Raw genomic sequence first — 288,358 nt, 5'->3', positions numbered from 1 at the left:
TGGTTTGCGTGAGCTTGGTTACAAGAGGAAGGGATTTACTGGTCAGTGGACTGCTTCCGCTGTCGCCCAAAGTTTTTGAACTTGTCACTGACTTATGATGAATGCGCTGCAGGTGACGTATAAGGGAGGATGTTCCGAGGTGGTTAACGTCCTTACCCCTACTTATTACAGCTTGACAAAGGCAACACACGGCTTGACACCTGTTGTCCGCATTTCTGTTGAAATACTTCCACACCGAAGAGCTGATTGTTTTGGTATTTTTTCACCAGGCATGTCAATGGCCATATTCCTCCCACGGACAACAGGTGTCTCCCCGGGTGCCTGACTTAAACAAACCACCTCACCATCAGAATCCTCCTTGTCAATTTCCTCCCCAGCGCCAGCAACACCCATATCCTCCTCATCCTGGTGTACTTCAACACTGACATCTTCAATCTGACTATCAGGAACTGGACTGCGGGTGCTCCTTCCAGCACTTGCAGGGGGCGTGCAAATGGTGGAAGGTGCATGCTCTTCACGTCCAGTGTTGGGAAAGTCAGGCATCGCAACCGACACAATTTGACTCTCCTTGTGGATTTGTGATTTCGAAGAACGCACAGTTCTTTGCTGTGCTTTTGCCAGCTTAAGTCTTTTCATTTTTCTTGCGAGAGGCTGAGTGCTTCCATCCTCATGTGAAGCTGAACCACTAGCCATGAACATAGGCCAGGGCCTCAGCCGTTCCTTGCCACTCCGTGTGGTAAATGGCATATTGGCAAGTTTACGCTTCTCCTCCGATTATTTTATTTTAGATTTTTGAGTCCTTTTTTTACTGATATTTTGTGTTTTGGATTTTACATGCTCTGTACTATGACATTGGGCATCGGCCTTGGCAGACGACGTTGATGGAATTTCATTGTCTCGGCCATGACTAGTGGCAGCAGCTTCAGCACGAGGTGGAAGTGGATCTTGATCTTTCCCTATTTTTGGAACCTCAACATTTTTGTTCTCCATATTTTAATAGGCACAACTAAAAGGCACCTCAGGTAAACAATGGAGATGGATGGATACTAGTATACTTATGGATGACGAGTGACTGACGACACAGAGGTAGCTACAGCCGTGGACTACCGTACTGCGTCTGCTAGTATAGAGATGATAATGATATAAAAAATATATATATATCACTACTGCAGGTATATATAATATAATGACGGACCTGCTGGACACTGTCAGCAGACTCCTAAACTACTAGTATGAAGAAGATAGAAAAAAAAAACCCACCACAGGTAGGTATACAATTATGGACGAGCACTGACGACACAGAGGTAGCTACAGCCGTGGACGACCGTACTGCGTCTGCTAGTATAGAGATGATAATGATATAAAAAAAAATATATATATCACTACTGCAGGTATATATAATATAATGACGGACCTGCTGGACACTGTCAGCAGACTCCTAAACTACTAGTATGAAGAAGATAGAAAAAAAAACCCACCACAGGTAGGTATACAATTATGGACGAGCACTGACGACACAGAGGTAGCTACAGCCGTGGACTACCGTACTGCGTCTGCTAGTATAGAGATGATAATGATATAAAAAATATATATATATCACTACAGCAGGTATATATAATATAATGACGAACCTGCTGGACACTGTCAGCAGACTCCTAAACTACTAGTATGAAGAAGATAGAAAAAAAAACCCCACCACAGGTAGGTATACAATTATGGACGAGCACTGACGACACAGAGGTAGCTACAGCCGTGGACTACCGTACTGCGTCTGCTAGTATAGAGATGATAATGATATAAAAAATATATATATATGTCACTACTGCAGGTATATATAATATAATGACGGACCTGCTGGACACTGTCAGCAGACTCCTAAACTACTAGTATGAAGAAGATAGAAAAAAAAACCCCACCACAGGTAGGTATACAATTATGGACGAGCACTGACGACACAGAGGTAGCTACAGCCGTGGACTACCGTACTGCGTCTGCTAGTATAGAGATGATAATGATATAAAAATATATATATATCACTACTGCAGGTATATATAATATAATGACGGACCTGCTGGACACTGTCAGCAGACTCCTAAACTACTAGTAGGAAGAAGATAGAAAAAAAAAACCCACCACAGGTAGGTATACAATTATGGACGAGCACTGATGACACAGAGGTAGCTACAGCCGTGAACTACCGTACTGCGTCTGCTAGTATAGAGATGATAATGATATAAAAAATATATATATATCACTACTGCAGGTATATATAATATAATGACGGACCTGCTGGACACTGTCAGCAGACTCCTAAACTACTAGTATGAAGAAGATAGAAAAAAAAACCCACCACAGGTAGGTATACAATTATGGACGAGCACTGACGACACAGAGGTAGCTACAGCCGTGGACTACCGTACTGCGTCTGCTAGTATAGAGATGATAATGATATAAAAAATATATATATATCACTACTGCAGGTATATATAATATAATGACGGACCTGCTGGACACTGTCAGCAGACTCCTAAACTACTAGTATGAAGAAGATAGAAAAAAAAAACCCCACCACAGGTAGGTATACAATTATGGACGAGCACTGACGACACAGAGGTAGCTACAGCCATGGACTACCGTACTGCGTCTGCTAGTATAGAGATGATAATGATATAAAAAATATATATATATATCACTACTGCAGGTATATATAATATAATGACGGACCTGCTGGACACTGTCAGCAGACTCCTAAACTACTAGTATGAAGAAGATAGAAAAAAAAAACCCACCACAGGTAGGTATACAATTATGGACGAGCACTGACGACACAGAGGTAGCCACAGCCGTGGACTACCGTACTGCGTCTGCTAATATAGAGATGATAAAGATGATAGAGATGAACAAAAAAAATATAACACTACTGCAGGTAAATATTTATATAATATAATGAATGACGGACCTGCTGGACACTGTCAGCAGAATGCGTTTATAGAATAAAAAAAAAAAACACCACAGGAGTGTTTAACTTTTTCAGGCAGACAATATACTGGTGGTCACTGGTCAGTCACACTGGCAGCAAAAGTGTGCACTGTACTCCTGCTATAACTGCACCCCAGTCTCCCCCACAATTCAGCTGTGTGAGCAGTGAGCACTCAGCACAGTCAGATATACATAGATGATATTATCATGCAGCACACTGAGGCTGAGCACAGATATGGTATGTGACTGTGTATCATTTTTTTTCAGGCAGAGAACGGATTATATTAAATAATAAATAAAACTGGTGGTGGTCACTAGTAACTATCAGCAAAACTCTGCACTCTGAGTACTCCTAATGCTCCCCAAAATTACTAAGTTAGTAGTAAATCAACTCAAGTGTCTCTATCTATTCTAACGGAGAGGACGCCAGCCACGTGCTCTCCCTATCAATCTCAATGCACGTGTGAAAATGGCGGCGACGCGCGGCTCCTTATATAGAATCCGAGTCTCGCGATAGAATACGAGCCTCGCGAGAATCCGACAGCGGGATGATGACGTTCGGGCGCGCTCGGGTTAACCGAGCAAGGCGGGAAGATCCGAGTCTGCCTCGGACCCGTGTAAAAAGGCTGAAGTTCGGGGGGGTTCGGATTCCGAGGAACCGAACCCGCTCATCTCTAGGGTTTCAGCAGAAGATTGCTGATTTACAGGATGTACGTACGTTTTTTCAAGGAGTAGTACATATTCAACCTCCATTTGTTACTCCTGCAGCTCCCTGGGATTTGAATTTTGTTCTTAAATTTCTCCAGGGTCCTCTGTTTGTACAACTTGAAAGAACAGATCTTAAGTGGTTAACGGTTAAAGTTCTTTTTTTTTTTTTTACTGGCAATGGCGTCAGCCAGAAGAGTGTCAGATTTAGGCGCATTATCGTGTAAGTCTCCTTTCCTAAGTTTTTTTCCAGACAGAGCAGTTCTCAGAACGAGATCTAGCTATCTTCCAAAGGTGGTATCAAAGTTTCACCTGAATGAAGAGATTGTAGTCCCAGCTTTTCACGTATCGGGACTATCTGCGGGAGAAGCGTCGCTGGACGTGGTCCGGGCTTTAAGAATCTACGTAGATCGTACTAGTGCCATCAGGAAAACAGATTCTCTCTTCATCCTCTACGGATTTCATAAAAGAGGATGGCCTGCTAGTAAACAGACGCTGGCGAGATGGCTCCGAATGGTAATATCAGAAGCTTATTCTCATGCAGATCTCCCTATTCCGGCTAATGTCTCTGCACACTCTACACGTAAGGTAGGTCCTTCTTGGGCAGCACAACAGGGTGCTTCAGCAGAACAGATATGTAGGGCAGCCACATGGTCTTCCATAAACACATTCATCAGACATTATGCCTTGGATACTTTTGCCTCTCATGACGCAGACTTCGGGCGAAAGGTCCTCCTGTGCAATCAGGAGCGTCCCCACCACTAAAATGGCTTTGGGAATCCCAATGTTATCCTGTGGATAATCCTGTGGACCCAGCCAGAGAAATATACGTTATGGTAAGAACTTACCGTTGATAACGTGATTTCTATTATGTCCACAGGTATCCACAGGGATCCCACCCTGACGCATCTGATTTGAGGATCTAGACAATCACTAAAGCCTCTTCCTTCTTGCATGTGTGTTCTTATCGCCTAAACAGGTCTCTACCTGATGTTCCTGCCTAAAATCGCTGTGGAAAGAACTGATTTGACTGAGTCAGTGGGCGGGACTATATGGTGAGGGCCCCAATGCATCCTGGGAGGCCAGAAAGCTCGTGACCGTGTTGGTGCCATTTTTGCTGTCACTCGACAATATCCCAATGTTATCCTGTGGATACCTGTGGACATAAGAGAAATCACGTTATCAATGGTAAGTTCTTACCATAACGTATATATTAGCATGCATAAAACGGGGAATTAATGCTAGGGACGAGAGTATTATAATCCCGTTATATAAATTACTTGTGAGGCCACACCTTGAATACTGTGTACAATTCTGGGCACCTTACTACAAAAAGGATATTCTGGAGCTAGAAAAGGTTCAAAGGCGGGCGACCAAACTAATTAAGGGTATGGAGACGCTGGAATACGAGGAAAGGCTTGCAAGACTAGGCATGTTTACACTGGAAAAGAGGAGAGTAAGAGGGGACATGATCAACATTTACAAATATATAAGGGGACAATATACAGATCTTGCGGAGGACCTGTTTTTGGTTAGATCAACACAGAACTCGTGGACACTCACTCAGGTTAGAGGAGAGGAGATTCCGCACAATACGGCGTAAAGGCTTTTTTACGGTAAGGACGATATGTGTCTGCCTGAGGGAGTTGTAATGGCCGACTCAGTCAACACCTTTAAGAATGGGTTAGATACATTTCTAATGTATAAGGATATCCAGGGTTACGGGGCATAGTCACGCACTATGGTTATTATAAAAAAGAGGGGTAAAACATAACGGCAGTCATCAACTTCAGTCATAATTTTATACAAAATAATCGTGCATAGGAGACCACAAATAGGTTGAACTCGATGGACAATTGTCTTTTTTCAACCTTAGATACTATGTTAAAATGTTACAAAATTGGTCATTCTGGCATTTGATGATGATGATGATGCCTATTGGACAAGCAGATGTATAATGGCAGTGCAGTCACATAGATACTATGATAGATTTTAATGCTGCAGCTTGACCCATCTTCCTCTCCTGCTGCTCTACATCTGCCACTCCCTTACGCCAAAACCTGCACTGGCGCCCCTTCCCCTACAGAGTCCTCTTCAAGCTCCTCACCCTCACATACAAGGCCATCTGTAACTCCACTGATCCCCACATCTCCATCCTCATCTCTCCACATACTCTTTCCCACCCTCTCTGGTTGGCCAATGACCGTCGCCTCTCCTCTGCCCTGGTCACTGAATCTCATGCTCGAATACAAGATTTTGCTTGTGTTGCCCCCCTTCACTGGTATGAGCTCCCTTGCTTTATCAGACACCCCCCAACCTTGCAAAGCTTCAACTGAGCACTGAAAACCCAACTGTTCATCAAAGCGTACCTATCTTGAGATCACCCTCTCCGCACCCTGCATCGTGCCTTGGCCATCTCTACTCTCCTTACCTCCTGTCCTCGGGCTTGCTCGTGCCTCATGTCACCTGTTTGTCTTCGCTCTCCCCCTAGATTGTAAGCTCCGTGGAGCAGGGCCCTCTTCCCTACTGTTCTCACAGCCCTCTTCTTTAGATACCTTACAGCCCAGCTGTATTGTGCATTGAAATTTGTGGCGCTAATTATCACTTGTGCTGCATTTTGTTTTGGCTACTGTAATGTGATGTTGTGTCTACACTGTATTGTTCTAATGTGTGCTGTATCTATGGCGCTGTGAACCACTTGTGGCGCCCTATAAATAAAATGTAGTAATAATAATAATACTGTCAACTCTGCCTATGGACAAATATCGGCATTCGGTTCTGTGCACACAGATTGAGCGCAGTTGTGTCCAACGTGCATGTGTTTCCGAATCTGACCCATAGTGAGCAAAATTAAATTTGCCCAATAAGTGCGCACGGCAGAATCCTAAGCTCACACTTTACAGATGCCATTACCTGGGGCAGTTAATTAGAGTAGGGGTCCCATCAGGGCTGCCATCAGAAATTATGGAACCCAGGACTGACAAAATAGGCAGCTCCCCCCCCCCCAAAAAAAAAAAATAAAAAAAAAAATGTAATAAAATAAATATATATTTAAAAAAATTAATTCCTATGCACATATGGAGACACACCAGTAATACCTTTAATACCATATTAGACCCCCACAGTTATGCCCCTGTCACCATATTATGCGCACACATATTATGCCCAGTTCCTGCACTGTCAGGGGTTTTGCTTGTTGTCAGGGGATTCCCACCCCCCCCCACCCCCCGGCCGTTGCTGCCGCCACTGCTGGTCTGCCGTCCCTGCTTTAAACTATTGAAAGCGTCCCTACCGAAATGGCCGCCACCTCAGAGGACATTTATTAAAGATACTAGAGGAGGCCGCGGCTGGTATCTTTAATAACTGTCTCCTCTGAGGCAGCAGCCATTTTGGGAGGGGCATTTTCAATAGATTGCTGCGGGCAGACGGGAACCTATGGTTACGAACAACGGTAGGGGTAAGGATGCGGGCGGACGGCGGCATGAGCGGCATGGGCCCTCCCCTCTCTGTCAGAGAGGCCAGGACAGCTGTGCCCCAGGAACCCCCCTGATGGCGGCCCTGGGTCCCATGTGCACTCTCTGTGTGGCCCCCTTCTCTCGAACTACTGCTGTACTGCACAGACCTTTTGGAAAGTAGTGCTGGGATCATTTTCCTTGTGATTCCTGTGCACTGACAGAGAGGCCAGTGTACGCTATGGGTGTAGGGTGACCGTTACGGACCTACGCGCACCTCATGCCATGCACCCAATATAGGTACGTTCATGGCCTACTGTAAGTAATACTGTAGCACAGCATTTATGGGCGGCATATTTTATGTTAAACAATACTGTTGTTTTTTGTTGGCATGGTTTAAAAAAATGCAGGAAAATCACACTGGACAATGGGGGGGTCATTCTGAGTTGATCGCTAGCTGTTTTCGGTCGCTGCGCAGCGATCAGGCAAAAAAACAGCAGTTCTGCGCATGCGGCATAATGCGCACGCGCATCGTACTATTACAATGATCGATGTAGTTTCACACAAGGTCTAGCGAAGCTTTTCAGTCGCACTGCTGGCCGCAGAGTGATTGACAGGAAGAGGGCGTTACTGGGTGGGAACTGACCGTGTTCAGGGAGTGTTCGAGAAAACGCAGGCGTGCCAGGAAAAATGCAGGCGTGGCTGGGAGAACGCAGGGCGTGTTCGTGACGTCAAAACAGGAACTGAATAGTCTGTAGTGATCACAAGCGCTGAGTAGGTCTGAAGATACTCTGAAACTGCACAAACTTTTTTGGTAGCTGCTCTGCGATCCTTTCGTTCACACTTCTGCTAAGCTAACATACACTCCCAGTGGGCGGCGGCATAGCGTTTGCACGGCTGCTAAAAACTGCTAGCGAGTGACCAACCTGGAATGACCCCCAATATTAACCTTTATGATCGAGAATGCAGATTTTGTGCTGACATCTTTGTTATGCTTTCGATAAATGGCGAGTCTCTGGTGCGCAGTCAAGAAAGCAAAATAAAAAATTATTGTTTTCACTATTCAAAGGATGTTTGAAACTTCCAGCTACGCAGTCCCCTGTGATTGTCCATCTTGCCTCACGCATAAAAATAGAGAATGGTTCACTACTGTATATACAGTATACTGTACATAATAGTCAATTTAATAGATACTGTACTTGCCTACTTGTATTTTCTCCACTTCAGAAAAAGCCCAGAGAGGAGATACAAGAGACAGTGATGGGGGCTGGGCCAGATGATTCTTGTTAGGCCACGCCCCCTCAGAGGTAAAATACAGCTAATTGCACCTATGTGAAGGGGGAGTGGGTCCAAATTACATAATCATCATAGACACAGATCCAAGATTACTGCCATTATTCTTCTAATCCTGCCCTCTTCACTAGGAAGTGGGTGGGAAAAGGAGGAAAAACACCCACTCTTCCAAGGGCGGTGCAGGGTACTACCCAGAAAATTGTGAGTCTCCTGCAGGTTCTGAGACAGTAGGTCACTGGCTGCTAATATTTTAAAGGCACTCAAAACCAATACTGGTTGAGAGCAGGGCCAGATTAACAATGGGGCAGATGGAGCTCCAGCTCCAGGCCCCAGATAAAAATAGGCCCATTACCATGACAGCATTATAATTAATAACTGCCCAGATGGTCACATGGTTGCCATAAATCATAAGAATTTAAATATTTCTCATTTCCTCACAAAGTATTGCAGTTTGTCTACTTTTACATATCTTGGGAGACATTAGGGCTTATAGTGTAGGGGTGTACATGTTCACATGGCACTGGCCACACCCACACAGCTGTAGCCACACCTCCTCAACTTCTCACAATAGGCCCTTGATCATCTTCAGCCTCAGGCTCATGTGGACCTTAATCCAGTCCTGGTGAGAGGTGAATGTGGTCCATCCTTCTCTTTCCATCACAAGGCTCAGAGCAACCTGCAACTGTTCTTGTTAACACAATGATTTTGATAGGTGGGGATTAGATATGAGCGGGTTCGGTTCTCAGAGAACCGAACCCTACCGAACTTCACCATTTGAGTCCGGATACAAGACAGGCTTGGGTTTTCTCGCCTGGCTCGGAAACCCGAACGAGGCAAAATGTCATCATCCCGCTGTCGGATTCTCGCAGGATTTGGATTCCATATAAGGAGCCGCGCGTCATGGCCATTTTCACTCTAGTCTCGGAGAGTGTAGTGAGAGGACGTGTCTCCGTCTTCAGTGTCTGTGTGGGGGCAGGAAAAGTGGGGTAGCGACTAGCGAGTCGTGTGCTGTGTTGTGCTGCTCAGTCCAGTCCAGTGAAGTCAGTGTATTGTGATGCATCAGTCCAGCCAGTCACAGCGTTGGTGTCCTCTGCTGCTATATGTCCCCAGTGCTGCTGGCTGCTGTATAAATCCCTTGCATTTTTGCTGTGTTGTCTTGCATCAGTCCAGGGGTAGTGTCTTGTGCAGCATCAGTCCAGTAAACAGTCACAGTGGTGGTGTCCTCTGCTGCCATATATCCAGTGTGGCTGTATAAGTCCCTGTCAGTGGTGCTGTGTTGTCTTGCATGAGACCAGGGGTAGTGTCTCTCTTGTGCAGCATCAGTCCAGTGACCAGTCACAGTGGTAGTGTCCTCTGCTGCCATATATCCAGTGTTACTGCTGTATAATTCCCGTGATACTGGCGTATAATTCCTGTGACATTGCCGTATAATTCTCGGAATACTGGCGTATAATTCCTATGGTATTGCTGTATAATTCTCAGAATACTAGCGTATCATTCCTGTGACATTGCCATATAACTCTCGAAATACTGGCGTATAATACCTATGATATTGCTGTATAATTCTCAGAATACTAGCGTATAATTCCTGTGATATTGCCATATAATTCTCGGAATACTGGCGTATAATTCCTATGATACTGCTGTATAATTCTCAGAATACTAGCGTATAATTCCTGTGACATTGCCATATAACTCTCGAAATACTGGCGTATAATACCTATGATATTGCTGTATAATTCCTGTGATATTGTTTTATGATTCTTGGAATACGGCCATAATTCTAGTTATTCTGCCGTGTAATTCCATATAACTCCATATAATTCCATATAAATCCAGTCCAGTGGTGCTGCCATATAAGTTCCGTGGTGCTGTCCTGTGCTGTATATTATTTACATCAAATAAAGGGGTTATTAATATTTAATTCAAATAATTTTTACAGGGTTTGCCCTGTGAGGTGTAGGGGTACACTCTCCTGTGCCGCATATTGTGTTATATAACTCCAGAAAAATAATGGAGAACAAACATTTGGAGGATAAAATAGGGAAAGATCAAGAACCACTTCCTCCTACTGCTGAAGCTGCTGCCACTAGCCATGACATAGACGATGACATGTCATCAACATTGTCTGCCAAGGCCGATGCCCAATGTGATAGTAGAAGGCATGTAAAATCCAAAAAGCCAAAGTTCAGTAAAAAGACCCCCCCAAAAAATGTAAATGGTCTGAGGAGAAACGTAAACTTGCCAATATGCCATTTACGACACGGAGTGGCAAGGAACGGCTGAGGCCCTGGCCTATGTTCATGACTACTTGACTAGTGGTTCAGCTTCACATGATGATGGAAGCCCTCATTACTGAGGCCTTGGCACTTATGTTGGTGTTAGATGTGCGTCTGGTATCCACCATAAGTGCAGTGGGATTTAGACAATTGATTGAGGTATTGTGTCCCCGGTACCAAATCCCATCTAGATTCCACTTCACTAGGCAGGCGATAGCAAGATTTTGCCATTTAATTCCAGTGATTTGGACGTATAATTATTAATTACAGTGATTTTGCCAAAAAATTCCAATGATTTGGATGTATAATTATTAATTACAGTGATTTTGCCTATTAATTCCAGTGATTTGGACATATAATTCCAGTGATTTTTCAAATTAATTCCAGTGATTTGGATGTATAATTATTAATTACAGTGATTTTGCCAATTAATTCTAGTGATTTGGATGTATAATTATTAATTACAGTGATTTTGCCAATTAATTCCAGTGATTTGGACGTATCATTTCAGTGATTTTGCCAATTAATTCCAGTGATTTGGATGTATAATTATAAATTACAGTGATTTTGCCAATTAATTTCAGTGATTTGGACTTATAATTACAGTGATTTTGTCAATTAATACCAATGATTTGGACGTATAATTATTAATTACAGTGATTTTGCCAATTAATTACAGTGATTTGGACGTATAATTAATTATTTTAGTGATTTTGCCAATTAATTCCAGTGATTTGGACGTTTAATTCCAGTGATTTTGCCAATTAATTCCAGTGATTTGGACGTATAATTATTAATTACAGTGATTTTGCCAAAAAATTCAAATGATTTGGATGTATAATTATTAATTACAGTGATTTTGCCTATTAATTCCAGTGATTTGGACATATAATTCCAGTGATTTTTCGAATTAATTCCAGTGATTTGGATGTATAATTATTAATTAAAGTGATTTTGCCAATTAATTCTAGTGATTTGGATGTATAATTATTAATTACAGTGATTTTGCCAATTAATTCCAGTGATTTGGACGTATAATTTCAGTGATTTTGCCAATTAATTCCAGTGATTTGGATATATAATTATAAATTACTGTGATTTTGCCAATTAATTCCAGTGATTTGGACGTATAATTACAGTGATTTTGTCAATTAATCCCAATGATTTGGACGTATAATTATTAATTACAGTGATTTTGCCAATTAATTACAGTGATTTGGACGTATAATTAATTATTTTAGTGATTTTGCCAATTAATTCCAGTGATTTGGACGTTTAATTCCAGTGATTTTGCCAATTAATTCCAGTAATTTGGACGTATAATTATTAATTACAGTGATTTTGCCAATTAATTACTGTGATTTGGACGTATAATTATTAATTCCAGTGATTTTGCCAATTAATTCCAGTGATTTGGATGTATAATTCCAGTTGGAATTGTTTGTGTCGCTTGGTTTAGTCATACAGCTACCTAATTGCACCTCTTCGACATCTTAGCATGAGGTGCTGTTTGGGGTCTAGTTTTTGAAAAGTGTCATCCTGTCTGACACTGCCGTATGCGTCCTGGGGTACTGCCGTATAAATCCACCAATTGCAGATTTTTTTTTAAAATGACTAGAGCGTGCTGGAGATGCTGTCAGTGGACCATTGCAGCCCACTCTCGACATTCAGCCACTGCGTGACACTACTAGATGGGCCAGTTGGTTGGGTCGCTTAGCTTAGTCATACAGCAACCTCTGTGCACCTTTTTTTCTTCTTTGCATTATGTGCTGTTTGGGGCCTTTTTTTTTTTTAATCTGCCACTATAGTGCCACGCCTAGATGGGCCAATTGTTTGTGTTGCTTGGCTTAGTCATACAGCTACCTCATTGTACCTCTTCTACATCTTTGCATGATGTGCTGTTTGGGGCATTTTTTTAATATCAACCCTCCTGTCTGCCACTGCAGTGCCACTCCTAGATGGGCCAGGTGTTTGTGTTGTCCACTTGTGTCGCTTAGCTTAGTCATCCAGCAACCTCGGTGCAACCTTTTGGCCTAAAAACAATATTGTGAGGTGTTCAGAATAGACTGAAAATGAGTGGAAATTATTGTTATTGAGGTTAATAATACCGTAGGAGCAAAATGACCCCCAAATTCTGTGATTTTAGCTGTTTTCATGTTTTTTCCCCAAAAATCATCCAGATCCAAAACCAAAACCAAAACACGAAAAGGTGGTTTTGGCAAAACCAAGCCAAAACCAAAACAGAAAAATGGAAATAGAAACCAAAACAATAAACACGAAAAGTGCCCGCCGCACATCTCTAGTGGGGATACATATGATATTCCGGCAGGTGGGATGCCGGCTGCCACTATACCAACAACGGCATCCCGTCTGCTGGAATACCGGCGGTGCGGCAGCGAGTCCCATCACTTTGCTTGCCACAGGTGTTATTCCCACTCTGGTTGGTGGCGTGGACCATGGGCGTAGCTACCATAGGTGCAGGGAATGCGGTTGCTATGGGGCCCGAGCCGTCTCTGGGGCCCTGCCCTTCCCCTGCACCTAGCTGCTTAGCCCGGTGCTGGCTGCTTTTACACTAGAAGTGTGCTCATGCTGTGCTGCTGCTCACCCGGCTGGCTCCGCCTCTCCTGAGTCCTAACTAATGCTGGGCGGAGGCGTGGCTGAGTCTGTAGGGACATCATTGGACCACGGCACTACTCCTCCTCTCAGCGTCCGCCACTCCTCCTCCTCTCAGTGTCCACCTCCTCCTCCTCTCAGCGTCCACCTCCTCCTCTAGATGGAGCCGGCCGGGAGAGCAGCAGATGAGGCACAATTCAGAAAACGGTGCCCTATTGGTGAGTGCCCACGCACTGGGAGAGGGTGCCTCTTGCAGTCGGGCGGGGCAGAGCGGAAGGGGGGGGTAACTCTTTAACTGTGCTATGGGGCCCCAATGCGCATAGCTACGCCCCTGGCGTGGACCCACCAACCCAGTGGGAATCCCCGTCGGTGCTTGGGATTCTGGCTGTTGTTATTTTGCCAGCTGTCGAGATTGAACGCCGGGATCCCGGCAGCTGGTGTATTGACTGCATCCTGTATAATACCTACATAGTACAAACAATATATTACTTTTTAGCCAACATTTATATTTATGAAATACTATATAAAAGAAATCTCACAACTGAATGTTTAAACAACATGAAGAGAAAATGTCGCTGTGTCTGTCATCTGCATCTCTTTCGGAGACATCTTAAATAATGAAATAAGCAAGCAGGCAGCAGTATTTGTGATATATCCATATGTAGGTCGATACGTTGCAGCCGGCAGATTTGCAGCGCGGCCATAAAGAGTGTTGCATGATATACTTGTGCGGTCTCTCCAAAGAAAATAATTATTCCCATTTCAAATCAATCGCTACATACAGTATGCGCTCTCCTTACAGTACAAAGACAGCCGGCGATATAAAGAGGAGGTTTGTGGCCAGTACATGAAAGTTCAGACGGTTGTTTATTCCCCCTGAGAAGCATCTGATTGCGGGATCTGTCTTCAGGGGTTTTATGACGGCGTGTCAGATGTAATACATAGCAGCGCTGATAGATTAAAACAAACAGTACAAGGAGCTGCCAAGGAACATCAAGGCTGAGAAGTCGCAAAAACACAGAGAAAGTTGCCGACGGGAATATGATCTAGCACTTTAATGAACGCTGGCTTGGAGAGCCTAATTTTGGTGTTTACATAACACTTCATCACCACGGAGGGAATAGTCAGGAAACAATACAAAAGACGAGGTGAACAGAGAGATAGCTCTCTGTTTATTACAGCAGTTCACTCGTTTCATCTACAGCATTCCGTTATTGACTGCAAGAAAACGTCAATAACGAGTGGAAGATCAGTAATGAATTGCTGGCACTGTCGTGAGCAAGAAGCAGCTGATCTGGGCGTAGGTGCATGAAATGTCATTGTGATGTAGTTAATAGGTCGACATTACCAATGTCAACACTGCAATGTCAACAGTTATGATGTTGACAACATGGGTAATTCAGAGTTGTTCGCAGCAGCAAATTTGTTAGCAGTTGGGCAAAACCATGTGCACTGCAGGTGGGGCAGATACAACATGTGCAGAGAGAGTTATGGAAAGTGGGGATGCAAAGCGTAGCCTGCTTAGGAACGAGTTGGCGTTTGCGAGATGCTGCTACTGGTGCCACCGCTGTTGTTTCTGCAGGAGGCAATACATCTACCCAGTGGGCTGTCACAGTCATATAGTCCTTAGTCTGCCCTGCTCCACTTGTCCACATGTCCGTGGTTAAGTGGACAGTGGGTACAACTGCATTTTTTAGGACACTGGTGACTCTTTTTCTGACGTCTGTGTACATTCTCGGTATCGCCTTCTTAGAGAAGTGGAACCTAGATGTACCGGGGACACACTACCTCAAGCAATTCTGTAAGTCCCTGTGAACTAACGGTGGATACCGGATGCACGTCTAAAACCAGAGTTGCCGACATTCTGGCTGCTCTCTGCGGGAGAGAGCAGCCAGGTCGGCTGAGCAGGGCGGGCAGGGGAGGCTAGATGAAGAGGAGGGGGTGGTCCGGAGGCGGGACGGGGGCGGATCAAGGGCGGACGGGGGCGGAGCAAGGGCGGAGTCACGATGATGCCTCATCTAAGCCACGCCCCCCGCTCTGTAATGCCGCGATCACCGGCATTACAATGAAGGGGGCGTGGCTATGATGACGCGATTCTGCAAGAATCGCGTCATCGACTGCCCGGTCCGCCCACTTTACACACTAAGTGGGCGGACGGGCAGGGGGGGACCCCGCAAACCGGGAGACTTGCCTGCTCTTCTGTGGGGCCGGGAGGGTCACCCGATTTTCGGGAGCCTCCCGGCCATTCCACAACATAGTTGTCAAGGCTTGAGTTATCCGCTTTGCAACAGGATGACTGCTGTGATATTTCATCTTCCTCGCAAAAGACTGTTGGACAGTCAGTTGCTTACTGGAAGTAGTACAAGTGGGCTTACGACTTCCCCTCTGGGATGACGATCGACTCCCAGCAGCAACAGCAGCAGCAGCAGCAGTAGGCGTTACACTCAAGGATGCATCGGAGGAATCCCAGACAGGAGAGAACTCGTCAGAATTGCCAGTGACATGGCCTGCAGGACTATTGGCATTCCTGGGTAAGGAGGAAATTGACACTGAGGGAGTTGGTGGTGTGGTTTGCAGGAGCTTGGTTACAAGAGGAAGGGATTTAGTGGTCAGTGGACTGCTTTCGCTGTCACCCAAAGTTTTTGAACTTGTCACTGACTTCTTATGAATGCGCTCCAGGTGACGTATAAGGGAGGATGTTCCTAGGTGGTTAACGTCCTTACCCCTACTTATTACAGCTTGAAAAAGGCAACACACGGCTTGACACCTGTTGTCCGCATTTCTGTTGAAATAATTCCACACCGAAGAGCTGATTTTTTTTTGTATTTTGACCAGGCTTTTTAAAGGCCTTATTCATCCCATGGACAACAGGTGTCTCCCCGGGTGCCTGACTTAAACAAACCACCTCACCATCAGAATCCTCATCGTCAATTTCCTCCCCAGCGCCAGCAACACCCATATCCTCATCCTGGTGTACTTCAACAGTGACATCTTCAATTTGAATATCAGGAACTGGACTGCGGGTGCTCCTTCCAGCACTTGCAGGGGGCGTGCAAATGGTGGAAGGCGCCACCTCTTCCCGTCCAGTGTTGGGAAGGTCAGGCATCGCACCCGCCGACACATTTGGACTCTCCTTGGGGATTTGTGATTTAGAACGCACAATTCTTTGGTGTGCTTTTGCCATCTTAACTCTTTTCATTTTTCTAGCAGGAGGATGAGTGCTTTCATCGTCATTTGAAGCTGAACCACTAGTCATGAGGAACATAGGAGAGGGCCTTAGCCGTTCCTTGCCACTCCGTGTCGTAAATGGCATATTGGCACATTTTACTGAACTTTTGCTTTTTGGATTTTACATGCTCTCTACTATGACATTGGGCAGAAGACGTTGATGGCATTTCATTGTTTCTGCCATGACTAGTGGCAGCAGCTTCATCACTAGGTGGAAGTGGATCTTGATCTTTCCCTATTTTACCCTCCACATTTTTGTTCTCCATTTTTTAATGTGTGGAATTATATGCCAGTAATATATCTGGAATTAGACGGCAGTAATGTCTGGAATTAGGTACTACTAGATAGATACCAGATACCACTGTGACAGGAATGATGATGACCTATGCACAGTGACAGGACACTACCACAGCACCCTACAGCAGCAAGATGCAGCACAAGACACTGTACTAGTATTAGTAATGTACTGTAGTATTACTGAGCCCCACAATGCAGCACAAGACAATGAGCAGTGATACTGAGCACTGATGATGATACTACTGAGAACTGCAGATGCAGCACAAGACACTGGACTAGTATATTAGTAATGTACTGTAGTATTACTGAGCACCACAATGCAGCACAAGACAATGAGCAGTGGTACTGAGCACTGATGATGATACTACTGAGAACTGACACTGAGCAGCAAGATGCAGCACAAGACACTGTACTAGTATTAGTAATGTACTGTAGTACTACTGAGCACCACAATGCAGCACAAGACAATGAGCAGTGAAACTGAGCACTGATGATGATACTACTGAGAACTGACACTGAGCAGCAAGATGCAGCACAAGACACTGGACTAGTATTAGTAATGTACTGTAGTATTACTGAGCACCACAATGCAGCACAAGACAATGAGCAGTGGTACTGAGCACTGATGATGATACTACTGAGAACTGACACTGAGCAGCAAGATGCAGCACAAGACACTGGACTAGTATATTAGTAATGTACTGTAGTATTACTGAGCACCACAATGCAGCACAAGACAATGAGCAGTGATACTGAGCACTGATGATGATACTACTGAGAACTTACACTGAGCAGCAAGATGCAGCACAAGACACTGTACTAGTATTAGTAATGTACTGTAGTATTACTGAGCACCACAATGCAGCACAAGACAATGAGCAGTGATACTGAGCACTGATGATGATACTACTGAGAACTGACACTGAGCAGCAAGATGCAGCACAAGACACTGGACTAGTATTAGTAATGTAGTATTACTGAGCACCACAATGCAGCACAAGACAATGAGCAGTGATACTGAGCACTGATGAGGATACTACTGAGAACTGACACTGAGCAGCAAGATGCAGCACAAGAGAGACACTGGGGTATATGCAATTCCGGGCGAATTGCAGCTTTTTTCGCCCGTTTTTAAATTCGACACAATTCGACCGTCGAATTCCGGACAGCAGGTGCCAGAATTCGACATATTCAATAAAAATCGGATTTGACAGTCCCGCTGTCGAAAAACGGACCAATTGACGGATAAGTGCGTCCTGGATTCGACTTTTCGGACGGCACAAAAATGGTTAAAAAACCCTAAAAAAAATTGCGTGGGGTCCCCCCTTCTAAGCATAACCAGCCTAAGGCTCTTTGAGCCGGTCCTGGTTGTAAAAATACGGGGAAAATATGGACAGGGGATCCCCCGTATTTTAAGAACCAGCACTGGGCTCTGCATCCGGTCCTGGTGCAAAAAATACGGGGGACAAAAAGCGTAGGGGTCCCCCGTATTTTGAACACCAGCACCGGGCTCCACTAGCAGGAGAGATAATGCCACAGCCGGGGGACACTTTTATACCGGTCCCTGCGGCCGTGGCATTAAATCCCAAACTAGTCACCCCTGGCCGGGGTACCCTGGAGGAGTGGGGACCCCTTAAATCAAGGGGTCCCCCCTCCAGCCACCCAAGGGCAAGGGGTGAAGCCCGAGGCTGCCCCCCCCCCATCCAAGGGCTGCGGATGGGGGGATGAAAGCCTTGTGTCAAATAAAATAATATTGTTTTTTGCAGCAGAACTAAAAGTCCCAGCAAGCCTCCCCCGCAAGCTGGTACTTGGAGAACCACAAGTACCAGCATGCGGGGGTAAAACGGGCCCGCTGGTACCTGTAGTTCTTCTGCCAGAAAAATTGCGGGCCACTTTCTGCATTCAGCTACCTCGTGCCGAAGACTGGAGCACCAGCAAACATTCATTAACATGCCCTGCCATCAGCTGAAGCGGTAACAAGGTGGAATTCAACAGTCTATATGCTTCAGAGGATGGAGGAGCAGAAAAAGGCCATTCAAGCCTATACATCTGCCTACGATATAGGCAAAGGAGGGGGAATGCACCTGACTCTAGTGCAGTGGAGAATGATTTCCATGTTGTGCAAGGTTCTCCAACCCTTTGAACTTGCCACATGTGAAGTCAGTTCAGACACTGCCAACCTAAGTCAGGTTATTCCCCTCATCAGGCTTTTGCAGAAGCAGCTGGAGAGATTGAAGGAGGAGCTAAAACGGAGCGATTCCGCTAGACATGTGGGACTTGTGGATGGAGCCCTTCATTCGTTTAACCAGGATTCACGGGTGGTCAATCTGTTGAAATCAGAGCACTACATTTTGACCACCGTGCTCGATCCTAGGTTTAAAGCCTACGTTGTATCTCTCTTTCTGGCAGACACAAGTCTGCAGAGGTTCAAAGACCTGCTGGTGAGACAATTGTCAAGTCAAGTGGAACGTAACCCACCAACAGCTCCTTCTTCATTTTCTACCGCCACTGGAGCTGCCAGGAAAAGGATAACATTTCCAAAACCACCCGCTAGCGGTGATGCAGGGCAGTCAGGAGAAAGTGCTGACATCTGGTCCGGACTGAAGGACCTGTCAACGATTACTGACATGTCGTCTACTGTCACTGCATATGATTCTGTCACCATTGAAAGAATGGTCGAGGATTATATGAGTGACAGCATCCAAGTAGGCATGTCAGACAGTCCGTACGTATACTGGCAGGAAAAAGTGGCAATTTGGAGGCCCTTGCACAAACTGACTTTATTTTACCTAAGTTGCCCCCCTCCAGTGTGTACTCCGAAAGAGTGTTTAGTGCAGCCGGTCACCTTGTCAGCGATCGGCGTAGGAAGTTACTTCCAGAAAATGTGGAGAAGATGATGTTCATCAAAATTAATTATAATAAATTCCTCCATGGAAACATTTACCAGCAATTGCCTCCAGAAAGTACACAGGGACCTGAGATGGTGGATTCCAGTGGGGATGAATTAATACTCTTTGAGGAGGAGGATGTACACAGTGAAAGGGGTGAGGAATTGGGGGATGAGGAGGAGGTGGACATCTTGCCTCTGTAGAGCCAGGTTGTGCAAGGAGAGATTGATTGCTTCTTTTTTGGTGGGGGCCCAAACCAACCAGTCATTTCAGCCACAGTCGTGTGGCAGACCCTGTCGCTGAAATGATTGGTTTGTTAAAGTGTGCATGTCCTGTTTATACAACATAAGGGTGGGTGGGAGGGCCCAAGGACAATTCCATCTTGCACCTCTTTTTTATTTATCTTTGCATCATGTGCTGTTTGGGGAACATTTTTTTAAGTGCCATCCTGTCTGACACTGCAGTGCCACTCCTAGATGGGCCAGGTGTTTGTGCCACCCACTTGGGTCACTTAGCTTAATCATCCAGCGACCTCGGTGCAAATGTTAGGACTAAAAATAATATTGTTAGGTGTGAGGTGTTCAAAATAGATTGGAAATGAGTGGAAATGATGGTTTTTGAGGTTAATAATACTATAGGATCAAAATGACCCCCCAATTTTATGATTTAAGCTGTTTTTGAGGGTTTTATTGAAAAAAAAACACCCAATTCCAAAACGCTTCCGAATCCAACAAAAATCCAAAAGGGTGGTTTTGCCAAATCGCGTCCGAATCCAAAACACGACTGCGGAACCGAATCCAAAACCAAAACACGAAAAATGCCCGCTGCACATCTCTAGTTTACACAAGGTTGACATAGGAATTGCTGACATGAGACAGGACCTTACTTGAGAGGATTAAGAGGGATAAGTCACACAAAGGTTATACAGAAAGCTAGTACTGAGTTATCCATAAACGTAGAATAGAGTAACTTTCGCCCTTTCAGCTGCAGCGCAGTCCCCGCTCACAAGAGAACCAAGACTTGACCAGCATATACACAAAATACCAGAGAACGGTCTTGTCAGTATGGATAGAAGAATATCAAGAAAACACAATTATACAACAGATACAGTAGTAAAACTTATTATTTTTTTTATTATTATAAAAAAGTCCATATATATACCCAAAAATTCCATATACATACAGAAAAAAATTCAAAATATATACTAGTTCCTGATTTGATTGAAATCAACACCAACGCATTTCGGAATGCCTTCTTTCCTCAGGGAAGGAAGCATTCCGAAACGCGTTGGTGTTGAGGTGTCCTGAAGTTTGAGTCCACTCATTGCTTTCCTTATTGGCTTTTTAGGATTGTTTTTCTTACATCCTGGAGAAGCACTCCATCCCAAACTATGTTTTTTTCCCCCTGAGAGCAGTGTAGTGTGAACAGTTGTTTTTTCATGCTTTCCTTATATGCCTTGAGGTTTAGAGTGGAAAAAACAATTTCAATCAAATCAGGAACTAGTATATATTTAAATTTTTTTATGTATGTATATGGAATTTTTTGGTATATATATATATATATGTGTGTGTGTGTGTGTGTGTGTGTGTGTGTGTGTGTGTGTGTGTGTGTGTGTGTGTGTGTACTCGTTTATGGACTTTTTTTATAATAATAAAAAAACTTTAAGTACATTCTTGGAGGTTGTGGAAGCTGTACCCTACATTTTGTCTGCTGAAAAGTGGTTGATGGAGACATCTGGGACAAAAGAAACCTTTTGGTGCACATAAAGTCATATGACCTAGGTGAGTGTCATTCTATATGAGACCATTATTCTACTGTTTGACAGGGAGGAGCAACAATCAATAAAAGAAACCTTTATGTGAACGCTTCTCACTGAGTTGTGGTGAGTCTGGAGGTACCTTTTTACAGTAGTCACAAATTGGCACATGCTACTGTATAATTGTGTTCCCTTGATATTCTTCTGTCTATACTGACAACATGCAGGTCGTCATTACAAGGACATTTTTTGGAAAAATCTAGCAGCGCTTGAGGACTGTTCTCTGTTATTTTGTGTAGTATTGAGATATGAACAAAAAATGAAAGGTAATAAGGTTTATTCCAAAATAGTAACATGCAATAAAAATTATTATAGGGGGTCAAAACTCATGGTCAGGGCAGGTAGGAGATAAGGATAATGAATAACTAGGTTGAAGTAAGTTCAGAATGTAAATGAGAATAGTAGGGGTCACAAACCCTGGTCATGGCAAGTGAAAGACAAGGGTAATCAGTAAACAGCTGAGGTCAGTGCAGGCGGCCAACAAGAATTGTACTGTAGTTCTAAATTGTGCTCAAGACATTCTACCCACAAGAATAGTCAAACATCTGTATAACACAGTCCCCTAAAGCAAAAAAAACAAAACAAAACTATTGTATCCAAAATAGTTTCAAAAGCATATCTTAATGAGGTATGTCAAATATCAAGTGAAACAAAAGAAATCTCATTGAAGCAATCAAGGTACAATGATAACTCCTGAGTCCCTACTGGTGGTAGGAAGAAAATAAAGCTCCTGCTCTCTGGGGTGTGTCACAATTCACAGTGAACTCTAGGGGGTAAATTTACTAAGGTGGGAGTTTTTTAGAACTGGTGATGTTGCCCATAGCAACCAATCAGATTCTACTTAACATTTATCAAGCTGCTTCTAGAAGATAATAGATAGAATCTGATTGGTTGCTATAGGCAACATCACCAGTTCTAAAAAAAACTCCCACCTTAGTAAATTTACCCCTTGGTGAGAGAGCGTCCCAGGGTCTGGTGATATGGAATAAGTGTAGAAACATCTGCTCTTACAAACAGACATCCAGGTAGAACAGGGACACTGCAATGATGCTTATATATATATATATATATTTATTATATATATATATATATATATATATATATATTCAAGAACCCCTTTTTTGTGTTCGAAGTTATAATGTTATCATGAGAAGGAAGATGGCAAATAGTTGTAAGCTGGACTGACGCTCTTTGATAATGATGGGCTACACCATACATTGTATAACTTAGTAAAAGTAACCTACTGTGAGTGCTGGACATACAAATATAAAATATGCTGGACAAGTATATCTACAGTGTATATAATCTAGAGATGAGCGGGTTCGGTTTCTCTGAATCCGAACCCGCCAGAACTTCATGTTTTTTTTCACGGGTCCGAGCGACTCGGATCTTCCCGCCTTGCTCGGTTAACCCGAGCGCGCCCGAACGTCATCATGACGCTGTCGGATTCTCGCGAGGCTCGGATTCTATCGCGAGACTCGGATTCTATATAAGGAGCCGCGCGTCGCCGCCATTTTCACACGTGCATTGAGATTGATAGGGAGAGGACGTGGCTGGCGTCCTCTCCGTTTAGAATAGATTAGAGAGACACTTGATTTACTAATTTTGGGGAGCATTAGGAGTACTCAGTACAGTGCAGAGTTTTGCTGATAGTGACCACCAGTTTTATTTATAATCCGTTCTCTGCCTGAAAAAAGCGATACACAGCACACAGTGACTCAGTCACATACCATATCTGTGTGCACTGCTCAGGCTCAGGCCAGTGTGCTGCATCATCTATTATCTATATATAATATTATATATATCTGTCTGACTGCTCAGCTCACACAGCTTATAATTGTGGGGGAGACTGGGGAGCACTACTGCAGTGCCAGTTATAGCAGGAGCCAGGAGTACATAATATATTATATAGTGAGTGACCACCAGACACACAGTGCAGTTTATTTAATATATCCGTTCTCTGCCTGAAAAAAGCGATACACACAGTGACTCAGTCAGTCACATACCATATCTGTGTGCACTGCTCAGGCTCAGGCCAGTGTGCTGCATCATCTATATATTAGAGATGAGCGGGTTCGGTTTCTTTGAATCCGAACCCGCACGAACTTTACTTTTTTTTTCACGGGTCCGAGCGACTCGGATCTTCCCGCCTTGCTCGGTTAACCCGAGCGCGCCCGAACGTCATCATGACGCTGTCGGATTCTCGCGAGACTCGGATTCTATATAAGGAGCCGCGCGTCGCCGCCATTTTCACACGTGCATTGAGATTGATAGGGAGAGGACGTGGCTGGCGTCCTCTCCATTTAGATTAGATTTAGAAGAGAGAGAGAGAGAGAGATTGCTGTGATACTGTAGATTAGAAGAGAGTGCAGAGTGCAGACAGAGTTTAGTGACTGACGACCACAGTGACCAGTGACCACCAGAGACAGTGCAGTTGTTTGTTTTATTTAATATATCCGTTCTCTGCCTGAAAAAAACGATACACAGTCACACAGTGACTCAGTCTGTGTGCACTGCTCAGCCCAGTGTGCTGCACATCAATGTATTGTATATAAAGCTTATAATTGTGGGGGAGACTGGGGAGCACTGCAGGTTGTTATAGCAGGAGCCAGGAGTACATGATAAATAATATTATATTAAAATTAAACAGTGCACACTTTTGCTGCAGGAGTGCCACTGCCAGTGTGACTAGTGGTGACCAGTGCCTGACCACCAGTATATTAGTAGTATTGTATACTATCTCTTTATCAACCAGTCTATATTAGCAGCAGACACAGTACAGTGCGGTAGTTCACGGCTGTGGCTACCTCTGTGTCGGCACTCGGCAGGCAGTCCGTCCATCCATAATTGTATTATATACCACCTAACCGTGGTTTTTTTTTTCTTTCTTTATACCGTCGTCATAGTCATACTAGTTGTTACGAGTATACTACTATCTCTTTATCAACCAGTGTACAGTGCGGTAGTTCACGGCTGTGGCTACCTCTGTGTCGGAACTCGGCAGGCAGTCCGTCCATCCATAATTGTATTATAATATATACCACCTAACCGTGGTTTTTTTTTCGTTCTTTATACCGTCGTCATACTAGTTGTTACGAGTATACTACTATCTCTTTATCAACCAGTGTACAGTGCGGTAGTTCACGGCTGTGGCTACCTCTGTGTCGGAACTCGGCAGGCAGTCCGTCCATCCATAATTGTATTATAATATATACCACCTAACCGTGGTTTTTTTTTCGTTCTTTATACCGTCGTCATACTAGTTGTTACGAGTATACTACTATCTCTTTATCAACCAGTGTACAGTGCGGTAGTTCACGGCTGTGGCTACCTCTGTGTCGGCACTCGGCAGGCAGTCCGTCCAACCATAATTGTATTATATACCACCTAACCGTGGTTTTTTTTTCATTCTTTATACCGTCGTCATACTAGTTGTTACGAGTATACTACTATCTCTTTATCAACCAGTGTACAGTGCGGTAGTTCACGGCTGTGGCTACCTCTGTGTCGGCACTCGGCAGGCAGTCCGTCCAACCATAATTGTATTATATACCACCTAACCGTGGTTTTTTTTTCATTCTTTATACCGTCGTCATACTAGTTGTTACGAGTATACTACTATCTCTTTATCAACCAGTGTACAGTGCGGTAGTTCACGGCTGTGGCTACCTCTGTGTCGGCACTCGGCAGCCCGTCCATAATTGTATATACCAGTGACCTAACCGCGGTTTTTTTTTCTTTCTTTATACATACATACTAGTTACGAGTATACTATCTCTTTATCAACCAGTCTATATATTAGCAGCAGACACAGTACAGTGCGGTAGTTCACGGCTGTGGCTACCTCTGTGTCGGCACTCGGCAGCCCGTCCATAATTGTATATACCACCTAACCGTGGTTTTTTTTTCTTTCTTTATACATACATACTAGTTACGAGTATACTATCTCTTTATCAACCAGTCTATATATTAGCAGCAGACACAGTACAGTGCGGTAGTTCACGGCTGTGGCTACCTCTGTGTCGGCACTCCGCAGCCCGTCCATAATTGTATATACCAGTGACCTAACCGTGTTTTTTTTTTCTTTCTTTATACATACATACTAGTTACGAGTATACTATCTCTTTATCAACCAGTCTATATATTAGCAGCAGACACAGTACAGTGCGGTAGTTCACGGCTGTGGCTACCTCTGTGTCGGCACTCGGCAGCCCGTCCATAATTGTATACTAGTATCCAATCCATCCATCTGCATTGTTTACCTGAGGTGCCTTTTAGTTGTGCCTATTAAAATATGGAGAACAAAAATGTTGAGGTTCCAAAATTAGGGAAAGATCAAGATCCACTTCCACCTCGTGCTGAAGCTGCTGCCACTAGTCATGGCCGAGACGATGAAATGCCAGCAACGTCGTCTGCCAAGGCCGATGCCCAATGGCATAGTACAGAGCATGTCAAAACCAAAACACCAAATATCAGTAAAAAAAGGACTCCAAAACCTAAAATAAAATTGTCGGAGGAGAAGCGTAAACTTGCCAATATGCCATTTACCACACGGAGTGGCAAGGAACGGCTGAGGCCCTGGCCTATGTTCATGGCTAGTGGTTCAGCTTCACATGAGGATGGAAGCACTCAGCCTCTCGCTAGAAAACTGAAAAGACTCAAGCTGGCAAAAGCACCGCAAAGAACTGTGCGTTCTTTGAAATCCCAAATCCACAAGGAGAGTCCAATTGTGTCGGTTGCGATGCCTGACCTTCCCAACACTGGACGTGAAGAGCATGCGCCTTCCACCATTTGCACGCCCCCTGCAAGTGCTGGAAGGAGCACCCGCAGTCCAGTTCCTGATAGCCAGATTGAAGATGTCAGTGTTGAAGTACACCAGGATGAGGAGGATATGGGTGTTGCTGGCGCTGGGGAGGAAATTGACCAGGAGGATTCTGATGGTGAGGTGGTTTGTTTAAGTCAGGCACCCGGGGAGACACCTGTTGTCCGTGGGAGGAATATGGCCGTTGACATGCCAGGTGAAAATACCAAAAAAATCAGCTCTTCGGTGTGGAGGTATTTCACCAGAAATGCGGACAACAGGTGTCAAGCCGTGTGTTCCCTTTGTCAAGCTGTAATAAGTAGGGGTAAGGACGTTAACCACCTCGGAACATCCTCCCTTATACGTCACCTGCAGCGCATTCATAATAAGTCAGTGACAAGTTCAAAAACTTTGGGTGACAGCGGAAGCAGTCCACTGACCAGTAAATCCCTTCCTCTTGTAACCAAGCTCACGCAAACCACCCCACCAACTCCCTCAGTGTCAATTTCCTCCTTCCCCAGGAATGCCAATAGTCCTGCAGGCCATGTCACTGGCAAGTCTGACGAGTCCTCTCCTGCCTGGGATTCCTCCGATGCATCCTTGCGTGTAACGCCTACTGCTGCTGGCGCTGCTGTTGTTGCCGCTGGGAGTCGATGGTCATCCCAGAGGGGAAGTCGTAAGCCCACTTGTACTACTTCCAGTAAGCAATTGACTGTTCAACAGTCCTTTGCGAGGAAGATGAAATATCACAGCAGTCATCCTACTGCAAAGCGGATAACTGAGTCCTTGACAACTATGTTGGTGTTAGACGTGCGTCCGGTATCCGCCGTTAGTTCACAGGGAACTAGACAATTTATTGAGGCAGTGTGCCCCCGTTACCAAATACCATCTAGGTTCCACTTCTCTAGGCAGGCGATACCGAGAATGTACACGGACGTCAGAAAAAGACTCACCAGTCTCCTAAAAAATGCAGTTGTACCCAATGTCAACTTAACCACGGACATGTGGACAAGTGGAGCAGGGCAGGGTCAGGACTATATGACTGTGACAGCCCACTGGGTAGATGTATGGACTCCCGCCGCAAGAACAGCAGCGGCGGCACCAGTAGCAGCATCTCGCAAACGCCAACTCTTTCCTAGGCAGGCTACGCTTTGTATCACCGCTTTCCAGAATACGCACACAGCTGAAAACCTCTTACGGCAACTGAGGAAGATCATCGCGGAATGGCTTACCCCAATTGGACTCTCCTGTGGATTTGTGGCATCGGACAACGCCAGCAATATTGTGTGTGCATTAAATATGGGCAAATTCCAGCACGTCCCATGTTTTGCACATACCTTGAATTTGGTGGTGCAGAATTTTTTAAAAAACGACAGGGGCGTGCAAGAGATGCTGTCGGTGGCCAGAAAAATTGCGGGACACTTTCGGCATACAGGCACCACGTACAGAAGACTGGAGCACCACCAAAAACTACTGAACCTGCCCTGCCATCATCTGAAGCAAGAAGTGGTAACGAGGTGGAATTCAACCCTCTATATGCTTCAGAGGTTGGAGGAGCAGCAAAAGGCCATTCAAGCCTATACAATTGAGCACGATATAGGAGATGGAATGCACCTGTCTCAAGTGCAGTGGAGAATGATTTCAACGTTGTGCAAGGTTCTGATGCCCTTTGAACTTGCCACACGTGAAGTCAGTTCAGACACTGCCAGCCTGAGTCAGGTCATTCCCCTCATCAGGCTTTTGCAGAAGAAGCTGGAGGCATTGAAGAAGGAGCTAAAAGGGAGCGATTCCGCTAGGCATGTGGGACTTGTGGATGCAGCCCTTAATTCGCTTAACAAGGATTCACGGGTGGTCAATCTGTTGAAATCAGAGCACTACATTTTGGCCACCGTGCTCGATCCTAGATTTAAAGCCTACCTTGGATCTCTCTTTCCGGCAGACACAGGTCTGCTGGGGTTGAAAGACCTGCTGGTGACAAAATTGTCAAGTCAAGCGGAACGCGACCTGTCAACATCTCCTCCTTCACATTCTCCCGCAACTGGGGGTGCGAGGAAAAGGCTCAGAATTCCGAGCCCACCCGCTGGCGGTGATGCAGGGCAGTCTGGAGCGACTGCTGATGCTGACATCTGGTCCGGACTGAAGGACCTGACAACGATTACGGACATGTCGTCTACTGTCACTGCATATGATTCTCTCAACATTGATAGAATGGTGGAGGATTATATGAGTGACCGCATCCAAGTAGGCACGTCACACAGTCCGTACTTATACTGGCAGGAAAAAGAGGCAATTTGGAGGCCCTTGCACAAACTGGCTTTATTCTACCTAAGTTGCCCTCCCACAAGTGTGTACTCCGAAAGAGTGTTTAGTGCCGCCGCTCACCTTGTCAGCAATCGGCGTACGAGGTTACATCCAGAAAATGTGGAGAAGATGATGTTCATTAAAATGAATTATAATCAATTCCTCCGCGGAGACATTGACCAGCAGCAATTGCCTCCACAAAGTACACAGGGAGCTGAGATGGTGGATTCCAGTGGGGACGAATTGATAATCTGTGAGGAGGGGGATGTACACGGTGATATATCGGAGGGTGAAGATGAGGTGGACATCTTGCCTCTGTAGAGCCAGTTTGTGCAAGGAGAGATTAATTGCTTCTTTTTTGGGGGGGGTCCAAACCAACCCGTCATATCAGTCACAGTCGTGTGGAAGACCCTGTCACTGAAATGATGGGTTGGTTAAAGTGTGCATGTCCTGTTTTGTTTATACAACATAAGGGTGGGTGGGAGGGCCCAAGGATAATTCCATCTTGCACCTCTTTTTTCTTTTCTTTTTCTTTGCATCATGTGCTGATTGGGGAGGGTTTTTTGGAAGGGACATCCTGCGTGACACTGCAGTGCCACTCCTAAATGGGCCCGGTGTTTGTGTCGGCCACTAGGGTCGCTAATCTTACTCACACAGTCAGCTACCTCATTGCGCCTCTTTTTTTCTTTGCGTCATGTGCTGTTTGGGGAGGGTTTTTTGGAAGGGACATCCTGCGTGACACTGCAGTGCCACTCCTAGATGGGCCCGGTGTTTGTGTCGGCCACTAGGGTCGCTAATCTTACTCACACAGCTACCTCATTGCGCCTCTTTTTTTCTTTGCGTCATGTGCTGTTTGGGGAGGGTTTTTTGGAAGGGACATCCTGCGTGACACTGCAGTGCCACTCCTAGATGGGCCCGGTGTTTGTGTCGGCCACTAGGGTCGCTAATCTTACTCACACAGTCAGCTACCTCATTGCGCCTCTTTTTTTCTTTGCGTCATGTGCTGTTTGGGGAGGGTTTTTTGGAAGGGCCATCCTGCGTGACACTGCAGTGCCACTCCTAGATGGGCCCGGTGTTTGTGTCGGCCACTAGGGTCGCTAATCTTACTCACACAGTCAGCTACCTCATTGCGCCTCTTTTTTTCTTTGCGTCATGTGCTGTTTGGGGAGGGTTTTTTGGAAGGGCCATCCTGCGTGACACTGCAGTGCCACTCCTAGATGGGCCCGGTGTTTGTGTCGGCCACTAGGGTCGCTAATCTTACTCACACAGCTACCTCATTGCGCCTCTTTTTTTCTTTGCGTCATGTGCTGTTTGGGGAGGGTTTTTTGGAAGGGACATCCTGCGTGACACTGCAGTGCCACTCCTAGATGGGCCCGGTGTTTGTGTCGGCCACTAGGGTCGCTTATCTTACTCACACAGCGACCTCGGTGCAAATTTTAGGACTAAAAATAATATTGTGAGGTGTGAGGTATTCAGAATAGACTGAAAATGAGTGTAAATTATGGTTTTTGAGGTTAATAATACTTTGGGATCAAAATGACCCCCAAATTCTATGATTTAAGCTGTTTTTTAGTGTTTTTGGAAAAAAACACCCGAATCCAAAACACACCCGAATCCGACAAAAATAATTCGGTGAGGTTTTGCCAAAACGCGTTCGAACCCAAAACACGGCCGCGGAACCGAACCCAAAACCAAAACACAAAACCCGAAAAATTTCAGGCGCTCATCTCTACTATATATATTATATATCTGTCTGACTGCTCAGCTCACACAGCTTATAATTGTGGGGGAGACTGGGGAGCACTACTGCAGTGCCAGTTATAGGTTATAGCAGGAGCCAGGAGTACATAATATTATATTAAAACAGTGCACACTTTTGCTGCAGGAGTGCCACTGCCAGTGTGACTAGTGACCAGTGACCTGACCACCAGTATATATAATATTAGTAGTAGTATACTATCTCTTTATCAACCAGTCTATATATTAGCAGCAGACACAGTACAGTGCGGTAGTTCACGGCTGTGGCTACCTCTGTGTCGGCACTCGGCAGCCCGTCCATAATTGTATATACCACCTAACCGTGGTTTTTTTTTCTTTCTTTATACATACATACTAGTTACGAGTATACTGTCTCTTTATCAACCAGTCTATATATTAGCAGCAGACACAGTACAGTGCGGTAGTTCACGGCTGTGGCTACCTCTGTGTCGGCACTCGGCAGCCCGTCCATAATTGTATATACCACCTAACCGTGGTTTTTTTTTCTTTCTTTATACATACATACTAGTTACGAGTATACTATCTCTTTATCAACCAGTCTATATATTAGCAGCAGACACAGTACAGTGCGGTAGTTCACGGCTGTGGCTACCTCTGTGTCGGCACTCGGCAGCCCGTCCATAATTGTATATACCACCTAACCGTGGTTTTTTTTTCTTTCTTTATACATACATACTAGTTACGAGTATACTATCTCTTTATCAACCAGTCTATATATTAGCAGCAGACACAGTACAGTGCGGTAGTTCACGGCTGTGGCTACCTCTGTGTCGGCACTCGGCAGCCCGTCCATAATTGTATATACCAGTGACCTAACCGTGGTTTTTTTTTCTTTCTTTATACATACATACTAGTTACGAGTATACTATCTCTTTATCAACCAGTCTATATATTAGCAGCAGACACAGTACAGTGCGGTAGTTCACGGCTGTGGCTACCTCTGTGTCGGCACTCGGCAGCCCGTCCATAATTGTATATACCACCTAACCGTGTTTTTTTTTTCTTTCTTTATACATACATACTAGTTACGAGTATACTATCTCTTTATCAACCAGTCTATATATTAGCAGCAGACACAGTACAGTGCGGTAGTTCACGGCTGTGGCTACCTCTGTGTCGGCACTCGGCAGCCCGTCCATAATTGTATATACCACCTAACCGTGGTTTTTTTTTCTTTCTTTATACATACATACTAGTTACGAGTATACTATCTCTTTATCAACCAGTCTATATATTAGCAGCAGACACAGTACAGTGCGGTAGTTCACGGCTGTGGCTACCTCTGTGTCGGCACTCGGCAGCCCGTCCATAATTGTATATACCACCTAACCGTGTTTTTTTTTTCTTTCTTTATACATACATACTAGTTACGAGTATACTATCTCTTTATCAACCAGTCTATATATTAGCAGCAGACACAGTACAGTGCGGTAGTTCACGGCTGTGGCTACCTCTGTGTCGGCACTCGGCAGCCCGTTCATAATTGTATATACCACCTAACCGTGGTTTTTTTTTCTTTCTTTATACATACATACTAGTTACGAGTATACTATCTCTTTATCAACCAGTCTATATATTAGCAGCAGACACAGTACAGTGCGGTAGTTCACGGCTGTGGCTACCTCTGTGTCGGCACTCGGCAGCCCGTCCATAATTGTATACTAGTATCCAATCCATCCATCTCCATTGTTTACCTGAGGTGCCTTTTAGTTGTGCCTATTAAAATATGGAGAACAAAAATGTTGAGGTTCCAAAATTAGGGAAAGATCAAGATCCACTTCCACCTCGTGCTGAAGCTGCTGCCACTAGTCATGGCCGAGACGATGAAATGCCAGCAACGTCGTCTGCCAAGGCCGATGCCCAATGGCATAGTACAGAGCATGTCAAAACCAAAACACCAAATATCAGTAAAAAAAGGACTCCAAAACCTAAAATAAAATTGTCGGAGGAGAAGCGTAAACTTGCCAATATGCCATTTACCACACGGAGTGGCAAGGAACGGCTGAGGCCCTGGCCTATGTTCATGGCTAGTGGTTCAGCTTCACATGAGGATGGAAGCACTCAGCCTCTCGCTAGAAAACTGAAAAGACTCAAGCTGGCAAAAGCACCGCAAAGAACTGTGCGTTCTTTGAAATCCCAAATCCACAAGGAGAGTCCAATTGTGTCGGTTGCGATGCCTGACCTTCCCAACACTGGACGTGAAGAGCATGCGCCTTCCACCATTTGCACGCCCCCTGCAAGTGCTGGAAGGAGCACCCGCAGTCCAGTTCCTGATAGTCAGATTGAAGATGTCAGTGTTGAAGTACACCAGGATGAGGAGGATATGGGTGTTGCTGGCGCTTGGGAGGAAATTGACCAGGAGGATTCTGATGGTGAGGTGGTTTGTTTAAGTCAGGCACCCGGGGAGACACCTGTTGTCCGTGGGAGGAATATGGCCGTTGACATGCCAGGTGAAAATACCAAAAAAATCAGCTCTTCGGTGTGGAGGTATTTCACCAGAAATGCGGACAACAGGTGTCAAGCCGTGTGTTCCCTTTGTCAAGCTGTAATAAGTAGGGGTAAGGACGTTAACCACCTCGGAACATCCTCCCTTATACGTCACCTGCAGCGCATTCATAATAAGTCAGTGACAAGTTCAAAAACTTTGGGTGACAGCGGAAGCAGTCCACTGACCAGTAAATCCCTTCCTCTTGTAACCAAGCTCACGCAAACCACCCCACCAACTCCCTCAGTGTCAATTTCCTCCTTCCCCAGGAATGCCAATAGTCCTGCAGGCCATGTCACTGGCAATTCTGACGAGTCCTCTCCTGCCTGGGATTCCTCCGATGCATCCTTGCGTGTAACGCCTACTGCTGCTGGCGCTGCTGTTGTTGCCGCTGGGAGTCGATGGTCATCCCAGAGGGGAAGTCGTAAGCCCACTTGTACTACTTCCAGTAAGCAATTGACTGTTCAACAGTCCTTTGCGAGGAAGATGAAATATCACAGCAGTCATCCTACTGCAAAGCGGATAACTGAGTCCTTGACAACTATGTTGGTGTTAGACGTGCGTCCGGTATCCGCCGTTAGTTCACAGGGAACTAGACAATTTATTGAGGCAGTGTGCCCCCGTTACCAAATACCATCTAGGTTCCACTTCTCTAGGCAGGCGATACCGAGAATGTACACGGACGTCAGAAAAAGACTCACCAGTCTCCTAAAAAATGCAGTTGTACCCAATGTCCACTTAACCACGGACATGTGGACAAGTGGAGCAGGGCAGGGTCAGGACTATATGACTGTGACAGCCCACTGGGTAGATGTATGGACTCCCGCCGCAAGAACAGCAGCGGCGGCACCAGTAGCAGCATCTCGCAAACGCCAACTCTTTCCTAGGCAGGCTACGCTTTGTATCACCGCTTTCCAGAATACGCACACAGCTGAAAACCTCTTACGGCAACTGAGGAAGATCATCGCGGAATGGCTTACCCCAATTGGACTCTCCTGTGGATTTGTGGCATCGGACAACGCCAGCAATATTGTGTGTGCATTAAATATGGGCAAATTCCAGCACGTCCCATGTTTTGCACATACCTTGAATTTGGTGGTGCAGAATTTTTTAAAAAACGACAGGGGCGTGCAAGAGATGCTGTTGGTGGCCAGAAGAATTGCGGGACACTTTCGGCGTACAGGCACCACGTACAGAAGACTGGAGCACCACCAAAAACTACTGAACCTGCCCTGCCATCATCTGAAGCAAGAAGTGGTAACGAGGTGGAATTCAACCCTCTATATGCTTCAGAGGTTGGAGGAGCAGCAAAAGGCCATTCAAGCCTATACAATTGAGCACGATATAGTAGGTGGAATGCACCTGTCTCAAGTGCAGTGGAGAATGATTTCAACGTTGTGCAAGGTTCTGATGCCCTTTGAACTTGCCACACGTGAAGTCAGTTCAGACACTGCCAGCCTGAGTCAGGTCATTCCCCTCATCAGGCTTTTGCAGAAGAAGCTGGAGGCATTGAAGAAGGAGCTAAAAGGGAGCGATTCCGCTAGGCATGTGGGACTTGTGGATGCAGCCCTTAATTCGCTTAACAAGGATTCACGGGTGGTCAATCTGTTGAAATCAGAGCACTACATTTTGGCCACCGTGCTCGATCCTAGATTTAAAGCCTACCTTGGATCTCTCTTTCCGGCAGACACAGGTCTGCTGGGGTTGAAAGACCTGCTGGTGACAAAATTGTCAAGTCAAGCGGAACGCGACCTGTCAACATCTCCTCCTTCACATTCTCCCGCAACTGGGGGTGCGAGGAAAAGGCTCAGAATTCCGAGCCCACCCGCTGGCGGTGATGCAGGGCAGTCTGGAGCGACTGCTGATGCTGACATCTGGTCCGGACTGAAGGACCTGACAACGATTACGGACATGTCGTCTACTGTCACTGCATATGATTCTCTCAACATTGATAGAATGGTGGAGGATTATATGAGTGACCGCATCCAAGTAGGCACGTCACACAGTCCGTACTTATACTGGCAGGAAAAAGAGGCAATTTGGAGGCCCTTGCACAAACTGGCTTTATTCTACCTAAGTTGCCCTCCCACAAGTGTGTACTCCGAAAGAGTGTTTAGTGCCGCCGCTCACCTTGTCAGCAATCGGCGTACGAGGTTACATCCAGAAAATGTGGAGAAGATGATGTTCATTAAAATGAATTATAATCAATTCCTCCGCGGAGACATTGACCAGCAGCAATTGCCTCCACAAAGTACACAGGGAGCTGAGATGGTGGATTCCAGTGGGGACGAATTGATAATCTGTGAGGAGGGGGATGTACACGGTGATATATCGGAGGGTGAAGATGAGGTGGACATCTTGCCTCTGTAGAGCCAGTTTGTGCAAGGAGAGATTAATTGCTTCTTTTTTGGGGGGGGTCCAAACCAACCCGTCATATCAGTCACAGTCGTGTGGCAGACCCTGTCACTGAAATGATGGGTTGGTTAAAGTGTGCATGTCCTGTTTTGTTTATACAACATAAGGGTGGGTGGGAGGGCCCAAGGACAATTCCATCTTGCACCTCTTTTTTCTTTTCTTTTTCTTTGCATCATGTGCTGATTGGGGAGGGTTTTTTGGAAGGGACATCCTGCGTGACACTGCAGTGCCACTCCTAGATGGGCCCGGTGTTTGTGTCGGCCACTAGGGTCGCTAATCTTACTCACACAGTCAGCTACCTCATTGCGCCTCTTTTTTTCTTTGCGTCATGTGCTGTTTGGGGAGGGTTTTTTGGAAGGGACATCCTGCGTGACACTGCAGTGCCACTCCTAGATGGGCCCGGTGTTTGTGTCGGCCACTAGGGTCGCTTATCTTACTCACACAGCGACCTCGGTGCAAATTTTAGGACTAAAAATAATATTGTGAGGTGTGAGGTATTCAGAATAGACTGAAAATGAGTGTAAATTATGGTTTTTGAGGTTAATAATACTTTGGGATCAAAATGACCCCCAAATTCTATGATTTAAGCTGTTTTTTAGTGTTTTTTGAAAAAAACACCCGAATCCAAAACACACCCGAATCCGACAAAAAAAATTCGGTGAGGTTTTGCCAAAACGCGTTCGAACCCAAAACACGGCCGCGGAACCGAACCCAAAACCAAAACACAAAACCCGAAAAATTTCAGGCGCTCATCTCTAATATAATCTGGGTTTTTTGCCATATTGTGAGTACTAATAATTTCAGATTTTATTGTGCTATGCATTTTACTAAAGACCAGACTACTGCTAGCCCTATTACCTACTTATATTTATGTTGTATACCGTATACATATCCTTTAGTTTTTCTCCAAATCAAGTCTCACGCTGATCTTCCGGCATCTTTCCTTCTTTGTTTGTACATCTACTCTGTAAATGTTGCATTTCCCCAATGAACTTTTCAGAAGATAAAAGGATTTATAAACTGTTTATTTGCACAGTGGGATCCCACAGCCGTCTGTGAAACTGAATACTGAGAATTTTTGGTAGAATTCAAGAATTCATTTCGAAAGAAAAACAGAAAGAATCAATAAAATTTCATTAAAAGTATTGGTGAAAGTTCTGAAGTCACTGCGTCCTTCACAAAGTTGTAAATAGACAGAAAACATCAGTTTAGGACAAATACTTTGCAGGTTTGCCACACATTGAAATGAATTACGATACAAACTGATGAACACAATCATTTCAATGTGGGGATCTCCTTCGTGAGCAGCTGTTTCTGGATAATTGTATAGTTTAAGCTTCCTATTGGCTGATAACAGCCCCCATGTCCTTTTTTGATTTTATTTAATGAAATTACACAGCGGCGAGGAAACAACTGCCAGACAGTAGCTGATCTTGCCACGGGCAAGCAGGACTTTTTCCCGGGGCGCCGCCTTCCGGAGGGCGCCACACCATGGCAAGATCCGCTACTGTGCCCCCCACTGTCCCCCGCTGTGTCCCCCGCTGTGATGGGAACTAGACGCTACGCGTCTAGTTTCCCTTTGTGGAGAGGACCTTTGCTGTGCGGTGCACGATGATGTCATCGCGCACCGCACAGCATTGTGGGACTGACAGACGCTAGGGGTCATGACGTCTCTCCCATAGCTCCGAGGAGAGGGGCGGCTCTGGCGGAGGTCTGCAGCGGTCAGGAGCGGAGATTGTAAGTATTTTTTTGTGTGCAAGCGGCGCTACGCTACAGGGGGCACAAATGGGGGCACAACTCTACAGGGGGCATAACTGACCACGCCCCCTGTATGAAGCCACACCCCTATTATCCGCCCGGGGCGCCAAAATACCTAGAACCGGCCCTGCTGCCAGACAGGTATCTGGACTCTGGGTCGACACCACTTAGGTCGACACCTATTAGGTCGACACCCATTGGTCGACGGTGAGCAAGGTTGACATGCATAAAGGTGTACATGAGTTTTTCAAATTTTTTCTTTTTTTTTTACTTTTTCATACTTTACGATCCATGTATGGGATCCTGTGCCGAGCGCATCAAGGCTCCTTGCCCGAAGCAAAGGGACACTGTGCACTAATTGGGGTTCCTGGTCACTTTACAAAGAAAACGACACCAATTTTTTTTAAAAAACTCATGTCGACCTTTTTTCATGTCAACCTTGTTCATGTTGACCTAATGGCCGTGTCGACCTATTTCTAGTGTGGACCATGCCACTGTCGACCAATAAGTGTCTACCTAATGGGTGTCAACCTTGACACTGTCGACCCTGAGTCCCATAGCTGCTAGACAGTACAGTATCACCACCTACCAAAATACTCAACAGAACACGAAGGGGACCTTCTTCAAGCCCATCACCACAGCAAAGTCAAGATGTATCCAACTCCCCTTCCAATGACAACAATCACAGGCCACCTGGATAGATGACATTAGTACAGTGAAATCAGCCTAAGCCATGCATCAAGGGGAGAGCGCCTCAATATCTACTACCTTAAAGGTTCCAAAGACTGACATTATTTCCCACCACAAAGATTCCCAGTGAATAACTGCATCACCAGCTGACATCTAATATTACTCTCCTGAGGGCCTTCACAACACAAAGGTAACTTGACCAGTCCTTAAAAAACTTATTTCAAAAAGTAATTAGTGAAGTCTCCTTGCATGCAAAGCAATAAAGAATGTTAGCTGCTGGCCAGCGCCCTCACAGGACTATTGCACCCCACTTATGTACAAGCTCTAAACTAATGACAACAACATCAACTGAGGGCAACTCTTACCTCCTTCTGCAGTTTGGTTTTGGAACTGGTCCCACCCTAACTAAGCAAACACATGATCTCTCTATGGGCATAGCTACAATGCCTAGCAGCGTCCGTTATTCTCAATACACTGCACAGCAGCGTCCGTTATTCTCCATACACTGCACAGCAGCGTCCGTTATTCTCAATACACTGCAGAGCAGCGTCTGTTATTCTCAATACACTGCACAGCAGCGTCCGTTATTCTCCATACACTGCACAGCAGCGTCCGTTATTCTCAATACACTGCAGAGCAGCGTCCGTTATTCTCAATACACTGCACAGCAGCGTCCGTTATTCTCCATACACTGCACAGCAGCGTCCGTTATTCTCCATACACTGCACAGCAGCGTCCGTTATTCTCAATACACTGCAGAGCAGCGTCTGTTATTCTCCATACACTACACAGCAGCGTCCGTTATTCTCAATACACTGCACAGCAGAGTCCGTTATTCTCAATACACTGCACGGCAGCGTCCGTTATTCTCAATACACTGCACAGCAGCGTCCATTATTCTCAATGCACTGCACAGCAGCGTCCGTTATTTTCAATACACTGCACAGCAGCATCCGTTATTCTCATTACACTCCACAGCAGCGTCTGTTATTCATATCATAGCGGACAGCGTGTCACATTATTCACATTGCAGCGCACAGCAGCATCCGTTACTCATATTACACCGCACAGCAGGATCCGTTATTCACATTACAGTGCTCAGCAGCGTCTGTCACTCACATTACAGCGCACAACAACATCAATTACTCACATTACACCGCACAGCAGCGTCTGTCACTCACATTACAGTGCACAGCGACATCCGTTACTCACATTACACTGCCCCTCGGTGGCTCTACCTGGCACAGTGTGTAAAAGGGAGCTCTACCTGGCACAGTGTGTAAAAGGGAGCTCTACCTGGCACAGTATGTAAAAGGGAGCTCTACCTGGCGCAGTATGTAAAAGGGGACTCTGCCTGCCATAATGTGTAAACGGGGACTCTACCTGCAGTAATGTGTAAAAGGGAGCTCTACCTGCCTTAATGTGTAAAAGGGGACCCTACCTGCCATAATGTGTAAAAGGGGACTCTGCCTGCCGTAATGCGTAAAAGGGAGCTCTGCCTGCCATAATGTGTAAAAGGGGACTCTGCCTGCTGTAATGTGTAAAATGGGGCTCTGCCTGTCGTAATGTGTGACGGGCTCTACCTGGCGTAATGTGTGGCAGGGGCTCTACCTGCCGTAATGTGTAAAAGGGGCTCTAACTGGTGTAATGTGTGTAAGTGGCACTACTGTGCGGCATAATATGAATAATGGAGACTACTGTACAGCATAATATGAATTGCTATTATTTTGTGGCTACGCCTCTTCCCCATGAAGCCACGCCTCTACATTTTGGTTGAGCACCTCCGATGTGCACTGGCCCTATTTTAAATATGGGGGAGGGGGGGCGCTGATGCTGTTTCTTGCACACAGCGCTAAAATGTCTAGTAATAGCACTGGTGCCACGGCACACAGTTTGAGACCCACTGCAATACAGTAGGCCATCATTAACTGCCAATAAACACAGCTAAATACACTTCCCACCAATTAGACTTCCAAAAAGGGATTTCAACAGCTTGGCCTAGTCCATGAGGTTTCATCCACTTCAGGCTATAATTCAATTCATATTTCAGGGAACATACAAAAATAAACTTATATGTCCCTAAGACGGCAACCATATCCAAAGTGTGAAGGAACATGGTGTTGTTATCCAATGCGAACTGCATCATGAAACCACAGACCACCCACTTTCTGATTGAAGAGCGAGAGACTGAGTATTTCTTTCATGAGTCCTGGAGAGCATCGAGACATTCTGGGAGAGTTGGCAAACATAGTACAAGAACAGTATGTGTGGCCAGCCATGTTCATGCAGTTCTTTGTAGCACCACATACGGTATGTATTAACTACATCTTTACCCTTGTGCCCAATAGCCTTTGATGCTAGGAGGACCTTAGTACTACTAAGACGCCCAGAATTTTATTGCGATTAACTTAAAACACTTTATGCAAACTATCTTAACACTAAAATAACGACACAGACCACTTATCACTAAAATAGCGACGCAGACACCGATCGCTGGAGTTAAAGGTCAGACAGTATTTATTAATGGCTGACCTGATGTTAAACTAGAATTATCTAATTAATTTATGTTGGAGGATGGCAAAGGAAAAGTCGCTACTAGACGCCAGCTCCAGTCACTTAAATTGTATCCACAAAAAACATAGGAGGGGCCTAAACAACAATACCGCCTCCTACCTGCATAACCCGCATTGTGCAGGACTCACCACTCTTATTTTTTGCAAATACTGATGTTCCCGCAGGGGAACGTCTATTGTCCACCCGCAAGGTAAGGACACACCCGCCGTCTTTCCAAAAGAGGGTGCCCCACAATGACCACTTATGCCTATCTGACTGCTGGCTGGTAGCGACTTCCCGCCGATCTGGCTGTTAATAGCCAACTAAATTGAAGAAAAAGTAGAAGAAAAAACATCCAGGTGGGTGGGAGGGCATTCCAAAAAATGGCAAGAGGAAGTCTGAGGCACATGACAGAGGATTATATACTACTCTAAGCCTACGCCTTAAATTCCTGATTGACATAAAAACTCACCTATGGAAAAAAAAAACCAGGACCCTTGAAAACCACCTAGTAACTGCTTAGTCATTAACAACCAATCACAAAAAATGGGGCTCTTAAACAACCTCGAACTTAGTCAGTCCTTATCTAATCTTAGCATTGGGTTGGTTATCTCTAGGTATACGTGGCCTGGAGTTATATTTTTTCAGGACAGCTAGCCACCTCCCTTAAAAGGACCAGGCCCAATGTTAAGTACAGGGATTGTGCAAAATGGAAGGAGTAAAGCAGTACATCTGGTGTTACCATGCTGCTTTACCTAAACTGCAGTGATGTAGAGGTTAGCAAACTGATACACATGAGAATGATATGTGGTGTTTTTTTTACTATAAACTATATGATTAAGGGGTCTATTTACTAAGCTTTGGATGGAGATAAAGTGGATGGAGATAAAGTACCAGCCAACCAGCTCCTATCATTTTTCAAACTTAGGAGACATGTACTATGTAGTGATAAAAGTGGAGTAGTGAGCCAGTGGAGAAGTTGTCCAATGGTAACCAATCAGCTATTTTTGCAGTAATTATGTTACATCAATGCTGATTGGTTGCCATGTGCAACTTCTCCACTGGCTCACTTCTCCACTTTTATCACTACATAGTACATGTCCCCCACAGTCTGTGACAAGGCAGTTTAGGAGCTGATTGGCTGGTACTTTATCTCCATTCAGGGCTGGATCCAGGCCTAATAGCACCCTGTGCGAGAAAATGTCAAAGCGCCCCCCTGGCGTGGTCTCCTGGAAAAGTGGGTGGAGCCTCGCAACTTCATATTATCACACTATAAATAAATAAATATATTTTCACACACCCTCTACGCACACAATTAGCAGCATTACACATAACAGCTACAGTAGTGTTCCTTACACACAATGTCTCCAGTATAGTGCCAGATACACATAATGTCTACAGTAGTGCAGTGCCCGATAGACATGACATGCCCCGCAGCAGTGCCAGCTACACATGACATGCCCCCCAGCAGTGCCAGATAGACATGATATACCCCCCAGCAGTGCCAGATAGACATGACATGCCCCGCTGCAGTGCCAGCTACACATGATATGCCCCCCAGCAGTGCCAGCTACACATGATAGTGTTCACTCTAGGATTGTCTTAGGGCAGGGGTGCTGATCACGGGGAGGGCACATTATGCATTCGGGAGGGCATATATTTAAGTTAGAAGGGCAAAATTATGTACATAATGTAATGCTTGTTGCTCCGTTCAAAACCATGGACCTTGCGCGCCGAAGGCGCGCATCAAAAATTTAGGGGCGTTGCTTCGTGGGGAAGGGGCGCGGCCACATAATAGTGGCAATTCGCATTACACCACACAGTAGTTCAGCTAATACACATTGCACCAGGTAGAATCTCCTATACACACTGCGCCAGGCAGAGCACGTTAGACACTTTGCGCCAGGCAGAGCAAGTTAGACACTTTGTGCCAGGCAGAGCACGTTAGACACTTTGCGCCAGGCAGAGCACGTTAGACACTTTGCGTCAGGCAGAGCACGTTAGACACTTTGTGCCAGGCAGAGCAAGTTAGACACTTTGTGCCAGGCAGAGCACGTTAGACACTTTGCGCCAGGCAGAGCACGTTAGACACTTTGCGTCAGGCAGAGCACGTTAGACACTTTGCGCCAGGCAGAGCACATTAGACACTTTGCGCCAGGCAGAGCAAGTTAGACACTTTGTGCCAGGCAGAGCACGTTAGACACTTTGCGCCAGGCAGAGCACGTTAGACACTTTGCGTCAGGCAGAGCACGTTAGACACTTTGCGCCAGGCAGAGCACGTTAGACACTTTGCGCCAGGCAGAGCACGTTAGACACTTTGCACCAGGCAGAGCACGTTAGACACTTTGCGCCAGGCAGAGCACGTTAGACACTTTGCGCCAGGCAGAGCACGTTAGACACTTTACGCCAGGTATTGCACTGAGACACGGGAACACTACATGATATGCCCCCCAGCCGTGCCAGCTAGACACGACATGCCCCCCAGCCGTGCCAGATGCACATGACATGCCCCCCCAGCAGTGCCAAATGCACATGACATGCCCCCCCCAGCAGTGCCAGAAACATAATTGCCCCCACAGTGCCAGATACATAAATGCCCCCCACAGTGCCAGATACATAAATGCCCCCCACAGTGCCAGATACATAAATACCCCCCACAGTGCCAGATACATAAATGCCCCCCACAGTGCCAGATATGCCCCCAAAGTCCCAGATAGATAAATGACCCCACAGTGCCAGATACATTAATGCCCCCTCACAGTGCCAGATAAATGCCCCCACAGTGCCAGATACATTAATGCCCCCCACAGTGCCAGAAATGCCCCCACAGTGCCAGATACATTAATGCCCCCTCACAGTGCACAGATAAATGCCCCCACAGTGCCAGATAAATGCCCCCTCCCACAGTGCCAGATACATTAATGCCCCCCCCACAGTGCCAGATAAATGGATGCCCCCCACAGTGCCAGATACATTAATGCCCCCACAGTGCCAGATAAATGCCCCCTCCCACAGTGCCAGATACATTAATGCCCCCCACAGTGCCAGATAAATGCCCCCCCTCCACAGTGCCAGATAAATGCCCCCACAGTGCCAGATACATTAATGCCCCCCCAGTGCCAGATATGCCCCCACAGTCCCAGATAGATACATGACCCCACAGTGCCAGAAATGCCCCCACAGTGCCAGATACATTAATGCCCCCTCACAGTGCACAGATAAATGCCCCCACAGTGCCAGATAAATGCAGTGCCAGATAAATGAATGCCCCCCACAGTGCCAGATACATTAATGCCCCCACTGTGCCAGATAAATGCCCCCCACAGTGCCAGATAAATGCCCCCCACAGTGCCACATATGCCCCCAGTACCTGCTGTGCCGAGGGAGGGGGAGTGCTGCTGTGCGCGCCGCTGTCTGACACAGAACTGTGCGCGCTGTGCGGCGCCGGTGTCTGACATCAGACGCCGGCGCCGCATAGCGCGCACAGCTCACTATACAAGCGGGAGGACAGCAGGCTACAGGACAGGGCCGGCCCCAGGCTCCGACATGGCGGCGCCAGCGCGTGGCGCCCTTTAAGGGTGGCGCCCTGCGCGGCCGCTCGAGTCGAACATGCCTCGAGCCGGCCCTGTCTCCATCCACTTTATCTCCATGCAAGGCTTAGTAAATAGACCCATTAGTTACACATGCGCTCTGTACGTGAAGCACTGTCACAGGCATCTGATTTTTAAAAAAATAAAAAAATAATATATATATACATAATCTGATTAAAAAAGAACAATATATACACACACACACACACACACACACACACACACACACACACACACAGGTTGAGTATCCCATATCCAAATATACTGAAATACGGAATATTCCGAAACACGGAATCTTTTGAGTGATACTGAGGTAGTGAAACATTTGTTTTCTGATTGCTCAGTATACACAAACTTATTTTTTTTTAAAGGTTTAAAATGTTTTTATTACTTTAATATACTTGAAATAAGAAAAAATACCTTTTTTTAATAACTTCTTTATATGGTGATAGCATTGGAGGATAGTTAACCATACAGGTACCACCGCTGTAAAATGCGCTATGTAGCAACCGCTACCCTACGATGGCCATAACATCATACATGGCTTGATAAATAGGCATGCCTACTGAGCATTTCAATAGCAGTGGATGCACCTTTAGTACATGCAAAAAACAAAAACAAATACAGTAATGTAACAGTAGATTTGTTAAATGGCTTATAATTCAAAAATAATCTAGAAAGTGGAATGGTGCAAACTTTGACCATAATAAAAAGAAAAATAATAATGAATGCAAGTGATGCCTGATTAGAGGCTAAGCACTGTATATTCCCTGGATGCGGCGTTGCCCTATCACAGATGAATAATTTAGTGTTCTGCGCTGACATAAAACAGCAGAGTATCAGTAAGTTAATGTGCCGTTCCGCTGCTTTCTTTGCAAAAATACTTTTAGTAACTCATGAATGTTTCATGAACCTATTTCAGTGCCAAGAAGATGGCACCATAAATTCTAAAATCAAATGCTGCCAGCCGTTTCTGCTTCCCAAAGCTGTTTTAAGCAAACACCGCCATTTATTCCTATGGGCACCTTTGAATGGTTCTTTTTTTTTTTTTTTTCCAGAATATACAAAAGATTTTCCATTTGGGGAGACAATGAGCAGATTTTGTTCTAACACAGCTTTTGGCTGATGTGCATTAAAAGCCTACATCTGTTCTACTCTGAATTATCAGCTCCCTGCCATACCGTAAGTAACATTAAATACTTCCTAATACCTCATCGGAGTAACATAACTTTACTATAGCTGTTCTGCTCTAAAATAATTCAGATAAGCAAAACAATAGCATTAGTTAAGAGAACACAAGAGACGTGTACAAATCAAAGGTAGCTTGTGGCTTGACATACATTGTAGAACTACAAGTACTATCATGCCTCTGCTACTTGGAGTTTCTTAAGAAGTGAAGACCCACAAGTCTCCTATGTCTAATACAAATCTAAATTGTATTTATGATATATACTGGAACAAAATACATTTTCTTTTCCAAAAACAGATAACTGTATACAAGGAAGACAGCAATCCTATAATAATCAGTAGTGTACCTATAATAGTTTCAGGATGCGTGCTGCGCATGGCAACTGAGTCCAGGGGGGACCACAACGTACACCCTGCACACATACATCATACTCACATCTCCTGAGTCCCACGTCGGCACCGCACAAATCACCAGGAAACTGGAGTGGTGGCTGTATCCCAGAGATTTACACTTGAGCAGCAAAGACGTCTCTAGGAACATGGCTCAGGCGCCATGTTACCGGAGACCTGCACATGTGCAGTAGGCTAGGACAGAGTGCAAGTGCACCCAGGAGGAAAGGGGGAGTGGACTCTGGGTGCTGCACTCAGTCTAATAGGTGTAAAGAAATATATAGGAAAGTAGTATTGGGACCAGAGATCAGAGTCACTACCAGGGCCGGATTAATAATGGGGCTGATGGAGCTGCAGCTCCAGGCCCAACCTCTAAAACAGGCCCACAGCCTCTGCAGATGTCTTTGCTGTAATAGACAGGGAGAAAAAAAAAAAGCCTGCTACTGCAGCCACAGCCTGCAGAGTCCTAGGCTCCGCTGGTTTTGTCATCGACAACCCCAACCCCCACCCCAGACAAACCTCTTGTATTGGAGCCTCCTGCGGTCCTCATTTTAAGTCCCGCCCCTATTCACAGTTGGCCAGACCCCTTTAGACACCCGTGGATCGCGTCACAAGGGGGCGGAGCCTAATGCCACGATGCACCCGGCGATCATTCCCATCAGTGGCTTGTAGTACGCTTGGTTGGTCTGCTGATTCTGCACCTGCAGCACAACAGTTGGTGAGTGCTTTGCCTCCTCCCTTCAGGTTCCAGCTGCTGTCAGGCATTACACTATATAGTGGGGAATCCCTGCACTGACCTTATAATGGTATGGAATGATACATAAATATAAATTAAAGTACCCTTTATTGAGACACAGTGGTCAGGCCATATGTACATAAATCATATACAATGTGTAATATATCACAGCTGTATGCATTTCACAGCTGTGTGGTATAGAGTATCAGTGATGGCTAACCTTGACACTCCAGCTGTTGTTGAACTACATATCCCAGCATGCCCTGCTACAGTTTTGTTATTTGGCCATGCTAAAACTGATGCAGGGCAAGCTGGGATGTGTAGTTCAACAACAGCTGGAGTGTCAAGGTTAGCCATCACTGGAGTGTGATATCATCAATGAGAAACATACAATCATAAATGTTAGTTTTTGCTGGTGACTGCTGATGGGTCATGTGAAAGGTCAGTGTTTATGGTACCTACAGGTATCAGTGTCTATGCATGACTATATGCACAGTTTAGCCCAAATGGATATGGGTCTTGCATGGTGCCCTCCTGGGTATATCTTCTTAGGTGTTACGTTCTGTAGGGCCAGCGTTCTGTACCCCCCAAGTGCATCAATTTACCCTCTCCGGCATGTGTTGGTGCTTCTCCTGGTGCGTAGGGGTGACTGTTGGTATGGGAGTCAGTCCACCCTTCTTCGCTATCCTGGGCCAGGTTCCTTCGTGGATCGGCGTTTGAGAGATCGCACACCCAGTCGCTAACCTGGGGGACTACCGGGCACTACAAGATTTCCAGGTACCTGGTCTCGCAAGATCTCCCAGAACCCGTAGATCTCTATAGCTATGTCCCTGCCATTCAGACTCACCAAGTAAAGCACAGTAGTCCAATAGGAAGTTCTTTTTAGGAAATGGTGTCCAATCAGGTGGCAGTAGGCGTTGCTCTGGTGAATGATTGATAGTCCCAGACGTTGGGTGCCATGTTCGAGCAAGCCTTGTATATTAATTTTTAGATGCAATGTTGGCTGAATCATCCATACATGTTTGGCTTATATCACAAATAGTAGATGGCAGTATTGGATAAATGCTTCTTATGAATCTTGTAATATTACAGGGAGGCAATGTACCAAGCTCTATTCGGGGGATGTGCAGAATAAGTAAGGGTATGACTGCTAGATGCTGGTGTGTGTGATATTAACCATGTCTGTCCCAATCATGGTCCTTCTGGGTCTTGTGAATTCGTATCTTCTCCTAGATGTATTCATATCATAGGATCTGGTCATATACATATCTTCAGTGTGTTTAGGCTGCGTTGAAATGGCTTTATCCTGCCATATAGGACTATGGGGTCTATTTACTAAGCCTTGGATGGAGATAAAGTACCAGCCAATCAGCTCCCAACTGTCATGTCACTGGCTGGGTTTGAAGAATGACAGTTAGGAGCTGATTGGCTGGTACTTTATCTCCGTCCACTTTATCCCCATCCAAGGCTTAGTAACTAGACCCCTATGTTCTGGCTTATGTGCGTTCTGTGTGCCAGATATTTTATCTGATGTGGTATGGTGTGCTTTATCGTCTGGCATTACACTACATTTATTTTTTTCAAATCCAACAAAATGATTCATGAAGCATGATGCATCTAATATTATTTCCCGAGTTGTGTGTGTGTGTGTGTGTGTGTGTGTGTGTGTGTGTGTGTGTGTGTGTGTGTGTGTGTGTGTATATATATATATATATATATATATATATATATATATATCATACGACACAGTGTTACCTAGTGGCATAGTCATCATCCTTTAAATGTCAAAATTTCTACATTCCCCAGGGAATGTAGAAATTGTGACCTCCATATGTTGCACTGTGACCCCAATGCAGTAAAAGTGACGCAGCAAAATGGCAGCTCACTTTACAGCACCATAGGTCACAGCGCAGAAGAAGAACCCAGTGCCCGGCAGCCTCATGGAGCAGCGGACACCGGCTCCTGCAACTGGTAAGTATAAAATCCAGGGGTGGCTTTTTCGGCGCGGGGGTAGTAGCGAGGGGGGGGGGGGACTGGCGGTAGCGATGTGCCTTGGTGCATGCGCAGCAGGACATCAGGGTATTTTTTACAAGAAATACCCCGATGATGCTGCGGAGAGGCATCGCAGGGACAGAGCCTCTGTCCCTGCATGCGATAATTGATACATCCATGCGATGTACTCAATTATCACAGTGCGAGTTTGGTCTAGTTTATCACCTGTCATCCACATCATTAGATGCAGATGGTGATAAATAGACCTCTAGGTCACTGAAACGTTGGCATTAGAAAAGACTGTAGGGGGTATCCAATTAGCCCTGATGCAAATTCGCCCGTTGAAAATGGCCGTATATTGCGATTAATAACCGATGGTCATTATCATGGTATCCAATTAGAGGCCATTTTTAATGGCTGAAATTATAGCCGCAGTCGAATGATTACCCATGGAATCGGGGATAAGTTCCCGATCCCATGTGTTTATCGCTGCTTCGGCGGTTGCTTATCTGGGATTTTGTCCAATAAATGACGGAATCAGGGGATAAAGAAGCCGGCATCGGAGCTAATAATAAGAATTTACTTACCGATAATTCTATTTCTCGTAGTCCGTAGTGGATGCTGGGGACTCCGTCAGGACCATGGGGATTAGCGGCTCCGCAGGAGACAGGGCACAAAATTAAAAGTTTGACCACTAGGTGGTGTGCACTGGCTCCTCCCCCTATGACCCTCCTCCAAGCCTCAGTTAGGATACTGTGCCCGGACGAGCGTACACAATAAGGAAGGATTTTGAATCCCAGCCACACCAATCACACTGTACAACTTGAGATCTGAACCCAGTTAACAGCATGATAACAGAGGAGCCTCTGAAAAGATGGCTTCCAACAATAATAACCCGATTTTTGTAACAATAACTATGTACAAGTATTGCAGACAATCCGCACTTGGGATGGGCGCCCAGCATCCACTACGGACTACGAGAAATAGAATTATCGGTAAGTAAATTCTTATTTTCTCTGACGTCCTAAGTGGATGCTGGGGACTCCGTCAGGACCATGGGGATTATACCAAAGCTCCCAAACGGGCGGGAGAGTGCGGATGACTCTGCAGCACCGAATGAGAGAACTCCAGGTCCTCCTTAGCCAGGGTATCAAATTTGTAAAATTTTACAAACGTGTTCTCCCCTGACCACGTAGCTGCTCGGCAGCGTTGTAATGCCGAGACCCCTCGGGCAGCCGCCCAAGGTGAGCCCACCTTCCTTGTGGAGTGGGCATTTACAGATTTTGGCTGTGGCAGGCCTGCCACAGAATGCGCAAGTTGAATTGTGCTACAAATCCAACGAGCAATCGTCTGCTTAGACGCAGGAACACCCAGCTTGTTGGGTGCATACAGTATAAACAGCGAGTCAGACTTTCTGACTCCAGCCGTCCTTGAAATATATATATATTTTTAAGGCTCTGACAACGTCGAACAACTTGGAGTCCTCCAAGTCGCTAGAAGCCGCAGGCACCACAATAGGTTGGTTCAGGTGAAACGCTGATACCACCTTAGGGAGAAACTGAGGACGCGTCCGCAGTTCTGCCCTGTCCCAATGGAAAATCAGATATGGCTTTTGTACGAAAAAGCCGCCAATTCTGACACTCTCCTGGCCGAAGCCAGGGCCAGTAGCATGGTCACTTTCCATGTAAGATATTTCAAATCCACCGATTTGAGTGGCTCAAACCAATGGGATTTGAGGAATCCCAAAACTACATTGAGATCCCACAGTGCCACTGGAGGCACAACCGGGGCTGTATATGTAGTACTCCTTTGACAAAAGCTTGGACTTCAGGAACTGAAGCCAATTCTTTCTGGAAGAAAATCGACAGGGCCGAAATTTGAACCTTAATGGACCCCAATTTGAGGCCCATAGACATTCCTGTTTGCAGGAAATGTAGGAATCGACCCAGTTGAAATTCCTCCGTCGGAGCCCTCTCCTTCAAGATCCGGCGTTCAACCGCCATGCCGTCAAACGCAGCCGCGGTAAGTCTAGAGGTAGAGTGCACGGATCCTCCGTGCGCATCTCTTGAAGTTCCGGGTACCAAGTCTTTCTTGGCAAATCCGGAGCCACGAGTATCGTTCTTACTCCCCTTCGCCTTATAATTCTCAGTACCTTGGGTATGAGAGGCAGAGGGGGGAACACATACATTGACTGGTACACCCATGGTGTTACCAACGCGTCCACAGCTATTGCCTGAGGGTCTCTTGACCTGGCGCAATACCTGTCCAGTTTTTTGTTGAGGCGGGACGCCATCATGTCCACCTTTGGTTTTTCCCAACGGTTCACAATCATGTGGAAGACTTCTGGATGAAGTCCCCACTCTCCCGGGTGGTGATCGTGTCTGCTGAGGAAGTCTGCTTCCCAGTTGTCCACTCCCGGAATGAACACTGCTGACAGTGCTATCATATGATTTTCTGCCCAGTGAAAAATCCTTGCAGCTTCTGCCATTGCCCTCCTGCTTCTTGTGTCGCCCTGTCTGTTTACGTGGGCGACTGCCGTGGTGTTGCCCTACTGGATCAACACCGGCTGACCCTGAAGCAGAGGTCTTGCCAGGCTTAGAGCATTGTAAATTGCCCTTAGCTCCAGTATATTTATGTGAAGTGAAGTCTCCAGGCTTGACCACACTCCCTGGAAATTTCTTCCCTGTGTGACTGCTCCCCAGCCTCTCAGGCTGGCATTCGTGGTCACCAGGACCCAGTCCTGAATGCCGAATCTGCGGCCCTCCAAAAAGGTGAGCACTCTGCAACCACCACAGAAGAGACCCCCTTGTCCTTGGAGACGGGGCTATCCGCTGATGCATCTGAAGATGCGATCCGGACCATTTGTCCAGCAGATCCCACTGAAAGGTTCTTGCGTGGAATCTGCCGAATGGAATCGCTTCGTAAGAAGCCACCATTTACCCAGGACTCTTGTGCATTGATGCACTGACACTTTTCCTGGTTTTAGGAGGTTCCTGACTAGCTCGGATAACTCCCTGGCTTTCTCCTCCGGGAGAAAAACCTTTTTCTGAACTGTGTCCAGAATCATCCCTAGGAACAGCAGACGTGTCGTCGGGCTCTGCTGGGATTTTGGAAAATTTAGAATCCACCCATGCTGTTGCAGCACTACTTGGGTTAGTGCTACACCGGCCTCTAACTGTTCTCTGGATCTTGCCCTTATCAGGAGATCGTCCAAGTAAGGGATAATTAATACGCCTTTTCTTCGAAGAAGAATCATCATTTCGGCCATTACCCTGGTAAAGACCCGGGGTGCCGTGGACAATCCAAACGGCAACGTCTGAAACTGATAGTGACAGTTTTGTACCACGAACCTGAGGTACCCTTGGTTTGAAGGGCAATTTGGGACATGGAGGTAAGCATCCTTGATGTCCAAGGACACCATAAAGTCCCCTTCTTCCAGATTCGCTATCACTGCTCTGAGTGATTTCATCTTGAACTTGAACCTTTGTATGTAAGTGTTCAAAAGATTTCAGACTTAGAATAGGTCTCACCGAGCCGTCCGGCTTCGGTACCACAAACAGCGTGGAATAATACCCCTTTCCTTGTTGTAGTAGGGGTACCTTGACTATTACTTGCTGGGAATACAGCTTGTGAATAGCTTCCAACACCGTCTCCCTGTCGGAGGGAGATGTTGGTAAAGCAGACTTCAGGAATCTGCGAGGAAGAGACGTCTCGAATTCCAATCTGTACCCCTGTGATACTACCTGCAGGATCCAGGGGTCGACTTGCGAGTGAGCCCACTGCGCGCTGAAATTCTTGAGACGACCCCCCCACCGGACCTGAGTCCGCTTGTAAGGCCCCAGCGACATGCTGAGGACTTTTCAGAAGCGGGGGAGTGCTTCTGCTCCTGGGAAGGAGCTGCTTGCTGCAGTCTCTTACCCTTTCCTTTGCCTCAGGCAGATATGAATGGCCTTTTGCCCGCTTGTTCTTATGAGAACGAAAGGACTGAGGCTGAAAAGACGGTGTCTTTTTCTGTTGGGAGGTGACCTGAGGTAAAAAAGGTGGATTTTCCGGCTGTTGCCGTGGCCACCAAGTCCGATAGACCGACCCCAAATAATTCCTCCCCTTTATACGGCAAACTTCCATATGCCGCTTGGAATCCGCATCACCTGACCACTGTCGCGTCCATAAACTTCTTCTGGCAGAAATGGACAGCGCACTTACCCTTGATGCCAGAGTGCAAATATCCCTCTGTGCATCTCGCATATAAAGAAAATGCATCCTTTAAATGCTCTATAGTCAATAAAATATTGTCGCTATTCAGGGTATCAATATTTCCAGTCAGAGATTCCGACCAAACCCCCCCAGCACTGCACATCCATGCTGGGGCGATTGCTGGTCGCAGTATAACATCAGTATGTGTGTATATACTTTTTAGAGTATTTTCCAGCCTCCTATCAGCTGGATCTTTGAGGGCGGCCGTATCAGGAGACGGTAACGCCACTTGTTTTGATAAGCGTGTGAGCGCCTTATCTACCCTAGAGGGTGTTTCCCAGCGCGCCCTAACCTCTGGCGGGAAAGGGTATAATGCCAATAACTTCTCTGAAATTAGCAACTTCCTATCGGGGGTAACCCACGCTTCATCACACACTTCAATCAATTCATCTGATTCAGGAAAAACTACAGGTAGTTTTTTCACACCCCACATAATACCCATTTTTGTGGTACTTGTAGTATCAGAAATATGTAACACCTCCTTCATTGCCGTGATTATGTAACGTGTGGCCCTATTGGAAAATACGTTTGTTTCTTCACCGTCGACACTGGAGTCAGTGTCCGTGTCTGTGTCTGTCGACCGACTGAGGTAATGGGCGTTTTAAAGCCCCTGACGGTGTTTGAGACGCCTGGACAGGTACTAATTGGTAGGACCCCACTAGCCCTTTGGGGAGACAGAGGGAGAGTTTGCCAGCACACACCAAAGCGCTATAATTATACAGGGACAACCTTATAGTAAGTGTTTTCCCTTATAGCAGCTTAATATATAATAATATCGCCAAAAAATGCCCCCCCTCTCTGTTTTAACCCTGTTTCTGTAGTGCAGTGCAGGGGAGAGCCTGGGAGCCTTCCCACCAGCGGATCTGTGTGGGAAAAATGGCGCTGTGTGCTGAGGAGATAGGCCCCGCCCCCTTCACGGCGGGCTCTTCTCCCGGTTTTTTCTGTAATCCTGGCAGGGGTTAAATACATCCATATAGCCCAGGGGCTATATGTGATGTATTTTTAGCCAGTAAAGGTAATTACATTGCTGCCCAGGGCGCCCCCCCCCAGCGCCCTGCACCCTCAGTGACCGCGGTGTGAAGTGTGCTGAGAGCAATGGCGCACAGCTGCAGTGCTGTGTGCTACCTTAAGAAGACTGGGAAGTCTTCAGCCGCCGATTTCTGGACCTCTTCTCTCTTCAGCATCTGTAAGGGGGCCGGCGGCGCGGCTCCGGTGACCCATCCAGGCTGTACCTGTGATCGTCCCTCTGGAGCTAGTGTCCAGTAGCCTAAGAAGCCAATCCATCCTGCACGCAGGTGAGTTCGCTTCTTCTCCCCTTAGTCCCGCGTTGCAGTGAGCCTGTTGCCAGCAGGACTCATTGAAAATAAAAAACCTAACAAACTTTTATTCTAAGCAGCTCTTTAGGAGAGCCACCTAGATTGCACCCTTCTCGGCCGGGCACAAAAATCTAACTGAGGCTTGGAGGAGGGTCATAGGGGGAGGAGCCAGTGCACACCACCTAGTGGTCAAACTTTTAATTTTGTGCCCTGTCTCCTGCGGAGCCGCTAATCCCCATGGTCCTGACGGAGTCCCCAGCATCCACTTAGGACGTCAGAGAAAAGATATTCCCAGGTGATCCTATTAGCAGCGGTAAAGTACAGCTGCTAATAGGATATCCGCCTGTATCTGCAGTTACTTCTGTCTGATTAAGAGAATCCGAGTAACGCCACCATTTCCATATGCTATTTGATTCATTGGACTGGCACCGGAGCTTGTTGGTCAAATATTGAGGAGTGCTGGCCTGCATTTGTCTATATACTGTATATATAACCTCAATAACATTTTTTTTTATTAATAACCCATAGTTTGTGGGGGGGGGGGGGGGTTATTCATTTGTTAATAATATAATAGGTGGTGCATGCATCATATAATCAAAGAGGGGAGGGAGATTGAGGTGGGTGAATGAAGGTGGGTAGCTATGCCCTCCATGGTGCTAGCCACACCCCATGGCACAGACCACACCCCCATATCAGTTATCACCCCCACCATGCTGGTCACACCCCCTGCAGTGGCACACGATAGGCCATTTATAAATTTCAGATCCAGGCCCATCATGACCTTAATCTGGCACTGGTCACTACGATGCTGCCAGTCTATACAAGACAGTCATCCTTCATAGTAAGCAGAAGAATGGAGAAGGAAGACGACGCAAAGTAGCGCTTGAACCACTTCTGGGGGTATTATGGCCCACAGCGGCTCTTCATACACCCGCCACTCCTGCTGGTAGGGGAACCAGTGCATCTCTGCCTATTCAGCCTGGACTCTGTGGCCATCTAACGCTTCATGCAACATTTTATTTATGTTTTTGAAGCACTTTTTGGACACTTCCACAGTGTTTTCAGTGTGCTGGAGCAGTTGACCTCCACCATGATCTGGTACCAGAGTAGACCTCTTGCATCTACTGTTTCTGGAGGAGAAGCAACCATAGAGATAGTCAAAACGATGCTTGACTCCCTTGACCAGGGCCATATTCTCCGCATATGTAAATTGCGCATTACGCCCATTCTTTGTCTTGCCTACAGACACCTCATTATCATCTTCTTCCTCCCTCTCTGGTCAGTCACAGGCTGCTGCACTGACACCTCCTCTACATCCGACCCCATCTCCTCAGGCCTTCTGCTCCCACTCTCCTCTTCCATCACAACAGAAAAGAGTTAACACTGATAAAGCAAAGGAAATAATAAACCCCTGCACCACCACCTATCACACACACACAAGACACTTTCACACAACAAACACTCACAAATAATGACAAGAAAAAAAACATAAAATGACACAGGACAAAAACCATACAAACTTTAAAATGCACCAAGACAACACAATAAAACAAGACAACTTTCAATCCCAGGCAACAATCGCAAAATGATCTCTCCTCTCCAACAACTGTGCAACAACCTCAACCACACTCCACCACAAATGGCACCAATGCTCGTGTTCCCAGCGGTTTGTGGGCATATTTATAACAACATGGTGATGACACTTTAGCATGTGAGTTTATTGACCAATCAGAATGTGCTGAGGTAATTAGTTACATTTCGGCGACTTGTGATGTGAATTCAGGTACGACTTGTGTTTGGATTTGAGGTGCGACTAAAGGTGCAAATTGGGGCGTGATTACATTTGTGTTGGAATGTGACTGGTGGCGCATTCTACTGCGAATTATGCAGCGACTGCCCATACAAAAGTACAAAATCACCACAGCGACTAAATACTGTACACCATTGGAAGACAAAGACGAAAGTGAAAAAAAAAAATCAGTAAATGTGCGATTTTTGTTCCGGCAATTAGAGCCAATAAGGGGCAATTAAGGGCGATTAGTAATTTCACCCAAAAAATTATTCTTAGTAACTTTCCCCCCTGCAGTGACATAGTGATGTCACTAATTGTTATAATTTTTTGCTGCGCTCTGAATCTCGGTACTTTTCAATGTTATTTTCAGTTGACCAAAAGATGCGCAGTCAGCTCAATGCAAAAATAACTTTTTTCTGTGCTGATACTTGTAGTTACTGTAAGTGATCGCTAGCCATATACAGTGTACTGAGACTAAGTGATCATTTTCCTAGAGTGCCCCTGGAGGCCATCTTTTTCATTGGTAAGGCATGCTATCGCTGCGTCACTACTGCCCATCATTGCCAAAATTACAAGGACCATGTGCACGGCTCAAGTCACAGTGTGTAATAAAATAACTTTTATCATGGTAAGGCTAGCAGATGTCAAAAATATATCCCCCATAAAATAACATGCTATATTATGCTGTACATTTGAGATGGGAAAAAAAAGCATCTAAAAAAAAAATAGTTCTTGCACTGCAAGCACTTTTGACTTTGCATCGGAGACTTCATGCTTGCGCAATAGCAGTTTTCAAAAGCGATACCTGGTGGATGAACAACAGTATTGCACTCACCAAAGACTCAATTTTTACACTGCAACTACATATGCCACCCTGTGACGGAAAATGTCACCATGCAACCGGGCGCAGGCATACGTAATATGACTAGTTTTTCCCACTACTCGCCATATGGACGATAGATGAGCGTGGCTATATCTATATATGGGAAGCAGTTGCGAAATGCAAAGAGGGATCCATTTGAATACCCCATCTTCCACTGGTCCTCACAGTGCAGATGGAACCCGCAATGTAAGCTTTTTCATCAAAATTATTATTTTGGAGCTCCAAAGGATAGCTACTTCAATGGCTAAGAGGTCATGATAAATTACGCCAAAACCAATTATGAAATGGCTATAAAAAGCAGGAATACGGAATTATTACTTCTTTTGAGAAACAGACCCCTTAGTGAATTACTTTGGATTTTAGCCTACTTGTGAGCTGTATTAATGTTTTTAATGAGTAATAACTTTAACTTTCCTGCTCACAACAGTTGAATTTTGTGGGCACCAGTAATTTTTAGGGGACAAGTCTTAGGGGCCTATTTATCACCATCCGCATCCAAGGATTCGGATGTGGTGTAATGAAATTGCCCAAATACGCACTGCGATAAATTATTACTTCGCACGGATGTATCAATTATCGCATGCAGGGACAGAGCTTGCGATGACAATCCGTAGTATCATCTGAATATTTTTCGTGAAAAATACCCTGATGTCCTGCTGCATAATCACAGACACCGCAGACGCCGATGATCCCGCTGCCAGGTTGACCGACCATCGTGATTACCCCCTGTGGCCGCGGACCCCCCCACAGTAAATATGCAGTACTTACCAGTCCATGGAGCCGGTCATCGCTGCTTCTGCTGGGCTGCCAAGCGCCGGATACGGTGCGCTTCTGTGACCCCCGATGCTGTAAAGTGAACTGCCATTTTGCAGCGTTACTTTACTGCACTGGGGGTCACAGCACAGCACATGTAGGGCCCGGCATCCCGCACAGGAGTACTGATCACCGGCTCCCTGGACTGGTAAGTATGTGTTTTTTTTACCTTTTTTGTTTTGTTTTAAACAGCGATCAGCTTGTGTGTCCATTGGACACACAGCTGATCACCAGAGGCCGGTCCTAACACAGCTTTCAATACCAGGAGGCAGAGAAAGCTGGGCAAAGGCTGCAGATCGCAGTGCTGCCCTGTGATTTCGCCAGCCTGAGCTGAAGAAATGATCACAAGGCACACTGCAGTGGATTTTTATTTTTATTTTATTTTTTTCCGTAAATTTGGCCAAACCGCATATCTCATTATAAGTATGAGAAATGCAATGTGTGTTACAAAAAAAAATGACAATTAAGATTAACCCCTTCAGTTGTGGGTTTTTCGAGCTTAGCTCCGCCCCCTGACACCGCTGAGTCACGCCCCCTGGTCTGCCCACATGTTTACTGTAAATAGGGGATGACCATCGATGAGTAAAACCATCAATGGATCCATTCCTGATGGTTTTACACCATCAAGGTTATCCATTGATGGTGACCATCGATGGATAACCCACCGATGGCCATCCCCGGGCTGCATGTGCTAGCGGGCACTAGCCCACCAGCACTGATCTCTCCCCACCTCCTCCCATGTACTCCATTCTGCCGGTGGGCATTTGCAGAATGATGCGATCGCGTTATGACTAGTGATGAGCGGGTTCGGTTTCTCGGAAACCGAACCCCCCCGAACTTCACCCTTTTTACACGGGTCCGAGCCATACTCGGATTCTCCCGTATATCTCGGTTAACCCGAGCGCGCCCGAACGTCATCATCCCGCTGTCGGATTCTCGGGAGATTCGGATTCTATATAAGCAGCCGCGCGTCGCCGCCATTTTCACACGTGCATTGAGATTGATAGGGAGAGGACGTGGCTGGCGTCCTCTCCGTTTATAATTGTAGAAGAGACAATTGATTGCTTGTTTTATTACTAATTGTGGGGAGGATTGGGGAGCAGCTGTTAGGACTCAGAGTACAGTGCAGAGATTTGCTGATAGTGACCACCAGTTTTTTTTTATCCGTTCTCTGAATGAAAAAAACGCTCCATACCATATCTGTGCTCAGTGTGCTGCATGATATATCTGTGATGAGTGCTCACATTGCTTAATTGTGGGGACTGGGGAGCAGCTATAGCAGGAGTACAGTGCACAGTTTTGCTGACAGTGACCACCAGTATACGTTTGTCTGCCTGAAAAACACTCCTGTGGTGGCTTTTTTTTATACTAGTTTAGCAGTCTGCTGACAGTGTCCACCAGGTCCATTATACTGTATATAGCAGTACGGTAGGCCACTGCTGTACCTACCTCTGTGTCGTCAGTCACTCGTCATCCATTAATAATAATAAGTATACTATCCATCCATCTACATTGTATACCTGTGGTGGCTTTTTCTCTTTATACTAGTTTAGCAGTTTGCTGACAGTGTCCACCAGGTCCATTTATTATACTGTATATAGCAGTACGGTAGGCCACTGCTGTACCTACCTCTGTGTCGTCACTCGTCGTCCATAAGTATACTATCCATCCATCTACATTGTATACCTGTGGTGCCTTTTTTTCTTTATACTAGTTTAGCAGTTTGCTGACAGTGTCCACCAGGTCCATTTATTATACTGTATATAGCAGTATGGTAGGCCACTGCTGTACCTACCTCTGTGTCGTCACTCGTCGTCCATAAGTATACTATCCATCCATCTACATTGTATACCTGTGTTGCCTTTTTTTCTTTATACTAGTAGTACTAGTTTAGCAGTTTGCTGACAGTGTCCACCAGGTCCATTATACTGTATATAGCAGTATGGTAGGCCACTGCTGTACCTACCTCTGTGTCGTCAGTCACTCGTCATCCATTAATAATAATAAGTATACTATCCATCCATCTACATTGTATACCTGTGGTGGCTTTTTTTCTTTATACTAGTTTAGCAGTTTGCTGACAGTGTCCACCAGGTCCATTTATTATACTGTATATAGCAGTACGGTAAGCCACTGCTGTACCTACCTCTGTGTCGTCACTCGTCGTCCATAAGTATACTATCCATCCATCTACATTGTATACCTGTGGTGCCTTTTTTTCTTTATACTAGTAGTACTAGTTTAGAAGTCTGCTGACAGTGTCCACCAGGTCCATTATACTGTATATAGCAGTACGGTAGGCCACTGCTGTACCTACCTCTGTGTCGTCACTCGTCGTCCATAAGTATACTACCATCCATCTACATTGTATACCTGTGGTGGCTTTTTTTTTTATACTAGTAGTACTAGTTTAGCAGTGTGCTGACAGTGTCCACCAGGTCCATTATACTGTATATAGCAGTACGGTAGGCCACTGCTGTACCTACCTCTGTGTCGTCAGTCACTCATCATCCATTAATAATAATAAGTATACTATCCATCCATCTACATTGTATACCTGTGGTGGCTTTTTTTCTTTATACTAGTTTAGCAGTTTGCTGACAGTGTCCACCAGGTCCATTTATTATACTGTATATAGCAGTACGGTAGGCCACTGCTGTACCTACCTCTGTGTCGTCACTCGTCGTCCATAAGTATACTATCCATCCATCTACATTGTATACCTGTGGTGGCTTTTTTTCTTTATACTAGTAGTACTAGTTTAGCAGTCTGCTGACAGTGTCCACCAGGTCCATTATACTGTATATAGCAGTACGGTAGGCCACTGCTGTACCTACCTCTGTGTCGTCACTCGTCGTCCATAAGTATACTATCCATCCATCTACATTGTATACCTGTGGTGCCTTTTTTTCTTTATACTAGTAGTACTAGTTTAGCAGTCTGCTGACAATGTCCACCAGGTCCATTATACTGTATATAGCAGTACGGTAGGCCACTGCTGTACCTACCTCTGTGTCGTCAGTCACTCGTCATCCATTAATAATAATAAGAATACTATCCATCCATCTACATTGTATACCTGTGGTGGCTTTTTTTCTTTATACTAGTTTAGCAGTTTGCTGACAGTGTCCACCAGGTCCAATTATTATACTCTATATAGCAGTACGGTAGGCCACTGCTGTACCTACCTCTGTGTCATCACTCGTCGTCCATAAGTATACTATCCATCCATCTACATTGTATACCTGTGGTGCCTTTTTTTCTTTATACTAGTTTAGCAGTTTGCTGACAGTGTCCACCAGGTCCATTTATTATACTGTATATAGCAGTACGGTAGGCCACTGCTGTACCTACCTCTGTGTCGTCACTCGTCGTCCATAAGTATACTATCCATCCATCTACATTGTATACCTGTGGTGCCTTTTTTTCTTTATACTAGTAGTACTAGTTTAGCAGTCTGCTGACAGTGTCCACCAGGTCCATTATACTGTATATAGCAGTACGGTAGGCCACTGCTGTACCTACCTCTGTGTCGTCACTCGTCGTCCATAAGTATACTATCCATCCATCTGCATTGTATACCTGTGGTGCCTTTTAGTTGTGCGCATTAAAATATGGAGAACAAAAATGTGGAGGTTAAAAAAATAGGGAAAGATCAAGATCCACTTCCACCTCGTGCTGAAGCTGCTGCCACTAGTCATGGCCGAGACGATGAAATGCCATCAACGTCGTCTGCCAAGGCCGATGCCCAATGTCATAGTACAGAGCATGTAAAATCCAAAACACAAAAGATCAGTAAAATGACCCAAAAATCAAAATTTAAAGCGTCTGAGGAGAAGCGTAAACTTGCCAATATGCCATTTACGACACGGAGTGGCAAGGAACGGCTGAGGCCCTGGGCTATGTTCATGGCTAGTCGTTCAGCTTCACATGAGGATGGAAGCACTCATCCTCTCGCTAGAAAAAAAAAAAAGACTTAAGCTGGCAAAAGCACAGCAAAGAATTGTGCGTTCTTCGAAATTACAAATCCCCAAGGAGAGTCCAATTGTGTCGGTTGCGATGCCTGACCTTCCCAACACTGGACGGGAAGAGCTTGCGCCTTCCACCATTTGCACGCCCCCTGCAAGTGCTGGAAGTAGCACCCGCAGTCCAGTTCCCGATAGTCAAATTGAAGATGTCAGTGTTGAAGTACACCAGGATGAGGATATGGGTGTTGCTGGCGCTGGGGAGGAAATTGACAAGGAGGATTCTGATGGTGAGGTGGTTTGTTTAAGTCAGGCACCCGGGGAGACGCCTGTTGTCCGTGGGAGGAATATGGCCGTTGACATGCCGGGTCAAAATACAAAAAAAATCAGCTCTTCGGTGTGGAATTATTTCAACACAAATGCGGACAACAGGTGTCAAGCCATGTGTTGCCTTTGTCAAGCTGTAATAAGTAGGGGTAAGGACGTTAACCACCTCGGAACATCCTCCCTTATACGTCACCTGCAGCGCATTCATCATAAGTCAGTGACAAGTTCAAAAACTTTGGGCGACAGCGGAAGCAGTCCACTGACCAGTAAATCCCTTCCTCTTGTAACCAAGCTCCTGCAAACCACACCACCAACTCCCTCAGTGTCAATTTCCTCCTTACCCAGGAAAGCCAATAGTCCTGCAGGCCATGTCACTGTCAAGTCTGACGAGTTCTCTCCTGCCTGGGATTCCTCCGATGCATCCTTGAGTGTAACGCCTACTGCTGCTGGCGCTGCTGTTGTTGCTGCTGGGAGTCGATCGTCATCCCAGAGGGGAAGTCGGAAGACCACTTGTACTACTTCCAGTAAGCAATTGACTGTCCAACAGTCCTTTGCGAGGAAGATGAAATATCACAGCAGTCATCCTGCTGCAAAGTGGATAACTGAGGCCTTGGCAGCCTGGGCGGTGAGAAACGTGGTTCCGGTATCCATCGTTAATTCAGAGCCAACTAGAGACTTGATTGAGGTACTGTGTCCCCGGTACCAAATACCATCTAGGTTCCATTTCTCTAGGCAGGCGATACCGAAAATGTACACAGACCTCAGAAAAAGACTCACCAGTGTCCTAAAAAATGCAGTTGTACCCAATGTCCACTTAACCACGGACATGTGGACAAGTGGAGCAGGGCAGACTCAGGACTATATGACTGTGACAGCCCACTGGGTAGATGTATTGCCTCCCGCTGCAAGAACAGCAGCGGCGGCACCAATAGCAGCATCTCGCAAACGCCAACTCGTTCCTAGGCAGGCTACACTTTGTATCACCGCTTTCCAGAATACGCACACAGCTGAAAACCTCTTACGGCAACTGAGGAAGATCATCGCAGAATGGCTTACCCCAATTGGACTCTCCTGGGGATTTGTGACAACGCACAACGCCAGCAATATTGTGCGTGCATTACATCTGGGCAAATTCCAGCACGTCCCATGTTTTGCACATACCTTGAATTTGGTTGTGCAGAATTATTTAAAACCCTAAAGGGGCGTGCAAGAGATGCTGTCGGTGGCCCGAAGAATTGTGGGCCACTTTCGGCGTTCAGGCACCGCGTACAGAAGACTGGAGCACCCCCAAAAATACCTGAACCTGCCCTGCCATCATCTGAAGCAAGAGGTGGTAATGAGGTGGAATACAACCCTTTATATGCTTCAGAGGATGGAGGAGCAGCAAAAGGCCATTCAAGCCTATACATCTGGCCACGATATAGGCAAAGGAGGTGGAATGCACCTGTCTCAAGCGCAGTGGAGAATGATTTCAACGTTGTGCAAGGTTCTGCAACCCTTTGAACTTGCCACACGTGAAGTCAGTTCAGACACTGCCAACCTGAATCAGGTCTTTCCCCTCATCAGGCTTTTGCAGAAGAAGCTGGAGACATTGAAGGAGGAGCTAAAACAGAGCGATTCCGCTAGGCATGTGGGACTTGTGGATGGAGCCCTTCATTCGCGTAACCAGGATTCACGGGTGGTCAATCTGTTGAAATCAGAGCACTACATTTTGGCCACCGTGCTCGATCCTAGATTTAAAACCTACGTTGTATCTCTCTTTCCGGCAGACACAAGTCTGCAGGGGTTCAAAGACCTGCTGGTGAGAAAATTGTCAAGTCAAGCGGAACGTGACCCGTCAACATCTCCTCCTTCACATTCTCCCGCAACTGGGGGTGCGAGGAAAAGGCTAAGAATTCCGAGCCCACCCGCTGGTGGTGATGCAGGGTAGTCTGGAGCGAGTGCTGACATCTGGTCCGGACTGAAGGACCTGGCAACGATTACTGACATGTCGTCTACTGTCACTGCATATGATTCTCTCACCATTGAAAGAATGGTGGAGGATTATATAATTGTCCGCATCCAAGTAGACACGTCAGACAGTCCGTACGTATACTGGCAGGAAAAAGAGGCAATTTGGACGCTATTGCAGAAACTGGCTTTATTCTACCTAAATTGCCCTCCCTCCAGTGTGTACTCCGAAAGAGTGTTTAGTGCAGCCGCTCACCTTGTCAGCAATCGGCGTACGAGGTTACTTCCAGAAAATGTAGAGAAGATGATGTTCATTAAAATGAATTATAATCAATTCCTCCGTGGAGACATTCACCAGTAGCAATTGCCTCCAGAAAGTACACGGGGACCTGAGATGGTGGATTCCAGTGGGGACGAATTAATAATCTGTGAGGAGGGGGATGGACACAGTGAAAGGGGTGATGAATCGGAGGATGAGGAGGAGGTGGACATCTTGCCTCTGTAGAGCCAGTTTGTGCAAGGAGAGATTGATTGCTTCTTTTTTGGTGGGGGCCCAAACCAACCAGTCATTTCAGTCACAGTCGTGTGGCAGACCCTGTCACTGAAATGATGGGTTCGTTAAAGTGTGCATGTCCTGTTTATACAACATAAGGGTGGGTGGGAGGGCCAAAGGAAAATTCCATCTTGCACTTATTTTTTCTTTCATTTTTCTTTGCATCATGTGCTGTTTGGGGAGTATTTTTTTGAAGGGCCATCCTGCGTGACACTGCAGTGCCACTCCTAGATGGGCCAGATGTTTGTGTCGGCTACTTGGGTCGCTTATCTTAGTCACACAGCTACCTCATTGCGCCTCTTTTTTTCTTTGCATCATGTGCTGTTTGGGGAGTATTTTTTTGAAGGGCCATCCTGTCTGACACTGCAGTGCCACTCCTAGATGGGCCAGGTGTTTGTGTCGGCCACTCGGGTCGCTTAGCTTAGTCACACAGCTACCTCATTGCGCCTCTTTTTTTCTTTGCATCATGTGCTGTTTGGGGAGTATTTTTTTGAAGTGCCATCCTGCGTGACACTGCAGTGCCACTCCTAGATGGGCCAGGTGTTTGTGTCAGCCACTTGTGTCGCTTAGCTTAGTCACACAGCGACCTTGGTGCGCCTCTTTTTTTCTTTGCATCATGTGCTGTTTGGGGAGTATTTTTTTGAAGTGCCATCCTGTCTGACACTGCAGTGCCACTCCTAGATGGGCCAGGTGTTTGTGTCGGCCACTTGGGTCGCTTAGCTTAGTCACACAGCTACCTCATTGCGCCTCTTTTTTTCTTTGCATCGTGTGCTGTTTGGGGACAATTTTTTGAAGGGCCATCCTGTCTGACACTGCAGTGCCACTCCTAGATGGGCCAGGTGTTTGTGTAGGCCACTTGGGTCGCTTATCTTAGCAATCCAGCGACCTCGGTGCAAATTTTAGGACTAAAAATAATATTGTGAGATGTGAGTTGTTCAGAATAGACTGAAAATGAGTGGAAATTATGGTTATTGAGGTTAATAATACTTTGGGATCAAAATTACTCCCACATTCTATGATTTAAGCTGTTTTTGAGGGTTTTTTGAAAAAAAACACCCGAATCCAAAACACACCCGAATCCAACAAAAAAAATTCGGTGAGGTTTTGCCAAAACGCGTCCGAATCCAAAACACGGCCGCGGAACCGAACCCAAAACCAAAACCCGAAAAATTTCCGGTGCACATCACTAGTTATGACGCGATCGCATCATTCTGCAAATGCCCACAGACAGAACGGACTGCAAGGAGCAGGGAGGGGGATGGGAGCAGTGGCATGTCTGGAAAATTTCCGGGTTTGCCAGTCTGCACAGCGCAGCTGGCCCAGAAATTTTCCGGGCTTGCCACTTAAGGGGTTAAAGGGTTTGGAGCAGTTTTTCATGAAAACTGCTTCAAGTGCCCTTTAATACATTGGAGTGATACTAAAATAATGTGAAAAGGGTGTGGAAACAGAAAACACCCTTTGTCACATTATTTAAAAATAATGTTAATAAATATGCCCCTTAATGTTTGCCCCTTATTTTGCTGTTTGCTAAAATTACAGAACACCCGTCTATTTGTTCTGGACATTCTCACAGTAGTATAAGATGAATAAAACAAAGACGTTTATGTATTAGAGCAATGATCTCTAGTTGGATCCCAGCTATGAGAATGGAGCTCTCTTTGCTAATGAGCTGGCAGAATCCTAAACATGTTTCTCCAATAAAATGTCACATTTACAAAAAGCGTCTTTCAGACCTAAAATGATGCCTGCAATATGCATGGTATTATTGGAGTATTGTGACCATTTATGATATTGGTTTATGATGTCATTAAATGATGACAGCTATTTGCAGCAGCCTGCTTGACTGTAATATATTACATTTCCATGTATTTCATGGAGGAGAAAAAAAAAATAGTTGATTACCATTTTATATTTTAAGATTGAAGACATATAACCGATGGCCGGGGGGATGAGATAAGGTGGTAGCCTACTCGTAATTGGTATAAAAATGACAAATTGACGCTTTTTGAAAGACATTTAACAAAGGATGGAAATATTTCAAGTTAAAATGGCAATAAAACATTCTTCTGATTATGTTAATGAATCAAACTAACCCGTTTTACAGCGACTTCTCAAATAATGTTCTTAGCTATAAAAATATTCTATTTATTAAACAATCTTGGATTTGCAGCTTATTAAAACTAATTTTTGATCTAACCCGCAGATATACATTTTAAATTTATATATATATATATATATATATATATATATATATATATATATAAAATATAGGGCTGTATTTGCAAAGTGGAGTGTTTTTAAAGCTGACGATTTACAGCATAATATCACTAATACTGGATACAAAGCTATTGCATTTAATGATATTGCTACTTTAAATCCAGAACTCTGCGGCATTGAAAAAAACACTTAGTACATAGAGCCCTTAGGGGTCTATTTACTAAGCCTTGCATGGACATAAAGTGGACGGAGATAAAGGGGCTAATTCAGACTTGATCACTGCATTGCATGTTCTAGAGATGAGCGCCTGAAATTTTTCGGGTTTTGTGTTTTGGTTTTGGGTTCGGTTCCGCGGCCGTGTTTTGGGTTCGACCGCGTTTTGACAAAACCTCACCGAATTTTTTTTGTCGGATTCGGGTGTGTTTTGGATTCGGGTGTTTTTTTCAAAAAACACTAAAAAACAGCTTAAATCATAGAATTTGGGGGTCATTTTGATCCCAAAGTATTATTAACCTCAAAAACCATAATTTACACTCATTTTCAGTCTATTCTGAATACCTCACACCTCACAATATTATTTTTAGTCCTAAAATTTGCACCGAGGTCGCTGTGTGAGTAAGATAAGCGACCCTAGTGGCCGACACAAACACCGGGCCCATCTAGGAGTGGCACTGCAGTGTCACGCAGGATGTCCCTTCCAAAAAACCCTCCCCAAACAGCACATGACGCAAAGAAAAAAAGAGGCGCAATGAGGTAGCTGTGTGAGTAAGATTAGCGACCCTAGTGGCCGACACAAACACCGGGCCCATCTAGGAGTGGCACTGCAGTGTCACGCAGGATGGCCCTTCCAAAAAACCCTCCCCAAACAGCACATGACGCAAAGAAAAAAAGAGGCGCAATGAGGTAGCTGTGTGAGTAAGATTAGCGACCCTAGTGGCCGACACAAACACCGGGCCCATCTAGGAGTGGCACTGCAGTGTCACGCAGGATGGCCCTTCCAAAAAACCCTCCCCAAACAGCACATGACGCAAAGAAAAAAAGAGGCGCAATGAGGTAGCTGTGTGAGTAAGATTAGCGACCCTAGTGGCCGACACAAACACCGGGCCCATCTAGGAGTGGCACTGCAGTGTCACGCAGGATGTCCCTTCCAAAAAACCCTCCCCAAACAGCACATGACGCAAAGAAAAAAAGAGGCGCAATGAGGTAGCTGTGTGAGTAAGATTAGCGACCCTAGTGGCCGACACAAACACCGGGCCCATTTAGGAGTGGCACTGCAGTGTCACGCAGGATGTCCCTTCCAAAAAACCCTCCCCAATCAGCACATGATGCAAAGAAAAAGGTTAGGTGGTATACAATTATGGACGGGCTGCCGAGTGCCGACACAGAGGTAGCCACAGCCGTGAACTACCGCACTGTACTGTGTCTGCTGCTAATATATAGACTGGTTGATAAAGAGATAGTATACTCGTAACTAGTATGTATGTATAAAGAAAGAAAAAAAAACCACGGTTAGGTGGTATATACAATTATGGACGGGCTGCCGAGTGCCGACACAGAGGTAGCCACAGCCGTGAACTACCGCACTGTACTGTGTCTGCTGCTAATATATAGACTGGTTGATAAAGAGATAGTATACTCGTAACTAGTATGTATGTATAAAGAAAGAAAAAAAAACCACGGTTAGGTGGTATATACAATTATGGACGGGCTGCCGAGTGCCGACACAGAGGTAGCCACAGCCGTGAACTACCGCACTGTACTGTGTCTGCTGCTAATATAGACTGGTTGATAAAGAGATAGTATACTACTAATATTATATACTGGTGGTCAGGTCACTGGTCACTAGTCACACTGGCAGTGGCACTCCTGCAGCAAAAGTGTGCACTGTTTAATTTTAATATAATATTATGTACTCCTGGCTCCTGCTATAACCTATAACTGGCACTGCAGTAGTGCTCCCCAGTCTCCCCCACAATTATAAGCTGTGTGAGCTGAGCAGTCAGACAGATATATAATATATATATATAGATGATGCAGCACACTGGCCTGAGCCTGAGCAGTGCACACAGATATGGTATGTGACTGACTGAGTCACTGTGTGTATCGCTTTTTTCAGGCAGAGAACGGATATATTAAATAAACTGCACTGTGTGTCTGGTGGTCACTCACTATATAATATATTATGTACTCCTGGCTCCTGCTATAACCTATAACTGGCACTGCAGTAGTGCTCCCCAGTCTCCCCCACAATTATAAGCTGTGTGAGCTGAGCAGTCAGACAGATATATATAATATTATATATAGATAATAGATGATGCAGCACACTGGCCTGAGCCTGAGCAGTGCACACAGATATGGTATGTGACTGAGTCACTGTGTGCTGTGTATCGCTTTTTTCAGGCAGAGAACGGATTATAAATAAAAGTGGTGGTCACTGGTCACTATCAGCAAAACTCTGCACTGTACACTACTGAGTACTCCTAATGCTCCCCAAAATTAGTATATCAAGTGTCTCTCTAATCTATTCTAATTCTAAACGGAGAGGACGCCAGCCACGTCCTCTCCCTATCAATCTCAATGCACGTGTGAAAATGGCGGCGACGCGCGGCTCCTTATATAGAATCCGAGTCTCGCGATAGAATCCGAGCCTCGCGAGAATCCGACAGCGTCATGATGACGTTCGGGGCGCGCTCGGGTTAACCGAGCAAGGCGGGAAGATCCGAGTCGCTCGGACCCGTGAAAAAAAACATGAAGTTCTGGCGGGTTCGGATTCAGAGAAACCGAACCCGCTCATCTCTAGCATGTTCGCCGACGGCTGTTTCAGCCCTGCGATCGCTTCTGCCTGATTGACAGGCAGAGGCGGTCGCTGGGCGGGAGGGGGCAGGCTGGCGGCGTTTGGTCGGCCAATTCATAAAAAGCACATACTCTTAATAGAGTTAGTTGCAAGCTGTTAGTAGCATCAGGAAGCAGCTGTAGATGATTAGTGGCAAAGCCTATATAATTTTAAGGCGATAGTTCCTATGTGGAAGCACTCCACCTTAATATTAAATTCCTCCAAAAGAAGAAAGGGGAGTTTTATAGTCACTTTTTGTAAGCTGCACTCCTGGCCAGACAATGCATATTAGCAAGTAAGCGGTATAGCCGAGCTGTAATACTCCAATTGATGGATAAAGTCCTTGGGGCTGGTGTCTCCTGGCTGCTGGTGCTCCAATAACCGTTTTCTTTGCAGCCTTTTGTGGAGTATCCAATTTCCCCTAAGGTAAACAACGATTCCATATGGAGGTGCTGGTACTGTGATAAAAAGCTCCTTGACGCGTTTCCCCACCTTAGAACTGTTCAGCGGCTTCCTCAGAGGAAAAAGTTAATTATTATATCACCTGACTTCACCTATCACCTGTTGCTGTTTCTATGATTTATTTGAGTGAATAAAGTAGTCTCTCTCCAAGTGGCAGCTGGCAACACAGGTGTTCTTTGTATTTTAAAAGTGATTGAAATTGTTTATGAATAGTATTAGCGCCAGGTCATTTCCTTTTTCTAGTGTGTATTTTTCAAACCCAGCCTGTGACATGGCAGTTAGGAGCTGGTTGGTTGGGACTTTATCTCCGTAAACTTTATCTCCGTCCAAGGCTTAGTACATAGACCCCACTGGGGCAGATGTATTAAGCCTGGAGAAGTGATAAAGCAGTGATAAGTGCAAGGTGATAACGCACCAGCCAATCAGCTCCAATATGTAAATTGACAGGAGCTGATTGTCCAGTGTGTTATCATCTTGCACTTATCACTGCTTTATCACTTCTCCAGGCTTAATACATAGGGCGGAATGTACTAAGCCTTGAAAAGTGATAATTTCACTGTGCTAAAGTGCCATCCAATCACCTCCTAGCTGTTATTTTTCAAGCCCAGCCTGTGACATGACAGTAAGGAGCTGATTGGCTGGTGCTTTATCACAGTGAAATGATCACTTTTTCAAGCTTAGTACATCCTGCCCGAAGTCTAATATAATTCCTACAAACTAATATAACAACAACAAACTGCAGTTTTCTCAGCCTTTTGCCCAAATTATTAAAGAGTTAACATCAGTAGCATATTTTACCCACTGGATCCAATGCAGCGCCACCCGGTGGTAGTTGCTTCCCAATGTAAGTGCTATCTGCTAGCAACACACCAGACAGGCAGTTGTTCTCTCCCCTGGGGCTGCCAGTCGGCCCTGCGGCTATCAGAGAGCGCTAGAAGTGGGAAGACAATACATTACGCCCATGCAATAACACCAGCCCTACATGGCTTCTCTGGGCTGCAGCTCCCTAGGAGCCAGTTCTTCTACTCCGATAAGGTGGATTAACCTACTGTACCAGAAATCAGGTCTCACTGGCCTTTGCCTATAGTATGTTCCGGCACTTACCGCTGTCCCCATAGACCTCTATGAGAAAACAAAATTTAACAAAAATAATACTTATTTTTTCCCACCATCTCAAAATGACTTTACTTTTTACATGGTGTCCAAATCCACTAGATAGGCTTTGCTGGATCACTATAGGGTTGTTATGCTTATTCACAATGGCCAAGGCTGAGGACATGATGTGCTGGAGGGTCGCCCACTGCCCCAAACCAGTGATTCCCCGGACATTACATAAGAGTAGGTAAGTGTGATTGGAGCATACTATTACTGGTGGCTTTCTATAAACACCACTGTGGTTACTACAGGCAGAGCAATGGGTGCCAGGCTATTACTTACTCTGGTGAGCTATTACTGGCCATTACTGTCACTGCTGGTCCACTGTATTACTAGGCATTGCTACTGCCGCTGGTTATTGGACATCACTGCTGTTTTTTCATAAACTAAAGTAGGTGCTGCTAATGTTTTCTGGAGGGGTGTGATACATATGGCCAGCGGTCACATGACCGACACCGACATCCCAACCTCCAGAATGCCGACAGGAGACGGAGTAATTATTTTACCCCTCCCCTGTCTTCTACCCTAACCCTAACCCACCTGGGGTGGCGGCTAGGGCTAAGATAGTAGGTGTGGTTGCTACAGCTAACCCTCCCCCAACACTAACAGTCACCCTGATACTTACCTCCGGAATGTCGTCAGGCAGTGTTCCGGCACCGGGATTCCAAGGAGTGTCGGGATGCCGGCACCAGTCACATAACCGCCGGCATCCCCGATTGCAGCAATGCTAACCGCATCCCATCTGGAGATCCAAGTACTGTACCTCTGCTTACAAGTAAATTTTTACTGTGAATGTTTTTGTTCTGGGTGTGTGGCTCTGCTATTCCACTTGCTATCACTGTATTGTAATTCAGGGCCGTCAAGAGCTGTCAAGGGTTCGGGTACTGTGGAGGGGGTGTGGCTAAATCTGGAGGCGTGGACACGCCCCCTCCAAAACATGTGAAAAACTACTATGCTCGCCGCCACCGTACACTGCACCTCCAGCAAGCCTGGGCCCGGGCAATCAGTACCCGCCGCCACACTCGCGTCACCCCTGCTAGCATTACCCTGTATGACACTCAGGGCTGCCAGCAGAAATTTTGGGGCCCGGGACTAACAAAATAGACAGCCCCCCCCCCCAAAAAAAAAAAATGCTCCACCATGTGATGTAATACATATAGGTGTGTTGCTATCCTACAGGAACGTTCACAGAAAGCTGATACGCAGTGAAGAAAAGTCATCCCTGCACATCAGCCCACTGTTGTTTCACAGCCTGATGCAGCTCTCCTGGTATTGGCGGTAGGATCTAGGAGTGGGCCCTTCTCTCTGTAAGGGCCCGGGACACCAGTCCCCACTGTCCCCCCCTGGTGGCTGCCCTGACGACACTGCTGCTACTGTAGCTTGTTCATCTTCATATCCGCTATTCTACTTGGATATTTTCTCTTGCTTTTAATTCCTGGATAGTTCTGGGACATGCAAATTATTTACTGCACCTTGCAACCATAAATCTGCATAAACTTCGTTTTATAACCTAACGAGAGAAACAGCATGAAATTAAACTTTTCCCTAAAATCACATTAGAGAAGTCCCAGGCTGGCGAGTACTGTGGCACGCGGGAAGTAACGGTATAAATCAGACATTATAAAGAATAGTATGCGAAAAGCAATTTTAGAAATTTTATGATACTTTTACACTTATCTTTTTCATTGCGTTTATGGGCAGTAAAATGGAATTAAGTGGTGACATATTTACAGGGCAATTTCCTTTTTCAGAAAGAATTCTTTTGTCTGGCAAATTATTACATCTTTTTCTTTGCGATACTGCATAATCAAGGTACCTCACCATTATACTTAGCGGTACCGGCGCTTTATTCCAGTAATTTCTGTGCCGGACAGCAGAGAGGAAGTACTGCATAGTCTATGGGTATAGGATTGTAGTGTGGGCCCTTCTAGACCCAGGGGCCCATGTGCACTTTATACCCTGCACCAAGCATATGGGAGTCCTCGTGTAGGCAGCCTCAGTATGGAAGTTCTCATGCCCTTGCAGAACAGCACGTAAGTGTGTATAAACCTATTATAGTACACGTTGTTGATGATGACTTGAGGTAAGCCAGCGGCTGGTGTTGAGGCGTACGGTTCTCTCGATTAGTGTCATGCTTGTTTCCTTAACAGCATCTTTTTCCATATCACGGGAAGCCTGCAGTACCCCGCAACATAGAATGGCAGGAGGCATCCTGTGAACGTGTCCGGTAGCATATTTCATGTTCCGGGTGTTTGTTCTGATATCATGGCATTGCGTGAGAGACCTATATTTATTTATTTGTTTATATAGAACATGCATATATCGACGTGCTGTACGCATAAATTTTTTGGCCATTTACATCAGTCCCTGCCCCAGTGGAGCTAACAATCTATATTCCCTACCACATGTATACACACGCACATAGGGGGCCATTCCGACCCGTTCGCATGCAGCGGTTTATCGCTGTGGTGCGAACCGGAGCAGAATGCGCATGCACGGCGGCAGCAGTGCACGTGTGCGATGTTGCCTGGCGACAGGGGTCGCCTGGTTACGTCACGGCTTAAGAAGAAAGCTGTCGCAGGACGGACCACAAAGAAGATTGACAGGAAGAGCGCGATGCAGGGCGGATCCGGACCATTTCGAGCTGTTTTCGGGGAGTGGTGAGTAAAATGCAGGTGTGTCCAGGAGAACGGAGGGCGGAGGAGTGACGTCAAAGCCGAGCCCATCATCGCTGGATCCATCGCACAGGGTAAGTAGGTATAGGGCTGGTCTTGTTTTGTGTAAAATTTTTTAGCTTAGCAGGACTGCACAAGCGTTCGCAGCCCTGCTAAGCTAATATACACTCCCCCATGTCAGAACTGTGGTTTTTGTGAAACCGGTGTTAGTGAAGTCTGTGCGGGTGACTGGAGGACTATGTGTATATTAGGCTGGTCTGTAGGAATCAGTGAGAAGAAGGAGCAATCCCTGACCGGGGATCGAACATGGGCCTCGGCAGAGGAAGCCGTATCCTGACCACTGGATCACCAGGGACTTTGATAGCAGGATAATGAATGTATAGGGGAGATTGAACTGGATATAGTGTCACAGGAGTAGGTGCTTATGTACTCGAGGTTACTGGCGAGATAGTAAGACGGACTGGTTTCTGGTGAGACTGAGAACCGGGCTGGTTACCGGTGAGACTGGGACGCAACTGTAATCCGGGCTGGTACCGGATATAACTGGCAACGCACTGAAAGTAGAACGATGACTGTGGCTGTGACTTTAGGACGAGGCTGAATAACACTGTGGCTGTGACTTTATGATGAGATGGTAGAACACTGCAGCTGTGGTTTTAAGATGAGACTGTGGAATACTGCAACTGTGACTTTAAGATGAAACTGTAGAATACTGTGACTGTTACTTTAAGATGAAACTGTAGAAATACTGGATATCAATGGTAACATAACTATAATCCAGACTGGGTAGCAAAGGAGTAGAGTTATACAGGAACGGAAGTACAAGTGTTACCTTTAGGGAGCTCAGCTTCAAAGCTCACACAGAGCTGTGTGTGACACGAGGAACTGGCAGAGTTTCCAACTCAAGTCTCCTGACTTATTCTTCCTGATCCTTGGTGATTGGTGAGCAGTGTCAGGTGATTCAGAGAGTCTCAGGCTGACACAGGATTGGACAGCTCTGAGTCAGGTGAACAGTCACTGTTATGTGAGTACTCTAGACTAAGCTGTGATGTGGAGTGAGGCGTAGCAGGCCGAAAGAACACTGAAGCCTGAACTTCTGCAAACAAACAGAGGATGCTGGCTTTTAGGCCTAAACTTCAGATTGCTGAATTCAGACTCACACAGAAGATTAATCACCACAGGGGGAGTTCGTTAACGCTTACCTTCCAGGCAGAGAACTCAGGACTCAGGAAACTCATGGTAATGGCAAGCTGTTTATACCAGTGAGCAGAAAAGACACAGGATCCAGGACAGATGGCACGGGTAAGTCAGCCAATATGAGAACTACAGTCAGGATCATGTCACCCCATAGGCGTGGCTGGTTGATCGCAGCAGCAGCAAAAAGTTGCTTGCTTCGATCAACTCGGAATGACCACCATACAGAGTCAGACTAGGGTTCATTTTTTTTTTTTTTGTCAGAAACCAATTGACCTGCTGCCAATATGCTTTTGGATTGTTGGAGAAAACTGGAGTACCCGTACGAGACCCTCGCAAACAGAGGGGACGGGATGTATTAACATACATCGCCGCCCCTCGCCGCCCATTGCAGCAATGCTAATTGCATATGTACTAACATATGCAATTAACATTGCAATGCGGTGACGGAGGCCCCCCGTGATACCTGTGAGGGGGTGTGCGGGGGGTCTCCGTCACCTCCCTGGCGTCGCCATCTCCTCCCTGCATGGCATGCAAGCAGCAGGCTGTCCTGGGCGCCTCCTCCTCCTACTTGCAGCTGGAAGGACCTCTGGCTGTGTTGCTAAGGGGAGGCGGAGTTTAGCTTCCGGGACTAGGTCTGCCTTAACAGAGCTATGCCGGGGAGAGGGGAGTTGGCGTCAGTGGCGCAGGGCGGCGGCGGGTTGCGGTGGCCGGCAGTAAGAATCCCATAGGCTTCTATAGGGTATCGCCATTCAGGGACGAAAATGCGGCAGCTGGGGGTTAGTACGTATGAAAATGCAGTCAAACCCCCGAATATAGGGGTTTTACTGCATTTTCCCTTTAGTACATCCCGCCCCGGGAGAACATACAAACTCCACATAGTTAGGGCCTTAGGGGGAATCAAACCCAGGACATCCATGCTGTTAGGCAGTAATGCTAACCCTTACATCACCCATGCTATATATGCCCGGATACAGTGCTAGGTGTGTCTGGCAAGAAAGGGGAGTGTTTCAGGGTGGAGAAGGACGAATGGCAGCAGCCTTACCCAGCAGCGTGACACGTTTATGCTGGCGGGCGCGATATCATCATTTCGGCTTACTACCCCCAGGGGTGATGAGCTGAAATGTGTGAAAAGTGACTCGTTTGGGCGCCCCAAACATGACTTTGCATTGCAACCAATAGTTTAGTCGCTTTACGCACATAAACGCGGCTGCTATAGGCGCGATATGCGCTAAACGGGGGACAATACTTTAGATGGGAGATGTGTTTTTATGATCACGGAGCAAAAAACTGCACTTACAGTATCAATGACTTTTGTTTCTCCTTCCTCCAGGCAGATGAAGCAAAATCCACAATAATTCCAGTTTCTGACGTCAATTGAATTACCACCCACCCGGGGCTCATTTATGTTTTTTCAGTGAAATTGTCTGAAATGTATTATATTTTTTTCATGTTAATATTACAAATAGGAGAGGGAAAAAAATAGTTTTTTGCTTTTAGGAAAATGATGTAAGAGATGAAAAGCTAGAAAACTAGAAAAGTTACTGAAAATTGCACATGAAAGCGGAAGAAAAAAATGCCCATTTAATATGATACAGTCGAAATGCGGCTGTCGGAATGCTGGCGGTCAGCATTTTACCGGTGGCCGGAACATGACACACGCCCGTAATTTCCACTTGGTTGGTGGATCCATGCCGCCAACAGAGTGGGAATAGAACCTGAGGTGAGCAAAGCTTGCCACCGGGCCCGATACGTGGCGAGTGCAGCATGCCTGCCAGGGGACACGCTACCTCGCAGCCGGTATTCCATCAAATGGGATGCCGCTGTCAGGATACTGACAGCCGGCATCCAGTCAGCCGGTATATCATACCGGATCCCATTTAATACATTTGTTACAATCTTTACTCCATTGGGACATTTACTAAGCAGTGATAATAGCGGAGAAGTGAGCCAGTGGAGAAGTTGCCCCATCAACCAATCAGCAGCTCTGTATCATTTTATAGTATGCAAATTATAGATGTTACTTCAGTGCTGATTGGTTGCCATGGGCAACTTCTCCACTGGCTCACTTCTCCGCTCTTATCACTGCTTTAGTTAATGTCCCCCTAAAAGTCACTAAGGGCATAGTGGCAACATGACATATTGGCATGGAACAACGGCCCCTATTCCGAGTTGATCGCTCGCTAGCTGCTTTTAGCAGCAGTGCACACGCTAGGCCGCCGCCCTCTGGGAGTGTTTCTTAGCTTAGCAGAAGTGCGAACGAAAGTTTAGCAGAACTGCGCGTGAAAAATGTTCATGCCGTTTCTGAGTAGCTCCAGACCTACTCCTATCTTGCGATGAATGCAGTCTGTTTAGTTCCTGGTTTGACGTCACAAACTCGCCCTGCGTTCGGCCAGCCACTCCCCCGTTTCTCCAGCCACTCCTGCGTTTTTGCCTGACACTCCTGTGTTTTTTAGCACACTCCCGGAAAACACTGAGTTGCCGTCCAGAAACACTCACTTCCTGTCAATCATACTACGAACACTCGAGCGACTGAAAAGCGTTGCTCAAGCTTGGGTAAAACTATTAAGTTTTGTGTGAAAGTACTTAGCGCATGCGCGCTGCGTACCATGCGCATGCGCAGAATTGCCGCTTTTTCCCTTGATCGCTGCGCTGCGAAAAACGTCAGCGAGCGAACAACTCGGAATGAGGGCCAACCTCCCCCAGTTTGTCATGGATAATGGTTTTCTTTAAAATCTTAACTTTAAAATGAAACAAAAACCTGAAATATCATCATCCAGTTGTTATAAAGTGAAAATAAAATACATAATACCAATAAAACTTTATTATACAATAGAAAGCAGAGAGCGACAGAGAAGTGTTACATTGATTTTGATCTACTGGATAATGTCAGTGATTAAAAAAACCGTGGATAGAATTATACTGTGTAATGTAATCAGGGCAGCCATCAGAAATTGTGGGGCCCAGTACAAATGGAACATACAGGGCCCACCCAGCAACAATAGGGCAACATCCAACAGGGTCCAAAGGGCAGAGTACGGGGTGGTTGGGTGGAGTCCTTGAAAATGGGCCACGCAATGAGCACTTTCCCACGAGCCTGTCTCTGCGGGGACAGGTCAGGTATTTGGCATGGTGCGAGAGTCTGCGGTTAGTACATAGGCGATCAACATCGCTGCGATGAGCGACAATGTATGTTAATACATCCCGCCCAAAGTCCCTATTCTCAATGGCACAAAGGTGTAGTGTGCCGGCCTAGTGTCCAGAGAATGTACTTGTGATAATACCCCCTACAGTACTAGTGGATGAAGGGAGGAGAAGATGGAGGAAGAACATATAGGATGAGTAGATAGATGGAATAAGGGGTAAAGAGGAAGAAAGAAAGTGACAGGAGGGCAGAGGCACACATAGGCCAGAAGCCTGGGAAGTGGGGACTGAGGCACATTAGAGGTCGGATGACAGCAGCACATATTGGGAGGGGGCAGAGTCATACATTAGGAGGTGGGGCATAGGCGCAGATGGGAAGGACAGAGGTATGTATGAGGAAGAGGGCAGAGGCACATATTGGGATGGGGAATAGGCACGTATTGGATACATACCCTCCAGCTGCACCTTTTTGGCAGGTACACACCCTTTTTTTGATGGTCTGTACCGATTTTTGGCTCTCCAAACTTCCATTAAAAGTATAGGGGAAGGGGCGTGGCCACGCCCCCTTTACCCGTGACCACACCCCCTTTCCTAATTTGTACCGATTTTTATGTTTAAAATGTTGGAGGGTATGTGGATATAGGGGAAGAGTTATATTGGGAGGATCTGATGAGGCACGTATGTTGTGGGCAGAGGTACATATGGGCATATGGGAGGAATGAGCACAGGCACACATGAGGAGGTTGGCGGAGGCATGCACGGGGAGGTGAAGCTAAGGCACACATGGGGGTGGGAGCAGAGACACGCATGGGGAGGTGAAGCAAAGGCACACATGGGTATTGCAGAGGCACACATGGGGAGGTGAAGCTAAGACACACATGGGTATGGCAGAGGCACACATTGGGAGGTGAAGCTAAGGCACACATGGGTATGGCAGAGGCACACATGGGGAGGTGAAGCTAAGGCACACATGGGTATGGCAGAGGCACATATGGGGAGGTGACGCTAAGGCACACATGGGTATGGCAGAGGCACACATGGGGAGGTGAAGCTAAGGCACACATGGGTATGGCAGAGGCACACATGGGGAGGTGAAGCTAAGGCACACATGGGTATGGCAGAGGCACATATGGGGAGGTGACGCTAAGGCACACATGGGTATGGCAGAGGCACATATGGTGAGGTGACGCTAAGGCACACATGGGGGTGTGGGCTGAGGCACGCATGGGGAGGTGACGCTAAGGCACACATGAGTATGGCCGGGGCACACATGGGAAGGTGACGCTACGGCACACATGGGTATGGCAGAGGCACACATGGGTATGGCAGAGTCACACATGGGGAGGTGACGCTAAGGCACACATGGGTATGGCAGAGGCACACATGGGGAGGTGAAGCTAAGGCACACATGGGTATGGCAGAGGCACATATGGGGAGGTGAAGCTAAGGCACACATGGGTATGGCAGAGGCACACATGGGGAGGTGAAATTAAGGCACACATGGGTATGGCAGAGGCACACATGGGGTGGTGACGTTAAGGCACACATTGGTATGGCAGAGGCACACATGGGGAGGTAACGCTAAGGCACACATGGGTATGGCAGAGGCACATATGGGGAGGTGAAGCTAAGGCACACAGGGGTATGGCAGAGGCACGCGTGGGGAGGTGACGCTAAGGCACACATGGGTATGGCAGGGGCACACATGGGGAGGTGACGCTAAGGCACACATGGGTATGGCAGGGGCACACATGGGGAGGTGACGCTAAGGCACACATGGGTATGGCAGGGGCACACATGGGGATGTGAAGCTAAGGCACACATGGGTATGGCAGAGGCACGCATGGGGAGGTGACGCTAAGGCACACATGAGTATGGCCGGGGCACACATGGGAAGGTGACGCTACGGCACACATGGGTATGGCAGAGGCACACATGGGTATGGCAGAGTCACACATGGGGAGGTGACGCTAAGGCACACATGGGTATGGCAGAGGCACACATGGGGAGGTGAAGCTAAGGCACACATGGGTATGGCAGAGGCACATATGGGGAGGTGAAGCTAAGGCACACATGGGTATGGCAGAGGCACACATGGGGAGGTGAAATTAAGGCACACATGGGTATGGCAGAGGCACACATGGGGTGGTGACGTTAAGGCACACATTGGTATGGCAGAGGCACATATGGGGAGGTGAAGCTAAGGCACACAGGGGTATGGCAGAGGCACGCGTGGGGAGGTGACGCTAAGGCACACATGGGTATGGCAGGGGCACACATGGGGAGGTGACGCTAAGGCACACATGGGTATGGCAGGGGCACACATGGGGAGGTGACGCTAAGGCACACATGGGTATGGCAGGGGCACACATGGGGATGTGAAGCTAAGGCACACATGGGTATGGCAGAGGCACACATGGGGAGGTGACGCTATGGCACACATGGGTATGGCAGAGGCACACATGGGGAGGTGACGCTAAGGCACACATGGGTATGGCAGGGGCACACATGGGGAGGTGACGCTACGGCACACATGGGTTTGGCAGGGGCACACATGGGGATGTGAAGCTAAGGCACACATGGGTATGGCAGAGGCACACATGGGGAGGTGACGTTAAGGCACACATGGGGAGGTGAAGCTAAGGCACACATTGGTATGGCAGAGGCACGCGTGGGGAGGTGAAGCTAAGGCACACATGGGTATGGCAGAGGCACGCGTTGGAAGGTGAAGCTAAGGCACACATGGGTATGGAAGAGGCACACATGGGGAGGTGACACTAAGGCACACATGGGTATGGCAGAGGCACACATGGGGAGGTGAAGCTAAGGCACACATGGGTATGGCAGAGGCACATATGGGGAGGTGACGCTAAGGCACACATGGGTATGGCAGAGGCACATATGGTGAGGTGACGCTAAGGCACACATGGGGGTGTGGGCTGAGGCACGCATGGGGAGGTGACGCTAAGGCACACATGAGTATGGCCGGGGCACACATGGGAAGGTGACGCTACGGCACACATGGGTATGGCAGAGGCACACATGGGTATGGCAGAGTCACACATGGGTAGGTGACGCTAAGGCACACATGGGTATGGCAGAGGCACACATGGGGAGGTGAAGCTAAGGCACACATGGGTATGGCAGAGGCACATATGGGGAGGTGAAGCTAAGGCACACATGGGTATGGCAGAGGCACACATGGGGAGGTGAAATTAAGGCACACATGGGTATGGCAGAGGCACACATGGGGAGTTGACGTTAAGGCACACATTGGTATGGCAGAGGCACACATGGGGAGGTGACGCTAAGGCACACATGGGTATTGCAGAGGCACATATGGGGAGGTGAAGCTAAGGCACACATGGGTATGGCAGAGGCACGCGTGGGGAGGTGACGCTATGGCACACATGGGTATGGCAGGGGCACACATGGGGAGGTGACGCTAAGGCACACATGGGTATGGCAGGGGCACACATGGGGAGGTGACGCTAAGGCACACATGGGTATGGCAGGGGCACACATGGGGAGGTGACGCTAAGGCACACACGGGTATGGCAGGGGCACACATGGGGATGTGAAGCTAAGGCACACATGGGTATGGCAGAGGCACACATGGGGAGGTGACGATATGGCACACTTGGGTATGGCAGAGGCACACATGGGGAGGTGACGCTAAGGCACACATGGGTATGGCAGGGGCACACATGGGGAGGTGACGCTAAGGCACACATGGGTATGGCAGGGGCACACATGGGGATGTGAAGCTAAGGCACACATGGGTATGGCAGAGGCACACATGGGGAGGTGACGTTAAGGCACACATGGGGAGGTGAAGCTAAGGCACACATGGGTATGGCAGAGGCACGCGTGGGGAGGTGAAGCTAAGGCACACATGTGTATGGCAGGGGCACACATGGGTATGGCAGAGGCACGCGTTGGAAGGTGAAGCTAAGGCACACATGGGTAAGGAAGAGGCACACATGGGGAGGTGACACTAAGGCATACATTGGTATGGCAGAGGCACACATGGGCAGGTGACGCTAAGGCACACATGGGTATGGCAGAGGCACAAATGGGGAGGTGAAGCTAAGGCACACATGGGTATGGCAGAGGCACACATGGGGAGGCGACACTACGGCACACATGGGTATGGCAGAGGCACAAATGGGGAGGTGAACCTAAGGCACACATGGGTATTGCAGAGGCACACATGGGGAGGTGACGCTACGGCACACATGGGTATGGCAGAGGCACACATGGGGAGTTGAAGCAAAGGCATGCATGGGTATTGCAGAGGCACACATGGGGAGGTGACGCTAAGGCACACATGGGTATGGCAGGGGCACACATGGGTATGGCAGAGGCACACATGGGGAGGTGAAGCTACGGCACACATGGGTATGGCAGGGGCACACATGGGGAGGTGAAGCTACGGCACACATGGGTATGGCAGGGGCACACATGGGTATGGCAGAGGCACGCGTTGGAAGGTGAAGCTTAAGCACACATGGGTATGGAAGAGGCACACATGGGGAGGTGACACTAAGGCACACATTGGTATGGCAGAGGCACACATGGGGAGGTGACACTAAGGCACACATTGGTATGGAAGAGGCACACATGGGCAGGTGACGCTGAGGCACACAAGGGTATTGCAGAGGCACAAATGGGGAGGTGAAGCTAAGGCACACATGGGTATGGCAGAGGCACACATGGGGAGGCGACACTACGGCACACATGGGTATGGCAGAGGCACACATGGGTATGGCAGAGGCACACATGGGGAGGTGATGCTAAGGCACACATGGGTATGGCAGAGGTACACATGGGGAGGTGAAGCTAAGGCACACATGGGTATGGCCAGAGGCACACATGGGGAGATGACGCTACGGCACACATGGGTATGGCAGAGGCACACATGGGGAGTTGATGCAACAGCACACATGGGTATGGCAGAATCACGCGTGGGGAGGTGACGCTAAGGCACACATGGGTATGGCAGAGGCACACATGGGTATGGCAGAGGCACACATGGGGAGGTGAAGCTAAGGCACACATGGGTATGGCAGAGGCACACATGGAGAGGTGAAGCTACGTCACACGTGGGTATGGCAGGGGCACACATGGGGAGGTGAAGCTAATGCACACATGGGTATGGCAGAGGCACGCGTAGGGAGGTGAAGCTAAGACACACATGGGTATGGAAGAGGCACACATGGGGAGGTGAAGCTAAGGCACACATGGGGGTGTGGGCAGAGGCACGCGTGGGGAGGTGATGCTAAGGCACACATGAGTATGGAAAGGGCACACATGGGGAGTTGAAGCTACGGCACACATGGGTATGGCAGAGCCACACATGGGGAGGTGACGCTAAGGCACACATGGATATGGCAGAGGCACACATGGGTATGGCAGAGGCACACATGGGGAGGTGACGCTAAGGCACACATGGGTATGGAAGAGGCACACATGGGGAGGTGATGCTAAGGCACACATTGGTATGGCAGAGGCACACATGGGGAGGTGATGCTAAGGCACACATGGGTATGGCAGGGGCACTCATGGGGACGTGAAGCTAAAGCACACATGGGTATGGCAGAGGCACACATGGGGAGGTGACGCTAAGGCACACAAGGGAGTGTGGGCAGAGGCACACATGGGGCGGTGAAGCTACAGCACACATGGGTATGGAAGAGGCACACATGGGGAGGTGACGCTAAGGCACACAAGGGAGTGTGGGCAGAGGCACACATGGGGCGGTGAAGCTACAGCACACATGGGTATGGAAGAGGCACACATGGGGAGGTGACGTTAAGGCACACATGGGTATGGCAGAGGCACACATGGTGAGGTGAAGCTAAGGCACACATGGGTATGGCAGAGGCACACATGGGGAAATGAAGCTAAGGCACACATTGGTATGGCAGAGGCACACATGGGGAGGTGAAATTAAGGCACACATGGGTATGGCAGAGGCACACATGGGGTGGTGACGTTAAGGCACACATTGGTATGGCAGAGGCACACATGGGGAGGTAACGCTAAGGCACACATGGGTATGGCAGAGGCACATATGGGGAGGTGAAGCTAAGGCACACAGGGGTATGGCAGAGGCACGCGTGGGGAGGTGACGCTAAGGCACACATGGGTATGGCAGGGGCACACATGTGGAGGTGACGCTAAGGCACACATGGGTATGGCAGGGGCACACATGGGGAGGTGACGCTAAGGCACACATGGGTATGGCAGGGGCACACATGGGGATGTGAAGCTAAGGCACACATGGGTATGGCAGAGGCACGCATGGGGAGGTGACGCTAAGGCACACATGAGTATGGCCGGGGCACACATGGGAAGGTGACGCTACGGCACACATGGGTATGGCAGAGGCACACATGGGTATGGCAGAGTCACACATGGGGAGGTGACGCTAAGGCACACATGGGTATGGCAGAGGCACACATGGGGAGGTGAAGCTAAGGCACACATGGGTATGGCAGAGGCACATATGGGGAGGTGAAGCTAAGGCACACATGGGTATGGCAGAGGCACACATGGGGAGGTGAAATTAAGGCACACATGGGTATGGCAGAGGCACACATGGGGTGGTGACGTTAAGGCACACATTGGTATGGCAGAGGCACACATGGGGAGGTAACGCTAAGGCACACATGGGTATGGCAGAGGCACATATGGGGAGGTGAAGCTAAGGCACACAGGGGTATGGCAGAGGCACGCGTGGGGAGGTGACGCTAAGGCACACATGGGTATGGCAGGGGCACACATGGGGAGGTGACGCTAAGGCACACATGGGTATGGCAGGGGCACACATGGGGAGGTGAAGCTAAGGCACACATGGGTATGGCAGGGGCACACATGGGGATGTGAAGCTAAGGCACACATGGGTATGGCAGAGGCACACATGGGGAGGTGACGCTATGGCACACATGGGTATGGCAGAGGCACACATGGGGAGGTGACGCTAAGGCACACATGGGTATGGCAGGGGCACACATGGGGAGGTGACGCTACGGCACACATGGGTTTGGCAGGGGCACACATGGGGATGTGAAGCTAAGGCACACATGGGTATGGCAGAGGCACACATGGGGAGGTGACGTTAAGGCACACATGGGGAGGTGAAGCTAAGGCACACATTGGTATGGCAGAGGCACGCGTGGGGAGGTGAAGCTAAGGCACACATGGGTATGGCAGGGGCACACATGGGTATGGCAGAGGCACGCGTTGGAAGGTGAAGCTAAGGCACACATGGGTATGGAAGAGGCACACATGGGGAGGTGACACTAAGGCACACATGGGTATGGCAGAGGCACACATGGGGAGGTGAAGCTAAGGCACACATGGGTATGGCAGAGGCACATATGGGGAGGTGACGCTAAGGCACACATGGGTATGGCAGAGGCACATATGGTGAGGTGACGCTAAGGCACACATGGGGGTGTGGGCTGAGGCACGCATGGGGAGGTGACGCTAAGGCACACATGAGTATGGCCGGGGCACACATGGGAAGGTGACGCTACGGCACACATGGGTATGGCAGAGGCACACATGGGTATGGCAGAGTCACACATGGGGAGGTGACGCTAAGGCACACATGGGTATGGCAGAGGCACACATGGGGAGGTGAAGCTAAGGCACACATGGGTATGGCAGAGGCACATATGGGGAGGTGAAGCTAAGGCACACATGGGTATGGCAGAGGCACACATGGGGAGGTGAAATTAAGGCACACATGGGTATGGCAGAGGCACACATGGGGAGGTGACGTTAAGGCACACATTGGTATGGCAGAGGCACACATGGGGAGGTGACGCTAAGGCACACATGGGTATTGCAGAGGCACATATGGGGAGGTGAAGCTAAGGCACACATGGGTATGGCAGAGGCACGCGTGGGGAGGTGACGCTATGGCACACATGGGTATGGCAGGGGCACACATGGGGAGGTGACGCTAAGGCACACATGGGTATGGCAGGGGCACACATGGGGAGGTGACGCTAAGGCACACATGGGTATGGCAGGGGCACACATGGGGAGGTGACGCTAAGGCACACACGGGTATGGCAGGGGCACACATGGGGATGTGAAGCTAAGGCACACATGGGTATGGCAGAGGCACACATGGGGAGGTGACGATATGGCACACTTGGGTATGGCAGAGGCACACATGGGGAGGTGACGCTAAGGCACACATGGGTATGGCAGGGGCACACATGGGGAGGTGACGCTAAGGCACACATGGGTATGGCAGGGGCACACATGGGGATGTGAAGCTAAGGCACACATGGGTATGGCAGAGGCACACATGGGGAGGTGACGTTAAGGCACACATGGGGAGGTGACGCTAAGGCACACATGGGTATGGCAGAGGCACGCGTGGGGAGGTGAAGCTAAGGCACACATGTGTATGGCAGGGGCACACATGGGTATGGCAGAGGCACGCGTTGGAAGGTGAAGCTAAGGCACACATGGGTAAGGAAGAGGCACACATGGGGAGGTGACACTAAGGCATACATTGGTATGGCAGAGGCACACATGGGCAGGTGACGCTAAGGCACACATGGGTATGGCAGAGGCACAAATGGGGAGGTGAAGCTAAGGCACACATGGGTATGGCAGAGGCACACATGGGGAGGCGACACTACGGCACACATGGGTATGGCAGAGGCACAAATGGGGAGGTGAACCTAAGGCACACATGGGTATTGCAGAGGCACACATGGGGAGGTGACGCTACGGCACACATGGGTATGGCAGAGGCACACATGGGGAGTTGAAGCAAAGGCATGCATGGGTATTGCAGAGGCACACATGGGGAGGTGACGCTAAGGCACACATGGGTATGGCAGGGGCACACATGGGTATGGCAGATGCACACATGGGGAGGTGAAGCTACGGCACACATGGGTATGGCAGGGGCACACATGGGGAGGTGAAGCTACGGCACACATGGGTATGGCAGGGGCACACATGGGTATGGCAGAGGCACGCGTTGGAAGGTGAAGCTTAAGCACACATGGGTATGGAAGAGGCACACATGGGGAGGTGACACTAAGGCACACATTGGTATGGCAGAGGCACACATGGGGAGGTGACACTAAGGCACACATTGGTATGGAAGAGGCACACATGGGCAGGTGACGCTGAGGCACACAAGGGTATGGCAGAGGCACAAATGGGGAGGTGAAGCTAAGGCACACATGGGTATGGCAGAGGCACACATGGGGAGGCGACACTACGGCACACATGGGTATGGCAGAGGCACACATGGGTATGGCAGAGGCACACATGGGGAGGTGATGCTAAGGCACACATGGGTATGGCAGAGGTACACATGGGGAGGTGAAGCTAAGGCACACATGGGTATGGCAGAGGCACACATGGGGAGGTGACGCTACGGCACACATGGGTATGGCAGAGGCACACATGGGGAGTTGATGCAACAGCACACATGGGTATGGCAGAATCACGCGTGGGGAGGTGACGCTAAGGCACACATGGGTATGGCAGAGGCACACATGGGTATGGCAGAGGCACACATGGGGAGGTGAAGCTAAGGCACACATGGGTATGGCAGAGGCACACATGGAGAGGTGAAGCTACGGCACACATGGGTATGGCAGGGGCACACATGGGGAGGTGAAGCTAAGGCACACATGGGTATGGCAGAGGCACGCGTAGGGAGGTGAAGCTAAGACACACATGGGTATGGAAGAGGCACACATGGGGAGGTGAAGCTAAGGCACACATGGGGGTGTGGGCAGAGGCACGCGTGGGGAGGTGATGCTAAGGCACACATGAGTATGGAAAGGGCACACATGGGGAGTTGAAGCTACGGCACACATGGGTATGGCAGAGCCACACATGGGGAGGTGACGCTAAGGCACACATGGATATGGCAGAGGCACACATGGGTATGGCAGAGGCACACATGGGGAGGTGACGCTAAGGCACACATGGGTATGGAAGAGGCACACATGGGGAGGTGATGCTAAGGCACACATTGGTATGGCAGAGGCACACATGGGGAGGTGATGCTAAGGCACACATGGGTATGGCAGGGGCACTCATGGGGAGGTGAAGCTAAAGCACACATGGGTATGGCAGAGGCACACATGGGGAGGTGACGCTAAGGCACACAAGGGAGTGTGGGCAGAGGCACACATGGGGCGGTGAAGCTACAGCACACATGGGTATGGAAGAGGCACACATGGGGAGGTGACGCTAAGGCACACAAGGGAGTGTGGGCAGAGGCACACATGGGGCGGTGAAGCTACAGCACACATGGGTATGGAAGAGGCACACATGGGGAGGTGACGTTAAGGCACACATGGGTATGGCAGAGGCACACATGGTGAGGTGAAGCTAAGGCACACATGGGTATGGCAGAGGCACACATGGGGAAATGAAGCTAAGGCACACATTGGTATGGCAGAGGCACACATGGGGAGTTGAAGCTACGGCACACATGGGTATGGCAGGGGCACACATGGGGAGGTGAAGCTAAGGCACACATTGGTATGGCAGAGGCACACATGGGGAGTTGAAGATACGGCACACATGGGTATGGCAGAGGCACACATGGGGAGTTGACGCTAAGGCACACATGGGTATGGCAGAGGCACAAATGGGGAGGTGAAGCTATGGCACACATGGGTATGGCAGAGGCACACATGGGGAGGTGACGCTACGGCACACATGGGTATGGCAGAGGCACACATGGGTATGGCAGAGGCACACATGGGGAGGTGATGCCAAGGCACACATAGCTATGGAAGAGGCACACATGGGGAGGTGACGCTAAGGCACACATTGGTATGGCAGAGGCACACTTGGGGAGGTGACGCTAAGGCACATATGGGTATGGCAGAGGCACACATTGGGAGGTGACGCTACGGCACACATGGGTATGGCAGAGGCACACATGGGTATGGCAGAGGCACACATGGGGAGGTGACGCTAAGGCACACATGGGTATGGAAGAGGCACACATGGGGAGGTGACGCTAAGGCACATATTGGTATGGCAGAGGCACACATGGGGAGGTGACGCTAAGGCACACATGGGTATGGCAGATGCACACATGGGGAGGTGATGCTAAGGCACACATGGGTATGGCAGGGGCACACATAGGGAGGTGATGCTAGGGCACACATGGGTATGGCAGGGGCACTCATAGAGAGGTGAAGCTAAAGCACACATGGGTATGGCAGAGGCACACATTGGGAGGTGAAGCTACGGCACACATGGGTATGGTAGAGGCACACATGGGTATGGCAGATGCACACATGGGGAGGGGAAGCTAAGGCACACATGGGTATGGCAGGGGCACTCATGGGGAGGTGAAGCTAAAGCACACATGGGTATGGTAGAGGCACACATGGGGAGGTGAAGCTACGGCACACATTGGTATGGCAGAGGCACACATGGGGAGTTGAAGATACGGCACACATGGGTATGGCAGAGGCACACATGGGGAGTTGACGCTAAGGCACACATGGGTATGGCAGAGGCACAAATGGGGAGGTGAAGCTAAGGCACACATGGGTATGGCAGAGGCACACATGGGGAGGTGACGCTACGGCACACATGGGTATGGCAGAGGCACACATGGGTATGGCAGAGGCACACATGGGGAGGTGATGCCAAGGCACACATGGCTATGGAAGAGGCACACATGGGGAGGTGACGCTAAGGCACACATTGGTATGGCAGAGGCACACTTGGGGAGGTGACGCTAAGGCACACATGGGTATGGAAGAGGCACACATGGGGAGGTGACGCTAAGGCACACATTGGTATGGCAGAGGCACACATTGGGAGGTGACGCTATGGCACACATGGGTATGGCAGAGGCACACATGGGTATGGCAGAGGCACACATGGGGAGGTGACGCTAAGGCACACATGGGTATGGAAGAGGCACACATGGGGAGGTGACGCTAAGGCACACATTGGTATGGCAGAGGCACACATGGGGAGGTGACGCTAAGGCACACATGGGTATTGCAGATGCACACATGGGGAGGTGATGCTAAGGCACACATGGGTATGGCAGGGGCACACATAGGGAGGTGATGCTAGGGCACACATGGGTATGGCAGGGGCACTCATAGAGAGGTGAAGCTAAAGCACACAAGGGTATGGCAGAGGCACACATTGGGAGGTGAAGCTAAGGCACACATGGGTATGGCAGGGGCACTCATGGGGAGGTGAAGCTAAAGCACACATGGGTATGGTAGAGGCACACATGGGGAGGTGAAGCTACGGCACACATGGGTATGGTAGAGGCACACATGGGTATGGCAGAGGCACACATGGGGAGGGGAAGCTAAGGCACACATGGGTATTGCAGAGGCACACACGGGGAGTTGAAGCAAAGGCACACATGGGTATGGCAGAGGCACACATGGGGAGGTGACGCTAAGGCACACAAGGGGGTGTGGGCAGAGGCACACATGGGGCGGTGAAGCTACAGCACACATGGGTATGGAAGAGGCACACATGGGGAGGTGACGTTAAGGCACACATGGGAATGGCAGAGGCACACATGGGGAGGTGAAGCTAAGGCACACATGGGTATGGCAGAGGCACACATGGGGAGGTGAAGTTACGGCACACATGGGTATGGCAGAGGCACACGTGGGGAGGTGAAGCTAAGGCACACATGGGTATGGAAGAGGCACAAATGGGGAGGTGACGCTAAGGCACACATGGGTATGACAGAGGCACACATGGGGAGGTGACGCTAAGGCACACATGGGGAGGTGACGCTAATGCACACATGAGTAATGTATGTCAGGGGCACACATAGGGAGGTGAAGCCAAGGCACACATAGGTATGCAGAGGATGCATGGGGAGGTGCACAATGGAATTTGGCATCAGAAAATCCGCAGCCATCACTTTGTATGCACACTCAGACTCACTTTGTACACTCAGTCAGACTCACTTTGTACGCACAGTCAGACTCACTTTGTACGCACACTCAGACTCAGTCACCCACAGATGTACAATTGTTGCCAGTGAAAGTGATCAGTGCAGTCCAGTAAACTAGTTTTGTCGCACCCAGTCCAGTAAGATGCTGCATGACAACAAATCTTAATACGAGACCTAGCGCATGGGATATTTGGTGAGACTGAAGCCGCAGTGATAGAGAACACAAGTGTACACACAGTATATGTGATGAATGCACCGATACTGTACTCACAGTTAATAAGTAACGGAAAGTACGCTTCTGCAGAATGACCTTACATTGTCCCCCAGGTAACTGTGCTCATTGCTACTATACGTATATATATTTTCAAAGGTAACTTTTTACACAGTACAGCTTAAATAAATGGCGGGCAGGGGAGATAGCGCCGGTGATGAATGTGTGCGACGTTTGCAGGCATTTAGGTAGTTTGGCAGCTCTTAAATTACGGTAACAAATAAAGGTTATTCTTCTCCTCGCCGTACTAGCTCCCAAATGCATTCTGCAGAGAACAGTCTGGAAATTTGATGATGGAAGGGAATTTGGTGAGGGAAGAGGTGTTGTATTTAGGTACGTTGGAACGCTCCCAAGTATATGATCTTCATAAATGTCAGAATGTTTGCTGCCCTAGATCATTGAAAAACAATCACGCCGCCATCGCCTCTCATAAAAAGAGATTTTGCACTGAACAATTTCCTTCTTGTTGTATTGTATCTGGAGAGGGTGGCTCGTTAAACCAGACCAATCTATATTTCTGTAACGACTAATTATAGCAGGCAGAACGATGTATAAGTGGTTAGACCGCACAATGCAAGGGAGAAGTAATACTCGAAAAAGTTCATTGTTTTATAAAATGGGAAATATCCATTGAGAATATATAACATGTAGGTTCTTTATTTTGTTGAGCACAAAACAGGTCAGTGTGGAAACCTATGTAATGACAGTGAGATATTAGCACTGATTCAGAGATGGAAAGAGGGGCTGATTTAGAGAAGGATGCAGCCGCGCGTCCGTACCCAGCGGCCGCGTCCATCTGGTCGCAGTGCGCGTGTGCTACCTTACACATTGCGGCCACATCCAGGCTGGATGCGGCCGCAGTGTGATTGATAGCGTTCGCAGGGCGGCTACACGTATTGGGAGGGTGGGGCGGACCGAAGGGGTTCTGCGACATAGGAAATAGGCCCTCATTCCGAGTTGTTCGCTCACTAGCTGCTTTTAGCAGCATTGCACACGCTAGGCCGCCGCCCTCTGGGAGTGTATCTTAGCTTAGCAGAATAGCGAACGAAAGATTAGCAGAATTGCTACTAAATAATTCTTTGCAGTTTCTGAGTAGCTCCAGACCTACTCACAGATTGCGATCAGCTCAGTCCGTTTAGTTCCTGGTTTGACGTCACAAACACGCCCTGCGTTTGGCCAGCCACTCCCCCGTTTCCCCAGCCACTCACGCGTTTTTTCCTGACACGCCTGCGTTTTTTGCAAACGCCGGGAAAACGCTGAGTTGCCACCCAGAAACGCCCCTTTCCTGTCAATCACACACCGATCAGCAGAGCGACTGAAAAGCGCCGCAGGATCCACAGCAAATCTGCTAAGTTTTTAGTTAAATAACTAAGCGCATGCGCCCTGCCTGCCTTGCGCATGCGCATTTAGCAACAAATCGCAGCATAGCGAAAATCGGCAACGAGCGAACAACTCGGAATGACCCCCATAATACAGTATCAGACCGTCAGTGATTGACAGTCTGATGCCATTTGGGGACAGGGAGAGGGAGGTGACAGCCTCCGTTTCCCAAAATAGAGGCATGTCGTCCCCATTATAGGGGAGTGACGAGGCCAGGTACTCCGCTGGAAGTTGGAAGCTTCCTGGTCTCTTTGCTGCATCTGACGCCTCCTGCTGCATTATCATATTAGTGCTTTCGTGGCTGCTTCCGTGTAAGCTACAGTACTCTGTCCACGTCTGAATCAGCCCAATGCCCGCTGCTCCGACTGTTATCAGCCCATTATGAATATTGATATGGTCACTATCGGCCATGTAACTGGATCCTGTATTGTGTGTTGTCTGTTTGTCCATATTTATAGAGATGAGCGCCGGAAATTTTTCGGGTTTTGTGTTTTGGTTTTGGGTTCGGTTCCGCGGCCGTGTTTTGGGTTCGACCGCGTTTTGGCAAAACCTCACCGAATTTTTTTTGTCGGATTCGGGTGTGTTTTGGATTCGGGTGTTTTTTTCAAAAAACCCTAAAAAACAGCTTAAATCATAGAATTTGGGGGTAATTTTGATCCCAAAGTATTATTAACCTCAAAAAACATAATTTACACTCATTTTCAGCCTATTCTGAACACATCACACCTCACAATATTATTTTTAGTCCTAAAATTTGCACCGAGGTCGCTGTGTGAGTAAGATAAGCGACCCTAGTGGCCGACACAAACACCGGGCCCATCTAGGAGTGGCACTGCAGTGTCACGCAGGATGTCCCTTCCAAAAAACCCTCCCCAAACAGCACATGACGCAAAGAAAAAAAGAGGCGCAATGAGGTAGCTGTGTGAGTAAGATTAGCGACCCTAGTGGCCGACACAAACACCGGGCCCATCTAGGAGTGGCACTGCAGTGTCACGCAGGATGTCCCTTCCAAAAAACCCTCCCCAAACAGCACATGACGCAAAGAAAAAAAGAGGCGCAATGAGGTAGCTGACTGTGTGAGAAAGATAAGCGACCCTAGTGGCCGACACAAACACCGGGCCCATCTAGGAGTGGCACTGCAGTGTCACGCAGGATGTCCCTTCCAAAAAACCCTCCCCAAACAGCACATGACGCAAAGAAAAAAAGAGGCGCAATGAGGTAGCTGACTGTGTGAGAAAGATAAGCGACCCTAGTGGCCGACACAAACACCGGGCCCATCTAGGAGTGGCACTGCAGTGTCATGCAGGATGTCCCTTCCAAAAAACCCTCCCCAAACAGCACATGACGCAAAGAAAAAAAGAGGCGCAATGAGGTAGCTGACTGTGTGAGAAAGATAAGCGACCCTAGTGGCCGACACAAACACCGGGCCCATCTAGGAGTGGCACTGCAGTGTCACGCAGGATGTCCCTTCCAAAAAACCCTCCCCAAACAGCACATGACGCAAAGAAAAAAAGAGGCGCAATGAGGTAGCTGTGTGAGAAAGATAAGCGACCCTAGTGGCCGACACAAACACCGGGCCCATCTAGGAGTGGCACTGCAGTGTCACGCAGGATGTCCCTTCCAAAAAACCCTCCCCAAACAGCACATGACGCAAAGAAAAAAAGAGGCGCAATGAGGTAGCTGTGTGAGTAAGATTAGCGACCCTAGTGGCCGACACAAACACCGGGCCCATCTAGGAGTGGCACTGCAGTGTCACGCAGGATGGCCCTTCCAAAAAACCCTCCCCAAACAGCACATGACGCAAAGAAAAAAAGAGGCGCAATGAGGTAGCTGACTGTGTGAGTAAGATTAGCGACCCTAGTGGCCGACACAAACACCGGGCACATCTAGGAGTGGCACTGCAGTGTCACGCAGGATGTCCCTTCCAAAAAACCCTCCCCAAACAGCACATGACGCAAAGAAAAAAAGAGGCGCAATGAGGTAGCTGTGTGAGTAAGATTAGCGACCCTAGTGGCCGACACAAACACCGGGCCCATCTAGGAGTGGCACTGCAGTGTCACGCAGGATGTCCCTTCCAAAAAACCCTCCCCAATCAGCACATGATGCAAAGAAAAAGAAAAGAAAAAAGAGGTGCAAGATGGAATTATCCTTGGGCCCTCCCACCCACCCTTATGTTGTATAAACAAAACAGGACATGCACACTTTAACCAACCCATCATTTCAGTGACAGGGTCTGCCACACGACTGTGACTGATATGACGGGTTGGTTTGGACCCCCCCCAAAAAAGAAGCAATTAATCTCTCCTTGCACAAACTGGCTCTACAGAGGCAAGATGTCCACCTCATCTTCACCCTCCGATATATCACCGTGTACATCCCCCTCCTCACAGATTATCAATTCGTCCCCACTGGAATCCACCATCTCAGCTCCCTGTGTACTTTGTGGAGGCAATTGCTGCTGGTCAATGTCTCCGCGGAGGAATTGATTATAATTCATTTTAATGAACATCATCTTCTCCACATTTTCTGGATGTAACCTCGTACGCCGATTGCTGACAAGGTGAGCGGCGGCACTAAACACTCTTTCGGAGTACACACTTGTGGGAGGGCAACTTAGGTAGAATAAAGCCAGTTTGTGCAAGGGCCTCCAAATTGCCTCTTTTTCCTGCCAGTATAAGTACGGACTGTGTGACGTGCCTACTTGGATGCGGTCACTCATATAATCCTCCACCATTCTATCAATGTTGAGAGAATCATATGCAGTGACAGTAGACGACATGTCCGTAATCGTTGTCAGGTCCTTCAGTCCGGACCAGATGTCAGCATCAGCAGTCGCTCCAGACTGCCCTGCATCACCGCCAGCGGGTGGGCTCGGAATTCTGAGCCTTTTCCTCGCACCCCCAGTTGCGGGAGAATGTGAAGGAGGAGATGTTGACAGGTCGCGTTCCGCTTGACTTGACAATTTTGTCACCAGCAGGTCTTTCAACCCCAGCAGACCTGTGTCTGCCGGAAAGAGAGATCCAAGGTAGGCTTTAAATCTAGGATCGAGCACGGTGGCCAAAATGTAGTGCTCTGATTTCAACAGATTGACCACCCGTGAATCCTTGTTAAGCGAATTAAGGGCTGCATCCACAAGTCCCACGTGCCTAGCGGAATCGCTCCCTTTTAGCTCCTTCTTCAATGCCTCCAGCTTCTTCTGCAAAAGCCTGATGAGGGGAATGACCTGACTCAGGCTGGCAGTGTCTGAACTGACTTCACGTGTGGCAAGTTCAAAGGGCATCAGAACCTTGCACAACGTTGAAATCATTCTCCACTGCACTTGAGACAGGTGCATTCCATCTCCTATATCGTGCTCAATTGTATAGGCTTGAATGGCCTTTTGCTGCTCCTCCAACCTCTGAAGCATATAGAGGGTTGAATTCCACCTCGTTACCACTTCTTGCTTCAGATGATGGCAGGGCAGGTTCAGTAGTTTTTGGTGGTGCTCCAGTCTTCTGTACGTGGTGCCTGTACGCCGAAAGTGTCCCGCAATTTTTCTGGCCACCGACAGCATCTCTTGCACGCCCCTGTCGTTTTTTAAAAAATTCTGCACCACCAAATTCAAGGTATGTGCAAAACATGGGACATGCTGGAATTTGCCCATATTTAATGCACACACAATATTGCTGGCGTTGTCCGATGCCACAAATCCACAGGAGAGTCCAATTGGGGTAAGCCATTCCGCGATGATCTTCCTCAGTTGCCGTAAGAGGTTTTCAGCTGTGTGCGTATTCTGGAAAGCGGTGATACAAAGCGTAGCCTGCCTAGGAAAGAGTTGGCGTTTGCGAGATGCTGCTACTGGTGCCGCCGCTGCTGTTCTTGCGGCGGGAGTCCATACATCTACCCAGTGGGCTGTCACAGTCATATAGTCCTGACCCTGCCCTGCTCCACTTGTCCACATGTCCGTGGTTAAGTGGACATTGGGTACAACTGCATTTTTTAGGACACTGGTGAGTCTTTTTCTGACGTCCGTGTACATTCTCGGTATCGCCTGCCTAGAGAAGTGGAACCTAGATGGTATTTGGTAACGGGGGCACACTGCCTCAATAAATTGTCTAGTTCCCTGTGAACTAACGGCGGATACCGGACGCACGTCTAACACCAACATAGTTGTCAAGGACTCAGTTATCCGCTTTGCAGTAGGATGACTGCTGTGATATTTCATCTTCCTCGCAAAGGACTGTTGAACAGTCAATTGCTTACTGGAAGTAGTACAAGTGGGCTTACGACTTCCCCTCTGGGATGACCATCGACTCCCAGCGGCAACAACAGCAGCGCCAGCAGCAGTAGGCGTTACACGCAAGGATGCATCGGAGGAATCCCAGGCAGGAGAGGACTCGTCAGACTTGCCAGTGACATGGCCTGCAGGACTATTGGCATTCCTGGGGAAGGAGGAAATTGACACTGAGGGAGTTGGTGGGGTGGTTTGCGTGAGCTTGGTTACAAGAGGAAGGGATTTACTGGTCAGTGGACTGCTTCCGCTGTCACCCAAAGTTTTTGAACTTGTCACTGACTTATTATGAATGCGCTGCAGGTGACGTATAAGGGAGGATGTTCCGAGGTGGTTAACGTCCTTACCCCTACTTATTACAGCTTGACAAAGGGAACACACGGCTTGACACCTGTTGTCCGCATTTCTGGTGAAATACCTCCACACCGAAGAGCTGATTTTTTTGGTATTTTCACCTGGCATGTCAACGGCCATATTCCTCCCACGGACAACAGGTGTCTCCCCGGGTGCCTGACTTAAACAAACCACCTCACCATCAGAATCCTCCTGGTCAATTTCCTCCCCAGCGCCAGCAACACCCATATCCTCCTCATCCTGGTGTACTTCAACACTGACATCTTCAATCTGACTATCAGGAACTGGACTGCGGGTGCTCCTTCCAGCACTTGCAGGTGGCATGCAAATAGTGGAAGGCGCATGCTCTTCACGTCCAGTGTTGGGAAGGTCAGGCATCGCAAACGACACAATTGGACTCTCCTTGTGGATTTGGGATTTCAAAGAACGCACAGTTCTTTGCGGTGCTTTTGCCAGCTTGAGTCTTTTCAGTTTTCTAGCGAGAGGCTGAGTGCTTCCATCCTCATGTGAAGCTGAACCACTAGCCATGAACATAGGCCAGGGCCTCAGCCGTTCCTTGCCACTCCGTGTGGTAAATGGCATATTGGCAAGTTTACGCTTCTCCTCCGACAATTTTATTTTAGGTTTTGGAGTCCTTTTTTTTCTGATATTTGGTGTTTTGGATTTGACATGCTCTGTACTATGACATTGGGCATCGGCCTTGGCAGACGACGTTGCTGGCATTTCATCGTCTCGGCCATGACTAGTGGCAGCAGCTTCAGCACGAGGTGGAAGTGGATCTTGATCTTTCCCTAATTTTGGAACCTCAACTTTTTTGTTCTCCATATTTTATAGGCAGAACTAAAAGGCACCTCAGGTAAACAATGGAGATGGATGGATTGGATACTAGTATACAATTATGGACGGACTGCCACGGTTAGGTGGTATAAAAAAACCACGGTTAGGTGGTATATATTATAATAATAATACAATTATGGATGGACGGACTGCCTGCCGACTGCCGACACAGAGGTAGCCACAGCCGTGAACTACCGCACTGTACACTGGTTGATAAAGAGATAGTAGTATACTCGTAACAACTAGTATGACACTATGACGACGGTATAAAGAATGAAAAAAAAAACACGGTTAGGTGGTATATATTATAATAATAATACAATTATGGATGGACGGACTGCCTGCCGACTGCCGACACAGAGGTAGCCACAGCCGTGAACTACCGCACTGTACACTGGTTGATAAAGAGATAGTAGTATACTCGTAACAACTAGTATGACACTATGACGACGGTATAAAGAAAGAAAAAAAAATACCACAGTTAGGTGGTATATATTATAATAATAATACAATTATGGATGGACGGACTGCCTGCCGACTGCCGACACAGAGGTAGCCACAGCCGTGAACTACCGCACTGTACACTGGTTGATAAAGAGATAGTAGTATACTCGTAACAACTAGTATGACACTATGACGACGGTATAAAGAATGAAAAAAAAACCACGGTTAGGTGGTATATATTATAATAATAATACAATTATGGATGGACGGACTGCCTGCCGACTGCCGACACAGAGGTAGCCACAGCCGTGAACTACCGCACTGTACACTGGTTGATAAAGAGATAGTAGTATACTCGTAACAACTAGTATGACACTATGACGACGGTATAAAGAAAGAAAAAAAAATACCACAGTTAGGTGGTATATATTATAATAATAATACAATTATGGATGGACGGACTGCCTGCCGACTGCCGACACAGAGGTAGCCACAGCCGTGAACTACCGCACTGTACACTGGTTGATAAAGAGATAGTAGTATACTCGTAACAACTAGTATGACACTATGACGACGGTATAAAGAATGAAAAAAAAACCACGGTTAGGTGGTATATATTATAATAATAATACAATTATGGATGGACGGACTGCCTGCCGACTGCCGACACAGAGGTAGCCACAGCCGTGAACTACCGCACTGTACACTGGTTGATAAAGAGATAGTAGTATACTCGTAACAACTAGTATGACACTATGACGACGGTATAAAGAAAGAAAAAAAAATACCACAGTTAGGTGGTATATATTATAATAATAATACAATTATGGATGGACGGACTGCCTGCCGACTGCCGACACAGAGGTAGCCACAGCCGTGAACTACCGCACTGTACACTGGTTGATAAAGAGATAGTAGTATACTCGTAACAACTAGTATGACACTATGACGACGGTATAAAGAATGAAAAAAAAACCACGGTTAGGTGGTATATATTATAATAATAATACAATTATGGATGGACGGACTGCCTGCCGACTGCCGACACAGAGGTAGCCACAGCCGTGAACTACCGCACTGTACACTGGTTGATAAAGAGATAGTAGTATACTCGTAACAACTAGTATGACACTATGACGACGGTATAAAGAAAGAAAAAAAAATACCACAGTTAGGTGGTATATATTATAATAATAATACAATTATGGATGGACGGACTGCCTGCCGACTGCCGACACAGAGGTAGCCACAGCCGTGAACTACCGCACTGTACACTGGTTGATAAAGAGATAGTAGTATACTCGTAACAACTAGTATGACACTATGACGACGGTATAAAGAATGAAAAAAAAAACACGGTTAGGTGGTATATATTATAATAATAATACAATTATGGATGGACGGACTGCCTGCCGACTGCCGACACGAGGTAGCCACAGCCGTGAACTACCGCACTGTACACTGGTTGATAAAGAGATAGTAGTATACTCGTAACAACTAGTATGACACTATGACGACGGTATAAAGAATGAAAAAAAAACCACGGTTAGGTGGTATATATTATAATAATAATACAATTATGGATGGACGGACTGCCTGCCGACTGCCGACACAGAGGTAGCCACAGCCGTGAACTACCGCACTGTACACTGGTTGATAAAGAGATAGTAGTATACTCGTAACAACTAGTATGACACTATGACGGTATAAAGAATGAAAAAAAAACCACGGTTAGGTGGTATATATTATAATAATAATACAATTATGGATGGACGGACTGCCTGCCGACTGCCGACACAGAGGTAGCCACAGCCGTGAACTACCGCACTGTACACTGGTTGATAAAGAGATAGTAGTATACTCGTAACAACTAGTATGACACTATGACGACGGTATAAAGAATGAAAAAAAAACCACGGTTAGGTGGTATATATTATAATAATAATACAATTATGGATGGACGGACTGCCTGCCGACTGCCGACACAGAGGTAGCCACAGCCGTGAACTACCGCACTGTACACTGGTTGATAAAGAGATAGTAGTATACTCGTAACAACTAGTATGACACTATGACGACGGTATAAAGAAAGAAAAAAAAATACCACAGTTAGGTGGTATATATTATAATAATAATACAATTATGGATGGACGGACTGCCTGCCGACTGCCGACACAGAGGTAGCCACAGCCGTGAACTACCGCACTGTACACTGGTTGATAAAGAGATAGTAGTATACTCGTAACAACTAGTATGACACTATGACGACGGTATAAAGAATGAAAAAAAAACCACGGTTAGGTGGTATATATTATAATAATAATACAATTATGGATGGACGGACTGCCTGCCGACTGCCGACACAGAGGTAGCCACAGCCGTGAACTACCGCACTGTACACTGGTTGATAAAGAGATAGTAGTATACTCGTAACAACTAGTATGACACTATGACGACGGTATAAAGAATGAAAAAAAAACCACGGTTAGGTGGTATATATTATAATAATAATACAATTATGGATGGACGGACTGCCTGCCGACTGCCGACACAGAGGTAGCCACAGCCGTGAACTACCGCACTGTACACTGGTTGATAAAGAGATAGTAGTATACTCGTAACAACTAGTATGACACTATGACGACGGTATAAAGAATGAAAAAAAAAACACGGTTAGGTGGTATATATTATAATAATAATACAATTATGGATGGACGGACTGCCTGCCGACTGCCGACACAGAGGTAGCCACAGCCGTGAACTACCGCACTGTACACTGGTTGATAAAGAGATAGTAGTATACTCGTAACAACTAGTATGACACTATGACGACGGTATAAAGAAAGAAAAAAAAATACCACAGTTAGGTGGTATATATTATAATAATAATACAATTATGGATGGACGGACTGCCTGCCGACTGCCGACACAGAGGTAGCCACAGCCGTGAACTACCGCACTGTACACTGGTTGATAAAGAGATAGTAGTATACTCGTAACAACTAGTATGACACTATGACGACGGTATAAAGAATGAAAAAAAAACCACGGTTAGGTGGTATATATTATAATAATAATACAATTATGGATGGACGGACTGCCTGCCGACTGCCGACACAGAGGTAGCCACAGCCGTGAACTACCGCACTGTACACTGGTTGATAAAGAGATAGTAGTATACTCGTAACAACTAGTATGACACTATGACGACGGTATAAAGAATGAAAAAAAAACCACGGTTAGGTGGTATATATTATAATAATAATACAATTATGGATGGACGGACTGCCTGCCGACTGCCGACACAGAGGTAGCCACAGCCGTGAACTACCGCACTGTACACTGGTTGATAAAGAGATAGTAGTATACTCGTAACAACTAGTATGACACTATGACGGTATAAAGAAAGAAAAAAAAATACCACAGTTAGGTGGTATATATTATAATAATAATACAATTATGGATGGACGGACTGCCTGCCGACTGCCGACACAGAGGTAGCCACAGCCGTGAACTACCGCACTGTACTGTGTCTGCTGCTAATATAGACTGGTTGATAAAGAGATAGTATACAATACATACAACAATATACTACTTTACTGGTGGTCAGGCACTGGTCACCACTAGTCACACTGGCAGTGGCACTCCTGCAGCAAAAGTGTGCACTGTTTAATTTTAAATTAATATAATATTATGTACTCCTGGGGGCTCCTGCTATAACAACCTGCAGTGCTCCCCAGTCTCCCCCACAATTATTATAAGCTTTGCCTTTTATACATTGATGTGCAGCACACTGGGCTGAGCTGAGTGCACACAGACTGAGTCACACTGTGTGACTGGCTGCTGCTGTGTATCGTTTTTTTTCAGGCAGAGAACGGATATAGCAGAGAACGGATATATTATATTAAAATAAATAAAAGTTAACTAACAACAACTGCACTGGTCACTGTGGTAAACTCTGTCTGACTCTGCACAATCTCTCTCTCTCTTCTAATCTAATTTCTAATGGAGAGGACGCCAGCCACGTCCTCTCCCTATCAATCTCAATGCACGTGTGAAAATGGCGGCGACGCGCGGCTCCTTATATAGAATCCGAGTCTCGCGAGAATCCGACAGCGTCATGATGACGTTCGGGCGCGCTCGGGTTAACCGAGCAAGGCGGGAGGATCCGAGTCTGCTCGGACCCGTGAAAAAAACATGAAGTTCGTGCGGGTTCGGTTTCAGAGAAACCGAACCCGCTCATCTCTAATTTATATGTCCTGACTTCCTTACTTATGTGTCCTGTCTGGTTGTCCTCATCCATGTGTTATCTGTGTTTCCTATCTGTGTCCATATCTCCATCTCCTATCAGCTATTCCATCATCTATGTATTTGTACGTTTTTACATGTATGAAGTAGAGATGAGCGCCTGAAATTTTTCGGGTTTTGTGTTTTGGTTTTGGGTTCGGTTCCGCGGCCGTGTTTTGGGTTCGAACGCGTTTTGGCAAAACCTCACCGAATTATTTTTGTCGGATTCGGGTGTGTTTTGGATTCGGGTGTTTTTTTCCAAAAACACTAAAAAACAGCTTAAATCATAGAATTTGGGGGTCATTTTGATCCCAAAGTATTATTAACCTCAAAAACCATAATTTACACTCATTTTCAGTCTATTCTGAATACCTCACACCTCACAATATTATTTTTAGTCCTAAAATTTGCACCGAGGTCGCTGTGTGAGTAAGATAAGCGACCCTAGTGGCCGACACAAACACCGGGCCCATCTAGGAGTGGCACTGCAGTGTCACGCAGGATGTCCCTTCCAAAAAACCCTCCCCAAACAGCACATGACGCAAAGAAAAAAAGAGGCGCAATGAGGTAGCTGTGTGAGTAAGATTAGCGACCCTAGTGGCCGACACAAACACCGGGCCCATCTAGGAGTGGCACTGCAGTGTCACGCAGGATGGCCCTTCCAAAAAACCCTCCCCAAACAGCACATGACGCAAAGAAAAAAAGAGGCGCAATGAGGTAGCTGACTGTGTGAGTAAGATTAGCGACCCTAGTGGCCGACACAAACACCGGGCACATCTAGGAGTGGCACTGCAGTGTCACGCAGGATGTCCCTTCCAAAAAACCCTCCCCAAACAGCACATGACGCAAAGAAAAAAAGAGGCGCAATGAGGTAGCTGTGTGAGTAAGATTAGCGACCCTAGTGGCCGACACAAACACCGGGCCCATCTAGGAGTGGCGCTGCAGTGTCACACAGGATGTCCCTTCCAAAAAACCCTCCCCAATCAGCACATGATGCAAAGAAAAAGAAAAGAAAAAAGAGGTGCAAGATGGAATTATCCTTGGGCCCTCCCACCCACCCTTATGTTGTATAAACAAAACAGGACATGCACACTTTAACCAACCCATCATTTCAGTGACAGGGTCTGCCACACGACTGTGACTGATATGACGGGTTGGTTTGGACCCCCCCCCAAAAAGAAGCAATTAATCTCTCCTTGCACAAACTGGCTCTACAGAGGCAAGATGTCCACCTCATCTTCACCCTCCGATATATCACCGTGTACATCCCCCTCCTCACAGATTATCAATTCGTCCCCACTGGAATCCACCATCTCAGCTCCCTGTGTACTTTGTGGAGGCAATTGCTGCTGGTCAATGTCTCCGCGGAGGAATTGATTATAATTCATTTTAATGAACATCATCTTCTCCACATTTTCTGGATGTAACCTCGTACGCCGATTGCTGACAAGGTGAGCGGCGGCACTAAACACTCTTTCGGAGTACACACTTGTGGGAGGGCAACTTAGGTAGAATAAAGCCAGTTTGTGCAAGGGCCTCCAAATTGCCTCTTTTTCCTGCCAGTATAAGTACGGACTGTGTGACGTGCCTACTTGGATGCGGTCACTCATATAATCCTCCACCATTCTATCAATGTTGAGAGAATCATATGCAGTGACAGTAGACGACATGTCCGTAATCGTTGTCAGGTCCTTCAGTCCGGACCAGATGTCAGCATCAGCAGTCGCTCCAGACTGCCCTGCATCACCGCCAGCGGGTGGGCTCGGAATTCTGAGCCTTTTCCTCGCACCCCCAGTTGCGGGAGAATGTGAAGGAGGAGATGTTGACAGGTCGCGTTCCGCTTGACTTGACAATTTTGTCACCAGCAGGTCTTTCAACCCCAGCAGACCTGTGTCTGCCGGAAAGAGAGATCCAAGGTAGGCTTTAAATCTAGGATCGAGCACGGTGGCCAAAATGTAGTGCTCTGATTTCAACAGATTGACCACCCGTGAATCCTTGTTAAGCGAATTAAGGGCTGCATCCACAAGTCCCACATGCCTAGCGGAATCGCTCCATGTTAGCTCCTCCTTCAATGCCTCCAGCTTCTTCTGCAAAAGCCTGATGAGGGGAATGACCTGACTCAGGCTGGCAGTGTCTGAACTGACTTCACGTGTGGCAAGTTCAAAGGGCATCAGAACCTTGCACAACGTTGAAATCATTCTCCACTGCACTTGAGACAGGTGCATTCCACCTACTATATCGTGCTCAATTGTATAGGCTTGAATGGCCTTTTGCTGCTCCTCCAACCTCTGAAGCATATAGAGGGTTGAATTCCACCTCGTTACCACTTCTTGCTTCAGATGATGGCAGGGCAGGTTCAGTAGTTTTTGGTGGTGCTCCAGTTTTCTGTACGTGGTGCCTGTACGCCGAAAGTGTCCCGCAATTCTTCTGGCCACCGACAGCATCTCTTGCACGCCCCTGTCGTTTTTTAAAAAATTCTGCACCACCAAATTCAAGGTATGTGCAAAACATGGGACGTGCTGGAATTGGCCCAGATTTAATGCACACACAATATTGCTGGCGTTGTCCGATGCCACAAATCCACAGGAGAGTCCAATTGGGGTAAGCCATTCCGCGATGATCTTCCTCAGTTGCCGTAAGAGGTTTTCAGCTGTGTGCGTATTCTGGAAAGCGGTGATACAAAGCGTAGCCTGCCTAGGAAAGAGTTGGCGTTTGCGAGATGCTGCTACTGGTGCCGCCGCTGCTGTTCTTGCGGCGGGAGTCCATACATCTACCCAGTGGGCTGTCACAGTCATATAGTCCTGACCCTGCCCTGCTCCACTTGTCCACATGTCCGTGGTTAAGTGGACATTGGGTACAGCTGCATTTTTTAGGACACTGGTGACTCTTTTTCTGAGGTCTGTGTACATTTTCGGTATCGCCTGCCTAGAGAAATGGAACCTAGATGGTATTTGGTACCGGGGACACAGTACCTCCAACAAGTCTCTAGTTGGCTCTGCAGTAATGATGGATACCGGAACCACGTTTCTCACCACCCAGGATGCCAAGGCCTCAGTTATCCGCTTTGCAGTAGGATGACTGCTGTGATATTTCATCTTCCTCGCAAAGGACTGTTGAACAGTCAATTGCTTACTGGAAGTAGTACAAGTGGGCTTACGACTTCCCCTCTGGGATGACCATCGACTCCCAGCGGCAACAACAGCAGCGCCAGCAGCAGTAGGCGTTACACGCAAGGATGCATCGGAGGAATCCCAGGCAGGAGAGGACTCGTCAGACTTGCCAGTGACATGGCCTGCAGGACTATTGGCATTCCTGGGGAAGGAGGAAATTGACACTGAGGGAGTTGGTGGGGTGGTTTGCGTGAGCTTGGTTACAAGAGGAAGGGATTTACTGGTCAGTGGACTGCTTCCGCTGTCACCCAAAGTTTTTGAACTTGTCACTGACTTATTATGAATGCGCTGCAGGTGACGTATAAGGGAGGATGTTCCGAGGTGGTTAACGTCCTTACCCCTACTTATTACAGCTTGACAAAGGGAACACACGGCTTGACACCTGTTGTCCGCATTTCTGGTGAAATACCTCCACACCGAAGAGCTGATTTTTTTGGTATTTTCACCTGGCATGTCAACGGCCATATTCCTCCCACGGACAACAGGTGTCTCCCCGGGTGCCTGACTTAAACAAACCACCTCACCATCAGAATCCTTCTGGTCAATTTCCTCCCCAGCGCCAGCAACACCCATATCCTCCTCATCCTGGTGTACTTCAACACTGACATCTTCAATCTGACTATCAGGAACTGGACTGCGGGTGCTCCTTCCAGCACTTGCAGGGGGCATGCAAATAGTGGAAGGCGCATGCTCTTCACGTCCAGTGTTGGGAAGGTCAGGCATCGCAAACGACACAATTGGACTCTCCTTGTGGATTTGGGATTTCAAAGAACGCACAGTTCTTTGCGGTGCTTTTGCCAGCTTGAGTCTTTTCAGTTTTCTAGCGAGAGGCTGAGTGCTTCCATCCTCATGTGAAGCTGAACCACTAGCCATGAACATAGGCCAGGGCCTCAGCCGTTCCTTGCCACTCCGTGTGGTAAATGGCATATTGGCAAGTTTACGCTTCTCCTCCGACAATTTTATTTTAGGTTTTGGAGTCCTTTTTTTTCTGATATTTGGTGTTTTGGATTTGACATGCTCTGTACTATGACATTGGGCATCGGCCTTGGCAGACGACGTTGCTGGCATTTCATCGTCTCGGCCATGACTAGTGGCAGCAGCTTCAGCACGAGGTGGAAGTGGATCTTGATCTTTCCCTAATTTTGGAACCTCAACTTTTTTGTTCTCCATATTTTATAGGCAGAACTAAAAGGCACCTCAGGTAAACAATGGAGATGGATGGATTGGATACTAGTATACAATTATGGACGGACTGCCACGGTTAGGTGGTATAAAAAAACCACGGTTAGGTGGTATATATTGTAATACAATTATGGATGGACGGACTGCCTGCCGAGTGCCGACACAGAGGTAGCCACAGCCGTGAACTACCGCACTGTACACTGGTTGATAAAGAGATAGTAGTATACTCGTAACAACTAGTATGACTGACTATGACGGTATAAAGAATGAAAAAAAAACCACGGTTAGGTGGTATATATTGTAATACAATTATGGATGGACGGACTGCCTGCCGAGTTCCGACACAGAGGTAGCCACAGCCGTGAACTACCGCACTGTACACTGGTTGATAAAGAGATAGTAGTATACTCGTAACAACTAGTATGACTGACTATGACGGTATAAAGAATGAAAAAAAAACCACGGTTAGGTGGTATATATTATAATACAATTATGGATGGACGGACTGCCTGCCGACTGCCGACACAGAGGTAGCCACAGCCGTGAACTACCGCACTGTACACTGGTTGATAAAGAGATAGTAGTATACTCGTAACAACTAGTATGACACTATGACGGTATAAAGAATGAAAAAAAAACCACGGTTAGGTGGTATATATTATAATACAATTATGGATGGACGGACTGCCTGCCGACTGCCGACACAGAGGTAGCCACAGCCGTGAACTACCGCACTGTACACTGGTTGATAAAGAGATAGTAGTATACTCGTAACAACTAGTATGACTGACTATGACGGTATAAAGAATGAAAAAAAAACCACGGTTAGGTGGTATATATTGTAATACAATTATGGATGGACGGACTGCCTGCCGAGTTCCGACACAGAGGTAGCCACAGCCGTGAACTACCGCACTGTACACTGGTTGATAAAGAGATAGTAGTATACTCGTAACAACTAGTATGACTGACTATGACGGTATAAAGAATGAAAAAAAAACCACGGTTAGGTGGTATATATTGTAATACAATTATGGATGGACGGACTGCCTGCCGAGTTCCGACACAGAGGTAGCCACAGCCGTGAACTACCGCACTGTACACTGGTTGATAAAGAGATAGTAGTATACTCGTAACAACTAGTATGACTGACTATGACGGTATAAAGAATGAAAAAAAAACCACGGTTAGGTGGTATATATTATAATACAATTATGGATGGACGGACTGCCTGCCGACTGCCGACACAGAGGTAGCCACAGCCGTGAACTACCGCACTGTACACTGGTTGATAAAGAGATAGTAGTATACTCGTAACAACTAGTATGACACTATGACGGTATAAAGAATGAAAAAAAAACCACGGTTAGGTGGTATATATTATAATACAATTATGGATGGACGGACTGCCTGCCGACTGCCGACACAGAGGTAGCCACAGCCGTGAACTACCGCACTGTACACTGGTTGATAAAGAGATAGTAGTATACTCGTAACAACTAGTATGACACTATGACGGTATAAAGAATGAAAAAAAAACCACGGTTAGGTGGTATATATTATAATACAATTATGGATGGACGGACTGCCTGCCGAGTGCCGACACAGAGGTAGCCACAGCCGTGAACTACCGCACTGTACACTGGTTGATAAAGAGATAGTAGTATACTCGTAACAACTAGTATGACTGACTATGACGGTATAAAGAATGAAAAAAAAACCACGGTTAGGTGGTATATATTATAATACAATTATGGATGGACGGACTGCCTGCCGACTGCCGACACAGAGGTAGCCACAGCCGTGAACTACCGCACTGTACACTGGTTGATAAAGAGATAGTAGTATACTCGTAACAACTAGTATGACACTATGACGGTATAAAGAATGAAAAAAAAACCACGGTTAGGTGGTATATATTATAATACAATTATGGATGGACGGACTGCCTGCCGACTGCCGACACAGAGGTAGCCACAGCCGTGAACTACCGCACTGTACACTGGTTGATAAAGAGATAGTAGTATACTCGTAACAACTAGTATGACACTATGACGGTATAAAGAATGAAAAAAAAACCACGGTTAGGTGGTATATATTATAATAATACAATTATGGATGGACGGACTGCCTGCCGACTGCCGACACAGAGGTAGCCACAGCCGTGAACTACCGCACTGTACACTGGTTGATAAAGAGATAGTAGTATACTCGTAACAACTAGTATGACTATGACGACGGTATAAAGAAAGAAAAAAAAATACCACGGTTAGGTGGTATATAATTATACAATTATGGATGGACGGACTGCCTGCCGAGTGCCGACTGCCGACACAGAGGTAGCCACAGCCGTGAACTACCGCACTGTACTGTGTCTGCTGCTAATATAGACTGGTTGATAAAGAGATAGTATACAACAATATACTACTATACTGGTGGTCAGGCACTGGTCACCACTAGTCACACTGGCAGTGGCACTCCTGCAGCAAAAGTGTGCACTGTTTAATTTTAAATTAATATAATATTATGTACTCCTGGCTCCTGCTATAACAACCTGCAGTGCTCCCCAGTCTCCCCCACAATTATTATAAGCTTTTATACATTGATGTGCAGCACACTGGGCTGAGCTGAGTGCACACAGACTGAGTCACACTGTGTGACTGCTGTGTATCGTTTTTTTCAGGCAGAGAACGGATATAGCAGAGAACGGATATATTAAATAAAAGTTAACTTAACAACAACTGCACTGGTCACTGTGGTAAACTCTGTCTGCACAATCTCTCTCTCTCTCTCTCTCTTCTAATCTATTCTAATGGAGAGGACGCCAGCCACGTCCTCTCCCTATCAATCTCAATGCACGTGTGAAAATGGCGGCGACGCGCGGCTCCTTATATAGAATCCGAGTCTCGTGAGAATCCGACAGCGTCATGATGACGTTCGGGCGCGCTCGGGTTAACCGAGCAAGGCGGGAAGATCCGAGTCGCTCGGACCCGTGAAAAAAAAAGTGAAGTTCGTGCGGGTTCGGATTCAAAGAAACCGAACCCGCTCATCTCTAGTATGAAGTATATAATAGAGATGAGCGGGTTCGGTTTCTTTGAATCCGAACCCGCACGAACTTCACTTTTTTTTTCACGGGTCCGAGCGACTCGGATCTTCCCGCCTTGCTCGGTTAACCCGAGCGCGCCCGAACGTCATCATGACGCTGTCGGATTCTCGCGAGACTCGGATTCTATATAAGGAGCCGCGCGTCGCCGCCATTTTCACACGTGCATTGAGATTGATAGGGAGAGGACGTGGCTGGCGTCCTCTCCATTAGAATAGATTAGAAGAGAGAGAGAGAGAGAGAGAGAGATTGTGCAGACAGAGTTTACCACAGTGACCAGTGCAGTTGTTGTTAAGTTAACTTTTATTTAATATATCCGTTCTCTGCTATATCCGTTCTCTGCCTGAAAAAAACGATACACAGCAGTCACACAGTGTGACTCAGTCTGTGTGCACTCAGCTCAGCCCAGTGTGCTGCACATCAATGTATAAAAGCTTATAATAATTGTGGGGGAGACTGGGGAGCACTGCAGGTTGTTATAGCAGGAGCCAGGAGTACATAATATTATATTAATTTAAAATTAAACAGTGCACACTTTTGCTGCAGGAGTGCCACTGCCAGTGTGACTAGTGGTGACCAGTGCCTGACCACCAGTATAGTAGTATATTGTTGTATACTATCTCTTTATCAACCAGTCTATATTAGCAGCAGACACAGTACAGTGCGGTAGTTCACGGCTGTGGCTACCTCTGTGTCGGCAGTCGGCACTCGGCAGGCAGTCCGTCCATCCATAATTGTATAATTATATACCACCTAACCGTGGTATTTTTTTTTCTTTCTTTATACCGTCGTCATAGTCATACTAGTTGTTACGAGTATACTACTATCTCTTTATAAACCAGTGTACAGTGCGGTAGTTCACGGCTGTGGCTACCTCTGTGTCGGCAGTCGGCAGGCAGTCCGTCCATCCATAATTGTATTATAATATATACCACCTAACCGTGGTTTTTTTTTCATTCTTTATACCGTCATAGTGTCATACTAGTTGTTACGAGTATACTACTATCTCTTTATCAACCAGTGTACAGTGCGGTAGTTCACGGCTGTGGCTACCTCTGTGTCGGCAGTCGGCAGGCAGTCCGTCCATCCATAATTGTATTATAATATATACCACCTAACCGTGGTTTTTTTTTCATTCTTTATACCGTCATAGTGTCATACTAGTTGTTACGAGTATACTACTATCTCTTTATCAACCAGTGTACAGTGCGGTAGTTCACGGCTGTGGCTACCTCTGTGTCGGCAGTCGGCAGGCAGTCCGTCCATCCATAATTGTATTATAATATATACCACCTAACCGTGGTTTTTTTTTCATTCTTTATACCGTCATAGTCAGTCATACTAGTTGTTACGAGTATACTACTATCTCTTTATCAACCAGTGTACAGTGCGGTAGTTCACGGCTGTGGCTACCTCTGTGTCGGCACTCGGCAGGCAGTCCGTCCATCCATAATTGTATTATAATATATACCACCTAACCGTGGTTTTTTTTTCATTCTTTATACCGTCATAGTGTCATACTAGTTGTTACGAGTATACTACTATCTCTTTATCAACCAGTGTACAGTGCGGTAGTTCACGGCTGTGGCTACCTCTGTGTCGGCAGTCGGCAGGCAGTCCGTCCATCCATAATTGTATTATAATATATACCACCTAACCGTGGTTTTTTTTTCATTCTTTATACCGTCATAGTGTCATACTAGTTGTTACGAGTATACTACTATCTCTTTATCAACCAGTGTACAGTGCGGTAGTTCACGGCTGTGGCTACCTCTGTGTCGGCAGTCGGCAGGCAGTCCGTCCATCCATAATTGTATTATAATATATACCACCTAACCGTGGTTTTTTTTTCATTCTTTATACCGTCATAGTCAGTCATACTAGTTGTTACGAGTATACTACTATCTCTTTATCAACCAGTGTACAGTGCGGTAGTTCACGGCTGTGGCTACCTCTGTGTCGGAACTCGGCAGGCAGTCCGTCCATCCATAATTGTATTACAATATATACCACCTAACCGTGGTTTTTTTTTCATTCTTTATACCGTCATAGTCAGTCATACTAGTTGTTACGAGTATACTACTATCTCTTTATCAACCAGTGTACAGTGCGGTAGTTCACGGCTGTGGCTACCTCTGTGTCGGAACTCGGCAGGCAGTCCGTCCATCCATAATTGTATTACAATATATACCACCTAACCGTGGTTTTTTTTTCATTCTTTATACCGTCATAGTCAGTCATACTAGTTGTTACGAGTATACTACTATCTCTTTATCAACCAGTGTACAGTGCGGTAGTTCACGGCTGTGGCTACCTCTGTGTCGGCAGTCGGCAGGCAGTCCGTCCATCCATAATTGTATTATAATATATACCACCTAACCGTGGTTTTTTTTTCATTCTTTATACCGTCATAGTCAGTCATACTAGTTGTTACGAGTATACTACTATCTCTTTATCAACCAGTGTACAGTGCGGTAGTTCACGGCTGTGGCTACCTCTGTGTCGGCAGTCGGCAGGCAGTCCGTCCATCCATAATTGTATTATAATATATACCACCTAACCGTGGGTTTTTTTTTCATTCTTTATACCGTCATAGTCAGTCATACTAGTTGTTACGAGTATACTACTATCTCTTTATCAACCAGTGTACAGTGCGGTAGTTCACGGCTGTGGCTACCTCTGTGTCGGAACTCGGCAGGCAGTCCGTCCATCCATAATTGTATTACAATATATACCACCTAACCGTGGTTTTTTTTTCATTCTTTATACCGTCATAGTCAGTCATACTAGTTGTTACGAGTATACTACTATCTCTTTATCAACCAGTGTACAGTGCGGTAGTTCACGGCTGTGGCTACCTCTGTGTCGGCACTCTGCAGGCAGTCCGTCCATCCATAATTGTATTACAATATATACCACCTAACCGTGGTTTTTTTATACCACCTAACCGTGGCAGTCCGTCCATAATTGTATACTAGTATCCAATCCATCCATCTCCATTGTTTACCTGAGGTGCCTTTTAGTTCTGCCTATAAAATATGGAGAACAAAAAAGTTGAGGTTCCAAAATTAGGGAAAGATCAAGATCCACTTCCACCTCGTGCTGAAGCTGCTGCCACTAGTCATGGCCGAGACGATGAAATGCCAGCAACGTCGTCTGCCAAGGCCGATGCCCAATGTCATAGTACAGAGCATGTCAAATCCAAAACACCAAATATCAGAAAAAAAAGGACTCCAAAACCTAAAATAAAATTGTCGGAGGAGAAGCGTAAACTTGCCAATATGCCATTTACCACACGGAGTGGCAAGGAACGGCTGAGGCCCTGGCCTATGTTCATGGCTAGTGGTTCAGCTTCACATGAGGATGGAAGCACTCAGCCTCTCGCTAGAAAACTGAAAAGACTCAAGCTGGCAAAAGCACCGCAAAGAACTGTGCGTTCTTTGAAATCCCAAATCCACAAGGAGAGTCCAATTGTGTCGTTTGCGATGCCTGACCTTCCCAACACTGGACGTGAAGAGCATGCGCCTTCCACTATTTGCATGCCCCCTGCAAGTGCTGGAAGGAGCACCCGCAGTCCAGTTCCTGATAGTCAGATTGAAGATGTCAGTGTTGAAGTACACCAGGATGAGGAGGATATGGGTGTTGCTGGCGCTGGGGAGGAAATTGACCAGAAGGATTCTGATGGTGAGGTGGTTTGTTTAAGTCAGGCACCCGGGGAGACACCTGTTGTCCGTGGGAGGAATATGGCCGTTGACATGCCAGGTGAAAATACCAAAAAAATCAGCTCTTCGGTGTGGAGGTATTTCACCAGAAATGCGGACAACAGGTGTCAAGCCGTGTGTTCCCTTTGTCAAGCTGTAATAAGTAGGGGTAAGGACGTTAACCACCTCGGAACATCCTCCCTTATACGTCACCTGCAGCGCATTCATAATAAGTCAGTGACAAGTTCAAAAACTTTGGGTGACAGCGGAAGCAGTCCACTGACCAGTAAATCCCTTCCTCTTGTAACCAAGCTCACGCAAACCACCCCACCAACTCCCTCAGTGTCAATTTCCTCCTTCCCCAGGAATGCCAATAGTCCTGCAGGCCATGTCACTGGCAAGTCTGACGAGTCCTCTCCTGCCTGGGATTCCTCCGATGCATCCTTGCGTGTAACGCCTACTGCTGCTGGCGCTGCTGTTGTTGCCGCTGGGAGTCGATGGTCATCCCAGAGGGGAAGTCGTAAGCCCACTTGTACTACTTCCAGTAAGCAATTGACTGTTCAACAGTCCTTTGCGAGGAAGATGAAATATCACAGCAGTCATCCTACTGCAAAGCGGATAACTGAGGCCTTGGCATCCTGGGTGGTGAGAAACGTGGTTCCGGTATCCATCATTACTGCAAAGCCAACTAGAGACTTGTTGGAGGTACTGTGTCCCCGGTACCAAATACCATCTAGGTTCCATTTCTCTAGGCAGGCGATACCGAAAATGTACACAGACCTCAGAAAAAGAGTCACCAGTGTCCTAAAAAATGCAGCTGTACCCAATGTCCACTTAACCACGGACATGTGGACAAGTGGAGCAGGGCAGGGTCAGGACTATATGACTGTGACAGCCCACTGGGTAGATGTATGGACTCCCGCCGCAAGAACAGCAGCGGCGGCACCAGTAGCAGCATCTCGCAAACGCCAACTCTTTCCTAGGCAGGCTACGCTTTGTATCACCGCTTTCCAGAATACGCACACAGCTGAAAACCTCTTACGGCAACTGAGGAAGATCATCGCGGAATGGCTTACCCCAATTGGACTCTCCTGTGGATTTGTGGCATCGGACAACGCCAGCAATATTGTGTGTGCATTAAATCTGGGCCAATTCCAGCACGTCCCATGTTTTGCACATACCTTGAATTTGGTGGTGCAGAATTTTTTAAAAAACGACAGGGGCGTGCAAGAGATGCTGTCGGTGGCCAGAAGAATTGCGGGACACTTTCGGCGTACAGGCACCACGTACAGAAAACTGGAGCACCACCAAAAACTACTGAACCTGCCCTGCCATCATCTGAAGCAAGAAGTGGTAACGAGGTGGAATTCAACCCTCTATATGCTTCAGAGGTTGGAGGAGCAGCAAAAGGCCATTCAAGCCTATACAATTGAGCACGATATAGTAGGTGGAATGCACCTGTCTCAAGTGCAGTGGAGAATGATTTCAACGTTGTGCAAGGTTCTGATGCCCTTTGAACTTGCCACACGTGAAGTCAGTTCAGACACTGCCAGCCTGAGTCAGGTCATTCCCCTCATCAGGCTTTTGCAGAAGAAGCTGGAGGCATTGAAGGAGGAGCTAACACGGAGCGATTCCGCTAGGCATGTGGGACTTGTGGATGCAGCCCTTAATTCGCTTAACAAGGATTCACGGGTGGTCAATCTGTTGAAATCAGAGCACTACATTTTGGCCACCGTGCTCGATCCTAGATTTAAAGCCTACCTTGGATCTCTCTTTCCGGCAGACACAGGTCTGCTGGGGTTGAAAGACCTGCTGGTGACAAAATTGTCAAGTCAAGCGGAACGCGACCTGTCAACATCTCCTCCTTCACATTCTCCCGCAACTGGGGGTGCGAGGAAAAGGCTCAGAATTCCGAGCCCACCCGCTGGCGGTGATGCAGGGCAGTCTGGAGCGACTGCTGATGCTGACATCTGGTCCGGACTGAAGGACCTGACAACGATTACGGACATGTCGTCTACTGTCACTGCATATGATTCTCTCAACATTGATAGAATGGTGGAGGATTATATGAGTGACCGCATCCAAGTAGGCACGTCACACAGTCCGTACTTATACTGGCAGGAAAAAGAGGCAATTTGGAGGCCCTTGCACAAACTGGCTTTATTCTACCTAAGTTGCCCTCCCACAAGTGTGTACTCCGAAAGAGTGTTTAGTGCCGCCGCTCACCTTGTCAGCAATCGGCGTACGAGGTTACATCCAGAAAATGTGGAGAAGATGATGTTCATTAAAATGAATTATAATCAATTCCTCCGCGGAGACATTGACCAGCAGCAATTGCCTCCACAAAGTACACAGGGAGCTGAGATGGTGGATTCCAGTGGGGACGAATTGATAATCTGTGAGGAGGGGGATGTACACGGTGATATATCGGAGGGTGAAGATGAGGTGGACATCTTGCCTCTGTAGAGCCAGTTTGTGCAAGGAGAGATTAATTGCTTCTTTTTGGGGGGGGGTCCAAACCAACCCGTCATATCAGTCACAGTCGTGTGGCAGACCCTGTCACTGAAATGATGGGTTGGTTAAAGTGTGCATGTCCTGTTTTGTTTATACAACATAAGGGTGGGTGGGAGGGCCCAAGGATAATTCCATCTTGCACCTCTTTTTTCTTTTCTTTTTCTTTGCATCATGTGCTGATTGGGGAGGGTTTTTTGGAAGGGACATCCTGCGTGACACTGCAGCGCCACTCCTAGATGGGCCCGGTGTTTGTGTCGGCCACTAGGGTCGCTAATCTTACTCACACAGCTACCTCATTGCGCCTCTTTTTTTCTTTGCGTCATGTGCTGTTTGGGGAGGGTTTTTTGGAAGGGACATCCTGCGTGACACTGCAGTGCCACTCCTAGATGTGCCCGGTGTTTGTGTCGGCCACTAGGGTCGCTAATCTTACTCACACAGTCAGCTACCTCATTGCGCCTCTTTTTTTCTTTGCGTCATGTGCTGTTTGGGGAGGGTTTTTTGGAAGGGCCATCCTGCGTGACACTGCAGTGCCACTCCTAGATGGGCCCGGTGTTTGTGTCGGCCACTAGGGTCGCTAATCTTACTCACACAGCTACCTCATTGCGCCTCTTTTTTTCTTTGCGTCATGTGCTGTTTGGGGAGGGTTTTTTGGAAGGGACATCCTGCGTGACACTGCAGTGCCACTCCTAGATGGGCCCGGTGTTTGTGTCGGCCACTAGGGTCGCTTATCTTACTCACACAGCGACCTCGGTGCAAATTTTAGGACTAAAAATAATATTGTGAGGTGTGAGGTATTCAGAATAGACTGAAAATGAGTGTAAATTATGGTTTTTGAGGTTAATAATACTTTGGGATCAAAATGACCCCCAAATTCTATGATTTAAGCTGTTTTTTAGTGTTTTTGGAAAAAAACACCCGAATCCAAAACACACCCGAATCCGACAAAAATAATTCGGTGAGGTTTTGCCAAAACGCGTTCGAACCCAAAACACGGCCGCGGAACCGAACCCAAAACCAAAACACAAAACCCGAAAAATTTCAGGCGCTCATCTCTAGTATATAACCTGGCGGCCTGTACGTGTATACATGAGATGAGGCAGACAAGGGGGGTGACACAGCCTAAGGGTTACCAGGGGGCTCCTCCAAAACGATGCAGTCTGTCATTTGTAGGTACAGTGTGCCCCTGCTAGAGCATGAAGCACCACCCTGGAACATGTAGTGTATCTGGTAACTAGAGATGAGCGGACCGCACTGGACAAGTGAATCCCGGCGCACCTTATACGCATTCCCTAACGAGGCCAAAAGTCACCTTCCTGGCGTTGGCTTCTCGCGGAACTTGGATTCTATAAACGGTGCTGCGGCCGGGACTCGGCACCATTTCCCGGAGATAGCAGCACGCTGAAGTCTGCTGCGCGTACTCTGCATTAAAAAACTTGAGTCTGGACTCTGCTCTGCATAAAAGTGTGCATTAAAAAATATAAATTAGGGGGATCATTTACTGTCAGCTCAGTAGTATATAGTGCAGGGCCGCCAGAACGTGGTGTGGTTGGGAGGAGGGGGGGGCATATATACCATACCCCCCCACCCTACCCCATGCGGGGATCACTTACCCCCCAGATCACCGCAGAGAATCTGACTTCAAAACTCCGGCACCGTAGCGTGCTGCCCCGTGTCCTCCTGTTCTAGCCGGCTCTCCAATGCATTACTGGGAGGAGGCGTGGCCTTGTTTAGACTGCTGAGACATCCCCGCCTCCTCCCAGGAATGAACTCTGTGACACGGGGCAGCACGCTGCGGCGCCGGAGTTTTAAAGTCAGAGTCTCCACAGTGATCTGGGGGTAAGCGCTCCCCCTCCCCACGCCTGCGCCTCTGGCATGTTTTTTGGGTGGGCATGCTGCCCCCTTGCCCCCCATTCCGTCGCCTATGATACAGTGTATGATATATAGGGGATGTACTGCTGCTGCCAGCCTGCAACTGCTGTGTGCAGAGTCTCACAAGGGTGTGTACTGCAGGGGTACACTGTGTTTACTCTGCTGGTAATATAAGTTATTTATATAACTGTGCTGTGTCCACTGCAGGGACTCAGAGTCTCACAAGGGGGTGCACTGTTCCCTAGTACGCTTTCCTCGTGTGCATCTAACCCTGTGTTTCCTGCAGTTTATGAGGAATTGCAAGTTATTTAAAAAAAAAAAAAATCAAAAACGATATCGTTAATTTCTATTGTTTGTACTACAGGGTGGAGCCTCGCTAATCGTGGCTCCATCAGTGGGGGTGAGCCTGCCTAGGGCCGCAACAGAGTCTTCTGCTCTGAAGGGGGCACCTCTCCTCCCATTCTGCGACACCATTGAATTAAGTTAATTGATAGCTGCCGCTACCTCTTCAGAGGCCGAATTCCTCACTTGTCCCTGCGCAGGGCCATTTCTAGCCAATTTGGCTCCCAGTGCGAGATTTTAAAATGTGCCCCCCCCCCCCCATTCACATTAAAAAAAATGCGCCCCCCCCCCATAGATATAAAGAGTAAAAAAAATGCCCCCCCCCCCCCCCCCCGGCAAGGGTGTGTGGCCTCGTTAAAATGGGCGTGGTTTTCTTAAGATGGGCGTGGCCTCATCTGATCTCATCATCACGGCCACCACAGGATAAAAAAAAAAATCCTAATTTTACACATTACAGCAGGCACGCGACCCCATTTTACACAGCACGGCAGGCAAGTGTCCCCATTTTACACAGCACGGTAGGCAAGTGTCCCCATTTTACACATTGCGGCAGGAAAGTGTCCCCATTTTACACAGTACGGCAGGAAAGTGTCCCCATTTTACACATTGCGGCAGGCACGTGCCTCCATTTTACACAGTACGGCAGGCAAGTGTCCCCATTTTACACAGCACAGTAGGCAAGTGTCCCCATTTTACACATTGCAGCAGGAAAGTGTCCCCATTTTACACATTGCGGCAGGCACGTGCCTCCATTTTACACAGTACGGCAGGCAAGTGTCCCCATTTTACACATTGCAGCAGGCAAGTGTCCCCATTTTACACATTGTGGCAGGCACGTGCCCCGATTTTACACAGTACGGCAGGCACGTGCCCCCATTTTACACAGTACGGCAGGCAAGAGTTCCCATTTTACACAGTATGGCAGGCACGCGTCCCCATTTTACACAGTACGCAGGCAGATGTCCCCATTTTACACAGTACGCAGGCAGGTGTCCCCATTTTACACAGTACGCAGACAGGTGTCCCCATTTTACACAGTACGCAGGCAGGTGTCCCCATTTTACACAGTACGCAGGCAGGTGTCCCCATTTTACACAGTATGCAGACAGGTGTCCCCATTTTACACAGTACGCAGACAGGTGTCCCCATTTTACACAGTACGCAGGCAGGTATCCCCATTTTACACAGTACGCAGGCAGGTGTCCCCATTTAACACATTATGGCAGGCAAGTGTCCCCTTTGTATACATGATGGCAGGTGGCAGAGAGGGGGTAGAGAGAGAGAGAGGGAGAGGCTGACTTACAGTTGAAGCGGTTCTTCCCACTCTTCGCCGCCTCTCCCTCCTCTTCGCGGCACCGCCGGCTTGGCTCCCCCTCCTCCGTACTCCCGAGTACCCAGCTCGGGGGGCGGAGTTTCGTGGAATGACGCAATTGCGTCGTGACGTCACGACGCACCGCGTCATTCCACGAAACTCCGCCCCCCGAGCTGGGTACTCGGGAGGACGGAGGAGGTGGGAATGGATTTTGAAGTGTTCAAGAAGTGCCGCAGCGGGCGCCCCGTGCGGTTGCACGGCTCGCCCGCCGCAAGAAACGGCACTGTCCCTGCGCCTTACAGATCACACCCTTCTTATTATACTGTATATCCACATTTTACAAGTGTCATATCAAAGATTAGAAACCACGACCTATTACACTGGAAGCAGACACCTTACTGATGGCGCTATCTGCTCCTGTATAGGAAATATGAGAATTCTAACTATATGAAGATACTTCTCTGACAATTACACGTAACTTCATATACTGTAGTCAGAATTCTCATGCTTCCGATACAGAAGCAAATAGCTTAGTTTAGTAAAGTTTCTGCTGTCAGTGTAACAAGTAGAGATGAGCGGGTTCGGTTCTCCGAGATCCGAACCCCCCCCCCGAACTTTACCTATTTTACACGGTTCCGAGAAAGCCTCGGATCTTCCTGCCTTGCTCGGTTAACCCGAACGCGCCCGAACGTCATCATCCCACTGTCAGATTCTCGCGAGATTCGTATTCTATATAAAGAGCCGCGCGTCACCGCCATTTTCACTCGTGCATTGGAGATTGAACGGAGAGGACGTGGCTGCGTTCTCTCCCTGAAAAGCTCCGTAATCTGTGCTCAGTGTGCTGCAAATATCTGAGCTCAGTGTGCTGAAAATATCTGAGCTCAGTGTGCTGAAAATATCTACATTCTCTTAGGGATGTGCACTTGAAATTTTTCGGGTTTTGTGTTTTGGTTTTGGGTTCGGTTCCGCGGCCGTGTTTTGGGTTCGACCGCGTTTTGGCAAAACCTCACCGAATTTTTTTTGTCGGATTCGGGTGTGTTTTGGATTCGGGTGTTTTTTTCAAAAAACCCTAAAAAACAGCTTAAATCATAGAATTTGGGGGTCATTTTGATCCCAAAGTATTATTAACCTCAAAAACCATAATTTCCACTCATTTTCAGTCTATTCTGAATACCTCACACCTCACAATATTATTTTTAGTCCTAAAATTTGCACCGAGGTCGCTGGATGACTAAGCTAAGCGACCCTAGTGGCCGACACAAACACCTGGCCCATCTAGGAGTGGCACTGCAGTGTCACGCAGGATGGCCCTTCCAAAAAACACTCCCCAAACAGCACATGACGCAAAGAAGAAAAAAAGAGGCGCAATGAGGTAGCTGTGTGAGTAAGATAAGCGACCCTAGTGCCCGACACAAACACCTGGCCCATCTAGGAGTGGCACTGCAGTGTCACGCAGGATGGCCCTTCCAAAAAACACTCCCCAAACAGCACATGACGCAAAGAAGAAAAAAAGAGGCGCAATGAGGTAGCTGTGTGAGTAAGATAAGCGACCCTAGTGGCCGACACAAACACCTGGCCCATCTAGGAGTGGCACTGCAGTGTCACGCAGGATGGCCCTTCCAAAAAACACTCCCCAAACAGCACATGACGCAAATAAAAATGAAAGAAAAAAGAGGTGCAAGATGGAATTGTCCTTGGGCCCTCCCACCCACCCTTATGTTGTATAAACAGGACATGCACACTTTAACCAACCCATCATTTCAGTGACAGGGTCTGCCACACGACTGTGACTGAAATGACGGGTTGGTTTGGACCCCCACCAAAAAAGAAGCAATTAATCTCTCCTTGCACAAACTGGCTCTACAGAGGCAAGATGTCCACCTCATCATCATCCTCCGATATATCACCGTGTACATCCCGCTCCTCACAGATTATCAATTCGTCCCCACTGGAATCCACCATCTCAGCTCCCTGTGTACTTTGTGGAGGCAATTGCTGCTGGTCAATGTCTCCACGGAGGAATTGATTATAATTCATTTTAATGAACATCATCTTCTCCACATTTTCTGGAAGTAACCTCGTACGCAGATTGCTGACAAGGTGAGCGGCGGCACTAAACACTCTTTCGGAGTACACACTTGTGGGAGGGCAACTTAGGTAGAATAAAGCCAGTTTGTGCAAGGGCCTCCAAATTGCCTCTTTTTCCTGCCAGTATAAGTACGGACTGTCTGACGTGCCTACTTGGATGCGGTCACTCATATAATCCTCCACCATTCTTTCAATGGTGAGAGAATCATATGCAGTGACAGTAGACGACATGTCCGTAATCGTTGGCAGGTCCTTCAGTCCGGACCAGATGTCAGCATCAGCAGTCGCTCCAGACTGCCCTGCATCACCGCCAGCGGGTGGGCTCGGAATTCTGAGCCTTTTCCTCGCACCCCCAGTTGCGGGAGAATGTGAAGGAGGAGATGTTGACAGGTCGCGTTCCGCTTGACTTGACAATTTTGTCACCAGCAGGTCTTTGAACCCCAGCAGACTTGTGTCTGCCGGAAAGAGAGATCCAAGGTAGGTTTTAAATCTAGGATCGAGCACGGTGGCCAAAATGTAGTGCTCTGATTTCAACAGATTGACCACCCGTGAATCCTTGTTAAGCGAATTAAGGGCTCCATCCACAAGTCCCACATGCCTAGCGGAATCGCTCCCTTTTAGCTCCTCCTTCAATGCCTCCAGCTTCTTCTGCAAAAGCCTGATGAGGGGAATGACCTGACTCAGGCTGGCAGTGTCTGAACTGACTTCACGTGTGGCAAGTTCAAAAGGTTGCAGAACCTTGCACAACGTTGAAATCATTCTCCACTGCGCTTGAGACAGGTACATTCCACCTCCTATATCGTGCTCAATTGTATAGGCTTGAATGGCCTTTTGCTGCTCCTCCAACCTCTGAAGCATATAGAGGGTTGAATTCAACCTCGTTACCACTTCTTGCTTCAGATGATGGCAGGGCAGGTTCAGGCGTTTTTGGTGGTGCTCCAGTCTTCTGTACGTGGTGCCTGTACGCCGAAAGTGTCCCGCAATTCTTCTGGCCACCGACAGCATCTCTTGCACGCCCCTGTCGTTTTTTAAAAAATTCTGCACCACCAAATTCAAGGTATGTGCAAAACATGGGACGTGCTGGAATTGGCCCAGATTTAATGCACACACAATATTGCTGGCGTTTTCCGATGCCACAAATCCACAGGAGAGTCCAATTGGGGTAAGCCATTCCGCGATGATCTTCCTCAGTTGCCGTAAGAGGTTTTCAGCTGTGTGCGTATTCTGGAAACCGGTGATACAAAGCGTAGCCTGCCTAGGAAAGAGTTGGCGTTTGCGAGATGCTGCTACTGGTGCCGCCGCTGCTGTTCTTGCGGCGGGAGTCCATACATCTACCCAGTGGGCTGTCACAGTCATATAGTCCTGACCCTGCCCTGCTCCACTTGTCCACATGTCCGTGGTTAAGTGGACATTGGGTACAACTGCATTTTTTAGGACACTGGTGAGTCTTTTTCTGACGTCCGTGTACATTCTCGGTATCGCCTGCCTAGAGAAGTGGAACCTAGATGGTATTTGGTAACGGGGGCACACTGCCTCAAGAAATTGTCTAGTTCCCTGTGAACTAACGGCGGATACCGGACGCACGTCTAACACCAACATAGTTGTCAAGGCCTCAGTTATCCGCTTTGCAACAGGATGACTGCTGTGATATTTCATCTTCCTCGCAAAGGACTGTTGGACAGTCAATTGCTTGGTGGAAGTAGTAAAAGTGGGCTTACGACTTCCCCTCTGGGATGACCATCGACTCCCAGCAGCAACAACAGCAGCGCCAGCAGCAGTAGGCGTTACACGCAAGGATGCATCGGAGGAATCCCAGGCAGGAGAGGACTCGTCAGAATTGCCAGTGACATGGCATGCAGGACTATTGGCATTCCTGGGGAAGGAGGAAATTGACACTGAGGGAGTTGGTGGGGTGGTTTGCGTGAGCTTGGTTACAAGAGGAAGGGATTTACTGGTCAGTGGACTGCTTCCGCTGTCGCCCAAAGTTTTTGAACTTGTCACTGACTTATTATGAATGCGCTGCAGGTGACGTATAAGGGAGGATGTTCCGAGGTGGTTAACGTCCTTACCCATACTTATTACAGCTTGACAAAGGCAACACACGGCTTGACAAATGTTGTCCGCATTTCTGGTGAAATACTTCCACACCGAAGAGCTGATTTTTTTGGTATTTTCACCAGGCATGTCAACGGCCCTATTCCTCCCACGGACAACAGGTGTCTCCCCGGGTGCCTGACTTAAACAAACCACCTCACCATCAGAATCCTCCTTGTCAATTTCCTCCCCAGCGCCAGCAACACCCATATCCTCCTCATCCTGGTGTACTTCAACACTGACATCTTCAATCTGACTATCAGGAACTGGACTGCGGGTGCTCCTTCCAGCACTTGCAGGGGGCGTGCAAATGGTGGAAGGCGCATGCTCTTCACGTCCAGTGTTGGGAAGGTCAGGCATCGCAACCGACACAATTGGACTCTCCTTGTGGATTTGGGATTTCGAAGAACGCACAGTTCTTTGCGGTGCTTTTGCCAGCTTGAGTCTTTTCAGTTTTCTAGCGAGAGGCTGAGTGCTTCCATCCTCATGTGAAGCTGAACCACTAGCCATGAACATAGGCCAGGGCCTCAGCCGTTCCTTGCCACTCCGTGTGGTAAATGGCATATTGGCAAGTTTACGCTTCTCCTCCGACAATTTTATTTTAGGTTTTGGAGTCCTTTTTTTACTGATATTTGGTGTTTTGGATTTTACATGCTCTGTACTATGACATTGGGCATCGGCCTTGGCAGACGACGTTGCTGGCATTTCGTCGTCTCGGCCATGACTAGTGGCAGCAGCTTCAGCACGAGGTGGAAGTGGATCTTGATCTTTCCCTAATTTTGGAACCTCAACATTTTTGTTCTCCATATTTTAATAGGCACAACTAAAAGGCTCCTCAGGTAAACAATGGAGATGGATGGATACTAGTATACTTATGGATGGACGAGCGACTGCCGACACAGAGGTAGCTACAGCCATGGACTACCGTACTGTGTCTGCTGCTAATATAGACTGGATGATAAGGAGATGAAATTAATATATATATATATATATATATATATATATATATAATATCACTAGTACTGCAGCCGGACAGGTATATATATTTATTATGTAATGACTGATGACGGACCTGCTGGACACTGTCAGCTCAGCAGCACCGCAGACTGCTACAGTAAGCTACTATAGTAGTATGTATAAAGAAGAAGAAAAAAAAAACCACGGGTAGGTGGTATACAATTATGGATGGACGAGCGACTGCCGACACAGAGGAAGCTACAGCCGTGGACTACCGTACTGTGTCTGCTGCTAATATAGACTGGATGATAATGAGATGAAATCAATATATATATATATATATATATATATAATATCACTAGTACTGCAGCCAGACAGGTATATATATTTATTATGTAATGACTGATGACGGACCTGCTGGACACTGTCAGCTCAGCAGCACCGCAGACTGCTACAGTAAGCTACTATAGTAGTATGTATAAAGAAGAAAGAAAAGAAAAAAAACCACGGGTAGGTGGTATACAATTATGGATGGACGAGCGACTGCCGACACAGAGGTAGCTACAGCCGTGGACTACCGTACTGTGTCTGCTGCTAATATAGACTGGATGATAATGAGATGAAATCAATATATATTATATCACACTAGTACTGCAGCCGGACAGGTAGATATATTTATTATGTAATGACTGATGACGGACCTGCTGGACACTGTCAGCTCAGCAGCACCGCAGACTGCTACAGTAAGCTACTATAGTAGTATGTATAAAGAAGAAAGAAAAAAAAAAAAACACGGGTAGGTGGTATACAATTATGGATGGACGAGCGACTGCCGACACAGAGGTAGCTACAGCCGTTGACTACCGTACTGTGTCTGCTGCTAATATAGACTGGATGATAATGAGATGAAATCAATATATATATATATAATATCACTAGTACTGCAGCCGGACAGGTATATATATTTATTATGTAATGACTGATGACGGACCTGCTGGACACAGTCAGCTCAGCAGCACCGCAGACTGCTACAGTAAGCTACTATAGTAGTATGTATAAAGAAGAAAGAAAAAAAAAAACCACGGGTAGGTGGTATACAATATTATATATATATTATATACAATTATATATATATATATATATATATATATATATATATTAAACTGGTGGTGACTGGTGGTCAGGTCACTGGTCACACTATCAGCAACTTGCAAGTAGTACTCCTAAGCAGACAATCACAATACATATTATACTGGTGGTCAGTGTGGTCACAATGGCAGTGTGGCACTCTGGCAGCAAAAGTGTGCACTGTACGTTATATGTACTCCTGAGTCCTGCTCTCAGACTCTAACTGCTCCCCACTGTCAGTGTCTCCCCCACAAGTCAGATAATATACAGTCACACTATCTATCACTTCAGCAAGTAACTAGTACTCCTCCTAATGCTCCCCAAAATTACTAAAGTAAATACTGTGTCTCTCTCTACTCTAGTCTCACTCTCTTCTCTATAAACGGAGAGGACGCCAGCCACGTCCTCTCCCTATGAATCTCAATGCACGTGTGAAAATGGCGGCGACGCGCGGCTCCTTATATAGAATCCGAGTCTCGCGATAGAATCCGAGCCTCGCGAGAATCCGACAGCGGGATGATGATGTTCGGGCGCGCTCGGGTTAACCGAGCAAGGCGGGAAGATCCGAGTCGCTCGGCCCCGTGTAAAAAAACATGAAGTTCGGGCGGGTTCGGATTCCGAGGAACCGAACCCGCTCATCCCTACATTCTCTGACTGAAAACGCTCCATATCAGTTCTCAGTGTGCTGCAAATATCTGTGCTCAGTGTGCTTTATTGTGGGGACTGGGGACCACCAGTATAATAGTAGTACAGTACAGTACAGTACAGTACAGTAGGCCATTGCTGTATCTTGCAGCTCTGTGTCACTGCAAGTATCCATTCCATATCTGTCAGGGGTGTCAGAACATTTATAGGTTGGGGGGGCAAGATAGATCCTCATTTTGGCGCCCCTAGGGGTGGAGGCGATACTATGAGTATGAAAAGGAGGCAGCACCAGGGTGGGCAGGAGGCCGCACCATGTAGATGGAGGCAGGGAGTCCCACTGACGGAGGTGCTGAGATGGGGAAAGGAGGAGCCTGGGACTGCAGCATTGCGCTGGCAAGTACCATTGTGATGGTGAGGCTGGCTACCGGGAGCAGGCAGGGATGGCAACAGAAATATTGGAGCCCAGTACACAGATATCTCTGGGCCCCCTTCCCCACCTCGACCCCATTCATCCCCATCCACTGCCACTACAATTCCCCTTAGGGAAGCAGGAGAGACAGGGGAGTGAGAGAGAAACAAAGAGTGTGTCGGCGAGAGAGAGAGAGGAGCAAGAGACAGAGTGTCAGGGAGAGAGGTGCAAGAGGAGAGAGAGTGTTAGGGAGAGCAAGCATACGCAGGGGGGATCTGAGTACCTAAAGGCCCCCCTGGCCACCGATCATGGCATATAGGGGGACTCCTCTCAGGCTGATCTCCCGCGGTGGAGCTGAGAGGTGAGAGCCTGTCGCATGGTTGTGGCGCAGTCTTCTGTATCTTCACTCCCTGCCACAGCACTGACTTCAGAGCAGCAAGGTGATGTGGCCATGGCAGGGGCGGGTGGGCGCCGGTATTTAATAATGAATTAAGCTCTCCTTGACCAGCATGAGTGCAGGGTCCGTGGCAGGGGCAGGGGGGGATAGTGAGGAATGATCATGGAGCCAGCATGTTTACTGTCTATGTGGTGGTTGTGGTGCCTGTGTGCTATCAGTCCCTGGAGGGGAGGAAGGGGGTCTTGCTGCCGGTCTATGGAGGCCATATTATTATTTTTTTTACATATATATATACTGTAATATACTATATATATATATATATATATATATATATATATATTTATATTATGAGGCATTAGTATTAGCCAAAATTCACATTATAGCACACAGTATGAGCCGAAATTCACATTATACCACACAGTATGAGCCGAAATTCACATTATAGCACACAGTATGAGCCGAAATTCACATTATACCACACAGTATGAGCCGAAATTCACATTATAGCACACGGTAAGAGCCGAAATTCACATTATAGCACACAGAATGAGCCGAAATTCACATTATACCACACAGTATGAGCCGAAATTCACATTATACCACACAGTATGAGCCGAAATTCACATTATAGCACACAGTATGAGCCGAAATTCACATTATACCACACAGTATGAGCCGAAATTCACATTATAGCACACGGTAAGAGCCGAAATTCACATTATAGCACACAGAATGAGCCGAAATTCACATTATACCACACAGTATGAGCCGAAATTCACATTATAGCACACGGTAAGAGCCGAAATTCACATTATAGCACACAGAATGAGCCGAAATTCACATTATAGCACACGGTAAGAGCCGAAATTCACATTATAGCCAATGGTATGAGCCGAAATTCACATTATAGCACACAGTATGAGCCGAAATTCACATTATAGCACACGGTATGAGCCGAAATTCACATTATAGCACACTGTATGAGCCGAAATTCACATTATAGCACACTGTATGAGCCGAAATTCACATAATAGCATACGGTATGAGCCGAAATTCACATTATGCCACACGGAATGAGACACAATTCAGGGAAAGTGACAGCAGGGATGCAGGTACAGGGAGAGGGGAGCCAGCATACCGGAGCCGGAATCCCGACCGCCGGCATACCGACAGCTGGGCGAATGCAAATGAGCCCCTTGCCGGCACGGTGGCGGGCTACGCTATCTATTCGGTATGCCGGGTGTCGTGATTCCGGCATTGGTATACTGTGCGCAGGGATCCCAACAGCCGGCAACCTACAAACCACCCGGGAGATGGACAGGGAGAGTGACAGAGGGTCAGGGGGAGTGACATAGGGACAGGGACATAGGGACAGGGAGAGTGACAGAGGGACAGGGGAGAGAGGGTTTGGGAAAGTGACAGCAGGGACAAAGGGAGAGAGAAAGGCAGCAGAGTAAAAATGACCTATTGAGCAGTGGTGATGCGGAGGAGGCTGTGGTCTGCAGTGCGGTGGATGAGGAGGCTGTGGTCGGTGCGGGTCGTTGGAGGCTGTGGGCGTTCGAGATGATGCGGAGGAGGAGGCTGTGGGAGTTGGTGTAGGTGCAGAGGAGACTGAGGGCAGCGGTGATGCAGCGGAGGAGCCAGAGGGCGGCGGTTATGCAGTGGAGGAGGTAGAGGGCGGCTGCGGTGCAAAAGAGGAGGCGGCTGTGGTCGGCGACCTTTGGTGCGGTTCCTATGGCCGCCACTACTGTTTCGAATCTGCCACGGACCGGCAGCCAATCAGGAACGGCTGCGCGGCTGCTCCTGATTGGCTGACAGTTCGAGAGAGGTCTGTGACATGCGGAGGCGGAGATCTTCTGCAGTCAGTGTTCGAAGTGCCGGCCCATTTTTAACAATATATATATATTAGAGATGAGCGGGTTCGGTTCCTCGGAAACCGAACCCGCCCGAACTTCATGTTTTTTACACGGGTCCGAGCAGGCTCGGATCTTCCCGCCTTGCTCGGCTAACCCGAGCGCGCCCGAACGTCATCATCACGCTGTCGGATTCTCGCGAGGCTCGGATTCTATCGCGAGACTCGGATTCTATATAAGGAGCCGCGCGTCGCCGCCATTTTCACACGTGCATTGAGAGTCATAGGGAGAGGACGTGGCTGGCGTCCTCTCCGTTTAGAGAAGAGAGAGACACAGTATTTTCGGGGAGCATTATTAGGAGGAGTACTACTGTATACTACTATACTACTTGCTGAAGTGATATTTATAGATTAGATAGTGTGACTGTAAGTGTATTATCTGACTTGTGGGGGAGACACTGACAGTGGGGAGCAGTTAGAGTCTGAGAGCAGGACTCAGGAGTACATATAACGTACAGTGCACACTTTTGCTGCCAGAGTCAGTGCCACACTGCCATTGTTGTGACCACACTGACCACCAGTATAATAATATATTTTGTGATTGTCTGCTTAGGCCTCGGAGTACTAGTTGCAAGTTGCAACGTGACCTGTCCTGAAGAGACCACCAGTTTAATAATCAATCACCACCAGTTTAATATATATATATATATATATATATATATATATATATATAAAATTGTATATAATATATATATATATATATAATATTGTATACCACCTACCCGTGGTTTTTTTTTTTTTCATTCTTCTTTATACATACTACTATAGTAGCTTACTGTAGCAGTCTGCGGTGCTGTGCTGACCTGACAGTGTCCAGCAGGTCCGTCATCAGTCATTACATAATAAATATATATAGTACCTGTCCGGCTGCAGTACTAGTGATATTATATTGATTTCATCTCATTATCAATAATTTATCATCCAGTCTAGACTCTATATTAGCAGCAGACACAGTACATTAGTCCACGGCTGTAGCTACCTCTGTGTCGGCACTCGGCAGTCCATCCATAATTGTATACCACCTACCCGTGGTTTTTTTTTTTTCTTTCTTCTTTGTACATACTACTATAGTATAGTAGCTTACTGTAGCAGTCTGCGGTGCTGCTGAGCTGACAGTGTCCAGCAGGTCCGTCATCAGTCATCATTACCTAATAAATATATTATCTACCTGTCCGGCTGCAGTACTAGTGATATTATATATACATACATATATATATTGATTTCATATCATTATCAATCATCCAGTCTATATTAGCAGCAGACACAGTACGTTAGTCCACGGCTGTAGCTACCTCTGTGTCGGCACTCGGCAGTCCATCCATAATTGTATACCACCTACCCGTGGTTTTTTTTTTTTCTTTCTTCTTTGTACATACTACTATAGTATAGTAGCTTACTGTAGCAGTCTGCGGTGCTGCTGAGCTGACAGTGTCCAGCAGGTCCGTCATCAGTCATCATTACCTAATAAATATATTATCTACCTGTCCGGCTGCAGTACTAGTGATATTATATATACATACATATATATATTGATTTCATCTCATTATCAATCATCCAGTCTATATTAGCAGCAGACACAGTACGTTAGTCCACGGCTGTAGCTACCTCTGTGTCGGCACTCGGCAGTCCATCCATAATTGTATACCACCTACCCGTGGTTTTTTTTTTTCTTTCTTCTTTGTACATACTACTATAGTATAGTAGCTTACTGTAGCAGTCTGCGGTGCTGCTGAGCTGACAGTGTCCAGCAGGTCCGTCATCAGTCATCATTACCTAATAAATATATTATCTACCTGTCCGGCTGCAGTACTAGTGATATTATATATACATACATATATATATTGATTTCATCTCATTATCAATCATCCAGTCTATATTAGCAGCAGACACAGTACGTTAGTCCACGGCTGTAGCTACCTCTGTGTCGGCACTCGGCAGTCCATCCATAATTGTATACCACCTACCCGTGGTTTTTTTTTTTTCTTTCTTCTTTGTACATACTACTATAGTATAGTAGCTTACTGTAGCAGTCTGCGGTGCTGCTGAGCTGACAGTGTCCAGCAGGTCCGTCATCAGTCAACATTACCTAATAAATATATTATCTACCTGTCCGGCTGCAGTACTAGTGATATTATATATACATACATATATATATTGATTTCATCTCATTATCAATCATCCAGTCTATATTAGCAGCAGTAACAGTACGTTAGTCCACGGCTGTAGCTACCTCTGTGTCGGCACTCGGCAGTCCATCCATAAGTATACTAGTATCCATCCATCTCCATTGTTTACCTGAGGTGCCTTTTAGTTGTGCCTATTAAAATATGGAGAACAAAAATGTTGAGGTTCCAAAATTAGGGAAAGATCAAGATCCACTTCCACCTCGTGCTGAAGCTGCTGCCACTAGTCATGGCCGAGACGATGAAATGCCAGCAACGTCGTCTGCCAAGGCCGATGCCCAATGTCATAGTACAGAGCATGTCAAATCCAAAACACCAAATATCAGTAAAAAAAGGACTCCAAAACCTAAAATAAAATTGTCGGAGGAGAAGCGTAAACTTGCCAATATGCCATTTACCACACGGAGTGGCAAGGAATGGCTGAGGCCCTGGCCTATGTTCATGGCTAGTGGTTCAGCTTCACATGAGGATGGAAGCACTCAGCCTCTCGCTAGAAAACTGAAAAGACTCAAGCTGGCAAAAGCACCGCAAAGAACTGTGCGTTCTTCGAAATCCCAAATCCACAAGGAGAGTCCAATTGTGTCGGTTGCGATGCCTGACCTTCCCAACACTGGACGTGAAGAGCATGCGCCTTCCACCATTTGCACGCCCCCTGCAAGTGCTGGAAGGAGCACCCGCAGTCCAGTTCCTGATTGTCAGATTGAAGATGTCAGTGTTGAAGTACACCAGGATGAGGAGGATATGGGTGTTGCTGGCGCTGGGGAGGAAATTGACCAGGAGGATTCTGATGGTGAGGTGGTTTGTTTAAGTCAGGCACCCGGGGAGACACCTGTTGTCCGTGGGAGGAATATGGCCGTTGACATGCCTGGTGAAAATACCAAAAAAATCAGCTCTTCAGTGTAGAGGTATTTCAACAGAAAAGCGGACAACAGGTGTCAAGCCGTGTGTTGCCTTTGTCAAGCTGTAATAAGTAGGGGTAAGGACGTTAACCACCTCGGAACATCCTCCCTTATACGTCACCTGCAGCGCATTCATAATAAGTCAGTGACAAGTTCAAAAACTTTGGGCGACAGCGGAAGCAGTCCACTGACCAGTAAATCCCTTCCTCTTGTAACCAAGCTCACGCAAACCACCCCACCAACTCCCTCAGTGTCAATTTCCTCCTTCCCCAGGAATGCCAATAGTCCTGCAGGCCATGTCACTGGCAATTCTGACGAGTCCTCTCCTGCCTGGGATTCCTCCGATGCATCCTTGCGTGTAACGCCTACTGCTGCTGGCGCTGCTGTTGTTGCTGCTGGGAGTCGATGGTCATCCCAGAGGGGAAGTCGTAAGCCCACTTGTACTACTTCCAGTAAGCAATTGACTGTCCAACAGTCCTTTGCGAGGAAGATGAAATATCACAGCAGTCATCCTGTTGCAAAGCGGATAACTGAGGCCTTGACAACTATGTTGGTGTTAGACGTGCGTCCGGTATCCGCTGTTAGTTCACAGGGAACTAGACAATTTATTGAGGCAGTGTGCCCCCGTTACCAAATACCATCTAGGTTCCACTTCTCTAGGCAGGCGATACCGAGAATGTACACGGACGTCAGAAAAAGACTCACCAGTGTCCTAAAAAATGCAGTTGTACCCAATGTCAACTTAACCACGGACATGTGGACAAGTGGAGCAGGGCAGGGTCAGGACTATATGACTGTGACAGCCCACTGGGTAGATGTATGGACTCCCGCCGCAAGAACAGCAGCGGCGGCACCAGTAGCAGCATCTCGCAAACGCCAACTCTTTCCTAGGCAGGCTACGCTTTGTATCACCGCTTTCCAGAATACGCACACAGCTGAAAACCTCTTACGGCAACTGAGGAAGATCATCGCGGAATGGCTTACCCCAATTGGACTCTCCTGTGGATTTGTGGCATCGGACAACGCCAGCAATATTGTGTGTGCATTAAATATGGGCAAATTCCAGCACGTCCCATGTTTTGCCCATACCTTGAATTTGGTGGTGCAGAATTTTTTTAAAAACGACAGGGGCGTGCAAGAGATGCTGTCGGTGGCCAGAAGAATTGCGGGACACTTTCGGCGTACAGGCACCACGTACAGAAGACTGGAGCACCACCAAAAACTACTGAACCTGCCCTGCCATCATCTGAAGCAAGAAGTGGTAACGAGGTGGAATTCAACCCTCTATATGCTTCAGAGGTTGGAGGAGCAGCAAAAGGCCATTCAAGCCTATACAATTGAGCACGATATAGGAGGTGGAATGCACCTGTCTCAAGCGCAGTGGAGAATGATTTCAACGTTGTGCAAGGTTCTGATGCCCTTTGAACTTGCCACACGTGAAGTCAGTTCAGACACTGCCAGCCTGAGTCAGGTCATTCCCCTCATCAGGCTTTTGCAGAAGAAGCTGGAGACATTGAAGGAGGAGCTAACACGGAGCGATTCCGCTAGGCATGTGGGACTTGTGGATGGAGCCCTTAATTCGCTTAACAAGGATTCACGGGTGGTCAATCTGTTGAAATCAGAGCACTACATTTTGGCCACCGTGCTCGATCCTAGATTTAAAGCCTACCTTGGATCTCTCTTTCCGGCAGACACAAGTCTGCTGGGGTTGAAAGACCTGCTGGTGAGAAAATTGTCAAGTCAAGCGGAACGCGACCTGTCAACATCTCCTCCTTCACATTCTCCCGCAACTGGGGGTGCGAGGAAAAGGCTCAGAATTCCGAGCCCACCCGCTGGCGGTGATGCAGGGCAGTCTGGAGCGACTGCTGATGCTGACATCTGGTCCGGACTGAAGGACCTGACAACGATTACGGACATGTCGTCTACTGTCACTGCATATGATTCTCTCACCATTGAAAGAATGGTGGAGGATTATATGAGTGACCGCATCCAAGTAGGCACGTCACACAGTCCGTACTTATACTGGCAGGAAAAAGAGGCAATTTGGAGGCCCTTGCACAAACTGGCTTTATTCTACCTAAGTTGCCCTCCCACAAGTGTGTACTCCGAAAGAGTGTTTAGTGCCGCCGCTCACCTTGTCAGCAATCGGCGTACGAGGTTACATCCAGAAAATGTGGAGAAGATGATGTTCATTAAAATGAATTATAATCAATTCCTCCGTGGAGACATTGACCAGCAGCAATTGCCTCCACAAAGTACACAGGGAGCTGAGATGGTGGATTCCAGTGGGGACGAATTGATAATCTGTGAGGAGGGGGATGTACACGGTGATATATCGGAGGATGATGATGAGGTGGACATCTTGCCTCTGTAGAGCCAGTTTGTGCAAGGAGAGATTAATTGCTTCTTTTTTGGTGGGGGTCCAAACCAACCCGTCATTTCAGTCACAGTCGTGTGGCAGACCCTGTCACTGAAATGATGGGTTGGTTAAAGTGTGCATGTCCTGTTTATACAACATAAGGGTGGGTGGGAGGGCCCAAGGACAATTCCATCTTGCACCTCTTTTTTCTTTAATTTTTCTTTGCGTCATGTGCTGTTTGGGGAGGGTTTTTTGGAAGGGACATCCTGCGTGACACTGCAGTGCCACTCCTAGATGGGCCCGGTGTTTGTGTCGGCCACTAGGGTCGCTTATCTTACTCACACAGCTACCTCATTGCGCCTCTTTTTTTCTTTGCGTCATGTGCTGTTTGGGGAGGGTTTTTTGGAAGGGACATCCTGCGTGACACTGCAGTGACACTCCTAGATGGGCCCGGTGTTTGTGTCGGCCACTAGGGTCGCTTATCTTACTCACACAGCTACCTCATTGCGCCTCTTTTTTTCTTTGCGTCATGTGCTGTTTGGGGAGGTTTTTTTGGAAGGGACATCCTGCGTGACACTGCAGTGACACTCCTAGATGGGCCCGGTGTTTGTGTCGGCCACTAGGGTCGCTTATCTTACTCACACAGCTACCTCATTGCGCCTCTTTTTTTCTTTGTGTATTGTGCTGTTTGGGGAGGGTTTTTTGGAAGGGACATCCTGCGTGACACTGCAGTGACACTCCTAGATGGGCCCGGTGTTTGTGTCGGCCACTAGGGTCGCTTATCTTACTCACACAGCTACCTCATTGCGCCTCTTTTTTTCTTTGCGTCATGTGCTGTTTGGGGAGGGTTTTTTGGAAGGGACATCCTGCGTGACACTGCAGTGACACTCCTAGATGGGCCCGGTGTTTGTGTCGGCCACTAGGGTCGCTTATCTTACTCACACAGCTACCTCTTTGCGCCTCTTTTTTTCTTTGCGTCATGTGCTGTTTGGGGAGGGTTTTTTGGAAGGGACATCCTGCGTGACACTGCAGTGACACTCCTAGATGGGCCCGGTGTTTGTGTCGGCCACTAGGGTCGCTTATCTTACTCACACAGCTACCTCATTGCGCCTCTTTTTTTCTTTGCGTCATGTGCTGTTTGGGGAGGGTTTTTTGGAAGGGACATCCTGCGTGACACTGCAGTGACACTCCTAGATGGGCCCGGTGTTTGTGTCGGTCACTAGGGTCGCTTATCTTACTCACACAGCTACCTCATTGCGCCTCTTTTTTTCTTTGCGTCATGTGCTGTTTGGGGAGGGTTTTTTGGAAGGGACATCCTGCGTGACACTGCAGTGACACTCCTAGATGGGCCCGGTGTTTGTGTCGGCCACTAGGGTCGCTTATCTTACTCACACAGCTACCTCATTGCGCCTCTTTTTTTCTTTGCGTCATGTGCTGTTTGGGGAGGGTTTTTTGGAAGGGACATCCTGCGTGACACTGCAGTGACACTCCTAGATGGGCCCGGTGTTTGTGTCGGTCACTAGGGTCGCTTATCTTACTCACACAGCTACCTCATTGCGCCTCTTTTTTTCTTTGCGTCATGTGCTGTTTGGGGAGGGTTTTTTGGAAGGGACATCCTGCGTGACACTGCAGTGACACTCCTAGATGGGCCCGGTGTTTGTGTCGGCCACTAGGGTCGCTTATCTTACTCACACAGCTACCTCATTGCGCCTCTTTTTTTCTTTGCGTCATGTGCTGTTTGGGGAGGGTTTTTTGGAAGGGACATCCTGCGTGACACTGCAGTGACACTCCTAGATGGGCCCGGTGTTTGTGTCGGTCACTAGGGTCGCTTATCTTACTCACACAGCTACCTCATTGCGCCTCTTTTTTTCTTTGCGTCATGTGCTGTTTGGGGAGGGTTTTTTGGAAGGGACATCCTGCGTGACACTGCAGTGACACTCCTAGATGGGCCCGGTGTTTGTGTCGGTCACTAGGGTCGCTTATCTTACTCACACAGCTACCTCATTGCGCCTCTTTTTTTCTTTGCGTCATGTGCTGTTTGGGGAGGGTTTTTTGGAAGGGACATCCTGCGTGACACTGCAGTGACACTCCTAGATGGGCCCGGTGTTTGTGTCGGCCACTAGGGTCGCTTAGCTTAGTCATCCAGCGACCTAGGTGCAAATTTTAGGACTAAAAATAATATTGTGAGGTGTGAGGTATTCAGAATAGACTGAAAATGAGTGTAAATTATGGTTTTTGAGGTTAATAATACTTTGGGATCAAAATGACCCCCAAATTCTATGATTTAAGCTGTTTTTTAGTGTTTTTTTGAAAAAAACACCCGAATCCAAAACACACCCGAATCCGACAAAAAAAATTCGGTGAGGTTTTGCCAAAACGCGGTCGAACCCAAAACACGGCCGCGGAACCGAACCCAAAACCAAAACACAAAACCCGAAAAATTTCCGGCGCTCATCTCTAATATATATATATATTTTTATATATATATATATATATATATATATATATATATATATATATATATATATATATATATATATATTTTTTTTTTTTTTAATATGACGTACATACTGTATAAGGATCCCCCCCCCCCCATTACAAATCCTGCATTAGCCATTAGAGAGGGAGTGGGAGCGGGTTGAAGAGTCTCTTACCTGACTCAACCCAGTCCCAGCCACAGCAGGTCTGTAATAAAGAGAAGGCAGGCACTTCTCTGCACTAGGCCATGCCCCCTTTACCACCCACGAATCGCGGCACTTCTCTGTGCCATGAGCCAGCCTTGGTAAGGGGAGGGGGTGAGAGGGCGGCGGGCAGCCCCGTTGAGCTGGGTCTGGGAGGAGGAGGGTCTGCTCTGCACACAGAGCATCCTGCCGCTGCTGCTCAGTCCCTGCATGGAGGTTGTGATGTGCGGTCTTTCCGCTGACCGCACATCGCTCCTCCTGTATATCGGCGGTGGCGCATCTCCAATTTTGGGGGGGCGAGCTGCCCCCTTGCCCCCCCAGTTCCGACGCCTCTGATATCTGTGCTGCAGTTTTGTGAGCAGTATATATAGTATTACAGTGCAGCATTTTGGTGACCAACAATATATAGTTGTACAGTATAGTAGGCCATTGCTGTATCTTGCTGCTCTGTGTCACTGCAAGTATCCATTCCATATCTGTGCTGCTTTTTTGTGAGCAGTATATATAGTATTACAGTGCAGCATTTTGGTGACCAACAATATATAGTTGTGTACAGTAGGCCATTGCTGTATCTTGCTGCTCTGTGTGACTGCAAGTATACATTCCATATCTGTGCTGCATTTTTGTGAGCAGTATGTATACTGTACTGTGCGACGTGTGTTATACAGCTGGTGATTATACATCCTGTAATCTGTACTGAGCGATGTGTGAGATACACCTGGGGATTATACACTCTATATACTGTACTGTGTGATGTGTGAGATACACCTGGGGATTAGACACCCTATATTATTATTATTATTATTATTATTATTATTATTATTATTATCCTTTATTTAGAGACGTCCTTCGGTGACGTCATCGCGGCCACGCCCAGTCCAGAAGCGGGCGGCCGCGCTCATCACTGCTAGCGGGAGAACGCTGGGGGATCCCTGGACAACACTGACCGCACATATTGCGGCTGCGGTAACTCACCACCAGGATTTGAATATTTTTTCTCTCCCAAACCAATTGCTCCTGTGGCATTTTTTCATAGCAACAGAAGCTTTGGTGATAGTATAGGACTATTCATAGTCCATATTTCATTTGCCTCCCCGCTCATGCCCCAAGTGGATATCATTTACAGTTATGTTATCTTTTCTCTACACTAATGTATAGCTATATTTGCATGTCTTGTATTATCAGCAGCATTTGAGTGTAAATCACTTACTATCTCTCAATGTTATAGCAGTGCATTTAAGTGCAAATTTATTTATCATTGTTCCAAAGTTATGGCATTTCTCAAGAGGATGGAATAAGGCTTTATGTATTTGCTGTGAGGCAGTTCTGAGCTCTAAACTTGTTTCACTCATTAACTGCCCTCTGTGTCTAATTGTCAAATTGTTGTGAGCCAGCCTTGAGCTCTTTATCTATTTCGTGGGCCTCCCCTAGTTAACAAGCAACCCTGCACTTGTACAACTTTTGTCAGTATATCTCTCACAACATCACACAGCGAATCTGTGAATTCTTTAGGGGGTATTCTCCCCATGATTATTTATTCAAAATTATTCATCATTATTTTGATCTTCAATTTGGAGACCCATACAACCAACATCTCTCCTTTTCTTTCCCCCCCCCCTTTTTTTCATTCTTCTCTCCACCTATATTCCTTCATTTCTTCACACACACTCCTCTCTGGAAATACCATTTCGGACCATTGGTCCTGATTCATGCAAAGTACAGATAACAGAGTGTGACCTCTTCTTCCTTCTCTTCTTTATGATAGGCCCACGGCCATACTACCCTGAATGCGCCCGATCTTGTCCGATCTCGGAAGCTAAGCAGGTATGGCCTGGTCAGTATTAGGAAGGGGAACCTCCTGAGAATACCAGGTGCAGTGGGCCATTTTAAAGATCAAACTTGCCCTTACTCCCAAAAATCCCAACACACTCTCCTATCTGGAAAAACCATTTCAGACCATCATGGTATCGATTTATTAGAGTACAGAAAATTGAAGTGTCGCCTTTCCTCTTTTTTTTCTTCTCTTTTCTTTTCTTCTTTTTCCCCCCATCATTGGCCCACTACCATACTACCCTGAATACGCCCGATCCTGTCCGATCTCGGAAGCTAAGCAGGCATGGCCTGGTCAGTACTAGGACGGGAAACCTCCTGAGAATACCAGGTGTAGTGGGCCTCTGTTCAAAATCCCCCTGCCCCCCCTACCACCAAGAGAAGTCTCATTGTATCCCTTGCTCCATCCTTCTCACATATCTCTTGAGTTCCATTCCTATAAAGCCTACATTGTCTCAATTCAGATATCCCCAAATTTAAGCATGTACAGTGATTTTTTTGGATACCTTGGATCCTAAGAAACCATTTGGTATCCTTCACTATCCCATTGATATTTTCACCTTCTCAATTATCTTATACCTCATTTGCTAAAAAGGTTAAATAAGATTTACACTAACATATAACACCACACACGAGTCCTAATTCTTTTTTGTCCAAAAGTTTTTTTATTCAAGATTCAATTAAAGGTTATGTTTTAATATTACATACATTACTTCTATCACAACAAATGAGTGCTCCCAAAAAAGTTTTTTTTTGTCTTTTTCTCTTGCTTTTTCCAATTGTAGTATAACCTACAAAATTCCTGGGAGCACCGCCAATCATTAGCAGTTTAAGATTTACTTGATAACTGTATATATATTGTTTTTTTTTCATTGTAATTCCTAATTATTTGACTACTGCGGCTCCACACACAATACTCATGTGTGAGATACACCTGGGGATTATACACCCTATATTATTATTATTATTATTATTATCCTTTATTTATATGGCGCCACAAGGGCAGCACCCAATTACAGAGTACATAAATAATCAAACAGGAAAACAGCACACAGTTACATCAGCAGATGACACTGGAATAAGTATCAGGTGGCAGAAGACTGCTGGATGTGGTACAGTTGAAGATTATTAAAGTAAGACAAAGGATAAGCACATGAGGGAAGAGGGCCCTGCTCGTGAGAGCTTACAATCTAAAGGGGAGGGGTAGACAGACATGGGTGACACAGATGGGGTACATAGAGAACGTGGAACAGAGGGTTAGGATGAGATTTGGCTGGGTTTGGTGAAGAAGTGGACCCCCAGAAGGCACAAGTCAATACTTAACATTGCAACATTTTACTGGGCTATGCAGGAGAAAAATAAAAATAGGGGAAAATAAAAATTAAAAAAAAGAATCGATAACTTCTACTGCTTTCAAAAAGGTCAATGGAAGCTGAAATAATGGACAACTACCTCATGGAAGCCAGATACAGTATACCAAACAGTACTTAGCAGAGTTAGGAATGAGTGTTTATGAAATACAGTAACATTTTGTCATAATATTTCAGAAACTGCATGGCTGGTCTCTTGCACTCTTTTGCTCTAATACACCATCTGCTTTAGGATTTATATTATTATTATTATTATTATTATCCTTTATTTATATGGCGCCACAAGGGTTCCGCAGCGCCCAATTACAGAGTACATAAATAATACTCAAAAACATTATGTCTCCATAATCCCAAAAAAGTCAGTCTTCTTGGAAAGTGGTTTGTTCCTTTGTAAGAGAAAGAGAACAAACGTTCTCAAACAACGGTTTCTCCATTTCTTGTTCCTCTGGGAAGGGATTGTGGATTCGCAGGAATATCTGAGCATTTCTGTAATCAGTAAGCAGCGACTTTCTACAAATGTTTACGAATAATTCCAGTGATTTTGTCATTTTCTTCCAGTGATTTGGACCAATAATACCATTGATTAGAACGAATAATTCCAGTGATTTTGTCATTTTCTTCCAGTGATTTGGACCAATAATACCATTGATTAGAACAAATAATTCCAGTGATTTTGTCATTTTCTTCCAGTGATTTGGACCAATAATACCATTGATTAGAACTAATAATTCCTGTGATTTTGTCCTTTTCTTCCAGTGATTTGGACCAATAATACCATTGATTAGAACGAATAATTCCAGTGATTTTGTCATTTTCTTCCAGTGATTTGGACCAATAATACCATTGATTAGAATGAATTATTCCTGTGATATTGAGGTGTTTGTGTCGCTTAGCTTAGCCGTCCAGCGACCACAGTGCACCTCTTTTTATCTTTTCTTTGCATCATGTGCTATTTGGGGACTATGTTTTTTTTAAATCTGCCATCCTGTGACACTGCAGTGCCACTCCTAGATGGGCCAGGTGTTTGTGTCGGCCACTTGTGTCGCTTAGCTTAGTCATCCAGCAACCTCGGTGCAAATTTTAGGACTAAAAATAGTAGTGTGAGGTGTGAGGTGTTCAGAATAGACTGGAAATGAGTGGAAATTGTGGTTATTGAGGTTAATAATACTATCGGATCACAATTGCCCCCAAATTCTATTTTTTAAGCTGTTTTTGAGGGGTTTTTGAAAAAAAAACACCCGAATCCAAAACACACCCGAATCCGACAAAAAATTTTCAGGGAGGTTTTGCCAAAACGCGTCCGAATCCAAAACACAGCCGCGGAACCGAATCCAAAACCAAAACACAAAACCCGAAAAATTTCCGGTGCACAAACAAGTCATCGTTTCTAATCCTGGGTGTGACTTCTAAGAAATGTGGGATTTAAAATAAAAGACAATGAAATGTATATATACAGTATATCATTTTTTTTTTTTAACACACACACACACATATATTAGGGATGAGCGGGTTCCGTTCCCTTAGAACCAAACCCCCCCCCCCCCCCCGAACTTCACATCCCGAGCCCGGATTCCCGCCAGACTCGAAAACCAGAGCGAGGCAAAACGTCATCATACTGCTGTCGGATTCTCACAGGCTTTGGATCCTATATAAACAGCTTAGCGTCGCCGCCATTTTCACTACGGACTTGGAGAGTGAGGGAGACAAACCTCTGTCTCTCTGTGGGTGGTGGTGTGGGGTAAGTGTGTGCTCTGTTGGGGTGCTGCTGCAGTCACTGTGGTGTCCCTGTGCTGTGTTAGGGGTGCTGTCCTGGCTGTCACTGGTGTTACTGCCGTGTGCTGCAGCTGTACATGGGTGTTGCTATCCTGGCTGTCACTGGTGTTACTGCTGGGTGCTGCAGCTGTACATGGGTGTTGCTATCCTGGCTGTCACTGGTGTTACTGCCGAGTGCTGCAGCTGTACATGGGTGTTGCTATCCTGGCTGTCACTGGTGTTACTGCCGAGTGCTGCAGCTGTACATGGGTGATGCTGTCCTGGCTGTCACTGTGTTGTACAGGGGGCAGGGGCACTGTGAAATATAGGGGTGCTGATGTATTAATAACATTACACTGGCCCTGTATGCTGTAAGAATAAAGGGGTGCTGTCCTGTGAAATGGAGAATAACAATTTTGAGGAAAAAATAGTGTAAGATCAGGAACGACTTCCAGTTCCTCGTACTGGTGCTGAAGCTGCTGCCACCAGTCATGACATTGACGATGCAATTCCATCAACGTTGTCTGCTAAGGCCGATGCCCAATGTCATAGAGGGCGTGTAAAATCCAAGAAGAAAAAATTATTAATCAGGAAAAAAAAGAAATTATCTGATGAGAAATGTAAAATTGGCAACATGGCATTCACTACACGAAGTGGCAAGGAAAGGCTAAGGCCTTGGCCTATGTTCATGACTGGTGGCTCAGATTCTCATGCTTAGCTTTGCCATCCAGCAACCTCAGTGCACCTCTTTTTCTTCTTTGCATCATGTGCTGTTTGGGGACTAGTTTTTAAATCTGCCATCCTTTCTGCCACTGCAGTGCCACTCCTAGATGGGCCAGGTGTTTGTGCCACACACTTGTGTCGCTTAGCTTAGTCATACAGCTACCTCATTGCACCTCTTTTACTTATTTGCATGATGTGGTGTTTGGGGACTAGTTTTTAAATCTGCCATCCTGTCTGCCACTGCAGTGCCACTCCTAGATGGGCCAGGTGTTTGTGCCGCACACTTGTGTCGCTTAGCAAAGTCATCCAGCGACCTTGGTGCAACCTTTTGGCCTAAAAACAATATTGTGAGGTGTGAGGTGTTCAGAATAGACTGGAAATGAGTGGAAATTAATGTTATTGAGGTTAATAATACCGTAGGATCAACATTACCCCCCAATTCTGTGATTTTAGCTGTTTTTATGTTTTTTTCCCAAAAATCATCCACATCCAAAACCCGAAAGGGTGGTTTTGGCAAAACAAATCCAGATACAAAACACGAGTAAGGATCTAGATCCAAAACCAAAACACAAAACCCGAAAAGTGCCCACTGCACATCTCTACTTATAATACATGCAGTAAGAAGTCCTATTTATGTATGATCAGATATTAATATAGCACACACATATTTTGTAACACTTTGCACAGGATATTCAGTCCTGCCCCAGAGGAGCTTACAGCTTTATTTCCTACCCCATGTACACACACACACACTGGGGTAATTTTTCTCTCTCAGAAGCTAATAAACCTGCTAGTATCTTTTTGTATTGTGGATGGAAATTGGAGCATGTGGAGGAAATTCACGAAAAACACTGGGAGAACATACAAACTCCACACCTATAGTACTTCGGTGGGGATAGAAAGCATAACCCCAGTGCTGATAGGCAGCAAACTAAGCACTTTGCCACCGTGTTGCCAGTTTTTAAATGTATTACTGATATTAACAGAATATCCAGACATTACAGTACTATTTACAGGACTGTTGCACTTGGATTTGTATACCTGCCTGCAGAGCCGGCCTTAGGCATAGGCAAACTAGGCAAATGCCTAGGGCATTTGGTATGCTTAGGGGCACCAGCAGCTTCTGCTGATTAAAATGATATGCAGCATGCCTATATTCTGTGTGTATTCCTGGAAATCACTGTAATGTAGCATTTTATATGCAGATACAGCCGCAGTTGCACACAGAATATAAGCATGCTGCATATTATTTTAATCAGCAGCAGCTGCTTGTGAGTCCTAGTCACATAGTAATGCAAATAAGATGCATTTTCATAAACAAAAGGCGCCCGACGTTAGCAGAGCTGCCAGCTGACTCATGCCAGGCATCTCCTGCAGAACTAGCGGCGGTGCTAGGGGGCACCAGCCAAAATCTTGCCTAGGGCATCATATTGGTGAAGCCCGGCTCTGCCTGCCTGCAGCTTTGCCTTCGTCTGTGACTTTGATACAGGTATACAGTAATATACACAGTACTGTCCTTCCTCCGATTTAAAAAGATGAATTAGCACACGTCATTACATACAAAAGAGACGACCATTTGCCAACTGGACAGATTTTTACTTCTTATCTTGATTACTTTGAAATCCCTTTATGTAAATGTGCTGCACTAACATCATCTGATGTATCCATTTGAACCATTATGTAATACTAGTCTTTAATAAGCTAGAGCTACAATTTGTGTAATGTGTCATCTAACTCATTTGCACAAACTTTAATAAAGAATAGAATGTGGGCAAACTAGTATTCCGCGGCAATCAGCCTGATTTTCAGTTTGCTCACACGGCCTAATGAAAGCAAAATTGTAATCGCTTGCTGCGCAATCACTTTGTTCTACTTAATATTTGTGCCGCAATGACAAATTGCCTTTTCGTAAAACTAATTAAAACATTTTTTTCAATTGTTAATGATATTTTGTTTGGATGGTTCAAGTAGTGTTTAGACAAACAGGAGGTTAATATCCCAGCCGGGACTGACCATTATTTACTGTAATTCAGTAACTATATTTATGTAAATAAGCCGAGTAATGAGATTTGTAAAATGCAAGATACCCAACATTGCGTCCGAGGTTACATTTTCTTAATTGGATTACACAAATTGCACACTGCAGAAATTATACCAGTGTATTATTAATTTTATTATTGGTGTCTGCATATCCTGTGACATTAAATTATGGAACTAATTGAATGATCATGGCAGGTAACTGCTCGCCGCAGTAATTTAATTTGGCCGTTCCAAGCACCGCAGGAACCTGCTCCTATTATGGTTCGATGATTAGATATTGGTTGTTTCCTTAATGCCTAGTGCCGGTGATTAAGTTATCATTGGCTCTATGAAGGGCTTATGTTAAAAAAATGTTAATCATATTATTCCTTTCTTATGAACTTATCATGACAAGTTCAATGAACAATTGTCATACTCAGACCTATGAGGCGGGAATGAGCAAATGAAACAGGTCCCTGTAGCCACATTGACTAATCTTAACTCTGCAAATCGGTCCCAGACCAACATTCCACAATGGTTCATACATTAGGTTAAGAAGTCACTTAGCTCATTTAAATATATTAACATATTCATTTTTGTTAAAATCTGTCTTTAATTAAAAAAAAAAGCATAAATCCTATGCAGTATGTGGGATAGCATCAGCAGAAATATAATGATCATTGTATCGCAAAAATGACCTTGATGGGGCAAAAACGTAAGGTTAGTTCACCAGAATGGGTGTAAGCTTTCATAGGCTGTGCATGTCACTATATCTAAGTTAGAGATGTGCAGGTTTTGTGTTTCGGTTTTGGATATGGATCCCCACTCGTGTTTTGAATTTGGATTGTTTTGCCAAAACCACATTTACACGTTTTGATTTTGAATCTGGATGATTTTTGAAAAAAAACATAAAAACAACTAAAATCACAGATTTTGGGAGTAATTTTGTTCCTACGGTATTATTAATCTCAAAAATATTCATTTCCACTCATTTCCAGTCTATTCTGAACACCCCACACCTCACAATATTGTTTTTAGGCCAAAAGGTTGCACCGAGGTCGCTGGATGACTTTGCAAAGCGACACAAGTGGACGGCTCAAACACCTGGCCCATCTAGGAGGGGCACTGCAGTGTCAGACAGACGCAAAAAAAAAAGAGGTGCAAGATGGAATTGTCCTTGGGCCCTCCAACCCAGCCTTATGTTGTATAAACAGGAGATGCACACTTTAACTAACCAATCATTTCAGCGACAGGGTCTGCCACATGACTGTGTCTGAAATTATTGGTTTGTTTGGGACCCCACAAAAAGAGAAGCAATTAATCCCCTCACCAAACAAGAAGCAATTAATATATCCTTGCACAAACTGGCTCTACAGAGGCAAGATGTTGTCCTCATCCTCCGATTCCTCACCCCTTTCAGTATGTACATCCTCTGTCACAACTGAGGGCTGGTGATGACTGGAGGAAGCCTCAGTTGTAGGGGCTGAGGTGTAATTAACCCTGGGAGGTAGTATGGGACCTTTGGACATGCAGTACCCAAGCCCGAAGGCGTGACCACAACAACTGGAATATGGTTATCGGGTTTATTCAAGCACAGTTCAGATGGTACATAGGCAGCAGTATCAGATATGGTAAATGAAATAACAATACACAGTCCCTGTTAAATGCAACAGTGATGGAGATGCGTCTGGGTGCGAAAATATTGGAAGTGGTCTTAACCGACCAGGAGATGGTATGTCCTTAACCAGCACCCATCCGCTGAATAATGAAATAGGAGACAAGAACTGACCAGCAGGTGTTCACTGGAATCTGGTTGTATTGGTTAGGATACAAGTGCTGCTGGGTAGGCCGGATGGAACTGGACCAAACGGTGAACTGTGTGGAGAGCTTGATGCAACAATGTAGCTGGAGAATAGCAGGTGACATTGGTGATGCTGGAGTTCTCTGGTATTAGAAGGTCGATGGCGGAGCACTGATGGTAACTGGTATTCGATGACAGAGCACCGAAGGTATCTGGAATGTGGAAACAGGACACTGCTGGAAGCTGGATGCTGGAAGCCGGTGTTGGACACTGCCAGTTGCAGGGAGCAATGTGAGAACACTGCAGAGTCAGCTGCACCGCTGGGTGGTAAACTGGTGCGGGTCTCTAGTGGAGTTGAAGACAGGAGCTGGAATACCTGAGTAAGCAAACAACCACAAAGCAGGGAGACTGGTATCACTGGGTTTGACAACCAAAGCACTGACGATTTCCTGGTTCAGGAACAGGATATTTATACCTGCAGAGGAGCAGGCATCGGCAAATCAATTAAGCAGAGTTCAGCAGCACAGCGTATTGGTGGAAGTAATGTCATGTGACTGAAACCAACATGGCTGCGCCCATGCTAGCATTTGGAGGGAAAGTCAGTGTTGTGAAACTATGTGAGGAACCACAGTAATGGCGGCGGAGGCCGCGGAGGGCAGAAGACGCCAACTTGCACACTTGAACACAGAGATGGCGGCGGAGGCTGCAGCGGGAAGGAGACGCCATGCAGACTTATTATACGTTGGAAGCGCAGGAATGGCGGCGGAGGCCGCGGAGGGCTGGAGACGCCATTCTTAACTTTATGAGACCACTATGATAGCACCTGCAGAATGACAGGGAGGAGATGTGGCGAGCGGAGATCAGCAACACGACTGAGACCCGGCCCTGGAACGTTGAGCCAGCCTCAGGAGACCCCTGAGAGGTAGATAATGGCGTCCAGTTACATTCTCATCCTCACAGAGTATTAATTCGTCCCCACTGGAATCCACCATCACAGGTCCCTGTGTACTTTCTATAGGCAATTGCTGGTAATGGTCTTCCTGGAGGAATTTATAAATTTATTTTAACGTACATCATCTTCTCCACATTTTGCACCAAACACTCTTTCAAAGTACACACTGGAGGGGGGCAAATTAGGTAACATAAATCCAGTTTGTGCAAGGGCCTCCAAATTGCCTCTTTTTCCTGCCAGTATATGTACGGACTGTCTGACATGCCTGCTTGGATGCTGTCACCCATATAATCCTCCACCATTCTTTCAATGGTAACAGAATCATATGCAGTGACAGTAGACGACATGTCAGTAATCGTTGGCAGGTCCTTCAGTCCGGACCAGATGTCAGCTCTTGCTCCTGACTGCCCTGCATCACTGCCAGTGGGTGGGCTCGGAAATTTTATCCTTTTACTCACAGCCCCAGTTGCGGGAGAAAATTAAGGAGGAGCTGTTAACGGGTCACGTTCCAATTGAGTTGACAATTTTCTCACTAGCAGGTCTTTGAACCTCTGCAGACTTATGACTGCCAGAAATAGATATACAACGTAGGCTTTAAACCTAGGTTCAAGCACGGTGGCCAAAATGTAGTGCTGTGATTTCAACAGATTGACCACCCTTGAATCCTGGCAAAGTGAATGAAGGGCTCCATCCACAAGTCCCACATACTTAGTGGAATCGCTCCATCTTAGCTCCTCCTTCAATTTCTCCAGCTGCTTCTGCAAAAGCCTGATAAGGGGAATGACCTGACTCAAGCTGGCAGTGTCTGAACTGACTTCATGTGTGGCAAGTTCGAAGGGTTGGAGAACCTTGCACAAGATGGAAATCATTCTCCACTGCACTTGCGTCAGGTGCATTCCCCCTCCTTTTCCTATATCGTAGGTGGATATATAGGCTTGAATGGCATTTTACTACTTCTCCATCCTCTGAAGCATATAGAGTGTTGAACTCCACCTCGTTACCACCTCTAGCTTCAGGTGATGGCAGGGCAGGTTCAGGAGTGTTTGCTGGCGCTCCTGTCTTCGTACGCAGTTGCTGAATATTGAAAGTGGCCCGCATCTCCTGCACGCTCCTGTCATTTTCAAAAATTTCTGCACCACCCAATTATTTGTATGTGCAAAACATTGGACGTGCTGGAATTTGCCAAGATGTAATGCACCAAAATATTGGTGGCATTGTCCGATATCATAAATCCTCAGGAGAGTGTAATTGGGGTAAGCCATTGTGCGATGATATCCCTCAGTTTCCGTAAGAGGTTGTCAGCGGTGTGCCTCTTACTGAAACTGGTGATATACAGCATAGCCTGCCTAGGAATGAGTTGGCATTTGTGATGTGCTGCTACTGGTGCCGCTGCTGTTGTTGCTGAGGGAGGCAATATATCTACCCGGTGGGCTGTCACAGTCATGTAGTCATTAGTTTGCCCTGCTCCACTTGTCCATATGTCCGTGGTTAAGTGGACAGTGGGTACATCTGCATTTTTCAGGACACTGAGGACAGGAATCGCTTTTTTAGTGAAGTGGAATCTAGACGGGGTTTGGTACCGGGGACACAGTACATCAATCAACTGTCTAAATCCCACTGCACTAATGGTGGATACCGGATGCACATCAAACACCAGCATAGTTGTTATGGCCTCAGTAATCCGCTTTGCAAGAGGGTGACCGCAGTCATATTTCATCTTCCTCGCAAAGAACTGTTGGACTGTCAATTGCTTAGTTGAAGTAGTAAAAGTGGTCTTCCGACTTCCCCTCTGGGATGACGACCGACTCCCAGCAGCAGCAGCAACAGCAGTAGGCGTACCACTCACGGATCCTCCGATGGAATCCTGGTTAGGAAAGGACTCGTTAGTCATGCCCGTGACATGGACTGCAGGACTTCTTCCGTTCCTGACTGAGGAGGAAATTAACGTTGTGGGAGTTGGTGGTGTGGCTTGCAGAAGCTTGGGTACAACAGGAAGAAGGGATTTAGGATTCAGTGGACTGCTTACGCTCTTACCCAAAGTTTCTGAACTTGACAATGACTTCTGATGTATGCATTGCAGGTGACGTATAAAGGAGGATGTTCCTAGGTGGTTAACGTACTTACCCCTACTTATTATGGATTGACAAAGGAAACACACGGCTTGACACCTGTTTGTCCAGATTTGTGGAGAAATAATTTCACACCTAAGAGGTGGGTTTTTTTGGTATTTTGCTCAGGCATGACAATGGGCTTTCTCATTCCATGGACAACAACTGTCTCCACTGGTGACTTATTCAAACAAATCACATCACCATCAGAATCCTCATTATCAACTTCTTCCTCAGCGCCAGCTACACCAATATCCTCCTCATCCTGTGCTTTAACAAGCTTATTTTTTTACTTTTTGGAGAGGGAGGAGGGCTTTCATCCTCATGAGAAGCTGCGCCACCAGTCATGAACATAGACCAAGGCCTTAGACTTTCCTTGCCACTTCATGTCGTGAATGCCATGTTGCCAATTTTATGTTTCTCGTCAGATAATTTCTTTTTTTTTCTGGTTATTAATTTTAGCTTTTCGAATGTTACGTACCCTCTATGACATTGGGTATCGGCCTTAGCAGATGATTTTGATGGAATTGCATCGTCAATGTCATGACTGGTGGCAGCAGCAGCTTCAGCACTAGTACTAGGAACTGGATGTGGTTCCTGATCTTCCACTATTTTTTCCTGCAAATTGTTCTTGTCCATTTCAGAGGATAGCACCCCTTTATTATTACAGCACACAGAACAGTGTTCTTACAGAATACAGGGCCAGTGTACTTTTATTTGAACAACTGCACCCCTGAATTTTTACAGCATACAGGGCCAGTGTAATGTTATTTTAACAGCAGCACCCCTATATTTGTACAGCATACAGGACCAGTGTGCTTTTAATTTTTAACAACTGCACCGCTGAATTTTTACAGCATACAGGGCTGGTGTAATGTTATTGTAACAGCTGCACCCCTATATTTTTACAGCATGCAGGACCAGTGTGCTTTTAATTTTTAACTGCACCCCTGAATTTTTACAGCATACAGGGCAAGTGTAATGTTGTTTTAACATCAGCACCCCTTTATTTTTACAGCAAACAGGACCAGTGGGCTTTTAATTTTTAACAACTGCACCCTTGAATTTTTACAGCATACAGGGGCAGTATAATGTTATTTTAACAGCAGCACCCCTATATTTTACAGCATACAGGAGGACAGCTACACCCATGTACAACTGCAGCACCCGTAACAGCACATGAAACACCAGTGACAACCAGAACTGCACCCCTAACACAGCACAGGTACACCACAGTGACTTCAGCAGCACCCCCAGAGCACACACTAACCCCACCCAATGCCACCACTCACAGAGAGACAGAGGTCTGTCTCCCTCACTCTCCAGGTCTGGAGTGAAATTTCGAGAAACTCGCGGCTGTTTATATGGGATCCTAAACCATGAGATTCTGACAGCGGGATGATGTCGTTTTTCCTCGTTCTGTTTTCCGAGTCTGGCGGGGAGTCCCGAGCCGGACTCCGATCTGGGAACGGAGCATGAAGTTCGGGGTAGGTTCGGTTCTCTGGGAACCGAACCCACTCATCTCTACTTAGAAATAATTATTTTTATTCTAATGGAAACTATTTTTTACAACAAAAAGGAACACCAGGCTTGCCCCAAATTATGCATATTTTTTGGGCATAGAGGACCTGAGGACAGATGGGGCAATCCTGGTGTGATAGTGGTGTTTTATCGGTGATGTCTTTTGTATTTGGCGGGGGAGTACCAACTCCCTCAAATCCATCTGACTAATTTAAAAGGTTTTCGTATTTATTTAACTTTTAACATGAGCCAAACTGAACTCACATTTTTAGATCTTTTTATTTATGTGGAAGCAGGTGAAATTTGCACATAAAAACCTACCGATTTTAACTCCACAGGAAATGGCTAATGAATGTTCCACTTGGTCAGTTTAAAAGATTAAAAATGTAACTGTATGAGAGAGGACACCTTAGAAGACCAAATAGAAGAAATGAAGAAAAGGTTTGAGAAAAAGTGTTATTCAAATAACCATTTAGAAGATGCTAAACAAAAGGTACAAGAGTTAGACATAAGTACCCTTCTCGCAGAGAAAGTCAAAATCACTGATACCAACTCAGACTATGAATGGGCATTTATAACTCAGTATGGCGCTCACCACAAAAAGACTGAGGGGATAAGAATTTTATAGGATGATCCTATTCCAGGTGGGGTAATACAAGAGAAATCTATTTTCATCTATAAGACGGTCACATTCTTTAAAGGATAAACTTGTAAAAAGTGCTTTACAAGAAAAGATAAGTACCAGTAATTTAATTAAAGGATTCCACAGGTGTGGTCCCTGCCTTATGTGCAGGACCACTACCAGAGGGAATCATAACAGGAAAACCACTGATTTTGAGGTAAAGGGCAAGAAATATAAAATACATGATTTCATAATCTGTCACTCCAGAAATGTTACCTACCTGTTGAATGCTCTTGTGGTTCTATATACATTGGAAAGACCTAACTAAAAAACAAGAACCGCTAAACACATCTATAATATATGAAAAGGTCTTCTAACCCATCCCCTATCTGAACACTTTTCAACCAAACGTAATAAATGTAAAGGAAAAATGAAAAGGTTCCTGGTAATCCAACAAGTAAAGAAAAATTGGAGGTGTAGAATGTTGAAAAGCACAGTGAGAAATTAAATGTATTTTTAAATTAGATTCCTTAAGCCCGAATGAGTACAATGTGTACTTTGAATTAAAGTGGTTTTTATATTCAATTATTATGATATTTCCTATGAGCCCTCTGTGTTTTTAATGTATTCCTTTTATTCCTTGAATTCATATATGTTTTATTATTATTATTATTATTATTATTAATATTATTATTATTATTATTATTATTATTATTATTATTATTATTCTTGCATGGCACATGGATTGAACTTCCAGTGAAAACAAACCTTTCCGATAAAATAATTGGAGATCTGTCCCCACCTTTGGTAGGGCAAGACTATGTTGGAATACAAAGTTCAAGATGTAATGTGTTGGGTATGGAGGTGGGGACTATCTCTTAAATAAAGCTTACACCGCTACAAAATGGCCACCATATGGAACACATGATCAAAAATGGCCACCGTATGGAACGCAAGCAGAAGTGTCCAAAGGAGAACATGCATCACTTCTGGTCGCAGAATGCCGGAAAATTGATGGTAAATAGGGATCCAGTTAAGGGATTTATATACCCCACATAATCGAGGAGTCATCATCCTCCTGAAGGAGATAATCCGAAACGCATTTTATGGACGATGTGCTTGGACCATGGAATATAATCTGCTGTCTTCATCCACTTGGCCATAAAAAGCTTACTGCAGTGGTGCCGAGCTGTTTTCATGTGGCAAGGGAGCTCTCAGCTTAAATCCTAAGCAAGCCTATCACAGTCCAATTCAAGGGTGAGATAGAAAAGGACTTGGTTTCATATATCGGTTGTTGCTGTCGTTTTTTAACGTCTATTTAATGTTTTCTTACGTCATGTTTGTGTCATTAAATGTACCAGCATCTTTTTGATATCGATTATGTCTATCCCACTTTTTGGGTAAAATTGTTGGTTTAAGGTGTGAGAATATCATGTGACCCAGCGCCAGTCTCAGAAATTACTTATATCTTTTTCCATTAATTCATGGAGGGTTCAGTTTTGCTCTATAAGTTTCATATGAGAGGTACAGACAGGGCCTTTTCTTGGGCAACGCGAGCCGTGCAATCACACGGGGCGCCGCGGCCTAGGGATGGCCATCAACCATCGATGATTCAAAATCATTGATGGTCTATAACCGATGGTAATTACTTTTACCATTAATAGGGGAGAACCAGATGGTTTCCCACCATCAATGCTAAAGAGCGATCAAATATTTTCATTTTTTTTCTAGAGAGTGTCAGGGACACAGAGCATAGCTCCACCCCCTGACACCCGTGAATCCATGACCCCGGGCTCTGATTGGCCCGAGTATAGTTTAATACTAAAGTAATGTTGACCATCGATGGTTCCCATTCCGATGGTTTCCCACCATCAAAGTTATCCACCGATAGTACCATCGATGGTAACCATAGATGTATAACCCACCGATGGCCATCCCTACCGCAGCCACTGTTTTCAGCAGAAATCTATGCGGTCTAACTGACCGCATAGAATACTGATAAAATGTATTTTTCAAAATGGCCACTGCCATAGAGGAAACAGATGCTAGAGGTCCTACTGGACCTCTAGCATCTGTCAGGGATGAGGACATCGATATTCTGAAATGTCGGGCGCTGCATACACTTATCAGGGGCATTACTGTGTGGGCATATTATGGTGCCGGGGGCATTACTGTGGGGCATAATTTGGTTGAATTTTATTCTTTTCTGCAAGATCACGCCCACTTTAGCAAGGCCACACCCACTTTCTGGGGGCGTGCACAAAAGATTACTTTTTATAATGTCTATGGGGGGGCGCATTTTTTTACTTTTCACTTGGAGCCAAATGTCTAGAAACGGCTCTGGGTACAGAATTAAGAGGTGTGCAAGCAGGAAACAGGCAACAGTAATGAGGGAGCAGAGTAGGTGAGACAAAATAAGGTCCAGAGGACATGTAGACAGGTAAGAACGTGATTAAAGGACCCAAATCTCTACTCCAGTAGTGGGGGTGATGGAAAGCAAGCTGGGAGGTGAAGAAGGGGATGGGAGGGAAAGAAGAAGAGGGAACATATGAGATGTCTGCGGATAGTACAAATCTTGTACACGAAGAAGGTGGTGAAGTCAAGGGCTGAGATGAAGGAAGCCATGAAAAGTCTGGGAGGACAGAATGAGAGTTGATGGGTTGAAAAGATATTAGGGCATTAAAATAGGACTGTTTAGCTTGGGGGATGGCAGAGCTACTGTATAGGAAAACAATATACATTTGAAGTGGAGGAAATCAACATGAGAGTGTAAATTTCTGATACCAAATCTTGACCTTACATTGCTTTGCATGACCATGAGATCCCCCACACTCCCTCTGCAGGTGAGCAATACACATTGGGCCTAATTCAGACCAGATTGCTGCTGTGTGTTTTCGCACAGCAGCCGATCAGGTCTGAACTGCGCATGCACCGACGCCGCAGTGCACCAGCAGATGCCAGACAGTCGACGGCCATCTCAGCCATGCGATCGCCTCTGCCTGATTGACAGGCAGTGGTGGTCAACGGGGCGGGGCGGTGGCATTAGGCCGCAGTTTAGGGGGGCGCGGTCCGGGCAATGCACAGGTCTGAATTAGGCCCATCATTTCTATACATCTATATTGTGGTAGCTCGCTGCTTACTAATGATATAACTGGCCCCTGCTTCTGGGGTTCAACATATATTGCTGAGTATCATACTCATTAAGCAAGCTGACAGACTTGAGTATTGATGGCAAGACAAACAGTATAAAAATAATTAATATTCCATTAATGAATTTGTAAAAGTGTAATGGTTACTAAACGTACAGTAATACAATGTTAACATATTTATAGAAAGTAATATCAAGATATAAGGAATCTAATAGCTTCTGTCTAATTCACGGTGTGTGCTACTTAAAAGTGAATTTCAAAGGTGTTAATGTAATAGGATGTAGCATTTCAACCAGACCATTTTATAGAAAGAAAAGGAAAAGAATTCAAATACTGTAAAACACTAGTTTCATCTGAACAGTCGGATGGATTGTGAAAGCATTGCATGAATCAAATTGGTAATGTATTTTTCTATTAAATGTTTCAACTATTAACATATCTTTCTGAAACTGATACAGCAATAAAAAATTTAAGTATATATTGAGAAGAGCAAATCACACAATATATCACACATCTGTTGTAATAAGCTGACATGTTATATTTTGTTATAATGGGCTTTTAGGAATACTGGTATATATTAGAGATGTGGCTTAAATGGGAAAAGCAGTCTAGTGTCAATACCAGAAATTTGGACCAGCACATACAATCTCCACTGCCAACACCCTCATCATCAATCTCTTCATTAATGAATGGAGGTAGGCCTTCCAAAAAATTATTTTGTGGGGGATCAAGCAAACCAAGCACTTCAGCCGCTAAGGTTGCAACCATTGTCACTGAATTGCTTTGTTTCTTAAATTGTGCATGTTCTTTTTTAATATACAAGAGAAGGGTGGGTGGGAGGTCCCAGGGACAATTCCATCTTGCACCACATTTGTGTTCATAATGTGCTATATTTTGAGGGGCATTGGGGATAGTTCTTTTTGCATAGACAAACATTTTTATTGGTTGTTGCTCTAATACATTATTAATTTGCAACATATTTTTAACCAGAAAAGAATACAATGTTAATACAATAACCAAGGATTCCAGACAAGGGATGAAGAGCAATGTTAATAATAGCCAAGGATTACTGACAAGCATTGAAAAGCAATGTTAATACTAGCCATGGATTCCTGACAAGGGTTAAAGAGAAAACAGAACTTCAAACTCCAAATCAATCTATCCCTATCTTTATTTTTCATAATAATAAAAAAAACATTTCAATTAACTATTCAATCAATCAATCAATCCTTTACCTGCCTTCCACTACATACATACTCCACCTCAATTTCCCTGTACTGCGCTTGGGCCTCTAATCTACAGATGTGTCCTAAATTGTTGCAGCATACTACTTTCGGCAAAGCACTGTGTGAGTATATGAGCTCTCCCACTATGCATACACTGCAATTATTGTCGGCGGTCCCACTGTCCATTGACTTCAATTGGAGCCAGTGGCAATGCTATATGCAGCAAAACTGTAGTGGGATACATTTGTTGTTCCTGATTAATGAAAACATTCCATCTATGGGGTCTTATAATTTATTAACCTGCCATGCTATCTGCCACTGCTGAGTGGCAGTGATTCATACAGTAGATGTGCTATATTATGTTTACTGCCGTGTGTTTGCGCCGCTGCTCTGTTGCTTTGTTTAGCCAGCCACCCTTTGATGTGTATTGGTAAACAATATTGTGAGCTGTGGGGTGGTCAAAATTTACTGGAAATACTATAAATTCATGCTATTGGGGTTAGAAAGGCTGTTGGAACAAAAACAGGACCTAATTACATGATTTAAAATTTTTATCAACTTAAAAAAAAAATACAGGTCAAAACCAAAACATCTCTAGTATACAGTGTGTGTGTGTGTGTGTGTGTATATATATATATATATATATATATATAGTGACAAGGATCACACACACGGTGTTTATTTGGAACAGCAGGTCAGCACATAGCAAGATACATCCATATGCAGTTGGTATTACAGGCAGTATATACAGGCACTTTCAGCATAGCAGACTCTTGATAGGCTCCAGTGGTCCCTAGTCTAACCCATACTGCCCGGCCTATCACTTGGGCAGCTATTCCACCATCAAGAGCAAGGTGACTCTGCCCTGGAAACCCTTATATCAGGAAATTCCAGGTGCTGCTGTTTAAGCACCTGGGATTCTGCTACTGCTTCCAAAACCTAGTCAGGATCCTCCACATTACTTTCACATGGAAACATGCTGTCTCTACCACACTCCTCCCCCCTTAGCTTCAACCACCCTGGTGAAGCTACACTATTTTCAGGCGAGCTCTCTGCCTCGCCCATCACCACCTGTGTCATCCTCCCAGGTACACAGCCTTCCACCACCTTCCAGAGGTCACCCACCTCGCCTTCTTCCTCCTCTCCTAGCTTCACCATTGGGTTGCTTGGAGGAACAGGACCTACAAACCTCCTAGAAAGGGCATCGCCATTGAGGTGCTGTTTCCCTGGATGATGCCTCACCTCAAACTTAAATGGCTGCAAAGCCAAAAACCAATAGGTCACACGAGCATTCACCTCTTTGTTTGTATGCATCCGCTGTAAGGGGGCATGGTCTGTGACTAGTGATGTGCACCGGACATTTTTTTTGGGTTTTGTGTTTTGGTTTTGGATTGACTTGACAATTTTCTCACCAGCAGGTCTTTGAACCTCTGCAGACTTGTGTCTGCCGAAAAGAGAGATCCAACGTAGGTTTTAAATCTAGGATCGAGCACGGTGGCCAAAATGTAGTGCTCTGATTTCAACATATTGACCCCCCGTGAATCCTGGTTAAGCGAATTAAGGGCTCCATCCACAAGTTCCACATGCCTAGCGGAATCGCTCTGTTTTAGCTCCTCCTTCAATGTCTCCAGCTTCTTCTGCAAAAGCCTGATGAGGGGAATGACCTGACTCAGGCTGGCAGTGTCTGAACTGACTTCACGTGTGGCAAGTTCAAAGGGTTGCAGAACCTTGCACAACGTTGAAATCATTCTCCACTGCGCTTGAGTCAGGTGCATTCCCCCTCCTTTGCCTATATCGTAGGTAGCTGTATAGGCTTGAATGGCCTTTTGCTGCTCCTCCATCCTCTGAAGCATATAGAGGGTTGAATTCCACCTCGTTACCACCTCTTGCTTCAGATGATGGCGGGGCAGGTTCAGGAGTGTTTGCTGGTGCTCCAGTCTTCGGCACGCGGTGGCTGAATGCCGAAAGTGGCCCGCAATTCTTCGGGCATCCGACAGCATCTCTTGCACGCCCCTGTCGTTTTTTAAATAATTCTGCACCACCAAATTCAATGTATATGCAAAACATGGGACGTGCTGGAATTTGCCCACATGAAATGCCCGCACAATATTGGTGGCGTTGTCCGATGTCACAAATCCCCAGGAGAGCCCAATTGGGGTAAGCCATTCTGCAATGATGTTCCTCAGTTTCCGTAAGAGGTTGTCAGCTGTGTGCCTCTTATGGAAAGCGGTGATACAAAGCGTAGCCTGCCTAGGAATGAGTTGGCATTTGCGAGATGCTGCTACTGGTGCCGCCGCTGCCGTTTTTGCTGCGGGAGGCAATACATCTACCCAGTGGGCTGTCACAGTCATATAGTCCTTAGTCTGCCCCACTTGTCCACATGTCCATGTTTAAGTGGACATTGGGTACAACTGCATTTTTTAGGGCACTGGTGACTATTTTTCTGAGGTCTGTGTAAATTCGCGGTATCGGCTGCCTAGAGAAATGGAACCTAGATGGTATTTGGTACCGGGGACACAGTACCTCAAGCAAATCTCTAGTTTCCAGTGAATTAACGGTGGATACCGTAAACACGTTTAACACCACCCAGGCTGCCAAGGCCTGAGTTATCCGCTTTGCAGCAGGATGACTGCTGTGATATTTCAACTTCCTCGCAAAGGACTGTTGGATAGTCAATTGCTTACTGGAAGTAGTACAAGTGGTCTTCCGACTTCCCCTCTGGGATGACGATCGACTCCCAGCAGCAACAACAGCAGCGCCAGCAGCAGTAGGCGTTACACTCAAGAATGCATCGGAGGAATCCCAGGCAGGAGAGGACTCGTCAGACTTAACAGTGACATGGCCTGCAGGACTATTGGCTTTCCTGTCTAAGGAGGAAATTGACACTGAGGGAGTTGGTGGTGTGGTTTGCAGGAGCTTGGTTACAAGAGGAAGGGATTTAGTTGGCAGTGGACTGCTTCCACTGTCACCCAAAGTTTTTGAACTTGTCAATGACTTCTGATGAATGCGGTCCAGGTGACTTATAAGGGAGGATGTTCCTAGGTGGTTAACGTCCTTACCCCTACTTATTACAGCTTGGCAAAGGCAACACATGGCTTGACACCAGTTGTCCGCATTTCTGTTGAAATAATTCCACAACAAAGAGGTGATTTTTTTTGGTATTTTGACCAGGCATGTCAATGGCCATATTTGCCCCATGGACAACAGGTGTCTCCCCGGGTACCTGACTTAAACAAACCACCTCACCATCAGAATCCTCCTTGTCAATTTCCTCCTCAGCGCCAGCAACACCCATATCCTCATCCTGGTGTACTTCAACAGTGACATCTTCAATTTGACTATCAGGAACTGGACTGCGGGTGCTCCTTCCAGCACTTGCAGGGGGCGTGCAAATGGTGGAAGGTGCCACCTCTTCCCGTCCAGTGTTGGAAAGGTCAGGCATCGCAACCGACACAATTGGACTCTCCTTGGGGATTTGTGATTTAGAAGAACGCACAGTTCTTTGCTGTGCTTTTGCCAGCTTAAGTCTTTTCATTTTTCTAGCGTGAGGATGAGTGCTTCCATCCTCATGTGAAGCTGAACCACTAGCCATGAACATAGGCCAGGGCCTCAGCCGTTGCTTGCCACTCCGTGTCGTAAATGGCATATTGGCAAGTTTACGCTTCTCCTCAGACGCTTTTAATTTACATTTTTGGGTCATTTTACTTTAGTTTTTTGGATTTTACATGCTCTCTACTATGACATTGGGCATCGGCCTTGGCAGACGACGTTGATGGCATTTCATCATCTCAGCCATGACTAGTGGCAGCAGCTTCAGCACGAGGTGGAAGTGGATCTTGATCTTTCCCTATTTTACCATCAACATTTTTGTTCTCCATTTTTTAATGTGTGGAATTATATGCCTGTAATATATCAATAGCAATGGCCTACTACTATATATACTGCGCACAACTGAAATGCACCACAGGTATGGATGGATAGTATACTTGACGACACAGAGGTAGGTAGAGCAGTGGCCTACTGTACCGTACTGCTATATATTATATACTGGTGGTTAGAAAAATTATGCACTGTCCTACTACTATATATATACTGCGCACAAATTAAATGCTCCACAGGTATGGATGGATAGTATACTTGACGACACAGAGGTAGGTAGAGTAGGGGCCTACTGTACCGTACTGCTATATATTATATACTGGTGGTCAGCAAAATTATGCACTGTCCTCCTACTACTAGATATATACTGCGCCCAACTTAAATGCACCACAGGTATGGATGGATAGTATACTTGACGACACAGAGGTAGGTAGAGCAGTGGTCTACTGTACCGTACTGCTATATATTATATACTGGTGGTTAGAAAAATTATGCACTGTCCTACTACTATATAAATACTGCGCACAACTTAAATGCACCACAGGTATGGATGGATAGTATACTTGACGACACAGAGGTAGGTAGAGCAGTGGCCTACTGTACCGTACTGCTATATATTATATACTGGTGGTCAGCAAAATTATGCACTGTCCTCCTACTACTGCGCACAACAACTAAAATGCACCACAGGTATGGATGATTAGTATACTTGACGACACAGAGGTAGGTAGAGCAGTGGCCTACTGTACCGTACTGCTATATATTATATACTGGTGGTCACTGGTCAGCAAAATTATGCACTGTCCTTCTACTATATACTACAATGCAGCACAGATATGGATCGTTTTTCAGGCAGAGAACGTATAATACTGTTGATCACTGGTCAGCAAAACTCTGCACTGTCCTCCTACTATATAATACTGGTGGTCTCCAGTCCCCACAATAAAGCACACTGAGCACAGATATTTGCAGCACACTGAGCACAGATATGGAGCGTTTTTCAGGCAGAGAACGTAGATATTTGCAGCACACTGAGCACAGATATTTGCAGCACACTGAGCACAGATATTTGCAGCACACTGAGCACAGAAACGGAGAGAACGCCAGCCACGTCCTCTCACTATCATCTCCAATGCACGAGTGAAAAATGGCGGCGACGTGCGGCTACTTATATCTACTTATATAGAATACGAATCCTCGCGAGAATCCGACAGCGGGATGATGAAGTTCGGGCGCGTTCGGGTTAACCGAGGAAGGCGGGAAGATCCGAGTCTGCCTCGGACCAGTGTAAAATGGGTGAAGTTCGGGGGGGGGGGTTCGGATTCCGAGGAGCCGAACCCGCTCATCTCTATCTGTGACCAACAAATACTCGCATCCCAATAAATAATACCTTAATGACTCAACTGCCCATTTAATGGCCAAGCACTCCTGCTCTACAGTTGAGTACCTGCGCTCCCTGGGCAATAATTTATGGCTAAGGTAGAGGATGGGCTTCTCTCCATCTACATCTTGGGATAGGACTGCTCCTAATCCTGTCCCAGAGGCATCCGTTTGTAACACAAATTCTTTTTAAAGTCAGGAGCTTGCAAGACAGGCTCAATACACAAAGCTCGTCTTAAATCCTGCCAAGCAGTTTCCACTGGTCTAAACCACGTTATCTTGTCTGGGAATTGTTTTTTAAGACATTCGGTTAGTGGAGCCGTTCTAGCGGCAAAATCTCGAATGAACCTGCGATAATATCCGACCAAACTGAGAAATGTCCTAAGTTGTGAGTTACATTTAGGTCTAGACCAGGTGAGGACTGCTTCTACCTTACTAGGCTGAGGTTTAACCTGTCCTCTGCACACAATGTACCCCAAATACTTGGCCTCAATCATACCAATGGCACATTTCTCAGGGTTGGCGGTAAACCCGTGTGCCCGTAGAGATTGTAAAACGGCTTCTACTTTAGGTTGGTGTGACACCCAGTCAGAGCTGAAAGTACAATGTCATCTAAATAAACATTCGCATATTCCCGATGGGGCCGCAGCAACTTATTCATAGCTCTCTGGGAGGTTGCTGGGGCACCATGTAAACCAAATGGGAGCATTTTATATTGGAATAAGCCTTCTGGGGTAGAGAAAGCTGTTTTCGCCTTAGCAGCTTCTGTTAACGGAATCTGCCAATAACCTTTTGTCAAATCAAGTGTAGTGAGATACTGACTATTGGCTAAATTTTCTACCAACTCATCAACCCGGGGCATAGGGTAAGAATCAAACCGGGACACTTGATTTAATTTACGGAAGTCATTGCAGAACCGTAAGGCACCTGAAGGTTTCGGTACCAGGACAATTGGATTATTCCACTCACCGGTGGATTCCTCTATAACCCCTAGGCGTAACATCTCTTCTACCTCCTGCTTTACCACTGCCCGTTTCGCTTCAGGTATGCGATATGGCCTCAGTTTAATGACCACCCCAGATGGAGTCACAAAATCATGTTGGATGATCCGTGTATTTCCCAATATGGCAGAAAACACATCTTGGTAGCGTTTCATCAAGTTCACCAGTTCCCATTTCTGTTCAGGAGTAAGCGTGACTTCCATGGGTACCTGGCAATCTGAAATCTTTTTAGCTACCAAAGTGGGCCGATTGGCAGTTCCCTTCCAGGGTTTTAACAGGTTTACATGGTAGACTTGTACCTCGCTCCTTCTACCCTCCTGTCGGACCCTGTAATTGACCGGTCCCACTGCCTCGATGATCTCATAGGGGCCCCGCCATTGTGCATACATCAAGCTTTCTGTGGTAGGCACCAGCACTAACACTTTATCTCCCGGATTAAAGGACCGGTTAACTGAGGTGACGTCATACCTCTGTTTCTGACGTTGTTGGGCCCTTTCCATGTGTTCATTCAGTAGTGGCGCAATCTGTCTTAGACGGCCGTATAACTGGGCCACAAACTGAACGACGTTAGGGTCCTGGCATGGTTTTTCTTCCCACCCTTCTTTTAAGAGATCTAGAATTCCTCTGGGCTGTCTCTCAAAGAGTAGCTCAAAGGGACTAAACCCTGTAGAGGATTGGGGTACCTCTCTGACCGCAAACATCAAGTAAGGTAGGAGCAGATCCCAATCTAATTTTTCTTGTGACACTGCCCTCTTTATCATTTGCTTAAGGGTTTTATTAAATCTTTCTACCAGGCCATCTGTCTGTGGGTGGTAATCCTGTCTATGTTTAGCAAACAACATAAATCTTTCATGAGTTTAGACACGAAAGGTTACCTTGATCCGTTAAGACCTCTTTCGGTATTCCCAACCGGGTATACATGGTTAGTAGTTCTCTGGCAATAGTGCTAGATTTCATATTGCGCAGAGGTATAGCCTCTGGGTACCTGGTAGCATAATCAACTGCCACCATTATGTATTGTTGCCCTCGAGCAGATTTTTCCACTGGCCCTATCAGATCCATACCAATCCGCTCAAAAGGTATGGAAATAATAGGGAGGGGTACCAGTGAAGCTCTAAACTCTGGCTGTGAGGCTGTCCTCTGGCAGACTGGGCATTCCTGACAATACCTCTTAACTGAAGCATAAATGTCGGGCCAAAAGAACCTTAACTGGATGCATTGGAGTGTCTTCTCCTCCCCTAGATGGCCACCCCACAAATGCATATGGGAAGCTTCTAACACCAACCGCTCCAGTTTTTGGGGAACCAAGAGCTGATCTACCCTTTTCCCTTGTAAAGTAGTGACACAATATAGCAAATAATTTTTCAAAACAAATATGGTACACCCTCTGATGGTAAAGCAACAACTACCTTGCCGTTAACTACTTTAACAGACTCAAAGGCGTGTACCAAATTGCTGTCATCACATTGATCTCTCCCAAAGTCCTGCAGTGATATCTTCTCATCAACTGGGTTCCAATGGGCCTCGGACTCAGTCTCTTGGGGTGGTTTGGGACCGGCAGCCTCTCTCCCAAACGCTAAACTTTGGTAGTCTCTGGCTTCTGAGTTGTTTCGGTGGTTGATGGTTTGTTGGTAGCATGCCAGCTAACCAGCTCCTGTAGCAATGGAAAGTCCCGGCCCAGGATCAACAGATAAGGGGGTCTGAAGGTAACCACCGCTACCACCTTTAATGACCGACCTTGAATGGTCAGGGGTAAGTAGACCCGTGGGCACTTCTCCACATCGCCATGGACATACAACACCCTGACAGGAGACTGGACCTTGTCTGCTCCCGGAGGAACCACGTTGGCCGCGACAATGGTGAGCTCACTGCTGATATCTACCAGGGCCCAAATCTCCTGGTTTTCCACCTGTACCTCCACCAGGAACAGCGAGGACTCTGCTTGGGATACCCCCGCCGCCGCCATGCTCACCAATGGTCGAGCCGTTTTTCCCACATTGCAATCCATTGGCTCGCCCTGTTTCGGGCAGTGCCGCTGCACATGACAAGGGTCGCGGCACTCAAAGCACACCAAGGGAGGCGGAGCCTTTGGTTTAACCACTGGGACCTGAGTTCTGGGTTTGGGGTGCTGAGCCGTTTTCCCCGCACTGCAATCCATTGGCTCGCCCTGTTTTGGGTAGTCCCACCGCACATGACCAGGCTCGCTGCACTCAAAGCACACCAAGAGAGGCGGAGCCTTTGGTTTAACTACTGGGACCTGAGTTCTGGGTTTGGTTGTTGGCCCGTATCCTGACCTGGCTTTATTCAGCTTTCCCAGCATCATGTGCAGCTCAATCACCACTGCCAACTCCTCAAATGTCTGTGGGTCAGCCTGAAGGGCCCACTGCTGCACACCTCTGTATGCTGCACTCTGCTCTGTGGTGTCCACGTGTGCTGCTGGTTCTGTGTCCATCTCTAATTGACTGTACTGCTGTGGCTGATGGCTGTGTCCATCTCTAAGGGGCTGTTTTCATCTCTAAGGGGCTGTGCTGCTGGGGCTGTGTCCATCTCTAATTGGCTGTACTGCTGGGGCTGTGTCCATCTATAAGGGGCTGTGCTGCTGGGGCTGTGTCCATCTCTAATTGGCTGTACTGCTGCAGCTGTGTCCATCTCTGAGGGGCTGTGCTGCTGGGGCTGTGTCCATCTCTAAGGGGCTGTGCTTCTGGGGCTGTGTCTATCTCTAATTGTCTAATCCGCTGGGGATGTGTCCATCTCTAAGGGGCTGTGCTGCTGGGACTGTGTCCATCTCTAAGGGGCTGTGTCCATCTATAAAGGGCTGTGCTGCTGGGGCTGTGTCCATCTCTAATTTTCTGTACTGCTGGGACTGTGTCCATCTCTAAGGGGATGTGCTGCTCGGACTGTGTCCATCTCTAAGGGACTGTGCTGCTGGAGCTGTGTCCATCTCTAATTGGCTGTGCTGCTTTGGTTGTGTCCATCTCTAAATGGCTGTACTGCTGCAGCTGTGTCCATCTTTAAGGGGTTGTGCTGCTGGGGCTGTGTCCATCTCTAAGGGTCTATACCACTGGGGCTGTGTCCATCTCTAAGGGGCTGTGCCACTAAGAGGCTGTGTCCATCTCTAATTGGCTGTGCTGCTGGGGCTGAGACCATCTCTAAGAGGCTATGCTGCTGGGGCTGTGTCCATCTCTAAGGGTCTGTGCTTCTGGGGCTGTGTCCATCTTTAAGGGGCTGTGCTGCTGGGGCTGTGTCCATCTCTGATTGGCTGTGCTGCTGGGGCTGTGTCCATCTCTAATTGGCTATGCTGCTGGGGCTGTGTCCATCTCTAAGAGGCTGTGCTGCTGGGGCTGTGTCCACCACTAAGAGGCTGTGCTGCTGGGGCTGTGTCCATCTCTAATTGGCTATGCTGCTGGGGCTGTGACTATCTCTATGGGGCTGTGCTGCAAGGCTGTGTCCATCTCTAAGGGCTGTGCTGCTGGGGCTGTGTCCATCTCTATTTGGCTGTACTGCTGGGGCTTTGTCCATCTCTAAGGGGCTGTGACCATCTCTAAGGGGCTGTGCTCATCTCTAAGGGCTGTGCTGCTGGGGCTGTGTCCATCTCTAAAGGGCTGTGGTGCTGGGGCTGAGACCATCTCTATTTGGCTGTACTGCTGGGGCTTTGGCCATCTCTAAGGAGCTGTGTCCATCAATAAGGGACTGCTGCTGGGGCTATGTCCATATCTAAGGGGCTGTGTTGTCACTATGTCCTTCTAAGTGGCTGTGCTGTGTCCATCCGCAAGCTGTGTCTAGTTCCCTTAGTCTAATTAGTCTAATTCCATTACAGTGGTGTTGCACTGACACGACAGGCCCCACCCACTGCCTTCACAGTGTGACTCCATATTTGTCAGCAAAAATGTAAAACAATAAAAAAAAATTGTATTTGTACTGTTCTGAGCACTGCCCCCCAGTACGCTGTAGTACCCATGTGTGTGTGCAAAAAAGCAGTGTGAGCAAAGCTGCCTGGTTTCAAAAATAGAAATTGATGTATTTGTTTGTATTGTGCACTGTACCCCAGTACGCTGTGGCACTGTTTCATAGATGTGGTATAACCACCTGACATGTGTTTGTGCAGCTGCTCTGTCGCTTAGTAACCAGCCAGTTCGCTGCAGCCTTTGGCCAATATTGGTGAAAACAATATTGTGAGCTGTGAGGTGGTTAAAATTGACTGGAAATTAATGTTATTGAGGTTAATAATAATAATCTAGGTACGAAAAAGGTCCATATTATTTGATTTTACCTCTTTTTTTGCAAATTTTTGAAAAAAATGCAAATCCATATACAAACCCAGTCACGGTGGTATGGCTAATCTAAAGCCAAAACCGGACGATGATTGAGAGCCAAATCCAAATCCAGCAAAAATGGTCCAGCGCGCATCTCTAATAGTAAGGTGCTGCCTAATATCCTGGGGACTCGGTTGTAAAAATAAATAAACATTAAACAATTCTGTGAGATCCAATTGTTCCATTGTGTATTGGTTGTAATATTGTGTCCCTTGGGCTTACCTGGGGATCTGACCACATATAATGCTGGGCTCACATAAATTACTTACTGTATACCCCTTTCAGGCACGGTATCCATTTGGATGGTCGACCATGTTATGGTCGACAGTCATTAGGACGACCACTATTGGTTGACCACTATTGGTTGACATAGACACATGGTCGACACCTGAAAATGGTCGACACATGGCTTTTTTTTTTTTAATTGATTTTTAAATTTTTCATACTTTACCATCCACGTGGACTACGATTGGGAATAGTAACCTGTGGCGAGCGCAGCAGTAGTGGAGCGAGGCACCTTGCTCGCATGCAAGGGGACGCGATACACTAATTGGGGTTCCTGGTCATGTTACGGAAAAAATGACACCAAAAAGCAGTTCAAAAATCCATGTCGACCTTTTCATGGGTCGACATGTCATGTGTCGACCATTTTCATGTGTCGACCATTAGTCCATGTCGACCATGTAATTGTCAATCAATAGTGGTTGACCTAATGACTGTCGACCTTAACGTGGTCGACCATTCATACCGGAACCTTCAGACCTCCTGAGAGCCTGACACAGGAGCTACCAGTGTGCGATCACATGATCTCCAAACGCCGCCTGTCAACACGCAGTGAACAGGAAACTGGTCACACCGACCTGGCTCCTGTTCACACCGCACAGCGAGCCGGGTTGAACACGTGTTCAACCCTGCTTGCTACCCGAGTTGGAATACAGGGTCGCTCGACCCGGTATTTCAACCCTGGAACCTTTCAGAGCGCACATGAACAAGGGTTATCGCGTTCATGTGCCAATAACCTGTGTTCATGGCTGTCGGTAAACAGTACAAAATACGCAAATAAATGATTCTTGACTTAAATATGACCTTTTCATTTTCATTTAGTATACTGTATATTGAACATACTGTACGAGCTATTTGTAAAAAGTTGCAATTTAAATTCCAAATTTAACTTTAGGTTTTACAGGTATAATTTGCATGACAAAATCAATGCTCTGCACGCCAATTAAACATCTCAGAAAGAAACAGACCAGGTCATTTTTCTGTGATACAAAGTCCTATTTAGATAATCATGCTGAGCAGAGGGAGCATTCACAGTTATTTCATCTCTGGGCTGTCATTTTACGGTTTATATGAAGAATGGCTGAGGGACCATTATTACTGCTTTGTCTCTGTGCTCTACAAACCAATATGAACCGTAATTCACATCAAACTAAAGACATTTATGACATTTACATGCTGGATTACTTCCAACTGTTTTTTTAAAATCCTCTGATTATAATAAATACAGTTTGGGATATACAGTACATTCAGATATATATACTCACGGGCCACTTAATTGGACTCACCTCTCTAGTACTGGGTAGGATCCCTTTTGGCACCAGAACAGCCTAAATTCCGGGGCAAGGACAGAAAAAGGCGCTGGTAACATTCCTTATAGTTTCTGACTAGGTGTATGCACCAGGCCATTTTTCGGGTTTTGTGTTTTGGTTTTGGATCTGGATTGGTTTTACCAAAACCACCCTTGCGGGTTTTGGTTTTGGTTTTGGATCTGGATTATTTCGAAAAAATAATCAAAACAGCTAAAATAACAGAATTTGGGGGTGTTTTTGTTCCTACAGTATTATTAACCTCAATAACATTCATTTCCACTCATTTCCAGACTATTCTGAACACCTCACACCTCACAATATTGTTTTTATCCAGTTTAGGCTAAAAAGTTGCCTTGGATGTATATACTGGGAGGACAATATAAAAAAATAGAAAAAGAATGTATTTTAAAAAAGACGCATTAGGCAAGGCTCAAGATTTCAGTTCACAAAAAGATGATTAAGGCAAAGAAGAATAAAAGAAGACAATATTTTAGATTTCATTTATTTAATTTATTTTAATTTTCATTTATTTTAATTTTAATTTATTTTAATTTAATGTATTTAATTTAATTTATTTAGAACCAGATTCTTAATTTCCTCCAAGATATCTTCGATATGCAGAAAGTTCACAATATGTGTGTGGAGACTTTATATTAATTTAATTTAAATTTATCTCATTTATAATTATTAGTAATAATATTAACTTGAATTAATTACACAATGTGGAGATTAGAAGAGTAATGAAAATAGGACAAGAAGTTATAATAAGAATATGGGCTACAGACACCACACCCTGAAATGGACGGAGCACACCTGGATGTATTCTGGGAGGATACAGCATAAAATATAAAAAAAAGATTATTTTTATTTTGGGTGGACAGACAGAACAACCCTAGATGGACGGAGCAGCTGCAGTTCCCTGGATGTATACTGGGATGACACAGCACAAAATATTAATTTAAATCAAATTATATATATTATTTTTTTATATCACACACTGCGGTTACAGTGTTGCACAAATGAGTCAGAAATATATATAATAATTACATACTGCGGTTGACTACACTGACAGCGTCGCACAATGCGTTTATGAGTAGGAAATAATATACTGCGGTCTGACCGGAAGTGTCACAGTACTTATGAAAATAAAATAAAAATTTTATAGTACACTGGGTTACAGCACAAACAAAAAAAAATAGATACATTTTTTATAATTATCATTTAAGGCTTATTTTTATTATTTTATTTTACACTATGGCGGAGCCCTTGGATGGACGGACAGATCATCTCTTTCAGATGCAGCAGACAGAACACCCCTTTCAAATACATAGTAGAAATATATTTTTGGCTTTGGATCACACACAGAGGATACATGGCAGTAATGTACAGCAGCCGCTGTACTAGTAGTCAGAGTGATGCACCAATAGAAATATATTTTTTGCTTTGGATCACACACAGAGGATATATAGCAGTAGTGTATGGCAGTACTGGTAGTCATCACTGAGTGATGCACTAATAGAAATATAGTTAAGCTTTGGATCACACACAGAGGATATATAGCAGTAGTGTACGGCGTACTGGTAGTTGTTACTGAGTGACGCACCAATAGAAATATATTTTTTGCTCTGGATCACACACAGAGGATATATAGCAGTAGTGTACGGCAGTACTGGTAGTTATCACTGAGTGACGCACCAATAGAAATATATTTTTGCTCTGGATCACAAACAGCTGATATATAGCTGTAGTTTACGCAGCCACAGTACTAGTAGTCAGAGTGACGCACCAATAGAAATATATTTTTTGCTTTGGATCACATACAGAGGATATACTGTATAGCAGTAGTGTACAGCAGTACACAACCCCTTAGACAGAGAACAACACCTGGTCCCAAACACAGTCACAGTATGCTATATGCAGTGCACTGTCTACTATGCAGAGCCATAACACAGTGACAGTCACAGCACACCTACACAAGCAGCACCCCAGGTTAATACAACTCTCCTGCTGCAACCCCTCTGCTCTCTCCTGCCCCCCTACCCTGACCTGCCTATCCGATTACAGCACAGAATACAGCACAGAAGGAACACGTCCTTACTATGCACTCTCCAAGTCCGGAGTGAAGATGGCACCAATCACCGGGACTATATATAGAATCCAAAACCCGCAAGATAGCGGTATGATTCGTGGAACTGCACATACTAGCAAGTTGTATTGCATCTGCTGATTATCTTAAATGAATACCATGATTGCATAGTGTAGGTACGATTCGTGGAACTACACATACCAGCAAGTTGTATTGCATCTGCTGATTATCTCAAATGAATACCATGATTGCATAGTTTAGGTATATTGAAAAAGAGTTTTGTATTGCATTTTTTACCTTTGTAAAGATTTAGTTGTCTGCCTTGTTGGTATGTTCTGCTTGTTTGTCTAAGCTAATTTATTGCCTTAGCTTTGAAGTGGGATTGTATTGGGAGGAGTTTGCAATCATTGCATTCACATGGCAATTTTTCCTATTTAAAGTCTAGTATAAGACTGGTAGCCGTCGGCTGGTAGTGCTTCCATAGAAGTGCTGATATAAAAGTGTTATTATAAAATTAGCATTACACCTGTGTTCAACCGAAGGAAAACAGAAGGGAAACATCAACACATCAACACTACCACAAATGGACTGCCTTAATGCCTCAAAAGCATGTAATTCATCTCATGCATATTATATGTCTTTTTAACCTAAGAAAAGGCATCCACAATCTGCTCACTACAGTTCTCTTATACAAACTCATGTATGTTTTTTTTGATGTAATGATTTGCTTGTAATTGTCATTGCATGTGTGGGGAAGTTGCTCAGTGAAACAGTTTATTATTGCATGCTGACTGGTGTTTACCTCCTTTGATCATTTGGCCATTTGTGGTCAGGTGTACTATATCTTTACATTTAGTGAGGTGTAGTCATGGTGTACAGGACAGAGTGTGATTCCTGATGAGTAAAAAAAAACAAAACAAATACCAAACACAGAGCAATATCACCAAACAAGAAATTTCAACTTTAAACTTGTCATTTATTTTGCACTTTCTCGACATGCCTACTAGTAACAGATGCACAGGCAAAATTCTTAAAGCTATGTATGCAAACACTAGGAGCTTAGGAGACAAAATTCCAGCATTAATTGCAATAATGACAAGGGATAACCTGGCTATTGTAGCAATTACAGAGTCATGGTGCAATGAGAATCATGACTGGGACATAGCTATACCAGGATGCAATTTATTTAGGAAGGATAAAATGGAAAGTATAGGAGGAGGGGTAGCAATGTATGTGAAAAAAAGCATAAATGCTACTTTAATACAATATATTGAAGACAAAACTGAAGCCCTTTGGGTCACCACAGAAACCGGGGAGAAGGATATTATCCGCATTGGGGTGATCTATAGACCACCAGGCCAGGGGCAGGATTTGGACAGGAATCTATTGTTGGACATCACTAAAATGGCTTTAAAGGAAGAAGTCATAATCATAAGAGACTTTAATTTAACTGATGTAAATTGGGAGGAGTCTTTTGCAAGTTCAGCTACAAGTGGCAAATTTCTAAATTCCTTACAGGGAGCATCTCTAAAGCAATTGGTGAGGGAGCCCACTCGCAAAGACTCAATATTAGATGTAATTCTCACAAATGGTGACAGGATATCAGACATATATGTGGGTGAGCACCTGGGATCCAGTGATCATCAAGCAGTATGGTTTAGTATAAAGACAGGATCAAACTCCTGTCACACAAAAACAAAAGTGTTGGATTTTAGGAATGCTGACTTTGCAAAAATGGGGAGATGTTTAAGTGATTCATTGGCGGACTGGAGGAACTTGGAAGGAGTGCAGGAGAGGTGGTAAAAACTGAAAAGTGCAATACTAAGGGCAACAGACCTTTGTATAAAGAGGGTTAGGAAAAGCAACAGTAAAAGGAAGCCAGTGTGGTTCACAAAAGAAGTATCAACTAGTGTGAAAGCAAAAAAGATGGCTTTTAGGAAATACAAACAGACTCAAAATAATAACGACAAAGAGGTGTATCTTGACAGACGGAAGGATGCTAAGAAAGTGATCAGACGTGCAAAGGCAGAAGCTGAGGAGAAAATGGCACAGTCAGTAGATAAAGGGGGCAAAACTTTTTTAAAGTATACAAATGAAAGGAGAAAACCAAATGGAGGAATAATAAGACTTAAGACAGAGAGTGAGAATTTGGTGGAGGGAGACAAGGCAATAGCAGATCACCTAAATCATTATTTTTGCTCAGTATTCACTACAGAAAGAGTAGGGAAGGGGCCACAGTTTAGCTGCAAGGACATTCTTACAAATAAGGTAGATGAAACTACATTCACAGAGGGGAAGGTCCTAACAGAACTTTCAAAACTAAAACTGGATAAATCAATGGGGCCACATGGGATACACCCAAGGATACTAAAAGAGCTAAAAGATGTGCTGGTGGCACCATTAACAGAATTATTTAACCAGCCAATAAATACAGGTGCCATTCCAGAGGACTGGAAAAGAGCGAATGTAGTTCCACTGTACAAAAGTGGAAGCAAGGTAGAATCAAGTAACTACAGACCAGTAAGCCTTACATCAGTAGTAGGGAAAGTAATGGAAAAACTATTAAAATAAAGAGTTGTGGAATATCTTAAATCAAACAACTTACAGGATCCAAAACAGCATGGATTTACTGGTGGGAGATCATGCCAAACAAATCTTACTGACTTTTTTGACTCTGATGAAAATAATAGATCAAGGGGGAGCTGTAGATGTAGCATATCTAGACTTTAGTAAGGCATTTGACACTGTCCAACATCGAAGACTGCTAAATAAACTTGAAAGTGTGGCGGTGGATTATAAAACAGTTAAATGGATAAGAACCTTGTTGCAGGATAGGAAACAGACAGTTGTAGTAAATGGAGTGCAATCTTTGGAAGGAAATGTTACCAGTGGAGTACCCCAGGGATCTGTACTTGGACCAATTCTCTTTAATATTTTTTTTTGTGACATTGCAAATGGTATTAAAGGGAAAGTATGCATTTTTGCAGATGATACAAAGATTTGCAACAGGATAGACACACCGGGAGGGGTACAAAAAATGATTGATGACCTAGCTAGGCTTGAGAAATGTTCAAGAACGTGGCAACTACAGTTTAATGCTAAAAAATGCTAAATCATGCACTTAATTCTCAAAAACCCAAAGGCTAAATATAGTATCAAGGGAACTATAATGGAAACTACTGAGGAGGAAAAGGATTTAGGAGTCACTATTTCAAGTGACTTGAAGGTAGGAAAGCAATGCAACAAAGCAATGAGAAAGGCAAGTCAAATGCTTGTTTGCATAGCGAGAGGAATCAGTAGAAGGAACAAAGAAGTAATAATGCCACTGTATAGGTCATTGGTATGGCCTCATCTTGAATGCTGTTGTCACATCCCGGAGCCTTACCGTACGATCGGAGCCGCGGCGGTTACCGCTCAGGTGTCTGGCGGGCAGCGGCGGTGCTGGGCTGCTGCGACAGGTCTGTGTGCAGCGGTGAGGGGATACTGTGGCGGGTCCGCTCGTAGTAGCCGGAGGCTGCTGCAACGGGCTTGCTGGCAAAAAAGAGAGCAGCTTCCAGAGAGGCCAGGGGGAGTTCTGGTGGTAAACACTAAAATGTGTCTGCTGCACAGGGGCTACCATGTTGGAGACCAAAGCTTGAACCTATTGCACAGGCTCATTCTGTCCAGCCAATCCAGGGAGAACTCTTCTCTTAAAAGGGAGCTGGTTTAGGTTGTGAGTGCCAGTGCTTCAAGTTACTACTTAGGTGTAGGATCTCCAGCCCTGTGCTCCCAGGTTACTTTGGTACCTTGGTTACTCTCCAGCTTTGCTCTGCCTTGGTCTTTCTGATTGCAGCAGTCCCGCCGTCCCTAACCTGATACCATCTGAGAGGGGCATACTCGGTAATCTTGATTCTTCAAGGATCTTGGTCGTCGACAGTTACCGTGCTCTTCAGCCTCGTTATCCAAGCCAAAGCTCACCGTTCACAGTCCTTTATCTTCAGTGTTCTTCAACCTCGTCTTTCAAACCACAGTTCATTATCTTCAAGTGTTCTTGAGCCTCGTTATCCAAGCCACAGCCCACCGTTCACAGTCCTTCATCTTCAGTGTTCTTCAACCTCGTCTTTCAAACCACAGTTCATTATCGTCAAGTGTTCTTCAGCCTTGTTATCCAAGCCACAGCTCACCGTTCACAGTCCTTCATCTTCAGTGCTCCTCAGCCTCGTTATTCAAGCCACAGCTCACAGTCTTCAGTTTTCCAAGTCACAGATTACCACCCGCAGTTCATTATTTACAGTGACTATCCCATCTTGGTAGCCTCCACTTCCATTGCTCCTGACCCATGAGTAGGAATTACATCCAGCCACCTCGTCTTCTTCCCTCGCAAGTTTCCGCTTCCTCAGGCAAACCTCAGTCGCCGGATCCTCATTTCCAGCCGAGCGTGACAGTAAGCACTGGCCATATGGATCCGAGGGGTGATCAGGCTTCGGGAGGCGATGCTACCGTGGATATTCTGTCACGTCTGAGTAAACAGGAGGCCGTACAATCTCAAATTGTGCAGTTCATGCAAAGTATGTCAGATCGCCTTGATTCTCTCCATGCAGCTATGGCAGCACCCCAAGTGTCCGTGCCTGCTCCCATAGTTGCACCCCCAGCTGCAACTCCATCTGTGCCGATCCCACTGCCTCGATTGCATCGGCCAGCGCCTAGCAAATTTGATGGGAATCCAAAAGAATGCCACAGGTTTCTTAACCAGTGTGAAATCCAGTTCGAATTGCAGTCTGCCAACTTTCCATCTGCCCGGACCAAGATAGCGTACATAATTTCCCTTCTAACCGGTCAGGCTTTGGAATGGGCTTCGCCCTTGTGGGAAAGAGCAAATCCCGTCCTCTCAAACTATTCTGAAATTGTGTCAATGTTTAGTAAGATTTTCGACGAGCTGCTTCTGCCTCATTGGAGATCCTGCGTTTACATCAGGGGTCTTGGTCCGTCATCCAGTACGTGATTCAATTCCATACCCTCTCCTCAGAACTAGGCTGGCACGAAGAAGCACTTATCGCAGCTTTCTGGAACGGTCTTTCTAATAAGATCAAGGATGACCTGGTAACTCAGGACGTTCCTGATAAACTGGATAGGTTAATTTCTTTGTGCAACAAACTGGATCTAAGGTACAGAGAATGCTGCTTGGAGAAAGCAAAATCAGACCGACCCAAGCCACGGGTCTATCCTCCACCCCGACCATCATCTCCAATAACGGAGTAACCCATGCAGATCAATCGTTCACGCTTTTCCAATGAGGAACGCCAGAGACGGAGAAAAGGAAATCTATGTATGTATTGTGGCGCATCGGATGACTTTGTTAAGTTCTGCAGTCAACGTCTGGGAAACGCCCGCTCCTAGCTTGTGCTGGAGAGGTCAAGCTAGGAGATCCCATAGAATTACTCACCCGGAAAGAATCTGTTTTTCTCACTTGTTTGGAGCTTCCTTCATCATCCCTTCCCATCCCTGCGCTAGTCGACTCAGGAGCCGCCGAAAGTTTCATTACAGCAGCCCTAATCAAATGAGCCAGAATACAAACGGTTCGATTGGAACGGGCTATTTCTGTCACTGCGGTTGATGGTAGTTATATCCCCGAAGGGATAATCTCCTGTTGTTCAGTACCCCTTAAGATGAAGATTGGAGCTCTTCATTCGGAGAACATTTCTTTCCTCGTAATTCCTAAAGCCTCTCACGAACTAATCTTGGGATTACCGTGGTTACAGAAGCGTAATTCACATATAGACTGGCAAACGATGGATGTACAACAAGGTTTTATCTAAGTGCATGAACATTCATTCTACTGCTGATTGCCGATGCAGTAGGTTTGGTATATCCCTATTTAATAGTTGGTCTTGGTGTGTGTATGGCAGTGAATTGTTGGCTTTGGGGGAGAATTTGGTTTGCCCCTGGCCAGTGGCCATGTTTACTTTTCCAATTCACAGATCTGGATGTTGGGAGGTGTTCTCATGCTCTGATGGGGAGCTGTCCTGTCCTGTATCATGCCCAATCACACTTACATACTGTAAGTATAAAATTCAGATTCTTACACATCTTTAGCTGTGACTCAGGAATCTATAATTCATGTTATAGACTCTTATAGACATAAGAATAATTATTTTGAATGCACCAAAGGCATGCGCGCTCCCGGTGAGGGCCATGGCCTCACTGAAATGGGCGTGCTCTCACTAAAATAGGGGTGGCCTCACAGGAAAAGATGACCTTACAGCCCAGTTTTTGACCCTGCAACAACAGACCTCGGCCGCCGCTGGAAAAAATAAACATTCCCCCATATTAAGTCCCACACAGTAATGCCCCTTGCACCATATTATGGCACATACCACATTGCCCGTGATAAATTATGCCCTACAGTAAAGTTTACAGTTACTTTTAAATCACCTGCTTGTTGCAAGGGGTTTCATGTGCTGGGTGTCATGCTCATTGCCAGGGGTTTCATGCTCTGGGTGTCATGCTCGTTGCCAGGGGTTTCATGCGCTGGGTGTCACGCTCATTGCCAGGGGTTTCATGCGCTGGGTGTAACGCTCGTTGCCAGGGGTTTCACACACTGTCACGCTTGTTGCCAGGAATTCCACACGCTGGGTGTCATGCTCGTTGACAGGGGTTTCATGTGCTGGGTGCCATGCTCAATTCCAGGGTTTTCATGCCCTGGTATCCATGCTCGTTGCCAAAGGTAATGCTCATTGCCAAGGCAATGTAAGTATACAGGCTGGTCGGGCACCAGCCCGCTGGCGTAGATTTCCCGCTCCCCCTCCTCCCTCTTCCCTAATACTACTCTGCTCAGGGTGTGGATTTTCACGGAATGACGCGGTTGCATTGTGGTGTCACAACGCAACCGCGCCATTCCGCAAAACTGCACCCCCAAGCAGAGTAGTATACTAGAGGGAGGAGTGGGAGCAGAAGAAGCCACAAAGCCTGTGATGTCGATATGTAAACTCTACTTGTAATGTAAATGTAATATAAAATGTCAAATGACAAAAAGAAAGGCATTGTGATGCCTGGGCATAAGACCTTAAAACCTCCTCTTAAATGTGGAACTATTTTCCCATAAATTCTGACAATGATTGTGAAGGAATCTACTCCATTTGTGAGGCCAAAATTAGTAGCAGTATGGTCACTAGCATTCTAGCACCTCCTCCATGTTACATAATTTGCGGCGAGTGCATGAAATGTATTTTACAAGATTATAATGTAATTAACACCCTCATCATCAAGCTCCTCGTTAGTGATCTGAGGTACTGTAGTCCTTCAAAAAAATTGTCTTGTGGAGGCCCAAATAAAGTTAGAAAAGTGTCAGTCCCTGTCGTGTAGTGTTTGGTTTCTCAAACTGTGTATGTCCTTTTTAATATCCAACATAAAGGTGGGAAGGAGGACCCAAGGACAATTTCATATTGCACCAACTTGCATTTCTGCCACTACTGTGCGGCAAAGTTTCATACAGTAGATGTGCTATAAACTGCCGTGTGTTTGTGCCGCTGCTCCGTCGCTTAGTAACCAGCCATCTCACTATCCAATATTACTGAAAACAATATTGTGAACTTTGAGGTGGTCAAAATTGACTGGAAATTAATGTTATTGAGGTTAATAATACTTTAGGGGGACAAAAGTCCCAAATTAAGTGATTTTAGTTTTTAGGGTTTTTTTGTCTTTAAAAAAAAAATCCAAAACCAGTCAAGACGGTTGGGCCAATCCAAATCCAAAACCGGACGATGAATTAGAGCCAAATTCAAATCACAATCCAGCAAAAATGGTCTGGCGCACATCCCTACTCACCTAATATCATTCCACTTTCTGCCTGTATATAAGATGTAAAAAAAATACTACAACTATTGAGTAACATTACCCAAGGGGATCAAAACAGCAGGAAGTGAGTCTATCCTTGTTAGGTTCCTGGTGCTCAGAACAAGAGAGATGTTATGAAGCGAGTCCAGAGCACCAGGACGTAACGCTGGGAAAGGGGAATGGAAAGGGAATAGCCCCTGGCGCCCTATCTCCGTTGTCTCACCCGTGCTGTCAGTACACTCCTGCGAGACTATGGTTGCTTGAGCCCATGGCAGCCGCGTTTGAAGGGCGGATTACGTCTGCCCAACTTCGATGCCCCCTCAGGTCTTAATGAGAGACAAAGAGTGAACCGAGACAGGGTGATAACAAGGGGCCCTCTGACTAAACAACAAGGCCAGGGGCTACTAACAAACCTAAAACCAAAGTATGTGCGGCTTGCCGCCAAAGGAAAAGAACAACAAAGGAAATGCTGACCACACGCCGACACAATACTTTTGTGTACCGGCGGTGACAGCATAAGCAGAACCCTCTGCAAAACACCAGTGACAGAAATAATAAGGGAATACAGCAGCCTAGGCCGATGGACGCGGCCGTGCCGCTACTCACGGAACCGGTACGAATACTGGCAAACGGACAGGAACTCCCAATGCTGCTGACACAGACTCTCAGAACTGGAGGACAGGCAGAATCCCAAACGACAGACCGGTGGACACCAAGAAGCCAGAAACTTGCACAGGCAAAGGTACTGGACCTCAGGACAGGAACGCCTCACGGCAGGACACGGGATCAGACATAGGAATCGACACAGGGACTGACACAGGAATCGACACAGGAAGCTCAGGAACTAGCAGGAACCAAGCTCAGAACTCAAGCAGACTGAAAACCCAGAGATATCACCAGCATCTGTAAATTGCAAACAGCCAGCATATAACAGAGAGGCCTAATTAATAATCCCATGCAGCTGCCTTGTTGCATGATTCCAAACTGACCAGATGCAATTAGCAGCCAGGTGAGGCTGAACACAAGGGAACAAGCTGCAATTACACAGACTCACCAGCGGCAGCAGACAAGAGTATTCTAAAACAGAGCAACAGGAAATCCTGGCATGCAAGACAACTTTATAACATAAAATAGGAATGAACCACTACCTGTGGTTCATAACAGTATCCCCTCCTTAAGGGTGAGCTCCGAGCACCCCATGACACCCACGGGGAACATAAACAGAAGTATAACATGAAATACAGAACAAAACTGCAAAACAGGAATGAGCCACAGCCGTGGCTCATAACATTACCCCCCCCCCTTGAGGAGGGGTCAAAAGACCCCAAAATTCAGACTATCCAGAACAAGGGATACTAAAAAAAAAAAAAAAAAAAAAAAACCTGACACACTGGTCTAACAGACAAGAAAACAAAAAAAACAAGTTGTAGCAACAACTTGTAACAGTGCCCTCCCCTTGATGGTGGCCACTGGACACAAGACAAGGGGAAAAAAAAATCTTTTTTTTTTTTTTTTATCAAGGCAAGAGTCAAAAATTATTTATTTTTCTTCTTCTTTTTACAAAGCTCTTTAGGTCTGACCAAGGTAATTCCCCAAACATCGTCTGAACTGATGGTACCACCCAGCAAGGCTGCGTTCAAATCAGAGACAGGTCTCTTACCCTTGGGAGCTGAACTTTCTGGTAAAGTACTATTATTAGAAGAAGAAGTCAAAAAAGCACATCCTGCAGTCAAAACAACGGGCTGGGACTCTTGTGCAGAGTTTACAGTATTTGGTGGACTCTCAGCAGACAAGACGGGTGACTTAGAGGAACCTGAACCAATTTCTTTGGAACCGTATCTTTTAACAATTGCATCACAGAATGCTAGGGGATCCTGAAGAATGGGATCTTCAGCTTTCATTAGACTGGTCGCCCACTCAGAAGGCTCTCCTCTAAAAGAATAAATCAGATAGAGCCCAAGGTTTTCTGAAGTGATGCCCAGAAATGGTCTAGACAACATAATAGTGTAATAGTGTTTGAAAAGCGCCAGAAATTGGGAGAAGTCCCCATCAAAGGTTATGGATGTTGAGATATCAGAGTCAGGATCTGTTTCCTTCTCATCTGACTGACTGGAGTGCTTTGCTAGGACCTGGTCACTATTGACCTTACTCGAGGCTGAGACTCTCTGAACCCCACCCGGGGCAGTGACTTTCTGAACCCCACCCGGGGCAGTGACTTTCTGAACCCCACCCGGGGCAGTGACTTTCTGAACCCCACCCGGGGCAGTGACTTCCGGGAACCCCACCCGGGGCAGTGACTTCCGGGAACCCCACCCGGGGCAGTGACTTCCGGGAACCCCACCCGGGGCAGTGACTTCCGGGAACCCCGCCGGGGCAGTGGCCTCCGGGAACCCCGCCGGGGCAGTGGCCTCCGGGAACCCCGCCGGGGCAGTGGCCTCCGGGAACCCCGCCGGGGCAGTGGCCTCCGAGAACCCCGCCGGGGCAGTGGCCTCCAGGAACCCCGCTGGGGCCAGCACCTCGGATTCTTTTACTGGGACCGGGCCGTTGGCCTCCCTGACTGGGATCGGGCCATCGGCCTCCCTCTCTGAGTCGATAATTATCGAAAGTTCTCCCGGGACTAGGACTTCCGGGACTTTTGCTGAAGCAATAACGCTCAGATCCTCCACTAATGCTATGCTTCTTAAGTTCTTTCCTGGGGAAGCGACTTCTAGACCCTTCTTTGGGGCTGCGTCTCTCGAGACCCCACTTGGGGATATTACTTCAAAGATCCCTTCTGGGGTTTTGCTTCTCGAGTTCCCTTCAAGAACTATGGTTTTAGAGACCCTTTCTTGGGTTGCGCTTTTCAAGTCCCTACCTGGGGTGACAGCTTCTGAGACCCCTTCCGGTATGGACACCTGAACTATAATATTTGATGTCCCTCTATAAGCTAGGGCATCGGGTACCGCTCCCGCACTCTGGGCATCGGGTACCGCTCCAGCACTCTGGGCATCGGGTACCGCTCCAGCACTCTGGGCATCGGGTACCGCTCCAGCACTCTGGGCATCGGGTACCGCACCAAGAACCTGGGCTACGGGCACCACTCCAGGACCATGGGCTACGGGCACCACTCCAGGACCCTGGGCTACGGGCACCACTCCAGGACCCTGGGCTACGGGCACCACTCCAGGACCCTGGGCTACGGGCACCACTCCAGGACCCTGGGCATCGGGCACCACTCCAGGACCCTGGGCATCGGGCACCACTCCAGGACCCTGGGCATCGGGCACCACTCCAGGACCCTGGGCATCGGGCACCACTCCAGGGGCTTGCAACTCCGCTTCCACAGGAACCTCAAGAGAGGAGAAAAACATTCTTTTTTGATTCCTGAATCTATAATGGGGCTCCCTTGCCCAAGGACCCCAATTATAGGACAGAGAGCTTTTTAGTGTGGGTTGTGTGACAAGTACCTCTGCCACAGTAGAGACAGGAGTAGGTCTTGTATCCTGACTCAACTTGGCCAGAGGGCAAGACTCGTCACCACACTTTGGCTTGCGCAACTCACAGGTCTGCAGATAGTGGCCTAAACCCCCACAATATAGGCACAAGTTTAAGTTTCTGCGACGCAGACGCTCCTCTTCTGAGAGCCTGGGCCGCAGAAAACTTTTAAATCTTTTCTCTTCAATTAAACCAGAGGATTCTCTTGTCACCATACTGTGAGCAAAAGTCTCTTTAGAGATAGATGTACTCTCAACGACATCTGGCAAAATGAGCAAGATTTTAGTCAGAAGGTTTTGCAGTTGCTTTAGGGATTGCTGCAAAACTTCTAGTCGCTCTGGTCTCAAAGCACTGAATACAGAGTTCAGGGCTGCGAGAGATGCCTGCAGGGCTTGCATAGTAGACATAGGAGGATTTAAAACTAGACAAGACAAGACAAGACAAGGCAAGACTAAATTTTGCTAAACAAAACAAGACTTTTATTATTATTATTTTTTTTTAAACACCGGACTGGATTCTAAACACTGGACTGGATTCTAAACACCGGACTGGATTCTAAACACCGGACTGGATTCTAAACACTGAATTCTAGACAGGACTGGATTCTAGACTAGACACTGGACTGGGCCAAAAAAGAAAAAAAGTTTTATTTCTTTTTTGTGGTATGGCTGGTGATAATGTTAGGTTCCTGGTGCTCAGAACAAGAGAGATGTTATGAAGCGAGTCCAGAGCACCAGGACGTAACGCTGGGAAAGGGGAATGGAAAGGGAATAGCCCCTGGCGCCCTATCTCCGTTGTCTCAACCGTGCTGTCAGTACACTCCTGCGAGACTATGGTTGCTTGAGCCCATGGCAGCCGCGTTTGAAGGGCGGATTACGTCTGCCCAACTTCGATGCCCCCTCAGGTCTTAATGAGAGACAAAGAGTGAACCGAGACAGGGTGATAACAAGGGGCCCTCTGACTAAACAACAAGGCCAGGGGCTACTAACAAACCTAAAACCAAAGTATGTGCGGCTTGCCGCCAAAGGAAAAGAACAACAAAGGAAATGCTGACCACACGCCGACACAATACTTTTGTGTACCGGCGGTGACAGCATAAGCAGAACCCTCTGCAAAACACCAGTGACAGAAATAATAAGGGAATACAGCGGCCTAGGCTGACGGACGCGGCCGTGCCGCTACTCACGGACCCGGTACGAATACTGGCAAACGGACAGGAACTCCCAATGCTGCTGACACAGACTCTCAGAACTGGAGGACAGGCAGAATCCCAAACGACAGACCGGTGGACACCAAGAAGCCAGAAACTTGCACAGGCAAAGGTACTGGACCTCAGGACAGGAACGCCTCATGGCAGGACACGGGATCAGACATAGGAATCGACACAGGGACTGACACAGGAATCGACACAGGAAGCTCAGGAACTAGCAGGAACCAAGCTCAGAACTCAAGCAGACTGAAAACCCAGAGATATCACCAGCATCTGTAAATTGCAAACAGCCAGCATATAACAGAGAGGCCTAATTAATAATCCCATGCAGCTGCCTTGTTGCATGATTCCAAACTGACCAGATGCAATTAGCAGCCAGGTGAGGCTGAACACAAGGGAACAAGCTGCAATTACACAGACTCACCAGCGGCAGCAGACAAGAGTATTCTAAAACAGAGCAACAGGAAATCCTGGCATGCAAGACAACTTTATAACATAAAATAGGAATGAACTACTACCTGTGGTTCATAACAGTATCCCCTCCTTAAGGGTGAGCTCTGAGCACCCCATGACACCCACGGGGAACATAAACAGAAGTATAACATGAAATACAGAACAAAACTGCAAAACAGGAATGAGCCACAGCCGTGGCTCATAACAATCCTTTATGAAGACACAGTGAAGTCAGGGGTGCAGAAAGTGTGTGGAGGGGGTAGGTACATATTACCCTAACCCTGGTCTGTATACTGGGTCCAGAAGTGCAGAGGTGGTGTAGTACTGTCACCAGTGAAGCTGTGATCACACCCTCCAATGTGCTATGGCACACATAATTGTGTATACAAGAGGGGGTGCAGCAGTACTCCCTCTAATGGCCACATCTCCTTAGATCCAGGGCCCACCCAAAGTCTCAGCGCCCCTGAGTGCACTGTGACACCAAGATGGTGGCAGGATCTTGCAGTCTAGCGGAGTGTGGGGTGGGGGTATAACTGGGAGTTAAACTAAAAAAAAAAGTTGAGGAGAGAGGAAAGAGGTCATGAGTTAAAAGAGTGAAGAGGGCTGGTACGCAAGAATGATCAGGTGCATCTTCAGGACACATTTGAATCCAATCAGCCTGGTAGACCTTTGGGTAGGACCGCCTCTCAACCACGGCCTCTGCTTCAGGCTAGTAGGGTGCCTGCGAGGCTGGCACAGTCCACAGTAAAACCCTGTTACAGGTCTGCTAGTAGACATTCTGATAGGGCGAGACCGTGAGAGAGTGCAGTGGAGGGGAGCAGGAAAGTCTTGGATGCAGGAGCAATAGGAGGTAATCGGAAGGGCAAAAATCATAGGAAGAACATTGAGGACAAGAGGGAGGGTGGATTGCAATGAGATTCAAGAGTGAGGGTTAGGGGGTTTAAACTGGATCTGAAGGGGAACGGAGCTAGTGAAGGAACCAAAAGGAAAGAATTGGTCTATTCAGAGAGGCAGGAAGACAGATAGACGAGGATAGATTTAAGAGGAGTTTCGATTGGGCTGTGCACTGGTCACACTCAAAGTGTTGCTGCACGTTCACTGAGCTGTAGGTGCTGTCCAAGGAATGAAGCGTAACGTCTCTCTATCAGTATCTGTTACACTGAGACTTTTTTGTTTACAGAGAAGACATTCTAGAATTAGGATACGATCAATTGCGATGACAACGGGAAGGACTGAATAGAAATCTTTTCCTACAGATGTCTTTTGTGTCTGACGTAACGGAGCATGCTGTATCAAACAAATATTCAAGGCAGCATGACAAAATGTAGGAATCCAGCAGGGGAAAAACATACAAAAATAGTAATATTATTTTCATGGGAATCTAGCACAAAAAACGCTATTGTGCTGAAAACTCTTTAATCTATGTCCATCGCTGGTAGCTATTATTTTGTCATTGTCTGATCCTCTGCACCTTCCCTCACAGCTTTTGCTTTACTTTCATTTAAAACCAGGAATGCATTTAATTTAGTTTGCACATCACAGGACATGGATGAATGAGGATTTTGTAAATCTCTTTCCAACTGCAGCAGTAAAAAAAACCTGAAGCTCTTATCCAGCTTGGAAAAAAATAAATGCACTTACCAAGGAAGGAAATTGATTGCTTCCGTGCTAAAAGTTGTGTCTAGTATAATGGGATGACTATGCCAGATCTAGACTTATTTTACTCCTCTGCGCAAACTGCATACATTCTATTTTCAGATCTCTAGATCTCGTCATGACTTCAACATTGTCATTAAAGGGCCACGATGATAACACACAGGGCCGGTTATAGCCCTTGTGGCACCCCGGGCAAAAAGAGGGGCGTGGCTTAATACAGGGCGTGGTCAGTTACGCCCCCTGTAGAGTTGTGCCCCCATTTGTGCCCCCTGTAGAGTTGTGCCCCCTGTAGAGTAACGGCGCTTAAAAAAAAACCACCAAAAAAAATAATTAATACTTACTATCCCCGCTCCTGATTCCCAACCGCTGCTGACCTCCGCCGCGCCGCACCGCACCACTCCTCGGATCTATGGGAGAGACTAGTGTCTATGCACAGCATAGACACTAGAGGTCAATTTTGACCCCTAGCTTCTATGTGCCAGTCCCACAATGCTGTGCGGTGCGCGATGACGTCATTGCACACCGCACAGCAAAGGTCCTCTACACGAACGGAAGCTAGACGGGTAGCGTCTACCCATCTAGTTTCCTTCACAGCGCCGCACAGCACTGGGGGGCACTGACAAACAGTAGCGGATCTTGCCATGGCGCGGTGCCCTCTGGATGGCGCCGGCGCCCTCCGGAAGGTGGCGCCCCGGGCAAAAATCCCGTGTGCCCGTTGCAAGATCCGCTACTAATGACACAACAGACAGCTACTAGGCTACATCCGCATGGTGCTGTACTGTGAGAGCATTGTGGCACATGACTGAGACTGGCAGCAGAGCTCTTTTCCTAGACAAAATGAGGATAAGACAGAAACAACAACAAAGCCACTCTGATCAATACAAAGACTGTATGGAGAAAGAAATGATTAAAATATAGTGCCAGAGAAATAATAATTCCACAGTGCCCTATTTGATCTAAATAGTGTCACAGGAACCAGGGACGTGCAGTCAGGGGAGGCAGTGCCTTCCCTGTCATTAATGACAGGGACAGCATAATGACAGGGACAGCATAAAAAACTGACATGGATGTAGAACAGCAGGGTGTGGAATCCAATCCAGGTATTCCGTTTGATCAAGTCTAAGCAACAGCAAGCATGATTGCAGACACCCGTCAGCTTGCTGTTAAAATGGTTTCAGACACAAGAGACAGGGCTCCTGATGGTGAATTAGTTGCCCAGGTGGTAAGCCAGGGGGGTGACTACTGTTAGGGGTCCTGGTCTGGATCAATGGTCTCTGGAGAATTTACACTCTGTATGCTAAGAACTGCTGTGAACTACAGTAATACAAAGAAGATACTTATGACACATATTCTGTGTCATAAGTAACTTCTTTACATTATTCTAATCATTTTAAGGCATTAAATTAGTTTGGGAGGCACTGATAGCAGTGCCTCCCGCTGACAACGGTAACGAGGATAAAGAGGGGGGCCGGGGCCAAACACTGGGCTGTAAATGCCTATTGAAATAAAAAGCAGTGAAAGCAGCACTTCCACATGTGCCTCGTTGACAGGGACGAGCTTCCCCTGCCAGCGAGGCACATGTGATTGGACAGTGGATCCAGTGCTGGATCCGCTGTCCAATCACACATACGAGGCGGCGGAACAAGGCTCACCTCTCTCAAAAGCTGTTCTGTACTTCATTATTTTCTGTACTATATTATGCTATGTATCTGTTAAGCGCCTTGAGTCCTATTGGAGAAAGAGCGCTATATAAATAAAATTATTATTATTATTATTATTATTATTATTCCCCCTGACTCCTCTCTCCTGCTGGGGCCTGGGTTATGTGAGCCTTTCTGACCCATGCTCTCCATTTTACCCCGCTGCTGGCAGCAGCGGATCATCAGCGGCGGCGGCTGAGGTAAGCCTGGAGCTGGGAGTGCATTGTGCCTGCTGCACTCTCCCACCGGCGGCTCTACACACAGGCTGCTGGGGATGTACTGGAGAAGCCAGTGCATCCCCAGCCATTGAACTTACCGCATGTCACTGACAGGGACAGTATAAAAACCTGACATGGATGTAGAACAGCAGGGTGTAGAATCCAATCCAGGTATTCCGTTTGATCAAGTGTAAGCAACAGCAAGCATGATTGCAGACACCTGTCAGCTTGTTGTTAAAATGGTTTCAGACACAAGAGACAGGGCTCCTGATGGTGAATTAGTTGCCCAGGTGGTAGGCCAGGGGGGTGAGTACTGTTAGGGGTCCTGGATCAATAGTCTCTGGAGAATTTACATTCTGTATGCTAAGAACTGCTGCAAACTATTTTGGTAACCTGTGACTTGCTGGTAACTGCTATTTTTCAGTTGTAAATTGCCTATTTGTGGAAAAACTGTGAAAATAAATCTGCAGATTGGAACTTTACCCAGTGTCTGTGATCCTTGTCACAATAAATAAACAAATTATTAATACCGCTGTTAATTATTACAATATTTTGATTAGAGATAAGTGGGTTCGGTTCTCAGAGAACTGAACCCACCCGAAAACAGGGGATCCGGGGGGATTCCAAGCCACAGCTTGGATTCCCCTGCCTGCCCAGGATCCCAAATCGAGGCAAAACCTCAGAATCAGCTGAGAGAGCCGTCTGTCATGGCTCTCAGCCTTTCAGTGTCCCCATTGGCTACAATGGGGCAATAGCACCACCGCTCGCACTGCCGGCACCCCCGCACTGCTCGCACTACCGACACTGAAGACACCTCCGGCACTCCTGCATTGCCGACACTGCCGGCACCAGTTAATGTAGACTGATAAGTTTGAAATCTATAGTGGGGAAATTACTGGAAGGTATAATAAGGGATAGCATTCAGGAATACTTGGAATCCTCCAAGGTTATTAATCGGAATGTCTGTCACGGCTCTCAGCCATTCAGCATGTCCCCCATTGTCTACAATCGGGCAAGATGGATCCCCCCACAGCGCTAATAGCACTGCCACCCGCACTGCCGACACCCCTGCACTGCCGACACTGCCGGAAACCCTGCACTAAGGACACTGCCAGCACATATGTACTGAGGACACCTCCGGCACCGGTAACTATAGACCGGTAAGTTTGACATTTATAGTGGGGAAATTACTGGAAGGTATAATAAGAGATAGCATTCAGGAATACTTGGAAACCTCCAAGGTTATTAATACAGTAGGAACCAGTATGGTTTAGTGAGGGACAGGTCATGTCAAACTAACTTCATTAGCTTCTATGAGAAAGTGAGCGATAATATTGATCGGGGAAAGACAGTGGATGTGGTCTATTTAGATTTTGCAAAAGCCTTTGACACAGTGCCTCACATGAGACTGATTTTCAAATTAAGAGAGCTCGGTTTAGGAGACACTACCTGCACTTGGGTAAGTAATTGGCTGAATAACAGAGAACAGCGAGTGGTGGTTAAAGGGATGTTTTCTGACTAGTCCCCAGTACTCAGCGGAATACCACAAGGGTACGTACTCAGGAGACTACTGTTTAACATATTTATCAATGACCCGGGAAAAGGTCTGGAAGGCACAGTGTCTATTTTTGCAGATGATACTAATTGCAGAATAATTAGTTCAGACAAGGAGGTTGAGTTTCTAAAGAACAACCTATTTAAACTGGAAGTTTGGGCAGATAATTGGAGAATGAGGTTCAATATAGAAAAATGTAAAGTTATGCACCTTGAGACTAAAGACAATCATAAAACCTACAAAACTAAACCGGAAAAATGTAGGGATAACAGTAGAGATGAGCGGGTTCGGTTCCTCGGAAACCGAACCCGCCCGAACTTCATGTTTTTTTACACGGGTCCGAGCGACTCGGATCTTCCCGCCTTGCTCGGTTAACCCGAGCGCGCCCGAACGTCATCATCCCGCTGTCGGATTCTCGCGAGGCTCGGATTCTATCGCGAGACTCGGATTCTATATAAGGAGCCGCGCGTCGCTGCCATTTTCACACGTGCATTGAGATTCATAGGGAGAGGACGTGGCTGGCGTCCTCTCCGTTTATAGAGAAGAGAGTGAGACTAGAGTAGAGAGAGACACAGTAGTAATTTTGGGGAGCATTAGGAGGAGTACTACTACTTGCTGAAGTGATAGATAGATAGATAGTGTGACTGTATAATGTATATCTGACTTGTGGGGGAGACACTGACAGTGGGGAGCAGTTAGAGTCTGAGAGCAGGACTCAGGAGTACATATAACGTACAGTGCACACTTTTGCTGCCAGAGTGCCACACTGCCATTGTGACCACACTGACCACCAGTATAATATATATTGTGATTGTCTGCTTAGGAGTACTACTTGCAAGTTGCTGATAGTGTGACCAGTGACCTGACCACCAGTTTAATAATCACCGCCAGTTTAATATATATATATATATATATATATATAATTGTATATAATATATATATAATATTGTATACCACCTACCCGTTTTTTTTTTTCTTTCTTCTTCTTTATACATACTACTATAGTAGCTTACTGTAGCAGTCTGCGGTGCTGCTGAGCTGACAGTGTCCAGCAGGTCCGTCATCAGTCATTACATAATAAATATATATACCTGTCCGGCTGCAGTACTAGTGATATTATATATATATATATATATATATATATATATATATTAATTTCATCTCATTATCATCCAGTCTATATTAGCAGCAGACACAGTACGGTAGTCCACGGCTGTAGCTACCTCTGTGTCGGCAGTCGCTGGTCCATCCATAATTGTATACCACCTACCCGTGTTTTTTTTTTTTTTTTCTTCTTGATACATACTACTATAGTAGCTTACTGTAGCAGTCTGCAGTGCTGCTGAGCTGACAGTGTCCAGCAGGTCCGTCATCAGTCATTACATAATAAATATATATACCTGTCCGGCTGCAGTACTAGTGATATTATATATATATATATATATATATATATATATTAATTTCATCTCATTATCATCCAGTCTATATTAGCAGCAGACACAGTACGGTAGTCCACGGCTGTAGCTACCTCTGTGTCGGCAGTCGCTGGTCCATCCATAATTGTATACCACCTACCCGTGTTTTTTTTTTTTTCTTTCTTCTTGATACATACTACTATAGTAGCTTACTGTAGCAGTCTGCGGTGCTGCTGAGCTGACAGTGTCCAGCAGGTCCATCATCAGTCATTACATAATAAATATATATACCTGTCCGGCTGCAGTACTAGTGATATTATATATATATATATATATTAATTTCATCTCATTATCATCCAGTCTATATTAGCAGCAGACACAGTACGGTAGTCCACGGCTGTAGCTACCTCTGTGTCGGCAGTCGCTGGTCCATCCATAATTGTATACCACCTACCCGTTTTTTTTTTTTTCTTTCTTCTTGATACATACTACTATAGTAGCTTACTGTAGCAGTCTGCGGTGCTGCTGAGCTGACAGTGTCCAGCAGGTCCGTCATCAGTCATTACATAATAAATATATATACCTGTCCGGCTGCAGTACTAGTGATATTATATATATATATATATATTAATTTCATCTCATTATCATCCAGTCTATATTAGCAGCAGACACAGTACGGTAGTCCACGGCTGTAGCTACCTCTGTGTCGGCAGTCGCTGGTCCATCCATAATTGTATACCACCTACCCGTGTTTTTTTTTCTTTCTTTCTTCTTGATACATACTACTATAGTAGCTTACTGTAGCAGTCTGCGGTGCTGCTGAGCTGACAGTGTCCAGCAGGTCCGTCATCAGTCATTACATAATAAATATATATACCTGTCCGGCTGCAGTACTAGTGATATTATATATATATATATATATATATATATATATTAATTTCATCTCATTATCATCCAGTCTATATTAGCAGCAGACACAGTACGGTAGTCCACGGCTGTAGCTACCTCTGTGTCGGCAGTCGCTGGTCCATCCATAATTGTATACCACCTACCCGTGTTTTTTTTTTTTTTCTTTCTTCTTGATACATACTACTATAGTAGCTTACTGTAGCAGTCTGCGGTGCTGCTGAGCTGACAGTGTCCAGCAGGTCCGTCATCAGTCATTACATAATAAATATATATACCTGTCCGGCTGCAGTACTAGTGATATTATATATATATATATATATATATATATATATATTAATTTCATCTCATTATCATCCAGTCTATATTAGCAGCAGACACAGTACGGTAGTCCACGGCTGTAGCTACCTTTGTGTCGGCAGTCGCTGGTCCATCCATAATTGTATACCACCTACCCGTGTTTTTTTTTTTTTTTCTTTCTTCTTGATACATACTACTATAGTAGCTTACTGTAGCAGTCTGCGGTGCTGCTGAGCTGACAGTGTCCAGCAGGTCCGTCATCAGTCATTACATAATAAATATATATACCTGTCCGGCTGCAGTACTAGTGATATTATATATATATATATATATATATATATTAATTTCATCTCATTATCATCCAGTCTATATTAGCAGCAGACACAGTACGGTAGTCCACGGCTGTAGCTACCTCTGTGTCGGCAGTCGCTGGTCCATCCATAATTGTATACCACCTACCCGTTTTTTTTTTTCTTTCTTCTTGATACATACTACTATAGTAGCTTACTGTAGCAGTCTGCGGTGCTGCTGAGCTGACAGTGTCCAGCAGGTCCGTCATCAGTCATTACATAATAAATATATATACCTGTCTGGCTGCAGTACTAGTAATATTATATATATATATATTAATTTCATCTCATTATCATCCAGTCTATATTAGCAGCAGACACAGTACGGTAGTCCACGGCTGTAGCTACCTCTGTGTCGGCAGTCGCTGGTCCATCCATAATTGTTTACCACCTACCCGTGTTTTTTTTTTTTTTTCTTCTTGATACATACTACTATAGTAGCTTACTGTAGCAGTCTGCGGTGCTGCTGAGCTGACAGTGTCCAGCAGGTCCGTCATCAGTCATTACATAATAAATATATATACCTGTCCGGCTGCAGTACTAGTGATATTATATATATATATATATATATTAATTTCATCTCATTATCATCCAGTCTATATTAGCAGCAGACACAGTACGGTAGTCCACGGCTGTAGCTACCTTTGTGTCGGCAGTCGCTGGTCCATCCATAATTGTATACCACCTACCCGTGTTTTTTTTTTTTTTTCTTTCTTCTTGATACATACTACTATAGTAGCTTACTGTAGCAGTCTGCGGTGCTGCTGAGCTGACAGTGTCCAGCAGGTCCGTCATCAGTCATTACATAATAAATATATATACCTGACCGGCTGTAGTACTAGTGATATTATATATATATATATATATATATATATATATTAATTTCATCTCATTATCATCCAGTCTATATTAGCAGCAGACACAGTACGGTAGTCCACGGCTGTAGCTACCTCTGTGTCGGCAGTCGCTGGTCCATCCATAAGTATACTAGTATCCATCCATCTCCATTGTTTACCTGAGGTGCCTTTTAGTTGTGCCTATTAAAATATGGAGAACAAAAATGTTGAGGTTCCAAAATTAGGGAAAGATCAAGATCCACTTCCACCTCGTGCTGAAGCTGCTGCCACTAGTCATGGCCGAGACGATGAAATGCCAGCAACGTCGTCTGCCAAGGCCGATGCCCAATGTCATAGTACAGAGCATGTAAAATCCAAAACACCAAATATCAGTAAAAAAAGGACTCCAATATCTAAAATAAAATTGTCGGAGGAGAAGCGTAAACTTGCCAATATGCCATTTACCACACGGAGTGGCAAGGAACGGCTGAGGTCCAGGCCTATGTTCATGGCTAGTGGTTCAGCTTCACATGAGGATGGAAGCACTCAGCCTCTCGCTAGAAAAATGAAAAGACTCAAGCTGGCAAAAGCACCGCAAAGAACTGTGCGTTCTTCGAAATCCCAAATCCACAAGGAGAGTCCAATTGTGTCGGTTGCGATGCCTGACCTTCCCAACACTGGACGTGAAGAGCATGCGCCTTCCACCAGTTGCACGCCCCCTGCAAGTGCTGGAAGGAGCACCCGCAGTCCAGTTCCTGATAGTCAGATTGAAGATGTCAGTGTTGAAGTACACCAGGATGAGGAGGATATGGGTGTTGCTGGTGCTGGGGAGGAAATTGACCAGGAGGATTCTGATGGTGAGGTGGTTTGTTTAAGTCAGGCACCCGGGGAGACACCTGTTGTCCGTGGGAGGAATAGGGCCGTTGACATGCCTGGTGAAAATACCAAAAAAATCAGCTCTTCGGTGTGGAAGTATTTCAACAGAAATGCGGACAACATTTGTCAAGTCGTGTGTTGCCTTTGTCAAGCTGTAATAAGTAGGGGTAAGGACGTTAACCACCTCGGAACATCCTCCCTTATACGTCACCTGCAGCGCATTCATAATAAGTCAGTGACAAGTTCAAAAACTTTGGGCGACAGCGGAAGCAGTCCACTGACCAGTAAATCCCTTCCTCTTGTAACCAAGCTCACGCAAACCACCCCACCAACTCCCTCAGTGTCAATTTCCTCCTTCCCCAGGAATGCCAATAGTCCTGCAGGCCATGTCACTGGCAATTCTGACGAGTCCTCTCCTGCCTGGAAATCCTCCGATGCATCCTTGCGTGTAACGCCTACTGCTGCTGGCGCTGCTGTTGTTGCTGCTGGGAGTCGATGGTCATCCCAGAGGGGAAGTCGTAAGCCCACTTTTACTACTTCCACCAAGCAATTGACTGTCCAACAGTCCTTTGCGAGGAGGATGAAATATCACAGCAGTCATCCTGTTGCAAAGCGGATAACTGAGGCCTTGACAACTATGTTGGTGTTAGACGTGCGTCCGGTATCCGCCGTTAGTTCACAGGGAACTAGACAATTTCTTGAGGTAGTGTGCCCCCGTTACCAAATACCATCTAGGTTCCACTTCTCTAGGCAGGCGATACCGAGAATGTACACGGACGTCAGAAAAAGACTCACCAGTGTCCTAAAAAATGCAGTTGTACCCAATGTCCACTTAACCACGGACATGTGGACAAGTGGAGCAGGGCAGGGTCAGGACTATATGACTGTGACAGCCCACTGGGTAGATGTATGGACGCCCGCCGCAAGAACAGCAGCGGCGGCACCAGTAGCAGCATCTCGCAAACGCCAACTCTTTCCTAGGCAGGCTACGCTTTGTATCACCGGTTTCCAGAATACGCACACAGCTGAAAACCTCTTACGGCAACTGAGGAAGATCATCGCAGAATGGCTTACCCCAATTGGACTCTCCTGTGGATTTGTGGCATCGGACAACGCCAGCAATATTGTGTGTGCATTAAATATGGGCAAATTCCAGCACGTCCCATGTTTTGCACATACCTTGAATCTGGTGGTGCAGAATTTTTAAAAAAACGACAGGGGCGTGCAAGAGATGCTGTCGGTGGCCAGAAGAATTGCGGGACACTTTCGGAGGACAGGCACCACGTACAGAAGACTGGAGCACCACCAAAAACGCCTGAACCTGCCCTGCCATCATCTGAAGCAAGAAGTGGTAACGAGGTGGAATTCAACCCTATATATGCTTCAGAGGTTGGAGGAGCAGCAAAAGGCCATTCAAGCCTATACAATTGAGCACGATATAGGAGGTGGAATGTACCTGTCTCAAGCGCAGTGGAGAATGATTTCAACGTTGTGCAAGGTTCTGCAACCTTTTGAACTTGCCACACGTGAAGTCAGTTCAGACACTGCCAGCCTGAGTCAGGTCATTCCCCTCATCAGGCTTTTGCAGAAGAAGCTGGAGGCATTGAAGGAGGAGCTAAAAGGGAGCGATTCCGCTAGGCATGTGGGACTTGTGGATGGAGCCCTTAATTCGCTTAACAAGGATTCACGGGTGGTCAATCTGTTGAAATCAGAGCACTACATTTTGGCCACCGTGCTCGATCCTAGATTTAAAGCCTACCTTGGATCTCTCTTTCCGGCAGACACAAGTCTGCTGGGGTTCAAAGACCTGCTGGTGACAAAATTGTCAAGTCAAGCGGAACGCGACCTGTCAACATCTCCTCCTTCACATTCTCCCGCAACTGGGGGTGCGAGGAAAAGGCTCAGAATTCCGAGCCCACCCGCTGGCGGTTATGCAGGGCAGTCTGGAGCGACTGCTGATGCTGACATCTGGTCCGGACTGAAGGACCTGACAACGATTACAGACATGTCGTCTACTGTCACTGCATATGATTCTCTCCCCATTGAAAGAATGGTGGAGGATTATATGAGTGACCGCATCCAAGTAGGCACGTCAGACAGTCCGTACTTATACTGGCAGGAAAAAGAGGCAATTTGGAGGCCCTTGCACAAACTGGCTTTATTCTACCTAAGTTGCCCTCCCACAAGTGTGTACTCCGAAAGAGTGTTTAGTGCCGCCGCTCACCTTGTCAGCAATCGGCGTACGAGGTTACTTCCAGAAAATGTGGAGAAGATGATGTTCATTAAAATGAATTATAATCAATTCCTCCGTGGAGGCATTGACCAGCAGCAATTGCCTCCACAAAGTAGTACACAGGGAGCTGAGATGGTGGATTCCAGTGGGGACGAATTGATAATCTGTGAGGAGCGAGATGTACACGGTGATATATCGGAGGATGATGATGAGGTGGACATCTTGCCTCTGTAGAGCCAGTTTGTGCAAGGAGAGATTAATTGCTTCTTTTTCGGTGGGGGTCCAAACCAACCCGTCATTTCAGTCACAGTCGTGTGGCAGACCCTGTCACTGAAATGATGGGTTGGTTAAAGTGTGCATGTCCTGTTTATACAACATAAGGGTGGGTGGGAGGGCCCAAGGACAATTCCATCTTGCACCTCTTTTTTCTTTCATTTTTATTTGCGTCATGTGCTGTTTGGGGAGTGTTTTTTGGAAGGGCCATCCTGCGTGCCACTGCAGTGCCACTCCTAGATGGGCCAGGTGTTTGTGTCGGCCACTAGGGTCGCTTATCTTACTCACACAGCTACCTCATTGCGCCTCTTTTTTTCTTCTTTGCGTCATGTGCTGTTTGGGGAGTGTTTTTTGGAAGGGCCATCCTGCTTGACACTGCAGTGCCACTCCTAGATGGGCCAGGTGTTTGTGTCGGCCACTAGGGTCGCTTATCTTACTCACACAGCTACCTCATTGCGCCTCTTTTTTTCTTTGCGTCATGTGCTGTTTGGGGAGTGTTTTTTGGAAGGGCCATCCTGCGTGCCACTGCAGTGCCACTCCTAGATGGGCCAGGTGTTTGTGTCGGCCACTAGGGTCGCTTATCTTACTCACACAGCTACCTCATTGCGCCTCTTTTTTTCTTCTTTGCGTCATGTGCTGTTTGGGGAGTGTTTTTTGGAAGGGCCATCCTGCGTGACACTGCAGTGCCACTCCTAGATGGGCCAGGTGTTTGTGTCGGCCACTAGGGTCGCTTATCTTACTCACACAGCTACCTCATTGCGCCTCTTTTTTTCTTCTTTGCGTCATGTGCTGTTTGGGGAGTGTTTTTTGGAAAGGCCATCCTGCGTGACACTGCAGTGCCACTCCTAGATGGGCCAGGTGTTTGTGTCGGCCACTAGGGTCGCTTAGCTTAGTCATCCAGCGACCTCGGTGCAAATTTTAGGACTAAAAATTATATTGTGAGGTGTGAGGTATTCAGAATAGACTGAAAATGAGTGGAAATTATGGTTTTTGAGGTTAATAATACTTTGGGTTCAAAATGACCCCCAAATTCTATGATTTAAGCTGTTTTTTAGTGTTTTTTGAAAAAAACACCCGAATCCAAAACACACCCGAATCCGACAAAAAAAATTCGGTGAGGTTTTGCCAAAACGCGGTCGAACCCAAAACACGGCCGCGGAACCGAACCCAAAACCAAAACACAAAACCCGAAAAATTTCAAGTGCACATCTCTAGATAACAGTAGTTGAAAAGAATTTGGAGGTGCTCATTGACTGTTCAATTTCTTCCTTCTAGGCGGTACGGTGTAAACTGTGAAGAGAAGAAATACAAAATGAGCGTATATAAAAATAGCAGCGTTAGCAAACATGTGTTTGTGGCATTAATCCACCTATACACTAGCTACTCTGCAACATTGAACTTTTTTTAAAAATGCAAAGCCCCCCTGCGTGGGGGCAGAAAATGCAAAGTGTGCCACCGTGCCAGCAGCGTGTTGAGCGCAGTGATCCTGCAAGGGGCTCATTAGCGCTCGCCACGCTGCCGCCACACTGGCCACTCATACTACGCACATAACCGGATGATTAACAATTGTGGATTTGTGCTATGAGTGTTAATTTCTAAACATGTACTTACTGTTTTTCTGTAAAGTTGGGGTGACGGCACTTTGTACAGTCCCACTGTCACTGGTCTGAGCATCCACGACGTCTTCAATGGTTGCAGTTATGCTGTCGTCGTTTCTGGATGTGTTTATGGACGGCTGGGATGATGTGTCGCTGTCCTCAGGTGTGTCGTCAATTAACAACGGTGATGATGGACAGACGTCACTGCTTGTCTGTGTCTCTTCTGGAGTGCCTTCTGTAGCAGTGTACTGTGAACTGGAAGACAGACTCACCGGACTGCATATAGCTGTGTTTCCAAAGATATTGGCGCACATGTCATAGTACTGCCAGTCGATACGGCCAACACCGCTCTTTTTCCTGTTGTTGTCATGCACCTTAAGGAAATGCTTTTTAAGAGTTTTCATTTTGTTTAACACTTGCTGCTGTGTGCAGATGATTCCCCTGGCTTGCAGCATCTTGGAGATGTTTTTATAAATGACTGCATCTTTGACTGTGCCTGTGATCTGCCTCATAATTTCCTCCTCTCCCCTAATGCTCAGCAACTCTCTCACCTCCTGGTCTGTCCAGGTCGCCATGCTGCCTTCCTCACACGCATCAAGGACGCTCCCCAGGGCTCTGAATGATGACATCATCTTTTCTGAGCCCATGAAAGCTCCAATCGGAGGCCTTTTAACAGTCCCGGGTAGTGAATCCCGGGACGGGCCCTTTCACACTACCCAGCTTCCCGGGACGGACCCGGGTTCAACCCTGCTTTTGACCTGGGATGAAATCCCGGGATGCTCGTCCCGGGAAATTGTCCCTGTACCCATTTACACTGAGAAGAATCCCGGGATGATGCGCGTTCACGTGCAATATCCCGGGATTTTTCTGCGAGTGTAAAAGGGGTATTAGTAGCAGTACCCAGTGTTACAGTGCAGCATCAAAAGCAAGTAAGGTATTAGAATGCATAAAATGGGGAATGGAGACAAGGGATGAGAGTGTAATCCTACCGCTGTATAAATCATTGGTGCGGCCGCACTTGGAATATTGTGTTCAGTTCTGGGCAACGCCCCACAAAAAAGACATCTTGGAACTTGAAAGGGCTCAGAGGCGAGCCACCAAATTGATTAAGGGGTTAGAGGTACTGGATTATGAGGAAAGGCTTACGAGGATGGATTTGTTCACACTAGAAAAAAGGCGGCTAACAGGAGACATTATTAATATTTACAAGTATATAAAGGGACAATACAAGGATCTATCAGGAGATTTGTTTATTGAAAAATCTCTACACAGGACACGTGGTCACCGCACAAGGTTAGAGGAGAGGAAATTTCATACCCAACGAAGGAAAGGGTTCTTCACAGTAAGGGCAGTAAGGATTTGGAATTCACTGCCTGTGAAGGTAGTAATGGTGGACTCAGTAAATGGGGTATATTCAATTGAAGTCGAAAGCTGCCGTCTGTCGAAAAGACGTCAGTTTTCGACTTTTTAAGGTCGAATCGTGATTCGGCCTATTCAATCAAACCCAAAATTTTTCGACAAGTCGACGAATTTGACTTGTTGAAAAACCCGTGGATCGGCGGAGTAGCTGCTGATCCACGTGCTTGTGTTGAAAACGGGGCCAAAACCGACAGGTTTTGGCTCCCTTTTCGACCATCTTTCGACTGAGATGGGGTGAGCAGCGCCGGAGACTGGAGAGCCGAGGCGGGGACGAGCAGAGCCAAGGGGGGGACAGGGAGAGCCAAGGCGGGGACCGGGTGAACAGCACTGGAGGATGTCACAGCCGCCGCTCACAGCGGCGTCCACCCGGCTCCAGCAAGCTAGACCTCACTTGCTGAAGCCGGTTGGACGCTGCCGTGAGTGGCGGCTGTGATGCAGGGACAGAGAGGCGGGACTGGAGAGGCAGAGAGACTGGGGGGGGAGACGGGAGAGCAGCGCTACAGCAGCGGCTATATAGCCGCCACTGTAGTGCTGCTTTCCCCCGTCTGCCCACGGCTCTCCCCCGTCCGCCCCCCCACTGCATCTCAATTCGACTTTTTTTAAAGTCGAATTGAGATGTCATTTGAATAGCCCAGGTCGGATCCATTCCGGCAAATGAATGTCGGAATGGATCCAACTTCAATTGAATATACCCCTATATGTTTAAAAATGGATTAGATAAATTCATAACTGAAAGAAATATCCAAGGATATAGCATTTAAAGTGAGTGCATTTTAGAAAAAGCAGGATTTATAGTGTTAGTTAGACTTATTAACGCAACTTCATCTGGGTCAGTATAGTAAAATAGTGTTTAACACAGATTAGTGTAAGAATAATAAAAAAGGTTGAGCTAGATGGACATTTTGTCTATTTTCAACCTCAATAACTTTGTTACTATGTTACCCCTTCACTGAGGACACTGCCAGCACTCCTGCACTAAGGACACCTTCGGCACTCCCGCATTGCCGACACAGCCAGCACCCCTACACTGAAGAAACCGCATGCACTCCTGCACTGCTGACACAGCAAGCACCCCCGCACTGCCGATACTGCCACACAGAGGACGCAGCCCACAAAGGCGACTCCCCCGTACAGAGGACAACAGTGGCACCCCCACACTGCCAACACCACTGGCACTGGGGCACCCATACTGCCAACACTGCCGGCACCCCTGCAGTGAGGACACCGTCAGCACCCCTGCACTCACGACACCACTGGGACACTAGCACTGCTGAAACTGCTGGCATCCCTGCAGTTAGGACACCAACAGCACCCCTGCACTCACAACACTGTCGGCACTCCTGCACTGAGGACACCTCCGGCACTCTCGCTTTGCCGGCACTCCTGCACTGAGGAAACCGCATGCACTACTGACACAACCAGTACCCCCACACTGCTGACTTCTACACAGAGGATGCAGCCCACACTGCTGACTCCTCCGTACAGAAGACACCAGTGGCACTCCCTCACTGCCGGCACTGCTAGCACCCCCCCACAGAGGACACCACTGGCACCTCCGCATTGTTGACAAAACCAACACCCCCGCACTGAGGACCCCGACTTCACCCACCACTGCTGACACTATTGGCATAACCACATTGAGGACACCGCCAGCACCCTCACACTGCCGACACCGCTGGCACCTCTGCATTGAGGACACCCCCGCATTGTGCACAGGCCCACACTGAGGACAACGCAGACACTCCCAGCCACATTAAGTGCTCTATTGTTGTATCTGACCAGCACTGTATCTCGTACTGTATCCGACGCGCACTGTATCTGGACAAGCACCAGTGTCGGACTGTGACATGTAGGGCCCACCGGGGGGATGCAGTGGTAGTGGCCCATGTTTAGAGGTGTGGCCAGTCTGCTAAGGGGGTGTGGCCTGCCACCTCATTGGTTTGACTAACCATTAGAGAGTGCAACGTCTGGTTCTCTTCATAAATATATACAGTAAATTCAGCTGCTGCATGCATGATAATGTACCAGATTAATAACAGATTAATAACAGTAATGCACTGTAGAAAATACACCATAGTCCAGTATAAGGTAACATATGTATAATGTATAATTCAAATGCACAGTCTGGAACCTGATCCTTAGAGCAGGAGGAGGGCCCCCAGGCAGTGGGGCCCACCGGTGGTTTCCCCTGTACCGCTGTGGGCCAGTCCAAGCCTGACAAGCACTATAGCCAACCCACACAGTATGCGACACTCACTGTATCCAACCTGCACTGTAGCCTACACTGTATCCAATCCACACTGTATGCTACCTGCACTGTATACGACCCACACTGTATGCTACCTGCACTGTATACGACCCACACTGTATGCTACCTGCACTGTATACGACCCACACTGTATGCTACCTGCACTGTATACGACCCACACTGTATGCTACCTGCACTGTATACGACCCACACTGTAAACTGCAATGTATCCAAAATGCACTGTATTCCACACTGTATCCGACACGCACTGTATCCAACCTGCACTGTAATCCGCACTGTGTCTGGCCTGCACTGTATCCGATCAGCACTGTAACTTGGTCAATATTTAACTGTGTCCCCCAAAGTATTCCGCACTGTACTACGCAGATACGGAATGCTGTGTTTGGTGATTGGGGAGATTTTGGGGAGCTGCTCGACAAAAAGGCTGATTGATTGGGGCTTTACATGGGCACAGAGTGCCAATCATCAGTGACCCAGGGCCCCCAGGAGGGAGTAGAGACTAGGCACTGAGAATGGGTATCTGCTGGGGGCATGTGCACTTCTGTAGGGGGCATCAATGTCTGCTGTTGCAATTTTACAAATGGTTTCGGGGTTTTTTTTTCTTTGCTGTTTGGTAACTACTTTAGAGCAATGATATTCTACACACGATTCTCAGGAAATTTCTGTGTTGGATTGTTTTCTATTGGTAGTACTTGTGAGTTGGTTTGATTGGTTATTACAGTACTAATTTCGAAAACCTTTTTAAATAGAAATAACTGCTCTGCATTTGTGGCGCGGCTCTGATGCTTAGGCAGGCTTTGGCCTATATTGGTGAGGTGGTCAAAATTGACTGGAAATGAGTGGAAATGAATGCTATTGAGGTTAATAATACTGTAGGAACAAAAATAGGAAAAAAATCTGTAATTTTAGCTGTTTTTATGATTTTTCTAAACAAAATACAGATCCAAAACCAAAACCCACAAGGCAGTTTTGGCAAAACCAATCCAGATTCAAAACATGAAGTAGGTACAGATCCAAAACCCAAGATTTGGCCCAATGCACACCCCTAATTTTGATCCCGTTACCATCTTTTTTTCCCATTGTAGTTTCTCCAAAACCTATTTAATCGAAATGTTCTGCTTTTCTTTATCAGATATAGGGGGTAATTCAGACCTGATCGTAGCAGCAAATTTGTTAGCAGTTGGGCAAAACCATGGTGGTCATTCCGAGTTGTTCGCTAGCTGTTTTCGTTCGCAGCGCAGCGTTTAGGCAAAAAAGCGGCACTTATGTGCATGCATTTGCGGCGCAATGCGCATGCGCGACGTTCTTTCACAACAACCGAAGTAGTTTCACACAAGGTCTTATCGAAGCTTTTCAGTCGCATTGCTGTCCGCTGAGTGATTGACATGAAGTGGTCGTTTCTGGGGGGTAACTGACCGTTTTCTGGGAGTGTGTGGAAAAACACAGGCGTGTCAGATACAAACGCAGGCGTGCCTGGGGAAACGCAGGCGTGGCTGGCCAAACGCAGGGCGTGTTTGTGACGTCAAAACAGGAACTAAATAATCTGAAGTAGTGATGAGCGGGTTCGGTTTCTCGGAAACCGAACCCCCCCGAACTTCACCCTTTTTACACGGGTCCGAGCCATACTCGGACTCTCCCGTATGGCTTGGTTAACCCGAGCGCGCCCGAACGTCATCATCCCGCTGTCGGATTCTCGCGAGTTTCGGATTCTATATAAGCAGCCGCGCGTCGCCGCCATTTTCACTCGTGCATTGGAAATGTTAGGGAGAGGACGTGGCTGGCGTCCTCTCCGTTATTGTTGAACTTGATTGTGCACTGTTGCTTAATTGTGGGGAGGCCTGAGGAGCAGCTGTATAATATAGGAGGAGTACAGTGCAGAGTTTTGCTGATCAGTGACCACCAGTTATCCGTTCTCTGCCTGAAAAAAAACGCTCCATATCTGTGCTCAGTGTGCTGCATATATCTGTGCTCACACTGCTTAATTGTGGGGACTGGGGAGCAGCTGTATTATATAGCAGGAGTACAGTGCAGAGTTTTGCTGACAGTGACCACCAGTATACGTTGTCTGCCTGAAAAACACTCCATATCTGTGCTCAGTGTGCTGCTTTATTGTGAGGACTGGGGACCACCAGTATAATATTATATAGGAGGAGTACAGTGCAGAGTTTTGCTGACCAGTGACCACCAGTATATAATATATAGCATTACGGTACAGTAGGCCACTGCTGTACCTACCTCTGTGTCGTCATTAAGTATACTATCTATCTAGATTCTATACCTGTGGTGCATTTCAGTTGTGCAGTTTGCTGACACAGTGACCACCAGTATATATAGCAGTACGGTACGGAAGGCCACTGCTGTACCTACCTCTGTGTCGTCATTAAGTATACTTTCCATCTACATTCTATACCTGTGGTGCATTTTAGTTTTGTAGTTTGCTGACACAGTGACCACCAGTATACTATATATAGCAGTACGGTACGGAAGGCCACTGCTGTACCTACCTCTGTGTCATCATTAAGTATACTATCCATCTACATTCTATACCTGTGGTGCATTTTAGTTTTGTAGTTTGCTGACACAGTGACCACCAGTATACTATATATAGCAGTACGGTACGGAAGGCCACTGCTGTACCTACCTCTGTGTCGTCATTAAGTATACTATCCATCTACATTCTATACCTGTGGTGCATTTTAGTTTTGCAGTTTGCTGACACAGTGACCACCAGTATACTATATATAGCAGTACGGTACGGAAGGCCACTGCTGTACCTACCTCTGTGTCGTCATTAAGTATACTATCCATCTACATTCTACACCTGTGGTGCATTTTAGTTTTGCAGTTTGCTGACACAGTGACCACCAGTATACTATATATAGCAGTACGGTACGGAAGGCCACTGCTGTACCTACCTCTGTGTCGTCATTAAGTATACTATCCATCTACATTCTATACCTGTGGTGCATTTTAGTTTTGCAGTTTGCTGACACAGTGACCACCAGTATACTATATATAGCAGTACGGTACGGAAGGCCACTGCTGTACCTACCTCTGTGTCGTCATTAAGTATGCTATCCATCTACATTCTATACCTGTGGTGCATTTTAGTTTTGCAGTTTGCTGACAGTGACCACCAGTATATATAGCAGTACAGTATGGAAGGCCACTGCTCTACCTACCTCTGTGTCGTCAAGTATACTATCCATCCATACCTGTGGTGCATTTCAGATGTGCGCAGTATATATCGTAGTAGGCCATTGCTATTGATAGCTACTGGCATATAATTCCACACATTAAAAAATGGAGAACAAAAATGTGGAGGTTAAAATAGGGAAAGATCAAGATCCACTTCCACCTCGTGCTGAAGCTGCTGCCACTAGTCATGGCCGAGACGATGAAATGCCATCAACGTCGTCTGCCAAGGCCGATGCCCAATGTCATAGTAGAGAGCATGTAAAATCCAAAAAACAAAAGTTCAGTAAACTGACCCAAAAATCAAAATTAAAAGCGTCTGAGGAGAAGCGTAAACTTGCCAATATGCCATTTACGACACGGAGTGGCAAGGAACGGCTGAGGCCCTGGCCTATGTTCATGGCTAGTGGTTCAGCTTCACATGAGGATGGAAGCATTCATCCTCTCGCTAGAAAAATGAAAAGACTTAAGCTGGCAAAAGCAAAGCAAAGAACTGTGCGTTCTTCTAAATCACAAATACCCAAGCAGAGTCCAATTGTGTCGGTTGCGATGCCTGACCTTCCCAACACTGGACAGGAAGAGCTTGCGCCTTCCACCATTTGCACGCCCCCTGCAAGTGCTGGAAGGAGCACCCGCAGTCCAGTTCCTGATAGTCAAATTGAAGATGTCACTGTTGAAGTACACCAGGATGAGGATATGGGTGTTGCTGGCGCTGGGGAGGAAATTGACAAGGAGGATTCTGATGGTGAGGTGGTTTGTTTAAGTCAGGCACCCGGGGAGACACATGTTGTCCGTGGGACAAATATGGCCATTGACATGCCTGGTCAAAATACAAAAAAAATCAGCTCTTCGGCGTGGAATTATTTCAACACAAATGCGGACAACAGGTGTCAAGCCGTGTGTTGCCTTTGTCAAGCTGTAATAAGTAGGGGTAAGGACGTTAACCACCTCGGAACATCCTCCCTTATACGTCACCTGCAGCGCATTCATCATAAGTCAGTGACAAGTTCAAAAACTTTGGGTGACAGCGGAAGCAGTCCACTGACCACTAAATCCCTTCCTCTTGTAACCAAGCTCCTGCAAACCACACCACCAACTCCCTCAGTGTCAATTTCCTCCTTACCCAGGAAAGCCAATAGTCCTGCAGGCCATGTCACTGGCAAGTCTGACGAGTCCTCTCCTGCCTGGGATTCCTCCGATGCATCCTTGAGTGTAATGCCTACTGCTGCTGGCGCTGCTGTTGTAGCTGCTGGGAGTCGATCGTCATCCCAGAGGGGAAGTCGGAAGACCACTTGTACTACTTCCAGTAGCAATTGACTGTCCAACAGTCCTTTGCGAGGAAGATGAAATATCACAGCAGTCATCCTGCTGCAAAGCAGATAACTCAGGCCTTGGAAGCCTGGGCGGTGAGAAATGTGTTTCCGGTATCCACCGTTAATTCAGAGGCAACTAGAGACTTGATTGAGGTACTGTGTCCCCGGTACCAAATACCATCTAGGTTCCATTTCTCTAGGCAGGCGATACCGAAAATGTACACAGACCTCAGAAAAAGACTCACCAGTGTCCTAAAAAAAAATGCAGTTGTACCCAATGTCTACTTAACCACGGACATGTGGACAAGTGGAGCAGGGCAGACTCAGGACTATATGACTGTGACAGCCCACTGGGTAGATGTATTGCCTCCCGCAGCAAGAACAGCAGCGGCGGCACCAGTAGCAGCATCTCGCAAACGCCAACTCGTTCCTAGGCAGGCTACGCTTTGTATCACCGCTTTCCATAAGAGGCACACAGCTGACAACCTCTTACAGAAACTGAGGAAGATCATCGCAGAATGGCTTACCCCAATTGGACTCTCCTGGGGATTTGTGACATCGGACATCGCCAGCAATATTGTGCGTGCATTACATCTGGGCAAATTCCAGCACGTCCCATGTTTTGCACATACATTGAATTTGGTGGTGCAGAATTATTTAAAAAATGACAGGGGCGTGCAAGAGATGCTGTCGGTGGCCCGAAGAATTGCGGGCCACTTTCGGCATTCAGCCACCGCGTACAGAAGACTGGAGCACCACCAAACATTCCTGAACCTGCCCTGCCATCATCTGAAGCAAGAGGTGGTAACGAGGTGGAATTCAACCCTCTATATGCTTCAGAGGATGGAGGAGCAGCAAAAGGCCATTCAAGCCTATACATCTGCCCACGATATAGGCAAAGGAGGGGGAATGCACCTGACTCAAGCGCAGTGGAGAATGATTTCAACGTTGTGCAAGGTTCTGCAACCCTTTGAACTTGCCACACGTGAAGTCAGTTCAGACACTGCCAGCCTGAGTCAGGTCATTCCCCTCATCAGGCTTTTGCAGAAGAAGCTGGAGACATTGAAGGAGGAGCTAAAACAGAGCGATTCCGCTAGGCATGTGGGACTTGTGGATGGAGCCCTTAATTCGCTTAACCAGGATTCACGGGTGGTCAATCTGTTGAAATCAGAGCACTACATTTTGGCCACCGTGCTCGATCCTAGATTTAAAACCTACGTTGTATCTCTCTTTCCGGCAGACACAAGTCTGCAGAGGTTCAAACTTAAAGACCTGCTGGTGAGAAAATTGTCAAGTCAAGCGGAACGTGACCCGTCAACATCTCCTCCTTCACATTCTCCCGCAACTGGGGGTGCGAGGAAAAGGCTAAGAATTCCGAGCCCACCCGCTGGCGGTGATGCAGGGCAGTCTGGAGCGAGTGCTGACATCTGGTCCGGACTGAAGGACCTGCCAACGATTACTGACATGTCGTCTACTGTCACTTCATATGATTCTCTCACCATTGAAAGAATGGTGGAGGATTATATGAGTGACCGCATCCAAGTAGCCACGTCAGACAGTCCGTACGTATACTGGCAGGAAAAAGAGGCAATTTGGAGGCCCCCTGCACAAACTGGCTTTATTCTACCTAAGTTGCCCTACCTCCAGTGTGTACTCCGAAAGAGTGTTTAGTGCAGCCGCTCACCTTGTCAGCAATCGGCGTACGAGGTTACTTACAGAAAATGTGGAGAAGATGATGTTCATCAAAATGAATTATAATCAATTCCTCCGTGGAGACATTCACCAGCAGCAATTGCCTCCACAAAGTACACAGGGACCTGAGATGGTGGATTCCAGTGGGGACGAATTAATAATCTGTGAGGAGGGGGATGTACACAGTGAAAGGGGTGAGGAATCGGAGGATGATGATGAAGTGGACATCTTGCCTCTGTAGAGCCAGTTTGTGCAAGGAGAGATTGATTGCTTCTTTTTTTGATGGGGGCCCAAACCAACCAGTCATTTCAGTCACAGTCGTGTGGCAGACCCTGTCGCTGAAATGATGGGTTCGTTAAAGTGTGCATGTCCTGTTTATACAACATAAGGGTGGGTGGGAGGGCCCAAGGACAATTCCATCTTGCACCTCTTTTTTCTTTAATTTTTCTTTGCATCATGTGCTGTTTGGGGACAATTTTTTTGAAGTGCCATCCTGCCTGACACTGCAGTGCCACTCCTAGATGGGCCTGGTGTTTGTGTCGGCCATTTGTGTCGCTTAGCTTAGTCACACAGCGACCTTGGTGTGCCTCTTTTTTTCTTTGCATCATGTGCTGTTTGGGGACAATTTTTTTGAAGTGCCATCCTGCCTGACACTGCAGTGCCACTCCTAGATGGGCCAGGTGTTTGTGTCGGCCACTTGTGTCGCTTAGCTTAGTCACACAGCAACCTTGGTGCGCCTCTTTTTTTCTTTGCATCATGTGCTGTTTGGGGAATATTTTTTTGAAGTGCCATCCTGCCTGACACAGCAGTGCCACTCCTAGATGGGCCAGGTGTTTGTGTCGGCCACTTGTGTCGCTTAGCTTAGCCATCCAGCGACCTCGGTGCAAATTTTAGGACTAAAAATAATATTGTGAGGTGTGAGGTGTTCAGAATAGACTGGAAATGAGTGGAAATTATGGTTATTGAGGTTAATAATACTATGGGATCAAAATGACCCCCAGATTATATGATTTAAGCTGTTTTTTAGGGTTTTTTGCAAAAAACACCCGAATCCAAAACACACCCGAATCCGACAAAAAAATTTCGGTGAGGTTTTGCCAAAACGCGTCCGAATCCAAAACAAGGCAGTGGAACCGAATCCAAAACCAAAACACAAAACCCGAAAAATGTCCGGTGCACATCACTGGTCTGAAGTGATCGCAAGCGCTGAGTAGGTCTGCAGCTGCTCAGAAACTGCACAAACTTTTTTTGTAGCAGCGCTGCGATCCTTACGGTCGCACTTCTGCTAAGCTAAGTTACACTCCCAGAGAACGGCGGCTTAGCGTTTGCACGGCTGCTAAAAGCAGCTAGCGAGTGAACAACTCGGAATGAGGGACCTTGGGAGTCATTCCGAGTTGTTCGCTCGCAAGCTGCTTTTAGCAGCTTTGCACACGCTAAGCCGCCGCCTACTGGGAGTGAATCTTAGCTTATCAAAATTGCGAACGAAAGATTAGCAGAATTGCGAATAGACACTTCTTAGCAGTTTCTGAGTAGCTCCAGACTTACTCGGCATCTGCGATCAGTTCAGTCAGTTTCGTTCCTGGTTTGACGTCACAAACACACCCAGCGTTCACCCAGACAGTGCAGACACTCCTCCGTTTCTCCAGCCACTCCCGCGTTTTTCCCAGAAACGGTAGCATTTTTTCGCACACACCCATAAAACGGCCAATTTCCGCCCAGAAACACCCACTTCCTGTCAATCACATTACGATCACCAGAACGAAGAAAAAACCTCGTAATGCCGTGAGTAAAATACCTAACTGCATAGCAAATTTACTTGGCGCAGTCGCACTGCGGACATTGCGCATGCGCATTAGCGACTAATCGCTCCGTTGCGAGAAAAAAATAACGAGCGAACAACTCGGAATGACCCCCCATGTGCACTGCAGGTGAGGCAGATGTAACAAGTGCAGAGAGAGTTAGATTTGGGTGGGGTGTGTTCAAACTGAAATCTAAATTGCAATGTAAAAATAAAACAGTCAGTATTTACCCTGCACAGAAACAATATAACCCACCCAAATCTAACTCTCTCTGCACATGTTATATCTGCCCCCCCTGCAGTGCACATGGTTTTGCCCAACTGCTAACAAATTTGCTGCTACGATCAGGTCTGAATTACCCCCATAATCTATATGCAAATGTAAAAAACAAAACACATGCACTTGATGGAATAGTGGTTAGCATTGCTGCCTCACAGTGCTGGGGTCAGAGCCGGCCCTAACCAATATGATGCCCTAGGCAAGATTTTGGCTGGTGCCCCCTAGCACCACCGCTGGTTCCGCCTCTGACCTTGCACTTCTTTCCCAGCACCATCACCCCTCATCCATAGCAGTTCTTATTTTGGTGTTTGTACCCCCTATATTTTAAATAGGAACAGTTCACACATTTGGCGCACAGCCCAAAAAAGGGTGTGTTTTTGCTGGCAAGGGGCAAGGCCACACAATAGTAACCCCAATTCCAATTACGCCCCACAGTACTGCAAGTTATTCACATTGATCATGTGATACTTTCCATAATTCATATTACATCCCACAGTATTATCACTTTACCTTATAAACGTTACTCCTCACAGTAGAGCCCCTTATTCACATTACATCACAATGAATTGCTTCTTATTCACATTACACCACACCCTATTGCTCTTTATTCACATTAGACGACACAGTAGTGCCCTTTCTATACGCAACGCCACATAGTAGAGCACCTTAAACACATAATGCCACACAGTAATGCCCCTAACACATATGAGACACATTATTAATGTCCTTATAAACATAATGTGCCTACACATTATGACAACCTTTATTAATGCCCTTTTACACATAATGTCCCTTACACATATGCAGCACATTATTAATGCCCTTATACACATAATGACACACATAGTGCCCCCTACACATTTGCTGCACATTATTAGTGCCCCTATACACATAATGACACATACAGTAGTACCCTGTTACACATATGCCACACATTATTAATGCCCTTATACACATAATGACACACATATTGCCCCTTACACATACAGTATGTTGCACATTATTAATGCATTTTTACATGACACACATAATACTCCGTATTCTGAACACTACTGCACAACCAACCCACTCACATGCACACAGCACTCACACTACCACTAACACTGTGACCTCTGCCACTGCTTGGATACAGATGTGTCCTCATAAATCTTGCCTCAATGCTAACGTCGGGCACATTTTTTAATGAAAATGCATCTTATTTGCATTGCTATGTGGCTAGGATGCACAAGCAGCTTCTGTTGATTAAAATGATATGCAGCATGCCTATATACTGTGTGAGAGTGAGACTGTGGCTGTATCTGCATATGAAAGGCTACATACAGAATATAGGCATGCCGCATATAATTTTAATCAGCAGAAGCTGCTGATGCCTCGAGGCATATCAAATGCCCTAGGCAATTGCCTAGTTTGCCTATGCCTATGGCCGGCTCTGGCTGGGGTCATGGATGAGATTCTGACCAGTGCCTAATCTCACACAGAGGGATCTGACGCTGCGTCTACAGACGCAGCAGCAGATCAGAGAAGCCGGCAGCAGGCATCTATTTACACGTCCCGCCAGTATTGCAGGGAGGAGGTGAGCATTGCAAAGCTGTCCCGGAAAACTTTTGTTTGTGTTGGATTTAGTGACAGTTTACTTGAAAACTATTCTTTTTATTTCTTAAAGTGGCTCTTACCTTTTACACAGCGGACATTCATCACACACCGTGCCGTGTAATAATCCGGCTTAGGAAGGCCAGGAAAGCTATTCCAACTTCTTGTATTATTTGTTTACGGGCATTCTGGGTCATTAAAATGAAAGGCCTTGTCACCTGAATGAAATTATTGTCGACTTCTTCAGTCTCCGGGGACCGGAAACCTTTACAGTGTTCTTTTAATATATATTGTCTTAAGTAAACAACCGAGAGAAGAATTGGGATCCAGCATGTTTCAAAGTGACTACACACTATTTCTCTGCTAATTAGTCTGTGAAAGCTGTCACTGCAGTCAATACTGACGCCCTCGCTAAGCCTGGTGTTACTCACTAATTTATGTTCCCATTCATTTCATGTCTTTTCAGGTTAATCGTCCTATTCTGACAGCCATTTCATAGGAATGTATCAAGGGAAATTCGGCAAACAATTGCACGGTAAGGCTCCAATTTACCTGACATCCTTGGGAAGCAAATGTTTATAGGTCATGGTCCCACGGGGCAAAGTATTCATGTGCTTTTATACACGGTGAGTCTGATTTAAAGTAGTATATAGTGTGCATTTTAAAATAATAGCCTGTTTTAGTACAAAAAGACCAGGCAACTGAAGAAGTGCATCCTGTCTAGTTATCTTCTTTTCAGCAGTTCACCATCATTCCAGAGACGGCAACAGCTGTACCTCCCAAGGAGCATATTTGGAGCTGCAGCCTAGTCCAACTGCAGTCCAGTGGTGGTGTCTTGTTCTGCATCAGTCCAGTCACAGTGGTGGTGTCCTCTGCTGCCATATGTCCAGTGTTGCTGTATAAGTCCAGTCCAGTGGTGCTGTGTTGTGCTGCATCAGTCCAGTGGTGGTGTCCCTGTGCTGACGTATATGTCCAGTGGTACTTCCGTAAATGTCCAGCGGTACTGCCGTATAAATCCAGTGATCCTGCCGTATAATTCAGTGATACTGCCATATAATTCCAGTGATCCTGACGTATAATTCCAGTGATCCTGCCGTATAAATCCAGTTATCCTGCCGTATAATTAAAGTGGTACTGGCGTATAAATCCAGTCCAGTGATCCTGCCGTATATGTCCGTTAATACTGCCGTATATGTCCAGCAGTACTGCCACATATGTCCAGCGGTACTACTGTATAAATCCAGTGATCCTGCCGTATAATTCCAGTGGTACAGGTGTATAAATCCAGTGATCCTGCCATATAATCCTGTGATCCTGCCATATAATTCCAGTGATCCTGCCGTATAAATCCAGTTATCCTGCCATATAATTCCAGTGATCCTGCTGTATAAATCCAGTGATCCTGCCGTATAGTTTCAGTGATCCTGCCGTATAATTCCAGTGATCCTGCCATATAATTACAGTGGTACTGGCGTATACGTCCAGTTCAGTGATACTGCCGTATATGTCCATTGATACTGCAGTATATGTCCTGCGGTACTGTCGTATATGTCCAGCGGTACTGTCGTATATGTCCAGCGGTACTGCCGTATATGTAAATCCAGTGATCCTGCCGTATAATTACAGTGGTACTGGCGTATGCGTCCAGTCCAGTGATACTGCCGTATATGTCCAGTGGTACTGCCATATATGTCCAGTGATCCTGCCGTATATGTCCATTGATACTGCCGTATATGTCCAGCAGTACTGTCTGCCGTATAATCCAGTGATCCTGCCGTATAATTCCAATGATCCTGCCGTATAATTCCAGTGATCCTGACGTATAATTACAGTGGTACTGGCATATAAATCCAGTGATCCTGCCGTATAAATCCAGTGATCCTGGCATATATGTCCATTGATACTGCCGTGTATGTCCAGTGGTACTGCCGTATAAATCCAGTGATCCTGCCGTATAATTACAGTGATTCTGCCGTATAATTACAGTGATCCTGCCATATAATTTCAGTGATCCTGCCATATAAATCCAGTGATCCTGCCGTATAATTACAATGGTACTGGCGTTTAAGTCAAGTCCAGTGATACTGCCGTGTATGTCAAGCGGTACTGCCGTATAAATCCAGTGATCCTGTCGTATAATTCCAGTGATCCTGCCATATAAGTCCAGTGATCCTGCCGTATAATTACAGTGGTACTGGCGTAGAAGTCCAGTACAGTGATACTGCCGTATATGTCCATTGATACTTCCATATATGTCCAGCGGTACTGCAGTTTAATTCCAGTGATCCTGCTGTATAGGTCCAGTCAGTGCTGTAACTAGGCATTTTAGCGCTGTGTGCAAGACATGGCAATGGCGCCCCCCCTTGCAAGAAAGGGGCAGTGCGTGCCGCAGGCGTAGCTTCATGGGGAAGGGGTGTGGCCACAAAATAATACCAATTCATACTACGATGCACAGTAATCTCCATTATTCAAATTACGCTGCACAGTAGCGCCACTACACCAGGTAGAGCCCCTTTTACACATTACGGCAGACAGTCCCCCTATTTACACATTACGGCAGACAGTCCCCCTTTTTACACATTATGGCAGACAGGGTCCCCCTTTTACACATTATGGCAGACAGCGTCCTCCTTTTTACACATTACAGCAGACAGCGTCCCCCCTTTTACACATTATGGCAGACAGCGTCCCCCTTTTTACACATTACGGCAGACAGCGTCCCCCTTTTTACACATTACGACAGACAGCATCCCCTTTTTACACATTACGGCACACAGAGTCCCCCTTTTTACATATTACGGCAGACAGCGTCCCCTTTTTTACACATTACGGCAGACAGCATCCCCTTTTTTACACATTACGACAGACAGCGTCCCCTTTTTACACATTATGGAAGACAGCGTCCCTATTATACACATTATGGCAGACAGCGTCCCCTTTTTACACATTATGGCAGACAGCGTCCCCTTTTTTACACATTACAGCAGACAGCGTCCCATTTTTACACATTATGGCAGACAGCGTCCCCTTTTTTACACATTATGGCAGACGGCATCCCCCTTTTTACACATTACGTTTTACACATTACGGCAGACAGCGTCCCCTTTTTACACATTACGGCAGACAGCATCCCCTTTTTACACATTACGGCAGACAGCGTCCCCTTTTTTACACTTTATGGCAGACAGTGTCCCTTTTTTACACATTACGGCAGACAGCGTCACCTTTTTTACACATTATGGCAGACAGCTTCCCCATTTTTACACATTACGGCAGACAGCGTCCCCTTTTTTACACATTACGGCAGACAGCGTCCCCCTTTTTACACATTACGGCAGACAGCATCCCCTTTTTTACACATTACGGCAGACAGCGTCCCATTTTTACACACTATGGCAGGCAGCGTCCCCTTTTTTACTAGTGATGAGCGGGTTCGGTTCCTCGGAATCCGAAACCCCCCAAACTTCACCCATTTTACATGGTTCAGAGGCAGACTCAGATCCTCCCGCCTTGCTCGGTTAACCCGAGCGCGCCCGAACGTCCTCATCCCGCTGTCGGATTCTCGCGAGATTCGTATTCTATATAAGGAGCCGTGCATCGCCGCCATTTTCACTCGTGCTTTGGAGATGATAACGAGAGGACATGTCTGCGTCCTCTCAGTTCTTTCTTTGTACAGTGTGCTGCAAATATCTGTGCTCTGTGTTCTGCAAATATCTGTGCTCGGTGTGCTGCAAATATCTGTGCTCAGTGTGCTGCAAATATCTACGTTCTCTGCCTGGAAAATGCTCCATATCTGTGCTGCATTGTAGGAGGACAGTGCAGAATTTTGCTGAACACCAGTTTATATAGCAGTGCGGTACCGTAGTCCAATGCTCTACCTACCTCTGTGTCGTCAAGTATACTATCCATCCAAACCTGTGGTGCATTTTAGTTGTGCGCAGTATATATAGTAGGAGGACAGTGTAGAATTTTGCTGACCACCAGTATATAATCTATAGCAGTACGGTACAGTAGTCCACTGCTCTACCTACCTCTGTGTCGTCAAGTATACTATCCATCCATACCTGTGGTGCATTTTAGTTGTGCACAGTATAGATAGTAGAAGGAGAGTGCAGAATTTTGCTGACCACCAGTATATAATATATAGCAGTACGGTACAGTAGTCCGCTGCTCTACCTCTGTGTCGTCAAGTATACTACAAAAGTTCAGTAAAATGACCCAAAAATCAAAATTAAAAGCGTCTGATGAGAAGCGTAAACTTGCCAATATGCCATTTACGACACGGAGTGGCAAGGAACGGCTGAGGCCCAGGCCAATGTTCATGGCTAGTGGTTCAGATTCACATGAGGATGGAAGCACTCATCCTCTCGCTAGAAAACTACAGTGCCACTTCTAGATGGGCTAGGTGTTTGTGTCGGCCACTTGGATCGCTTAGCTTTGTCACACAGCTACCTCATTGCACCTCTTTTGTTCTTTGCATCTTGTGCTGTTTGGAGACTACTTTTTAAATCTGCCTTCCTGTCTGACACTGCAGTGCCACTCCTAGATGGGCCAGGTGTTTGTGTCGGCCACTTGGGTCGCTTAGCTTAGCCATCCAGCGACCTTGGTGCACCTCTTTTTTTATTTGCATCATGTGCTGTTTGGGGACTATGTTTTTTTAAATCTGCCATCCTGTCTGACACTGCAGTGCCACTCCTAGATGGGCCAGGTGTTTGTGTCTGCCACTTGGGTCGCTTAGCTTAGCCACACAGCTACCTCATTGCACCTCTTTTTTTCTTTGCATCATGTGCTGTTTGGGGACTATTTTTTTTAAATCTGCCATCCTGTCTGACACTGCAGTGCCACTCCTAGATGGGCCAGGTGTTTGTGTTGGCCACTTGGGTCACTTAGCTTAGTCACACAGCTACCTCATTGCACCTCTTTTTTTCTTTGCATCATGTGCTGTTTGGGGATTATTTTTTAAATCTGCCATCCTGTCTGACACTGCAGTGCCACTCCTAGATGAGCCAGGTGTTTGTGTCGGCCACTTGGGTCGCTTAGCTTAGCCATCCAGCGACCTTGGTGCACCTCTTTTTTTATTTGCATCATGTGCTGTTTGGGGACTATTTTTTTTAAATCTGCCATCCTGTCTGACACTGCAGTGCCACTCCTAGATGGGCCAGGTGTTTGTGTCGGCCACTTGGGTCACTTAGCTTAGCCATCCAGCGACCTTGGTGCACCTCTTTATTTCTTTGCATCATGTGCTGTTTGGGGACTATTTTTTTTAAATCTGCCATCCTGTCTGACACTGCAGTGCCACTACTAGATGGGCCAGGTGTTTGTGTCTGCCACTTGGGTCGCTTAGCTTAGCCACACAGCTACCTCATTGCACCTCTTTTTTTCTTTTCATCATGTGCTGTTTGGGGACTATTTTTTTAAATCTGCTATCCTGTCTGACACTGCAGTGCCACTCCTAGATGGGCCAGGTGTTTGTGTCGGCCAGTTGGGTCGCTTAGCTTAGCCATCCAGCGACCTTGGTGCACCTCTTTTTTTATTTGCATCATGTGCTATTTGGGGACTATGTTTTTTTAAATCTGCCATCCTGTCTGACACTGCAGTGCCACTCCTAGATGGGCCAGGTGTTTGTGTCGGCCACTTGGGTCACTTAGCTTAGTCACACAGCTACCTCATTGCACCTCTTTTTTTCATTGCATCATGTGCTGTTTGGGGACTATTTTTTAAATCTGCCATCCTGTCTGATACTGCAGTGCCACTCCTAGATGGGCCAGGTGTTTGTGTCGGCCACTTGGGTTGCTTAGCTTAGCCATCCAGCGACCTTGGTGCACCTCTTTTTTTCTTTGCATCATGTGCTGTTTGGGGACTATTTTTTTTAAATCTGCCATCCTGTCTGACACTGCAGTGCCACTCCTAGATGGGCCAGGTGTTTGTGTCAGCTACTTGGGTCGCTTAGCTTAGTCACACAGCTACCTCATTGGACCTCTTTTTTTTCTTTGCATCATGTGCTGTTTGGGGACTATTTTTTAAATCTGCCATCCTGTCTGACACTGCAGTGCCACTCCTAGATGGGCCAGGTGTTTGTGTTGACCACTTGGGTCGCTTAGCTTAGCCATCCAGCGACCTCGGTGCAAATTTTAGGACTAAAAATAATATTGTGAGGTGTGAGGTGTTCAGAATAGACTGAAAATGAGTGGAAATTATGGTAATTGAGGTTAATAATACTATGGTATCAAAATGACCCCCAAATTCTTTGATTTAAGCTGTTTTTGAGGGGTTTTTGTAAAAAACCACCCAAATACAAAACACACCCGAATCCGACAAAAAAAAATTCAGGGAGGTTTTGCCAAAACGCGTCCGAATCAAAAACACTGCTGCGGAACCGAATCCAAAACCAAAACACAAAATCTGAAAATTTTCCGGTGCACATCATTTTTTTTTACACATTATGGCAGGCAGAGTCCCCCTTTTTACACATTACGGCAGACAGCGTCCCCTCTTTTACACATTATGGCAGACAGCGTCCCCTTTTTTACATATTATGGCAGACAGCGGAGGGGGGGGGGAGAGAGAGAGAGAGAGAGAGAGAGAATTACTGCAGTTTAAATCCAGTGATCCTGCCGTATAAGTCCAGTCAGTGCTGTAACTAAGCATTTTAGCGCTGTGTGCAAGACACGGCAATGGCGCCCCACCATTCAAGAAAGGGGCAGTGTGTGCCGCAGGCGCGCCTAAAATATATAGGGGCGTGGCTTCATGGGGAAGGGGCGTGGCCACAAAATGATACCAATTCATACTACGGTGCACAGTAGTCTCCATTATTCAAATTACGCTGCAGAAGTCCTGCCGTATAATTCCAGTGGTACTGGTGTATAAGTCCAGTGATCCTGCCGTATAATTACAGTGGTACTGGCGTATAAGTCCAGTCCAGTGATACTGCTGTATATGTCCAGTGGTACTGCCATATAATAATGGTGATCCTGCTGTATAAATCCAGTGATACTGCCGTATATATATACATATATATACCCTGTAGCAAAGTGGATTACTGAGGCCATAACAGCTATGCTGGTGTTAGACGTGCCTCCGGTATCCACCATTAGTGCAGTGGGACTGCAGTGCAAACCCTAGATGGGCCAGGTGTTTGTGCCGCATACTTGTGTCACTTAGCTTAGTCATACAGCAACCTCATTGCACCTCTTTTTCTTCTTTGCATCATGTGCTCTTTGGGGCCTAGTTTTTTTAAGTGCCATCCTGTCTGCAACTGCAGTGCCACTCCTAGATGGGCCAGGTGTTTGCGCTGCACACTTGTGTCGCTTAGCTTAGTCATAAAGCCACCTCAGTGTAACCTTTTGGCCTAAAAACAATATTGTGAGGTGTGAGGTGTTAAAAATAGACTGGAAGAGTGGAAATTAATGTTATTGGGGTTAATAATACCGTAGGATCAAAATTACCACCAAATTCTGTGATTTTAGCAGTTTTTGTGTTTGTTTGTTTTTCAAAAATCATCCAGATCCAAAACCAAAACCAAAACACAAAACACGAAAAGTGCCCGCCGCACATCTCTATCAGGGATACACTTATGAAAACAGGTGAACAGGTACAATTGATTTAAAAAAATTGTGGTACAATCCATAACAACTAATCTCAGTCTGCGATTTTCTTGAACAGTTTAGAACTTGTGTTTTACAAATGCATTCAGCAATGGGTAGTTAGGTTCTAGCTCAAAGGGCTCCAATGATTCTCAAGCACAGGGCTTCAAATCAATTTTAACATATTTTATTATATTGCTGTTGCATGCTCACAATGTATTGCTGTAATAAACAGAAATGGTGTAATGAGAAAATAGGATACTCCCCAAAATACAATGGTTCAATACCGAGCTGGAATTTTAACTCCTGTCTTCCTGTACCCTCACAATGTCATGTTTTTTTGATTTCTGTGTGTGGAAACAGGTTGTGTGCAGCGCGCACACGTCACAGGGAGCGCGCTGCACGACGTATGGGGGAGTGCCGCGAGTCATGGGGCGTGGACTCGTGGCACGCCCCGATTACCATGGCGACGGTTGCTGTGGGGGGGACGCGACGTGAGTTTGCGGGCGTGGGCTCGCGGCATGCCCCCATTTCCATGGAACCAGAGAGCCGGAGGCTGCGCTTCACGCGGCCCTCCTACCTCTCTGAGTGACCGATTCAGCTCACCGGCCCATCGCCCCTTCTGGCATGTGCCAGAAGAGCCAGATGGCCAGTCCGGCCATGCCTATGCATGATTAAAGAAATCCACAAAATATGACCTGTTGGGGGTACTGGAGGACGGTGTTGAGAATCACTGTCCTACAGCTATGTACCGTACACAGTGGTGCAAGAATATGGGTACGCTTGGGTACAGAGTACCCTTAAGAATGTGGCAGCGGGTACGCAGTACCACCTGCCACATACTTTGCCATTACCACAATTATAATGTGCCACAAAGCAATTAGACCATGGTGCTCGGAAGCATGACGGCTCCTCCCACTTGGTCAGGGTTACTGGGAGTGTGACAGTGGCTGTATTTTCCTGTTATACTGGAGGCATCACTATATATTTCTATTAGTGATGTGGACCGGAAATTTTTCGGGTTTTGTGTTTTGGTTTTGGATTCGGTTCCGCGGCCGTGTTTTGGATTCGGACGCGTTTTGGTAAAACCTCACTGAAAAATTTTTGTCGGATTCGGGTGTGTTTTGGATTCGGGTGTTTTTTTTTACAAAAAACCCTCAAAAACAGCTTAGATCATAGAATTTGGGGGTCATTTTGATCCCATAGTATTATTAACCTCAATAACCATAATTTCCACTCATTTTCAGTCTATTCTGAACACCTCACACCTCACAATATTATTTTTAGTCCTAAAATTTGCACCGAGGTCGCTGGATGGCTAAGCTAAGCGACCCAAGTGGCCGACACAAACACCTGGCCCATCTAGGAGTGGCACTGCAGTGTCAGGCAGGATGGCCCTTCCAAAAAACACTCCCCAAACAGCACATGATGCAAAGAAAAAAAGAGGTGCACCAAGGTCGCTGGATGGCTAAGCTAAGCGACACAAGTAGCCGACACAAACACCTGGCCCATCTGGGGGTGGCACTGCAGTGTCAGACAGGATGGCAGATTTAAAAAAGTAGTCCCCAAAAAGCACATGATGCAAAGAAAAAAAGAGGTGCAATGAGGTAGCTGTGTGACTAAGCTAAGCGACCCAAGTGGCCGACACAAATACCTGGCCCATCTAGGAGTGGCAATGCACTGTCCTACTACTATATATATACTGCGCACAACTTAAATGCACCACAGGTATGGATGGATAGTATACTTGACGACACAGAGGTAGGTAGAGCAGTGGCCTACTGTACAGTACTGCTATATATTATATACTGGTGGTCAGCAAACTGTGCAAAACTGAAATGCACCACAGGTATGGATGGATAGTATACTTGACGACACAGAGGTAGGTAGAGCAGTGGCCTTCTGTACCGTACTGCTATATATTATATACTGGTGGTCAGCAAAATTATGCACTGTACTCCTACTATATAAGTATATATACTACAATGCAGCACAGATATGGAGCGTTTTCAGGCAGAGAACGTATAATACTGGTGGTCACTGGTCAGCAAAACTCTGCACTGTACTCCTCCTATATAATACTGTTGGTCCCCAGTACCCACAATAAAGCAGTGTGAGCACAGATATTTGCAGCACACTGAGCACAGATATGGAGCGTTTTTCAGGCAGAGAACGTAGATATTTGCAGCACACTGAGCACAGATATTTGCAGCACACTTAGCACAGATATTTGCAGCACACTGAGCACAGATATTTGCAGCCCCTGAACATAGAAATTGAGAGGACGCCAGCCACGTCCTCTCACGATCATTTCCAATGCACGAGTGAAAAATGGCGGCGACGAGCGGCTCCTTATATAGAATCCGAATCTCGCGAGAATCCGACAGCGGGATGATGACGTTCGGGCGTGCTCGGGTTAACCGAGCAAGGCGGGAGGATCCGAGTCTGCCTCGGAACCGTGTAAAATGGGTGAAGTTCGGGGGGGTTCGGATTCCGAGGAACCGAACCCGCTCATCACTAATTTCTATTATACTGGAGGCATTACTATATATTTCTATTATACTGGAGGCATTACTAGATATTTCTATTATACTGGAGGTATCACTATATATTTCTATTATACTGGAGGTATCACTATATATTTCTATTATACTGGAGATAGTACTATATATTTCTATTATACTGGAGGTATCACTATATATTTCTATTATACTGGAGGTATCACTATATATTTCTATTATACTGGAGGCATTACTATATATTTCTATTATACTGGAGGTAGTACTATATATTTCTATTATACTGGAGGCATTACTATATATTTCTATTATACTGGAGACATTACTATATATTTCTATTATACTGGAGGTATCACTATATATTTCTATTATACTGGAGGCATTACTATATATTTCTATTATACTGGTGGCATTTCTATATATTTCTGTTATACTGGAGGTATCACTATATATTTCTATTATACTGGAGGTATCACTATATATTTCTATTATACTGGAGGCATTACTATATATTTCTATTATACTGGAGGCATCACTATATTTTCCTGTTATACTGGAGGCTTTACTATATATTTCTGTTATACTGGAGGCATTACTATATATATGTCTATTACACTGGAGGTATCACTATATATTTCTATCATACTGGAGGCATTACTATATATTTCTATTATACTGGAGGTATCACTTTATGTTTCTATTATACTGGAGGCATTACTATATATTTCTGTTATACTGGAGGCATTACTATATATTTCTATTATACTGGAGGCATTACTATATATTTCTATTATACTGGAGGCATTACTATATATACCTATTATACTGGAGGCATTACTACATATTTCTATTATACTGGAGGTATCACTATATATTTCTGTTATACTGGAGGTATCACTATATATTTCTATTATACTGGAGGCATTACTATATATTTCTATTATACTGGAGGCATCACTATATTTTCCTGTTATACTGGAGGCATTACTATATATTTCTGTTATACTGGAGGCATTACTATATATACCTATTATACTGGAGGCATTGCTATATATTTCTATTATAATGAAGGCATTACTATATATACCTATTATACTGGAGGCATTACTACATATTTCTATTATACTGGAGGTATCACTATATATTTCTATTATACTGGAGGTATCACTATATATTTCTATTATACTGGAGGCATTACTATATATTTCTATTATACTGGAGGCATCACTATATTTTCCTGTTATACTGGAGGCATTACTATATATTTCTGTTATACTGGAGGCATTACTATATATACCTATTATACTGGAGGCATTACTATATATTTCTATTATACTGGAGGCATTACTATATAAACCTATTATACTGGAGGCATTACTACATATTTCTATTATACTGGAGGTATCACTATATATTTCTATTATACTGGAGGTATCACTATATATTTCTATTATACTGGAGGCATTACTATATATTTCTATTATACTGGAGGCATTGCTATATATTTTTAGTCTTGCCTCCAGATTCCCCCCAAAAAAGGGGCTGTCGTGTGGCCACGCCGCTAGTGTCATGTAGCCACTCCCACTAGCAGCATGTGACCACGCCCCCTCACAACACATGACCACGCCCATTTTTCGGCACTCAGTACCACTAAGAAAATATTTCTACTTGCACCACTGACCGTACATGCACCGACAGCTTCAGTGGTAACCCCACCACCCTATATATTATCACATGTTCCTCATACATCTTAGATTGTAAGCTCACTTGTGCAGAGTTTCAGGTATGTAACTTGCTTGCATTGTGAATGTACAGAACTGTATAATACATCAGTATATTATAAATCAAAAACAATAAAATATAACAAGACTGCAGGATGAAAAAATGCTCTGGAGACAAACTCTATATAAAGAAATTGGGACTAAGTTTTATTATATATTTATTCTTCCGTCCATCCCTCCCTCCCAGAAAAAAACTCTTCACTCCCCCCCCCCCTCCCCTGACAACTAATACTCTTAATGAATGTAATTACCGGGAATCAGATGCATAACATTTTCTATTGCATTGACATCTAGTAGAGCGGGAGGCTGGGGTGGACGGTTTGCTAGGCATGAGAGAATATATGTCATTTTTTATTTCTTTCAGAGATAAAGGAGCACTGTTACCACAGTAGTTAGCATTGCTGACTCACAGTGCTGCACCCCTGGGTTTGTGCAAATATCTGTTTTACATCAGACCTAAAAGATGCATAATTACATATTAATATGAAGTCTCTCTGTAACTGTCAGAGAACATTACAATATTCACTTTGTCCGTCCGCCTGAGCTGCATCCACCGATGTAATTAGATGTCCTGAGTCATGTACGTTGCGCAGTGTAAACAGATATTTCATGTTTTACATGTCACTGCCTCTCAGCAGCGAGCTCCGGATTGCTATACGTCGCCCTGGGGCTTTGCAACTTTCAGTGGAAAGTAGATTGTTTTCCACCATAGGAAGCCTGTGCAATCTTAACATGACCGGTGGCGTTTATTTCCACTGAATAACAACAGATCTGTCAGGATTTTGCTAGAGAATTCCAATGACAAGTGAAGAATAAGATCATACAAAAATGAAGCATGATCAAACTTCGCCGCAGTTCTCCTGGTTTGCAGCCGGCTCTAGGCCGTAAGTGTTTCCATCATTCTTACTTTGGCTGCGGTGCCCAACAAGACAACAGGAGAATATATTACACATTTTGACTCATTTGCTTGCTATATAATCGAAGGACTCAGCTACTGAAATGGGTTTTCATTTGAAAGGCAATTCCGGGATCCAATTTTAATTCAGCTTTTTACATTTAAAAGGTCATTTCCCAAAGGCATTTAAAAAAGAAAGAAAGTTTCTCTATTGGAATTTATTCTATACTGTTGTCTAAGCGGAGGGTTTGTTTATGCTTCATGTAGTTCTGCCTGGATCGGAAACTAACAGGAGCAAGAAAAGTGCAACTCTGGAAGGCTTGAAGTTGTTGCAGAGATTTTGTCGACGCAGATGTCGCAGAGTTGCGATCGTCCGCTGTTGGACACATATGCACCCAGAGGGGATGCGGTCAATTTACCTACAGTCAAAAGCCCAACAGTCAAAATACCAACAACCATTGACCGACGGTCAAAATCCTGAAAAGGTCAAAATACCGACAGGAAAAAAAAGTCGATATGAGTTATTCATGATATTTTCATTGAAATCGACTTGTTCATACTTTACCATCCCAGTGGACCTGGAGGGGGAATATAACAGTGTGCTGAGCGCAAAGAGCCATGCGAGGAGACGCGGTACACTTATACGGTGTCAATGTCGACCTATGTCGACATACACACAAACAAAAACAATGAAAAACTTGTGTCGACTTTTTGACCTGTTGGTATTTGAAATGTCGGTACTTTGAAATTGTCGGTATTTTAAATGTCGGTATTTTTACCTTGTGGGGATTTTGACCATCTGCCAATTGTTGTCGGTATTTTGGCCGTCGGGATTAGATTGTGGGTATTTCATACTAAACCTACCCAGAGGGACTGATTTAGAGGCGGGTGCTTAGCAGGAGCGACTGCATTTTTTTCTGCAGCGCAACGGAGCCTTTATGTCTATAGAATTCGTAGAGACGCTCACGGCTATGGAGCTAATTCAGGGCTGTGCGTACAAAGTTGCATCATCGGAAGCGCATCAGTCGCATCATCAAACACTGCACCGGACATATGGTGGCACAACACACCCAGTGTAACGCAGATGCTTACGCAGACTGAAAACATTGGCCGCTTGCCACTCTCACCATAACGGCCCCCTCCTCTGTATCAGGAAAGGAATTACACAAATACAGCCTACATTATACGGTACTCTATGGGGGTCATTCCGACCCGATCGCTCGCTGCAGTTTGTCGCAGCGATCGGGTCGGAACTGCGCATACGCCGGAGCCACATTGCTCCGGCGCATGGCAGCCGTCATTGCCTAGCGATCGCCTCTGAGGCAGAGGCGGTCGCTGGGTGGGAGTGGGCTGGACGGCGGCGTTAAGCCGCCGTTTAGGGGGCACGGTCTGGCCAACGCAGGCGTGGCCGGACCATTGGGGAAGGAGGCGGTCCGCTGCGGGCCGGGGAGCGACGAGTAGCTCCCGGCCAGCACGCTAAAGCTGTGCTGGTCCGGAGCTACTCTTGAAGTGCAAAGGCATCACCGCTGTGCGATGCCTTTGCACTTCTACTGGGGGGGCCGGCACTGAGGCACTGACATGCGGGTCGGACTAGCCCTGTGCTGGGCGTCCCCCCCGCATGTCAGTGTGAATGATCGTAGCTGTGCTAAATTTAGCACAGCTACGATCAACTCAGAATGACCCCCTATATGCATTCAGTAGTATTTGCAACAGGCTCACATTAATTTTACAAGTCACTGACGGTGCTAGTGATAAATTACACAGGGGCATATTTATTAATTTTACTAAAAATTTTGAGTTTTGGGGGCATAGCTGCAAAATTCCTAATCCCCAGGATGTATGTAGGGGGCACGGCAGCAGATAATGGAGACATCTGCTGCGTTTCCCCCCTTTCCAATTATGATAGCAGCCACCATACAAACCTATGGAGGCTGCAATATTGTGATACAGTACCTGCAAAATTGTGAGATTAACCCAGTTGGCCCCTCTAGCTAACTTCGTCTTCAGATGGCATTAGCAATTGTAGCCCAGAGGGTGCACACCCCGGCATTTCTAGGTAGAGTGAACACGCATGGACCTTGGTGTGGGCGGCCCCTGAACCAAAAGGTAGAGTAAATACATTTGCGATAAACCCCTGTACCTGTGTGTGTTTTTAAGTACATCTGGGGGGGATCCGATCTGAAGATCGACACTGTCCAGGTCGACAATGTTTCGGCCGACCACTACAGGTCGACAGTCACTAGGTCGACAGGGTTGGAAGGTCGACAGGGTTTCTAGGTCGGCATGTGCTAGGTCGACAGGTCAAAAGGTCGACATGAGTTTTTCACATTTTTTTTTTTTTTTTTTTACTTTTTCAAACTTAACGATCCACGTGTACTACGACTGGAATGGTAATCTTGCCCGAAGCATGGCGAGGGGATAAGGTGCACTAATTCGGCTTCCCGGTCACTGTACGCAGAAAACGACACAAACCCCCCACAAAAACTCATGTCGACCTTTTGACCTGTCAACCTAGCACATGTCGACCTAGAAACCCTGTCGACCTTCCAACCCTGTCGACCTAGTGACTGTCAACCTATAGTGGTCGACCTAAACATTGTCGACCTAGACACTGTCGATTTGATGATCCACACCCATCCGGGGAACCTTAATTTCTTATTGAAGTGTTAAGCGGCAATAATACATTCAAGTCTAAAACCCAATAATTAATTAACAAACCCCCAAAGTCACATTTCTCTATTTGCACACGTTATAGGGGCTAATTCAGGTTGGATCATCTGAAGTAAGGAAGTAACACCTGAAATAAGGATACAGTATGTTCATGTGATATAAACAATTAGAAGTATACAGATCCTGATACATTTTTTTAGGAGCGTATCTCTTGCAGGTACTGTAGGAGGGGTGCAAGAATATGCATTTATGGCGATGACCTACAGTAGGTTAATATACAGGAGGTGGGGGTGGGCTAATTTAATCAGACGCCAATTCACCTACCAAGTACTATATGTCATTAGCGTGTCTATAATGAGTGCGGGGTGCGCGGTGTACACGGGGCCCTAGGTTCAGGGGGCCCACACTACACACCCTGCACCCATTTCTTCAACACTTCCCCCTTCGGAGACCTGCGTTGGTGGCAGCAGGGTGCAGGAATCACTGTGTTTTGCACATGTGCAGTAGGAAAATAACCAGAACAATGGCTGCTGCGCCATTGCCCCGGAGACTTGTGTATGCACACAGCTCTAAGGTCTACTAGTGACCCCAGTGCTCAGAGTCTAGTGCACTGCCGCTAGAGAGAAGGGGGCCAGAACACAGGCTACATATGGGCCCACTCCTCATTTACTATGCCCCTGATGTATGTATTTAAATCACTGTCATCACAGCTACATTGTATCACGCAGCAGCATAATACCCGCTATCAAGCTGCAGCATCCTACTCACTATCAAGCAGCAGCATCCCACTCACTATCAAGCTGCAGTATCCTACTCACTATCAAGCTGCAGCATCCTACTCACTATCAAGCTGCAGTATCCTACTCACTATCAAGCTGCAGCATCCTACTCGCTATCAAGCAGCAGTATCCTACTCACTATCAAGCTGCAGCATCCTACTCACTATCAAGCTGCAGTATCCTACTCACTATCAAGCTGCAGCATCCTACTCACTATCAAGCTGCAGCATCCTACTCACTATCAAGCTGCAGCATCCTACTCACTATCAAGCTGCAGCATACTACTCACTATCAAGCTGCAGCATACTACTCACTATCAAGCTGCAGCATACTACTCACTATCAAGCTGCAGCATCCTACTCACTACCAAGCAGCAGCATAACACTCACTACCAAGCAGCAGCATAACACTCACTATCAAGCTGCAGCAGCCTACTCACTATCAAGCTGCAGTATCCTACTCACTATCAAGCTGCAGTATCCTACTCACTATCAAGCTGCAGCATCCTACTCACTATCAAGCTGCAGCATCCTACTCACTATCAAGCTGCAGTATCCTACTCACTATCAAGCTGCAGTATCCTACTCACTACCAAGCTGCAGCAGCCTACTCTCTATAAAGCTGCAGCATCCTACCCACTATCAAGCTGCAGCATCCTACTCACTATCAAGCTGCAGCATCCCACTCACTATCAAGCTGCAGCATCCTACTCACTATCAAGCTGCAGCATCCTACTCACTATCAAGCTGCAGCATCCTACTCACTATCAAGCTGCAGTATCCTACTCACTATCAAGCTGCAGCATCCTACTCACTATCAAGCTGCAGTATCCTACTCACTATCAAGCTGCAGCAGCCTACTCTCTATAAAGCTGCAGCATCCTACTCACTATCAAGCTGCAGCATCCTACTCACTATCAAGCTGCAGCATCCCACTCACTATCAAGCTGCAGCATCCTACTCACTATCAAGCTGCAGCATCCTACTCACTATCAAGCTGCAGTATCCTACTCACTATCAAGCTGCAGCATCCTACTCACTATCAAGCTGCAGTATCCTACTCACTATCAAGCTGCAGCAGCCTACTCTCTATAAAGCTGCAGCAGCCTACTCACTATCAAGCTGCAGCAGCCTACTCACTATCAAGCTGCAGCAGCCTATTCACTATCAAGCTGCAGCTGCCTACTCTCTATCAAGCTGCAGCAGCCTACTCACTATCAAGCTGCAGCAGCCTACTCACTATCAAGCTGCAGCAGCCTACTCACCATCAAGATGCAGCAGCCTACTCACTATAAATCTGCAGCAGCCTACTCACTATTAAGCTGCAGCAGCATACTCACTATCAAGCTGCAGTATCCTACTCACTATCAAGCTGCTGCAGCCTACTCTCTATAAAGCTGCAGCAGCCTACTAACTATCAAGCTGCAGCAGCCTACTCACTATCAAGCTGCAGCAGCCTACTCACTATCAAGCTGCAGCAGCCTACTCTCTATCAAGCTGCAGCAGCCTACTCACTATCAAGCTGCAGCAGCCCACACACTATCAAGCTGCAGCAGCCTACTCACCATCAAGCTGCAGCAGCCTACTCACTATAAATCTGCAGCAGCCTACTCACTATTAAGCTGCAGCAGCATACTCACTATCAAGCTGCAGTATCCTACTCACTATCAAGCTGCAGCAGCCTACTCTCTATAAAGCTGCAGCAGCCTACTCAATATCAAGCTGCAGCAGCCTACTCACTATCAAGCTGCAGCAGCCTACTCACTATCAAGCTGCAGCATCCTACTCACTATCAAGCTGCAGCATCCTACTCACTATCAAGCTGCAGCATCCTACTCACTATCAAGCTGCAGTATCCTACTCACTATCAAGCTGCAGTATCCTACTCACTATCAAGCTGCAGCAGCCCACTCACTATCAAGCAGCAGCAACCCACTCACTACCAAGCTGCAGCAGCCTACTCTCTATAAAGCTGCAGCATCCTACTCACTATCAAGCTGCAGCATCCTACTCACTATCAAGCTGCAGCATCCCACTCACTATCAAGCTGCAGCATCCTACTCACTATCAAGCTGCAGCATCCTACTCACTATCAAGCTGCAGTATCCTACTCACTATCAAGCTGCAGCATCCTACTCACTATCAAGCTGCAGTATCCTACTCACTATCAAGCTGCAGCAGCCTACTCTCTATAAAGCTGCAGCATCCTACTCACTATCAAGCTGCAGCATCCTACTCACTATCAAGCTGCAGCATCCCACTCACTATCAAGCTGCAGCATCCTACTCACTATCAAGCTGCAGCATTCTACTCACTATCAAGCTGCAGTATATTACTCACTATCAAGCTGCAGCATCCTACTCACTATCAAGCTGCAGTATCCTACTCACTATCAAGCTGCAGCAGCCTACTCTCTATAAAGCTGCAGCAGCCTACTCACTATCAAGCTGCAGCAGCCTACTCACTATCAAGCTGCAGCAGCCTATTCACTATCAAGCTGCAGCTGCCTACTCTCTATCAAGCTGCAGCAGCCTACTCACTATCAAGCTGCAGCAGCCTACTCACTATCAAGCTGCAGCAGCCTACTCACCATCAAGATGCAGCAGCCTACTCACTATAAATCTGCAGCAGCCTACTCACTATTAAGCTGCAGCAGCATACTCACTATCAAGCTGCAGTATCCTACTCACTATCAAGCTGCTGCAGCCTACTCTCTATAAAGCTGCAGCAGCCTACTAACTATCAAGCTGCAGCAGCCTACTCACTATCAAGCTGCAGCAGCCTACTCACTATCAAGCTGCAGCAGCCTACTCTCTATCAAGCTGCAGCAGCCTACTCACTATCAAGCTGCAGCAGCCCACACACTATCAAGCTGCAGCAGCCTACTCACCATCAAGCTGCAGCAGCCTACTCACTATAAATCTGCAGCAGCCTACTCACTATTAAGCTGCAGCAGCATACTCACTATCAAGCTGCAGTATCCTGCTCACTATCAAGCTGCAGCAGCCTACTCTCTATAAAGCTGCAGCAGCCTACTCAATATCAAGCTGCAGCAGCCTACTCACTATCAAGCTGCAGCAGCCTACTCACTATCAAGCTGCAGCTGCCTACTCTCTATCAAGCTGCAGCAGCATACTCACTATCAAGCTGCAGGATCCCACTCACTATCAAGCTGCAGCAGCCTACTCACCATCAAGCTGCAGCAGCCTACTCTCTATAAATCTGCCTACTCACTATTAAGCTGCAGCAGCATACTCACTATTAAGCTGCAGCAGCATACTCACTATCAAGTTGCAGCAGCCTACTTACTACCAAACTGCAGCATCCAACTCGCTATCAAGCTGCAGCAGCCTACCCATTATCAAGCTGCAGCAGCCTGCCCGCTATTAAGCTGCAGCAGCCCACTCACTATCAAGCTGCAGCAGTCCACTCACTACCATGCTGAAGCATCCTGCTCACTATCAAGCTGCAGCATCCTACTCGCTATCAAGCTACAGCAGCCTACTCGCTATCAAGCTGCAGCATCCTACTCACTATCTAGCTGCAGTATCCTACTCGCTATCAAGCTGCAGCATCCTACTCGCTATCAAGCTGCAGCAGCCTACTAACTACCAAGCAGCAGAATCCTACTCACTATCAAGCTGCAGCATCCTACTCACTATAAAGCTGCAGCATCCTACTCGCTGTCAAGCTGCATCCTACTCACTATCAAGCTGCAGCAGCCTCCTCTCTATAAAGCTGCAGCAGCCTACTCTTTATCAAGCTGCAGTATCCTACTCACTATCAAGCTGCTGCAGCCTACTCTCTATAAAGCTGCAGCAGCCTACTAACTATCAAGCTGCAGCAGCCTACTCACTATCAAGCTGCAGCAGCCTACTCACTATCAAGCTGCAGCAGCCTACTCTCTATCAAGCTGCAGCAGCCTACTCACTATCAAGCTGCAGCAGCCCACACACTATCAAGCTGCAGCAGCCTACTCACCATCAAGCTGCAGCAGCCTACTCACTATAAATCTGCAGCAGCCTACTCACTATTAAGCTGCAGCAGCATACTCACTATCAAGCTGCAGTATCCTACTCACTATCAAGCTGCAGCAGCCTACTCTCTATAAAGCTGCAGCAGCCTACTCAATATCAAGCTGCAGCAGCCTACTCACTATCAAGCTGCAGCAGCCTACTCACTATCAAGCTGCAGCATCCTACTCACTATCAAGCTGCAGCATCCTACTCACTATCAAGCTGCAGCATCCTACTCACTATCAAGCTGCAGTATCCTACTCACTATCAAGCTGCAGTATCCTACTCACTATCAAGCTGCAGCAGCCCACTCACTATCAAGCAGCAGCAACCCACTCACTACCAAGCTGCAGCAGCCTACTCTCTATAAAGCTGCAGCATCCTACTCACTATCAAGCTGCAGCATCCTACTCACTATCAAGCTGCAGCATCCCACTCACTATCAAGCTGCAGCATCCTACTCACTATCAAGCTGCAGCATCCTACTCACTATCAAGCTGCAGTATCCTACTCACTATCAAGCTGCAGCATCCTACTCACTATCAAGCTGCAGTATCCTACTCACTATCAAGCTGCAGCAGCCTACTCTCTATAAAGCTGCAGCATCCTACTCACTATCAAGCTGCAGCATCCTACTCACTATCAAGCTGCAGCATCCCACTCACTATCAAGCTGCAGCATCCTACTCACTATCAAGCTGCAGCATCCTACTCACTATCAAGCTGCAGTATCCTACTCACTATCAAGCTGCAGCATCCTACTCACTATCAAGCTGCAGTATCCTACTCACTATCAAGCTGCAGCAGCCTACTCTCTATAAAGCTGCAGCAGCCTACTCACTATCAAGCTGCAGCAGCCTACTCACTATCAAGCTGCAGCAGCCTATTCACTATCAAGCTGCAGCTGCCTACTCTCTATCAAGCTGCAGCTGCCTACTCTCTATCAAGCTGCATCAGCCTACTCACTATCAAGCTGCAGCAGCCTACTCACTATCAAGCTGCAGCAGCCTACTCACCATCAAGATGCAGCAGCCTACTCACTATAAATCTGCAGCAGCCTACTCACTATTAAGCTGCAGCAGCATACTCACTATCAAGCTGCAGTATCCTACTCACTATCAAGCTGCTGCAGCCTACTCTCTATAAAGCTGCAGCAGCCTACTAACTATCAAGCTGCAGCAGCCTACTCACTATCAAGCTGCAGCAGCCTACTCACTATCAAGCTGCAGCAGCCTACTCTCTATCAAGCTGCAGCAGCCTACTCACTATCAAGCTGCAGCAGCCCACACACTATCAAGCTGCAGCAGCCTACTCACCATCAAGCTGCAGCAGCCTACTCACTATAAATCTGCAGCAGCCTACTCACTATTAAGCTGCAGCAGCATACTCACTATCAAGCTGCAGTATCCTACTCACTATCAAGCTGCAGCAGCCTACTCTCTATAAAGCTGCAGCAGCCTACTCAATATCAAGCTGCAGCAGCCTACTCACTATCAAGCTGCAGCAGCCTACTCACTATCAAGCTGCAGCTGCCTACTCTCTATCAAGCTGCAGCAGCATACTCACTATCAAGCTGCAGGATCCCACTCACTATCAAGCTGCAGCAGCCTACTCACCATCAAGCTGCAGCAGCCTACTCTCTATAAATCTGCCTACTCACTATTAAGCTGCAGCAGCATAATCACTATTAAGCTGCAGCAGCATACTCACTATCAAGTTGCAGCAGCCTACTTACTACCAAACTGCAGCATCCAACTCGCTATCAAGCTGCAGCAGCCTACCCATTATCAAGCTGCAGCAGCCTGCCCGCTACTAAGCTGCAGCAGCCCACTCACTATCAAGCTGCAGCAGTCCACTCACTACCATGCTGAAGCATCCTGCTCACTATCAAGCTGCAGCATCCTACTCGCTATCAAGCTACAGCAGCCTACTCGCTATCAAGCTGCAGCATCCTACTCACTATCTAGCTGCAGTATCCTACTCGCTATCAAGCTGCAGCATCCTACTCGCTATCAAGCTGCAGCAGCCTACTAACTACCAAGCTGCAGAATCCTACTCACTATCAAGCTGCAGCATCCTACTCACTATAAAGCTGCAGCATCCTACTCGCTGTCAAGCTGCATCCTACTCACTATCAAGCTGCAGCAGCCTCCTCTCTATAAAGCTGCAGCAGCCTACTCTTTATCAAGCTGCAGCAGCCTACTCACTATCAAGCTGCAGCTGCCTACTCTCTAGCAAGCTGCAGCAGCCTACTCACTATCAAGCTGCAGCAGCCTACTCACTATCAAGCTGCAGCAACCTACTCACTATCAAGCTGCAGCAGCTTATTCACTATCAAGCTGCAGCAGCCTACTCACCATCAAGCTGCAGCAGCCTACTCTCTATAAATCTGCAGCAGCCTACTCACTATTAAGCTGCAGCAGCCTACTCACTATCAAGCTGCAGCAGCATACTCTATATCAAGCTGAAGCAGAATTCTCTTTATCAAGCTGCAACAGCCTACTCACTATCAAGCTGCTGCAGCCTACTCACTAACAAGCTGCAGCAGTCTACTCACTATAAAGCTGCAGCAGCATACTCTATATCAAGCTGCAGCAGCATTCTCTTTATCAAGCTGCAGCAGACTACTCATTATCAAGCTGCAGCAGCCTACTCACTATCAAGCTGCGGCAGCCTACTCACATTTAATGTGACACTACTATTTGGACGGGTACTGAAAAGATTATTCCCATTTGATTCTTAATGGAGTAAACAGCAGATATGTAGGTGTTTAAAATGGGAGAGAGCTGAATAGGCACGAAAGCATATAAGGGTCTTTGATTTTTGTGATTGGTTAGTTTAGGCTATGTTGCTAGGCAGATAAAGGGTATTAGCCGGTTATTATTGCTTTAGGCTTGACCAATCAGTAAGTGGATGATAGGAGGGTTTTGGCAGCCTTTATACTGTGGGGAGTATTTTGAGTGAAAATAGTCCTCTTGTCGGGTTGGAAGCCCACCCACCCTCCCCAATTTTGTTAATTTTATTCACGTTCTACATTTCAATTACTCATTCGATCTGCAATTTTTCCATTTCAGCCTGCGGGAAGGCGCTACGGCCAGTGGTCACATGCAGCATAAGTGGTCTCTGTGGGGCACTTACCCCTGAGGGGGGACAATGGTCGTTCCCAGTAGGAGGTCCGTACCGTGCCAATAAGCGGTGGTGAGTCCTTCACAGCGCAGGTTATTCTTATATACAGTTGGGGCGTGTTCATCACCGCCATTACAGTTGGGGTGTGCCAGTCGCTGCCAAGTTGTATGATATATATGACTGGAGCTGGCTATTGTAGCGTCTTCCTTGCGATCCCTATGTTTAGGGTCATCCAATTAATAAATACAATGACCTTTTAAATCTAATGCAGTTGGCGTCCGTGTCGTTACTTGTAGTTGATTAGCTAGCTTAAAGCTTATTGTTAAGGTAAGAGCAATCACAATACATGATAGACGCCTTATACAGTAATTACATTTTAGATTAAAATGTGACTTTTGCATTTATTAATAGAAGCCCAGACTTTAATCCCTCTGGTGTATGTGACACTTCATCATTACGTTTTACTACAGACACTGACAGACTTAATTTCCTTTCTCCGCTATCTTTCAGTGTACAGCAAGTATTCCCACCTGTACACCTGACATACTGTACGGTACACCTGTTGTAACAAGGCCGTAGCTCCAGGAAGGATGGAACACTTACCCCTCTCCTCACTAGGGTGCTCCAAGTGCAAATGATGCTAAACATAATGTTATACCGTACTGGAATAGGGCTTCACTATAAGGAGATGAAGTTACATAAAAAGAGTATACAATATTTATGTATATATGAATGTAATGCAAAGTTTATGTGCCTAAAATGTATATGACATGTATTATCAATTGATTTTATTTAGTGATGCTTTGAACTGTAACGGGGAAGGCTGCTGTGTGCTGGCTGCAGAGCAGGGGCCGTAACTAGGTGTGTGCGGAGGGGGCACAGCATATAGCGCTGCAGGGTAATTCTCTCTCTGGCACAGGGTACCAAAAAGTGTAGTTACGACTCTGCTGCAGAGGATCTGGTGACAGGCAGTGCTGGTCCCTGTTATCAGCACATGGTGGCAGTTGGAAGGAGCGGGCATAAGCTATGGACCACAATAGGGGCATCCAGGGAGCAGCTGAATGGACATTTGGAGGTGCTGACTGAAGGAGGCTGAAAATCTGAGATCTTATCGGGAGGAGGAGGCACAGCTGCAAGGAGAGACAGAGGGGAGTGTGTGTGTTCCAGCAGCAGTGCCTGGAAGTATCCCGCAGCTGGTAGCCAGGGCAGTCGAGAGCCGGGATGGGCCCAGTTACTTTTCAAGTGGTGTGGCCTAATCACAGGAGGTGTGGTTATGTACCCTTAGAAAAAAATACTGAAAAAAATAGTATTTTGAACACCTCCATGGCCACACTGCAGCCCAGTACACAGTAGAGTGTGCTGGGCTGAGGAAAAGAGCTGCAGCTGCTGCTGCCAGGTAAGGGGGCCTGGGGCCCTACTGGATCCTCACTGGGCCCCTCTATCATACCTGGACCAGGGTAATTTGTACCCACCCCCCCCTCTCTTGGCACCACTGCAGGTAGTGTGTATCTGACAACAGGAGAGGGCGGTCTTCAGCGAAGGAGGCGGTTCTCCGGTTGCCTGTCAAGGAGTGAGCCTCCCTACATGGACAGAGACACTGCAAATACTGCAGCTACCGGAGCAGGTAAAGTGGACAGCGTAGTAAATACACTCATGCCACAGATTTCTGCCTCAGCAAAACTTAAACCTGTCACTAGCTGTACATCGTTATCCTTTACAAGTACATAGAATCAGCATCTTCTTCTCCGAAAGTGTTCCATTCATGCTGTGGTCAACATCCCGGCAGTCAGCATCCAGACAGAAGACCGAACGCAGGATCCCAACGGACAGAATCTACACAGTAGCTGAGCTAGGCACTAGGGATAGGGTTAGTATTAGGCTACAGGAGTAGGGGAGGTTAGGGTTAGGCTATGGGGGTTAGGGCAAGGCTTAAAATACTTACCAGTAAAAATTAGAGATGAGCGGGTTCGGTTTCTTTGAATCCGAACCCGCACGAACTTCACTTTTTTTTTCACGGGTCCGAGCGACTCGGATCTTCCCGCCTTGCTCGGTTAACCCGAGCGCGCCCGAACGTCATCATGACGCTGTCGGATTCTCGCGAGACTCGGATTCTATATAAGGAGCCGCGCGTCGCCGCCATTTTCACACGTGCATTGAGATTGATAGGGAGAGGACGTGGCTGGCGTCCTCTCCATTAGAATAGATTAGAAGAGAGAGAGAGAGAGAGAGATTGTGCAGACAGAGTTTACCACAGTGACCAGTGCAGTTGTTGTTAAGTTAACTTTTATTTAATATATCCGTTCTCTGCTATATCCGTTCTCTGCCTGAAAAAAACGATACACAGCAGTCACACAGTGTGACTCAGTCTGTGTGCACTCAGCTCAGCCCAGTGTGCTGCACATCAATGTATAAAAGCTTATAATAATTGTGGGGGAGACTGGGGAGCACTGCAGGTTGTTATAGCAGGAGCCAGGAGTACATAATATTATATTAATTTAAAATTAAACAGTGCACACTTTTGCTGCAGGAGTGCCACTGCCAGTGTGACTAGTGGTGACCAGTGCCTGACCACCAGTATAGTAGTATATTGTTGTATACTATCTCTTTATCAACCAGTCTATATTAGCAGCAGACACAGTACAGTGCGGTAGTTCACGGCTGTGGCTACCTCTGTGTCGGCAGTCGGCACTCGGCAGGCAGTCCGTCCATCCATAATTGTATAATTATATACCACCTAACCGTGGTATTTTTTTTTCTTTCTTTATACCGTCGTCATAGTCATACTAGTTGTTACGAGTATACTACTATCTCTTTATCAACCAGTGTACAGTGCGGTAGTTCACGGCTGTGGCTACCTCTGTGTCGGCAGTCGGCAGGCAGTCCGTCCATCCATAATTGTATTATTATAATATATACCACCTAACCGTGGTTTTTTTTTCATTCTTTATACCGTCATAGTGTCATACTAGTTGTTACGAGTATACTACTATCTCTTTATCAACCAGTGTACAGTGCGGTAGTTCACGGCTGTGGCTACCTCTGTGTCGGCAGTCGGCAGGCAGTCCGTCCATCCATAATTGTATTATAATATATACCACCTAACCGTGGTTTTTTTTTCATTCTTTATACCGTCATAGTGTCATACTAGTTGTTACGAGTATACTACTATCTCTTTATCAACCAGTGTACAGTGCGGTAGTTCACGGCTGTGGCTACCTCTGTGTCGGCAGTCGGCAGGCAGTCCGTCCATCCATAATTGTATTATAATATATACCACCTAACCGTGGTTTTTTTTTCATTCTTTATACCGTCATAGTCAGTCATACTAGTTGTTACGAGTATACTACTATCTCTTTATCAACCAGTGTACAGTGCGGTAGTTCACGGCTGTGGCTACCTCTGTGTCGGCAGTCGGCAGGCAGTCCGTCCATCCATAATTGTATTATAATATATACCACCTAACCGTGGTTTTTTTTTCATTCTTTATACCGTCATAGTGTCATACTAGTTGTTACGAGTATACTACTATCTCTTTATCAACCAGTGTACAGTGCGGTAGTTCACGGCTGTGGCTACCTCTGTGTCGGCAGTCGGCAGGCAGTCCGTCCATCCATAATTGTATTATAATATATACCACCTAACCGTGGTTTTTTTTTCATTCTTTATACCGTCATAGTGTCATACTAGTTGTTACGAGTATACTACTATCTCTTTATCAACCAGTGTACAGTGCGGTAGTTCACGGCTGTGGCTACCTCTGTGTCGGCAGTCGGCAGGCAGTCCGTCCATCCATAATTGTATTATAATATATACCACCTAACCGTGGTTTTTTTTTCATTCTTTATACCGTCATAGTCAGTCATACTAGTTGTTACGAGTATACTACTATCTCTTTATCAACCAGTGTACAGTGCGGTAGTTCACGGCTGTGGCTACCTCTGTGTCGGAACTCGGCAGGCAGTCCGTCCATCCATAATTGTATTACAATATATACCACCTAACCGTGGTTTTTTTTTCATTCTTTATACCGTCATAGTCAGTCATACTAGTTGTTACGAGTATACTACTATCTCTTTATCAACCAGTGTACAGTGCGGTAGTTCACGGCTGTGGCTACCTCTGTGTCGGAACTCGGCAGGCAGTCCGTCCATCCATAATTGTATTACAATATATACCACCTAACCGTGGTTTTTTTTTCATTCTTTATACCGTCATAGTCAGTCATACTAGTTGTTACGAGTATACTACTATCTCTTTATCAACCAGTGTACAGTGCGGTAGTTCACGGCTGTGGCTACCTCTGTGTCGGAACTCGGCAGGCAGTCCGTCCATCCATAATTGTATTATTATAATATATACCACCTAACCGTGGGTTTTTTTTCATTCTTTATACCGTCATAGTGTCATACTAGTTGTTACGAGTATACTACTATCTCTTTATCAACCAGTGTACAGTGCGGTAGTTCACGGCTGTGGCTACCTCTGTGTCGGCAGTCGGCAGGCAGTCCGTCCATCCATAATTGTATTATAATATATACCACCTAACCGTGGTTTTTTTTTCATTCTTTATACCGTCATAGTCAGTCATACTAGTTGTTACGAGTATACTACTATCTCTTTATCAACCAGTGTACAGTGCGGTAGTTCACGGCTGTGGCTACCTCTGTGTCGGCAGTCGGCAGGCAGTCCGTCCATCCATAATTGTATTATTATAATATATACCACCTAACCGTGGTTTTTTTTTCATTCTTTATACCGTCATAGTGTCATACTAGTTGTTACGAGTATACTACTATCTCTTTATCAACCAGTGTACAGTGCGGTAGTTCACGGCTGTGGCTACCTCTGTGTCGGCAGTCGGCAGGCAGTCCGTCCATCCATAATTGTATTACAATATATACCACCTAACCGTGGTTTTTTTATACCACCTAACCGTGGCAGTCCGTCCATAATTGTATACTAGTATCCAATCCATCCATCTCCATTGTTTACCTGAGGTGCCTTTTAGTTCTGCCTATAAAATATGGAGAACAAAAAAGTTGAGGTTCCAAAATTAGGGAAAGATCAAGATCCACTTCCACCTCGTGCTGAAGCTGCTGCCACTAGTCATGGCCGAGACGATGAAATGCCAGCAACGTCGTCTGCCAAGGCCGATGCCCAATGTCATAGTACAGAGCATGTCAAATCCAAAACACCAAATATCAGAAAAAAAAGGACTCCAAAACCTAAAATAAAATTGTCGGAGGAGAAGCGTAAACTTGCCAATATGCCATTTACCACACGGAGTGGCAAGGAACGGCTGAGGCCCTGGCCTATGTTCATGGCTAGTGGTTCAGCTTCACATGAGGATGGAAGCACTCAGCCTCTCGCTAGAAAACTGAAAAGACTCAAGCTGGCAAAAGCACCGCAAAGAACTGTGCGTTCTTTGAAATCCCAAATCCACAAGGAGAGTCCAATTGTGTCGTTTGCGATGCCTGACCTTCCCAACACTGGACGTGAAGAGCATGCGCCTTCCACTATTTGCATGCCCCCTGCAAGTGCTGGAAGGAGCACCCGCAGTCCAGTTCCTGATAGTCAGATTGAAGATGTCAGTGTTGAAGTACACCAGGATGAGGAGGATATGGGTGTTGCTGGCGCTGGGGAGGAAATTGACCAGAAGGATTCTGATGGTGAGGTGGTTTGTTTAAGTCAGGCACCCGGGGAGACACCTGTTGTCCGTGGGAGGAATATGGCCGTTGACATGCCAGGTGAAAATACCAAAAAAATCAGCTCTTCGGTGTGGAGGTATTTCACCAGAAATGCGGACAACAGGTGTCAAGCCGTGTGTTCCCTTTGTCAAGCTGTAATAAGTAGGGGTAAGGACGTTAACCACCTCGGAACATCCTCCCTTATACGTCACCTGCAGCGCATTCATAATAAGTCAGTGACAAGTTCAAAAACTTTGGGTGACAGCGGAAGCAGTCCACTGACCAGTAAATCCCTTCCTCTTGTAACCAAGCTCACGCAAACCACCCCACCAACTCCCTCAGTGTCAATTTCCTCCTTCCCCAGGAATGCCAATAGTCCTGCAGGCCATGTCACTGGCAAGTCTGACGAGTCCTCTCCTGCCTGGGATTCCTCCGATGCATCCTTGCGTGTAACGCCTACTGCTGCTGGCGCTGCTGTTGTTGCCGCTGGGAGTCGATGGTCATCCCAGAGGGGAAGTCGTAAGCCCACTTGTACTACTTCCAGTAAGCAATTGACTGTTCAACAGTCCTTTGCGAGGAAGATGAAATATCACAGCAGTCATCCTACTGCAAAGCGGATAACTGAGGCCTTGGCATCCTGGGTGGTGAGAAACGTGGTTCCGGTATCCATCATTACTGCAGAGCCAACTAGAGACTTGTTGGAGGTACTGTGTCCCCGGTACCAAATACCATCTAGGTTCCATTTCTCTAGGCAGGCGATACCGAAAATGTACACAGACCTCAGAAAAAGAGTCACCAGTGTCCTAAAAAATGCAGCTGTACCCAATGTCCACTTAACCACGGACATGTGGACAAGTGGAGCAGGGCAGGGTCAGGACTATATGACTGTGACAGCCCACTGGGTAGATGTATGGACTCCCGCCGCAAGAACAGCAGCGGCGGCACCAGTAGCAGCATCTCGCAAACGCCAACTCTTTCCTAGGCAGGCTACGCTTTGTATCACCGCTTTCCAGAATACGCACACAGCTGAAAACCTCTTACGGCAACTGAGGAAGATCATCGCGGAATGGCTTACCCCAATTGGACTCTCCTGTGGATTTGTGGCATCGGACAACGCCAGCAATATTGTGTGTGCATTAAATCTGGGCCAATTCCAGCACGTCCCATGTTTTGCACATACCTTGAATTTGGTGGTGCAGAATTTTTTAAAAAACGACAGGGGCGTGCAAGAGATGCTGTCGGTGGCCAGAAGAATTGCGGGACACTTTCGGCGTACAGGCACCACGTACAGAAAACTGGAGCACCACCAAAAACTACTGAACCTGCCCTGCCATCATCTGAAGCAAGAAGTGGTAACGAGGTGGAATTCAACCCTCTATATGCTTCAGAGGTTGGAGGAGCAGCAAAAGGCCATTCAAGCCTATACAATTGAGCACGATATAGTAGGTGGAATGCACCTGTCTCAAGTGCAGTGGAGAATGATTTCAACGTTGTGCAAGGTTCTGATGCCCTTTGAACTTGCCACACGTGAAGTCAGTTCAGACACTGCCAGCCTGAGTCAGGTCATTCCCCTCATCAGGCTTTTGCAGAAGAAGCTGGAGGCATTGAAGGAGGAGCTAACACGGAGCGATTCCGCTAGGCATGTGGGACTTGTGGATGCAGCCCTTAATTCGCTTAACAAGGATTCACGGGTGGTCAATCTGTTGAAATCAGAGCACTACATTTTGGCCACCGTGCTCGATCCTAGATTTAAAGCCTACCTTGGATCTCTCTTTCCGGCAGACACAGGTCTGCTGGGGTTGAAAGACCTGCTGGTGACAAAATTGTCAAGTCAAGCGGAACGCGACCTGTCAACATCTCCTCCTTCACATTCTCCCGCAACTGGGGGTGCGAGGAAAAGGCTCAGAATTCCGAGCCCACCCGCTGGCGGTGATGCAGGGCAGTCTGGAGCGACTGCTGATGCTGACATCTGGTCCGGACTGAAGGACCTGACAACGATTACGGACATGTCGTCTACTGTCACTGCATATGATTCTCTCAACATTGATAGAATGGTGGAGGATTATATGAGTGACCGCATCCAAGTAGGCACGTCACACAGTCCGTACTTATACTGGCAGGAAAAAGAGGCAATTTGGAGGCCCTTGCACAAACTGGCTTTATTCTACCTAAGTTGCCCTCCCACAAGTGTGTACTCCGAAAGAGTGTTTAGTGCCGCCGCTCACCTTGTCAGCAATCGGCGTACGAGGTTACATCCAGAAAATGTGGAGAAGATGATGTTCATTAAAATGAATTATAATCAATTCCTCCGCGGAGACATTGACCAGCAGCAATTGCCTCCACAAAGTACACAGGGAGCTGAGATGGTGGATTCCAGTGGGGACGAATTGATAATCTGTGAGGAGGGGGATGTACACGGTGATATATCGGAGGGTGAAGATGAGGTGGACATCTTGCCTCTGTAGAGCCAGTTTGTGCAAGGAGAGATTAATTGCTTCTTTTTTGGGGGGGGTCCAAACCAACCCGTCATATCAGTCACAGTCGTGTGGCAGACCCTGTCACTGAAATGATGGGTTGGTTAAAGTGTGCATGTCCTGTTTTGTTTATACAACATAAGGGTGGGTGGGAGGGCCCAAGGATAATTCCATCTTGCACCTCTTTTTTCTTTTCTTTTTCTTTGCATCATGTGCTGATTGGGGAGGGTTTTTTGGAAGGGACATCCTGCGTGACACTGCAGTGCCACTCCTAGATGGGCCCGGTGTTTGTGTCGGCCACTAGGGTCGCTAATCTTACTCACACAGCTACCTCATTGCGCCTCTTTTTTCTTTGCGTCATGTGCTGTTTGGGGAGGGTTTTTTGGAAGGGACATCCTGCGTGACACTGCAGTGCCACTCCTAGATGTGCCCGGTGTTTGTGTCGGCCACTAGGGTCGCTAATCTTACTCACACAGTCAGCTACCTCATTGCGCCTCTTTTTTTCTTTGCGTCATGTGCTGTTTGGGGAGGGTTTTTTGGAAGGGCCATCCTGCGTGACACTGCAGTGCCACTCCTAGATGGGCCCGGTGTTTGTGTCGGCCACTAGGGTCGCTAATGTTACTCACACAGCTACCTCATTGCGCCTCTTTTTTTCTTTGCGTCATGTGCTGTTTGGGGAGGGTTTTTTGGAAGGGACATCCTGCGTGACACTGCAGTGCCACTCCTAGATGGGCCCGGTGTTTGTGTCGGCCACTAGGGTCGCTTATCTTACTCACACAGCGACCTCGGTGCAAATTTTAGGACTAAAAATAATATTGTGAGGTGTGAGGTATTCAGAATAGACTGAAAATGAGTGTAAATTATGGTTTTTGAGGTTAATAATACTTTGGGATCAAAATGACCCCCAAATTCTATGATTTAAGCTGTTTTTTTAGTGTTTTTGGAAAAAAACACCCGAATCCAAAACACACCCGAATCCGACAAAAATAATTCGGTGAGGTTTTGCCAAAACGCGTTCGAACCCAAAACACGGCCGCGGAACCGAACCCAAAACCAAAACACAAAACCCGAAAAATTTCAGGCGCTCATCTCTAGTAAAAATAGGGGTACCAGTAGGCCTCAAGATCCTGTCCATCAGGATTCCGATGCCGGTCTTCTGACTGCCAAGATTTTGTATCCAACCCATTACAGTCCCGGATAGTTATTGATAGTTATTGAAGTGTGAGAGACTAATTTTGCTTATACTGCTCTCCCTTGCAGGAAATCCCCTGAAAAAGTAATTTGGGATTATAATTAGAGATGTGCGCCGGACCCAATGATTTGGACATGGATTCATCAGTGGGATTTGGAATTGGATTTACCAAACAGCCGTGACAGCCTTTGGATTTGGATTTGGAATTTTTTCAAAAATTGTCACAAAAACGCCCAAATCACATAATGTTTGCGGGTTTTTTTTGTCCCTAGACTATTATTAACCTCAATAACATTAACTTCCAGTCATTTGCAGACAATTTTGACCACCTTATAGCTCACTATGTAGGCGACAGAGCAGCGGCACAAACCGACGACAGTTTGTAGCATATCTACTGTATGGAACCCCGCCACACAGCAGTGGGATAAATGAATGGTGGTGAAAGATGGAATTGTCCTTGGGCCCTCCCACCCACCCTTATGTTGGATATTAAACTGGACATGCACAGTTTAACAAAACAATCTTTTCAGCGACAATTACTGCCACACTTGTGGCTGAAGTGATTGGTTTGTTTGGGAAAAAAAAAAAGCTACCAATTGCCTTAAAGCAACAGCTCTACAGTGTCTAGAAGATGTCATCACCACTGCCATCCTCATCAGGTGTAGTATGTTATGCCGGCGGTCGGGATCCCGACACAGATCCAACCGCCGGCATATCAAATACCACCCATCCTCATCCTCACTTTCATCAGTGTGTACATCCTCCTCATCATCATATAATATTAATTCCTCCCCGCTTGAATCCACCATTACAGATGTCTCTGTATTTTGATGTAATTGCTGGGACAGGTCTTCCGGGTGGAATTTCCAGTTCATTTTGATGAACATCATCTTTTCCACATTTTGAGGAAGTAGCCTCCTACACCGTTCACTCACAAGGTTCCCAGCTGTGCTGAAAACTCTCTCTGAGCACACACTGGAGGGTAGGCAGCTTAAGTAATACAAAGACAGTTTGTACAAGGGCCTCCATATTGACTGTTTTTTACTTCCAGTACACGAAGGGACTCTGTAACATGCCTACTTTTATGGTGTCATGAAAATAATCCTCCACCATTCTTTGGATGGTGACCGTATCAGATGGAGTTACGGTAGAGGTGTCACTAATACTGGGAAATTCATCTAGACCCGACCAGATGTCAAAATGTTGTTTGACTGATCTGCATCCCCACTGGGTCTTTTGGGAAAATTTAGTTTTTTCCTGGCTGTTTTGGAAGAAACTGAAGGAGGACAAATCACTTGAGCTGCCAACTTGCTTACCTGGAGCTCTTTGCATCTCTTAAGAACTCTGCCAGTTGTAAAGAAAGACACAGTATATGACTTGAACCTATGATCAAGCACGGTTGCCGAAATGTAGTGATCCAATTTCAAGATATTGGCAACCCTTGGATCCTGGCAATGCGAAAAAAGGACTTGATCTACAAGTCCGGCTTATTTTGCGGATTCGCCTTGTTTTATCTCCTTCAATTTATCCACTTGTTTTTCCAAAAGCTTAATTAGGGGAACCACCTGGCTCAAGCTAGCAGTATTGGAACTCTGACAATGCCTGATGGACACTCTGACTGACAGCCCCTGATGGACACTCTGACAGCCCCTGATGGACACTCTGACTGACAGCCCCTGATGGACACTCTAAATGACAGCCCCTGATGGACACTGACTGACAGCCCCTGATGGACACTCTGACTGACAGCCCCTGATGGACACTCTGACTGACCGTCCCTGATGGACACTCTGACTGTCAGCCTCTGATGGACACTCTGACTCACAGCCCCTGATGGACACTCTAAATGACAGCCCCTAATGGACACTGACTGACAGCCCCTGAAGGACACTCTGACTGAAAGCCCCTGATGGACACTCTGACTGAAAGCCCCTGATGGACACTCAGACTGACAATGCCTGATGGACACTCTGACTGACAGCCCCTGATGGACACTCTGACTGACAGCCCCTGATGGACACTCTGACTGTCCCTGATGGACACTGACTGACAGCCCCTGATGGACACTCTGACATCCCCTGATGGACACTCTGACTGACAGCCCCTGATGGACACTGACTGAAAGCCCCTGATGGACACTCTGACTAACAGCCCCTGATGGACACTCTAAATGACAGCCCCTTATGGACACTGACTGAAAGCTCCTGATGGACACTCTGACTGACAATCCCTGATGGACACTCTGACTGACAGCCCCTGATGGACACTGACTGAAAGCCCCTGATGGACACTCTGACTAACAGCCCCTGATAGACACTCTAAATGACAGCCCCTTATGGACACTGACTGAAAGCCCCTGATGGACAATCTGACTGACAATGCCTGATGGACACTCTGGCTGACAGCTCCTGATGGACACTCTGACTGACAGCCCCTAATGGACACTCTGACTGACAGTCCCTGATGGATACTCTGACTGACAGCCACTGATGGACACTCTGACAGCCTCTGATGGGCACTCTGACTGACAGCCCCTGATGGGCACTCTGACTGACAGCCCCTGATGGACACTCTGACTGACAGCCCATGATGGACAATCTAAATGACATCCCCTGATGGACACTCTAAATGACAGCCCCTGATGGACACTCTGACAGCCTCTGATGGGCACTCTGACTGACAGCCCCTGATGGACAATCTAAATGACAGCCCCTGATGGACACTCTGACTGACAGCCCCTGATGGACACTCTGACTGACAGCCCCTGATGGACACTCTAAATGACAGCCCCTGATGGACACTTTAAATGACATCCCCTGATGGACAATCTGACTGTCAGCCACTGATGGACACTCTAAATGACAGCCCCTGATGGACACTCTGACTGACATCCCCTGATGGACACTCTGACTCACAGCCCTTGATGGACACTCTGACTGACAGCCCCTGATGGACATTATAAATGACAGCCCCTAATGGACCCTGACTGAAAGCCCCTGATGGACACTCTGACAGCCCCTGATGGACACTCTGACTGTCATCCCCTGATGGACACTCTAAATGACAGCCCCTGATGGACACTCTAATGACAGCCCCTGATGCACACTCTGACTGACAGCCCCTGATGGACACTCTGACTGACAGCCCCTGATGGACACTCTGACTGACAGTCCCTGATGGACACTCTAACAGCCCCTGATGGACACTCTGACCGCCTCTGATGGGCACTCTGACTGACAGCCCCTGATGGACACTCTGACTGACAGCCCCTGATGGACACTCTGACAGCCTCTGATGGACACTCTGACTGACAGCCCGTGATGAACTCTCTGACTGACAGTCCCTGATGGACACTCTGACTGACAGCCCCTAATGGAGACTCTAATGACAGCCCCTGATGGACAATCTGAACCGCTCATCTCTAGAAATAATATTACTAATATCCCTAATACCGCAAACAGAGCAGAGCACAATTTTGTTCTAGACTTTGTAGGGTGGAGGCGCTGCATGTTTTCTGGTGAGTGCACAGAGCCTGTTTAGTTCTGCAGAGCATCTTCATTTTATACCCCCTGAGAGGCTGCAGTTTATCACACTTCACTTTCAGTGTGACACCTCTTACTTAGCTGATGCATGTTTCAAAGGGTGGTCTTCAGGTTGCCGACTGTTGGGATCCCGGCGCACAGTATACCGGCGCCGGAATCCCGACAGCCGGCATACCGACAGATTTTCTCCCTCGTGGGGGTCCACGACCCCCCTGGAGGGAGAATAAATAGCGTGGTGCACGCAGCGGGCCACCGTGCCCACAGCGAGCCAGCAAGGGGCTCATTTGCGCTCGCCACGCTGTCGGTATGCCGGCGGTCGGGCTCCCGGCGCCGGTATGCTGGTTGCCGAGAGCCCGGCCGCCGGCTCCCGGCAACCAGCACAATTATTTACACAATTATTTACACTTTAAAATCTTTGTAAAAAAAGAAAATCTGTGATACAAAAAACAGCGACAGTCTTGAAGATCCGTCAGTTTTACGGTGATAGAACATATAGGAAAAAGAAGCCAGGGGTTCACAATATCACAATAATTGATATGGTTTTCCACGTGTGATAATCGGAAATACTTGTTAAGACTGAGTGGATTCTTTTGAGTCAAACAACATGTGTTGAAACCCTCATATAAGAAACTTTTTTTTAAAAATTTGGTGCTATTCAATAATAAGGCATCGCTGCTGGCTAATAGTAACATGATAGCCACTCACGCAGCAAAGTACCAATGTTCCGTACTATTCACATGCACCGTACCTGACGTCGGTTGCGCTACGGCATCAGACACTGACAGTCTGATGCCGTTTGGGGGTGACGCAAGCCTCTGTTTCTCCAAACGGAGGCATGTCGCCGCTGTTGCAGGGGAGAGACAAGAACAGGATCTCCGTCAGAGGATGGAGATTTACTGGCCTCTAGGCAGGACTTGCCTCAGCCGGCTTGGGTCACAAGCAGCCGGCCGATGATCTGGTGCTGCATCCTTGGACACATTCTGGATCAGTAAAGCATGCAGGAGGTGTGACGCCCCCTTCTGTATTACCATATTAGAGCTATCGCTGACGCTTCTATGTAAGTAGCAGCGATAGTCCCTCCAGCCACATCTGAATAATGGGCGTGGCGCCTGCCAACCTGCAGAGGTGCAGTCTCGTTCCTACAGTATCAGTCAGTGCTCTGATTGCACCTCCCGGAATGGGTTTGTTGGGTCAACTCTATTTAGGTCGACACTCTTTAGGTCGACCACTATTGGTCGACAGGCAGAAGGTCGACACATGGAAAAGGACAAATGTCTGCATGGTTGACAGGTCGACATGGAAAAGGTCATCATGAGGTTATTTTTGTGTGTGTGTGTCGTTTTCTTTGTAATGTGACCGGGAACTCTAATCAATGCACTGTGTCCCCTCACTGCCTTCACTCGCCATGCTTCAGGAAGGTTACTATTCCCAATCGTAGTCCACGTGGATCATAAAGTATGAAAAAGTAAAAAAAATGAATTTTCATAAAAAAAATATATCGACCTTTTCATGTGTCGACCTAATGCTCAGGTCGACCTTTGCAGGTGTCAACTTAATGCATGTTGAACAATAGTAGTCGACCAATTGAGTGTCGACCTAAGTAAGGACGACCTAAGGACCATGGTGGTCATTCCGAGTTGTTCGCCCAGCCACGCCTGCGTTTTTCCTGGCACGCCTGCGTTTTTTCAAACACTCCCTGAAATTGGGCAATTGGCACCCAGAAACGCCCTCTTCCTGTCAATCACTCTGCGGCCAGCAGTGCGACTGAAAAGCATCGCTAGACCCTATGTAAAACTACATCATTCGTTGTAATAGTACGAAGCGCTTGAGCATTGCACCACATGCGCAGAAGTGCCGTTTTTTGCCTGATCGCTGCACAGCGAACGAAAGCAGCTAGCGATCAACTCGGAATGGTTCCGGTATGAAAGATAGATAGTGTCTACTTAGACAGTCAATAGATAGACACCATATGTTAGACAGACATTAGGTCGACAGGGTCAAAAGGTCGACAGGGTCAAAATGTCGACATGGAAAAGGTCGACAGGTCAAAATGTCGGCAGGTCAAAGGTTGACATGAAAATGGTCGCCATGAAAATGGTCAACATGAAAAAGGTAGACACCATGGCCCTCATTCCGAGTTGTTCGCTCGCAAGCGGATTTTAGCAGATTTGCTCATGCTAAGCCGCCGCCTACTGGGAGTGAATCTTAGCATCTTAAAATTGCGAACGATGTATTCGCAATATTGCGATTACACACCTCGTAGCAGTTTCTGAGTAGCTTCAGACTTACTCGGCATCTGCGATCAGTTCAGTGCTTGTCGTTCCTGGTTTGACGTCACAAACACACCCAGCGTTCGCCCAGACACTCCTCCGTTTCTCCGGCCACTCCTGCGTTTTTTCCGGAAACTGTAGCGTTTTTTCCCACACGCCCATAAAACGGCCTGTTTCCGCCCAGTAACACCCATTTCCTGTCAATCACATTACGATCTCCAGAACGATGAAAAAGCCGTGAGTAAAATTCCTAACTGCATAGCAAATTTACTTGGCGCAGTCGCAGTGCGAACATTGCGCATGCGCATTAAGCGGAAAATCGCTGCGATGCGAAGATTTTTACCGAGCGAACAACTCGGAATGAGGGCCCATGTTTTTTGCATTTTTGTGGTTTGTGTGGATAGTTTTGTCATCTGGGACCCCCAATTGTAGAAAGGCATACCCTCGCTCGGCTCGCTTCGCTCGCCATGCTTCGGGACTCGGTGGCTCACTGCGCTCGCCACAAGGTTTATAACCAACTCTATGCCGACATGGATAAAGTATGAAATAATCCAAAAACATGTTACATTAAAAAAAAACATTTGTCTATCTTTTTATGTCGACCATTTTCATGTCGACCTTTTGACCCTGTCGACCTTTTGACCCTGTCGACCTAATGTCTGTCTAATATATGGTGTCTATCTATTGACTGTCTTACTAGACACTGTCTATCTATCAAACAGATAGGACTCGGAATGACCCCCCCCCGTAACCTCACCTCCCACCTCTTGCTGCATTGTGCCTCAAGTACTGTAGGAATACCAGGGAGGTGGCTGTGTCGGCTGTAGTATGAGTGGCCGGTATCCCGACTGCCGGCATACTGACAGCTGGGCGAGCACTAATGAGCCCCTTGCAGGCTCACTACACTCGCCACGCTATTTATTCTCCCTCCAGGGGGGTCGTGGACACCCAAGAGGGAGAATATGTGTCGGCATGCCGGCGTTCAGGATCCCAGCCGGCAGCATACTGAAGACCACCCGCTGTGTCAGTGCAGGCTATTCTTCATGTCTCCATCACTTTCCGCCTCTGCCAGACTAAGTAGCTGTACACAAGTCAGCCGTGCTCTTTATTCCTTCATTTCCAGCTTCAGACTGATTTACAGCTGGCGCTGCCTTCAGCAGTAGTGAGTTCACATGAAAGCTAATTAGTAACCGTGCGTGAAGCGCTGCCCAATATCCGTTACCCCACAGTTCCGGCTGGCTACATTGTACAGCAACACATTCTGTTTTCAGATTGTATTAAATAGAAATGGCTTCTTCATTAGACGTTGAAGCTGTTTTTATCTGAATTAAACATTTCCCGAGATATTTAAGGGCTGATTCTGTGGTGGGCGTAAAGCAAATAAGAGCACATACAGTAACTTTATACCTGGACTAGCCATGCTGCAATACAAGGGGTGCAATCAGGGACGTCGACAGAACTGTGCGGGCCCCATAGCAGCATTTTAAAGAAGACCCTCCCCAATGCTTCCAGAGAGCGGGGTCGGAATGGCCCACAGGGGTAGAGGGGAAACCACCGGTAGGCCCCACTGCCTGAGTGCCCACTCCTTCCTCTCGGGATCAGGTTCCAGACTGTACACTTCTATTATACATGGTAGATATGTTGCATTACACTGCAATAAATTATTGTGTATTTGAAGCCTCTGTGGAGGCTGGCCACACCCCCTTTCTAGGCTAGCCACACCCCTAAGTCTGGGCCCCTATCACTGCATTCCCCCGTGGGCCCTTCATGACCCAGTCCGACACTGCCAGAGAGACACCTTTCTCCACAGTGGTTGTACACAGTGCATTAATACGAAGGTGCTGCAGCATTCAAGATGCATGGTACCGGAAAGTAAACATAGTGGAATAGTGATGCACATTTCTTGGGCGGTGACTGGGAAGTGGCTAGAAATGAATGCACCAATGAGCCTTTCAGTGGGCGTGTTATGGAAGTGTGGAGGGCGTGTCAATGCAGGCAGTTACATACACAGGCATAAGTGGCCATAGGAAGGTGGGGAAACATCCTGCCTTAGGGCTGATGCAAGTTTCCATGGTGTGACAGATTGTGGCGTATAAGGACACAGCAATCGGCATTACTGCTTGCTGAAAGCGGGCGTATCAGTCCTTGCGCATTCAGACACGCGGATGAAGACAAGGGACGGAGCTTGAACAGGTATTTGCATAAAGTTGCAGATAGGCGACCCCCAATAGATGCTGCTGCCTGCGCTTCTGCGTCAGACTCTAAATCAGGCCCTTAGAGGCAAAACCAGTTTTAGAACCTGTGGCTAAGGGGCCCATTTACCAACAAGTGATAACACTCTGTGAATAATAAAACTCGTTGCATATGATAAATGGTGATCCAGCCAATCAGCTCCTAACTGTCAGGTTTTCGGCTGGTAGCAGGTCTCTAGGTCGATCAAACTTAGGTCGACACTGTCTAGGTCAGCCACTATTGGTCGACAGTAAGTAGGTCGTCATGGTTTCTCAGTCGAAATGGCCTCTAGGTCGACATGTTGTAGGTCGACATGACAAAAGGTCGACATGAGTTTTTCACTTTTTTTTCTTCATTTTTTGGACTTTTTCATACTTTACGATCTACATGGACTACAATTGGGAATGGTAACCTGTGCCGGTCACTGTACGGAGAAAACGACACCAAAAAAAAGTGCAAAAACTCACGATGACCTTCTGTCTTGTCGACCTAGTAAATGTCGACCTAGAGTCCCTGTCGACCTAGAAACCATGTCGACCTACTTACTGTCGACCAATAGTGGTCGACCTAGACACTGTCGACATAAGTGTGGTCGACCTTGCATGCCACACCCGTTCAGCTCCTGATTATCATGTGTTTGAAAAATGACAGTTGGAAGCAGATTGTCTGGAGCTCCAGTTATCATATGCAATGAGTTTTCTCACTCACAACGAGTCTTATCACTCATTGATAAATAGGCCCCTACATTTTTCCCATTGTGTTATCTGGCTCCCCAGTTATCTATCCCTGCTGGAAGTGGAGATTCTAGGGGGTAAATTTACTAAGATGGGAGTTCTATTTAAGATGAGATAGCAACCAATCAGGTCTCAGGTATTATCTTCTAGAAGGTGCTAGATAAATGAGAAGTAAAAGCTGATTGGTTGCTATGGGCAACATCCCATCTTAAATAGAACTCCCATTTTAGTAAATTTACCCCTAGGTCTTATGAGAATAGAGATGGGCCCAGTCATCCTGCTGCCTGACATGACATACAGATGGGTCCACAGTTATCTTGACTAATTCTCTGCGCCTAGGCACAACATGATTTATCAGCATAAGCCCTTCATCTATTGTTCTCAGCTGCAATACAATACAGAGATCAATACATCAGGGGATTAAGTCATTACAGCAGGGGATTAAGTTTGATTGGCCAGTCTCAGTTAATCCTATAAAACGTCAAGATAAACATGGACCCACCTGTACAGTATGAAATATCAGACCTACTGTACTATTAACATGTCTATATCAGTTCTTAGCACTTTACATCGTAAAACCTGCTGAGACGGCCGCCTCACATTGCCACACTACTAGATCATGAGTTCATCAGGGGAAGAGACCACTGGCAGCGGTAAGATTAATGCAGATACAGGTGGAGCATGCTTTATTGAAGCAGTTCGCTGATTTGACTCATTTTTAAAGACCGAGCGCGCCCTGCGCATTTTGCATTTAAATGAAGAGATTAGCTGTGACATGCACTGATATACACGCAGTGGTGCTTTTCCATCTGTGTGTGGGTACAAATTAAGTAGTTTATAATAATTAAAATGACTTTTCCACTAATAAAAAAATGTATCTTTTATAAATGCATGACAGGCAATAATTGTTTGATTTATGTGTACATTTATTTTCAGTTTTCTATTTTAATTTCATTTAAAAAAAAAACTTAAGTCTGTTCTTTCTTATATTTAAAAAAAAAACCTGTGTTTATTATGATGTGATATACTGCAACGATGTCTGCTGGAAATGTAACTAATATCTCTGTATCCTCCGCTGTCATCTCATATTGAGAAATGGGCTATTAATACCGCATTCAGATGTACCTGATCTTCAAACAACTTTGGCTAATGGGCTATTTTGGCAGCTAGGGAGATTGCGGTGCATCTCATCAAGAAAATGATGCCTGGACGTGTGAACGACGCATAAAGTTTTACAGTTTGAATGTAAATGAGATCATCATTGCGTTGGCAACAATTTGTGTGTGTCGGTAACAAACAAAAATAATAATTCAATCTCCTATGGTTTTCTGATCATGGAAATATATACAACCAGCGTCCGCAGTGTTTTCATTATTTTGCTAAAAGCTTGTAAATTCCGATATGCCGAGAAATAATGTTTTACATTTTAGAGAAAAAAATAACATAAAATCTGAATAATGCAGAATAATTTCATCTCTCACGGGGGAAAAGGTGCCTGCAAAACAAATAATTTATGCATTGTATTTCTTTATTAAGAAATACATTTGCATATTCATAAAATGGTAATCTCCTATGATAAAAAAAAAAATTACATAGTAATAAAAAATTTCTGCCAAAATATTCCTGCAAATAATGTCGCCTCTGGGAGCAGCGTCCTGTCATTATCTACAGTACGGCTGATGTTTCATCCTACAGCCGTGGAACAAGCGGGATCAAAGTCACCATATGTTAGTAACTCAGATATGCTTAGAGAGAAGGATTCTCAGGAGAATAGATTATTCGTATACATTGCAACTTGCTAGTTGCTGTTCCAATGTGGCCACGCACAAGCTGCTATCACGTTATATAATGGGTCAATAACAGACAGCACAGATGGTGTAATGGTTAGCATTGCTACCTCACAGCACTGAGGTCATGGGTTCAGTTACCACCATGGCCCTAACTGTGTGGAGTTTTTATGTTCTCGCCGTGTTTGTGTGAGGTTACTCCAGTTTCCTCCCACAATCCAAAAATATACTGGTAGGTTAAATGGCTTATAACAAATTAACGTTAGCGTGAATATGTGTGTGTGTGTGTGTGTACATGTGGTAGAGAACATACTGTAGATTGTAAGCTCCACTGGGGCAGGGACTGATGTGAATGGCAAAATATTCTCTGTAGAGTGCTGCGTAATACAGTATGTGTGCGCTATATAGATAACTATTAAATAACAATAATTGTAATTGCCTCTGGATTGCCAATGCTTTAGCAATGTAACCAAGAGATTTAAAATAGCAATATTTTTAAAGGTAGTTTTGACTTTAAAAAAAAAAAAAAAAACTTTTTTTTAATCTACTAAGTCATCAAAACATCTGCAGTTTCGGAATCATGGAAACTGTTACACTCGGTTCAATGTGTTTAGTGTATGCCAGTGGTTCCCAAACTTTTTTGAATCACGGCGTCCTAGAGTATCAGAATTATTTTCACGGCGCACCTAGGCCAAAAGTTTCTTATTAAGAAATTTCGAGAAAATGTTTTTTAATTATGTGTAAATTATGTTCTATATGTCATCCTTATTTTCAATTATGTGGTGAGGGACAAGATTTGTTTCTGTTTGTCGTCCACATATTTTATGATTGGCAGCCACAAGCACTAGTTTTGCCTATTACATTGACAATTAATAGTTTGAATTGGTCCTGGACCACCAACTTGAGGCACACTACAATGGTCCCGCTGCACACTAGGGGCTACAGCACACAGTTTGAGAACTGCTGGTATATGCCCATAAGTGTCTGCTGTCTGTGTATTAGATACCATTGTGTTTTAGAATTTTGAGCTGGGTGTTTTTTCCTCTGTTCCTAAATCTTGTGTATTGACCATACTCCACCAGCCACTGACCACTGCCTCTGTTGTGGACCTTGGTTTTGCTTTCTTCTCCATTAATGCTAATTGGAGAGAAGATACCTAGATGGACTGCTGCTCTCCTCTGTATTGACCTTTGCCCTACCTGCTACCTTCAAATCCAGAACCTGGTATAGAAGAATGTTCCTCAGTTGGGGCATCGGCTAGTCTCCTGACCAGAAAAAGCCTTGCCCTCACCTAGGACTTTGTCTATACAGTGGAGCGGCCATCTTGCTAAGAACTGCCCTAAGAAATGGGAAATCTTTAGTCACTAGATGTGCCAGAATCTCTCGCAGAGGAGCAGACACCTTGTCCTAAAGATGTTTTCACAGTAAGTTACTTTGGAGTTCTACCCAGCTAAATTCTGCCTCTGTTTATTGTGATATTGTGGTTATTTCCACCATTCTTTTCATGTAGTACAGAGCCGAATTAAGACCCTAGGTCAGTGGTTTCCAAACTTTTTTGAATCACGGCGCCCTAGAATATCAGAATTTTTTTCACGGCACCCCTAGGCCAAAAATTTCTTATTGAGAAATTTAGAAAGAAATATTACATTAAGTAGATCTGTTTAGATCTCGTTTGACTTGGGGTCAGTTGTGTGGTGAGGGACAAGATTTGCTTCTGTTTGGCCACATATTTTATGACTGGCAGCCACCAGCACTGGTTTTGCCTATTATATTGTGATGTGCACCGGAAATTTTTCGGGTTTTGTGTTTTGGTTTTGGATTCGGTTCCGCGTCCGTGTTTTGGATTCGGACGCGTTTTGGCAAAACCTCACCGAAAATTTTTTGTCGGATTCGGGTGTGTTTTGGATTCGGGTGTTTTTTTCAAAAAACCCTAAAAAACAGCTTAAATCATAGAATTCGGGGGTCATTTTGATCCCATAGTATTATTAACCTCAATTACCATAATTTCCACTCATTTCCAGTCTATTCTGAACACCTCACACCTCACAATATTATTTTTAGTCCTCCAATTTGCACCAAGGTCGCTGGATGACTAAGCTAAGCGACACAAGTGGCCGACACAAACATCTGGCCCATCTAGGAGTGGCACTGCAGTGTCAGACAGGATGGCCGATTTAAAAAATAGTCCCCAAACAGCACATGATGCAAAGAAAAAAAGAGGCGCACCAAGGTGGCTGTGTGACTAAGCTAAGCGACACAAGTGTCCGACACAAACACCTGGCCCATCTAGGAGTGGCACTGCAGTGTCAATCAAGACAGGATGGCACTTCCAAAAAATTGTCCCCAAACAGCACATGATGCAAAGAAAAAAAGAGGCGCACCAAGGTGGCTGTGTGACTAAGCTAAGCGACACAAGGGGCCGACACAAACACCTGGCCCATCTAGGAGTGGCACTGCAGTGTCAGGCAGGATCGCACTTCCAAAAAATTGTCCCCAAATAGCACATGATGCAAAGAAAAAAAGAGGCGCACCAAGGTGGCTGTTTGACTAAGCTAAGCGACACAAGTGGCCGACACAAACACCTGGCCCATCTAGGAGTGGCACTGCAGTGTCAATCAAGACAGGATGGCACTTCCAAAAAATTGTCCCCAAACAGCACATGATGCAAAGAAAAAAAGAGGCGCACCAAGGTGGCTGTTTGACTAAGCTAAGCGACACAAGTGGCCGACACAAACACCTGGCCCATCTAGGAGTGGCACTGCAGTGTCAATCAAGACAGGATGGCACTTCCAAAAAATTGTCCCCAAACAGCACATGATGCAAAGAAAAAAAGAGGCGCACCAAGGTTGCTGTTTGACTAAGCTAAGCGACACAAGTGGCCGACACAAACACCTGGCCCATCTAGGAGTGGCACTGCAGTGTCAATCAAGACAGGAGGGCACTTCCAAAAAATTGTCCCCAAACAGCACATGATGCAAAGAAAAAAAGAGGCGCACCAAGGTGGCTGTGTGACTAAGCTAAGCGACACAAGTGGCCGACACAAACACATGGCCCATCTAGGAGTGGCACTGCAGTGTCAATCAAGACAGGATGGCACTTCCAAAAAATTGTCCCCAAACAGCACATGATGCAAAGAAAAAAAGAGGCGCACCAAGGTGGCTGTGTGACTAAGCTAAGCGACACAAGTGGCCGACACAAACACCTGGCCCATCTAGGAGTGGCACTGCAGTGTCAGACAGGATGGCATTTCGAAAAATAATCCCCAAACAGCACATGATGCAAAGATAAATGAAAGAAAAAAGAAGTGCAAGATGGAATTTCATTGGGCCCTCCCACCCACCCTTATGTTGTATAAACAGGACATGCACACTTTAACGAACCCATCATTTCAGCGACAGGGTCTGCCACACGACTGTGACTGAAATGACTGGTTGGTTTGTGCCCCCACCAAAAAAGAAGCAATCAATCTATCCTTGCACAAACTGGCTCTACAGAGGCAAGATGTCCACCTCATCATAATCCTCCGAATCCTCACCCCTTTCACTGTGTACATCCCCCTCCTCACAGATTATTAATTCGTCCCCACTGGAATCCACCATCTCAGGTCCCCGTGTACTTTCTGGAGGCAATTGCTGCTGTTGAATGTCTCCACGGTGGAATTGATTATAATTCATTTTGATGAACATCATCTTCTCCACATTTTCTGGAAGTAACCTCGTACGCCGATTGCTGACAAGGTGAGCGGCTGCACTAAACACTCTTTCGGAGTACACACTGGAGGGAGGGCAACTTAGGTAGAATAAAGCCAGTTTGTGCAAGGGCCTCCAAATTGCCTCTTTTTCCTGCCAGTATACGTACGGACTGTCTGACGTGCCTACTTGGATGCGGTCACTCATATAATCCTCCACCATTCTTTCCATGGTGAGAGAATCATATGCAGTGACAGTAGACGACATGTCAGTAATCATTGGCAGGTCCTTCAGTCCGGACCAGATGTCAGCACTCGCTCCAGACTGCCCTGCATCACCGCCAGCGGGTGGGCTCGGAATTCTTAGCCTTTTCCTCGCACCCCCAGTTGCGGGAGAATGTGAAGGAGGAGATGTTGATGGGTCACGTTCCGCTTGACTTGACAATTTTCTCACCAGCAGGTCTTTGAACCTCTGCAGACTTGTGTCTGCCGGAAAGAGAGATACAACGTAGGTTTTAAATCTAGGATCGAGCACGGTGGCCAAAATGTAGTGCTCTGATTTCAACAGATTGACCACCCGTGAATCCTGGTTAAGCGAATTAAGGGCTCCATCCACAAGTCCCACATGCCTAGCGGAATCGCTCTGTTTTAGCTCCTCATTCAATGTCTCCAGCTTCTTCTGCAAAAGCCTGATGAGGGAAATGACCTGACTCAGGCTGGCAGTGTCTGAACTGACTTCACGTGTGGCAAGTTCAAAGGGTTGCAGAACCTTGCACGACGTTGAAATCATTCTCCACTGCGCTTGAGTCAGGTGCATTCCCCCTCCTTTGCCTATATCGTGGGCAGATGTATAGGCTTGAATGGCCTTTTGCTGCTCCTCCATCCTCTGAAGCATATAGAGGGTTGAATTCCACCTCGTTACCACCTCTTGCTTCAGGTTCAGGAATGTTTGGTGGTGCTCCAGTCTTCTGTACGCGGTGCCTGAATGCCGAAAGTGGCCCGCAATTCTTCGGGCCACCGACAGCATCTCTTGCACGCCCCTGTCGTTTTTTAAATAATTCTGCACCACCAAATTCAATGTATGTGCAAAACATGGGACGTGCTGGAATTTGCCCAGATGTAATGCACGCACAATATTTCTGGCATTGTCCGATGTCACAAATCCCCAGGAGAGTCCAATTGGGGTAAGCCATTCTGCGATGATCTTCCTCAGTTGCCGTAAGAGGTTGTCAGCTGTGTGCCTATTCTGGAAAGCAGTGATACAAAGCGTAGCCTGCCTAGGAACGAGTTGGCGTTTGCGAGATGCTGCTACTGGTGCCACCGCTGCTGTTCTTGCTGTGGGAGGCAATACATCTACCCAGTAGGCTGCCACAGTCATATTGTCCTGAGTCTGCCCTGCTCCACTTGTCCACATGTCCGTGGTTAAGTGGACATTGGGTACAACTGCATTTTTTAGGACACTGGTGAGTCTTTTTCTGAGGTCTGTGTACATTTTCGGTATCGCCTACCTAGAGAAATGGAACCTAGATGGTATTTGGTACCGGGGACACAGTACCTCAATCAAGTCTATAGTTGCCTCTGAATTGGTTCCGGTATGAATGGTCGACCATGTTATGGTCGACAGTCATTAGGTCGACCACTATTGGTCGACATTGATATGGTCGACATGGACACATGGTCGACACATGAAAGGTCGACATATGGAAAGGTCGACGTGAGTTTTTTAACTTTTTTTGGTGTCGTTTTTTGCGTAAAGTGACTGGGAACCCCAATTAGTGCACCGCGTCCGCGCATGGTGCCTTCGCTCCGCTACCACTTCGCTCGGCACACTTTACCGTTCCAATCGTAGTCCATGTGGATCGTAAAGTATGGAACAGTTCCCCAAAAGAAAAAAAAGTTAAAAAACTCATGTCGACCTTTTCATATGTCGACCTATCACGTGTCGATCATTTTCATGTGTCGACTATGTGTCCATGTCGACCATGTCAATGTCGACCAATAGTGGTCGACCTAATGACTGTCGACCATAACATGGTCGACCATGTGAACGGATACCCTCTGAATTAACGATGGATACCGGAACCACGTTTCTCACCGCCCAGGCTGCCAAGGCCTGAGTTATCTGCTTTGCAGCAGGATGACTGCTGTGATATTTCATCTTCCTCGCAAAGGACTGTTGGACAGTCAATTGCTTACTGGAAGTAGTACAAGTGGTCTTCCGACTTCCACTCTTGGATGACGATCGACTCCCAGCAGCAACAACAGCAGCGCCAGCAGCAGTAGGCGTTACACTCAAGGATGCATCGGAGGAATCCCAGGCAGGAGAGGACTCGTCAGACTTGACAGTGACATGGCCTGCAGGACTATTGGCTTTCCTGGGTAAGGAGGAAATTGACACTGAGGGAGTTGGTGGTGTGGTTTGCAGGAGCTTGGTTACAAGAGGAAGGGATTTAGTGGTCAGTGGACTGCTTCCGCTGTCACCCAAAGTTTTTGAACTTGTCATTGACTTATGATGAATGCGCTGCAGGTGACGTATAAGGGAGGATGTTCCGAGGTGGTTAACGTCCTTACCCCTACTTATTACAGCTTGACAAAGGCAACACACGGCTTGACACCTGTTGTCCGCATTTGTGTTGAAATAATTCCACACCGAAGAGCTGATTTTTTTTGTATTTTGACCAGGCATGTCAATCGCCATATTCCTCCAACGGACAACAGGTGTCTCCCCGGGTGCCTGACTTAAACAAACCACCTCACCATCAGAATCCTCCTTGTCAATTTCCTCCCCAGCGCCAGCAACACCCATAACCTCATCCTGGTGTACTTCAACAGTGACATCTTCAATTTGACTATCAGGAACTGGACTGCGGGTGCTCCTTCCAGCACTTGCAGGGGGCGTGCAAATGGTGGAAGGCGCAAGCTCTTCCCGTCCAGTGTTGGGAAGGTCAGGCATCGCAACCGACACAATTGGACTCTCCTTGGGGATTTGTGATTTAGAAGAATGCAAAGTTCTTTGCTGTGCTTTTGCCAGCTTGTCTTTTCTTTTTTCTAGCGAGAGGATGAGTGCTTCCATCCTCATGTGAAGCTGAACCACTAGCCATGAACATAGGCCAGGGCCTCAGCCGTTCCTTGCCACTCCGTGTCGTAAATGGCATATTGGCAAGTTTACGCTTCTCCTCAGACGCTTTTAATTTTGATTTTTGGGTCATTTTACTGAACTTTTGTGTTTTGGATTTCACATGCTCTCTACTATGACATTGGGCATCGGCCTTGGCAGACGACGTTGATGGCATTTCATCGTCTCGGCCATGACTAGTGGCAGCAGCTTCAGCACGAGGTGGAAGTGGATCTTGATCTTTCCCTATTTTAACCTCCACATTTTTGTTCTCCATTTTTTAATGTGTGGAATTATATGCCAGTATCAATAGCAATGGCCTACTACTATATTTACTGCGCACAACTAAAATGCACCACAGGTAGATGGATAGTATACTTAATGGATGATGAGTGACGACACAGAGGTAGGTACAGCAGTGGCCTACCGCACTGCTATAAGTATATATATAGTATACTGGTGGACACTGTCAGCAAACTGCAAAACTAAAATGCACCACAGGTAGATGGATAGTATACTTAATGGATGACGAGTGACGACACAGAGGTAGGTACAGCAGTGGCCTACCGTACTGCTATATATAGTATACTGGTGGACACTGTCATCAAACTGCAAAACTAAAATGCACCACAGGTAGATGGATAGTATACTTAATGGATGACGAGTGACGACACAGAGGTAGGTACAGCAGTGGCCTACCGTACTGCTCTAAGTATATATATATAGTATACTGGTGGACACTATCAGCAAACTGCAAAACTAAAATGCACCACAGGTAGATGGATAGTATACTTAATGAATGACGAGTGACGACACAGAGGTAGGTACAGCAGTGGCCTACCGTACTGCTATAAGTATATATATAGTATACTGGTGGACACTGTCAGCAAACTGCAAAACTAAAATGCACCACAGGTAGATGGATAGTATACTTAATGGATGACGAGTGACGACACAGAGGTAGGTACAGCAGTGGCCTACCGTACTGCTAAAAGTATATATATAGTATACTGGTGGACACTGTCAGCAAACTAAAAAACTAAAATGCACCACAGGTAGATGGATAGTATACTTAATGGATGACGAGTGATGACACAGAGGTAGGTACAGCAGTGGCCTACCGTACTGCTATAAGTATATATATAGTATACTGGTGGACACTGTCAGCAAACTGCAAAACTAAAATGCACCACAGGTAGATGGATAGTATACTTAATAGATGACGAGTGACGACACAGAGGTAGGTACAGCAGTGGCCTACCGTACTGCTATATATAGTATACTGGTGGACACTGTCAGCAAACTGCAAAACTAAAATGCACCACAGGTAGATGGATAGTATACTTAATGGATGACGAGTGACGACACAGAGGTAGGTACAGCAGTGGCCTACCGTACTGCTATAAGTATATATATATAGTATACTGGTGGACACTGTCAGCAAACTGCAAAACTAAAATGCACCACAGGTATAGAATGTAGATGGATAGTATACTTAATGGATGACGAGTGACGACACAGAGGTAGGTACAGCAGTGGCCTACCGTACTGCTATAAGTATATATATATAGTATACTGGTGGACATTGTCAGCAAACTGCAAAACTAAAATGCACCACAGGTATAGAATGTAGATGGATAGTATACTTAATGGATGACGAGTGACGACACATAGGTAGGTACAGCAGTGGCCTACCGTACTGCTATAAGTATATATATAGTATACTGGTGGACACTGTCAGCAAACTGGAAAACTAAAATTCACCACAGGTAGATGGATAGTATACTTAATGGATGACGATTGACAACACAGAGGTAGGTACAGTAGTGGCCTACTGTACTGCTATAAGTAAATATATATAGTATACTGGTGGACACTGTCAGCAAACTGCAAAACTAAAATGCACCACAGGTATAGAATGTAGATGGATAGTATACTTAATGGATGATGAGTGACGACACAGAGGTAGGTACAGCAGTGGCCTACCATACTGCTGTAAGTATATATATATATAGTATACTGGTGGACACTGTCAGCAAACTGCAAAACTAAAATGCACCACAGGTAGATGGATAGTATACTTAATGGATGACGAGTGACGACACAGAGGTAGGTACAGCAGTGGCCTACCATACTGCTATAAGTATATATATATATATAGTATACTGGTGGACACTGTCAGCAAACTGCAAAACTAAAATGCACCACAGGTATAGAATGTAGATGGATAGTATACTTAATGGATGACGAGTGACGACATAGAGGTAGGTACAGCAGTGGCCTACCGTACTGCTATAAGTATATATATAGTATACTGGTGGACACTGTCAGCAAACTGCAAAACTAAAATGCACCACAGGTAGATGGATAGTATACTTAATGGATGACGAGTGAAGACACAGAGGTAGGTACAGCAGTGGCCTACCGTACTGCTATAAGTATATATATATAGTATACTGGTGGACACTGTCAGCAAACTGCAAAACTAAAATGCACCACAGGTAGATGGATAGTATACTTAATGGATGACGAGTGACGACACAGAGGTAGGTACAGCAGTGGCCTACCGTACTGCTAAAAGTATATATATAGTATACTGGTGGACACTGTCAGCAAACTGCAAAACTAAAATGCACCACAGGTAGATGGATAGTATACTTAATGGATGACGAGTGACGATACAGAGGTAGGTACAGCAGTGGCCTACCGTACTGCTATAAGTATATATATAGTATACTGGTGGACACTGTCAGCAAACTGCAAAACTAAAATGCACCACAGGTAGATGGATAGTATACTTAATGGATGACGAGTGACGACACAGAGGTAGGTACAGCAGTGGCCTACCGTACTGCTATATATAGTATACTGGTGGACACTGTCATCAAACTGCAAAACTAAAATGCACCACAGGTAGATGGATAGTATACTTAATGGATGACGAGTGACGACACAGAGGTAGGTACAGCAGTGGCCTACCGTACTGCTCTAAGTATATATATATAGTATACTGGTGGACACTATCAGCAAACTGCAAAACTAAAATGCACCACAGGTAGATGGATAGTATACTTAATGAATGACGAGTGACGACACAGAGGTAGGTACAGCAGTGGCCTACCGTACTGCTATAAGTATATATATAGTATACTGGTGGACACTGTCAGCAAACTGCAAAACTAAAATGCACCACAGGTAGATGGATAGTATACTTAATGGATGACGAGTGACGACACAGAGGTAGGTACAGCAGTGGCCTACCGTACTGCTAAAAGTATATATATAGTATACTGGTGGACACTGTCAGCAAACTAAAAAACTAAAATGCACCACAGGTAGATGGATAGTATACTTAATGGATGACGAGTGATGACACAGAGGTAGGTACAGCAGTGGCCTACCGTACTGCTATAAGTATATATATAGTATACTGGTGGACACTGTCAGCAAACTGCAAAACTAAAATGCACCACAGGTAGATGGATAGTATACTTAATAGATGACGAGTGACGACACAGAGGTAGGTACAGCAGTGGCCTACCGTACTGCTATATATAGTATACTGGTGGACACTGTCAGCAAACTGCAAAACTAAAATGCACCACAGGTAGATGGATAGTATACTTAATGGATGACGAGTGACGACACAGAGGTAGGTACAGCAGTGGCCTACCGTACTGCTATAAGTATATATATATAGTATACTGGTGGACACTGTCAGCAAACTGCAAAACTAAAATGCACCACAGGTATAGAATGTAGATGGATAGTATACTTAATGGATGACGAGTGACGACACAGAGGTAGGTACAGCAGTGGCCTACCGTACTGCTATAAGTATATATATATAGTATACTGGTGGACATTGTCAGCAAACTGCAAAACTAAAATGCACCACAGGTATAGAATGTAGATGGATAGTATACTTAATGGATGACGAGTGACGACACATAGGTAGGTACAGCAGTGGCCTACCGTACTGCTATAAGTATATATATAGTATACTGGTGGACACTGTCAGCAAACTGGAAAACTAAAATTCACCACAGGTAGATGGATAGTATACTTAATGGATGACGATTGACAACACAGAGGTAGGTACAGTAGTGGCCTACTGTACTGCTATAAGTAAATATATATAGTATACTGGTGGACACTGTCAGCAAACTGCAAAACTAAAATGCACCACAGGTATAGAATGTAGATGGATAGTATACTTAATGGATGATGAGTGACGACACAGAGGTAGGTACAGCAGTGGCCTACCATACTGCTGTAAGTATATATATATATAGTATACTGGTGGACACTGTCAGCAAACTGCAAAACTAAAATGCACCACAGGTAGATGGATAGTATACTTAATGGATGACGAGTGACGACACAGAGGTAGGTACAGCAGTGGCCTACCATACTGCTATAAGTATATATATATATATAGTATACTGGTGGACACTGTCAGCAAACTGCAAAACTAAAATGCACCACAGGTATAGAATGTAGATGGATAGTATACTTAATGGATGACGAGTGACGACATAGAGGTAGGTACAGCAGTGGCCTACCGTACTGCTATAAGTATATATATAGTATACTGGTGGACACTGTCAGCAAACTGCAAAACTAAAATGCACCACAGGTAGATGGATAGTATACTTAATGGATGACGAGTGAAGACACAGAGGTAGGTACAGCAGTGGCCTACCGTACTGCTATAAGTATATATATAGTATACTGGTGGACACTGTCAGCAAACTGCAAAACTAAAATGCACCACAGGTAGATGGATAGTATACTTAATGGATGACGAGTGACGACACAGAGGTAGGTACAGCAGTGGCCTACCGTACTGCTAAAAGTATATATATAGTATACTGGTGGACACTGTCAGCAAACTGCAAAACTAAAATGCACCACAGGTAGATGGATAGTATACTTAATGGATGACGAGTGACGATACAGAGGTAGGTACAGCAGTGGCCTACCGTACTGCTATAAGTATATATATAGTATACTGGTGGACACTGTCAGCAAACTGCAAAACTAAAATGCACCACAGGTAGATGGATAGTATACTTAATGGATGACGAGTGACGACACAGAGGTAGGTACAGCAGTGGCCTACCGTACTGCTATATATAGTATACTGGTGGACACTGTCAGCAAACTGCAAAACTAAAATGCACCACAGGTAGATGGATAGTATACTTAATGGATGACAAGTGACGACACAGAGGTAGGTACAGCAGTGGCCTACCGTACTGCTATAAGTATATATATATATAGTATACTGGTGGACACTGTCAGCAAACTGCAAAACTAAAATCCACCACAGGTAGATGGATAGTATACTTAATGGATGACGAGTGACGACACAGAGGTAGGTACAGCAGTGGCCTACCGTACTGCTATAATTATATATATATAGTATACTGGTGGACACTGTCAGCAAACTGCAAAACTAAAATGCACCACAGGTATAGAATGTAGATGGATAGTTTACTTAATGGATGACGAGTGACGACACAGAGGTAGGTACAGCAGTGGCCTACCGTACTGCTATAAGTATATATATATAGTATACTGGTGGACACTGTCAGCAAACTGCAAAACTAAAATGCACCACAGGTATAGAATGTAGATGGATAGTATACTTAATGGATGACGAGTGACGACACAGAGGTAGGTACAGCAGTGGCCTACCGTACTGCTATAAGTATATATATATAGTATACTGGTGGACATTGTCAGCAAACTGCAAAACTAAAATACACCACAGGTATAGAATGTAGATGGATAGTATACTTAATGGATGACGAGTTATGACACAGAGGTAGGTACAGCAGTGGCCTACCGTACTGCTATAAGTATATATATATATAGTATACTGGTGGACACTTTCAGCAAACTGCAAAACTAAAATGCACCACAGGTATAGAATGTAGATGGACAGTATACTTAATGGATGATGAGTGACGACACATAGGTAGGTACAGCAGTGGCCTACCGTACTGCTATAAGTATATATATAGTATACTGGTGGACACTGTCAGCAAACTGGAAAACTAAAATGCACCACAGGTAGATGGATAGTATACTTAATGGATGACGATTGACAACACAGAGGTAGGTACAGCAGTGGCCTACCGTACTGCTATAAGTATATATATATATAGTATACTGGTGGACACTGTCAGCAAACTGCAAAACTAAAATGCACCACAGGTATAGAATGTAGATGGATAGTATACTTAATGGATGATGAGTGACGACACAGAGGTAGGTACAGCAGTGGCCTACCATACTGCTATAAGTATATATATATAGTATACTGGTGGACACTGTCAGCAAACTGCAAAACTAAAATGCACCACAGGTATAGAATGTAGATGGATAGTATACTTAATGGATGACGAGTGACGACACAGAGGTAGGTACAGCAGTGGCCTACCGTACTGCTATAAGTATATATATATATAGTATACTGGTGGACACTGTCAGCAAACTTGAAAACTAAAATGCACCACAGGTATAGAATGTAGATGGATAGTATACTTAATGGATGATGAGTGACGACACAGAGGTAGGTACAGCAGTGGCCTACCGTACTGCTATAAGTATATATATATAGTATACTGGTGGACTCTGTCAGCAAACTGCAAAACTAAAATGCACCACAGGTATAGAATGTAGATGGATAGAATACTTAATGGATGACGAGTGACGACATAGAGGTAGGTACAGCAGTGGCCTACCGTACTGCTATAAGTATATATATAGTATACTGGTGGACACTGTCAGCAAACTGCAAAACTAAAATGCACCACAGGTAGATGGATAGTATACTTAATGGATGACGAGTGATGACACAGAGGTAGGTACAGCAGTGGCCTACCGTACTGCTCTAAGTATATATATATAGTATACTGGTGGACACTGTCAGCAAACTGCAAAACTAAAATGCACCACAGGTAGATGGATAGTATACTTAATGGATGACGAGTGACGACACAGAGGTAGGTACAGCAGTGGCCTACCGTACTGCTAAAAGTATATATATAGTATACTGGTGAACACTGTCAGCAAACTGCAAAACTAAAATGCACCACAGGTAGATGGATAGTATACTTAATGGATGACGAGTGACGACACAGAGGTAGGTACAGCAGTGGCCTACCGTACTGCTATAAGTATATATATAGTATACTGGTGGACACTGTCAGCAAACTGCAAAACTAAAATGCACCACAGGTAGATGGATAGTATACTTAATGGATGACGAGTGACGACACAGAGGTAGGTACAGCAGTGGCCTACCGTACTGCTATATATAGTATACTGGTGGACACTGTCAGCAAACTGCAAAACTAAAATGCACCACAGGTAGATGGATAGTATACTTAATGGATGACGAGTGACGACACAGAGGTAGGTACAGCAGTGGCCTACCGTACTGCTATAAGTATATATATATATATAGTATACTGGTGGACACTGTCAGCAAACTGCAAAACTAAAATCCACCACAGGTAGATGGATAGTATACTTAATGGATGACGAGTGACGACACAGAGGTAGGTACAGCAGTGGCCTACCGTACTGCTATAATTATATATATATAGTATACTGGTGGACACTGTCAGCAAACTGCAAAACTAAAATGCACCACAGGTATAGAATGTAGATGGATAGTTTACTTAATGGATGACGAGTGACGACACAGAGGTAGGTACAGCAGTGGCCTACCGTACTGCTATAAGTATATATATATATAGTATACTGGTGGACACTGTCAGCAAACTGCAAAACTAAAATGCACCACAGGTATAGAATGTAGATGGATAGTATACTTAATGGATGACGAGTGACGACACAGAGGTAGGTACAGCAGTGGCCTACCGTACTGCTATAAGTATATATATATAGTATACTGGTGGACATTGTCAGCAAACTGCAAAACTAAAATGCACCACAGGTATAGAATGTAGATGGATAGTATACTTAATGGATGACGAGTGATGACACAGAGGTAGGTACAGCAGTGGCCTACCGTACTGCTATAAGTATATATATATATAGTATACTGGTGGACACTGTCAGCAAACTGCAAAACTAAAATGCACCACAGGTATAGAATGTAGATGGATAGTATACTTAATGGATGACGAGTGACGACACATAGGTAGGTACAGCAGTGGCCTACCGTACTGCTATAAGTATATATATAGTATACTGGTGGACACTGTCAGCAAACTGGAAAACTAAAATGCACCACAGGTAGATGGATAGTATACTTAATGGATTACGATTGACAACACAGAGGTAGGTACAGTAGTGGCCTACCGTACTGCTATAAGTATATATATATAGTATACTGGTGGACACTGTCAGCAAACTGCAAAACTAAAATGCACCACAGGTATAGAATGTAGATGGATAGTATACTTAATGGATGATGAGTGACGACACAGAGGTAGGTACAGCAGTGGCCTACCATACTGCTGTAAGTATATATATATAGTATACTGGTGGACACTGTCAGCAAACTGCAAAACTAAAATGCACCACAGGTATAGAATGTAGATGGATAGTATACTTAATGGATGACGAGTGACGACACAGAGGTAGGTACAGCAGTGGCCTACCGTACTGCTATATGTATATATATATAGTATACTGGTGGACACTGTCAGCAAACTGCAAAACTAAAATGCACCACAGGTATAGAATGTAGATGGATAGTATACTTAATGGATGATGAGTGACGACACAGAGGTAGGTACAGCAGTGGCCTACCGTACTGCTATAAGTATATATATATAGTATACTGGTGGACACTGTCAGCAAACTGCAAAACTAAAATGCACCACAGGTATAGAATGTAGATGGATAGTATACTTAATGGATGACGAGTGACGACATAGAGGTAGGTACAGCAGTGGCCTACCGTACTGCTATAAGTATATATATATAGTATACTGGTGGACACTGTCAGCAAACTGCAAAACTAAAATGCACCACAGGTAGATGGATAGTATACTTAATGGATGACGAGTGATGACACAGAGGTAGGTACAGCAGTGGCCTACCGTACTGCTCTAAGTATATATATATAGTATACTGGTGGACACTGTCAGCAAACTGCAAAACTAAAATGCACCACAGGTAGATGGATAGTATACTTAATGGATGACGAGTGACGACACAGAGGTAGGTACAGCAGTGGCCTACCGTACTGCTATAAGTATATATATAGTATACTGGTGGACACTGTCAGCAAACTGCAAAACTAAAATGCACCACAGGTAGATGGATAGTATACTTAATGGATGACGAGTGACGACACAGATGTAGGTACAGCAGTGGCCTACCGTACTGCTATATATAGTATACTGGTGGACACTGTCAGCAAACTGCAAAACTAAAATGCACCACAGGTATAGAATTAGAATGTAGATGGATAGTATACTTAATGGATGACAAGTGACGACACAGAGGTAGGTACAGCAGTGGCCTACCGTACTGCTATAAGTATATATATAGTATACTGGTGGACACTGTCAGCAAACTGCAAAACTAAAATGCACCACAGGTATAGAATGTAGATGGATAGTATACTTAATGGATGACGACACAGAGGTAGGTACAGCAGTGCACTCTGCACTGTACACCTCCTATATAATATTAATTATACAGGTGGTCCCCAGTCCCCACAATAAAGCAGCACACTGAGCACAGATATGGAGTGTTTTTCAGGCAGACAACGTATACTGGTGGTCACTGTCAGCAAAACTCTGCACTGTACTCCTGCTATAGCTGCTCCTCAGTCCCCACAATTAAGCAGTGTGAGCACTCAGCACAGATATATTATGCAGCACACTGAGCACAGATATGGTATGGAGCGTTTTTTTCAGGCAGAGAACGGATTAAAAAAACTGGTGGTCACTTATCAGCAAAACTCTGCACTGTCCTCCTAACAGCTGCTCCCCAATCCTCCCCACAAATAAGAAATAAACCAATCAACTTCTACAATAAACGGAGAGGACGCCAGCCACGTCCTCTCCCTATCATCTCCAATGCACGAGTGAAAATGGCGGCGACGCGCGGCTGCTTATATAGAATCCGAATCTCGCGAGAATCCGACAGCGGGATGATGACGTTCGGGCGCGCTCGGGTTAGCTGAGCAAGGCGGGAAGGTTCTAACCTGCCTCGGACCCGTGTAAAAAAGGTGAAGTTCGGGGGGGTTCGGTTTCCGAGAAACCGAACCCGCTCATCACTAATATTGACCATTAATAATTTGAATTGGTCCTGGACCACCAACCCAGGGCACCCCTGCAAGTGTCCCGAGGCACCCCAGGGAGCCACGGCACACAGTTTGGGAACCTCTGCCCTAGGTAATGTACTGGTTTGCTCTTCCTCTACCCCTGCTGCTGGAAAAAAAAATACCATAAAAAATTGTTAGTATAAACCAGCACCTCAAAACCAAAGGGGCCTTAGGCAGGAGCCTAGATTGGCTGATGGATAATCCAGCTACTGTTTGATGGGGTGTAGTACGGTATGCCGGTGGTAGGGCTCCCGGCGACCAGCATACCGGCGCCAGGAGCCCGTCCGCCGGCACACCGACAGTGTGGCGAGCGCAAATGAGCCCCTTGCGGGCTCGCTGCGCTCGGCACGTTGCGCTCGCCACGCTGTGCAGTGTGGCGAGCGCAAATAAGCCCCTTGCGGGCTCGATGCGCTCGGCACGTTGCGCTCGCCACACTGTGGGCACGGTGGTGCGCTAAGCGCACCACGCTATTTTATTCTCCCTCCAGGGGGGTCGTGGACCCCCAGAGGGAGAATAAGTGTCGGTATGCCTGCTGTCGGGATCCCAGCGCCGGTATACTGTGCGCCGGGATCCTGACAGCCGGCATACTGAAGACCACCCGTTTGATGCAATACCCTTTGTTCTGTACTCAACAGTGAAGCTATTTAAATTAGAAGCCAGGCCTCCTGACTCTTCTTGTTGCTGTTGATAAAACGTATTTGTATTATTTTTTTTTTCTTTTTTCTATTGTCTGGGGCTATCGTTGGTTTCATTGTCATATTCCATTAGTTGACTGTGGAACAAGGGTTATAATGAAGTGGAATTCTCTTTGTAATAGTAGTTGCATTATTCATCCTGTTTGAGCAGCTTGTTTACAGCTAGAGGGATAGATAACGTGTTACCAGGATTTCTCTGATGTTCTCTGTAAGGAACCTGCAGGAACATAAACACACAGGGCTTAATTCAGATATCTACGTAAAACCGATGGTTTACATACAAGTCTGATGGTTATGGGATTGTGATATCGCTCACCCCACCATCTCTCTGTTACCTAGCGACTGTGCAATTCCTTACAATCATAGATTAGACCCACAAGTTGTATACTTGACCCAGATATCAAAATTCCCTGTTTTGTTTACATGAATGACTATGTTATTGATTATTAAGGGTAGATGTGCGCGGTTCCCAGAGTTTTGGTCCATCGTTTTATGGTTTTGGCAAAACCATCCTCAAGAGTTTTGGTTTGGATTCGGATTTTGGCTTGGTTAAGAATCGATTCAAAAAATGATAATCATTAATAAAAACAGCTAAAATAATTTTTGCAATCCAATACCCAAAATTCGGATTTAAAATCCAAATTCCGAGCCGCAGGAAGATCCAGACTGGGACTTGGTTTGGATCGGATCTCCTCAGGAGATCACGATCGGTTTTTGGGTCTGTTTGAATCCACAAAATTCTGGTGGATTCGAATTTCTGGAGAACCGAACCGCACTTCTCTAAGTAAGGGATAAACAAAATTACTTTTAGCAGCAAAATCTCCTTCTTATAATAACAAAATAGTTTAATCAGATTAAGCGCACAAGGGCCCTCATTCCGAGTTGTGTAACATTTGTGGGCTACATGCAAAAGCAGACAGTGTTTACCCTGCACAGAAAAATATAAATGGATTTGCTCCCCTTGCATGGCAACGCGGTTCGTTCCAGACGCAAAGTTTCTTGCTTTTTTTTTGCGTCACAGTCAGGCCCATACTACGGTTATTATCATAGCTTATTAACTACTGCCGGCATTCGTCAACCCAAACTTTTTATGAACATGCTGATAATGTAATGCCCATGAGCCGGCATTGTGGCTCACATGCACTAGGGGTCACTATCGAAGAGGGATTCTTTGAATCCCTCTCCAGGACACCAAAAGTTGGGAGGTATGCAGTAGTACTTCACTATGTGTTACGGATTCAGTATGATTTACAGGTATGTCCACATCCCGACAGCCGCATCCCGCCCACCAGAATGCCGACAGCGGGGTAAGCGCAAAGAGTCCTCTTGCAGGCTCGCTGGGTTTACCACAGGATATATTCCCACTCTATGATTGTCGTGGACACCCACAAGTGGGAATAGTCCTGTTATGCCGGGATTCCGGCTAGCGTTATTGTTGGCTGTCGGGACTCCGTGGTCGGCAAATTGAACGTATCCCTGTGTTACAAGTACAACATGCCTTTTACATGATGCGTTTCAAAAGGATGCAGTTAAAATACCGTCTGTTGGGATCTCGGCGTTCAGGAGACCGACGCCAGAATCCCAACAGCCGGCGGATGGAATCCCGACCTCCGCAGGGCATTTCCACTTGGTTGGTGGGTTTACGCCACCAACCGAGTGGCAAGCGAAGAAAGCCACCAGGCCAGAAGCGCGCTGAGCGCAGTGAGTCTGCCTTGCTACCGGGATTCCAACAGAAATACCGTAGATATAAATACTGTAGAGAAAATGTGGGACAGTTTGCAATTGTATCTTGCCTGGTTTAACTCACTTGATCAAGCCTTGCAGCCAGAGGGTGGAACGTGGCTGATCAAAGTTCAGTAAGGGCATGCTCCCGCACACGCAATTCATGCAGACAATTACATACATACAGTATGTACCTTTTAGCACCTGCATATACACCCTGACGATGTATATTATGCATCTTGAGATGTTTAAGGCTCTGCATATGGGCAGAAATACACTATTTTTGTGCATGCCTATTTTCTTTGAGTCATTTGTACCCATTTTGCTCCCATCTCTGCACCTGCCCTATTAGATCAGTATATACCCACCTTGAGGTATATAGGGCCTAATTCAGAGTTGATCGTAGCCGTGCAAAATTTTGCATGGCTACGATTAGAAACTCAGACATGCGGAATGCATCGCACAGCGGCGATGCTTTTGTACTTGACCAGTAGCTCCCTACCTGCGCAGCTCCTGCGTGCTGGCAGGGAGCTACCCGTCGCTGTCCGGGTCGTAGCAGCTGCATGTGAAATCACGCAGCCGCCGTGGCCAGCCCCCCGCACGGTCCGGCATGCCTACGTTGTCCGGACCGCGCGCCCAAAACGGCGGCCAAATTCCGCCGGCCCGCCCCCCCCCCCGCCCAGCGACCGCCTCTGCCTGTCCAATCAGGCAGAGGCGATCGCTGGGCTGAGATGGCCATCGGCTGTCTGGCATGCGTCGACGCACTGCTGTGCAGGCTCGTGCGCAGTTCAGACCTGATCGGCTGCTGTGCGAAAACGCTCAGCAGCGATCAGGTCTGAATTAGGCCCATAGATACCTAGTAGAACCATTATTTGCTTTTTATTATTTCAATTCCAGTTTTGCTCCAGATAATTGCAGTAAAGATATCCCAATATCCCTCTGCCTTTACTACGTTTATTACCACTGGTTCAATATTAATGTAAGACTACGTCAATGAATAATATATACGATACATGTAGGTTTACTGGCTGAGGAGAATGCGGTATGTGTCTCAGGGGCAGATGTATTAAGCCTGGAGAAGTGATAAACCAGTGATAAGTGCAAGGTGATAACGCACCAGCCAATCAGCTCCAATATGTAAATTGACAGTTAGGAGCTGACTGGCTGATGCGTTATCACCTTGAACTTATCACTGGTTTATCACTTCTCCCAGCTTAATACTACCCCTTTTCCACTAGCTCCTTAAAACACGGGTAAATGCGCGGGGGTGCGCATTTACCTGTGTTTTTCCCTAGTGGAAACGGATCCCCCGGCAAATTCCCGGATCAAGTGATCCGGGAACCTACCTGGGTAGCAAGCCGGGTTGAACACGTGTTCAACCCGGTTAGCTGTCTAGTGTGAACGGGAGCCGTGTCGAGGCAACACGGCTCCCGTTCACAGTGTATAGGGAGGGCGGCGCTGGGAGATCATGTGATCTCCCAGCGCCGCCCCTGCCGCGTCACTAGTCACGTCACCAACCCGGCAATATACCAGGTTGGTGAGCGCTGCTGAAAGGGGGCTGTAGCACAGGTCGCAGCAGTGTCAGGTGACACGGCTGCGAACCGTGCTTATAGTGGAAAAGGGGTATACATCTGCCCCTCAGTCCTCTGTAACAGTTGCAGGAAGTTTGGCACCTGACCCGCAGATTAGCCGAGATCTGTAATAAAGTGTTGTCTGATCAAGGTGCAGTCAGATAACAGATTACTTCTTCGGCCCAATCAATCACAGGATGGGCTGGAAAATCAATTTATAAAGCCAGGAGTGGGGGGAAACAGCACAAAATCACACAGAATACAGATTACAACTAGAATATGTAGAAAAAGGTGTAAAGATTGCGTACAGACAGAATCAGGGTTATTTTAATGTACGCGTCCTAAGTTCACTGAATCAGATAATGGGAGTAAATGAAATATTTGTAAACATAAGAAATTGTAAAATAGTTGTTCTCTACTTAAAAGCGATCTTACGAGATCTCAGTGTATTCCATCTGCTACATCTTTAAAAGTATTAAGTGAGTTGGGTATGCTAACCCGGTAGTCGGGATGTCGGCGGTCACATGACCGACACCAGCATCCCAACATTGAAGATACCACCAATGGAAGGGTATTTTTACCTCCTCCCCCACTTCCCTACCCTTACCCTCCACGGGTGGCAGCTAGGGCTAACCCTCAGGGCATGGTGGCTAGGGCCAAACCCCCGCAGGTGCCTAACTCTAACAGCCCCTTGTGCCTAACCTTAACTCCCCCCACCCCCCTTCCTAACATTAACATACTCCTTGATACTTACCCTTATAGAGGGATCAGTGATGTGGTGTAGGGTACAGAGGGATCAGTGATGTAGTGTAGGGTACAGAGGGATCAGTGATATAGTGTAGGGTACAGAGGGGACAGTGATGCAGTGTAGAGTACAGGGAGGTCAATATAGAGTAAGTATAGAGGGGTCAGTATAGAGGCGTCAGTATGTAGTATAGGGTACAGAGGGATCAGGAATGTAGTGTAGGGTACAGAGGAATAAGTGATGTAGGGTAGGGTACAGAGGGGTCAGTGATGTTGTGCAAGGTACAGTGGGGGTCAGTGATGTAGTGTAGGGTACAGAGGGGGTCAGTATAGAGGGTCATGGATGTAGTGTAGGGCACAGAGGGATCAGTTATGTGGTGTAGGGTACAGAGGGATCAGTGATGTAGTGTAGGGTACAGAGGGGTCAGTGATGTAGTGTAGGGTACAGAGGGGTCTGTGATGTAACATAGGGTACAGAAGAGTCAGTGATGTAGTGTAGGGTACAGGGGGGTCAGTATAGAGGGTCAGGGATGTAGTGTAGGGTACAGAGTGGTCAGTGATGTTGTGTGGGGTACAGGGGGATCAGTGATGTAGTGTAGAGTACAGAGGGGTCAGTGATGTAACATAGGGTACAGAAGAGTCAGTGATGTAGTGTAGGGTACAGGGGGGACAGTGATGCAGTGTAGGGTACAGAGGGGTCAGTGATGTAACATAGGGTACAGAAGAGTTAGTGATGTAGTGTAGGGTACAGGAGGGTTATTACAGAGGGATAAGTGATGTAGTGTAGGGCACAAAGGGGTCAGTGATGTTGTGTAGGGTACAGGGGGGTCAGTGATGTAGTGTAGGGTACTGGGTGGTCAGTATAGAGAGTCAGTGATGTAGTGTATGGTATAGAGGGATCAGTGGTGTAGGGTACGGAGGGGTCAGTGATGTTGTGTAGGGTACAGGGGGGTCAGTGATGTAACATAGGTACATAAGAGTCAGTGATGTAGTGTAGGGTACAGGGGGGTCAGTATAGAGGGATCAGTGATATACTGTAGTGTAGGGTACAGAGGGGTCAGTGATGTAGTGTAGAGTACAGGGGGGTCAGTATAGAGGGTCAGTGATGTACTGTAGGGTACAGAGGGATCAGTGATGTAGTGTAGGGTAAAGAGGGATCAGTGATGTAGTGTCGGGTACAGAGGGGTCAGTGATGTAACATAGGGTACACAGGGGTTAGTGATGTAGTGTAGGATACACAGGGTCAGTGATGTTACATAGGGTACAGAATGGTCAGTGATGTAGTGTAGGGTACAGGGGGATCAGTGATGTGTAGGGTACAGAGGGATCAGTGATGTAGTGTAGGGTACAGAGGGGTCAGTTATGTAGTGTAGGGTACAGAAGAGTCAGTGACGTAGTGTAGGGTACAGGGGGGTCAATATACAGGGTCAGGGATGTAGTGTAAGGTACAGAGTTATCTGGGATGTTGTGTAGGGTACAGGGGCATCAGTGATGTAGTGTAGGGTATAGAGGGGTCAGTATAGAGGGTCAGTGATGTAGTGTAGGGAATAGAGGGATCAGTGACGTAGTGTAGGGTACAGAGGGGTCAGTGATGTAGTGTAGGGTACAGGTGGGTCAGTGATGCAGTGTAGGGTACAGAGGGGTCAGTGATGTAACATAGGGTACAGAAGAGTCATTGATGTAGTGTAGGGTACAGGAGGGTTATTATAGAGGGATCAGTGATGTAGTGTAGGGTACAAAGGGGTCAGTGATGTAGTGTAGGGTACTGGGTGGTCAGTATAGAGGGATCAGTGATGTAGTGTATGGTATAGAGGGATTAGTGATGTAGTGTAGGGTAAAGAGGGGTCAGTGATGTTGTGTAGGGTACAGAGGGTCAGTGATGTAACATAGGGTACAGAAGAGTCAGTGATGTAGTGTAGGGTACAGGGGGGTCAGTATAGAGGGATCAGTGATATAGTGTAGGGTACAGAGGGGTCAGTGATGTTGTATAGGATACAGAGGAGTCAGTGACGTAGTGTAGGATACAGGGGTGACAGTACAGAGGGTCCGTGATGTATTGTAGGGTACAGAGGGATCAGTGATGTAGTGTCGGGTACATATGGGTCAGTGATGTAACATAGGGTACATATGGGTCAGTGATGTAGTGTAGAATACACAGAGTCAGTGATGTAACATAGGGTACAGAATGGTCAGTGATGTAGTGTAGGGTACAAAGGGGTCAGTGATGTAACATAGGGTACAGAAGAATCAGTGATGTAGTGTAAGGTACAGGGGGGTCAGTGATGTTGTGTAGGGTACAGAGGGATCAGTGATGTAGTGTAGGGTACAGAGGGATCAGTGATATAGAGTAGGGTACAGAGGGGACAGTGATGCAGTGTAGAGTACAGGGAGGTCAATATAGAGTAAGTATAGAGGGGTCAGTATAGAGGCGTCAGTATGTAGTATAGGGTACAGAGGGATCAGGAATGTAGTGTAGGGTACAGAGGAATAAGTGATGTAGGGTAGGGTACAGAGGGGTCAGTGATGTTGTGCAAGGTACAGAGGGGGTCAGTGATGTAGTGTAGGGTACAGAGGGGGTCAGTATAGAGGGTCATGGATGTAGTGTAGGGCACAGAGGGATCAGTTATGTGGTGTAGGGTACAGAGGGATCAGTGATGTAGTGTAGGGTACAGAGGGGTCAGTGATGTAGTGTAGGGTACAGAGGGGTCAGTGATGTAACATAGGGTACAGAAGAGTCAGTGATGTAGTGTAGGGTACAGGGGGGTCAGTATAGAGGGTCAGGGATGTAGTGTAGGGTACAGAGTGGTCAGTGATGTTGTGTGGGGTACAGGGGGATCAGTGATGTAGTGTAGAGTACAGAGGGGTCAGTGATGTAACATAGGGTACAGAAGAGTCAGTGATGTAGTGTAGGGTACAGGGGGGACAGTGATGCAGTGTAGGGTACAGAGGGGTCAGTGATGTAACATAGGGTACAGAAGAGTTAGTGATGTAGTGTAGGGTACAGGAGGGTTATTATAGAGGGATAAGTGATGTAGTGTAGGGCACAAAGGGGTCAGTGATGTTGTGTAGGGTACAGGGGGGTCAGTGATGTAGTGTAGGGTACTGGGTGGTCAGTATAGAGAGTCAGTGATGTAGTGTATGGTATAGAGCATAGGTCTTCAACCTGTGGCCCTCCAGCTGCTGCGGAACTACACATCCCAGCATGCCCTGCCTCAGTTTTACCATGCCTTAATAGCAAAAATGTGGCAGGGCATGGTGGGATGTGTAGTTCCGCAGCCGCTGGAGGGCCACAGGTTGAAGACCCATGGTATAGAGGGATCAGTGGTGTAGGGTACGGAGGGGTCAGTGATGTTGTGTAGAGTACAGGGGGGTCAGTGATGTAACATAGGTACATAAGAGTCAGTGATGTAGTGTAGGGTACAGGGGGGTCAGTATAGAGGGATCAGTGATATACTGTAGTGTAGGGTACAGAGGGGTCAGTGATGTAGTGTAGAGTACAGGGGGGTCAGAATAGAGGGTCAGTGATGTACTGTAGGGTACAGAGGGATCAGTGATGTAGTGTAGGGTAAAGAGGGATCAGTGATGTAGTGTCGGGTACAGAGGGGTCAGTGATGTAACATAGGGTACACAGGGGTTAGTGATGTAGTGTAGGATACACAGGGTCAGTGATGTTACATAGGGTACAGAATGGTCAGTGATGTAGTGTAGGGTACAGGGGGATCAGTGATGTGTAGGGTACAGAGGGATCAGTGATGTAGTGTAGGGTACAGAGGGGTCAGTGATGTAGTGTAGGGTACAGAAGAGTCAGTGACGTAGTGTAGGGTACAGGGGGGTCAATATACAGGGTCAGGGATGTAGTGTAAGGTACAGAGTTATCTGGGATGTTGTGTAGGGTACAGGGGCATCAGTGATGTAGTGTAGGGTATAGAGGGTCAGTGATGTAGTGTAGGGAATAGAGGGATCAGTGATGTAGTGTAGGGTACAGAGCGGTCAGTGATGTAGTGTAGGGTACAGGTGGGTCAGTGATGCAGTGTAGGGTACAGAGGGGTCAGTGATGTAACATAGGGTACAGAAGAGTCATTGATGTAGTGTAGGGTACAGGAGGGTTATTATAGAGGGATCAGTGATGTAGTGTAGGGTACAAAGGGGTCAGTGATGTAGTGTAGGGTACTGGGTGGTCAGTATAGAGGGATCAGTGATGTAGTGTATGTTATAGAGGGATTAGTGATGTAGTGTAGGGTACAGAGGGGTCAGTGATGTTGTGTAGGGTACAGAGGGTCAGTGATGTAACATAGGGTACAGAAGAGTCAGTGATGTAGTGTAGGGTACAGGGGGGGGTCAGTATAGAGGGATCAGTGATATAGTGTAGGGTACAGAGGGGTCAGTGATGTTGTATAGGATACAGAGGAGTCAGTGACGTAGTGTAGGATACAGGGGTGACAGTACAGAGGGTCAGTGATGTATTGTAGGGTACAGAGGGATCAGTGATGTAGTGTCGGGTACATATGGGTCAGTGATGTAACATAGGGTACATATGGGTCAGTGATGTAGTGTAGAATACACAGAGTTAGTGATGTAACATAGGGTACAGAATGGTCAGTGATGTAGTGTAGGGTACAAAGGGGTCAGTGATGTAACATAGGGTACTGAAGAATCAGTGATGTAGTGTAAGGTACAGGGGGGTCAGTGATGTTGTGTAGGGTACAGAGAGATGTGATGTAGTGTAGGGTTAAGAGGGCTCAGTGATGTAGTGTAGGGTACAGAAGAGTCAGTGATGTAGTGTAGAGTACAGGTGGGTCGTTATAGAGGGTAAGGGATGTATTGTAGGGTACAGAAGTGTCAGTGATGTAGTGTAGGGTACAGAAGTTTCAGTGACGTAGTGTAGGGTACAGGGGTGTCAGTATAGAGGGTCAGTGATGTAGTGTAGGGTATAGAGGGGTCAGTGATGTAGTGTAAGTGTAGGGTATAGAGGGGTCAGTGATGCAGTGTAGGGTATAGAGGGGTCAGTGATGTACTGTAGGGTACAGAAGTGTTAGTGATGTAGTGTAGGGTACATAGGGGTCAGTGATGTAGTGTAGGGTATAGAGGGGTCAGTGATGTACTGTAGGGTACAGAAGAGTCAGTGATGTAGTGTAGGGTACGTAGGGGTCAGTAATTAACATAGGGTACAGAAGAGTCAGTGATGTAGTGTACGGTACAGAGGGGTCAGTGATGTAGTGTAGTGTACAGAAGAGTCAGTGATGTAGTGTAGGGTACAGAAGAGTCAGTGATGTAGTATAGGGTACAGGGGGGTCAGTGATATCATGTAGGGTACAGAGGGGTCAGTGATGTAACTTAGGGTACAGAAGAGTCAGTGATGTAATATAGGGTACAGGAGGGTCAGTGATGTAATGTAGGGTACATAAGTGTCAGTGATGTAGTGTAGGGTACAGGGGGGTTAGTGATGTAGTGTAGGGTATAGAGCGGTCAGTGATGTAGTTTAGGGTATAGAGGGGTCAGTGATGTAGTGTAGGGTACAGAGGGATCAGTGATGTAGTGTAGGGTATAGAAGTGTCAGTGATGTAGTGTAGGGTATAGAGGGGTCAGCGATGTAGTGTAGGGTATACAGGGGTCAGTGATGTAGTGTAGGGTACAGAGGTGTCAATGGTGTAGTGTAATGTTCAATATAGAGGGTCAGTGATTTAGTGTAGGGTACAGAAGGGTCAGTGAGGTAACATAGGGTACAGAAGAGTCAGTGATTCAGTGTAGGGTACAAGGGGCTCAGTAAAGATGTAGGATGTATTGTAGGGTACAGGAGTGTCAGTGATGTAGTTTAAGATACAGAGGGATCAGTGATGTAGTGTAGGGTACAGGAGGGTCAGTGTAGAGGGTCAGAGATGTAGTGTATGGTACAAATGTGTCAGTGATGTAATGTAGGGTACAGAGGGTTCAGTGATGTAGTGTAGGGTACAGAGGGGTCAGTGATGTAGTGTAGGGTGTAGGGTACAGAGGGGTCAGTATAAAGAGGTCAGTGATGTAGGGTACATAGAGATAATTAATGTAATGTAGGGTACAAAGGTGTCAGTTATGTAGTGTAGGGTACAGAGGGGTCAGAATAGAGGGGTCAGTGATGTGATGTGATGTGATGTACAGTACATCACTGAACTTTCTGCATTATTATTTTATTGGACTGCATTTTTGCGAGGCATTGGTGACTGTCTTACTCTTTTATTGTCTTTTTTCCTCTAGGCCTCACCTCACAGAAAATATTGACCATATGTTTGCCAGTGCCTACCACAATCAGTCAATCAATCAATCAATCAATCAATCAATCTATTTTTGATTCTTCTTTTACTGTCTTTTTGCTGCTAGGCCTCACAGAGAAAACTTCATTCACATCACTATCTTCCCTAGTGGACCATACAGTTACCAATGCCTACCACAATCAATCAATCAATCAATCAATCAGTCTATTTTTGATTCTTCTTTTATTGTTGGCATAATAAATATGAGTGCGGTGATCCGCCGCTGGGAGTTATCATTTGCAAAAAAATAAAAAAGGAATTGCTCTTTGTAATTGCACAACTTGTGTATGTTGAGTTCATCAATATGGATAACGTAGACCATACAGTTGCCTACAATAATCAATCAATCAATCAATCTTTTTTTAATTCTTCTTTTATTGTCTTTTTTATTGCTAGGCCTCACATCACTGTCCCTTAGCTCACTCAGCCAGCTAGCTCGGTGCAACCTTCTGTCTTAAACTGGATGAAAACAATATTTTGAGCTGTGAGCTGGTTAAAATTGACTGGAAATGACTGGAAATTAAATGTTATTGGGGTTAATTATACTCTAGGAACAAAAAAGCCCAAATTATGTGATGTTAGCCATTTATGTTAGAGATGTGCACCGGAAATTTTTCGGGTTTTGTGTTTTGGTTTTGGATTCGGTTCCGCGGCCGTGTTTTGGATTCGGACGTGTTTTGGCAAAACCTCCCTTGAAATTTTTTTGTCGGATTCGGGTGTGTTTTGGATTTGGGTGTTTTTTTTCAAAAACCCCTCAAAAACTGCTTAAATCCCAGAATTTGGGGGTAATTTTGATCCTATAGTATTAATAACCTCAATAACCATAATTTCCACTCATTTCCAGTCTATTCTGAACACCTCACAGCTCACAATACTATTTTTAGTCCTAAAATAGCAACAAGGTCACTGGATGACTAAGCTAAGCGACCCAAATGGCCGACACAAACACCTGTCCCATCTAGGAGTGGCACTGCAGTGTCAGACAGGATGGCACTTAAAAAAATTGGCCCCAAACATTACATGATGCAAAGAGAAGAGAAAAAGAGGTGCACTGTGGTCGCTGGACGGCTAAGCTAAGCGACACAAACACCTCAATATCACAGGAATTATTCATTCTAATCAATGGTATTATTGGTCCAAATCACTGGAAGAAAATGACAAAATCACAGGAATCATTCGTTCTAATCAATGGTATTATTGGTCCAAATCACTGGAAGAAAATGACAAAATCACTGGAATTATTCGTAAACATTTGTAGAAAGTCGCTGCTTTCTGATTACAGAAATGCTCAGATATTCCTGCGAATCCACAATCCCTTCCCAGAGGAAAAAGAAATTGAGAAACCGTTGTTTGAGAACGTTTGTTCTAGAGATGAGCGCCTGAAATTTTTCGGGTTTTGTGTTTTGGTTTTGGGTTCGGTTCCGCGGCCGTGTTTTGGGTTCGAACGCGTTTTGGCAAAACCTCACCGAATTTTTTTTGTCGGATTCGGGTGTGTTTTGGATTCGGGTGTTTTTTTCAAAAAACACTAAAAAACAGCTTAAATCATAGAATTTGGGGGTCATTTTGATCCCAAAGTATTATTAACCTCAAAAACCATAATTTACACTCATTTTCAGTCTATTCTGAATACCTCACACCTCACAATATTATTTTTAGTCCTAAAATTTGCACCGAGGTCGCTGTGTGAGTAAGATAAGCGACCCTAGTGGCCGACACAAACACCGGGCCCATCTAGGAGTGGCACTGCAGTGTCACGCAGGATGTCCCTTCCAAAAAACCCTCCCCAAACAGCACATGACGCAAAGAAAAAAAGAGGCGCAATGAGGTAGCTGTGTGAGTAAGATTAGCGACCCTAGTGGCCGACACAAACACCGGGCCCATCTAGGAGTGGCACTGCAGTGTCACGCAGGATGGCCCTTCCAAAAAACCCTCCCCAAACAGCACATGACGTAAAGAAAAAAAGAGGCGCAATGAGGTAGCTGTGTGAGTAAGATTAGCGACCCTAGTGGCCGACACAAACACCGGGCCCATCTAGGAGTGGCACTGCAGTGTCACGCAGGATGTCCCTTCCAAAAAACCCTCCCCAAACAGCACATGACGCAAAGAAAAAAAGAGGCGCAATGAGGTAGCTGTGTGAGTAAGATTAGCGACCCTAGTGGCCGACACAAACACCGGGCCCATCTAGGAGTGGCACTGCAGTGTCACGCAGGATGTCCCTTCCAAAAAACCCTCCCCAAACAGCACATGACGCAAAGAAAAAAAGAGGCGCAATGAGGTAGCTGACTGTGTGAGTAAGATTAGCGAACCTAGTGGCCGACACAAACACCGGGCCCATTTAGGAGTGGCACTGCAGTGTCACGCAGGATGTCCCTTCCAAACCCCCCCCCCCCAATCAGCACATGATGCAAAGAAAAAGAAAAGAAAAAAGAGGTGCAAGATGGAATTGTCCTTGGGCCCTCCCACCCACCCTTATGTTGTATAAACAAAACAGGACATGCACACTTTAACCAACCCATCCTTTCAGTGACAGGGTCTGCCACACGACTGTGACGGATATGACGGGTTGGTTTGGACCCCCCCAAAAAAAGAAGCAATTAATCTCTCCTTGCACAAACTGGCTCTACAGAGGCAAGATGTCCACCTCATCATCACCCTCCGATATATCACCGTGTACATCCCCCTCCTCACAGATTATCAATTCGTCCCCACTGGAATCCACCATCTCAGCTCCCTGTGTACTTTGTGGAGGCAATTGCTGCTGGTCAATGTCTCCGCGGAGGAATTGATTATAATTCATTTTAATGAACATCATCTTCTCCACATTTTCTGGATGTAACCTCGTACGCCGATTGCTGACAAGGTGAGCGGCGGCACTAAACACTCTTTCGGAGTACACACTTGTGGGAGGGCAACTTAGGTAGAATAAAGCCAGTTTGTGCAAGGGCCTCCAAATTGCCCCTTTTTCCTGCCAGTATAAGTACGGACTGTGTGACGTGCCTACTTGGATGCGGTCACTCATATAATCCTCCACCATTCTATCAATGTTGAGAGAATCATATGCAGTGACAGTAGACGACATGTCCGTAATCGTTGTCAGGTCCTTCAGTCCGGACCAGATGTCAGCATCAGCAGTCGCTCCAGACTGCCCTGCATCACCGCCAGCGGGTGGGCTCGGAATTCTGAGCCTTTTCCTCGCACCCCCAGTTGCGGGAGAATGTGAAGGAGGAGATGTTGACAGGTCGCGTTCCGCTTGACTTGACAATTTTGTCACCAGCAGGTCTTTCAACCCCAGCAGACTTGTGTCTGCCGGAAAGAGAGATCCAAGGTAGGCTTTAAATCTAGGATCGAGCACGGTGGCCAAAATGTAGTGCTCTGATTTCAACAGATTGACCACCCGTGAAACCTTGTTAAGCGAATTAAGGGCTCCATCCACAAGTCCCACATGCCTAGCGGAATCGCTCCGTGTTAGCTCCTCCTTCAATGTCTCCAGCTTCTTCTGCAAAAGCCTGATGAGGGGAATGACCTGACTCAGGCTGGCAGTGTCTGAACTGACTTCACGTGTGGCAAGTTCAAAGGGCATCAGAACCTTGCACAACGTTGAAATCATTCTCCACTGCGCTTGAGACAGGTGCATTCCACCTACTATATCGTGCTCAATTGTATAGGCTTGAATGGCCTTTTGCTGCTCCTCCAACCTCTGAAGCATATAGAGGGTTGAATTCCACCTCGTTACCACTTCTTGCTTCAGATGATGGCAGGGCAGGTTCAGTAGTTTTTGGTGGTGCTCCAGTCTTCTGTACGTGGTGCCTGTACGCCGAAAGTGTCCCGCAATTTTTCTGGCCACCGACAGCATCTCTTGCACGCCCCTGTCGTTTTTTAAAAAATTCTGCACCACCAAATTCAAGGTATGTGCAAAACATGGGACGTGCTGGAATTTGCCCATATTTAATGCACACACAATATTGCTGGCGTTGTCCGATGCCACAAATCCACAGGAGAGTCCAATTGGGGTAAGCCATTCCGCGATGATCTTCCTCAGTTGCCGTAAGAGGTTTTCAGCTGTGTGCGTATTCTGGAAAGCGGTGATACAAAGCGTAGCCTGCCTAGGAAAGAGTTGGCGTTTGCGAGATGCTGCTACTGGTGCCGCCGCTGCTGTTCTTGCGGCGGGAGTCCATACATCTACCCAGTGGGCTGTCACAGTCATATAGTCCTGACCCTGCCCTGCTCCACTTGTCCACATGTCCGTGGTTAAGTGGACATTGGGTACAACTGCATTTTTTAAGACACTGGTGAGTCTTTTTCTGACGTCCGTGTACATTCTCGGTATCGCCTGCCTAGAGAAGTGGAACCTAGATGGTATTTGGTAACGGGGGCACACTGCCTCAATAAATTGTCTAGTTCCCTGTGAACTAACGGCGGATACCGGACGCACGTCTAACACCAACATAGTTGTCAAGGCCTCAGTTATCCGCTTTGCAGCAGGATGACTGCTGTGATATTTCATCTTCCTCGCAAAGGACTGTTGAACAGTCAATTGCTTACTGGAAGTAGTACAAGTGGGCTTACGACTTCCCCTCTGGGATGACCATCGACTCCCAGCAGCAACAACAGCAGCGCCAGCAGCAGTAGGCGTTACACGCAAGGATGCATCGGAGGAATCCCAGGCAGGAGAGGAATCGTCAGAATTGCCAGTGACATGGCCTGCAGGACTATTGGCATTCCTGGGGAAGGAGGAAATTGACACTGAGGGAGTTGGTGGGGTGGTTTGCGTGAGCTTGGTTACAAGAGGAAGGGATTTACTGGTCAGTGGACTGCTTCCGCTGTCACCCAAAGTTTTTGAACTTGTCACTGACTTATTATGAATGCGCTGCAGGTGACGTATAAGGGAGGATGTTCCGAGGTGGTTAACGTCCTTACCCCTACTTATTACAGCTTGACAAAGGGAACACACGGCTTGACACCTGTTGTCCGCATTTCTGGTGAAATACCTCCACACCGAAGAGCTGATTTTTTTGGTATTTTCACCTGGCATGTCAACGGCCATATTCCTCCCACGGACAACAGGTGTCTCCCCGGGTGCCTGACTTAAACAAACCACCTCACCATCAGAATCCTCCTGGTCAATTTCCTCCCCAGCGCCAGCAACACCCATATCCTCCTCATCCTGGTGTACTTCAACACTGACATCTTCAATCTGACTATCAGGAACTGGACTGCGGGTGCTCCTTCCAGCACTTGCAGGGGGCGTGCAAATGGTGGAAGGCGCATGCTCTTCACGTCCAGTGTTGGGAAGGTCAGGCATCGCAACCGACACAATTGGACTCTCCTTGTGGATTTGGGATTTCGAAGAATGCACAGTTCTTTGCTGTGCTGCTTTTGCCAGCTTGAGTCTTTTCATTTTTCTAGCGAGAGGCTGAGTGCTTCCATCATCATGTGAAGCTGAACCACTAGCCATGAACATAGGCCAGGGCCTCAGCCGTTCCTTTCCACTCCGTGTCGTAAATGGCATATTGGCAAGTTTACGCTTCTCCTCCGACAATTTTATTTTAGGTTTTGGAGTCCTTTTTTTTCTGATATTTGGTGTTTTGGATTTGACATGCTCTGTACTATGACATTGGGCATCGGCCTTGGCAGACGACGTTGCTGGCATTTCATCGTCTCGGCCATGACTAGTG

General features: G+C 46.3%; 1 long non-coding RNA gene and 2 pseudogenes across 1 annotated transcript; all 3 read left to right on the top strand.

Annotated features, from left to right (window-relative positions):
* The first annotated feature begins 46,130 nt into the window (after window positions 1-46,130).
* Window positions 46,131-282,907, top strand: LOC135064830 (uncharacterized). Its single transcript, XR_010251637.1, has 3 exons — window positions 46,131-46,218; window positions 211,722-211,790; window positions 282,628-282,907. It is a non-coding gene; the product is annotated as an uncharacterized LOC135064830 (long non-coding RNA).
* On the top strand, window positions 139,276-139,393 carry LOC134935152 (5S ribosomal RNA; annotated as a pseudogene).
* On the top strand, window positions 139,566-139,683 carry LOC134953633 (5S ribosomal RNA; annotated as a pseudogene).
* Window positions 282,908-288,358: the final 5,451 nt, after the last annotated feature.

Source organism: Pseudophryne corroboree, chromosome 1 (genome assembly GCF_028390025.1).
Source record: "Pseudophryne corroboree isolate aPseCor3 chromosome 1, aPseCor3.hap2, whole genome shotgun sequence".
In the NCBI taxonomy this organism is placed as follows: Eukaryota; Metazoa; Chordata; class Amphibia; order Anura; family Myobatrachidae; genus Pseudophryne; species Pseudophryne corroboree.
The sequence above is the reverse complement of the archived record's forward strand: the minus strand, read 5'-3'. Positions and strand labels throughout refer to the sequence as shown.